The sequence below is a fragment of the Drosophila montana genome, unplaced genomic scaffold (genome assembly GCF_035044405.1).
Source record: "Drosophila montana isolate Dmon_TW-CO22-7 unplaced genomic scaffold, ASM3504440v1 contig_3835_1, whole genome shotgun sequence".
NCBI classification, from domain to species: Eukaryota; Metazoa; Arthropoda; class Insecta; order Diptera; family Drosophilidae; genus Drosophila; species Drosophila montana.
Window position 1 is genome coordinate 1 of NW_026998706.1, and position 274897 is coordinate 274897.

Genomic DNA, 274897 nt, shown 5'->3' on the forward strand with positions numbered 1-274897 from the left:
GTTCGATTTGGGAATTTTATACCATTTTCGACTCGTAAGGATCAGTACCATCGATTGGCATCAAACAAATAAAAATCTAAATTTTGACCAAAATCAGCAGAATGGCGTTCAAACATTTTAAAAATCGATGGGTTAAAAAAAGTGGTTAACCAAAAACCGATTCGTTTGTAAAGTCAACCTTTTTTGATGATTTTTTTGAATAGCTCGGCCAAATAGTGTTCGATTTGGGAATTTTATACCATTTTCGACTAGTAAGGATCAGTACTATCGATTGGCATCAAAAAAAATGAAAATCTAAATTTTGACCAAAATCATCGAAATGGCTAGGGGATCGGTTCGAAAATCGAAACTTTTTTGATGATTTTTTTTAATATCTCGGGTAAATATAGTCTGATTTTAAAATGTTATACCTCACGTTTTTTCTCAAATTCGGGATCGGTTCGAAAATCGAAACTTTTTTGATGGGTTTTATTGAATATCTCGGGTAAATGCTGTCCGATTTTGAAATGTTATAAGTTTTTGAACTCGTAGGGATCCCTACTATCAATCTTAATTCAAACATTTTAAAAATCGATGGGTTAAAAAAAGTGGTTGACCAAAAACCGATTCGTTTGTAAAGTCAACCTTTTTTGATGTTTTTTTTGAATAGCTCGGCCAAATAGTGTGCGATTTGGGAATTTTATACTATTTTCGACTCGTAAGGATCAGTACTATCGATTGGCATCAACAAAAAGGAAAATCTAATTTTTGACCAAAATCATCAAAATGGCAAGGGGTTACATCACGTTTTTCTCAAATTCGGGATCGGTTCGAAAATCGAAACTTTTTTGATGGGTTTTATTGAATATCTCGGGTAAATGCTGTCCGATTTTGAAATGTTATAAGTTTTTGAACTCGCAGGGATCCCTACTATCAATCTGCATTCAAACATTTTCAAAATCGATAGGTTAAAAAAAGTGGTTGACCAAAAACCGATTCGTTTGTAAAGTCAACCATTTTTGATGATTTTTTTGAAAAGCTCGGCCAAATAGTGTGCGACATGGGAATTTTATACTATTTTCGACTCGTAAGGATCAGTACTATCGATTGGCATCAAAAAAATGAAAATCTAATTTTTGACCAAAATCATCAAAATGGCAAGGGGTTACATCACGTTTTTCTCAAATTCGGGATCGGTTCGAAAATCGAAACTTTTTTGATGGGTTTTATTGAATATCTCGGGTAAATGCTGTCCGATTTTGAAATGTTATACCTTTTTGAACTCGTAGGGATAACATTTCAAAATCGGACAGCATTTACCCGAAATATTCAATAAAAATCATCAAAAAAGATCGAAACTTTTTTGATGGGTTTTATTGAATATCTCGGGTAAATGCTGTCCGATTTTGAAATGTTATACCTTTTTGAACTCGTAGGGATCCCTACTATCAATCTTAATTCAAACATTTTAAAAATCGATGGGTTAAAAAAAGTGGTTGACCAAAAACCGATTCGTTTGTAAAGTCAACCTTTTTTGATGTTTTTTTTGAATATCTCGGCCAAATAGTGTGCGATTTGGGAATTTTATACCATTTTGGAATCGTAAGGATCAGTACTATCGATTGGCATCAACAAAATAAAAATCTAATTTTTGACCAAAATCATCAAAATGGCAAGGGGTTACATCACGTTTTTTCTCAAATTCGGTGTCGGTTCGAAAATCGAAACTTTTTTGATGATTTTTATTGAATATTTCGGGTAAATGCTGTCCGATTTTGAAATGTTATACCTTTTTGAACTCGTAGGGATCCCTACTATCAATCTGCATTCAAACACTTTAAAAATCGATGGGTTAAAAAAAGTGGTTGACCAAAAACCGATTCGTTTGTAAAGTCAACCTTTTTTGATGATTTTTTTGAATAGCTCGGCCAAATAGTGTTCGATTTGGGAATTTTATACCATTTTCGACTCGTAAGGATCAGTACTATCGATTGGCATCAAAAAAAATGAAAATCTAAATTTTGACCAAAATCATCAAAATGGCAAGGGGTTCATTACGTTTTTTTCTCAAATTCGGGGTTGGTTCGAAAATCGAAACTTTTTTGATGGGTTGTATTGAATATCTCGGGTAAATGCTGGTATAACATTTCAAAATCGGACAGCACTTACACGACTTTTTGATGGGTTTTATTGACAATCTCGGGTAAATGCTGTCCGATTTTGAAATGTTATACCTTTTTGAATTCGTAGGGATCCCTACTATCAATCTGCAATCAAACATTTTAAAAATCGATGGGTTAAAAAAAGTGGTTGACCAAAAACCGATTCCTTTGTAAAGTCAACCTTTTTTGATGATTTTTTTTTGAATATCTCGGCCAAATAGTGTTTGATTTGGGAATTAAATACCATTTTCGACTCGTAAGGATCAGTACTATCGATTGGCATCAAAAAAATAAAAATCTAATTTTTGACCAAAATCATCAAAATGGCAAGGGGTTACATCACGTTTTTTCTCAAATTCGGGATCAGTTCGAAAATCGAAACTTTTTTGATGATTTTTATTGAATATCTCAGGTAAATGCTGTCCGATTTTGAAATGTTATACCTTTTTGAATTCGTAGGGATCCAATTTAAAAATCGATGGGTAAAAAAAAGTGGTTGACCAAAAACCGATTCGTTTGTAAAGTTAAGCTTTTTTGATGATTTTTTTTTAATATAGCAAATTCGGGGTCGGTTCGAAAATCGAAACTTTTTTGATGATTTTTATTGAATATCTCGGGTAAATGCTGTCCGATTTTGAAATGTTATACCTTTTTGAATTCGTAGGGATCCCTACTATCAATCTGCGTTCCAACATTTTAAAAATCGATGGGTTAAAAAAAGTGGTTAACCAAAAACCGATTCGTTTGTAAAGTCAACCTTTTTTGATGATTTTTTTGGAATATCTCGGCCAAATAGTGTTCGATTTGGGGATTTTATACCATTTTCGACTCGTGAGGATCAGTACTGTCGATTGGCATCAAAAAACTAAAAATCTAAATTTTGACCAAAATCATCAAAATGGCAAGGGGTTCATTACGTTTTTTTCTCAAATTCGGGGTTGGTTCGAAAATCGAAACTTTTTTGATGGGTTGTATTGAATATCTCGGGTAAATGCTGGTATAACATTTCAAAATCGGACAGCACTTACACGACTTTTTGATGGGTTTTATTGACAATCTCGGGTAAATGCTGTCCGATTTTGAAATGTTATACCTTTTTGAATTCGTAGGGATCCCTACTATCAATCTGCAATCAAACATTTTAAAAATCGATGGGTTAAAAAAAGTGGTTGACCAAAAACCGATTCCTTTGTAAAGTCAACCTTTTTTGATGATTTTTTTTTGAATATCTCGGCCAAATAGTGTTTGATTTGGGAATTTTATACCATTTTCGACTCGTAAGGATCAGTACTATCGATTGGCATCAAAAAAATAAAAATCTAAATTTTGACCAAAATCATCAAAATGGCAAGGGGTTACATCACGTTTTTTCTCAAATTCGGGGTTGGTTCGAAAATCGAAACTTTTTTGAAGATTTTTATTGAATATCTCGGGTAAATGCTGTCCGATTTTGAAATGTAATACCATTTTGAATTTGTAGGGATCCCTACTATCAATCTGCAGTCAAACATTTTAAAAATCGATGGGTTAAAAAATGTGGTTGACCAAAAACCGATTCGTTTGTAAAGTCAACCTTTTTTGATGATTTTTTTGAATAGCTCGGCCAAAAAGTGTTCGATTTGGGAATTTTATACCATTTTCGACTCGTAAGGATCAGTACTATCGATTGGCATCAAACAAATAAAAATCTAAATTTTGACCAAAATGGCAAGGGGTTACGTTTTTTCTCAAACCAACCACTTTTTTTAACCCAATCGATTTTTAAAATGTTTGAATGCAGATAGTAGGGATCCCTACGAATTCAAAAAGGTATAACATTTCAAAATCAAAAAAGTTTCGATTTTCGAACCGACCCAGAATTTGAGAAAAAACGTGATGTAACCCCTTGCCATTTTGTTGATTTTGGTCAAAATTTAGGTTTTTATTTTTTTGATGCCAATCGATAGTACTGATCCTTACGAGTCGAAAATGGTATAAAATACCAAAATCGGTCAGTATTTGGTCGAGATATTCCAAATAATCATCTAAAAAGGATGACTTTACAAACGAATCGGTTTTTGGTCAACCACTTTTTTAAACCCATCGATTTTAAAAATGTTTGTAAGCCAATTGATAGTACGGATCCGAATTTAAAAAGGTATAACATTTTTAAATCAGACTATATTTACCCGAGATATTAAAAAAAAATCATCAAAAAAGTTTAGATTTTCGAACCGACCCCGATTTTTAGAATAAACGTGATGTAACCCCTTGCTTTTTGGTCGATTTGGGTCAAAATTTAGATTTAAATTTTTTTGATGCCAATCGATAGTACTAAAACTGCCAACAAATGCAAGGGAGCCCTTCGAAATACTTTCGATTTATGTGCGAGGAACTAACTATCAGTTTTTTACCGAAGACTATGGCTTTGCACTTAAAAGTTAAACGATAAAAATGTGCTTTCTTGTACACACAATTGCATTGTACTTATATATTTAACTACCGATTTGTCGGCAAAGTCCAGACCATCAGCAGTTACATACATTATAAATTAATTTCGCTATTCCAACAATCGGCTAACCTAAACCTTCCCGCAGGTGTTGCAGGTTTCTCAAACCATGTAGTGTTGCTAATGTAACTATTTTATCTTCGTTGAGTTATATTTTTTCGATCTGGGAGTGGAACTATAAGATATAAAAAATCATCCAACATACTTTTTTAGCAGCTACCGCCTGAAACATAATTTTAATTAGGTAAGATAATGAGTTGTAAGTATTACAAGAAGTTTTTCGCGTGTCTCAGTACAAGAAAGTAGTAAGTTCCAACAGGCGTATACTTAATTTTGCGCGTGTTTATTATCTGCCGTGGTAGCGGTTACGCAAACGTAATGCTCGTAAATTAAAATGACACGTTTTGCATACTTATATATATACTCACACACACACGCACACACATGCAGCAGCTATAAAAAAGTTAATTATTCAATTAAATTACACTCGAAGGCGTTGCAGATGTCGCATTCGGCAAATGGCTGACGACCCATAAAACTGACACTGCGAACTAGCACGGCAGAAGAAGGAAGGACCGGCAACACCGGCAGCTCCGGCTAGTCTGGCTGGCTGGCCTGATCGGACAGCCAAACAATGCAGGCAAGTGACAACGCACCGAAATCATATAAAATCATGTTTATTTAATTTGCATTATAAAGCGAGGCGGGTCGTTAAATTCACTTGCCAGCGGCGACCTCGTTCGCATTTTAAAAACAATAAAACAAAATGATTGACAAATATGCCCAAAAATATATATACTATAGGCCCACGGATACGAGTAAATGATGGGCGCGTTTTCTCATAGGAGGACATCAAAATTACGACCTAGCACCAAAGCACGGTATCACGCAACCCCCGGCGGGGAATGCACTGTTAAGGGGCGAAAGAAGGGTGTAAGCACGCATATTAATAAGCTCAGGGGTTGCCGTCTGGGGGTGATACAGAGTGACCCTCTATAAGGGAATTCTGTCCGTCAACCGAGGGGTCAGAATTCAACCAGTCCTCGTGCTAGGAGCAGAGCAGAGCAATGTAATGTGAGCCGCTGCCGTCGCTGCCGTCCTGGCCAACGGCTTATGCGTGACCGTGTCCTTCCTATACCGTTTGTTGTAGTTGCCGTTGTACTTAGTCAATGTTGTTGCTGTGCTTGTTGTGTGATTAATTCGCGCAAAGAGTTGTGCGCTTCCGCTTCCGGTTGTTGCGGTACTTTTATGCTTCACATTTCACAGGAGGCTGAATCGTGCTGAGCGCGTGTGAGCATGTGTGGCGTGGGCGTGGCATAAAATTAATTGTTTTGTACCCAACGAGGCTTAAAAACACATGCTCATGTAAGCCACGTCCGTTTCAAAGGCACGCTGCTCATGTTTGCCAGTCACCCCCACCCCCACCCACAACTACTTCTATTCGGGAATTATAGTACATACTAACATACTCACACATCACATCGGTCACCAGGCAACGTTTGACGATTTGCTTTGCTCCACGCATTTGAGATAAGAGCAGCGCAACGGGTTCGTTTGTGTGCAATTAATATGAAAATCAGGCACACTTATCTTAATTAGCTAGTCGCTTATAAAAGGCGAACCAAAACTACAGGACGCGACACTAAAACACGCTAAGTGTACAACCTTAAAAAACTGTTGGCGCTACGTCGTCTCGTGTGCCTTAAAGAGTGTATGCGTGTGTGTGTGTGTGTCTGCGTGTGTGTTAACCTCGCAAGTCATACTTGTGCTTATTATGACACTTGACAAATAATGCATAGTGAATTTTGTTCTGCAAGTGGCACGTTTAGTTCGGGTAACGGTCCTCGTTTCCTACTAACCCCTTGGGGACTCCAAAGCCGCTTGTGCTAATTCGCGCTAAATACTTATGCCTACGCGGTGTGTGACGCTTTCAAAGAGTTACAAAATATATGTATGCAAATAAATATGGTAGAAATAGTTACAGTACTTGGTAGGCTGCCTTTTGTGTATTATTTTTATTGCCTGTTTGCTAGCAACGTTCTTTGTCTTTGTATCCTTTATTCCGCTCAAATTTACAATTGCTTTCAGAATTACAATAAACAACAGCAAAATTTCAATGCATAAAAACAAATGCAAATGCCTTTTCCCATGGGTATTTCACACACACACACACACACACATTCCTGCTCTGCTATAGAAAAGCTGGAATTTTTTTCATATACTTCTATATCTATTGAAATATTCAGCATTGAACAAAAATACGGGTGACAACAAATATTGCACAGCATTTTTTACAATTTTAAACCGGCTCAAAGGCAAAGCAACAGCTATAAAGCATTTCAATTCGCTTCTACATTTCAATTTGTAAAGGTATTTTTCCTAAACATATACAAATATTTGCCTGACTGGCTGATTCGTGATCCACGTACAGCCCAAGATTTATGAGCTTCAAAGCTGACCCTTTTTCCATTGTAACCTTATGTGAACGAAAATTCTACCCAAAAGTGATGATCGGCATCAAGCCATTTGCAAAGATCTTAATGAAATTCATTTAATACATATCTTAGACTTTTCGTAAGATTATCCTTCGAAATATTTATTGGCTGACTGAACGAAAGTTTATTTTTTACCTCAAGCTTCATTGGGGGCGGAAAATGTTAATTTCAACTTCTGCTTTTTTCTTCGATGGACTTCAACTTATTTGCCAAGGGCGGAAAATGAGCGAAAAACGGATATTTTAAATTTGAAGCATAGTAAAAGCCAGGACGAAAAATTTCATAAATTGCTGTGATATTTCCTCACCTGTATTTTAGCGATTGTATAGAATAATTATAAATAAAAATGGAAATGTTTTCAGGTCTAGCTCCTTAAATGTAATATACTGAGATTGTGCTGTTATGGTGTTATCTAATTTTGTTAGTATAAACTTTTGAACTAGATCTGAAGCTTGACCTCAGTTACATAATTTCTGCGATTTTGCGTTTACGTCCATTAAATTGCACAACCAACTGATAGAAAGAAATCATGTAATTGTAATTGAAATGAAGTAAACGTAAATTGCGATAAAATAAAAGTCAGCAGCAGCTCGAAGCGAAAAAAAAAGTGACGGCCAGTGGAAAAAAGCACCACCAAAATGTTTGTTTCCTTTCAAATCAGTACACTTCCTTTAGCCTGGGTCGCCGCTTACCTTCGCCTTGCCGTTGAAGTCTGAGGCGCTGAGGCCGAGACGAGGCAAAGAAAATAAGTGGAAATCACTTGAAAATACTAACGAGCTGTTACGCTTGGCAAGAAAAATATAATCAGCAGCATCATGTCTGCAGGTGCACTTAAAAGGCGTTCACTTTTTCTTGCCCCCTTGCGCCCCTCTCTCTCTCTCTTCGCTGCCAGGCGGACATGGGAGAGCTTCAGCGCCTTACATACGCTAAACAATGGCCAAATGAAAAAATCGTCAAACAATTAAAATTAACCTTTTTGGACATTTAAACAAAGAGCATGCAAAGCAGCTGAAGGTGGCCCAAACAAAGAAAATGAACATTTTTAAACAGTTTTCAGTTAGGTTTGGCTAAGTCTACGGACGCAACGTCAAATCTCGGGTAAATCCCAGCAGCCAGCTTTTGTCAGTCTACATCAAGTGCGCTCCACTTGGACCTGTTCGCTGTTTGCTTTCTCGAACAAAGCTGCCCCACAACTTTTGAGCTCAGCTGGCGGCCCGCTTATACTACTCGAGGCGCCGATGATGACAACGCGTCAACGACGACGATGGCGGCTTTGAATGAGTGCAAGTTTGTTTTGCTTATGAAGGCCACGACGCGCAGTCGGACGAATCATGATCATGGCTTGGCAAGATTATAATGAAGTTCCGCCGTTCCTCGTTATTAACTTGGCGCGTGCCGCCTGCAGCTTATTCCCCAGCGTTGTTGGTATCATTCGTTCGCCATGGAAAATGGAAAATGACTTTGAACTTTATTGTTTAGCTTAGTCCGATTGTTGTTTTCGGTTTGCAGTTGCGCTGCATTTTTTGGGGGGTTTTTATGTGTTGAATTGATCGCGTAACTTGATTCATAAATGCACAGTGAAAGAGAGAAATGGGTGCGAAATTGGAAATGGCAATATCAAATGCATTGCTATTAAAATTTGGCTATTACAGCTAGAGGAAGCGAGAGATATTAAGAAAGAAATAGGTAGCAACGGGCAGGTCAACAAATGCAAGACACTCACTTTGGCTGGTGGCACGACGCGACGGCCGCCTTCTATCAACAAAAATTGCGGGGCTGAGGTTGCAGATTGTGTAATAGGAAAACATTGGCCGTTGCTTGCGTTGTCCTACTGAGAAACTGCAGTATAAAAACGCAGGCCAAATGCAAACTGCATACATTTCAATTGCAGCAGTGCAGCTATCGAGGTCTGCCGACCAGTGCCAGGAAGACTACTTAAGCCTGAAGCCTCAATCCAAGCTAAATGGCCAACACTATTAGGGTAAGTAGGGTAAGGAGAAAGGGCCAGGAGAGAACCAGTTTCAGTTGTAGGTAATAATTGTTGGTCGCTCAGCGATTATTAAAAATGCATTAGCTTTAGATGAGTAGACAAGGCGTCCTGGGTCAGTGCTGGAATATTTTCGCAATTTTTGCCTTTTTAAAACTATTTCCATGAATTTCACTAAATCTTGTTCCGCAGATGCCGCTCATTGTGGCCGTTGCAATTGTGTGGATTGCCGTGCCGACTACTGTGTCAGCGACGACGAAAGCTTCATCAATGCCGGCGGCACGGACGTCGGGTACGGACAACGGCGCCCAGACAGCCATTTACAGCAGTTATGCCCACAACATGGCACCAGGCACGGCGCAGTACGATAATCGGTGGCTGCCGTTGGGAGAGCAGAGAACCTCCATGTTGCATCGCTACGCCTTAAACTATGATGCGGCGGCAGCAGGGGAGCGGCGCAGCTACAGTAGCGATTCCTCTGGTTTTAGCGGACATAGCAGCCTGGGCGGACTAGGAGCCGTGCTTAATGGGCTCACAAATCTCTCGGGCATGGGACACATTAGCAACGGCTACGGCTCAGTGGCGCCCACGCACACCGAAGCTTTAGCAGCAGCCTCGTCAAAACAAGAGATACCAATTTATGAGGAGCAGCATGAGGACGCGGCCGTAGCGGCGGTGGCGGCAACAGCCCACGATTACGGCAATACAGGGGCAGGTCAAAGCGGTTACGGCGGTGGTGGTGAACACATCCAGCAGCACTCAACTGCGGGCCTCCACTCAGCGATTTACAATTTTCCAGCAGCGGCTGGAGAGCACGCGGATGCCTTTCTGCCGTCATTTGGCGGAGCAGAGCAAGGCTCATGGGCGCCTTCATCTGCTCAGCAATACAAGAAAGTGGTGGGATATCAGCCGGAACAGGCGGGCAACCATTACGCCTATGACAAAATGTCAGTGGGAAATTATCTGAATTCAGGCTACGAAGCATTTCAGCAGCATCACGCTGAGGAGCAGCACCATCAACAGCAGCAGCAGCAACAACAGCAGCAGCAACTGGAACACGTGTCCTATTTCACACCTCATGAAGGTGCGGCGTCAGCGACAGGATCGGGCTCCTCAGCAAGCGGACCAAGTGATTACGAACAGCACGACGACGGCGAGGAGCAGAGCTCCAATTTTCTGGCCGAATCAAGTGGCCACGAGGAAAGTCACGCGCATTCACATCAGTCACATCACCATGTGGATATTATCAACTATGTGCCTGTGAAGCATGTTAAGAAGCAGCACGTGCCCGTCGAGAAAACTGTCAAAATACCCATCTCGCATGCTGTTATCATTCCGATCAAGAAGCCAGTTCCAATCCACATACCCATCACCAAGCAAGTACAAGTGGCTGTCGAGAAGGAGCTGAAAGTGCCGGTAGAGCGCATCGTGCCGGTGCCAGTGGAAAAGCACATCCCAGTGCCTGTAGAAAAGCGAGTACCATACACGGTCGTCAAGTATTTGCCCATCAAGGTGCCCAAGCCATTCCCTGTCAAAGTGCCGGTCTTTAAGACAATCCTGCATAAGGTCAAAGGCTGGTGGTAATAACAGCTGCACTCTTCACATAAGCACAATCGCGAACATTCATTTCATTAGTAATAATAACATTACTCATACGTCCCGTACGCCAACAAAGCGTTTTGCAAACGTTGTCATGCAATTTTGCACAGTTCGTGTTGCGTTTATTGTCGAGTTGTAAAATTCATTTTGTGTTAAGCCAAAATCCTGTGTTGTATACCAATTTTGTGACTCATTTAACATTACAACCATTTGCATTTGTATGAATACAGGAATAAGTATAAAACAAACGAAACCGCTGCATTAACTCATTTTCAGAAATCGTCAGCTGAGGTCGAGCTTTTTTATTTAGCTGTAATTTAACGCTGTATTTATTATGTACACAGCCAACGCCGCCATCGAGGCAGTCAGGCAAATTTATTCACTTAAATCGCACAAAATGAAATTCTGTTAAATGGAATGAAGTTCATCTAGGCGACTGTTGTTGTTTTCAAACTGCCAAATGCTATTTCCAGACCATTACATCCTCAGTAGAATCTAGCAGCGGGACATCCTTATGCCTACGGCGCAATTTGAGCAATTCTCAGCCAGCAAGGGCTACCGTCACGCAAACTTTAATTAAATTAAGAGCACACCTTTTGTTTCCCTGCTACGGATTGGAATGCACAGCTGTTCTCAGCATTTATCTCTCTGTCTCTCTACCTCTGCCTTGACCTGCTGTCAGTTTGTATTTTGCCTGTATTGTGTTAGTACACTGCAGTGACAGTATTTGGATCGAGTCGCATGCAGGTCGCTAAATCAGCTATGTCTTGTGCAGCACATCTGCTTGCATTGTTGGACTAACTTGGTTAGCTAGGAGTAAGTATTTAGTTTGGCTTATTTAAATGCCCATTAACTGTCATTAAATTATTGTAATTTATTCGCATTTTGCAAGTAGACGTAGACAAACAGGCACAGGCACAGAAACAGAGACAGTCATACTCCGACATAGAAGCACAAACATATATCATTCATCATTTAGCTGTCTCCATCTCCCGTTCGTGACAAAATAAAACTCAATTGCTCACATGCATTGCGCGTCTTTCGCCGCCATTTTGTACAGCTCGCACGCACACTTAGGCATTTGCATGGCTCGTACTGCGTAAACCAAACCCGCGCCGCGTCGCGCACGCCTTTTTGTTGCAGTTGTGTGTGTGGTTGTGGTCGTTTGCCTTTGCCAGCCGCTTGTCAGTCATGTGGCTGTCTGTGGCTCTCTTACTCTTTCTCGTGCTCGTTTTAGTGCTCGTTCCCGTTCTCATCCTCATCGTAGTCCACGTCCACGTCCTTGGCTCTGCTTCTTCGCTCGCTCCATTTACTGTATTTTTGATGTCTAAATTGCATTTTATTATGTCGCCTGCAACAACAAAGCGAGCAGCAGCAAAAACTCCATTGCTCGCTCCATATGCTGCCCAGCCCCACCCCACCCCACCCATCCTCGAGCCATCTGCACCCCTCATATCATTGTCGGCTCTCGGCGCTTGTGACTTTGCATGTCGCTGTCGGCGCTGCTGCTGATGTCGCTCTTGTTGTTGCGGTTGTAAATTTTATTTATCATTTAACATTTTTTACGGTCTTTATGCTGGGCGGGATCCAGCGACACACTTTAAGTGACTTTTGAAGCACTTTATTTTGCATACAAAGTATTTGCCTTGCCACATAAGTGTGTGCATACGTGTGAATGTGGTGCATACACTTAATACGGCTGATAACTCTTGACTGGGTGGCTGCTTCCGTTCTATTCCACTAACAGAAGTTCGCACTAGACTTCACCTAATGCACTTTTCACAGATATGTATATAAAAACGAACTCATCAAATATTCAGATTTATATTTTCTATATTTGAAGGTAGCTTTACTTCCTAATTACTATCATTGGCGTTTGTTATTATTATGTTGTTGTTATTATTATTATCTCTTTGTTACATCAGATATAGATTTCCGCATATATATCTACTTCGTGTACTGATCTTTGCTGCTCGTTAGCCAGTTGTTAAGTAGGTGGAAAAATTCATGAACAGTACAGTTAAGTCCGATTCTCCTTTAGGCATGTTGAATGGCAACAGCTAATTATGTGACTTTATCAAATATTTAATACAGCAATACATAAACTGTGTTGCCTCAAATTACGAAAGCAGAAGAAGGTAAAACGGGGCAGGAATAGTCTTCTTTTATTTCGCTTTCGGACCAGTGTGTCAAATACGGCTGCACATCCTACACACATGACGGTGCTCGAGACCTTGAGTATATGGTTAAGTAAGAACGGAAAACGCGATTAAGTTTAGGCTTTATGGTTTGTCACTAATACAACTTGTAAGTAATAATAATAATAAAAATAATAGTAATCATAGAAATACTCATAATAATAATATTAATAACAATTTTATATCCATAAACATTTTAATTCGTTTTTGCGAAAGTACAATAGATATCATTGACAAAACACACAAAATTGTACACTCTAAACACAATTATAAGCACATTCAGTGGCAAAATAAAAAACACAGGCTTTTAATAATGACTGCTCGTGAGTATTGTGTGTGTACTATTTTCAGCCACAATGTTTGTAGTATTATTAAAAAACTTTTTGCATAATGAAAGTTGTACGCCTGCTTTCCAAATTGTGCACGCAATATATTACCAAAAAAAGTTTGCTGTAGCGAGTTATTTATACGTATAAATATTTTTGTACAAGTTTTGAAAATATGATTTTGCATAGTGTATACGGGCGAAGCATGCCCAATACAATACAATATACACACATACATTTCTGTTAATATGCCGCACTATAATCCATATTAAACTGTTTAAATTATTTCATTATTTTTTTTGATTTTATTTTTGTGGGCATTAGGGCCGACTCTCCTCTAGCTAAGTATGGGTATGTTTTATTCCCATTTCCACAAAAACAAAAAAAAACAACACTCAGCGAGATGGAGGCTTAAGTTGTTACTTCTTGATGTGCACACAATTTAGTGTAGTCTCTTTTCTACCTTAGATTTTCGCGATGTGATAGGATTTTTAGGGTTTTGCCCATCTAAACAGCGACAGAGGGCACGGCACATGGGAAACCATGTTAAAACTCGCCGACAGACTCCTAAACACGGATAGGACATAGGTAAATATGTGTGGATTGTGTCTGCTGTTGGTTAAAATGATTTACGAATTGCCCGTATGCCTGTCTAGCCTTAACGCCCACTTTGGAATATAAATGGCTTAAATAAGTTGCCAATTACCAGATGGCTGCCGCATATATTTTCATTTGTGTGCGCAACACAAATACGAATACAAATAGCTTTAAATAGACTTTCCTCTCTCTTAAATAGCATTGTATGGAAATGCCCCATTATTGTTCTGTATCGAAAGCATTCACAAGTATTTACAGCTGGAGTTGTTATATTTAATAACTATTCTACAAATTGTTGTGTGAGGAAATAGTCTTAATTTTAAGATACTTAATATAAGAATACTAAACACGAGTAAATAATTTTGCTAAAATGTTTTTGACTAAAATATGTACATCTGTGGCATATTTCCCTTATATGCTAAGGGAATATTTTGTCGTCATTCGTACATATTCCTAGATGCATAATGCTATCTTAGATTTATCTATTTAGTGAGTGACTATGTGTTAATATATATCAGAGCCCTGCCAGATAGCTTGAGTTCATAATTTCTGTCATGGCTGGCAATAAATAATTTCAGCTTGATAACAGGTCTTCAGTAATTGTTTCATGTTTGGAACATTTGTTTGCTTTTCTGCACGACCTGTTGTTAACAATTTTTCCTCATTATGCGTGTGTCGCTCTTTGGGTAACTTGAATAATAGCCGCAGTTGAAATATGAGTCAGGCTTGTTTGCTTTTGCAGCTGTTAAGTTTGAAAACTAATGAGTGCAGCTGAGTCAGTGTCTAGATCAGAATTATGGAATTGCATTCCTCTGTAGCAATTGTCAAACAGGCTGACTTGGGTGCAACGGAATACATTTTCGCATGAAACAGAGTGTTTCTAGTTCAGAAAGAGTTTTGATGAGAACCTGAGCAGCTAGGAACGTAGTAGTTTTTAAATTTTGGATAATGTGTCATGAAAAATGTATGTAGAGCTCAAAAACTTTGCAGCTGCTTTCTAAATGGCAATGCTCAAATTTTAAGGCTGCCCCGGCACAGCTGTCCAAGCTCAAGTTGCCCCTCCATTTTGTCCTTTAGTATCTTAATTGCGACCTTTAATAACAATTATTCGCCTGAGTAGTTGTTTGTGCATAAAGTTTGAATTCTAACTAAAAGGCTTCGGCCATGCTTCCATATCGTTCTCATGAAACTGCGCTATTGTGTGTCAGTTGACATAAATCCTTTTATGCCTTTTTGTGCTGCCTATGAATATGGGTGTATATGTCCTTGCCAACATTATGGTTGTGTGCGCTAAAGATTTTAAAGTGAAGCGTAAATAATTTATGGTAATCGCAAAATGTACACACTAGCTGCACTTTAGTTTTGCAAAACACACACACATACAAACACAGGTCTATGCAAACAAGCAGCGCATAAATTTTCTAACATGAAATATCACTCATACGCCAAGTAAACGTCCGAAAAATTGACCGCCTTTTATGTCCATAAGCTGAGAAAAGTTCCGCTTGTATTTGAGTACAGTACACAGTTCCTCTTGCGAGTTTGTGACGCAAGCGAACCAATTAAAGCTATCAAGCAAGCCAGAAAGTATATTAACACTAAGTAACGCAGCCCGGTCGGTGTTAACATCAAAAATTACAGCCACCTGAGTCGAAAATTTTATGTCGCACATAAATTTGAAAAACCAAAAGCTGGCTGGCCTGGCCAACTTTGAAAGGGGTCCGCGCGTCCCTCGAAATGGGTTAAAAGTTTTAGAGCTGCGGTCTGGCGAAGGGCACCAACTGTTTTCGGTGCAGTTTAGCTGTCATTTTTCAAAAACGCTTCTTTTTGTCGCCATATTTCGCGCACCAGCCAACCATTTGGCGTTTAATCCTTTCAGGTTGTTGCTCCTTGTTGTTATAGCAACGCAGAAATTATCAAAGTTTTGAGGTGGAAGTGCTGATTAATTTTTAATGTTTAGCAACCCCATTGGCATACGCTTCTGCTTCATTTCGCGTTCGCTCTACACAAAGTGCGGAGTCATTTGCCAAATTATAAAGTCATTTTGATGCTCGACCGCCGCCTACGCTCTCAAATCCGACTTTCTAAAGATATGTGCTCTTTGAAATTTGCCATCGTTTTTTTACAGTGATGTACCAACAAAACTTCCTTCTATGACGCATCGATGACATGCTAGAGGGTTCTACTAAAAAGGGTTCATACCTGTACTCCTTACAGGTATGTGGCGTGTGCGTGACAAATTAATGGTAAGCAATCACAGATGGCAACATGGTGTTCACATGTACAGGCATACATGCATACTTATAATTGAATATACGATGTACAACTAGACACACTCTAACTTTCCCAATAGCGCCATACTACTGTTTAACCAGCCTCATCAGCAGCGTGCTGGATGTCAATTTGACCACGTGCATGCATGTTCATTGCGATTTGCGGCTTTCGTATTTGCCGTCCGCCGTCATTCGCCGGGTTCTGGCCAGTTGCGGGACAGTTGTCAAACTAGCCACAGTATTCTTAACGAAGTGGTTTTGCGGGTACTGCAATTATAAATTTATGTGCACTGTGACACACACAAACTTATGTAGAACATATATGTATGTATATACAGATGTGCGCGCCTGCATGTCTATGATAAGCCACAAAATAGTTCATTTGTTATACTAACTGATTATTAGGTCTATTTTTGAAGGGTAATAATTTAAATTTTAAATTTCGGTTCGTTTTCTTTCCGTCGGCATATGCCAGTCCTATATATTATTTCCTTGCGACCTTTTATCATATAAGCTATAATCCATTGTTTTTGGGTAACTTTAAGAATGTTGAAATTATATAAATAAAATGCTAAAGAATGCTGCCATAGTAGCAGCAACAAGCTCTAGCACCAGACTTCCGAGTCAATTAGAGTTAATTTCATTAGTCAGCAATAACTTGCAGCAATTCCATCAGCTACCGCCCGAAACGCTTCAAGCTACAAGCTGGGCCAAGACTTTACTTTTTGGCTAATTTTGTTGCTGTTCTGTTAACGCCCTTCCGAAGTTGAACGTCGCGTTTATTTAGTGCAGAATTGTTGTTGTGTTTCGTTACGTGCTTTGTTGTTGTTGTTGAAGTTACATTTGGCAATTAGCAGCTGCATTCTCTTACACTAGTCCCTTTGCATTGCATACCCGTCGCTGTGCCGCACTTCAATACATATTTATTAGCCGCATTTGTTGGATCTTAGCTCAATTAAAAAGTTTTACTTGGCTACTTTTCTTCATTTGGAGGTTGGCCTCTGACTCTGACTTCAATGTCTTGTTTGGCTATGCTCTACTCAGTTCTGCTGAGCTGCGGGGGAGAAAGTTTTTGAGTTGCATTGCAATTTTGTAGTCCTCTCTTGCTTTAATTGCAATTATTTTGTTCTAGACACCCAGGGTTAAAAGCTGGTGACTAAACAGTGTTTTACATGGACGGCTTAAAACCATATAAATAAATTATTATTAAATATTCAACATGGTAAAGTCACTCATATAATAATCTCTATATATAAAACTATTTGTCCTAACTGACTGACTGACGGATTGGTGATCGACGCATATCCCAAACCGTAAGAGCTATAAAGCTGAAATGTTCACTGTAGTTACCTTTTCTGATGAAGGTGCACGTTTAGACGGAATTTCGCGAAAATTCATTTAAAACGTGTTTCTCACTTTTTGCAGAATCCAAGCTTCCTCGGTGGCAAATGCGATTAAAAGATTTGTTGGGCGGTGCTTTAAGTCTGCACAAATATGTATACCTGTTTGTACATACATGTGTGCATGTTTGTTTTATATAAATGTACATGAAGGACTACATGCCCGAATACTTACATGAACACATACACATACATACATACATACATACATACATACATACAAACATTTATACATACATACATACATACATACATGCATACATACAAACATACATACATACATACATACATACATACATACATACATACATACATACATACATACATACATACATACATACATACATACGTGCATGCATGCATGCATACATACATACATGCATACATGCATACATGCATGCATACATACATACATACATACATACATACATACATACATACATACATACATACATACATACATACATACATACATACATACATACATACATACATACATACATACATACATACATACATACATACATACATACATACATACATACATACATACATATATACATACATACATACATACATACATACATACATACATACATACCTACATACACGCACACAAAAAAAAAGAAAAACACCAACAAAAATACCAAACAAAAACAACAACAAAAATACTACTCTACTAGCTAAGCATCAAAACTGCAGATCCTACTTGAATTCTTGAGAATCGAGGAGTAGAGCACTTGGTAGAAATTAATTTTATTTAAATTTGCAGCACAGCGGCAAATACGCTTGGTCTGCGTTTGTTATTAGAAAACAAACATGCGTGCATACATACATTCATAAATGCATACATACATGCATGCATACATTAACACACACACCCACACGCACACATGCATACACACACATAAACACATAATACCTGTATGCCGTCGTACAAAATACTTATATTACTATATACTTTGTTCCATATAAGCTCACTATTATAAGTTTCGTATAGAATCTCTACTTTATTTATGGCTAGTAGGTATATAAAATAAAAACTGAAATTATATAAATATCATTTTGTTTGATTTGTAGATACTGTTTATCCCAGTAGATGATTACCAGAATTCCATCCTCCGTATGTTCCTAGTCCCTGTGTGGGTATTGCGTATTGAGGATTTTGTTTGTGCACCACTGTCCGTACAATAGGCACTTTAACTGGATACGGATAGTAGACGGGAGTAGCTATTGGCTTTTCCACTCGGTAGGGTACCCGCCGCTCCACGACAAATGGAATCGGTCGCTCTACAGCCACTGGCTTAACTTTCTCCAATGGTATTTTGACTTCCTGAAGTTGAGGCACGGCCACTGTCTTCGAGACGGGTATCTTGATAGGAATTGGCTTCGGGATGGCCGCGATAACAGGTCGGGAAACGCGTATCTGAACCGGCTGCCTGTAGGGCACGTGTTGTTTTTGATAGTGAGCTATTGGTACGTGCTTGGTGATCTCAATATGCTTCGAAAGTGGAAATCCGGCGATCGCTTTGCTGCTCGATGCGGTATGATGAACACTTGTTGTGATAGGAGGCAACGAGTTACGAGTACTACCACTGTCCGGAAGATCGGCAATGCGACCCTGTGCCTGAGAGTAAAGCAGTTGCTGATCCTCTTGTTGCGGCTGTGGTTCCGCCCGGTAATGTTGGGTGGGCTCCCGTTGTTGTCGCTTGACAGGCAAGTCGAATTCGGGGCGCTGCCTACTAGTGCCATAAGCAAACGTGCTATCGTCGCTGACTTGTCGTTGGTGCAGAGCCACCCTTTCCTGCTCTCGGCCTACAGCCGGATGGCGATAATTGGAAAATTGCTCAATATGATAATCGCGTAGAGGCGACACTGGCGCCCGTGGCTGATATGAATAGCTTTGATAGTCGGGCTGCTCTTCATTGGCATCGAGCTCATAATTTGCCGTATTAATGACAAAATCGATTTTGCCCTGATGCCGAGCATCGTACTCCGAATGCAATCTGTTGTTGTTGTAGCTCTGTAGCGCGGTCGTTGGCACAAAGCCGGTGGCTGTGCCGCCACTAAGAGCACTGACGGCTTTTGGTTCATAATTTGCATATGGTGCCGCTGCCAAGTCGCCCACGCCATCATCTAGCGGTTGGCCGTCAGCAGCTGCAGTGGTTGCGCCATAATAATGTCGTGTTCTCGTATATCCTGCTAATCCTGCAAACGGCTCCATGTTCGGGTCATGGTAATTGCTTCTGGTGTTTTGGTGTGAGAGCAAAGCTGGCGGCAGTTCACTCAGAAGCGGCTCCATCGGCAGCGACGCCATTATCGCGGCAGTCGGGCTCATTGTTATGAATAAGAACAACAGCGTAAATAGCCCGGGCCACCTGAATTCATTGATCATTAATGGATTGTTTGTACATTGCCAATTTCGACGTTGTACGTCGCTGGGTGTCTTCATGCTGTTGGTTGATAACCCGTTCTTTTGCTTATATCAACTAGCTAATCCTTGCTGGAGAGCACAGAGAGCAGGGCACTAAGGCGCTGCGTTGTTGGTTTTCAAGTGTGACATTGCGTAGACGCAGTTGCGTTTTTATAGCCCTCACGTATGTGTAATACGATATACACATTTCTGGTTAGGCCAAGTTCATTGCTTCGCTTGGTTTCTATTATTAATTGCGTTCACTTTCATTTAAACTAAAAGAGGCGCCCTTGTCCCTATCCACTATCATGCGAAGAGAAGGTTCATCGATCCGCAGAAACATCATCTGCATCATATTTCACATACATCGCGCACATACTCATCACACTTGTGGTTCCATGGTGTCATCGACCTGGTATATAGTATGTGTTTGCGGTTTGCGCCTGGGTTTAAGTAAACACGAAACTATCTCCTTGTCTTTGCATATGTCTCTGCCCATGTCGTTGTCATATGAAACCAATTTCCGGTATTAGGCTGTCGCACTTTCGATTTCAGTTTCATTGTTGTGTATCCAGAGTAATCTAGCTTTATGCTGAAGGTGTTTCAGATTTCTTGCATAATTTATAGATGACACACGTTCAACTCTGTCATAGCCATTGGCAAGCGTTGGCGTTTACGAAAATCAGAATAATTTCTCACTACATTCCGATAGAAATTCTTGCCTTGGGCCACCATGAGTAGTGGCTGCTACCTGCAGCTCATTCATCATTTTTGCTTGCATTTAGCTTGAAAAAGTTCGCTAACTCCCGAACCATTTGTGCCGTCGACTCACTCGTCCACTTACTGAACTCCTCCTCCCGTTTGCACAATTGCTGCTTGAGCTGCGCCCGAAATGACAGCCCAAAGTGTACGTAAAGTGGATTTTTTGCCATTGAACGAGGTTAAGCTTCGTTAAATTTTGCGCAGCGTAGCACCAAGTCCCGAAATACCAAACCACTCAGCATCCTACGTAAATTAAGTTTCCAAAAAATGATTATAAAAGGGTATCGTATCAATACATATTAGTTGTGATCTTCCTGACAAAGCGCATCATATTGTCTTTATTCTTTTTACGAATTGTAGTTACATGCATATACAAATATATATAAAAGCTTGTAGATCGAATGCTTCTTCTCACATTGGAAATATAATAGAGGGAATCGTATAGTCGAGCGTTTGCTTCCTTTTTGCTTCTAATTACTGAAAATGCTTTTAAGTCTTGTGAGGCATATTTAAGCAACTATTCATAGAAAGACCAGTTGGAAAGCCAGTTGGCTTGTCACTGGAAACCATAGAAACGGAGCTCATAATAGCTCCCACACATTCAAACATTGTTTAAAAAGTTCAAAATTGCTTTTCGCCTTGCACAATATCCATCATAACATTAACTGCAGACGGAGAAGGTGCTGGTGACTCTTTTTGCTTTGCTGTGACACTGAAAGTTCATTAAGTTTCGTTAAAACGTTAAAACGTTAAAATGGGGAAAATGCCAAGAAAAAGAAGCCTGAAAGGCCATGGTTTTTATTTTTTTTTGAATTGACTGACCCAGCTTCGACCTCCGTCCGTCTAGCTGAGGTTGTCCGCTGGGGTTGCATGCGAATTTAATCAAGTCATGCAATAAAATTTACGGTTTGCCGACTGGAGCTGCCTTCTTGGTCAAGTGTGCGCTACAATTGTTGGCCTGTTTTGTGTTGGTCGGTGACTTGTTGAAAATTTGCTGCCAGGTAGAGGATACCTTGTTGTTTGCAAGGCTTGTACTTTTTACAAGTACTAATATTTGTTTTTTTTTTCCGCGAGTATGTTCAGCCTTCTGTCTGACTTAAAACAATTTGCGGTTCTCGGCAAATGCTGGTTGGTAAAAGTTTTAGGTATTTTTTTGTTTTCGATTCAAGGAAGTTTTTAGAATTCTTTGCAGTCTTTGCAAATGAGGGCATTCTGGCTTTTATTTGCTTGGTATGCTAGTGCACCATGCTTTTAGTTTCTTTACAGTCTCGGATTTTGGTAGAATGCCACTGTTACATTAAGAATCCAAAAATACGATTTGATCTTTAAGTGGCTGAAAATATATACATACATGCATATATATTTTTATAAAATTAACATAAGATATATTTTGACCAGGCCTTAAACGAATGCTCCACTGTCGGCTTTCTCTGGTGTGAAAATTTGCAATCAAAATTCCACGACGCGGCGCTTAATTGTTTTTCATTTTTTTCTTTTTTTTTTTTTTGCCAGGCAGTTAGCTGGCTGTGGTGGAGTCGACGCAGAGTTTCTTTTTGCTTGTCTTAGCTGGGCAAAGTTCAGTTTTTGCTTTTGTTTTTTTTGTAAGCAAGCATCATACAAATGCAAATTTCAATTACGAGTATAGCTGGAGAAATTGAAATGGTTTTTGAAATATTTTCATTTCGTCGCTCATAAGAAATGCAGCTTCGGTTCAACTTTGTTCACTTCAACTTCGCTCCCGGTCCGCGGTCCGCTTGTCAACATTCGCGCGCATTTCATTTGCATTTCGAATGCGTGGAAAACTTTCTCGGTACCAAAAATTTATTTGCGAATTTTGTAACATGTGTCCAGTTGGCGCAAGTCGAAAACTTTTCACTTGAAACTTGGCTGCTGGGTCGATGGAGCGATGGGGCGATGGGGTAGCTGCTACTACCAAATCACTTTGGTTTCTTTGGTTAATGAAAATTTCATTCAGAATACCCGGGAAAGTTTTTCATTGTATGTCAGTGCTCGCTCGCCTGTCTTCTTGACGGCTATAAGCCAGCGGCTCATTGGCCACATCGGGCCATTTTGTGGTTGGATTGATGGCGACTACGAATTATTTCATTTAATTGCCGCTGAAATATTTAATATTAATTGATGCTCTTTAATTGCTTCTGCGGTGTTGGCGGCGGCGAAGCTCGTGATTCTGTTGTCGACCAACTCATTAAAAACACATCAACTGGGTAGCTCATCACCCGCCCTGTAGCTAAAAGTCGTATTATTAATCTTAATAATCACCACATATTGCTTGAAAGAATCCAACTAAACAATGCCAAAGTTTGCACGAGACAAAGGACATAACTTTATGTCCGCATCCCAACTAAGCATCAAATCGTCGACGCAATGCTTTGCGTCCAGCTCGTATGCAATTTATTATACTGCTCTGTATTGATCCTTTAATTTTCTCATTTCCCTAGTTATGCCAACTTCCTGTCGATATTCGCAGTGTTTCTTTGTCTGTGTCTAACGACCGTCGTAGTGGGTAAGACTGTTTTGCCAATTTTTCGGCTTTGTGTGATTTTTGCTACATTAACAAATAAAAGTACGAGTTTTGATTCGCGTGTGCTCGATTAATAGTTACGTTTCACAAATTAAATTGGTTTCGTAAATCATTTATCCTTTATCAAATACATTTTGGTCCTTTAACCTTTGCTTCCAAATACATCAATATAAAATGAACTTAGTAACTACTCGTCCAATGTAAAATTTGAAGTATTCGATAACATGGCAGATTCTCTTATTGTGATCTTGAGCATTTTGTTTGATTCCTGCACGACATACATATATATAATAATAAATTCCATTAAACGGCAAATGGTATACAATTGGTTTTAGGCCAGAGCCACTCACGTTCATATGACAATTTTTTTATTGACGTACAGCATTTTTATTCTTCGTCCAATTTGCAACGATGGCAACTCCTGGTGACTTTCTTCCCCGCATGGTTGCCGCCAAGCGAGTAAACTAACGAGAACTGACACATCTGACTGACACATCGGACAGCATGCATGAAACTGTAACTAAGTATCGCTTTTAGATGCATTCCAACTGCTAAGGATTTGATGGACTGCATTTCATTAAATTAATATGGTTACATTTGTGCTCTCGGCAGTTAAAAGCATTGCAAAAATACTGTTAGTAGCTTGTCAAGTCCTAATATGGTTCGGGTTCGAGTTCGGCCTTGGATGGAAATGCCCATGGGCCAGTTGGTTTGTCTGTCGGCAGTAAATATGAGGATAACCAGAAATTTGTGGCCTGCCGCGCAATGTTATCGCATTTGAATCGAAAAAGTTTCGTTGTTTGCGATATTTATATAGTTTTTGGTATATGTGGCACACACATTTACATTCAACCACAATCAAATCTACACACGCAGCCCACTGGTCACAATTCGTTTATTCTCTCTGAAATATAGTGTTTTATTGAGTTGTTTTGATGGTTATTTAATGAAGTGCAATTTTGTTTTTAACACACTCCCGCCTCAGCCTCTAGCTGAAGACACGACCACGAGTATGCAAATTGTAATATCGACCAAATGGACACCGAGTGATTGGAGCTGGATCATTTTAGACACACGCAATATACGCATATTGTTACTGCATACCTGAAGCTTACTGCTTGTTTTGCCTCTAGCATGCATTCAATTTAACATATTTTCGTTTATTTTTTAGCAAGTGATTTGCTTTCACTAATAAATCAACTGTAAATGCAACCGACCATCCTTTCTGCAACGTGCATGGCAGCAATTTGAATTCGTGCAACAGTCGTATGACCTATGTTTGCTTGTTTAGTTTTATCCATATTTATTTTCATGGCTAAAGCATTTTAATAAATTGTCCTGTCAGTTTGTTAGCTGTTTCTTTCCTTGTGGGAGAAATATTATAAGTTTGTCATAAAATGTGTAACGTATATGTGTAATGTACATATAAATATATGTGTTGTTAATTAGGGACAAGTCCGTCGCATAGATCTGCTATTTTATTACAGGCAGTGAAAATATCGCGGTCGTTATAAGTATTATGCCATAGGAACGTCATTGTTTGAAATAGTTTATCTTTAAGATATCTTGATCAAACTTGTCATATAAAAGTTTCACTCGCTTATTAAAAACTTCGGCAATTACAACGATCACTATCATATCAGATAGCGCATATAAAAAATATGGGTCCTATAGGATCAATCGGTCGAAAAAACGGTTTTGTGTGTGGAATATATCCGTTCTTTATTGTTTAATTATACGTAATCAATTTAATGCCACATCCGTTGGGCTATTAGCGTGTGCGCTGCAATTAAGTTTTCAACATAGTAGTCAAAACATCTTGGGCTAATTATTTCAGGGCAGCAATAGAAAATGTTCTTACAAGGTCTTCCGTCCTTTAATTAGCGTTTCGGGAAGTTGCATACTTCCTTTCCCTTTGTCGGCCACTTAAAGTGCATGTGCAATGCCCAATTATGAGCAATTAACAACCTGACGCGTAGCCTGAAAGCATTTAGCTGCCGTTGACAGTGCAACAATTTTAATTGCAAAATATGCCTTGAGGATAGAAGAAGTCAAGTCGTCTTAAAAATCAACCGCACCAGCAGCATCAAAAATATATAATTAAATACGTAAGCACAATTAATTAAATAATTACCCTTCAGCGTCTACGAATTGGCAAACTTATTAAAGTCATTATCCTAATCAGCTCAGTCAGGCATAGCATGTCTGTCGAAGACTTTTACATGCTGCTGATGAAGATAAGCGACAGAAAAAGTCATTCATTGTCCGTGAGTGGTTCTTCTTAGTGTTTGCAGCAGACGCAACATGTAAGCAATACCAAAGTGCCATAAGCGGAAATCAATTTCATAGTAATGAAAGTCATCGCACACATACACACACACACACACATATAGCCACATCCCAGTAGGGATGCTGAGGGAATGAAGCGAACGTTATTGGCTAGGAGAAGGCGACTTTGTGGTCCTGCCAGCACAATGTAAGCCTCGGCAGTCGCCCTTATTGAATTTCAATAGCGCATGCACAGCGCAGAGGCAAAAAGTATAACCACAGTCGTTCTAGTAAGTATCTATTGCCATGGCCATACGGCCATACGCTCTCCTACACTTATTTATACTTATGTGTGGCAATGACAAAAGCCAGACCGGCATACGCACTAGATGCTCAAGCATCTTATGCCAAGACAAGGCAAGACAACCAACAACTTGTTGACCGGATGTGTGGTGGCAATAAGGACTGTAAATGGGATTATTTGTGTGTGTGTGCCTTCTGCCGGAATCAAGCAAATTGAATTTATCTTAATTTTTCGTAGCATTTGCTACGGCTGCAAAAGGCGGGCTGATAGCTCCAAAAGTATGCTCTTTACTGAATACACTCTTATTTTTTTTTAAAGTGCTTGTACCAGTGCAAGCAAGGAAGAGCTCTAACAACTGAACGTATTGCATTGGGCAGGTCTTTCAAATGCTGGTTTCCCTGATCCCCAGGACTTGGCAGCAGGTTGGCAGCTGCGCGAAAACATGATGTTGAAAAGAGCCAAAAAGAAAACATTGTACGAATTTTATTTATTTATATTGAAATTAAGTTGCCCACGGCTGTAGAAATTGTTGCGGTCGCTGCCACGCTTCTCTTGCCCATGTTAACCCTTGTAGCAATTTTGTTTTATACCCTGTGCATGGGCCAGTAAAATGCTGGGTCAGCACTGTCCTTTGGTTATGTGTTAACTCTTGGAACATGGCATAAGGTATCTCAACGCCGAGCCATATTGCGTGCAGTACTGTGCTGTTGCCTTATACCTCACTTCGTTTGCTTTCTGCTTTTCGTACAAAGCCAGTCAACGCGGATTTGTGTGGCTTGAAAAATTTGAATGTGGTCAGCTTTGAATTTGGTGAACAGCCATGCCTCGGTTCGCATTGGACTTAAATTTATGGCCTTCGCTGCGATTGCAAGTAAATTGCTTTGCGCTTTCAAAGGCTGCATTTTTACTAGATGTGACTTTAAATTGAAGTCTTCAAAAATTTAAGCATTCGTCGACCAAACTTACAGGTTACTTGATAGACTTCGTGCGCCAGCTGGCTAAGCTAATCGTAGCAGTGACTCATTTAAGCCAAATTTAGGACAAAATTGCGTACAGTCTCCCTTGGTACGTCTACTTTATGTACATATGTCACCTGACATGCATAATAAAAGTTTTATAGCGGAAACAGAAAACAGACGATAACCTGTCCGTAGTCCTGCCACTTTATGACTGCGTTTTGGGAAATCTCCTGACGCCACAAGCTTCCACAAGCAGTCCATGCATCTTTCTACACTTTCACGTCTATAGCTAACTACAACTCTTAGTCGCATGATTCGAGCTTAACTTTCTAAAATGTCTTCAGTGATGGTGATTATTTTGCAATCAAAATCGTTTGCATTTAACGCTCGCTAATTGGCCCGTTTTGTGATGGAAATTCATGCTAAATAGCCCTGCTATGCTGTTGATGCCTCGGCGAGCAAACGATTATAATAAAAGCCATTCATATAGAGTGCAAAAAATATTGCATACAAATGGGCGTTGGCTGTGTGTTGCATGAATGCAGTTTCTACAAAATGCGTTTAACAGCAGCAGCAGCAGTAGCCACACAAAGCAACACATTTGCTGCATTTATTGCATTTTTCCGTTAACTGGCTCGAACTTCACCCACACACACGCAAGGCATAATGGATAGGGCTATAGGCTGCCGCTTTGTTACCAGCCATCTTTGCTGCCGCTGATATTATAGGAGCTGTTCTGATTGTGGCTGTGCTCTTGCTGTGATAAATGGATCGGAAAATACGCGTACTTGAAAACGGACGCCTAGTTTAACACGTTGTATGGGAGCTACACCTCAGTTTTGTTGAAAGTTGCCTTTGTCCTGAGGCTGTGAGGAATATGGACTTTTTGGTTACACGTGCATAATAAACATCGCACTCTGCGAGCAAAGAAGGTGAAGTTGGTCATTGTTTGAGTTCCACTTAACACTATTTTACATGATATCTATCGCTGCAATACTAATTTTTGGTTGATTCTTTAGCTATGCGATCTTGTAGGGGCTACCGCTGTCAACGCAGCCTTGCTCACCTTTACCGACTTTTCATAAAATATTTGTTTTGGGTTACCCTAGCAGCCAGATGTGGTGGCATGGTGGTGCGAGCATGCCTTATGCACTCGTCTGTGTCGCCTCATTGGGCGCTTCATTCGAGCGGCAAATGTTTACACCCCAGCAGTTAGTGGCAACGCATGCGTTGCCTCAAGGTGTATATACGTGTCAAGGAGAATTCATGAAAAATCCTTTCGTGTTGGCTGTATGCATTTTACACTGTTTTTGCGCCGATTGCACAATCAGAGAGCAGGCGTTAAGTGCTTCGAAATTGGCGTGACACTGTGCAAAGTAGAACCACAAGCTGCAATTGTCATGTTCTGACTGAGCTCTCACATTATTCGGTTAAGAAGTAAAAAATATGCAACTGTTGACTGTTGAGTCAACTCCTGATGCCCCACACTTTGTGAAGTCTGTTGCCCACTTCAGTTATCATAATGTAGGAATTTTCACAAGTCATCAATTTTTGCCAAAGAGCTAAGCAGAGCCAAAATTGACAAATAGCTGAGCAACGCTGCCAACGGATTTTGTAACATCATATTTGATGCTCACTCCATCTAGGTTTGTTTGATATCTAGTTTTTGCTCTTGTTTTGCTATTTTGCATTATGGCCTGCATCCTGGCATCTGCCACCAGCTGGTTGATCCGCCCAGCCAAGGTGCACTACTCACCCATGGTATTAGTCTGGCATCCGGCAGCACATTCATTCTAAGTTTTCAACTCAGCGCCATTTGATAAACGGTTCAAAATTAACTTGGCTGTGCCGCCCCAGCTCAGCAAAGTTGCTATGGCGTGTGGCTCAGGTTAATCAATTGGGTGTGTCAGCTCAATATGTGGGTGTGTGTGTGTGTGTGTGTGAGCTTGTTTTTGTTTGGGTAACTCAGTAGGCAGGGAATATACTGAAGTATAAAATTGATGGAGCACGTACTAGTCAGACATTTGTTTCCAACTGGAGCAAAAATTATAAAAATTTGTTGATGTGCTGCATCAGAGTTAGTTTAACTTTGTAGAAGAAAAAAGTTACAAAAATATTTGGAGCTCACGGCAAAAGGGACAACAGATGTCTGTACAGTATACACTTTCCGGTAATTTATCTTGCCTTGTGGGTCTTTTTGTGGCATTGCTTCCACACATCTTTATGGAAATAAAAAATTCGGAAAGAAACTTTTATATTTTATTTTTCGCAGTTTCGCGTGACGGCTGCTGCCAACCTAATGAAATTTGTTTTTCGTTAAATCTTATTCCTGAGTTGCTTTCTCTCCATTATTTTATTATTTTTTTCTTTTTTACTCACAAAGTATATGATAGTATCAGTTGATGCTACTTTGCATTGTCATCTATTAGGAATATGTCTTGGCGCGGCTTGGGTATACATTTTTTTCAATGTGAAAAGTTTTGAACCTAAGCTTAACAGTTCATTTACAACTTAAATTATACGGAATCTTCGTGCGAGCCCAGTTTAAGTTTAGTTCGCTTTTTATACCCTTGCGAGGGGCATAGTTATTTTATTAAAGGAGACATCTCTGACTCAATTTAAAAATCTCAGATATATAGTTATGCTTACTACTATCAATATCACATTACAATACCATATACTTCCCAATTCCGTAATAAAATTGACTTTTTGTGTAAAACATCATATTGTAAATAAACTTTATGCCTGTTAGAAGAAGTTATTTCTTCCCTTTTGTTATATTTTGATTTTATGTTAGCACAAGCTTCTGAGATGGACAGACGGTGAGATAGGAGAAATATTTTGCTGCATTTGTTATTTTTATTTTCTGCTCAAAACTGTCATCAATAATAATAAAAGTGGCGCAAGACACAGAGCCAACAATGAACGGGGCCCATCAGTGGGATACAGTTGGCCACTTGTGATAAAAGAAATGTTGCCAGGGCAGTGATTGCTTTTCCCAGTGCGAATGTGTGTCTCCAAGTCTGTGGAGATGTATTTCTATTTACGTAAGAGTCTACCACGGTGTGCGTATGAGAGTAGCTATATTAATGTGTGTGTGTTGTCCATGAAATACACTTTGGTATTCATTCTACCGCAACTAAAAATGTTGACCATAAAGTTTTCCACTGTTATTTTATTTTTGTTTTTCTTGTTTATGTGCAAGTTTTTGCTTTGTGCGTATTGTTGGCCTTGTTCCTATTGTCTTTTTCTTGCTCATAATCTTGCACTGTGCTTAGACCGTCCGAGATTAACACATGGCCACCGTTTGTCACGTATACGCAGCGACTGTCAATGATAATCGTTCCTAGTGTCTGCCAAGGGCGACAACAGCTTACAAATTTCGCTTTATTGGAGTTTTATTAGCGTTGAATTAAATTGTGCACAACATGTAGAAACACATTGTGAAGTGGAACGTCTCAGAACGTAATTTTCACTGGCTTTTGAGTTGATGGACATTGCTAATGAAATAAGTTTTCCGTTCCAAGACTTTGTTACTTGCTTTGAATTATGTCAACCTATGTATTGATTGTGGCAAGGTTGAGATTAGTTAGCTTGGCTGTAAAGATCTCATAACATCTTGTTACAAAGATGGCTTTTATTAAAAAATACAGTCCTTCAAACTTTGGTCGTTAATTATGGTTAATGGCACAGCAAGTCGTAAATCTGTAAGAACGATTGTGTAGTAACTTAATGCCGCCAAAAAAAAAGACGCATTATTCGAGCTCAGGACGTGGAGGATGCACCTCACTAAAGAATGATCATTTATTTTGAGTGACTTCTATAGGTTAGCCAATAATTTTTTAAATAATTTCGATATACGCGATATACGTTTTCTTTTAAAAATCAAATTTGCAAAACATATCTAAATGTGCATTAAAGAAAAAAACGTATAAGAACTCTAAAAGGGAACGACCGATGGAATGAACCCAAACAATTCCATTAATGTGTTCACTTTAGCGTTACAAACTGAAATACTGCAGACGAGAATGGAAATTTTGTATTTAAATTTCTTTGCAATAATATTTAGCTACTATTCCCGCATTGGCGTCAAACTTCCGCACGGACGCCAATACGTTCCCTGGACTGGAGCCATGTTCATGGAGGTAACAGGGGGTCAGTCAATTGACAGCCACTTCCGTGTGAACTAATCCCCTTGCCCTTGCACTCCTCTGTTGGCTTTTTTTGCCAACGCATTTTCTTGAACTTTAACGGCTTGTTCGTGTTCGTCCCGTAGTCTCCTTCGTACACATTTTATTGTTATTGTTTGTAATTGAAATGGTGCAAACGTACAAGCGATAAAATGTAAAACCAAACTGTGGACTTGCGTGGGGCGTGGAGTGATGCACGTCAGATCGAACGCTATTCATCGATTGCTCCATTTAACAAATTTCGATTTCCGCCCCAGAGCGACTTCCTGTGCGAAGTTTTCCTCATGCTTTTATTGCTTATCTGTAAACCAAACTGCGGCGGTATGAGATTTTTGTCTTAATTTTAATTTTTGTAACTGTTGTTCTTTTATAAGACAGCCTTTAAAAATCAAGGTGCTTGCTTCGGAACATGTGTCCGCAATGTGATTGAGTGAAATAGCTTAGAAACATAACACGGAATGAGGACCGCATATATATTTTGTTACCTTCACTACATTGTTACCGTCACTAGCGAACTTAACTGCAATTATGTATTTAACGTTATAGGACTATATTATACCAATGATTCAGTAAAGATCTCTGCGGCTGCTAGACATTCAGTTATTTTTCTATATTCTTTCTTCTCTTGACAAAGCAGACACGAGTGCAAATAGCGGCGCACGCGTATGCCTGGGGTTTAGGGTAGTTTTTGGTCGTGTTTGCTGAATTGCTTTAAAGCGTGGAATGGCTAGGATGGGTGGGGCTAGGATTTAATTTTTCCTATGAAAATATTTGCACACAACTTGCAGCTACAGATGTAATTGAATTAAAATCTGGCTGACAAAGTCGTGTATGGCCCATGGCAACGGATTTATTTCAAGCCCCTGGTAGTGGGTGTCAGCCCGCGATAGCGGTCCACTCGGCCTAGGGCTCTTAAAGGTCTCAATTTCAGTTGCCCACGACTCTTCTAAAGGTTGTGCAAGTTGTGCTTTCCCGTGCGTGGGTGCAGAAGCGTGTGCGTATTAATTTAAAGCGAATTTACGGCTTAGCGGAAATCATCAAGCATATTGTTGCAGCTCTACAAATTCTCAAAATCAAACAAAACATTTCAAATAAAAAGAGGGGCGTTATGTACCATGCTCATGTTATAAAGCCTTACATTTTGGTGAGTCGACAAATTGCAAGAGCCGTATTCCTATAAATATCCACTACTTCAATATGAATTTAATGCGCCGAATGATTTTAGATTTTAATTATTTGATAAAATGTTGAGCACGCGCATTTTATTGTGTATGACGGGACAGTCTACTAAAATTATATTATTAAAATTTATTCGATTCCGAAAGGTAAGTTAATTCAATTACTAAATTATGCCGGCCTCGCGATAAAAATCTAAAATGTTGACTAGCGAGGATTTGCATAAAATAGAATAACAATAGTCCGCGATTCATCGACTCTTTGTGCAGTCTTGTCTGCAAAGGATTAGGCTGAGTGTATCAAGCAGAAACCGATATGAATATGAAATCGAGCATTTAAAGCTGGTAGCTAATTTGGAAACCTTTAATTGAAGGAGGCAGAAGATCACAGAGGCATTAAATATTCTCTTGTGGAAATAACATATGTACGATATATATATCTAAATATTGTTATATGCATTAATGTTCCGCTTGAAAATCTAACCAGCTTACAACTACCCGCAAGGCACTGGCCAAATCGGATTTAGCACTTTGGTCCAACTGCATTATCTTAAATTATTTGATGCTTCCAAGTAAATAAGTTATGATGAAAATGAAGCCGAGTACGCCACCCAGCATACATATTGCACACAAGTGCTATTTATGAACCAGCACACACAGACGAATATATTTAAATATGCACTTATCTTTGGGACCGTGTACGGCATACAGAGTTGGAACGTTCCCCACATATTGTGCAGATTTAATTTGAGGACACAAATATGTGGTAACACAAGCACCTGAGAGGGAGTATAGAAGGATAGAGTTACATAGTTTGAAACGAAAATAAGGCAAAATTATGAAAAACTGACGCAAAATGGAAACAGGGTACGAATCAACCATTTGCAGGACGATGAGAGAGTCCATGCCATCAATCCGAAAAACTGACAATTGACAGCTCAGCAAAGCTGAGGAAAGTGTGCATGTGGACAGTTCGTGGCAAAACTGCAAGATAACTAAACAAACATACATCCTCGAAAAGGTATGCTTATTTAAATGACGTGCAGTTTGCTTTGGTGGCAATACTACGTTCACAATACCTGTCGTGGTCCTCCGAGGTCCTTCTCGGCTGTCGTGTGGGCCGCAGGGCAAAATAATTTCGAGGGATTTACATAAATACATAAGTTAAATGCACATTTAGCATTTTGAATTTGTAATATTTCTGCAGGTTAGTTGTCGAGCATGTGTTGGGGTGCGGTGCAAATGAATTGTAGTGAGTGTCTGACCTGCATATTCTTTTTTTTTTAATGCTTAACGTCTCGTTTTATGTTATTGTCTGAAACTTGGAAAAGGCGTATAAAGGACGTTGGCTTGCCAGCCGGCATTAGGGGGCCGGGCATGGTATGGTGGTTGAGTCGGACTTGAATGATGTGCAAATACTAAATGCCACATAAATTGTGCAATTGTTTCAGTGCAGCTGTATCGTTTGGCCTCAAATGCTCTATGTAAAATATGCTGTTCTGCTGTTTGCCATACGAAAATCGTCGCAGTTGTCGTTTTGTGTTTTTTGTTTTTTGTCAGTAACAAGGGCGTGGATGGCCAAAGCCTGAAAGTGATTTGGCCGTACAACATGGCGTATGAATTTTAATATTTAGCTAAGCCATGTGGATAGGGCAGGCGGTAGCTTAGGTAGCTGTGTGGCTTGAATGGCTGTATGGCATTGCATTTTTCATGTACATAGCATACAGATATTCTTACTTCACTATAAAACATTTTCATTGTTGCTTACACTTCACCTCTCAGTTTATACTTGGCTCTACTTTATTATGCGCCGAGGCTATTTGGCGCTTACTTTGTTTTCCACTGCCCTTCATTTTTCTGTATTGTCATCAACAACAGAACTCTTCGACTATTCACTTGCCGTTCTCTACTTTATGCGCCCCGCACTTTGCTATTATTATTTAAAATGCTCAGCTCGGACTATGACTCTGACTCTGTCTATCACGGTTTGCCCTGTCACAGCATCGCCCGGGCTTAGTTTGCAGTGCAAACTGAACCGCACACAGAAACTGCTGCGGCGGCAACTTGGTGATGGGGCTCGGCTTAGCCTTCACCTTTTTTGCTAGCTGACCAACTGTGTTATTAATATTTATCTTTCTCTGGCCGTCAGCATAAGCAACTAAATGATTTGCAGAAAATTTTGCTGAAAATTTCATAACAAATGTCTAGCCAGCTTCATTTTTAGTGCTCGACTCTTACTCTGCATGAAAGGGCACGTTTGTTGCTCAACAACTTACTTATCCAATATCCAGTACGCTAATTGTTTCGCAATTTGCATCTATCAACCAGTATTAACCCTGGACAAAACTGTCTGTAGTCTAAAATTAGAAAAATATATAAAAAGGTCTTTCTCAGAGCATTCTTAAGCCTACTATCAGCTTAATATCTGTCTGACTGCCCGAGCTTCAAAACTTTTCACATAGAAAATTCGTAGTTCTGCAACTGAATGGCCTATTAACATGCACGAACTGTCGACTTCGTATGCTCGATTATGAAGTTATGGTGAGTGTGTGCTTCCCAGCTTGCGCAGCTGGAGTGTGTCTAATGGGGACCAATGCGAGATTTATGTGGTCAGTTTCTTCCTCTGCTTAAGCTTGTGTGTGCGTTAAAGCAAATATTAGTTGAGTAATTAGTTGTGCCAGCTTCAGAATTGATGCTATTCCACTCGAGTGTAGGCTTTCATGAATGTTCGGGTCACTCCCAAGTATGCAAAGCGAATTCTGTCAGAACATTGAAGTAGTGGGAAGTAGTGAGAATGTATGAAAATACAGGTTTCTCTTTTGAACCGAGTCGGCATCAACAGCGTTTAATTCAAATGTTGAACAACCCTCTATAACTTTACATTTACGGCCTTCCTCTGTTCCTCTGTTCAAGTATATTTTATCCGTTGCTTTCATTTAAACTTTGGTTTGCACAAAATCGCATCCGCTTGCGACTGAATATGATATACTACTACTATCCAAATTGAAAATTCCTATATACGGTATGCAGCTTCAAATTACTAAACTGTCGACACACAGAGACTATTTAATTTTGGGTATAAATTGCCACAAATTTGCGGGTTGGTATTAACAAACGCTTACACTCAAAAGTTTATATTTTATTGGTTTTTCGTATCCGTTTTAGTTTTCCATACGCCGAGAATTCCATTGCTGCATGAACTTAGGTTTATTTTAGGTTTCTAGTCAAATGACTCGTGCAGCCGCGCTCAAGTTTCAATTGGCTTTGCCAATGTTAAAACCAAACCGCAAACACACATTCGCTTTCGGTCTCTCTTTTTACATTCTGGCATAGGCATCATTTGCATAAGATGCGATTTGAAAACTGATAATTGGATTTGCTCAACTTTATCAAATAGGAACAAGGCACAAATTGGCAGGCAACACGACAGCGTTTTGCAAAAGTATTGCTCAAAGTTTCGAACTCATTATAACTTTATAAACTGGATAACTCATAGATTACAATTGTTTGTTTGCTTAAAAAAAAAAACAGTGTTTAGAAAATTAGCAAACATTTATCGGTAGTCCTTCATTTTGTAAAATCACGTAAAATGTCAGCCATAAAGCAAGTGAACCATTTCATCACTTTCACGTTTGCAACTAAAAATAATTTGGTTTGTGATTCTTGTCGTTTGTTTGGCAACATTATTGTATGGTTTTTCGGTTGTTAAATCTCGTTAATTATTAATTAATATTCAAATTTTTGTAATGTGTCAGCCCTGTGGAAGGTCAAACAAACGAATAAAAAAAAAAAACAAGCAATCTAAACGAAATTTGAAAATTTCAGCTAAACGCTGTGCGTCAGCCTACATCCTCTAATTCAGTACGGAGTATCCATTCACTTTCGTATAAGCATGCTACAGTGGGTCGGTCGGTCTGGATGGCCTTTGGGATTCAGCGGCAATATATTCATCAATGAAAAATATTTCATATTTATTTGCTTTATGGCTGCCAGCATTCGTAGTAATGACCACAAAATTACGTGCCACCTCGTGCACTGCCGCGGATACATTCTCAATTAAGCGATAAGCGGGCTTGGCGGTTGGAGGCATACACACAGTAAATTAAATCTGGTAACAGCTACACATGCAAACGATGCGAACTTAAGTGAGTTAAATTTAAAAAAAAAAAAACAAAAAAAACGATAGCAATTCATAAAATAATAAATAAAAATTGATTTACCGCATGTCCGGCGCACAAAAAAAAAAAAGGAGAAAATAAAAGGATACGCGCCAGTTGCCTGAAAGCGACAATATGCTCTGGGTTTTCTTCCAACAAGTGAAAGGCCTTCAGATAAGTATTTTGCATGCTTGTTGGCGGTGATGCAGTACCAGAAACAGCAACAACATTACAATAAGGCCATGTCAAAAACAGAAATATGTCATAAGGTATTTGCAACGAAATGATTTTTATTTAAACTGAATTGTGCGTCACGCAAAGGCCAGAGTCCAGTAAAAGTAACAACAAGGACAACACACACACACAGTGCACTTGCAACAAGAAGCCCAGCATAACACATTCTACATAAATGACATCAAAAATGTGAGCTTAAAAAAGAGAAGTTATCTTCGGGGGTCATTGATTTAATACCCTCACAAATATATTTACTACATTTATTACATGTTGAACGCAAAGTACTTATAATCCAAACAAGCAAATTTATTGCAAAATTGCTTACATATAAAGTTTTTCAAGCTTATATGCGATTAAAAAGCTTGGAAAAAAAACATCTGTAATTATATAAGTACGTTACGCATTTGATGCCATAATGGTAAGACCCCATGCAAATGCATGCCAAATGGATACAGTAGCGAGAATTCAGAGACAGAGCAGCGCACAGATTGCGAAATATTTGTCATAATACTTTTAAGTTCATGTCAAGCAGAGATTATGGCTCTGTTTTCTGATTGACATGTGCCAGTCAGCCAGTCGTTCGAGTCGTTCGAGCAGTGGCAGAAAAACTGGAAATAAAGGCTACACGGTTTCAGTCAGTGGCTTTATTTATTATTGTATTCGCATTTTGCCTTTCATTTTTCATATGCCATATATGCAAGTGTAAGTTTGGAGGGCCATTCGTTGCGTCAGTGGATTCTAATTTTTTTTCATTTCATTTCATTTCGGGGTCAGTCAAATCAAAAAGCAACAATAGGTAACTGCAAAATGTAAGAGGGTTGTGCAGCCCCTTTGTATATTATCACATATTCCGTTTAGCCATCGGCACATTTAACCGGATCGGAAGCCATTTTGATTTCGCCACGCGTCCACCTTGCACGTGATAAATGATTGCTGGAAATAAAAAAAAAAACTCCAAGCAAGGCCTCTTTTAATCTATTGACAGATTTCCCTTTTACAACATTAATCATTTGTTGTGATCTTCGTTTGCATCGTTATTTAATATAAAGCTTGACCCAGATTTGTTGAAATCATCATTGTAAATGGGAAAAGGGTATAATGGTTTTGTGGCAATGTATGTAACAGGAAGAATTCATATCAAAACCCATAAGGTATATAAAATTGTCAACAGACAGGTATAAATAATGAATATAAGACACAAATTGATAAATAAAGAGATGAGCAATTAGGGCATTTGGCTTGCGATGTCGAACATAAGTTGAAATTATATATAATTAGAGTCATGGAATGTATGAAAAACCATCCTGATAAATAAATACAGTACAATGCATAAACTTACTCAGGATCAATAGCCTCACTTGGCCCGTTTTCATAAAATCGTTATCGAAATTCTGTATTTTTTCCATATCTCGTTGTTAGATCCAACAATTTTGTTAAGTATACTCTCGTATAATATAAAGCATTTCACTCACAGCATTACCGTTTCCTAAACAATGAAAAAGATTAATTTTTAGAGGTATAGTCATGTGCTTAGGCACTTACAGATATTTGGATTTTATAATATGACCTAATAATTTGATAATGATCGGACAACAAACACCGATTCAATTAAGCAGCAAGCGGCGTGCTTGCGAGCGTGTGCCTGTGATCTTGAGTGGAAGGACTTACAACATATGTTTGTATGTTGTGAATGTTTTATGGTAAGAGGTAAAAGGGAGATAGAATGCTTGTAACGGCAGCACCGTGCGGGGTCCAAGGAATTCCCTAGTCGGGCTCTCGACTAGCTTCAATTTTTTATTAAAAAAGTTTTTTGCCCGAAAGTTCATCAATTATGTATTTCGAAACGCACACTTACAAATAGGGCAGTTAATGTTGGTTGTATATTAATTCGATGGCTTCATTAAAATTGTATACAGTTTTGGTTTGATTGCGGAATAAATTTGTTTAAGTACATAAGTCTTGTGGTTAATTTGGGTAAAATCTGTATTTGATAGTGCAAACAGGGGATTTATAGCCCTAAAAGGGGTATATGAATGCTGTCATGCGCAGGAATACAAATGTAATGTAGGGGAATCGAGATTCAGGAAGTCAGCTCAATTCGGAGTAAATGACTGTGGATGGATGTTTTACCGATTTACAATTATGTTTAATGGTATTGTATTGCAAATTATAAAACTGTTCATGATATTATTTTATGGGCACATTAAATTTCGACTTGTCGAGCTGACCGTTTGTGCATGGACGGCAATCTATAATTAAAAATTAATTTTTAGTTATTTAAAATTGGGGTTTGAGTGGGATGAGTAAAATACTGTATAAGAGACTAGGTTTTAACTCAACCTTCATAAAACTAGGAGATAATGATTATATGCATAGTCAATCTATACTTGTTAGTTTTAAAATGGGTATAAGGATTAGAGTGCCTGCGCAGCATAAGTTTGTTTCCGTTTCCAAGCAAAAAAAAAGAAAATATCTTAAGCTAGTCACCGAATTTGACATGTAGCTTCTAGAATGGAATATACAGATCGAGTATCTTTCATTTTATAGCTACTCATGAGCTCCCTCTGCATTAAGCTCCCTACATATATCCAACATCTTATCAACATCGGACCACTGTATCTTATAGCTGTCATAGGAACGATCGGTCGAAAAGTAGGTTCTTGTATTAAAAACTTAGCACACAGCATATAATTCTGCAGCTGCTTGGTAGAGGATCAACAATCATCTATTCTTTGATTTGCCAAACTAAGCATATACGATTTTGAGGGATCAGCTGGTAAAGACATTGGTAATGATTGGTCGGAAATAATTTGAAAATAAAATTATCCACTTAAGGACCATGACGATTGCATTTGTTTCTATCAACTTTGTGTAAGCTCTAAAGCTTGGCCGAAAGCTTTTTTCGAAAATTTAAGAATTTGCTATAGGTGCACTGCCTAAAAATGGATTAATGATAAATAAAATTTGCAGGTGCTTAAATCTTATGCAAATTTTGCTGGACGGCACACTTATGCTTACTTACACCAGTCGTACAGCCGCACACACATGCTCGTATTCACGCGATAAGAACCTGCATATTCATAACTCAGATAAGCGCCGTTCCTGCTGTGGCTCTGGCCAACTTTCAACCTTGATACCCTGCCGGTACTGTCAGGCTAACATTTTCAGCAACCTAAATTCACGTAAATTATGTTAAAGTGCAGACCCTCTAAGTCGTTTGGTCTGTCTGAATGGGTGTGGCAACCAGGAATATAAACTGCGCAAATGCATGAAAATATGCTTGGGCATAGACGTGTGTAAGATAATATTTTTGCACATACTACGCCTCAATGCCATAAAATTTCATAATTTATAAATTTGAATATCCCACACACAGAAATGTTTCAAAAAGCCCACGTATGTGTGTGTAAATGTTTTTGAACAAGTGTGTGAACAAAATGCTGCACTCTGTTCAGTTAGATTGGACCTTTATTGCTTTGACCGAACATCTGGCAAGAAAAAATAAAATGGCAGTCGACTAGAAATAGGCTTATAACTAGCTTACTATCGTGCAAAGAAATATAAAATTTTCCTTAATGCTATTTGTTACGTTCAGTCAATTTCATCATAAATTCTTAAATTCCTAAGTATATTTTATTTATGAAACAAATCCCATTGACAGTTGATGCAGATTTTATGAAACGATTGTCACAAATTCATTTAGTGTAAAATCAAGTACATGTAACATGTACGGCCAACAAGAATTTCAAGTCAAGTCCGTCGTGCATGCTCACACAAAGGATACTTGCCATCAATTAGTAAAACTGCCAAAATACTTCTCTTATTTGGGCAACTCCACCCCCAATTCACACTGAACCCATTAAAAATATGTACAAAGGGCATAATAGTTATGGTATAAGGTATATCTTTGTCAGAATCAATAGCCGACTTAGTCCATAAATATGGTAAGGAAACACAATGGTTATTAAAGAAAAATGTTAAGACACGCATTCATGTTTTTTTTCAATTATATGTTTTGCTAATATTTTAATTAATTTTTATCTATCCAAATCCTAGTGATTTTCTGTTGACTGTAAAGTATGATGATAACGCAGGGTTAGGGTATCCCCCGGTCGTGCACTCCCGACAAGCACTTTACTTGTTCCTTATTGCATTGCATTTAATTGATTTTGAATTTTTGCCTTTACATTTCATTTTGTGGTTTCACTTGCAATATTAAAACTCCAGTTAGTGTGTTGAATTACTAAAAATGTCAAAAAAAAATTATGAGAATGAATAAAAATTAATTCAACTATACAAATGAAAATATATAGAAGATAAACAATAGCCTGTTTTATGGCATTGCGTTCCGGTTTAATCGTATGCATCGCAAGTACATAAGCAAAACTTAATGCTTCTATTCAATAAACTAACAACTGAGTTTTGACCCACGAAAACATTTAAAGGGCAGGTTTAATGGCATTTTCTCTGAAAAAAAAACTTTTCGTTACCGGAGTACATATATTTGCGGTTTCGCCTTAGTATGGAACTTTGGTGTAAGGACATCAGTATAGATTTTCTGTTTTGCTTCGTTGTTCATGTCTTAAGAGTTGAAAGCAAACAAACTACGCTTTTGAGCAATACGCGCTCTTGGTTAGAAGTAAATTATATGTACGTAAGTAGTACGTGTGCGCTCGGTCTGTGCCAGTTGTGGGTATTGCTATGCACCTGGGTTAGTGGTAGGTTTCTGACTGCGATGTGTGTCTGCTAAAAGCGTTTATACTCAAAGGAGTTGAGTGAAGAGCTAGGAAAAGTGCATCAAACCAGAGCGCCGCATTGTGGAGAGCTGCCTTGGCTTTGTGATGTTGGTATTCAAGTTTTGGGAACACTAACAGGCATTCTGGTGCAATATAAATTTATTACATCGAACAGGTGTCGCGAGGCTGGGGCGAAATTGCTTCTCCCTATACGATCCACGTTTCCTTTACACACTTTAGGACGCTTCCGTAGAGATCCGCTAGCTTTAAGGATGTGTGTTTGCAACGCAACATGCGATGTCGCAAAGCTTCAATGAAACCATTGCGCCCCAGGATGCCGCTGTTTGGGGCATTGAAAACCGTAAAGATTACATCGATCAAATGGGGCGACAGAGGAACGCCGACAAGCACATCAGAAATGTGTTTAAGTGCTCCTCGGGATATGTCTGCACCGGCAAGATAATGATAGGACAGTGCCGTTTCTATGTCTGGCAGATGTTGAACGAATTCAAAGAATGACATAAACTCATCTTGTGTTATGCCGCGCTTGAGCGGTTGATATTTCTTGTTGATACGTATCAGTGTTTCAGTCTTCTCAGCCTTTGACATAGATGAACATTTCAGCAGTAATTTAGCAAAGCACACTTCGCTGATTGTTTTATTTGGCGGCTTATTTGCGTCCGTTGGCTTGCGTTTCTTCAGAAGTAAGTTGAATTCGAGCAGAAGAACATCGTGCTGTAGCTGGCGCCTAAACTCTAGAAACTTGTCTAGGCTCAGCTTCTGGGTTAGGTGAGGGCCAAAAAAATAGAAGTGTACAGCAGAGATGTTCTTGAATAGATCATCATGGGTGATGCCCAACACTAAAGTGTTCATATCCCTTATGCCGAGGTTACCATTTTCCTGCTGTTCAAAAAGTCTGAAGCCCATCTTAAAGTATTTCTCTGGCATTGTCAGCAGCATGACCAGGTACAGAAAATCACAGAAGGTGATGAGGCCATCTGGTCGAAGCTTATAAAATATGCTGTCCTTCGCCAAGCCCTTGAACTTAAGTTTTTTGACTTTTTCTCTGGTCATATTGCGGAACTCGTTTAAGCCCAAGCCCTCTGGCTGCCTTAGGCCTGGTCTCAATGAGCGCAAAAAGTCGACAGGCGTCATAAAAACTTTCAATTTGCCGGCATCATTCTCTGTCTTGATCGTGGCAAAGTAGCAAAAAATTTTCTGCGGCTGTGAGTATGCTCGCAGTCGGTTCTCATACTCCTGTATGGTAATATCACGAAATGTTACTCTGTGGCCAGTTGCTTCCTTTGGGAAGAATCCACTTGATTTCTTTGCTTCGGGATTCAGCTTTTCGGCATTTGTGTGCAACAGCCAACCTTGCATTTTTGTCAAAAGCGTGGTAATAAAGCTTGTACTTTTACTTCTATCCTGCTGCAGTACACGATCCCCAGCTCTATTATCATCCATTAAAGCACGTGAGAATGGTATCAGCCAATTTTGGCAATAGGCGCTTGCCATAAACAGCGAATAATATTTAAAGGCAAGCAGACGTTGCTTGACTATATTCCAACTGCAGCCACAGTGCCCCGTATAAGGGCGTGCGCGGATGTCCTTCCACTTACCAAGAAGCCACGCATTGACATGGCGTGCGTTGTGGACGAGCGATTTCCAGGCTCGCAACATGCCGTCGCCATTAGTTTAAGCAAATCTACCTACAAATTTTGAATTTGTCATGTATTCCAATGTATGACAGCAGTTTGAGGATTAACATTGGCTTCAATTTATTTTTCCAGTCCGGCTGCTTTTTTTTCTAGAGCTGAGTATATAGATATATCTTCTGACCTATTCTATCTCTCTCGCAACAAGAGTTTCCAATCGAATTTTTTCTGGGTTGTTATTTTGTTGTATTTTATTTACAATGAAAAGTTTTGGCGTTCTTGCGAGATAGTAATTTCAACGTAAGCAGCAGGTGTCCTTAAAGTTTCTTGAATCTGGATATTCCCTTCTTTACAAACTCGTATCAATACATTTGGCGTATCTATTGGTTTTATTATGGCGTGTGTAAACATCATGGGCAGGTGTGCACCAAAAAGGTGAAAATTTGCTAAGTGAAAAGTAAATAAAAGCCGAACTATGTATTGGTAATAAGTGACGAAAACATTCGCTCTAATGTGCACACTTGTTTGTTTACTTGATTGAAAATCAATTGTAAATGTCACCGTGCGTATTTTTTTTTACATTTGCCTTCCGTATAAAAGGTGTGGATTTAATTGTATGGCTAACACGCTAAAGGGATGAAATTTTGTGGTGGCTTAAGTAGTTGAATATTAATGAATTACAAAAGAAGCCAATTTGCATATGCAAATTTAAATCCACAACATTTGTGATGTCTAGTGCGATAGACGCATAATCTCTGAGGATACGAGATTTAACGAGAAAACTGTCACCTGCAGTGCCAGAGTTTCGATATGCGAGTTCTAAAGTTATCCAAATTAGTAATGTTAGTATTTACGCGCAGCTCGGAGAACGACAGGCATACAAATTCTTGGTGAGGGGCTTCTGATAAACGACATATATATTTATCGAGTGAGTAATATTATTATATTATAGCTAATATTATTATATATATCTAATATTGTAATATGCCCAGCGTTCATGGCCATATACACAATCCTGATTATGTACTCAACAGAACCCTAAATATCATATTTTGTTTTATAATTTTTTTTTAATATAAATTGTTTTGCAAACTCATATGAAAGTGACTAAGTTCGTGCTTTGTGCGCGTCGGATTGAATGCGTCTGCCATTGTCGTCAGCTTAAGATTTGATAAGCCACTGAAAAGTGTGTCTATAAGCACTTAAGCTTCCAAGTGGCATTCACTCGCTTTCTTTGTTTGTGTTAACTAAAGTTACTCAATAGACAGTTTTTCAGCGACAGTTGATGTCTTTATCCAATGGAAGCCTCACGCTCCTCTTTTCAAATGTTGTCTGTGATTCTCACTTGACTTGATTTTCCTCACAACTTTTGCCCTTTTTTTTCTTTTTTTAATTTGTTTGAATGTTAATGCAAAGAGAATTATTGAAATTTGAGTGGACTTCAAAGAACCCCAAGCCGATTGCACAAATTGAATTAAAAGACAATGAGAAGCGCGGACGCTTCTGGGGTCGCATCCCAATTTACTTGTAAGCACAAAGCGTGATTTATGTGACTTATGTGCTGGCTTAGCCCAGTCTAGCTTCCAGCAGATTGTTTGCCGAATGCTCGAAAATTATATAATGGACCCTTTCTAAGGATTTATCTAAAAACCAACCCCAAACAGCTTGCGCTTAGAATATGCGTGCAATATGTGAAAAATATCGTTTGTTGACAGCGATGTAAATTACAACGTTGTTTGTTGTTTGTAGAATGAAAGTTTATTCTTTTATTTTGGTTCGAAGTGTTTCCATCTCAAAAATTTTCAAGATATGCCCAATGTTTTCAATTTTATAAACGCAAGAATACAGTAAATCTTTTATATTTGAGATAAAAACTTATTTGGAGACAATAGGCGAATTTATTAATAATCTTTTTTCCCCGATATTCCATCTTACTGTTCAATAAGCTGGCAACATTTTTAAGTGCGTTGTTGCAGCGTATCTGGTAGTCGACTATGCGTTTCACTGTAGCTATTTTACTCATCTTTCATGTGCAAATTTGTTGCTTCAATGGATACGCTGCTTACTCAAGTCTGTGGGCCCTACGTGGCCCGTGGTAATAATTCTAGATTTATGAAAATTGTTTTCCCGTTAATGTTTACTATGTTTTCGACATTTTTATTATTGTTGGTCTTGCTGGTTATTGAAAGTATGGTACATTTGCACGGCTTGCGCACCAAGCCAAAATAAGCAAAGTGAATTGAAATTTACCCCAGCGATTCCTAAAAACGTATGTACCTACCAGTATAGCAACTTTGAAATCAGAAAGAGGTTTAATACAATTGCAAGGACTTAATGGTGGAAAAGGCGAATGGAATGTGTACCCAGCATTTTGGCCAATTTTGGGAGGTAATACGAAACTTTTGCCTAGCCGAGTTGCAAATTGGAAGTTTGATTTTCGTTTCTTAAAAGGGTTGCGCTGTTTGATTAAATTTCTCCGATGCTCACATAAATCTTGCACAAACTGGATTGAGTAGGTTGAGTTTATGAGTGTATGAGTTTATGGCGCGTGTGCAATGGCGAGTTGCCATTGACATTAATGACATGCCTATTTTCTATCTGAAAATGTTGCATTTGCTAGAATTTGTAATGTCTTAGCCTAAGACAGCCAAATACCTATTGATGAATGAGTGAGCGGTCATTCTGATATGAATGGGTTATTGGCTGCCATCAATAATCCATCCCACCCTAGAATTAACATCAAGATGATGCTAATGGAGGCCGTCTCGCTAAGCCGGATTACGCAATAAATCAATTAGGCACATTATGGCTATCAGGAACAGCTTTTGGTTGAGATACATTCAAAAGCATACTTTCCAGATATCGCAAAAATATACGCGAACGTGCAATAACTGACATATTTATCAGAAAACAATATTATGTTGCACACACAATTTTGTACAAATATAATAAGTATATAATTATTGACGGTTACGCAAATCGACTTCAAGATTAAATTAAAATAAAAGCTGAGGCCTAACAATTGTGTTTGCTCATAATTGATGCTCATAATTTTCTATGATTTCTAGGCACGTTGAGCACTCTTGTCCTTAAGGTTGATTCCTAAAAAATGTTTTTGTATTCTTTGCACGTCCAATTGCATCTCTTTTTGTCTGGCCGTATTAATTCTATCACTACACATTAGATAATTGTATTTGTATTTCTTCAGCAATTTTTAAGATAAATTTACAATTTGCGGCTTACACTAGGTCAGAGCATCTCGACTGCTCTTCCGTTTGCAACATTTACACTTTTGATTACCTAAGGTGTGTTTAAAGCTATTAAGTGGTGAAGTCCAGAGCAAGTTACGACCGCAATCTGTTTGCAATGTCAATTGGAAAAGTGAACTACTTACGTCGCCAAGCGAGTCGATTGGACATGCAATCCGCAATTCCGCATTTGCATACATTGAACCATTCAACCATTGTTTCCGCCAGACCATATAGGACAAGGTATGTACATATGTATGTGAATGTGCGACTGAATGTACAGGCTGTTGATGGCTCTACACCGATTCTGCTTACTTAGCTGACCTACCAGGACAACAAATATCGATTTTTTTTATATATTTAAATATATATATATATATATATATTAACTTCTATTTCCGCTGCTTGCGCAAATTTCATATTTGAGGGTAACACTAGCACATGAATTTTGGCCAAGAATGATGTTGCCAGATTCAGATGCCAATCTGAGCACGAGGCCAAACCATGAACAAAAAGCCTAACCTTATGAAAATCCGTTGAGTTTTGACCGAGTTATGGAGTACCATTTACACATGAATATTGACCGTGAATAATGTTGCCAGATTTAGATGCAAAATTTATCTAGAGGCCTAACCATGAACAAAAAGCCTAGATTTCCGTATACTAGATATACCCCGGCCTTGCTCGTGGTACGTATGATATAAATTCTCACAAAGTTCTTCGAAAATGAGTTTGAAACCGATCAGACGGTAAACAAAAAACTTCCATACAACCGTTTTCCGAAAATTTACCACTGTTGCGGGCGAAATAATAAATTTGATTACGAAACGTTACCAAATCTTTGACCCCCATATTTCCATATATATAGAGATAATTCTATACAATACAAACTCAAGCTGGCTGAATTTATTTGATTTTGACTAAATTCAACCGCATAGTCGCCATCTTAAAGTTGGCAAGCTTCTTCCGTTGCAACCCGCACGTTTTCATTCTGCGTTTATATTTATGCAGTTTACGTGTCAGCTGGCTCAGGACAGCTTTTTGTGCTACTGCCGAGCAACTTTGGAAAGGGGGAATAAGCAACAACATTTGTCATATTTGGCATGACGGTAACTACTTCCGTGTGTTGTGCACCTCACCTGTCTGCTGAGTGCATTTTCTTCGATTGCGCACGTCGCCCCAGAAATGTTGATTTCTGGCGACCTGAAAATAAACCGTCAGCTTCGGGAGCTGCAGGTGAAGCAGGTGAAGCAGCCACCAGCAGCCAGTACGCAGCAAATTAAATTTAAACAGCTGAGACGTGCAAAGTCGTTTGACTGCAGAATTTGCCAACGAGGTGAAATTGCCCAGAAAGTTCGTTGCTTAAATTTGTCAATAACCGGCAAGAGAATGCACACATTTGATGTCCAATGAAAGTTTCTATGGTATTTAATAGGTTAAGGCATTAGGCGTCAAACAAAGTTGCACTTTTCATCAGCGACTACTAATAGACGCCATAAATTGTTGGTTACGGTGCCATTCGCTTAGTAAGAGGATATGTTATATGTGGGTTATCAGTTCGCCGATAGCAGCAATTTCCCCGTTCCGAATTATTGCCTACCATCGACCACAGGTATACCGAGACAGATTGTCGACTCGGCAAAGTAGGACTAAGGTGTCACGCTGCAAAGATAAATTAACGGAGCTCTACGAACTTGTTGATGTTGTTGACTATCGCTTGTCATTTATAATCGTCCGGATGCACACGAGTACGAAGCACAAAAATTTAATGTCTATTACCGTCTACTTGTCTTTTAAAATTGATAGGTAGACTGTTAGAATTAGAATCGACCAAAAATATGTCTGCTTCACACTCGCAAGCCACTGCTTTTCGATTACAGGGTAAGAGACAGCAATCTAGGAATCAAGAACTATATTTTTCAAAGTATTGCTACTGCTATAACGCTATGAATACAGTATTTCGCTCAGACCTTATTGTTTTACTAGGTAGATTTCTGGATGAACCCTGGGAAACTGACACGGGCCCAATTTGACTGAAGCAGATGTAATCATCTCAATAAATGCTTGATTAAACATTTAGCGGTGATTATTGTAAAAATCAATCAAATTTATTATTTATTTTAGTTTGCCATGATTGTTTTTATATAAAAGGCACAATGATTGACCTTTTTATATTTTTAATTAATTTTGCTATTTTGTATTTACATGGTTGTCCCCAAATTGTTTACTCATGGTCTGAAGTCGGCTATTTTTCGATCATTCGTTATTTGCCACTGCGTGTCAATTCAATTGCATTCAATTCAATTGAATTCACGATTTCATTGTTTTTGCATTATTTATTTAGCGGTTTATTTCGCTGTGGTCAATTGCAACTGGTATAAAAGGCTCCTACAACAACAGCAGACTTTCGATACCGAACAATAATAATCATTATGACACAACCGCAAAACTCCAATGTCATCCAACAGAGACAGGTTTTTGTTTTGGTCGACCAATCAGAATAACCAGCGGGAAAGTGGTATCAAAAATAATTTTCAATTTAATAAGGAAAAAATAAACAAAATCAAAACGGAGCTTTTGGGAAGCTAATCTCATTCTGAATGCATTCTGAACTACCTAAGAGAGAAAGAGTGAATGAAAATCTTTAATTAGTGGCGAGTTAACTGAGGCGTTTGAGGCACAGAGCATTCAATATTAGCACCAGGCACCTGCCAAAGCACAAGTCATCGCAGCATATAGCCACCGAAATAAACTAAAGTGCTCGGCCCGTGGCCATTCTGCATCTGGTACTTCGCATGGAGCAGCTGGTTTTAGAATTTCGGTGTTTAGCTTTTAGCGCCTAAAACTATGCTTTAGTGGTCAAGTGGAACAAACAATATGAGAAGCAATAGAACGACATGGCCAACACACGCCGGCAGCTGCAACAATAACAAACGAGTCAGAAGACTCTAGTCGAAACTTCGATAAGATACCCTGTATCTAGCTGTAAGTTTCCGTAGCATAATTCTATGAAAGCACGCACAGGGGGAAAATGGGAAGCATTATCGGAGAAATGAAGGAGCTTGGGATGCGTACGATTACCGAGAACCCGCTGTACATTTCTACATATTAAATTTGAGCTTGTCAGTTGAGTCGGCATCATTCTTTATACTAAGGACTTAGGTGCAGGGTATATAAATTGGTCTTGCGCAGACCTCAAAAATGAGGCAACAAACAAGGCTCGTTGGCCCGTACCGGGACCGTTTACAGGGTTAGCAACAGAGCAGGCTTGTACGAAAACAAGCGGCCAGGCGGACTAATGGAGGGCTCACGTCTGGTCATTTGCAACGTAGTTCATGTGCTGGACAATGCTTTTTGCACTCAATGTTGAACGCATTTGTGTACATGTGTGGATGAGTCAGTGTAGGAAAGAGCGAGAGTGTGTGTTGGTGTGGAATGCCAGACTGCACTAATATGAGCATGACTAAAGCTTTAATATGAGATGAATAATAATAAAACATATTATATTGAGTTGAGGCTTAAAAACAAAAAAATAGTCAACCATAAAAATTCTCGGTGTTCTCGTATTTGGTCTGTTTGCGAAGGCATGCAAATTTTGAAATCGATTCCAGAAATTAAAATATCTTAAATGCAAATAATAAAATATCCCGATGCAGATAGGTTTAAAAGGAAGGCAAGAAATGAATATTGCCGCTCAAAAAGTTTTCAAGCAAATGTATTTATGCAAGTGTCAACTGAGCAAACTGCAGTTTGCAAATACTCGTATGCCATCCACATTTACTTTAGCCCTCTCATCTCACAGCTTAGTTGCCGTTTCAAATTATTGGTTTCAATTCACTTAGCTAGTACAAATGCTACCTGTGGCGATAAAGTAATCGGAGGTGGCTATAGCTTTAATTTTACTCCATTGATGTTCTTTGGGACTCATAAAAAGATAATTTAGAACTAATTGACTTGGTCTCGTCGGACATTTAATTTGAAGAACAAACTCAGAAAAGGAAAGTCAAAGCCTACGTAGAATGCAGGAAGGCCAATTTAAAAAGCCATATGAGGCACGTGCCCGACCGCCCGCCGTTGGCCAGCAGCGTTCCATTTCCGGTTTGTCTACTGGCGTGTTAATTGCATTTGCGTGTTGCAGACGCTTTGGCCGGCTGTTAGCAGAAGAGTTTTGTTTTTGGGGGTCAGCTGGCAAACAACATAGTAAAAGCCAATTGAGAGCTAGCAAAGCGACAGTCACTGACTGAAGTGACTTCCGCTTATTCGGCATTTGGCATTTGTATGGTCGGTCGGTCACAGAGGGGCGGTCTGCCAAGCAGAAGTCCCATGTACTCGGTTTAGCAGACTCTGATTGTGCCTGTGCCTTGTGCTCTGCTTTGTCTGCAGCTGAGCTCATTGCATTTGGATTTGTGCACTGCCTACCAGCTGCTGTCTCTTCCGGCCATTGGCCTGGGCCTTATGCGTATGCGACATCACTCTTACGATGCCTCGTTCTCGTAATTACCTTCCAAATAGCGTCAATCTAGAAACTAATGAAAGCCTTAAGTGTATGTGTAATGGTGTAATAATACCTCTAAGGCAGATGTCTACTCTCACCAGCTTTCAGCAACAATGTACGCATCATCACAAGGCTCTGGCCTGTTTCGTTGTCCTTGTCTGCCTATCCGTGTCGTTAGCTGCAACTGCATAGTTTGTTTTGTAACCCAATGACCTTACTAGACATGGTCGAGTTTGCAAGCTGACGAACTTATTTAGTAATTAGTGCAGCAAAGGGTTGAGTTTCACTTTTTAGCTAGCAATCTGGTATTAAGTGTCAAATTTATCTAACATAAATTTTGCAATCAAAAATCAATCTAAGGAGCGGCATATTAAATGTTAGCAATTCTCGTATTATTATCGTTTGCTTTAATGACTTTTTTGAAAGTGGCGCACACATTTGCACATGTACTGGCATTGATCTGATAAATTCAATTGAAATTGCCTCATTGATGTTAAATTGAAATAGCTTTTAATACCGTCTAATAAATAAATCACCAGATGAAAGATAAGTATGTAAGTACATTTATGTTCACTATCCTCTTTCAGCAAATGCCTGGCAAGTGACTTCAATTAGGAATTTATGGCTTTTCAATGTTTAAATATACCAGCCGTGGCTATTGTGGATCGGCTACACTTTGTCTCTGAAGCTCTCGTTTTGTTGCAATTTGTTTTAGTTTCCGTTTTTTGCCAGCGACTTTTGATATCACACACGCCACTTACATACACTGTCGGGATACGCACACAATGTCTCATTGATTGTCTGGCGTTGCCATGCTCATCTTTGAGTTTTGCCATAGCAAAGCCATCACTTCGCCAATTGCGACCATTCATTTCGTCTGTCCTTTGCACATAGGCAGAAGGGAAACAATGCGTGACTCACCTTCGGTGTGGTACAAGTCTTTAAAGGTTAAATACCCAACTTGCTGGTAACAAGGTGACTGGCAAAGATTTTCTCGAAATAATGTTTACTGGTAATGAGTGTGAATTTGGGGCCAACGACGATGATCGAAGGCGATAATATTCCGTTCACGTATCATAAAATATATATGTAGATATAACGCGGAAAGCTTGTGACGGAAGCCTGTGCGTTACGCAACCGCAGACCTGCATTCATTCCAATTTCTGCCTGTTTAGCTGTCGATCTGGCTTTCCGGTAATACGGCAGAAAATTATGTTAATCAGCTGAAAAGCCAAAATCCGATATACCAACGCTTTATGTACCGCAGGTAGCGTGCAATGCCGCTGTCATTTTATGTTAATCATACGCCACGTTGGGCGATAATAACGCGCCAAACAAGCAAACAAAATGAAATACGCGTGTCGCATGCGTAATAAATTTTATCAGTACCGCTAACGCAGTGTTGGAATAGACATCAACCAAAAAGTTGGTGTGGAGTTGAGTTCTGTTTAGCATTTGAATTGGCTTTAGAGTTGCAATTGGCAGTTGGAATGGCTTTGGCTAAAGAAGCGCACAAGCCATTCATTGATTAGTGAAACACTTTGCCAACTTGGATTAATATTTGAGGTGCGTAGATATCTGGGCTTCAATGGAAATCATCATGATTGCTTGTGCAATTTCTTGTGACATCAAATTGTATTATATTTGAATTTTGCTTGTATTTTTATTTCTACAAGATTTTAATTGCGAGCTCCGCGCATAGATGCAGCACACACTGCATATATAGACAATTTGAAAGCAACATAAATTTACGTAAACTGTATCCCAGAAGTCGCATGTCACACACATTTAAACATTATGTAAATTTATATACCCACGCTTACTCACACATGCCAAAGCAATGACTATGAAAATGGAAGCGACAGAGCGTTACTTAAGACGGAAGCCGACAGCAGGCACACATTTGAGTAACAAGTACGAGCCTCGAGTCTATGCGTGTACAAACGTGAAAGAAGGGGAATTCAGCTTAGCGACAGTCATGGGAATTTCAAGCACATTTCGCTAATTCTCAGCCCCCTGATACACTCATGCAGATGAAGATGCTGCGCATATTGCGAGTAGGAAATGGGTATGCGGGTAACAGGAAGCTGCCACTGGCCCCGGCGATCAGTTGTCACAGATATTCATTGTAGCAGCCGGGACCATTCCCAGCGCATATAAATATTCGCACTTGGTGACATTTGGCTGATAAATCTCTGCCGGATTTAGCGGAAACAATGGCAGTGTGTGCTGCTGAATCTGGACTTACCTTACTTAGTCTTTGTTCACCTGTTTGGATGAGCATTCGCATGTGAATCGTAAGCAGCTGCCGCTAAATGTCCTTGATCATTTAGCCGTGTACCTTGAGAAGAGAAATGGAATTAAATAACTTAAATTCGAACCAAAACGAGGGTCTAGAGAAGGCCCGAGCAAGAGAAAACTCGGTAAATTACTTAAAAGGGTTTGAATCTAAGGGTTTTGTGTATCCACAGGTCAACTTGCCAACTACTGAAATTAATAATAAATAAAGGTATACAAAAGGGTCTACATCAGCTGCCGTGTTTCTAACAATATTTCTATGAGCTGCCATTTTTTAAATCAAATAAACTTTTCAAAGGTAACTGTCTTCTGTTTGATTATGCAATATTCATACAGTCAAAACATATAAAACCACGCCATAAATGTAATAATCAGAAGTGACCCTGTGGCTACTTATGAAGGACCCTAGTCTATTTTGAGAACGTGTAGATGTGTAAATAAACCCAACACTATTTCAATTAAAAACAAGTGACCAACTCATTGACCCATCGGTCGCCCATTTTTCAACTCAGACCACGGTACCTTTAGTTGAGCTCTGTCAAGTGGACCATGTGCCAGCACTAACCCAGTTCTGTGACAGGCAGGCGTCCAGTAGGTCAAATGTTGCTTACACGCACGTGAGCTTATTTGTGAACTATGCCGCAGTGGAAATAGGGGAAAGGGGAGAATCCTGCAAAAGCCCAGTGGAGCATGATAATATTTAAGTCGCTATTGCATTCGAAATTGATGAATTCTTAGAGTAGGCTTTTTCTGAGTTTGCCTTTAACTTTATTATGCTTAAGCCAAAACAAAAAAAAATGAAGTAAAATTGTCAGGACTGCATAGTTTTAAATATTTTCCATTAGTGCGAAGCGCTGGACAATTTTCATAGCAACAGGATAAACGAGGGAAAGCTTGCTTCGCTTATTTAATAATTGCATATTTATCAGTAATTTGATTGGAATTGTAGTGCGCTTGGCACAAACAGAATTCTTCGTCCTCAGTCGTCTGAACTATTATATGTAAATCATTTGATATAAGCTTGTTAACAACTAACAGCGGAAAATTAATATTCTCAGCTTCTCTCATACTTATGCGCACAAGGATATGCACACGAGCTTCACTGAATTAGGATTAATACTACCACCCCGTGACGTCACTTGCCAGCGTCTTATCGAAGTGCTTCATCAATGTACAACACGGCGTATGCGTGTTACACAGCCGTATAATTTGCCATGACATGCCATTAAAACATATTTTAATGCACTTCAACCTCCACTACAGGCCCTTCACACAACGACCTTCGGAATTACATATGTGCGTAGAGTGGAAATCGGTGCAGCGTGCTCATTAGTCGATTTGCATTTCAATTAATTTAGCTTAATTGGATTAATGAGATACTTGCTTTTTGGGGGCAGATTTACTATCCATCGTTGTTATTGCTGTTATTTTATTAAAATTTGCATATATCAATTTCATAGACATGTGTTCGCATTTAATTGGAAAGGTTTGCTGATTTGCCGATAAGGGTTCGCTCTAATTGAACAAATACGCAAATTAGCCCAGTAGGGGACATAGATGCGGGTCGGCTAGTGGCTGCAAATTAAACTACGTGTGGTTAAGAAACCATAGCATTCATGGTGATAAGTGGGTGGTAGAGGATAGTGAGTAAATTCAATATATGGTTGTTTGTTAATTAGTTAGGCAACGATTATGGGACATATAAACCCAAATTCTAAACTTAGACTCAAATAACAGTTGAACATGTGCTTGGGTCATTTTATCAACAGAAAACAGCGCAAGGAACTTACCCAAGAGTTATTCGTGCAGAAGTCGTAGTTTTTAGTGAAGCACTCACAGACATTTCAATTTATTGCAGTTCTTGTTGCAAAAGCCTTCAGCGAAAAAATGTATTCGTTGTCAAGTGGCTAAACGAACGTCTAAGAAGCTCTGCTTTCTGCGCACTTTTCAAGAATAATAAACTTGCAAACTCAGATGACATCAGAAAAACATTTTACAATTACATATCGTCTTTGCGCAGTAGGATGTTAATGTTAGAAAACTTGTGCATCACAAACCTATCTTCGACTAAAGTCTATTTAATTGTGAATGAATTTTTGGTTTTACAGAGCTTGCACTTTCGCTGTGCCTTTCATCATGGCAACAATATAAACACACACACGTATACACATATATGGACATATAAGTGCATACATATATGTTTTCGATATACAAACACATTCATATGTAAATACTTTTCAGCTTGTTTGGCGCTTAACAGTCTTAAAATTTGATTTGCTATAAACATTATTTTAAAAAAATATGTGTGCTTATAACTTTTGTAGGGCCTCTGATGTTCGTCACAATTGCGAAACATGTTGGTATTTCCGTTTTAAGAATTTTTTGTTTCATTGCACTCACTTCCGCTGCTACGCATACAAGATTCTTACAAACGTATACTTGTCTTATATAAGAAAATTAGACGGCGTATTTACTAAAAGTAATCGCTAAATAAAATATAATATGCTGCTTATGAAATGGATTAAGTGTCTCTCATATAATTGCATTATACGCTAAGTTTGCCGCATTTTCCCCTATAATGTTAAGCAATAAATAGAAAAAGAAGCAGAGAAATTAAAAGTTGCAAAACATTAAACAATGCAAAAGTTTGCTTATATTGTCTTTCCCTTATAGTGAAGCTTACTGCATGTTCAACCTTACAGGTATTGCCGCTTACAACTTTTTCAATACGTGTTTCAGCGATTTTGGAAATTTCGTTCGCAACAGTGGTAAATTTGCGGAACAGGGTTCGATCATCATCATTATCAGAGATCCCTGTGAAACATCATTTGAGACACGCTCAAAGGTTAAATTGGCGATGTTTCAGGTGTAAGCTAATTTTCAAAGATCTTTAGGATAATTCATTTAAGACGTGTTTCACAACATGTTTTGCAAAATGTAAGCTTCATCGATAGAAAATGTCGGTCAAAAATTGTTTGCGGTAATTTCTAAGTTTCGTCCCAGCGGAAAGTCCCCCCCCAAAATTACATAATTGATTCCAACTTTTAGCTCTTAATACGATGGACTTTAAACATATATTCAAGTAGAGGTGGAGTTTAAGATAGAGCGGATATATTTAAAATTTTCATTGAATTAAAAAGTTATATTTTAAATTGTAAGCACAAAACTAGCCGGGGCTTACCCGCTAGTATGTATACAGAAAAGTTTTTATGACTGGATAACTGAACGACTGACTGAAAGGCGTCCAACGAACAGCAGAAGACGTCAAACCAACAAAGCTAAAATTATTACTTAAATTAAGTAAAATAATTTCGGTAGCACTTACATTATTTTAAAATCCGGCGATGTATCAACTACACCCAACTTCTACACCGATACGCTGTTTAGGTCCAAAGTTGGCTGTCGCCAGTGCGAAAAGCCATTAACTGCCCAACAAGCAGCTTAAACTTCAACTTCCAACAGTTGAGCGCATAAAAATAAAACGTTTCCCATGAGAAATGCGGCATAGAAAAGGTTTCTTGCGCAACATGCAACTGTTAAATGGCTGATAACTTCAATAGTTCTAATGAGGAAGCAAAAAGCGACATTGAAATATTTGACGACAAACACTCAGAGTTGCTTTTGATGGTGTTGATAGTGTAAACGCTGGCATGGTAAAAAGTACATAGAAGCGACGTTTCATGAGAAGACAAAGTTTTTTGGGACAGTCGCGATTGTTTTTGGGGCGATGGTAGAGTTTATTTTTGGGGGCATGTTTACGGATATTAAATACTTTTTAATTAGTTTCGCACACACAAAGTAAAAATATTTAATTAGAGCACAGCCATTTACCCCTTGGACTGACTATGTGTGGGTCATATGCAGTTAAGCAGCATATAAATCAGTGCACAAATGTGAGCCACAGCAAGACTCTTCAATATGCGTCAATGCGGGCGGTAGTCTCTCAATAAATTGCATAGAAACACAACCTAACTTTTAGCGGAAAGCCAAAAACTTTTTCAATTTGATAGCAAGCACAAAATGGGCTTTGCACTGGAGTGCTCAACGGCAAGATACCCTACACCCATGCACACATGTACAGATGCAATGCTTATACGGATATTATGAATATTATAAAAGGATTTTTGTAAGATAACTTTGGCATAATATATTGCACACTGCAATAGTTAGTCCCTATACACCATTTCTATAGGGTATAGGGCGCATGAAAGCAACCAACATTAACCATCAAAAAGCAATAGCTTCCATGTGTGTGCTTCAGTGTGTGAAAGTGCGCTTTAATTTGCTGGTAAATTGCGCTCAAAATCCAAATGCTATCCAGACAAATACACAGCCATAAATTGGCCGCGCCAACGCGGCGTATGTAGGGAGCCCCAGCCGCCCCTTGCAAAGTTAGCTAAAATATATTTTACATCCTCTTTTTGGTCTTTTTTAAATAAGCATCGTCAGAATTTTGCCCCACTATTGCCCCTAAGTGGTCTCGCCTTCCTGCCGGACTGCCTACAGTTCTTTTTAACTTGTTGGCTTATAACCATATGTGCATGCATATTCCTAATTGTCCGTTAGTAAATTAGTTAGACTCGACGCGAGTACACACTTGTAGAACTTTGAAAGGCAAACGGGTAACTATTCATTAAAAAACTTCAGTTAAAGTGGATCGCCTGCATGGTAAAATAATAATTTTGAGTAGATACTGATACACCTGTTCTATATAAGGCTAAGGGGATTTGAAGAAGTTATATTTTAAAGTCTTACCGGCCATCAATTCTTAAATATATATTATTAATTTATATTATGGGCTCACTTATTAAGGTTGAAGGTTTCATATGGATTGGGCAAAACTCTATGCTGATTAAGGTGCGATGCGCAAAACGCAATTGAAAGTCCGGCTGCCGGCTCCTGGCGATTGTTGGACAGCTTATTCTTAAAGAATTCCAGATGTTTGAAAACTATGCGAAGCTTGAAAGGTACAAAGTGCCGTGAACAGGTTTGTCCCACGCCCCCATTTTATATACATATATATTTGCAATTTGCTGTGCATGCGTTTAATGAGCTGCAGTGAGGCAGTGGCTCTGACATTTTGCGGGCAGGTTGGTAAATGGTAAAAGTACTACATACAAACGATAACGGAAGCGAGGGGCACTTGAAGAGACCAGAGCGAGAAGAACAATGTACAGATAAGCGAGGGACAACACTCAAGACGGCCGCACCGAGGGAGCTGGGAAAATGGGTAAGCGAAACCAACAAATATGCCGGCGAAAATGCGAGGAAAGTGTGTAAATGACACTGAGCAATTTACAATAATTGCAAGCAGTGTCAGAAGGCAAGGAAAGGGCAATGGAAGCGTCCATCCTTAAAGTATTTAAACGCTCAGTTCATAAAAGTAGGCAGAATAAAGTTAAATAGTCAGAGCAGAGCAGAAGATTGGAAGAAATCTTATTAAAACTTACAGCTGTAATAAATAAAATAAATTTATTCCATTATGTTAACCAAACACGATTTACAGATTATAAAGATGATTTATAATCAGAACCAAACACCGTAATCCACTTGTATAAACAGGCAAAGGCAGCGCCTCCGCCTCCGCCACCGACGACAACAACTAGGAACAAACATGAAGAATATCGAAGCCACAAGTCCGCCTGGTCGAGCCAGTAAATCTCGCCAGACGAGCTGCAGTCAGCGCCACCTGGCCTTGGCCGGCACGTTTGGGGACGGAGCGGAGTGGCTTATGAAAACTGAATCGATTTCAATATTTACACAGCGGCGGCAGTAGCAAGAAACCAACCTGGGGAGCAATGGCAACCAAGTCGCAGTCGCTGTCCCGTACTCCTTGCCAGTCGGCGTCAATCGAGCGAAAGGCGGAGCACGGAAGCGGAAGTGTATAATTTAAAATTGACCTCAATGTGCCACCTATAAAAAAATGGGGTAGCCGTTAAAAATGTGAAAAATATGATAAGCAGCAACATTTATTTCGAGGTCGCTTCTCACTTTAATAAGCTACGCCGTCTAATAACGAATAGAGTCGGAACAAATTGCGAAACAAATGGCATTTGTACTTCTGTACACTAAGTGACACTTGAAGAGCTGTACAGCTTTTAATTCAATCCCAATATGCCTGTAGACCAGGTGTACAGCGTGTGTGTGCCAAAAAGGTCATTCACAATAATGACTTTGGTTATCTGCAGTTTTACGTGCATCGTCTGCGTGGGGGGATGAAGCTAATGCGAGAACGCACATACTTACTTATGTGACAGCCGCCTGCATCAGGTTTCACCGGCTGACTGCGGCAGCTCAGTACGACTCAGCTGAGATTGAAACGGGGTTTTCTGGGGATTTTGGTGACACACACACACAGAGAGATGCACACATGCACACAGATGTTGGCATGGCACTGAAAAGCGCATGCTATTTGCATATCATTACTCCGTGCGGGTCCATTTGTGTATGTTTGGTTACCTGTCTGTACGTCTGATGCGGTGTGTGAGGTGAGGTGTGTGCACTGATTTCCGCGCCATCAAATCGAAACACTCGATAAATCAGTTTGACAAATACACAAATCGATCAAGTCGCAATTATTTGCAGGTAACTATGTCAGCTTAACTTTGAAGATGGTCGAAAAAATGACGTTAACTATATGAAAGTTAAGACTGTTGTTAATTTAGGTAATGTCAAAAATCTCTATACAGTCAATTAGCAATTTTTAGGCAAATAATTTAGCACCTATCAATACAAAATTTGTCGTCCCTCAGCAGCTGGCCGCTAGTCCTTAGGTTTGGCTTCTTACTATACGGTTGTCTGCTCTTTGCTACTTGTGACTTAATTAACTCGTTAACATAATCTTAATACTTCATCAACTGTTCAACAAGTTAACCTTACAACATGTACATCCAACTATGTGTGTTTAGTTAACATCATATGTCGTTCTTGCTGTTGGGAAGACACAGACATGACTTGGCAGCATGTTGCGTGCAGTATGTGGGCCGCAGTAAGTTATGCTTCGGAAATGGCGGTCGTGTAACCATGTAATTATTGAATTTCCAGCCAAATAAATTAATTGATTTTGTGTCATATCTGCATCTCAGATCTTTATTCTAGTCAACACGCGACATAATTAATGGGGTTAAGCTAACCGTCGACAAAGAGCTGAGCTTGGGCATCCTGAAATCCCGTACAAAATAAGGACAATAGACATGTTGAATTGAGATAACAATGCATTATTTTACTAGTGTAATTTGTCAACAAATCATTTCTATATTTGCTAATAACTTAATTTCAATTTTGTTCATCAGCTCATATCATATGTTCTAAGATATGACTAATACTTATTAAAGATGGCAAGAGCAATAAATCAAGAGTAAGCAAATTAAAACTCAAGAATATCAAAGCATGTAAACGAGAGGCCAAAAGTGAAGAAACTCAGCTAATAAAAATTGTGTAATCTACATAAAAACGTGCGCTCGATGGAATTAGTGGGGGAGTGACTTATGGAGGTTAAAATGAAAAATACAAAATATTTGCATGGATACACTAGCCAGGTGAGCAGGCAAGAAAGAATGTGGACGCGACAACAGCTTGTTGGATACAATTATGGGAGCTTGAGATTGAAACTTGAAGCGGCGCTCTGTCCGCGATGATGAAGTTGCCACTTAGCCACTAAGGGCAACAGCAACAACAACAGCTAAGCAACAGCAAGTGCCACATTAACAAGCAGCAACAGCAGCAAAAACTTGGGACTTTTTATTACCCTCTTGAGAGGAGAGCTCCACGTGCTGATGTTGGTGAGGGGCGGCACCCTGTTGTAGGAGCCAAAGTTCCACAGCGATTAAATTTAATTTCTGCGTGGGTGTTGAATCTTTGAACGGGTAGCCGATGTCGTGGGTATTACTGGCTGCAGCTGCGCTGAAGTCCGCTTGGCAGTTAAAGTGTCACAAAGGATCAAAGCGACCTGTAACAGCGACAGCGACGTTTATGAAACATTACAAGAATGAAGGGACTTCGCCCGCATACAGTGCGAAAGGTGTACCTGACTACGGAACGAACTGGCAAGTAAGTGCCCAATCTGAATCCTACGCGGCAGGCGCAACCATCTGATTTTGCGAGGGCTACGCAAAAGACAATAAGCACATAAATTGCACACGAACCGCACCCGGCAATGTACGGAGCAATTTACCTACACAAATACATATATACAAGTAGGCAGGCTGCCGGGCTGGTCCGGGCAGCTGGTCTTCTTTTTAACAAACGTAATGAAAACGTAAATCCCTGCGTGGCATTTACAACTCAACGCAGTTTTTTCTTTTCCTCCTTTTTCTCCCACCAATCGCCTGAGATTACCCAGGCTCATGCTCCTTCGTTTTGCGTGGCGTGGCGTGGTTTCACACACACGGACACAAACCTCCTGTTATACTGTGGCCTGCACCTTTACACACTTATATGCTATGTGTATATGTATATGTAAAAATATATATACTCACACAAACAGGTCTATTTGCATTGGGCTGTATTTCGCACCTTTTTCTTTGCATTACAATTCTGCTGAGATCTGTAGGGATACACATCAGTGAGCTCCTTAAATTTATTATGCGCAGTTTGTGGTTCATTGGAAGACCGCATCCTCTGCCTGCCTAGCTGGGTAGCGGAATATTTTTGTTAAGAGGGCGAGCGTTTCAGCGGCCGTAAATGAATTCAAATGTGCTGGAAAACTCAGTCTGGCCATAAAGACACCTGTCGTCACCATTTGTCATAACGGCAACATTTTTCTATGTTCATTTCATACAAAATACACATGCTGGTGCTTTCGAGTAATTCCCATTCTCCGGCATGCGTAAATTGCTGCAACACTCGGTTTGGTGGCCACCAAATGGTCTGCGAACTTTTTCTAATTAGAAAATCACTGCCCCCAGCAACGGTATGATGTGGCTATAGCTGCGCTTCCAAGAACCGCACCTATGCTGTTACGGCATAATTCCGTTATGCCTGCCCACACTCTGTGTGGCAGTTACCATGCAGCGGTAACTGCACCGCTAAACAAAGCCAACCAATTTTCTATGCAACGCGCGGTCCAAGGGGAAGCAAGGGGTGTTTATAATTAGAGATGCTTTTGTGGGGAATCGCAGGAATTGTTGATTTTGATATTTTTGCTCCACAGGTTGCAATGCAATTAGTGAACAAAATGACCAAACGCCGTAGTCGTCGTGTCGTCGTGATGTTGCCCTTAACGACTTGTTAATTAAATAAGTATGTTCGCATATATTTGCATTTGTGTGATACAACTTGTTACTGCGGCCTTGTCGCGGTTATTCCCGCCGACAAACACGCGTCAGCGCCATATTCTCTTAAACATACACAGAAAAGGTGAGAAGGCGGCCAATGTGATTTTTGTTCCAGGCGGCTGTTAAACGAAAAATTGATGTCGCCCCTTGACTTGACATTAACGCGTTAATTGCATTTTCATGTTGATATGTACGGTCAGTCGCATGTGTTAACAAAAGTCGCATTTGATTACAAAAAAAATATGGGACCATCGAGGTATAGATACATTAAGAGCTAATGAGCGACCTTCTATTATTCTCATACACCTCTATGTACACTGGGTTTTACTCTTGAATTTACGTTCCAAATCCCAGATTAACAGCATTCGCCACCGTATCATTAGCTTTCTTGCATCAGCTTCGAAGATGTAATAGATTAGAGATATCAGAGAATCCAACCGCCTAGGACTCGTTTTTTGTGCTTTACTTTCCCGTATTGTAATTACATTTATAATCTAAAATGCCCCAAAGATACTTGTCGTGCTAATGACTGATATGCACACGACATTGTACATGGATCTCTTGGGCGCTTTCTGCCAGCTTTACGACAGTCACTAAAATTGGATATTACGCAACACTGAGCAAAAACATTAACATTTGAAGGGCGCAGAAAGGGACTTTATGATGTAAATAATTTGAATACGAAACTGTATAATTTGGGCAGCTTGGGAAATATTTGAAAACGCAATTTCATAACAATCCGTATCCCAACTTCTATTTTCTCTCTAGGCTAAACTTTATAAATGAAATCTATATATATATATTTGACATATTCTTACATATTCTAGGAATATCATCTAGGAGATTATATATTTATATTTCATCGAACTTCTGTTTGTGATGTGTTACATGAAAACATGAAAGTGATGATGCTCTCGTCACATCGGCACGTGTTAACGCAAATTGTTGTTAGCAAAGTTCGGTTTCGCCATCGGCGTTATAAACACCAAAAGGCTTAAGGGAATTCCAGCGACGTGTTGTTTGGCGTGCTCATTCGATTTGAAATCGTTTCAATTCATTTCGTTTAAATTTAAACGGGTGGTCTGTTTGAATTGTTTGCAGTTGCTCTGCCGATTGCTGGCAGGCATTCCTAGCTACCCCCTGCGATGTCAGCCCGAGCCTGGCATTGGCATGTGTGCGTTTGTGCATGCTCGTTTTTGCCTTGTTTATCTACTAATTACGCACTTTCACGCAGAGTATTCTATCAACAATGAAAAAATGTGATGCTCGCATAAGCTTGATTAACCCCACCCAAAGCTCTCAATTTTCGTTCAATCAATAATACACAGCTTGAAATTTGAAATACCAATTTGCATATGATTTGCATCTCAACGTTCGCATATGTCACAAAAAAATAATCAACATCTCTTGATTGAGCGGGTGGTTCAGCGGCTTATTCTGAGTTTTGAAAGTTTCTTTCACATTATTTGCTTAATATTCTTGTACAAGGACTTCGAATTTAAAGATATCATGATATACATCAATCTGAATTGGATGAATGTGCGCGATGATTAAGGTGAATCAAACCACAGCTAAATTCACTTCTCGTTGCCGGGATAAAGTCGTTGACATTCGTATAAATTTAAATTATTAACAATATGATCCAAAGTGATGCTTATTTAGACAAATTTGCAGATGCTGTCGACCCTCAGAGCGTCGAGTGCATCGGAAAAATGATGTTTGTGAAATGCCCCACATACACCAAGTCGTAAACACACAATATATATATATACTTATATATATTAGATACATATATGTCTTAAGAAGTTCGTGGAAACATTTCAACATCACAACTACTTGTTCCCTCCGTCTGTTATTCCCAACCTTAAATGTACAGTTTGTTATTTATTTCTTCCAGTTACTGCTAATTGAAATAGATGCTGATTGACTTTTATTGCGCTGTTATTATTTGTACTGTAATAAAAAAAAACCGAAAGCAACGATTTGCTGCACTCACAATTGCCCCAAATTAAGAATTTAAAGAACATTTAAAGTGATCGGCAGAAGGAAATATATGGCCACAGAAGCTACTATATATAAATTTTAAGAGCGTGCAAAATTGAAACTGCAAATTGGTAAAAAGGCTGACAAAAGTGTTTCAAAGTGGCAGCATATGTATGTGCTAGCTGAGACCCTGTCAAGGGCTTCTTCCCTCAGAGCTCCCCTAGTGCCATTGTTGTTGCTCTGTTACATGAAGCAATAACAATAAAAGTATTGGCTGGATTTTCCAAATGGTTGCATTTCATAAGATTTTTACTACACATCCCGGTTGACGTCTCTTGTTTCATACGCCACCCACTACACATCAGAAGGGCTGCTACTGTAGTTGATAATGTTGGTGTTGCGATTATTGTCTGTTGCTTTTTTCAACATTTACAGAACAACCCAGCAGTTTAAAGATATTGAAGCTTGTGCGGCGTCCGCTGAGGCGTGGTTGAGAGCTCGCATTCAATCTGTAAATTGCTTTAATCACTGCAGGGGCAGCCAACATACTTGTGCACAGCTCACTGCATTTGCTGCATCCCCTCGCAGTGCGAATCCCGACAGCCGGGAGATGTTGATAAGCTGTGACAAAGTGCGCTAAGATAAGCTCGCGCACGCTTATGAATTTTACCCCAATCGCTCGTTAGTAAGTATTTTATAAACTCTTCTCTTGCTCGGTTTTCAATTGCCGATCGTTTGTTTGCGATAATATCGAATGTCAATGTCAGGTTGGGTTAGCTGCACTACACAGCAGCGACATAGCTCTGGTCTGTGCTGAAGTTACCCTTGTCGATGTCGTTGTCGTTATTCTTAACTGATGCCGGCGCTGTCTACCATTCTGAAGGAGTTGCACTTAATGCACGACAAGCGCGACGTTTTATCAGAGTCGATGGCAACTGTCGAGTGATTTGTAAGCGATTGGTTTGAATTTACTACTCACACACACACACACACAAAAACATTCACATACACATATATATTATACAAGCGGGTACTCTCCCGCCTTGCCCGTGGCAAATTTAAGGATTACAATTTAAAATTATTTTTTTACCCAGTTCCCAACTATTATACATTGAAATCCACGTCTATTTAAAAACATGTTAAGGTCCATCAATTTAAAAATCACAAGTTGCAATTAACGGTTTTCCGCCCATTACGTTTCGGAAAATTGAGAAAATAGTGATTTGAAAATAAAATTGAGGCCAATCGGATGAAACTTACGCCCGTACAACCTTTAACTCGCATTTTCACTGATGAAGCTTGAATGCTGCAAAACTTGTGAAGCACATCTCAAATGATTTTTCATTAAGATCCTTGGAAATGAATTTTCAATCGAAACTTCACCCACCAAATCTGTGACCCCCATTTCCACCAAGGAAAGACAATGGCAATTATCCGAAAAGTATGAAACACCTCAAATGAATTTGAAGAAAGATCTCTGAAAATAATAATGAAGTCGATAGTCAGCAAAAATTTTCATTTAACCGTTTTTAGCGATTCTTACACACTTGCGGATGGAATTTCTCAAAACCTCGTCTTAGCGTGCGAAAGACTTCTCCATCACATAAGCTAACTACAGTTAATGCTTACTAGTTCTTACGGCTTGGGCTGTGCGTTGATCACAAATCAGTCAGTCAGTACAAACAGTCTATAGAGATATCTACACATGCGAAATTACTTTTTATCACAGAGTAATCGACTTATGTCTATCCAATTTTAATCCCATTTTATAGCCGGTTACGTTTTTCGCCAGGCGCAAAGCAATTTAAGTTAATTTTCAGTCGCTTTTATAATTCAAGAACTTTGCAACCCAACTCTTCAGAGTTCAAACCAAACCAAAAAGGCAATCGCTGGTTCAATTTCCATTAACATACACAAGCGACCGACCAATAAAATAAAGAATATATGCAATAGCAGCAGCCACATAAGCAAATGTACTAGACTGCCACGCAGCCTGAATGTTGGCAGTAGAAGAAAGGTGGGGGGCATGGGAGCGGGAGCCAGAGTTTGTATTGACTGTTATTTGTTTTCTAAACTGCCGCCGAAGTTGCGCACAGCAGAACCAAGGTGGGCAGGGGGTAAATGGTGTATCTGCACTTAAGTGTATTGAAAATTATTGCAAAAATATAATTGAATTGCCTCCATGCCCGATTGAGTCAGGTATGAGTCTCATATCGGTCTGTGTATTCCCGAGAGTACGTTGGCTTTCGAAGGTGGATTAGTTTATGTGGCTTACTTTTTATTTTGCTTGTTTGCCATGTCGCCCCGACGTTTGATTTATTTTTAAGGGAAGCTCTTTTCATTCCATTGGCTAATGGGTTGAACGCGAGTTTCATCAGGTATTTTTCTGCTTGCATTGAAAACAGACACTGCAAACACTTTGCGTCTAACATAGGTTGCAGCACAGTTTTTTGCTCTTCACTTTACCCAAAAATCCTAGGCCAATCATCTTATAAAGTTCAACGGTTCATGCACATATTTGGATTGGTCGTGTGTGTGTATTGCATTGCCATTAGCCAGCGATTTGACAGCTTGTTGAGCACCAGCAAAAGATCATCTCAGAGAAGAGCGATCCCCAAGCAGGGAATTTAGCATGTCTAGACTCTATTTTACAACCGCCACCTTCGGTACCCAGTTAGCTTATTTGTGTTGTTTCAACTCAAATAATTTATGACGGTCGAAGTCTTGCACTAGGCGCAACCCGAACGAGGAATCGCTCTCTAAATTACGCGCAAGGGTTGAGGAGCTTAATGGCTTTATGAGCGCTTAGGGGCATTGGCATTGGCAAACGAGGCATTATTATGTTCTAGAAGGCAGCTACCACATATGACTATTTATATATGAGGTGGCGATAAATGAAGCTGTTTAATGAGATGGATAATAGTGTTGCTCTTAGCAACGCTTCCTTTGTAGAGGCTCCCATGGCAGCCGTACCGAACGGCTAGAGATTTATAATTTAATTGTTATGCTTGAATCTCACCCCAGTTTTAATTTCAAAAGCAAAAATCGTTTATTTCATTGCTCATAGCTTCCCTGTAGTTCTGTATGGTGAGTGTTGCTGCTGCTGGCATTCTCCGTGGCCCAACCTCATCAGCTGTTGGCCGTTCCGCTGCGAGCTAGAAATGTCCTGGTCGCGTTTTGTTATCACGCGGTTGCAATCGACGCCCCTCGTTTGTAACTTATACTAATTTGGTTTTTCGCTGGTACAAGTAAGTGCGAGGGTGGGATAAGGATTTCGTGTACATCGAACATTCATCAGGCCTACAGCAGAGGGGTGAGCAGCGGAGCAGCGGGTACCGAACCAACCGACTCATTATTGCTGTTGCTATTTGCTTTAATATTTCAATATTTTGACACACGCACCAAAAGTCATGGCGCCCTTTTGCCCATTTAAAGACCACACCCAGTCATCCCTTGGCTCTATACAGCACCCATTGCAGTCGTTACTTATAGTATCAACGCCAGCCATTCTCCTACCCTTTCGTTACAAACGATTTCGCTCGCATCGACGCGACGCGACGCCGCGGGAGATGTGCCCGGCGTCTGTGTCTGTAGCTTGGCGGCTTGCTGGCCGAAATTAATTTTAAGTAGGTGGACAGCAGTTTGCAGCTATATTTCTTCATGATACTGGCAGAGTTGTTATTTCTGCGAAAAATTATTGCGGTTTCTTTTTCGGCATTTTGGGTTTCTCTGCGCTTTTCGTAATGAATTTTTATTGTGATGGCGCACTTGGATTCGGTCCCTGACTTCTGGCCACCCTCAAAAGCTGCAGCTGAGATCAGAACGCTGCGCTTTATCTTTAGCTGTTGCATATTCATAATCTTTTTCCTGGATACTTCAGAAATTACACATTACTCATTTTTTAATACCTTTTTAAGCTGTCACTCGTTTAAAAAACATTAAAAAATTGTGTTTACCAGCTTGCCACGAAAGTGCTTACGATCCTTTTAAGTTTCTCATAAGATAGATGATAAGCCTCGTTAGGAAGTATCTCCTTATCAAGTATCTTTTACTTTTAGTTTGCAAATTCAATTAAGACACACTTTCCATATTTAAATTGCTAGTCTGTGTATAATAAAATAAATTATCTGTCGAAATCTTTGGCAAAAATAGCTTGAATGATGTAGGACCTCAAATTTATTTGCTTAATCGAGTGTTGTTGAAATAAGTAAAAAGTGCCACCTAAAAGTAGGTTTGTGGTGATTTTTCCTTCTTTCAGGAATCATGCCAAAAATAATAAGTATTTCGGATGTTATAATTGTGAGATTGACGGGTCTAAGCCAGCTAAGCCAGCTGGGCTGCTGATGTTGATCATAGGTACCTTCATCTACTAATTTTCTATGGATAAAACTTACATTTGAAAAATAAAATTGAATAACTCTTGGTACATGCAAACAAATCTAAAAATTAAAAGAAGACTTTTAATTGAGAAACATTAACCAAACATATATTTAAACAATAGTACATTTTGATGCAATTGAAACACAACAGTTTAGAGCCGCCATTGAAATGGCAAGCCCCCACAATCAAGGACAATGTTTTTTTGGTAGGGGTTATGGCTTGGTGTACGGCACGTGCCGCTCATTAAACGCATAACTTGATACTTTCAAAAAGTCAGGACTTGCTGATTGCTGGCGACTGTTACCTTTCAGATTCACATATAACTTGCCAGTTGACAAGCGACAGCGGATCAAGCTCGAGCTCGTCTGTAGCTCAGAAACTCTTGAGAGGGCAAGAAAGTCGGCTGCTGCTGCTTAATTACAGCCGTCGTTTGTCGTCGCTTTTGTTGCGAGTGGCAAATCTGCGGCTAAATGCATATTTCAGGGTTACCAGCCGGTAGACCGGCCAGACCGCAACCCTTCTTCAAAGCACGTCGCACGACTGCGCAGGCTGTGCAAATCACGTTTAGACTTTCAGAGCGCTTGAGCGTAAATTAATTAGGCCAATTAAAGCATCTTAATTGAGCTGGTGGCACAAGGACACCAAAAATCAACAGTACAGACATGCTCTCATTGATGTCTCTTTGTCCTGTTGTTATCCAGGCTAGGCAGTTGATAATCTGGCATTGCTGCTGCCGCCATTTATCTTAACAGCAGCTTCTACATTGTTCAGGGGTAAAAACTACGCTGACTGTTTGTTTCTTTTTTTTTTATGCCATTCATGACACAATTGTGGCTTAATTTTAGTCTAAAGCATAATTGTCGCGACCTTGTTTCTAACCAGTTTTTCGCATTTCAACTGTCTAGAGCTAATTGCTTTAATTGACGGTGAGTTTTGTCGTTCCGACTCTAGTTCTAGGCCAATTCGAATCATTCTTGACTCTTTGAAAAGGGAATGTGCTGACACATCAGTTAAAAATGTAAACTGATTGTTTTAAATACACTTACGTACACTTATATCCCCAGTACTATGGCCACATTCCGCAACATTAGCCACCGGAAGTTCCTCAAGTTTTCACTATCAATATCTAAGGGGCTGTAGTAGTCACAGGCATAACTCGTAAGCAGCAACAACCATGTGAAAGACTTACAAACAAAGTTTGTAAAAGTCAAAGAATCAACTGTAAAGCAAAGCGAAACCCAAAGTGGCAAACAGAATGGGCAGTAGGGAGCCGGAGGAGGGTGATAAGGGAGCAGACAATTCCCCTAAGTCACATAACTTCAACGAAGCATAGGCAACCAAAGGAGTCGTACTGCAATGAAAGGAGTAAATTCTAGAGAATCCTTTAGCCCCAAAAGGCTCACCAAGACACATTTGAGTATCTCTCTTTGTTTGTTTGTATGTGTGTCTGTGTCTGTCTTCTTCCTTTTGGAGGCATTGTTTTTTTTACGCTGTTGCTGCTGCAGTAAAAAAATGGTTAAAGGCAACTTTTCACATTATTTTTGAGCCATTTCGACCTCATTGAAGCGCAACACAAAGCAGCACAAAGTGCCACCAACGTCTCACATAGCAACCGACATAAACTTTAGCCCATCTCTTGCCCCTGAGCATCAGGCGGCAAGGGCTTTAAAAAGCACAACGAAGGAAATCTATTTGTGATTTATACTTTGTGAAGGCGGGATGACCAGTGCTGTTAGTGCTGCTGCTGCTGAAAGGGACCCGCAACCAAAAATTGCGGCTTGAGATTCTATGTCTACTGTGGCTAAAAGGCGGGGAGGACTGCAGGATGGCCGCCGCCGCCGCACGACCGTAAAGTGCAGGACTTGCCTTATATACAAGTTGCCCGCTGCCCCTGCCCTGAGCGTACACCTCTCGATGACGCCTAACGACTTGTGAAGCAATTGAGTTGAAAGCTGAGCTCACTCGGTAAATTCTTTCAGCTACAGCCAGCCGGGCAACGACAGTGAGAGTGAGCTGGCCGGCTGACGACGCCAAGGCGTTCACTTTACGCCGGTTGCGACATGATTGCGTTGCCATTTCTGTTTATGCAACTCAATAAATCAAGTACCCCATCTAAAGGGGGTCTGCAATTGTAACCGTCACCGAAAAAGGACGCCGAGCTGTGTCCGGCCCTGAAAAAAGAAACACGCAATATAGACGCGCCGTAAAAATAGTTAACGGCTGGACGGGAGACCAAATGGCAAATGGACAAACGAAATGGAAACTGAAACTGATTTCACGCCATGCGAATATCAATTTCAAATTTGCCAAGCAAAAAGCAACAAAAAGTGCCCCATTGCCCTGGAACACCACGACAAGGTAGATTCCCCCCCGATTCTCGCAGTGTGTGCCACACTTCAGCGCACAGCTTGAGCCAGAAAGGGTAAGGGTTGCAGTACTCAACTTACTGGGTTCTTGTTCCGTTCTGTTCTGTGCCGTTCTGTTCTGCTTGTTGTTATTTGTCTGCCCTGCCGCGTTCTGGCTGTTTATAACGCGGCTAGCCACGCGTCTAATGAAGTGCTGATTGTAGTACAACCGACCCTCGAGCTTGTTAAGGGCTCTCACTTAAAAAAAAAAACCAAATGAATAGTACCAACATAAATACTGGCCAACAGGCGAGACAACTAGCTGCAACACTTTGGTTGACCTTTCAATAAGATTCAAATAAGTGCTTCTGATACTGAAAGCTGTTGCGGCTTCCGCTTGCATTTGTTGTCTTAAGCGCCGCATGACGCTAGTCACGTGGCCGCACCATATCGAACTTGGGTGGAACTACGGACCCTTATAAGGCAGCACTTGGGATGGTTAAAACTCTAATCCAATTCACTTATATACAGACATATGTATGTATGTATTGAATAGTTGTTTGGCACGCGGCGTGCACTCATATATCTTACTGTCTCAATGGCGAATTGTCGCCTGCGTCGCCCGCTTTCCGTTTTGATTATATTTTTTTCCAGTTGCATGGAACGTAATCTGTTTCTCATAAATTCAAATCAGTATATGCTATATAGATACACTGTAACCTTATTGTCTGTTAGATTTATGTGTCTGTTGCGAGGATAGACAAAAATATGAACAGTTGATTCGGATTTTTCTTCTTCGCCTTTGCGTAGCTTGCACTTTTTCGGCCACCCGTACAGGAAGTTGCCTTAAAACTTTGTCTGCGCCAGTCTGGACCAATCCATGAGGAGCTAGACAAGACTGAACGACTGAACAGACGAGACTGTTGCCAACAGTTTTGCTATCCTTGTACTCGAACGCATTCAAAATCATCGTTATTCTGATTCTGATTCATTCAGATTTATGCTTTGTTGGCAGCTCTCCAAAGTTAATTACAAAGCGACGCTTTGAGGTGTCCAAAATAGCAGAAAATTGATAAACAAAGAAAAAAAAATAAGGCGTGTCTTGTTCACCAGGGATGGAAACGTAGGCAAGAAAATCGACACTTCCAAAGCTTGCTGCACGCTCCCCTTTCCGCATTAAAAACTTGATAATAACATAAACAAAGTTAGTACGCACAACCCCATTGGCAACACATGTGCATATGAATGTCATACTTTGAGAGCGTCCCCCATTGCTTTGGCACAAGGAGTTTCGTATTGCAAATACATTTCACACAATACACAAATCATATAATCGTCGCCGTCGTCACACTCTTTCGATAATCAAATTGAAAATATTCTTTCTTTAAATTGTCGAGGGTGTTTTCTTACCCTTTGGGGATGGGGCACCAACAGTTGTTTGTTTTGCGTGCTATGCGTTGTCGCGGGAACTTTATTGAGATTTATTACCAAACATTGGCAGACACTGCTTGTTGTTTTCATAAAGGTTTATGCATCGCAGGAGTCTCGTGGTGTCTGACATTGACAAAAGGGAATCGGCTTAGCAAATCCCCTACTGTGTGGTTTGATACTGCAGGGCGCGTATGTCTAGAGAAATGCAAATTGCACCAAATTTAATACCGTCAAAGAATTTTGTGGCTTTTGCTTAAGTATTTTTTCAAGCCTATTGTTCCATCATTGCTGCGGGTGAAAAAATGTAATGATACGATGATCTTTGGCCAAAAAATTTATATTTTGCATTCCTCTCGTTACACGGCTCATTCGAAATTTATATGACATCGCCGTACGAAGCACGCACACCGTAGGCCGTATCAGGCAAAGCCACCACGCCCATTGAGCAATATCGAATTCCAGTCGCGACTTCATTTGACTCCCTAACTGCTCTGTCATTAAGCTCCCACCATTGACCACCTACCCCACCGAGAGACACTCATTTATCGAAAAACTGAGCTCATTTAAGGCTGCGTTCATTAAATTTTGCTATCTGCCTTTTGCTTCATGCTATTGTCATAACGCATTTGCGTGCTTTAACTCCTGAAAAGCATTTGTTGCATTTTCAGTCACCCTTCAGGCAGGAGCATATTGCATTGGACGTGGCTAAGCCTTATGATGGCCGTCCTCCAATGCCCCTCCCTTTGCTTCTGTTCACATGCAAAGGTAATTTGTTTTCATTTAGCTCAACGCTTTTATTTGGCATTTAGACATGCACACGGTGCTGTCGGAATTGAGCTAAGGGTTGTTAATCCCTTTTCGGTGTCCAGCCCTCATTACTGTTGCGGAACGTGTTATTTTTTGGGTGCGCTCCGCTAGGTTGCTTCATAAATGTCATTCAAGTTGCGCGGTTCAATTAATAAAATATATTTGTAAATGCTTGTTTTACTGCGTGCCAGTTTTTTTTTTTTTGTAGCACAAAAGAGACAGACATTTTTTGTACGTCAGCTATTCTGTGTTTAAATAGGTTTTTTTTTTAAAAAGCCGCTTCCAATACTAAGGTTCGAAGGTCAATGAAACTTGAATTTTAATTTTTTCAATGGAATATGATGCAAATGTTAAATTACCATACGCACATCATTTTAAACTTTAAAACAACCTCAATTACTATAAATTCAAATTTAAATACAAATGCGCATAGAACATTCTTAGTTGCATAATAATACTGATGAGTAGATAACACAGCCTTGCAGAAAGGAGGTGCTGTCAGTACAAACGTTCTTTGCACTCACTCGAAGCAACGACATGCTGTAGAAACGGGCTGAAAAGTGGCAACAGGATGACAAACGCAACAACAACAACAATAATGGTTGTTTTAGTTTATTTTTATATTTTCGGAACGGAAACAGGAAGTTACTGTTGTAAAATGCGAAGAAAATATGAGCAGGAAATGCAAAGTTTGCATCATACTTGTGTCTATTTTTATGGAAAGTTGAAAACAATCATAACTAAAACTTTGGCGAGGTACATGAAGAAGACCAAGCATGAGAGCCTGGGGTATTCATTATGAAGGCCATGCATTTATAAGCAAAATTTTAAGTTTATCGCAAAAGTTCAATGTCACACAATCATGTGAGAATAATGTTTGTTGCTTATAAAAGGCAACAAAATATAATTGTGGCTGCTCTGTTTACTGGTTTCTGGTGCAAATTCAGTTTTATGATTTTTGTCCGTGCAAGGATGTTCCAGTCGAGCTCTGAAAATTCTTCTTTACGTTCTACTGCCCCAGCTAATCACAATAAGCCACCATCAGCCACCAAGGCTGTCAATAGTCGAAAAAATCCTGCCAAATCATTGCGAAACATTCGGCAACGCCATTTCGTATATTTACTATCTTATATCGCTGCCCTTCTTTTACGTTTATTGTGCACTCACTGCAATCAGAGTGCCGAATATTTGGTTTTTTCCTGCCCAACAATCCCTTGCGGCATATTACCTTTTTATGTTTATTTCCAAGTCCAATCTGTACGGGTAAACAACCATGGCCCTTGCACCCTCGGATGCCCGTCAGAACGTTTTGGTTTTCCGGCCGGCTATATATAGGCTGGAGTTTAAAATGTTCACATATCTGACAAATATCCATTATCACGCCACGTACTCGCAGTTCTGGTGCGTCAATATTCGTAATTTATAGTTGATGATATTGCAGAAAATCGACATCATCCCGCCCTGAGCGTGCGGTCGCACTTTTCCATACCAATTTCTGACTCATGCCCCATGCTCCCTTTGCCGACTCAGCTTTCGATGCGTGATTGCTTCTTAACAGGGACCGAGACACTAGCACCGTGTGCTCTCCGTTGTGTCCACTGTGGTTCTGCCATACAATGACTGTCGATTAACCCGCATAGCACCCACATTACCGCTTACGTGAGAGACACTTGACGACTGGCCGCCGTGAGTTGCAACTTTCTGCATCTGTGTGGACCGGACCCAAATCTCAGCCCATGTCTCAGTAGCGTACAATTTTACATTAAATTAGCGAGATGACGGGAGCTGCGCAAAAAACCACTGTCATAAGTAACAGAGTGATTTCTGTAACAGTCAAATATGCAATAAATAGCTGCCAACCATTACCATTTATTTATTCGCTTTGGGACACAAGAGACTGGCTGTTAAAAGCCCAAAATGGTTGTGGCAAGATTGTATAATTTCAGCATTTTCACTTTTGCGGCTGCATCCACAAAGCTAATTAGAGTTCAGCGCGCGATTTCCGCACTCGTTCAATTTCTGAAAGTTCCCCAGTGATTGCTCTGATACACAGTGCCTATTCAAAGCATTTTCTGACATCTCGGAGGAACCTAATAATATTCACAAATAAGTTGTAAGTGAAACCTCCACGAAACTGTTCGATTTATACACTTATATAAGCTTTGCAGCAGATACCCATAACAGAGACAAATCAAGGTGAAGGGGCGGCGCTCACATCAATTTAATTTATCATGCAGCTATTTGCACAGTCAAAACTCTAATCCCGGACGAACTTTTGCAGTTTCCCAATGGATTTCGTTAGCATCAACGCATACGTAATATTTATGTTTCATTCCATTTTGCCAATTGCCGACGCATACGCAAAGGAGCAAACAAACAATCAGGCAATGTGTCTATGTTCTATGCGATGTGTGCAAAAATCTCAATTAAAATCATTTCTGGCCGAAACTTTGCGTAAGTTTTGTAACTACAAAATGTTCATCTAATCTATGATTACCGATTTTCCTATTGCCCCCCGAGGTTTGTATAGCAATTAAATATAGGATGCACGTATCATGATACTCGAGAAATAAATGGATTTAATGAAACGAAAACAAACGAAATATAATTGAAGGGAAATAAAAACAATTTAAATTGCATTTGAGTGTTTGGGACGAGATGTGTTTTCCTCAAAAGCAACTTTAGAGATAAAATGAGCCATATTTTTTTAACCGTATTATTTCTGTTACAACATTTTTTTAAGCTTGCATCTATTCAATTATTGCTAAAGATATTAAGTACCCTTCACCAGCGTATAAATATCTAAAAATGAGCAACGAATTAAATAAACTATAAATTAATTACCTGTCGAAACCAATTAAATTAAACAAATCTTAAATACATAAACTAAACATAAATGTAGAGCAGAAAGATGAGCAAGGCAGCAATGTAGCTTGAATCACGGTTTAAAAATACAAATTCGATTGTGCACTTAACAAGAGGAAAAGGATGAGCTCCACCAGAACTTTTGCGGAGAGACATGCCCAATGTGCAGGGTAATGGTAAAACGTAATCGCGTAAAACTTGCCTTGTTCTCTTGCCATGATAAATGATTGTCATAAATAAATGCTTACGGTTCCCAGAAAGGCCCAAACCAATGGAAATTGATGTTTAAGACTTTTTATCGCACGATTTCGTACGGCGCGACATCACAGATTGGTGGGAGACCTTTTGCCTAAGTCATTAATCACAAATCGGCACTGCAAAAATTCAAAAACCGACGCCATTTGTATAGACGACGTCCTTATTGCGAAACTACCAGATTAGATTGGCAGGTAGACTGTTACGATTTTAATTAAAGCACAAAATGTGAAAAAAAAAATCTTGAAATTATTTAAAACTATCCGAATGCAAATTATTGCTGATTATTTATGACACCAGCTTTATATACAAATGTAAGGTAACCAAAAGTGCACAATGCATTAGAGTATAAACGTGGATGGATTGGCAAGCATTTGCACACGTGCTGGTTGGCGCACACAGACGCAGGTTCGGAAACAGGAAAATCATCTTCTTAATCTTAATTGCGGCACATTAGCACAATAAACCAAACGAATGGCCAGACATTATCATAAATAAAAAGGCAAGCCACCATGGCTCAATACACCCCAGGATGTCCGCCTGATTCCAGACATGTGTCCTGCTCAATGGACATGTTCGTATGGGTATCTGTGTACACATGTGTGGTTGTTATTTTTGTCACAAAGCTATTATTTTCCCGTCAAATTTCGGCAAGTTTGGCTATGCCTAGCTAAGTGCTGAAAATATTAATAATGTAATATCGCAGCAGCCGACCACGTCCCATAGAGTAGGAAATGGGTGTGTACTAAAGAATAATTTTATTGCATTGTTGAATTTTGCCATACCTATTCCGTGTGTAATTTGTTTTGTGATTAATTGTGGAGACAAATGCACAAAATTTGTTCTTTTGGCTATATTTATCACCGGAATTTCTATATGAATTTCCATAATTATGTATTCACACAATTAGGGCGAATGTACGTGCAAATATTGGATTGTTGCTTATATTGATTTAATAACTAAACATAAGGCAGATGGGTAGAAGTAGTATTGGTCGAGAACTGTCATCAAAAGCATTAAACGCCTGGCAGACAAACAACTTTTTAAAAACATTCCACCAAACACACATTTTCGTAAAAAACGGAAAACAATTAAAACTGCTTTAGTCGGGAGTGCCAGACTCCCAATTGCCACAATCACAATATATGTGATTAGTATACAAAGTAAGGACGTATCCATGCACAGCCGCAAATGATAATTCTAAGCATATAAGTTATTGGCTTTGACACCTTTTTTGGCAAAGAGAGAGAGAAGTAATATTCTTCTAGTGGATGCTTTTTGTCAACCCAAAAGTCAGGGGATGTAACATGAAAAACTATTAGCACTTTCAAATTTTAAGAGGATTAAGTTCGTAGAAGGACGTCGCAGTTTTAAGGGTATACGAGTGAAAATAGGGGTGGCAGTCGCAGCCTATGTCACATCTGGTCGGGCCAATCGCCAAACTTAAACAAAAACTGAGAACAGCCTCGTCGGCTTTGCTGAAACTCAACTAATTTGCGGACACCCAAACAAAAAGAGGATATTAACCACAACAACGCAAATAAACAAAAATAAAAAAGTGAAAATATGACCGAGTGTCAGTGGATATGGGGTGGTCGAGAGCAGCTGTTTACATTGCAAAAAGCATTCGAGTGCAGCGCAAACAACAACGAACAACAACAACCGGCAACGGACAACACACAGACAACACACAGATTGGACATGCAACACTGGCGGCTAGGACTTTCGGCTGCACGCATACCAGGCGACCTCGGAGAGGTATGTTTAATACTATCAGCACCGTTGTCGGCCAGTTCCCTTATGCCCTCGACTACCCTCTGGTGTCTCTGTACGGTTGTTGTCAATTCAATTCAATTGTTTTGCCTTTTGTCCGGCAATCACAGCGCGGCATGTTTATTTGCTGCTTGTTTATTTGTTTGCCTGTTTGTAGTTCTTCTTCCCATTGTTTTCCCTGCGCCCACTCTTTCAATGGTTTCCCATTTTTAACGCCCCGTGACTTCCTGGATACACATCCCGACTCACCTATGCGCGAACAAGCAAGTAAATTCAAACACACACACATAATCCGCTTGGCCTCCAGTAAGTGCAGCTGAGTGCATCAACAGATACCTTAGTTAGTTTTAATCAGTGGGCACCAAAAATCGAAATGTTTAAGTGGCTACAAATCCTCCAGCCACGGTACTCCAGTATACGGTATACTTAGTATACTTCTTAGGGCAAAATAGAAGTTGGAGCGTATTCGCTTTAAATTTCCACTTGTCGACACTTTTCGATAAAATTGTCCAGCCGCTACTGATATTAATTTTGGGTAAGTGAAATAATAACAGCAAGCTGTCTGGGCAATCGTGATTTTTGTATGTTGAAAATTGTGACGACCGGCGCATTCTATTACTTTATATATGCAAATTTTGAACAAACCAAGAGGGGAGATTTGGTCATCATAAAAAATCCACCATTGTTTCTGATTAAGTCAAAGTCCCCGTTGCTAGCAGCAGCAACGCAGCTATATATATCAAAAAGCGGAACAGGAGTAGAAAGGTTGGAAAATGTTTAAATTAATTTTATGACAGCTTTTGTATTCTACGTAAATATTTTCCCGTTCCTATAGAACAATGTCATATTTTGCGTGTCGCTGCTTATGCCCACCCAGCATTATTTTTGTTTTTAATCCGGACCCCTAGACTATCCAGTATTATCATCACCATCATAACTGCAAGCCTGCGAAGAATTTCCTTCTGTTTTCCTTTATTGCTGAACAACAACAATAAAATGCTGACAAACCGTACGAAGTCTTCATGGCGACGGTTCTTATCAGGTTGACCCACGGTAGGTTGCTTCTCCGAATCTGTTTGGTTTTAATTACACGCGCGTCTGGTTGCTGGTCATGCTCCACTATTTTGACTCTCAGTTGCTGTTCCATGCATGTGCAAAACAATCTTTTTGTTGTTTTCGAGGTTCGGAAGAATGAGCCCACTAACGCAACGCTGTGTTTGGATGCAACAAAATGTTGTAACGGACATGTTGCAGGCACACTTCGGAATGTTCGAATGTAAATTACCCCTTGGCACTTAAATATTCGGAGTGAAGTTGTCGGCTAAACGCGTTGGCGATAACTTGAGGAGAAACTTTGTATAGAGAGCACATACCCATAGCTATGATTACTCTACTTACTGATACTCGAAGATTTACATGCTATATATTCAAAACTATACAAAGTGCTACAGAGGGATACAATTTTTACAGTAATGTAATCTGAACAATACTATAAACTGAAAAATGTATAGTTCTTTCATTTAGGTTCACGACGATCGCCGTAAATGACCCAAATGCTCCTTCACTGAAGGTTTTGAACTACAAGCCTCAAGCCTGCCTTTAAATTCGCCGCATCCTTAAGTTAGCTCGCCCAACTTTGTCCTTACAACAAATGAGAACGCAATCGACTCCATGCTGTTCTCGCTCACCGACTTTTGTTGCGAGGAACAACCACGACTTGCTACGACCTCACACGAAGCATTCCCGACAGCCAGCCGAGCAAATAACAGTAATCGGCAGCACGCGCTCAGCAAAAAGCGTTTAGTAGAAAGTGAACTCTGACACAAAGTTGACACGTTCCGCGCGCGTACGCGATTTTGTTCCCTGCTGCTCAATAGATAGCTAGAGTTATAGATTCAGATACTGTCGTTTATGCATGTGCGTACTTAAGCTGCCAAGAAGGTAGACTTAATAGGCTAATTAACTCGAACTAGCCTTGAATTATTCGCATAACACACATAAAGTTAATTCAAATAAAATAACAGTAAGCCATAAAAGGTGTATTAAAAGTGAACAACTTATACGAATGTGTACCGATATGTTGTCATAGATTGGGCCCCTTACAATAAGGTAATACATTTTCAGATATCAATGCGAACTCTGATAAAACTAGCAAAATATATGATATATATGTTACCTATCGAAACGCTTACCGGTGGACAATAGGTCTGGCCACGACACTGAATATCACATTAAGGAGATAAACGTGTACGTGCTAAAGAGACAAAACCAGTCAACCAGCGGCCAAGGCAGCCAGACTGCCAGCCTACAAGTGTTTACATTTTACATTTTATGAGATAATGCCCAACACCATAAACAGAAATAAAAAAATAACAAAACGCAAATATAAAACGGGGTTGGTACGCAAACCGCCAAAGACGCAGAAAGTTGCATATCTCGCTACATTTACGGCTGCCAAATAAATACTCCGACAATAACACGAGCAATAAAAGGCTAACGTCTTGGGCAAAAAGGCTCAGTCTCAGCCGCACTCGCATTGCCAACCACAAACTTAGCCAACAGCCGGTGCAAAATAAGTAAAGTAACAAAACCAATTTTCATTGTTTTGCGGTGGCTTGAGGCGCTTCCACCAACTACACAGGCAAATGCCAAGGCGCCGAAATGTGGAAAACCAAAAAGTAAAGCAAAATTTCCATCAAGAAGACGCCGAAACCCACAAGACGACCGGCAAGAAATTGTGCAAATGCCAACATGAAATAAGGCAAAACTGAGCCGAGCCGAGTGCGAGATGTGAAATAAACACATGCGCCGACGTGTGAAGAGGAAAACAAGCAATGGGCGAAAATATCTCCTTGAATAGACATACAACAAAGGATGTTGTCGGAAAATAGCCCAAATATATTTGGTGCGCTGCCTCTAATAAGGCCAACACATAGAATTGACACACAACCGATTTCCCGACATGCAGAAGGATATTTTCATTTTGCTTTTGTTATAGCAATAAATGCCTCCTGGAATTCACAGATAGGGAAAATTAAAGCAAATGTCTCGAGAAGAGGCATAATAATCCTTAATTATTATGAGAAGCTCCAAACTCAAGCCGTATTCCGCTATGTGATGCATAAATAAGTCGTTATAAGCTGTTGGTTAGCATTAATTTGAGCACCCGAATAGGCCAACGCTTGAACTTAGCGTTAATCCCAATTTCGTTGGCCAAAATGTACGGTATTCTTAGGTAAACCTACGAGAGCCTAAGCCACACAGCCTACACGCACTATCTGTCGCTTAATGCAATTGATTTGTGTTCATTAATTTGGTTAGACGAGTCAATTATCTTACTGTGAGAAGATATTGCTATAGCAAGCCCCAACATAGAACGAATATCTAGCAAGGCAGCCTGACAACCACCATGGCCGAAATTGCCAGTTTTAATTCCATTAGCACAATCGTACGCAGTAGCCCCAATCTAAGGCGCTAGACTTTGTTTCATACCATTCATTGGCTTTTCTTAGCCTCAATTTTTTTGTTTTCCACACACTGGCACAAAAATTGATTGATAATCAATTGAGAGGATTTTCTTACGCCTACAGCTTTTCCTTTATCTACACAGAGTCCTTTGTCTGCCTGTGGTTTACACATACTTGTGCAGGACGGCAGCAAAAACGTATTGCCCTGCTGCAGTAGTGCGTACGTGGTGGTCACGACACAAGTTGTTCCTTGCTCCGATTCTCGGGATGTTGTTGGGGCAGGATGTTCCTGTTGCGCCTACAGTTTTTTTTTTTTTTGTTTCGCATTAACCGATTTAAGTAATTTATAAACGCCTTTAGCAAGCAAAACTAAGGAAGAGCAACAACCACTTTATTGGATTGTTTTTTTTTTCTTTTTTTCATTTGTTTTACCAACACTTTTTTTATCGCCTCCTTAAGCTGCCTTTTACTATCTGCCTTGTAATTGTTTGGGTTTGTTGGCTGCCAAGAGCTTTATTTGTGTTAATTTAATGCGATTAGTCAGTTAACTAGCGGCACATGCCAGACCATTAAATAACTTCGATTTCGCTTGTAGCATACTATACATACTACTATAGAGACAAAGCTAGTTCAAATAGAGCTCATCAAATGGGACATTTTACAGCGAATGTCTTTAACGGCATTTTACTAGCACATTTTAGAAGAAGAACGGATATGGCATTCCTTTGTACCCACTAGGATGCAATACATTTGACCTTACTCTGTTCTAATTTTGGTTAGAGCCCAGCTGTAGTTATTATACAAATTTTAATTAAATTTTATGCTGACTTTTGAATGTCTGCTCGAATATTTGTGTATGCAGCTTCCGCTTCAGACTTTATATTCAAACTGGCATGGACGAGTCTTTTCTCTCAGCTATTTCTAGAAAAAGACAGTTGCCTGCTGCCACTGCCAGCCAAGTAACCTTCAGCATGTCTTTCCTTCACAGTCTGTGCTGTCATTATTACAATATTTGTAAAAGCTCAACGGCATGTCACTGAATATTTACCCACTCGAGCTCGTATACCCAAAATAATTTGCCTACAAAGATGAATACTTTAATATATTTTTGCCATATGCTGCAGTACCACATTTATTCTGCAACTGTTGTTCTCGGAAATGCATACAAACAGCACCAGAAAATTATAATTCTTAACGTAACAAGTTATTTACTAGCAAAATGTGGACTATTAACTAGTTTGCAAGTATGACCCATGGATAGCGAACCAAAACATGGGTGATACTGTACAAATATATATTTACCCAAGAACCTCTGTTTATGCCAATTAAACCAGCGAGGCTGTGATGGATTTCACCGAACACCATTTTCACGCTCAGTTTAAAGCAATTTTTCGGGGTTTTATTCAAGTTTCTACTAATTATACGAGTTTTTTCCTACGACAGCTTCTGCGCTCTACCCCAGCAACTTACAATGTTTACTCGCGCAAAACTTCGCTCGTAGGGCATATTACAAATCCTTGCAAGGGTTTCACTTACCGACTAGCTGACAGATTGGCAGGAGATATTTTGACAACATCGTATTTATCCAGGCCTTTTTGCGTCACGCCACGTTTTGTCTTCTTTAAGTTGTTGTGCCTGGAAGCATATAAATGAAAGACTTATTCGTTCGCTGCTTTGCAACAAAAAATTCAATTTTGGCGCTTTAAGACGTTTCCGCTTTTTTCGTCTAACAATTTACCAAAAAACATCTCTATGTAAATTATTTAGAAATATATACAATTTTGTTTTGGTATTGTATTGTTCCTTTTTTGTTGCATACTTTTTTGCGCAACTTTTGTCAGCTCAAAAGCCAGCTTTAATTTATTAAATTTTCTTTTTCGGCTTTTGTTGTGGATTCTATTGTTGCAGGAAGTCGTCAAGGAATAGTTGAGTTTGCATTCAAATTATTTTCTGAACCACATTTCCCACGATATTTTTTTGCTATTTTCTATAGGCTAACAAGTAGCCTTAACGGGTGCTATTCGACCTTTTTGCTGCTATTGTCAACGTAAAAGGCTTGTAATAAAATCAAGAACACAATGTGAATGTGTCGCCCGAAAATGTGCACCTTCATTTTATTGTCATTTCTTCTTCACCATTTTTTATTTGAAAAATATCAAATTTTGATAAAAATTCGTGGATAAGAAGTTTCTGTATTTCCGATGGAAATTAACACTCTGTTTTTCTTTAAGTGCAACTTATTGACCTGCTTACTTATTTATGACAGGTGCCTTGTTCAAAATAAGTTACACAGAAAAGCTTTTTCTAAATATAAATTTAATTTAATCAAAGCATGGATGATGGCAAAGAATGTATGATAACCTAGTCTACGACAAAAATAATCAAATTGGAAAAAAATTGTGATAATAAAATATCCTTTTTGAAATTAAACCTGTGAAATCAGGTAGATTTGACTTTAGGTAACAATGCCGTGAGTAGGTGGATTTTTGTGTGCGACTAAAATTACAAACAAGTTGCAATTTTAATTGCTAAAACTGTCAGAAAGTATCTTAATTATTTTGTAAAATGAAACGTTAGTAGATGGGTTGCTTGGAAAACTGGAATTAAGCGAAAATAATTATTCAATAAGAATTGAAGAGCTTATTATGCTTATTATGTACGGCTACATAGCTATAGCATATCTAAGAGAGTCCAGTTGAACAACTATGGAAGCTTAACGTAGCTCAACAATATGTATTCTTCCTTGTATTTCTTGTATTCGCGGCAACAGCATTGTCATGGTCGAGGCGTTAGATAGAGTGTGATATAGAACGTTTGCCCTACCTCAGCATTATCCACCGGATAAAAATGTAAACTCTTTTTTTGTATCGTTTTTTGAATTCCAGGTATACTTTTTGCAATTTTTCGTACTTCGAATGTAATTTAAATTACAATTGTAATGAGATTTCTTTTTATTATCTGCCTGACTTCTAGTCAAATAGACTTTTTCACGTGAATTGAGCAGAATTGAAATTAGTTTCTACTACTTATATTCCAAGCAAGCATAATATACCCGGATATTTAATTCCACCGTGTGCGTGTCGCGTCGTACTCAGGTCTATGAGTGTGCTTTACCCAGCCCTATAGTCCTCGACTACGGGCGTCTGTGCCGTGGAGCTCGGTTGTATGGTGTGTCGTGTTTATTAATATGCAAAATTAGCGTTTTACGATTTGTTAATTAAAATTCTGTCGGTGCCAGCAATGAGGTCTTAGCGCCCACGCTGCTGACTTTAATAGTGTTCATTAGTTTATTGAAGTGCGTGTGAGCTGCTTCGAATGCGTTTGCACAACGATTTGGCACGATGCGTATTACAGTTAAGTCTGAGGGGCTGGATAGAGGAGCATACTCGTAATTTCATTAGCACTGTTTGTGCCATGTGTTGTTGTCAATGTACCGAAAGTCAGTCGCTGATGTCGAAACTTTCAACTAGGCCATTAGCAGCGCCGGCAGGCAGCAAATACAATTTATTTTATCGATGCACCAATAAAACAAATGGCCATTGGCAGCGAAACGTACATTGGCTAGCAGCCGATCAATACACAAACAGGCGACAAAACTCGAACAACTTTTGGCACAAAATCAAAAGCAATACAATCATTAGGATTTAGTGATATAATTTGTACGCACTCAAGCGTCATTAAAGCCTAGAAGAGTAAACAAAGACAGAATGTAAGTGAAACTTTTCCAATAGACCGCCGCAAATAGCACAAAACACGCATAAATGTATTTTACGAAAGGCCTGTGGATAAGAAAAAAACTTATAATTGAATATTAAGACACTTTTCCGTTTAATGCGGTAATTATAGTTAATAGCAGCAAGGAAGTAAACGGACTGAAAGAACCACTGCGACAAGCAACAAGGGGCAACACCGAAGGAAATTTGAAAAGAAAATCTTTGGTGTGGCCAAGAGCATGCATTGTGAGAGGCACAAGGGTCCTTTCACGTGTCTGGTGCCTTGCCCCTGCGGGTAAAACATTTAGCTAGCGCCTAAGCAGGAAAGCAACAGCTTTTGTGCCGCCATAGACACATGCATAAGCACACATATACATGCAGCTTATGAAAACTACTACAACAAAGGAGAACTGGAAAAGCGTTTAGCAAGTGGTGCTGACAGCCAGGACAAAGTCTGTGGCTGAAAGTTTTCTCCGCTTAGCCGAAGGAAGTGGATTCATCACGTTGAATGCGAGCTGTATGTATAAGCAAGGCTGCCGCAGGCTGGGGCTAAAAAAGTGCTGAACACATATCTTTTAACCCGGCTAAGACTCACTGCAATTGAAATTTCAATTAATTACCTTGTGAAACTAAAAAAAACACATAAAAAACTTCTAATTGGCCACTTTCTTCAAGTGGCCCACGGATGGTACTACAAATTTGGTACTATTAATATGTAAAGAAAATGTAGCTCATCTACAGGTTGTCCGTCAATCTAAACAGTGACTTTGCATAAACAACTTGTCAACTGTCACAATACATCGTGTGCCTCTTAAACTGTCGCTGGAAACAAAAGGTGAACATTGCTACCTGTCTGGGTACGACAGTTACCAGCGCTCAGTCAATTTGCGCTGTCAAGTGAGACAGGCCGGCGGCTATTGTGCACAGTCGGAATTATTTAATTTTCCTACTTTCTATGTGTAGGGTATCACAGAAATTTGTTCACGCTCTGTGTGAGGACAACACATGTCACTAAAATTAATGAGTATGTTAACGTTAACATCAACGTTAAAAGAAAAAATAAGAATAATGGGGAATGCATTGGCTAGACAGTCTTAGGTTTTGATAGATGTCCATCAAATGGGCTTTTATGATTGGTCACCTAGTCTAGCGGTGGCATTATATTTGTTAATAGCATTCCTTATGATAATTAACAACAAAATATTAAATCCTTTCTTGACCTTGACTTTGATACTGATTGAGTGAGCGCCATTTCATTTAATGAGATACCATTCACTCTCCGTTTGTTCATAGTATCACACACACAATTGGTCTTGATTATAAAAAGAATCACCTTACCTAGTCATCTAGTCAACAGAAGGCATAAGTTAGATCCCAGCAAAATCAACGTGATGATACCTCTTTTACACTTCTGTCAATTTAAATTCGAGCAGCATAGTCCTGACAATCAATATTCTCAATATCATTTCGTGATTGCCGTTCTTATCGTAGCACAAGGCTCAAGTTTTATGTCAGTAAGACTTTCTGGTAAGACGCACTGACTTTGCTTTGTTTGTATATAGCACGACTTCGTGTTAAAAAAAAAAAAGAAGAAGGCTTTCCCTTCAATGCCTTATCAGTATTTGTGATGCGTAACGTTTTGTAACATAAGGATTTTTTTCTTCAATATTGAAGTCAGTCGTAAATAATTTCACGTACGAAAATATGGGGTTTTTCATTAGCGTTCTTGCCATTTTTTCCGTACAGCTGGTTAGTTTCAGTATGTGTGCTTCGTTTTACGTTCGTTAACAATATTTGCTTTAATATTTACCTTTACAAGTGCCAAAGTCACAAGTTCATGTAACTTTTGTGTTTTGTTTTTTTCTGAAAATCCTGACTGTCATTCAATGCAGTTGGGACTTTAAACTTTCAAAAATAACTTTTTTTGGTATTAGAAATTTATTATAATGGTTTCGATTGTGGTTTTTATGTTAGCAATTTTTTCGCTATCATTTTGTTTAATTTATGGATTTGGTTGTGCTCGATATTTGGTCAAAAGGCTAGATTTTATAACTGAGAAGTGACATATTAAAATAAAACCTTGTATGCATATAAATAGTATGTACTGCTATTTACTCATTTAAATTAAATTATATTTAAAAATTTATCAATAGATTAATTTTAAAATCAGCTAAGCATGACTGTACAACTTAAACTCAAAGGTACCGCAGCTCTAACCAGGTGTACACGCAGACAACATTTACGTTGTTGTTTTTGCAATCGTGTTTATTTCCGCTTAAGGCATCGCTGAACGTTGATGACGTTGACATCAAATAAGCGCGTTGGCAACAAGCGTAGGGGTAGGTAACAATGGGGGCAAACATAAGTGCTATCCATAGAAGAATATTGTGAACAGCTCAAAAAGCAATGCAAGCAGAAATTGCATCCCGTGGCGGTAAGGGATAATTCATTTCGGCATAATAAATAAAGCAGTAATTGCTAAGTGAATCCACAGCCCCAGGCTCGTAATACCAATACATACTTCAACTACATAGGTGCCACACCGGCAAGGACCAGCGTACTGTACATAAAAGATGAATTATGTTTGCTTCAGCAAAAATGCATAGGATTAGCCGGCTGGTTTCTACCAAGCAAGGCGCAGGCAAAATACGTTTTTAAAGCTAACATCAACCATCATATATTAAGTTAATATGGTGAAGGTATTTTCATTTTTTATATGTTTATGCTACTCGTTTGTCAGCATCGATCCATTGGTAAGTGACCAGTCGTCTAGTTGCCTTATCCTTTCATTTTCCTGCCAGAAGTATGAGGAAAGGCAAATATTTTATTATATTTATGTCTATGTCGCACCGCTCAGCAAAATCCGCGAATGAGCTTGAGAGCTTGATGTGCACTGTATTCATCGCTTTTGAAACATGGAGACTGGCAACAAACTTTTTAGACGCAGATGTACTTAGGTTGAAGTAGAGTATGCCGCCTCTGTGGGACACAGAGACTGCAGATAACCTGCAGCCCGCAAGCACTTGAAGAACTGTTGCAGTGAACTTGTGCCACTCGTTTGGAAAATTTTAATAATCTTTTATCGAGATCTTTTGTAATAAAAGTTCTTTAGCCGAGAAATGTTTCAACAAGACCAACATATTAGGCCTCTGTGTCAGCATATGCAAGCGTGTGTGCCAACTCCGCACAATGTTGGAGTGTCAGTACTCCTTGACTTGGCTAACTTTTTGAAAGGCATAGCTTGAACTTTGAACTAAGCCCTTGTATGCGTCGGTTTTTTTTCTGCTAGCTTTTGAAGTATGTATCATTTCAATATCAAAATAGTACACAGGCAACATTTCGTCCTCAATCTGATTTAAACAAATTTAGCGGACTGAGTGATGGCCTTCAGCTAACAGTATTACGCTGTGAATACATGTTTTCTGCTCGCCAGGGGTTAGGCTTGCATGTTTGAGTAAGGTCGTTGCTGATGCATAGGCTGCTCTGGCTTGATTAAACTCCCAACCAATGCTGCCTAACGCGGTTGCAGTAGAGCATGAAATGAGCTCTGCTGGTTGGTTGTCGTCTTTAGCAGACTTTTAAACATGGTTTTGCTAATTTTAATTATGCTTGCTCAGTTGCAAGGCATCCTATGAAAGAACTGCGGCGGATTAAAAAATAAAAATCATCTATTTGAATCGAATCTGCACCAGGCTCTTGCGAATACCGAAGCTGCGAAGTGGCGGCAGTAGCGTTTGTTGTTTTGTTGCTCAGTTTCTACGGCACTTGTTTGCCATTTGTTTGTCTAGTTTACAATGCAATTAACCCATTTTAAAGTTTCGCTTGTCGACCACAGAAACTAACTGACAAAAGACGTGGCTTCTCCTTTCCGTTGGTTTTGTTTCGTTTTCATTCACGTCCCACTGGCGCTCAGCGCCTGCTGACAGAAAATCTGTTTAACAGTGAAACCAGCTAAAACTAATTGCGCAAGCAACTTGTAGCTTGAAATTATACCGCAAAGTGCAATTTATACGGCCAACAGCCACAGATACAAATAGCCCGCAGGACACAGTTTTCTGAAAGCGAAAGTCGCAATTAGTTAAGGTTAGATATCAAATGGATAGCGCAAAAATTAGGAACGGTGAAGTCGCACGTAAAATTTGACTGCGGAGAACCGGACAGAATTCAACAGCGAAAGAAGCCACAAATAGGCTACCAAATTATTTAGAGAGCATTTATTCCAAGGTAAAGAAAAAGCAGGATCTTGCTTGAAAGTAACCGACGCTCTGCTATAAATAAAAAGTCTGAAGGCCGAGCACCCATAAAACTGATAACCATGGCCAACAACAACATCGACTAATGCTGTACCAGCCAAGGTGGCTGCAAAATGACAATGGACAATGGCTATGGCCATCATCTCCCGTTTCGTTGTTTATTTATGACTCTTTACCGCCTACATGATAAGGGCTTTTTGGTAGCATAGGCCAAAGCATATAAAACTGTTATCTTTCTGTTGACTCCACTTCTGCAAAATACTTGGAATAATTTTGAGTAATTACATGGCCAGCGCATAAATGTTACAGCACCTACCACCTACGAAGCCTCAAGTCGATTGTGCAGCGTACAAAATGGATACAAATATTTTATTGCTCCTCCAGGACATGCGGCGAAGCAACGGGAAGGCGCTAGGGTGCACTGCGCAGGGCGCTTCCTGATACCAAGCCGTCGACCCAGCACTGGCTGCCCATGGCAATAATGAATACGATAGATAATTATACATGGCGTACTCTCAAACACGCATACAACGTACGTCAGAAGCGCAGTGACTTTAATGGGTTTCGTGCGCGCCCTTGTTGTGGCTAAACCGAGTGAATGGACGAGTGTAAAAGTGAACTAGCCGCGTTCCCCGACTGCTTTTTCTTCCTCACGGAAGTAGTATCGGCTGCATGGGTTAATCTAAATTTATAACTTGATTTTTATGAGCAGCCGCGTCTTGCCTCCAACGAACAAAACAAAAAAAATTGTATAGCTATAAAGCACTTTTTTTGTGGCCTCTTTGGCACTTGAGTTTTGCCCTGCATGGAAGTGATAATGAAATAATTTTGAACTTTTCAGCTAACTTGTTTTTCTTTGGCACTCCCTCAGGCCACACATGCACTCGGTCCAGCTCGGTCCTTCTGCTGGCCTATTACGAAAAATAAACTCATTAAATTATGCAAAACTTTGCCTTTAAATATGACAGCGGGTAGATCAGAATAGAAGCGTGCTAAGAGGTGCCCATTTGTATATGTATGTGTATGTGTTTATGTGTGCACATGCAAGAGTATGTCCTTAAGAGCAATTCGTTATTTGGCTATGAGCTTTGCGTTGAAGTTCAGTTTACTTTGGCCCCCGTCTCCGTCAGGTACTTTAAGGCTTTTCTCGTTAATTTCGTAAAATATGGGATTTTCATACTTGTACATGAAAACTTCTGGTCAAGGGGAAATTAAGACAACATTAAAGCTTTCGTTTTCTTAAATAATTGTACTTTGTGGTAAAATTTTCTGTGCCAACTTTTTGTTTGTTAATGCAACTTGTTAAAGTTGAGCTGAGTACTGAAAACTGAGTATATCAAAATTGTATAAGCTCTGATTTAATAGACCAACCCATTTATATACTATTTATATAAATATAGTTTACTAATAATATTTTAAAAATGTACACTCTTTTGTTTAGAAAGCGTCAAGGACAATTGAACGCAATAAAATCTGGCAAAGGAAAAGTGAACGTATGCAATACAGAAAAAGCTTGCTAATTAGCTGGAAAAGCAAAGAGCGCTTTTGAAAACACATAAAATAAAAATAAAATTGAGCAGAAGCGGTGGAATTTGATGGAAAGTATGTAAGCTTCTAATAAATTAAAACTTAAAGCGAGCACGAAACAGCGCATTGTATTTCACATACCATATCAATTACGGGAGACATCTCGCGCCGCACAAGAGAACACTTCAACCAATTTTAAAACAAAGGGTGCGTATACGTAGCACGGGATACGTAAAACAATGAAAATAATTTCGCGTAGCATACGCCCCAGGAGCGGTGCGACTTCCTCAGCGTGCAGTCGTCCCCGCAATTACGCGCCGCTGAAAATGAATTGTCCCATTTTGATTGTAATTAGCCTAGGATGTCTGCTATCCGCCCTCTGCTACGCCGATGCCGCCACTTCAAATCGAGGTAAGTGATTCGCAGTTAGTTGCAAGCAATGTCAGACATAGTTGTAGGTATCATTTATATATATGTATATATATACAATTTATATATATTTACATATTTAAATATATATATTGCCAAGCCGGCGAACAAAGGCAGCTCCAAGCCACTAAAAGCATGAGCCCGCAGGCATTTTAATGCTTTACTATGGGAAGGGAACTGATGGGTGCTCTCCTCCAGTCCTTATGCATTTAACGTGTACGAGTACATAACCCTATTTATATCTATAATATTTCTCCCTCCACATTTAGTGTACTAGGGTACCTTTACCTTTAAAATGAGTAAAGAGGACCTTAAGGTAATACAAACATAACGATTGAATTTGTGATCTCTACAAGCCTCCAAGTTGGCTGGAAGTTTCATATTGATCGGTCATGCTTTAAAGTTATATTTTTTTTTTTGAAAAGGATAATTTAAGCCGGAATACTGGGTATTCGGCAAGAGGAATTACTACTTGTTTTATTTGCCGCAGCATTCAACCTATGTAGCATTTATGATTTTACATAAAAGAAAATAGTTTGCAAAAAATATGCGAAACGCGCTTTATACAACAATCCCGACCCTATTTAAATGCCAATGTAACGCTGTATAAATCCGGTCGCCGAGGGCCTTGAGCACGTTGCAGTGTTTAATGTTAAGCCCTAATCGCCAAAGCCGGACCGCAACGCTGGAATTGCGTGAGCACGAAAAATTAAAAGTTCGCTAAAGTAAACAAACTACAGATGCTGCGTTTATCTGATAGTTAATCCGCAGCGCATGCTGTTGTTGCTACTGGCGCTCGCCCCATAATACCTTTACAAAGAGTGCACAAATTCAAGCATCACAGATCTGGATGCAGATACGTATATACGAAGGGCTGGAGACCAACAAATGTCCAAAAAAAATTTGCCTGCCAGATGCGTCTTCCCAGTCCCAAGGCGGAACAGCTGCCTAAATGCGATGAACTTTCAATTTGAAAGTTTCCAAAGGCAGGCCGGCAGGCGAATTGCAAATTTCAGATCTGTGGCCAAGAGCAGCGAGGTAACAGGGTACATTGCACAAATAGTTGGCTTATCTTGGCGCAAGTTTATCTTGGGCAGAGCGCAATTCATTGTTTGCTATTGGGCGTCGACTTTGCTTTTCTTCTATTAGGCAATGAAAAACAAGAAATAAATTGAAAGATCAGGTGTGTCGTTGGACTTTGCTCGACTTAAAGCATTAAATCTGTGCAGCGCTTGGCATGGAATCACATGCACAGCTAACCTACCTATAAAAACAAATTCACATGCCAGGCCAATATTTTTTCTTAGCAACTTTTACAAACCAACCAATCGATAAATTTAAGAGCCCAACATTTGTCTCCATTATCGCAAAAATCCAAGGCAAGCGCGCGCACAAAAAATGTGAAAACTGCGAAGCGCATAAAAGGGCCATCGATGCGTGGCGCACCGTGGAATTGCCAACGTTTCTGTCGACCTGGAGGCGGGGCGGGGCGGGGCGTGTGTGTAACAATGGCACTGAAAAGGCGTGTACACTGAGAAAAAAAAACAAAAAAAGAAAACAACGCAACAACAAAGCACACAACAATAACAGCAGCACAGACGCACAAAGTGAGCAGCAGTTAAGGTATATCACAGGTGGGAATGTGCTTTTGTCACTGATCATAAATTTTTGAACTAGCTTTGTGAGTGTCATACCCATTCCCCGCTGCGTTGCTGTTTTCGGCGCTTTTGTTTTGGCTGCAAAGGACAAGGCAATAAAACGTAGCCATTGACATCGACATATAGAAGGACGTACGATTCACAACCAGCCAAGCAAAGGACGGACGGCAAATTGGCGGCATCGCCTTGGGTGGGCGTACTACTGCGTCGTTGACAAATGTTTATTGAGTAGCCAAAACCATTAGCTGAAAACTCTTTATAGCACAACAGTCCGGCACTACAAGAGAATCGTGCAACATTAACTTTGCTTGACCCATTTTACAAGTGATATCGTCGTCCTGCGATAAAAACAGCAGCTGTCGCCTACTAAGAAATCTGTTGCACTACACTTCCCATTCGGTTGTCCTTAAAGGAAGCACATTAACTCACATCAAGTCACATTTCATAAACTGACTACAGTTTTTCATAAATGTACTCTAATAGCGTAAATAAAACAGCATCAAGAACACACGTAGCCAGCAAAAGCTTTCCACCCGAAGGCTTTCTTTTGCACCAACAACAACAAATACAAATACGTCTACCCCCGCCCCTTGTGCCGTATATCTGCATATCTAGCAGTTTTGTTTGGCATTTTTAGTGATTTCACTTAAATTTTCATAACAAAACATGAAGAGTGCGTGCATGCAGCTCGGCTAAGCTGAGCACGATGTACAACAACACTATATGAGATTGAATAGAAGTCGAGGTAGAGGGTAAAGCAGCATGTTCTAGCTGTCATATACACACACACACACACACATATACATATTTTTTGAACAGATTTTTTACAGATTTCCTCACAGAGCGGAGTGCTGCGAAAACCGCATTTTATATGTTTTGCTTTGTAGAATTTTTCATAGGTTTAGTTTTGCCGTACGCACGCCCATCTAGCGTACAGACATTACACTCCCAACACACACATTCCACACACACACTCACTACAAACATGTTAGCATAGCAACGAGCGCATAGACCAGATCCAGATTCAGATTCAGATCCAGGCAACAACAAGGGACCGAGCAAACTGCATGACATGTTGTACGTGTTTGTATGCAGTCGCCTCGCTACCGACGTCGCTGCTACCTCTGCCGACGCCGATGCCGACGCCGACGCCTTCTTGCCATCTGTTCGCGCGCTCATCTGTCCAACTGTTGGATCCGCCCCGCTGTGGTTGTAGTATTATATTTGCGAATCCCTATGGGTATGTTGGCAGCAATAAATTTTCATCAGTCCTCCTCTGTGCAACGAACGGCAAAGCTATTTTTCCTACTTCACGCCGGCCGCGCCTCATCTCCATTAACTACAACACCGCCCAGCACAGCACTCTGGCTGACTAGGCTGCCTTGCTGGGGCTGGGGCTGGGTCTGCGCTGCTGCTGGGTAACAAATCTCGGGCTCAGCTGGCAAGTTTTGTTGGCTGTGTTGTGGTTTTTTCGAATACGTTTTGATTGTTTGTCATATTTTTACGAAATCGTTTCTATTACTGCCTTTTTGTTTCTTTGGTTTGCTCTTATGGCTGTCACCCTAAAAGGGGACATGGCTTTATAGAACAACCAACATGAGGCGAATTTACGTGTGTCCTTCGCTTGGCTTTAACGGAATAAGGCCGATTGATTTGAAGTTCCGCGTAACTACGCACACTTGTACGATATCTCTGTGTTTGTATTAACGCATTCGTATATAAAAATGCAATAGCGCAATCAAAAATAAAGAAAAATTATAATAAAATATCCGCGAGGAAATAGAAATAAATATCCTATTACCAGGGGATTTACTTTGACAGCCCAAGAATGATTGATATACAGAACTGAGACTGGACTCACATTTATGCAGACTAATATTAACACTGCCCGTTGATGGGTGATAACTAAGCCGACAAGTAAAAAAGGGTATACTGAAAAAAAAATGTATTCAAGAATGATCTGCTAGGATATTCACTGTGTATATGCGAACCAGATTGGTCTCAAGATTCAGTCTATAAAAACTTGAAACATAAGCATTAATTTTTTTTATGTACATATACTTTGTGGCCTACTAGAGTCCAAATGGTTTCCTAAAATTTTACCAATAAAAGCAAATATTCACATATTTAAATACTAAATAGTAAAGGGGACCCTGGGGAGAATTTGAAGTCACGCGGTCGGGCCTCTGGCATTCAGTCATTGCAATAAAAATTGCGTTTGCGACAGGTAATCGAACTTAAAAAGTTAGGTTTAATGTAAGGTACACATACGCCGGTCATACAGTCCCCAGATATAGAGAGCTGATTAGAAAATCAGATACGATTGCTAAAAACAGAGTTATTTAAAAGCAATTAACTTATTACAGTTTCCAGTTGCATTGCTAAGTGTGACAGTGAAAATATGGTGAAGGCAATACATTTATAAGAGAGATCTACTCGAGTAAATCAAATCTGGAAATACCGCATAGACAGGCAACATTTTAGGTCAACAATCAGAGTTGAACATTCCAAAGTTTAAAAAATTAAATAATGGAAACCAGATAATTAAATTCATCTTTTCAATGCATCCAAAGAGGCTGCCACAGAAATAGGCACAAGTACTAAAAGAATTGGTTTATTTACATGGAATGTTTGCGGCACGTCACGAAAGCTTCCTGTTGAATTTCCCTTCATTTCCTGCCGAAAGAGATTATTATTTTCATTCAGTGAACCATGATTACCAGCAGACACACACACATAGAAAATGTCTCGGTAAGACACGTTCGCATTGACAGTATATTTGCTTTGGGCCCGCTGTTTACTTTCTATATGTATGTGTCACGTTCATTAACGCATCATTTGTAGAACAGAACTCAAGGTTGTAGACTTGGTCCTTGGCGAATCCAACCCAACACCTGACCATATCCTTGAAGCAGGTCACGGCCTTCTCGCGCCATATGCTTTGTGTAACTGAATCGACATCGTCGTTGCCATCATCGTAGTCGTCTCGTATATTTGCATACTTCCGGCGAACGGCAAAATGATTACCATTATTATTTTTCTTGTTTGCTGTGGCCATAAACGTCGGCATTATGGTTATTACGCTACCAGCGGCCCTTTACATTGCCGACGAGCTGTTCCCGAGTCCAAGCCCAATCCAACTGCGAGCAGGCTAGATGGAAATGGCCGCCAACAGTCATGCGGTTATAGCTTATTTGTGTAAATGAGCTGCAGCCCGTTTATTGTCATATTCCGCAGCTGCGAACAAAATGCAAATGATGGTTTTTAGCCAACTCGAAGGTACTGACTCAAGTTCGTGCAAGACGCCAGTGCAGACAAGGTCGTGGCTGACCCTATGAGAGCGTCTAGAATGGCCGTTGTTATATCGCAAGATTCCGTTAATAGCCTTTCAATTTGTGCGAAAGTAGTTAAAATCATTATCTCGCGGTCGGGTAACGGGCATTAACCGAAAGTCAAATAAAATCTCAACCGTTGCTTGTTTCAGCAAAACAATATAAATAAATACCTTCCAGAACGTGAAACGTCATAGTTTGTCGTCATAGTTGTCATTGTTGGTCGCCGTGGCCAATGCCACTCGCATACATCACATTCCACTGCAGGCAATGCTGCCGACGCTTTGCATAGGTCAATTGGGCGAGCTTAACGCTTCTCATTTAGCGGTCATTACCATATCAAGCGCTGGACAGAGGTATATTGTGGTCGGACACTTCAACACGTGGGCATGTTAGTGTTTATTGCTCAGATGAATACTGACTTTCGCAGTGTGCAAACGCTGACGCCTATTTTGAAAATTCGAACAGGAGCAAAAGGGAAGCCAGAATCCTGTGACAGTGTTAGGGAGTTAAAATGGCACCTAATGTTGTAGCTTTTGTGTACTATACGGTGCGAGATCTGTACGAACAGCACAAAGATCCACGCGTTGCGCATTTACCGCTCACTGGCAATTTGTGGAGTGTGGCTTTCATTATCGTCGTCTATTTGGCATTTGTACTACATTTTGGGCCCAAATGGATGGAAAAGCGGCGACCCTTCGAGCTCAAACTTGTGATGCAGCTATATAACGTTATTCAAGTTGTGGCAAATTCAATCATTTTTGTCTACGGGGTTTACTTCACTTTATTCCAACCTGAGTTCAGCTTTATCTGCCAGCCTGTCGAACATCTCAATAATTCGCCGCAAATGATGCATCTGCTCTATGCCTCTTACGGCTACTATATTCTCAAATATCTAGATCTCCTTGATACTGTAAGTGACACAAGCAGAAGCTAAAGCAGAACGTCTCTGAATTATCTAACTCACATTTTATTTCAGGTCTTCATAGTATTGCGCAAGAAGAACTCCCAGGTGAGCTTTCTACATGTATATCACCACGCTGGCATGGTCTTCGGTGTATCGATCTATATGACCTTCTTAGCGGGCTCGCATTGCACCATGCTTGGCTTGATCAACCTTCTGGTGCACTCTGTTATGTACGCCTACTACTTTGCCACCTCACTGGGGGCCTTGAAACAGATGCTTTGGTGGAAGCGGCATATCACGCAGCTGCAGCTGGTTCAGTTCGGCTATTTATCACTGCACTTTTTACTTGTGATCGTTCGCAATCCTTGTCAATTTCCTGTCTTCATCGCTTTTATCGGCTTCATTCAGAATATCTTCATGTTTGCCTTATTCTTTGACTTCTATTACAAAAACTACGTACGCAAAGCTCGTCAGCAACGGCTACAAGAAACGTCAACGGACGGAGTAACTGGGTCAAATTTAAAGGCGAAACTAAGTTGAGTTACACAACAAGGAATAGAAGCTTATGATTTAAGTTCTATGTGTATGTAAATTGAGAAATATGAATAAACATTTCGACTGACCTTGCCAAACACTAAGCTTACACTGTTTTTGTGTTACTCATCAGCTCTCGACTCTCTAGGTATATTATAGATTTTAAGTCGATATACACAACCATTCAACAACCACATTTCAGCATGGTAAACATGGATGAATACTTGTACAGTTCATGAATAAGTTGTTTTTCCACTGTGTTTGATTGTTCTGCTTTAGGTTTGTTCGTGCCTTTATCAAATACATTAAAACTTTTCTAATAATAAAGTTCTAGCACAAACGAAGCGTAAATATTGAGAACGGAAGCTCAAAAGATATGTTCGGTTGTTGTGCAAAAACCAACGACAATGTGTCTAGCATATTTAACAGCATCTATAGAGTTCAGGATCATAAAATTGTGCTAACAAAATGTGTTTGTTGCAATTCATATTAAATGATTTTATAATCGACTTATTTGACATCAATACATTTTATATTTAATAGTTTTAGTTTCATTGCTTCATTAGTTTTTTCTGTACGCCTTCTTTCGGGCGATTTTATCGCTGGAAATTCGTTGTCACCATTTTCTCGGCTGTAATTTGTTTCAATGAAGACAGTTAAGTTTTTCTCGTTTCTCCTTAAAGTCAGTGATTCGAATGCTTTTTGTTTTGAATGATTTAAACTTTCTTTAAAGGTGTGGCTGTGTGCTTATCGGTCGATTTAGAAACCAGCTAAACTCACTCCTAAGAAATTTTGTTAATTTGTACTTACATGAAAACGTAATTAAGTGCAATTTAAAATCTGTGACAAGCCTCGCACGTACAAACATCGTGCAGCAGCTAAATAATTTACAAATAAATCAAAGTAATTAACTTCCCGCCGCGGTTCGAAGCGTCATGCAACAGGTCACGGGGTCAGTCGGTAGCGTCGAATACAGCTAAAGAAACTGAAACACGCATACGTTGAAACTTATCTCTATACAATAATTGGCACAGGCATGAAACGGCCAGGTGCGACTAACTCAAAGCCACCTTTGTGTTGGTCGAATAATCCAACCCAATTAGTATTGAGGTTGGGCTGAACAGACATAAACCCAAACAAGTATACAAATCAAACGACTGAACATTAATAATGTACCATCAACTAATGCACTGCTAATGCCAGACGAGTTGACGCCCTCACAGATACCCTGACTGTTGTGAATGCTCGGCGACTTTTTGTTTGACTTTGACAAAGTTTCAACCTGCCAAGCGACGAAGCAACTTGCGCCACTTACTGGTTGCGCACTTGGCTAGAGTCGAGTAGTCCATACTTCATTGAACTTTGAACAAGTCACCTACCGCTGCCTGGCTGCCAGGTCGCACTCGCCTTCAGTTTTTCTGTGCTGCAGGATAAAGTTTTTTAGAGCACCACACGACACACACCGCCTTCATAAATCAATACAGTTTAATTTTTGTGCGTCGTTTCATTCCATTTGGCTACTCGTTTCAAGTGCTTCTACAGTGTAACTTACCTCGCAAGGCAATTTCAATTGGCTTCAGAAGGACTCTACTAACTTTGCTCATAGCCATCGTACTGAGCAAAAATACTATGAATTTAGCTAAGAGGATTAAGTGTGGCTCCAAGCTTTTAGCAAGAGTTTTGCAATAAGTAAATCATCGAGCTAAGACTTATTACTCTAAAAGAGATTGTGAGCGTTATATTTCGTCTAAAATATAGATGTTGGACTAGTGTTTGCTTAGGATGTCTAAAAATTATTAGCAGTTCTTGGATTCGTTTTATTTGCTGACATCTTGTGTTTATTTTTATTAATGCGAAGCATTAACTACGTTAATAACATTAGCACATTCTTTTCCTAGAAGAAACAGATGCCTACATCGTATATTGTACTTATGCTTTAATAGTATTAAGTAAGATGCCTTTGTATGCTATTGGCATTCTTTATTCCGACTAACAAAACACCAGATCGTATGATAAATGTTACAAACTTCATAAAATAACCAAGAATTAAATTCGAAAAATAAAATGTAAATGCACAGAACCACAAATATTTCTCTGCAGAGTGCAAGTGTAATAAATTTTGTAAACGGCGGATGCAGCAGCTGCAACCAGAAACTAAAGCAAGCAACAACCGGCATGGTATTGGGGACACTCTTTCATACAGTGCACCCATTGCTTAAATTCACTGGGACTAGGCCACCAACTACCCGAAAATGTCAATGTGCTTCACATGGTGCTTGCGCAAAGCAACGCAAAAATTTTTGCCGCACGTTCACACACACAAAATGCAGTAAACATAAACTAAAAGCTGACTGCCTGCCACACCAACAAGTAGCAGACCACACCCGCAACAACCAAGCTGCAGCCGCCCATCCAACAGAAAACAGTTGGTGCTAATAACTTAGTTTTTTTGTAAGCCACGCGACTGTGGGTTAGTTCAAAACTTTCTAACCAGAGCCTGGCGCACTCTTCGTTTAAGGCCAAGAGTTATGCAAGTTTTTCCGTTTATTTGTCTTCTGAAACTTTTGGAAATTTCGATTCAACCAAAATATAAATTAAAAACTAAATCAAAAGGTGAGCACTATTCAGTTGAGAGCTGCTGACTTTGACATACTCTGTTCGCCTTTTATCTGTGACTCTAGATTTTTGGATTTCGCTTAATTATGGTGCAGATGCATGAAATACTAAAATCGAACTTTCTATAAGCGGCCCCACGGTATCAGACAGCTTCGTTTGCTTACAGTCTTTTTTATAAAGCTATACTTGACAACCAACTACTCAACCAGAGTAACCACTAATGGTAAGCAAGTGTTACTTCCAGGTCATACATTAAGTGGAAAGGTTTGAGAACGATTTGACCCGCCAGCTTCCGGTCTTTTAATTTCTTTTTTTGCGTAATTTATTTTTTAATAATTCACACGCCCGCGCGTAAATTTGGACAGAAAATTAAAAACACGGGACAGAACGGAGAAATTGGGAGCGACAGAGAGGAAAGTAAAAGGATTGCTCTGACAGCCCTACTAATTGCTTTGTTTTACTCGTGACTCTAATTAAAAAATGTACTTTACGACTTTTTCACGCCGCTGCTGTCAAGCAGGAGACGCTGTTGTAATGACAGACACCCGGACAACCGGAAGACCGGTACGTACGGACCAACAAAATCGGGCTTGTGAAAAGCACAACATGCTGCTCGGTATTTCACGATGCCGAGTGAATGCGAAAGGCGGCCACTTAAATATGAAAATGACCAGAAACATTGCTTACTCGTTCTGAATTCGCCTTCCTGAACCTTCTGTTAACGTGAGACCTTTGAGCACTAGTATTATCTGTCTTTTCTAACTTCATGTTCTTATTATAAGCTACAATCTGGTGGCTTTGTCCAAAAAACATTGACTGGGCATCCTCTCAAAATGTGTAGCCCAACGTTGTATCCGCATTTTGTTCATCATTTAGATGACGATAATAAGAGTCTAGACAAGGATCAGATGCCTAACCTAGGTACACGTTTTGTTGCCAACCGCACAATATATGAAATGCTCTAAAGGTATTCAAGTAAGAAGCGAGAAAAACGCAAATTGCGTGAGATTTGATGTTTGTAATTTAATTAGCGTTTTCCCAAAGGCATATACTGTGCGTACCTAAGCTGGAAATTCTTAAAGTTGTACGCAGGCACGGACGGATGGACGGATCCCATAAGTTAGTACTCACGTAACTCAAAAAAGATTACTACAACATGTTGGTAGTTGGCTCAAAATGCAACCCAACCCTACTTTACCTGAAATTCAGTTTTTCCTGAGTGGTGGAGTGATAATGTATATAAACAACTAGCGACAACCGGACAAGGGGATAACAATTTTGTATAATTCCAGTCCACAAGATTTCTAAAGGCGACCCCTGAATATTGGGATTTGTGCAGGCTGTCGTTTCGAGCATTTCACATCGATTAGTTTGTTTCTCAATTTGGGCCCAGCCGGTGGAGAGGTCAACGTTTGTCTGATTGGAAAGTTTAGTTAGACATGTGCTAGTTGGAGCGTGGCCACAGGTACATTTTGTGTTTGTATATGCTGTGTATCTCTGTGTGGTCTGTGTCCAGATTGGAAAAGTTTTATGCTGCGGCCACATTCAGTATTTATATTAATTTTTTTTACAAAAGTTGAGTTAGTCCAAGGCTTTTACAGTTTTCCTTACAGAAGCAATTTAAAACTGCATATTGTACACATTCTTTACAAAAAATTCAAAGAATTAAGATTAATTCAACAAAATCCAAAATAATAAATCTTATAAATGGACACATAAATTAAATAGACTTACTTAAAGAATATTATTAAATTATAAGCAATATAATATAATTTTTATCTAAAAACAATTTACCCATTTTATGTGTTCAATTAATAAAAATACCACACATTTATTTGACAGCATTATGGTACTTCTACAAAATTAAAATTAATACGAGAACTGGTTTCTATTCCTGCACCAGGCAGAAGGAAGCATCTTCGAGGTACCATATTCACATGAATTTGGACCAAATATAATGTTGCCAGGTTCAGATGCCAAATTGATCTGGATGCCAAACCATGAGGAAAGAGACAAGCCTCGTGAAAATAGGATGAGATTTGACCGAGCTATGGAGGTGGGAAGTTTTGACCTATGTCCATACAGGATATTTGAGGGTACCATATTCACATGAATTTGGACCAGATATAATGTTGCCAGGTTTAGATGCCAAATTGATCTGGATGCCAAACCATGAGGAAAGAGACAAGCCTCGTGAAATTGGATGCGATTTGACCGAGCTATGGGGGTGGGAAGTTTTGACCTATGTCCGTATAGGATATTTGAGGGTACCATATTCACATGAATTTGGACCACATATAATGTTGCCAGGTTTAGATGCCAAATTGATCTGGATGCCAAACCATTAGGAAAGAGACAAGGCTCGTGAAAATCTGATGAGATTTGACCGAGCTATGGAGGTGGGAAGTTTTGACCTATGTCCATACAGGATATTTGAGGGTACCATATTCACATGAATTTGGACCAGATATAATGTTGCCAGGTTTAGATGCCAAATTGATCTGGATGCCAAACCATGAGGAAAGAGCCAAGCCTCGTGAAAATCGGATGAGATTTGACCGAGTTATGGGGGTGGGAAATTTTGACCTATGTCTGTATAGGATATTTGAGGGTACCATTTACGCATGAACTTGGACCATATACAATGTTGCCAGATTTAGATGCCAAATTGATCTGTATGCCAAACCATGAAGAAAGAGCCAAGCCTCGTGAAAATCGGATGAGATTTGACCGAGTTATGGGGGTGGGAAGTTTTGACCTATGTCTGTAAATGATATTTGAGGGTACCATATTCACATGAATTTGGACCAAATATAATGTTGCCAGGTTCAGATGCCTAATTGATCTGGATGCCAAACCATGAGGAAAGAGACAAGCCTCGTGAAAATAGGATGAGATTTGACCGAGTTATGGGGGTGGGAAATTTTGACCTATGTCTGTATAGGATATTTGAGGGTACCATTTACGCATGAACTTGGACCATATATAATGTTGCCAGATTTAGATGCCAAATTGATCTGTATGCCAAACCATGAAGAAAGAGCCAAGCCTCGTGAAAATCGGATGAGATTTGACCGAGCTATGGGGGTGGGAAATTTTGACCTATGTCTGTATAGGATATTTGAGGGTACCATTTACGCATGAACTTGGACCATATATAATGTTGCCAGATTTAGATGCCAAATTGATCTGTATGCCAAACCATGAAGAAAGAGCCAAGCCTCGTGAAAATCGGATGAGATTTGACCGAGCTATGGGGGTGGGAAGTTTTGACCTATGTCTGTATAGGATTTTTGTTGGTACCATATTCACATGAATTTGGACCAAATATAATGTTGCCAGGTTTAGATGCCAAATTGATCTGGATGCCAAACCATTAGGAAAGAGACAAGGCTCGTGAAAATCTGATGAGATTTGACCGAGCTATGGAGGTGGGAAGTTTTGACCTATGTCCATACAGGATATTTGAGGGTACCATATTCACATGAATTTGGACCAGATATAATGTTGCCAGGTTTAGATGCCAAATTGATCTGGATGCCAAACCATGAGGAAAGAGCCAAGCCTCGTGAAAATCGGATGAGATTTGACCGAGTTATTGGGGTGGGAAGTTTTGACCTATGTCTGTATAGGATATTTGAGGGTACCATATTCACATGAATTCGGACCAGAAATAATGTTGCCAGGTTTAGATGCCAAGTTGATCTGGATGCCAAACCATGAGGAAAGAGACAAGCCTCGTGAAATTGGATGCGATTTGACCGAGCTATGGGGGTGGGAAGTTTTGACCTATGTCTGTATAGGATATTTGAGGGTACCATATTCACATGAATTTGGACCATATATAATGTTGCCAGATTTAGATGCCAAATTGATCTGGATGCCAAACCATGAAGAAAGAGCCAAGCCTCGTGAAAATCGGATGAGATTTGACCGAGTTATGGGGGTGGGAAGTTTTGACCTATGTCTGTAAATGATATTTGAGGGTACCATATTCACATGAATTTGGACCAAATATAATGTTGCCAGGTTCAGATGCCTAATTGATCTGGATGCCAAACCATGAGGAAAGAGACAAGCCTCGTGAAAATAGGATGAGATTTGACCGAGTTATGGGGGTGGGAAATTTTGACCTATGTCTGTATAGGATATTTGAGGGTACCATTTACGCATGAACTTGGACCATATATAATGTTGCCAGATTTAGATGCCAAATTGATCTGTATGCCAAACCATGAAGAAAGAGCCAAGCCTCGTGAAAATCGGATGAGATTTGACCGAGCTATGGGGGTGGGAAGTTTTGACCTATGTCTGTATAGGATTTTTGTTGGTACCATATTCACATGAATTTGGACCAAATATAATGTTGCCAGGTTTAGATGCCAAATTGATCTGGATGCCAAACCATTAGGAAAGAGACAAGGCTCGTGAAAATCTGATGAGATTTGACCGAGCTATGGAGGTGGGAAGTTTTGACCTATGTCCGTATAGGATATTTGAGGGTACCATATTCACATGAATTTGGACCACATATAATGTTGCCAGGTTTAGATGCCAAATTGATCTGGATGCCAAACCATTAGGAAAGAGACAAGGCTCGTGAAAATCTGATGAGATTTGACCGAGCTATGGAGGTGGGAAGTTTTGACCTATGTCCGTATAGGATATTTGAGGGTACCATATTCACATGAATTTGGACCACATATAATGTTGCCAGGTTTAGATGCCAAATTGATCTGGATGCCAAACCATGAAGAAATAGCCAAGCCTCGTGAAAGTCAGATGTAATTTGACCAAGTTATGGGTGTGGGAACTTTTGACCTGTGTCTGTATAGGATATTTGAGGGTACCTTTTACGAATGAATTTGGACCAGAAATAATGTCGCCAGATTCAGATGCCAAATTGATCTGGATGCCAAACCATGAGGAAAGAGACAAGCCTCGTGAAAATAGAATGAGATTTGACCGAGTTATGGGGGTGGGAAGTTTTGACCTATGTCCATACAGGATATTTGAGGGTACCATATTCACATGAATTTGGACCAGATATAATGTTGCCAGGTTTAGATGCCAAATTGATCTGGATGCCAAACCATGAGGAAAGAGCCAAGCCTCGTGAAAATCGGATGAGATTTGACCGAGTTATTGGGGTGGGAAGTTTTGACCTATGTCTGTATAGGATATTTGAGGGTACCATATTCACATGAATTCGGACCAGAAATAATGTTGCCAGGTTTAGATGCCAAGTTGATCTGGATGCCAAACCATGAGGAAAGAGACAAGCCTCGTGAAATTGGATGCGATTTGACCGAGCTATGGGGGTGGGAAGTTTTGACCTATGTCTGTATAGGATATTTGAGGGTACCATATTCACATGAATTTGGACCATATATAATGTTGCCAGATTTAGATGCCAAATTGATCTGGATGCCAAACCATGAAGAAAGAGCCAAGCCTCGTGAAAATCGGATGAGATTTGACCGAGTTATGGGGGTGGGAAGTTTTGACCTATGTCTGTAAATGATATTTGAGGGTACCATATTCACATGAATTTGGACCAAATATAATGTTGCCAGGTTCAGATGCCTAATTGATCTGGATGCCAAACCATGAGGAAAGAGACAAGCCTCGTGAAAATAGGATGAGATTTGACCGAGTTATGGGGGTGGGAAATTTTGACCTATGTCTGTATAGGATATTTGAGGGTACCATTTACGCATGAACTTGGACCATATATAATGTTGCCAGATTTAGATGCCAAATTGATCTGTATGCCAAACCATGAAGAAAGAGCCAAGCCTCGTGAAAATCGGATGAGATTTGACCGAGCTATGGGGGTGGGAAGTTTTGACCTATGTCTGTATAGGATTTTTGTTGGTACCATATTCACATGAATTTGGACCAAATATAATGTTGCCAGGTTTAGATGCCAAATTGATCTGGATGCCAAACCATTAGGAAAGAGACAAGGCTCGTGAAAATCTGATGAGATTTGACCGAGCTATGGAGGTGGGAAGTTTTGACCTATGTCCGTATAGGATATTTGAGGGTACCATATTCACATGAATTTGGACCACATATAATGTTGCCAGGTTTAGATGCCAAATTGATCTGGATGCCAAACCATTAGGAAAGAGACAAGGCTCGTGAAAATCTGATGAGATTTGACCGAGCTATGGAGGTGGGAAGTTTTGACCTATGTCCGTATAGGATATTTGAGGGTACCATATTCACATGAATTCGGACCAGAAATAATGTTGCCAGGTTTAGATGCCAAGTTGATCTGGATGCCAAACCATGAGGAAAGAGACAAGCCTCGTGAAATTGGATGCGATTTGACCGAGCTATGGGGGTGGGAAGTTTTGACCTATGTCTGTATAGGATATTTGAGGGTACCATATTCACATGAATTTGGACCATATATAATGTTGCCAGATTTAGATGCCAAATTGATCTGGATGCCAAACCATGAAGAAAGAGCCAAGCCTCGTGAAAATCGGATGAGATTTGACCGAGTTATGGGGGTGGGAAGTTTTGACCTATGTCTGTAAATGATATTTGAGGGTACCATATTCACATGAATTTGGACCAAATATAATGTTGCCAGGTTCAGATGCCTAATTGATCTGGATGCCAAACCATGAGGAAAGAGACAAGCCTCGTGAAAATAGGATGAGATTTGACCGAGTTATGGGGGTGGGAAATTTTGACCTATGTCTGTATAGGATATTTGAGGGTACCATTTACGCATGAACTTGGACCATATATAATGTTGCCAGATTTAGATGCCAAATTGATCTGTATGCCAAACCATGAAGAAAGAGCCAAGCCTCGTGAAAATCGGATGAGATTTGACCGAGCTATGGGGGTGGGAAGTTTTGACCTATGTCTGTATAGGATTTTTGTTGGTACCATATTCACATGAATTTGGACCAAATATAATGTTGCCAGGTTTAGATGCCAAATTGATCTGGATGCCAAACCATTAGGAAAGAGACAAGGCTCGTGAAAATCTGATGAGATTTGACCGAGCTATGGAGGTGGGAAGTTTTGACCTATGTCCGTATAGGATATTTGAGGGTACCATATTCACATGAATTTGGACCACATATAATGTTGCCAGGTTTAGATGCCAAATTGATCTGGATGCCAAACCATTAGGAAAGAGACAAGGCTCGTGAAAATCTGATGAGATTTGACCGAGCTATGGAGGTGGGAAGTTTTGACCTATGTCCGTATAGGATATTTGAGGGTACCATTTTTACATGAATTTTGACCACATATAAAGTTGCCAGATTTAGATGTACAATTGATCTAGAGGCCAAACCATGAAAAAAGAGCCAAGGCTCGTGAAAATCTGATGAGATTTGGCCGAGTTATGGAGGTGGGAAATTTCGACTTATGTCTGTATAGGATTTTTGTTGGTACCATATTCACATGAATTTGGACCAAATATAATGTTGCCATGTTTAGATGCCAAATTGATCTGGATGCCAAACCATTAGGAAAGAGACAAGGCTCGTGAAAATCTGATGAGATTTGACCGAGCTATGGAGGTGGGAAGTTTTGACCTATGTCCGTATAGGATATTTGAGGGTACCATATTCACATGAATTTGGACCACATATAATGTTGCCAGGTTTAGATGCCAAATTGATCTGGATGCCAAACCATGAAGAAATAGCCAAGCCTCGTGAAAGTCAGATGTAATTTGACCAAGTTATGGGTGTGGGAACTTTTGACCTGTGTCTGTATAGGATATTTGAGGGTACCTTTTACGAATGAATTTGGACCAGAAATAATGTCGCCAGATTCAGATGCCAAATTGATCTGGATGCCAAACCATGAGGAAAGAGCCAAGCCTCGTGAAAATCGGATGAGATTTGACCGAGTTATTGGGGTGGGAAGTTTTGACCTATGTCTGTATAGGATATTTGAGGGTACCATATTCACATGAATTCGGACCAGAAATAATGTTGCCAGGTTTAGATGATAAGTTGATCTGGATGCCAAACCATGAGGAAAGAGACAAGCCTCGTGAAATTGGATGCGATTTGACCGAGCTATGGGGGTGGGAAGTTTTGACCTATGTCTGTATAGGATATTTGAGGGTACCATATTCACATGAATTTGGACCATATATAATGTTGCCAGATTTAGATGCCAAATTGATCTGGATGCCAAACCATGAAGAAAGAGCCAAGCCTCGTGAAAATCGGATGAGATTTGACCGAGTTATGGGGGTGGGAAGTTTTGACCTATGTCTGTAAATGATATTTGAGGGTACCATTTACGCATGAACTTGGACCATATATAATGTTGCCAGATTTAGATGCCAAATTGATCTGTATGCCAAACCATGAAGAAAGAGCCAAGCCTCGTGAAAATCGGATGAGATTTGACCGAGCTATGGGGGTGGGAAGTTTTGACCTATGTCTGTATAGGATTTTTGTTGGTACCATATTCACATGAATTTGGACCAAATATAATGTTGCCAGGTTTAGATGCCAAATTGATCTGGATGCCAAACCATTAGGAAAGAGACAAGGCTCGTGAAAATCTGATGAGATTTGACCGAGCTATGGAGGTGGGAAGTTTTGACCTATGTCTGTATAGGATATTTGAGGGTACCATTTACGCATGAACTTGGACCATATATAATGTTGCCAGATTTAGATGCCAAATTGATCTGTATGCCAAACCATGAAGAAAGAGCCAAGCCTCGTGAAAATCGGATGAGATTTGACCGAGCTATGGGGGTGGGAAGTTTTGACCTATGTCTGTATAGGATTTTTGTTGGTACCATATTCACATGAATTTGGACCAAATATAATGTTGCCAGGTTTAGATGCCAAATTGATCTGGATGCCAAACCATTAGGAAAGAGACAAGGCTCGTGAAAATCTGATGAGATTTGACCGAGCTATGGAGGTGGGAAGTTTTGACCTATGTCCGTATAGGATATTTGAGGGTACCATATTCACATGAATTTGGACCACATATAATGTTGCCAGGTTTAGATGCCAAATTGATCAGGATGCCAAACCATTAGGAAAGAGACAAGGCTCGTGAAAATCTGATGAGATTTGACCGAGCTATGGAGGTGGGAAGTTTTGACCTATGTCCGTATAGGATATTTGAGGGTACCATTTTTACATGAATTTTGACCACATATAAAGTTGCCAGATTTAGATGTACAATTGATCTAGAGGCCAAACCATGAAAAAAGAGCCAAGGCTCGTGAAAATCTGATGAGATTTGGCCGAGTTATGGAGGTGGGAAATTTCGACTTATGTCTGTATAGGATTTTTGTTGGTACCATATTCACATGAATTTGGACCAAATATAATGTTGCCATGTTTAGATGCCAAATTGATCTGGATGCCAAACCATTAGGAAAGAGACAAGGCTCGTGAAAATCTGATGAGATTTGACCGAGCTATGGAGGTGGGAAGTTTTGACCTATGTCCGTATAGGATATTTGAGGGTACCATATTCACATGAATTTGGACCACATATAATGTTGCCAGGTTTAGATGCCAAATTGATCTGGATGCCAAACCATGAAGAAATAGCCAAGCCTCGTGAAAGTCAGATGTAATTTGACCAAGTTATGGGTGTGGGAACTTTTGACCTGTGTCCGTATAGGATATTTGAGGGTACCTTTTACGAATGAATTTGGACCAGAAATAATGTCGCCAGATTCAGATGCCAAATTGATCTGGATGCCAAACCATGAGGAAAGAGACAAGCCTCGTGAAAATAGAATGAGATTTGACCGAGTTATGGGGGTGGGAAGTTTTGACCTATGTCCATACAGGATATTTGAGGGTACCATATTCACATGAATTTGGACCAGATATAATGTTGCCAGGTTTAGATGCCAAATTGATCTGGATGCCAAACCATGAGGAAAGAGCCAAGCCTCGTGAAAATCGGATGAGATTTGACCGAGTTATTGGGGTGGGAAGTTTTGACCTATGTCTGTATAGGATATTTGAGGGTACCATATTCACATGAATTCGGACCAGAAATAATGTTGCCAGGTTTAGATGCCAAATTGATCTGGATGCCAAACCATGAGGAAAGAGACAAGCCTCGTGAAATTGGATGCGATTTGACCGAGCTATGGGGGTGGGAAGTTTTGACCTATGTCTGTATAGGATATTTGAGGGTACCATATTCACATGAATTTGGACCACATATAATGTTGCCAGGTTTAGATGCCAAATTGATCTGGATGCCAAACCATTAGGAAAGAGACAAGGCTCGTGAAAATCTGATGAGATTTGACCGAGCTATGGAGGTGGGAAGTTTTGACCTATGTCCGTATAGGATATTTGAGGGTACCATTTTTACATGAATTTTGACCACATATAAAGTTGCCAGATTTAGATGTACAATTGATCTAGAGGCCAAACCATGAAAAAAGAGCCAAGGCTCGTGAAAATCTGATGAGATTTGGCCGAGTTATGGAGGTGGGAAATTTCGACTTATGTCTGTATAGGATTTTTGTTGGTACCATATTCACATGAATTTGGACCAAATATAATGTTGCCATGTTTAGATGCCAAATTGATCTGGATGCCAAACCATTAGGAAAGAGACAAGGCTCGTGAAAATCTGATGAGATTTGACCGAGCTATGGAGGTGGGAAGTTTTGACCTATGTCTGTATAGGATTTTTGTTGGTACCATATTCACATGAATTTGGACCAAATATAATGTTGCCAGGTTTAGATGCCAAATTGATCTGGATGCCAAACCATTAGGAAAGAGACAAGGCTCGTGAAAATCTGATGAGATTTGACCGAGCTATGGAGGTGGGAAGTTTTGACCTATGTCCGTATAGGATATTTGAGGGTACCATATTCACATGAATTTGGACCACATATAATGTTGCCAGGTTTAGATGCCAAATTGATCTGGATGCCAAACCATGAAGAAATAGCCAAGCCTCGTGAAAGTCAGATGTAATTTGACCAAGTTATGGGTGTGGGAACTTTTGACCTGTGTCCGTATAGGATATTTGAGGGTACCTTTTACGAATGAATTTGGACCAGAAATAATGTCGCCAGATTCAGATGCCAAATTGATCTGGATGCCAAACCATGAGGAAAGAGCCAAGCCTCGTGAAAATCGGATGAGATTTGACCGAGTTATTGGGGTGGGAAGTTTTGACCTATGTCTGTATAGGATATTTGAGGGTACCATATTCACATGAATTCGGACCAGAAATAATGTTGCCAGGTTTAGATGATAAGTTGATCTGGATGCCAAACCATGAGGAAAGAGACAAGCCTCGTGAAATTGGATGCGATTTGACCGAGCTATGGGGGTGGGAAGTTTTGACCTATGTCTGTATAGGATATTTGAGGGTACCATATTCACATGAATTTGGACCATATATAATGTTGCCAGATTTAGATGCCAAATTGATCTGGATGCCAAACCATGAAGAAAGAGCCAAGCCTCGTGAAAATCGGATGAGATTTGACCGAGTTATGGGGGTGGGAAGTTTTGACCTATGTCTGTAAATGATATTTGAGGGTACCATTTACGCATGAACTTGGACCATATATAATGTTGCCAGATTTAGATGCCAAATTGATCTGTATGCCAAACCATGAAGAAAGAGCCAAGCCTCGTGAAAATCGGATGAGATTTGACCGAGCTATGGGGGTGGGAAGTTTTGACCTATGTCTGTATAGGATTTTTGTTGGTACCATATTCACATGAATTTGGACCAAATATAATGTTGCCAGGTTTAGATGCCAAATTGATCTGGATGCCAAACCATTAGGAAAGAGACAAGGCTCGTGAAAATCTGATGAGATTTGACCGAGCTATGGAGGTGGGAAGTTTTGACCTATGTCTGTATAGGATATTTGAGGGTACCATTTACGCATGAACTTGGACCATATATAATGTTGCCAGATTTAGATGCCAAATTGATCTGTATGCCAAACCATGAAGAAAGAGCCAAGCCTCGTGAAAATCGGATGAGATTTGACCGAGCTATGGGGGTGGGAAGTTTTGACCTATGTCTGTATAGGATTTTTGTTGGTACCATATTCACATGAATTTGGACCAAATATAATGTTGCCAGGTTTAGATGCCAAATTGATCTGGATGCCAAACCATTAGGAAAGAGACAAGGCTCGTGAAAATCTGATGAGATTTGACCGAGCTATGGAGGTGGGAAGTTTTGACCTATGTCCGTATAGGATATTTGAGGGTACCATATTCACATGAATTTGGACCACATATAATGTTGCCAGGTTTAGATGCCAAATTGATCAGGATGCCAAACCATTAGGAAAGAGACAAGGCTCGTGAAAATCTGATGAGATTTGACCGAGCTATGGAGGTGGGAAGTTTTGACCTATGTCCGTATAGGATATTTGAGGGTACCATTTTTACATGAATTTTGACCACATATAAAGTTGCCAGATTTAGATGTACAATTGATCTAGAGGCCAAACCATGAAAAAAGAGCCAAGGCTCGTGAAAATCTGATGAGATTTGGCCGAGTTATGGAGGTGGGAAATTTCGACTTATGTCTGTATAGGATTTTTGTTGGTACCATATTCACATGAATTTGGACCAAATATAATGTTGCCATGTTTAGATGCCAAATTGATCTGGATGCCAAACCATTAGGAAAGAGACAAGGCTCGTGAAAATCTGATGAGATTTGACCGAGCTATGGAGGTGGGAAGTTTTGACCTATGTCCGTATAGGATATTTGAGGGTACCATATTCACATGAATTTGGACCACATATAATGTTGCCAGGTTTAGATGCCAAATTGATCTGGATGCCAAACCATGAAGAAATAGCCAAGCCTCGTGAAAGTCAGATGTAATTTGACCAAGTTATGGGTGTGGGAACTTTTGACCTGTGTCCGTATAGGATATTTGAGGGTACCTTTTACGAATGAATTTGGACCAGAAATAATGTCGCCAGATTCAGATGCCAAATTGATCTGGATGCCAAACCATGAGGAAAGAGACAAGCCTCGTGAAAATAGAATGAGATTTGACCGAGTTATGGGGGTGGGAAGTTTTGACCTATGTCCATACAGGATATTTGAGGGTACCATATTCACATGAATTTGGACCAGATATAATGTTGCCAGGTTTAGATGCCAAATTGATCTGGATGCCAAACCATGAGGAAAGAGCCAAGCCTCGTGAAAATCGGATGAGATTTGACCGAGTTATTGGGGTGGGAAGTTTTGACCTATGTCTGTATAGGATATTTGAGGGTACCATATTCACATGAATTCGGACCAGAAATAATGTTGCCAGGTTTAGATGCCAAATTGATCTGGATGCCAAACCATGAGGAAAGAGACAAGCCTCGTGAAATTGGATGCGATTTGACCGAGCTATGGGGGTGGGAAGTTTTGACCTATGTCTGTATAGGATATTTGAGGGTACCATATTCACATGAATTTGGACCATATATAATGTTGCCAGATTTAGATGCCAAATTGATCTGGATGCCAAACCATGAAGAAAGAGCCAAGCCTCGTGAAAATCGGATGAGATTTGACCGAGTTATGGGGGTGGGAAGTTTTGACCTATGTCTGTAAATGATATTTGAGGGTACCATATTCACATGAATTTGGACCAAATATAATGTTGCCAGGTTCAGATGCCTAATTGATCTGGATGCCAAACCATGAGGAAAGAGACAAGCCTCGTGAAAATAGGATGAGATTTGACCGAGTTATGGGGGTGGGAAGTTTTGACCTATGTCTGTATAGGATATTTGAGGGTACCATTTACGCATGAATTTGGACCAGATCTAATGTTGCCAGGTTTAGATGCCAAATTGATCTGGATGCCAAACCATGAGGAAAGAGACAAGCCTCGTGAAAATAGGATGAGATTTGATCGAGTTCTGGGGGTGGGAAATTTTGATCTTTGTCTGTATAGGATATTTGAGGGTACCATTTACGCATGAACTTGGACCATATATAATGTTGGCAGATTTAGATGCCAAATTGATCTGTATGCAAAACCATGAAGAAAGAGCCAAGCCTCGTGAAAATCGGATGAGATTTGACCGAGCTATGGGGGTGGGAAGTTTTGACCTATGTCTGTATAGGATTTTTGTTGGTACCATATTCACATGAATTTGGACCAAATATAATGTTGCCAGGTTTAGATGCCAAATTGATCTGGATGCCAAACCATTAGGAAAGAGACAAGGCTCGTGAAAATCTGATGAGATTTGACCGAGCTATGGAGGTGGGAAGTTTTGACCTATGTCCGTATAGGATATTTGAGGGTACCATTTTTACATGAATTTTGACCACATATAAAGTTGCCAGATTTAGATGTACAATTGATATAGAGGCCAAACCATGAAAAAAGAGCCAAGGCTCGTGAAAATCTGATGAGATTTGGCCGAGTTATGGAGGTGGGAAATTTCGACTTATGTCTGTATAGGATTTTTGTTGGTACCATATTCACATGAATTTGGACCAAATATAATGTTGCCATGTTTAGATGCCAAATTGATCTGGATGCCAAACCATTAGGAAAGAGACAAGGCTCGTGAAAATCTGATGAGATTTGACCGAGCTATGGAGGTGGGAAGTTTTGACCTATGTCCGTATAGGATATTTGAGGGTACCATATTCATATGAATTTGGACCACATATAATGTTGCCAGGTTTAGATGCCAAATTGATCTGGATGCCAAACCATGAAGAAATAGCCAAGCCTCGTGAAAGTCAGATGTAATTTGACCAAGTTATGGGTGTGGGAACTTTTGACCTGTGTCTGTATAGGATATTTGAGGGTACCTTTTACGAATGAATTTGGACCAGAAATAATGTCGCCAGATTCAGATGCCAAATTGATCTGGATGCCAAACCATGAGGAAAGAGACAAGCCTCGTGAAAATAGAATGAGATTTGACCGAGTTATGGGGGTGGGAAGTTTTGACCTATGTCCATACAGGATATTTGAGGGTACCATATTCACATGAATTTGGACCAGATATAATGTTGCCAGGTTTAGATGCCAAATTGATCTGGATGCCAAACCATGAGGAAAGAGCCAAGCCTCGTGAAAATCGGATGAGATTTGACCGAGTTATTGGGGTGGGAAGTTTTGACCTATGTCTGTATAGGATATTTGAGGGTACCATATTCACATGAATTCGGACCAGAAATAATGTTGCCAGGTTTAGATGCCAAATTGATCTGGATGCCAAACCATGAGGAAAGAGACAAGCCTCGTGAAATTGGATGCGATTTGACCGAGCTATGGGGGTGGGAAGTTTTGACCTATGTCTGTATAGGATATTTGAGGGTACCATATTCACATGAATTTGGACCATATATAATGTTGCCAGATTTAGATGCCAAATTGATCTGGATGCCAAACCATGAAGAAAGAGCCAAGCCTCGTGAAAATCGGATGAGATTTGACCGAGTTATGGGGGTGGGAAGTTTTGACCTATGTCTGTAAATGATATTTGAGGGTACCATATTCACATGAATTTGGACCAAATATAATGTTGCCAGGTTCAGATGCCTAATTGATCTGGATGCCAAACCATGAGGAAAGAGACAAGCCTCGTGAAAATAGGATGAGATTTGACCGAGTTATGGGGGTGGGAAGTTTTGACCTATGTCTGTATAGGATATTTGAGGGTACCATTTACGCATGAATTTGGACCAGATCTAATGTTGCCAGGTTTAGATGCCAAATTGATCTGGATGCCAAACCATGAGGAAAGAGACAAGCCTCGTGAAAATAGGATGAGATTTGATCGAGTTCTGGGGGTGGGAAATTTTGATCTTTGTCTGTATAGGATATTTGAGGGTACCATTTACGCATGAACTTGGACCATATATAATGTTGCCAGATTTAGATGCCAAATTGATCTGTATGCCAAACCATGAAGAAAGAGCCAAGCCTCGTGAAAATCGGATGAGATTTGACCGAGCTATGGGGGTGGGAAGTTTTGACCTATGTCTGTATAGGATTTTTGTTGGTACCATATTCACATGAATTTGGACCAAATATAATGTTGCCATGTTTAGATGCCAAATTGATCTGGATGCCAAACCATTAGGAAAGAGACAAGGCTCGTGAAAATCTGATGAGATTTGACCGAGCTATGGAGGTGGGAAGTTTTGACCTATGTCCGTATAGGATATTTGAGGGTACCATATTCACATGAATTTGGACCAAATATAATGTTGCCATGTTTAGATGCCAAATTGATCTGGATGCCAAACCATGAGGAAAGAGACAAGCCTCTTGAAAATCTGATGAGATTTGGCCGAGCTATGGGGGTGGGAACTTTTGACCTATGTCCATATAGGATACTTGACGGTACCATTTTTACATGAATTTTGACCACATATAAAGTTGCCAGATTTAGATGTACAATTGATCTAGAGGCCAAACCATGAAAAAAGAGCCAAGGCTCGTGAAAATCTGATGAGATTTGGCCGAGTTATGGAGGTGGGAAATTTCGACTTATGTCTGTATAGGATATTTGAGGGTACCATATTCACATGAATTTGGGCCAAATATAATGTTGCCAGGTTTAGATGCCAAATTGATTTGGATGCCAAACCATTAGGAAAGAGACAAGGCTCGTGAAAATCTGATGAGATTTGACCGAGTTATGGAGGTGGGAAGTTTTGACCTATGTCCGTATAGGATATTTGAGGGTACTATTTACGCATGAATTTGGACCAGATCTAAGTTGCCAGGTTCAGATGCCAAATTGATCTGGATGCCAAACCATGAGGAAAGAGACAAGCCTCGTGAAAATCGGATGAGATTTGACCGAGCTATGGGGGTGGGAAGTTTTGACCTATGTCCGTACAGGATATTTGAGGGTACCATATTCACATGAATTTGGACCAATTATAATGTTGCCAGGTTTAGATGCCAAATTGATCTGGATGCCAAACCATGAGGAAAGAGACAAGGATGAGGATGAGATTTGACCGAGTTATGGGGGTGGGAAGTTTTGACCTATGTCCATACAGAATATTTGAGGGTACCATATTCACATGAATTTGGACCAGATATAATGTTGCCAGGTTTAGATGCCAAATTGATCTGGATGCCAAACCATGAAGAAATAGCCAAGCCTCGTGAAAGTCAGATGTAATTTGACCAAGTTATGGGTGTGGGAACTTTTGACCTGTGTCTGTATAGGATATTTGAGGGTACCTTTTACGAATGAATTTGGACCAGAAATAATGTCGCCAGATTCAGATGCCAAATTGATCTGGATGCCAAACCATGAGGAAAGAGACAAGCCTCGTGAAAATAGAATGAGATTTGACCGAGTTATGGGGGTGGGAAGTTTTGACCTATGTCCATACAGGATATTTGAGGGTACCATATTCACATGAATTTGGACCAGATATAATGTTGCCAGGTTTAGATGCCAAATTGATCTGGATGCCAAACCATGAGGAAAGAGCCAAGCCTCGTGAAAATCGGATGAGATTTGACCGAGTTATTGGGGTGGGAAGTTTTGACCTATGTCTGTATAGGATATTTGAGGGTACCATATTCACATGAATTCGGACCAGAAATAATGTTGCCAGGTTTAGATGCCAAGTTGATCTGGATGCCAAACCATGAGGAAAGAGACAAGCCTCGTGAAATTGGATGCGATTTGACCGAGCTATGGGGGTGGGAAGTTTTGACCTATGTCTGTATAGGATATTTGAGGGTACCATATTCACATGAATTTGGACCATATATAATGTTGCCAGATTTAGATGCCAAATTGATCTGGATGCCAAACCATGAAGAAAGAGCCAAGCCTCGTGAAAATCGGATGAGATTTGACCGAGTTATGGGGGTGGGAAGTTTTGACCTATTTCTGTAAATGATATTTGAGGGTACCATATTCACATGAATTTGGACCAAATATAATGTTGCCAGGTTCAGATGCCTAATTGATCTGGATGCCAAACCATGAGGAAAGAGACAAGCCTCGTGAAAATAGGATGAGATTTGACCGAGTTATGGGGGTGGGAAATTTTGACCTATGTCTGTATAGGATATTTGAGGGTACCATTTACGCATGAACTTGGACCATATATAATGTTGCCAGATTTAGATGCCAAATTGATCTGTATGCCAAACCATGAAGAAAGAGCCAAGCCTCGTGAAAATCGGATGAGATTTGACCGAGCTATGGGGGTGGGAAGTTTTGACCTATGTCTGTATAGGATTTTTGTTGGTACCATATTCACATGAATTTGGACCAAATATAATGTTGCCAGGTTTAGATGCCAAATTGATCTGGATGCCAAACCATTAGGAAAGAGACAAGGCTCGTGAAAATCTGATGAGATTTGACCGAGCTATGGAGGTGGGAAGTTTTGACCTATGTCCGTATAGGATATTTGAGGGTACCATATTCACATGAATTTGGACCACATATAATGTTGCCAGGTTTAGATGCCAAATTGATCTGGATGCCAAACCATGAAGAAAGAGCCAAGCCTCGTGAAAATCGGATGAGATTTGACCGAGTTATGGGGGTGGGAAGTTTTGACCTATGTCCGTATAGGATATTTGAGGGTACCATATTCACATGAATTTGGACCACATATAATGTTGCCAGGTTTAGATGCCAAATTGATCTGGATGCCAAACCATGAGGAAAGAGACAAGCCTCTTGAAAATCTGATGAGATTTGGCCGAGCTATGGGGGTGGGAACTTTTGACCTATGTCCATATAGGATACTTGACGGTACCATTTTTACATGAATTTTGACCACATATAAAGTTGCCAGATTTAGATGTACAATTGATCTAGAGGCCAAACCATGAAAAAAGAGCCAAGGCTCGTGAAAATCTGATGAGATTTGGCCGAGTTATGGAGGTGGGAAATTTCGACTTATGTCTGTATAGGATATTTGAGGGTACCATATTCACATGAATTTGGACCAAATATAATGTTGCCAGGTTTAGATGCCAAATTGATTTGGATGCCAAACCATTAGGAAAGAGACAAGGCTCGTGAAAATCTGATGAGATTTGACCGAGTTATGGAGGTGGGAAGTTTTGACCTATGTCCGTATAGGATATTTGAGGGTACTATTTACGCATGAATTTGGACCAGATCTAAGTTGCCAGGTTCAGATGCCAAATTGATCTGGATGCCAAACCATGAGGAAAGAGACAAGCCTCGTGAAAATCGGATGAGATTTGACCGAGCTATGGGGGTGGGAAGTTTTGACCTATGTCCGTACAGGATATTTGAGGGTACCATATTCACATGAATTTGGACCAATTATAATGTTGCCAGGTTTAGATGCCAAATTGATCTGGATGCCAAACCATGAGGAAAGAGACAAGGATGAGGATGAGATTTGACCGAGTTATGGGGGTGGGAAGTTTTGACCTATGTCCATACAGAATATTTGAGGGTACCATATTCACATGAATTTGGACCAGATATAATGTTGCCAGGTTTAGATGCCAAATTGATCTGGATGCCAAACCATGAAGAAATAGCCAAGCCTCGTGAAAGTCAGATGTAATTTGACCAAGTTATGGGTGTGGGAACTTTTGACCTGTGTCTGTATAGGATATTTGAGGGTACCTTTTACGAATGAATTTGGACCAGAAATAATGTCGCCAGATTCAGATGCCAAATTGATCTGGATGCCAAACCATGAGGAAAGAGACAAGCCTCGTGAAAATAGAATGAGATTTGACCGAGTTATGGGGGTGGGAAGTTTTGACCTATGTCCATACAGGATATTTGAGGGTACTATATTCACATGAATTTGGACCAGATATAATGTTGCCAGGTTTAGATGCCAAATTGATCTGGATGCCAAACCATGAGGAAAGAGCCAAGCCTCGTGAAAATCGGATGAGATTTGACCGAGTTATTGGGGTGGGAAGTTTTGACCTATGTCTGTATAGGATATTTGAGGGTACCATATTCACATGAATTCGGACCAGAAATAATGTTGCCAGGTTTAGATGCCAAGTTGATCTGGATGCCAAACCATGAGGAAAGAGACAAGCCTCGTGAAATTGGATGCGATTTGACCGAGCTATGGGGGTGGGAAGTTTTGACCTATGTCTGTATAGGATATTTGAGGGTACCATATTCACATGAATTTGGACCATATATAATGTTGCCAGATTTAGATGCCTAATTGATCTGGATGCCAAACCATGAGGAAAGAGACAAGCCTCGTGAAAATAGGATGAGATTTGACCGAGTTATGGGGGTGGGAAATTTTGACCTATGTCTGTATAGGATATTTGAGGGTACCATTTACGCATGAACTTGGACCATATATAATGTTGCCAGATTTAGATGCCAAATTGATCTGTATGCCAAACCATGAAGAAAGAGCCAAGCCTCGTGAAAATCGGATGAGATTTGACCGAGCTATGGGGGTGGGAAGTTTTGACCTATGTCTGTATAGGATTTTTGTTGGTACCATATTCACATGAATTTGGACCAAATATAATGTTGCCAGGTTTAGATGCCAAATTGATCTGGATGCCAAACCATTAGGAAAGAGACAAGGCTCGTGAAAATCTGATGAGATTTGACCGAGCTATGGAGGTGGGAAGTTTTGACCTATGTCCGTATAGGATATTTGAGGGTACCATATTCACATGAATTTGGACCACATATAATGTTGCCAGGTTTAGATGCCAAATTGATCTGGATGCCAAACCATTAGGAAAGAGACAAGAGCTATGGGGGTGGGAAGTTTTGACCTATGTCCGTACAGGATATTTGAGGGTACCATATTCACATGAATTTGGACCAATTATAATGTTGCCAGGTTTAGATGCCAAATTGATCTGGATGCCAAACCATGAGGAAAGAGACAAGGATGAGGATGAGATTTGACCGAGTTATGGGGGTGGGAAGTTTTGACCTATGTCCATACAGAATATTTGAGGGTACCATATTCACATGAATTTGGACCAGATATAATGTTGCCAGGTTTAGATGCCAAATTGATCTGGATGCCAAACCATGAAGAAATAGCCAAGCCTCGTGAAAGTCAGATGTAATTTGACCAAGTTATGGGTGTGGGAACTTTTGACCTGTGTCTGTATAGGATATTTGAGGGTACCTTTTACGAATGAATTTGGACCAGAAATAATGTCGCCAGATTCAGATGCCAAATTGATCTGGATGCCAAACCATGAGGAAAGAGACAAGCCTCGTGAAAATAGAATGAGATTTGACCGAGTTATGGGGGTGGGAAGTTTTGACCTATGTCCATACAGGATATTTGAGGGTACCATATTCACATGAATTTGGACCAGATATAATGTTGCCAGGTTTAGATGCCAAATTGATCTGGATGCCAAACCATGAGGAAAGAGCCAAGCCTCGTGAAAATCGGATGAGATTTGACCGAGTTATTGGGGTGGGAAGTTTTGACCTATGTCTGTATAGGATATTTGAGGGTACCATATTCACATGAATTCGGACCAGAAATAATGTTGCCAGGTTTAGATGCCAAGTTGATCTGGATGCCAAACCATGAGGAAAGAGACAAGCCTCGTGAAATTGGATGCGATTTGACCGAGCTATGGGGGTGGGAAGTTTTGACCTATGTCTGTATAGGATATTTGAGGGTACCATATTCACATGAATTTGGACCATATATAATGTTGCCAGATTTAGATGCCAAATTGATCTGGATGCCAAACCATTAGGAAAGAGACAAGAGCTATGGGGGTGGGAAGTTTTGACCTATGTCCGTACAGAATATTTGAGGGTACCATATTCACATGAATTTGGACCAGATATAATGTTGCCAGGTTTAGATGCCAAATTGATCTGGATGCCAAACCATGAAGAAATAGCCAAGCCTCGTGAAAGTCAGATGTAATTTGACCAAGTTATGGGTGTGGGAACTTTTGACCTGTGTCTGTATAGGATATTTGAGGGTACCTTTTACGAATGAATTTGGACCAGAAATAATGTCGCCAGATTCAGATGCCAAATTGATCTGGATGCCAAACCATGAGGAAAGAGACAAGCCTCGTGAAAATAGAATGAGATTTGACCGAGTTATGGGGGTGGGAAGTTTTGACCTATGTCCATACAGGATATTTGAGGGTACCATATTCACATGAATTTGGACCAGATATAATGTTGCCAGGTTTAGATGCCAAATTGATCTGGATGCCAAACCATGAGGAAAGAGCCAAGCCTCGTGAAAATCGGATGAGATTTGACCGAGTTATTGGGGTGGGAAGTTTTGACCTATGTCTGTATAGGATATTTGAGGGTACCATATTCACATGAATTCGGACCAGAAATAATGTTGCCAGGTTTAGATGCCAAGTTGATCTGGATGCCAAACCATGAGGAAAGAGACAAGCCTCGTGAAATTGGATGCGATTTGACCGAGCTATGGGGGTGGGAAGTTTTGACCTATGTCTGTATAGGATATTTGAGGGTACCATATTCACATGAATTTGGACCATATATAATGTTGCCAGATTTAGATGCCAAATTGATCTGGATGCCAAACCATGAAGAAAGAGCCAAGCCTCGTGAAAATCGGATGAGATTTGACCGAGTTATGGGGGTGGGAAGTTTTGACCTATTTCTGTAAATGATATTTGAGGGTACCATATTCACATGAATTTGGACCAAATATAATGTTGCCAGGTTCAGATGCCTAATTGATCTGGATGCCAAACCATGAGGAAAGAGACAAGCCTCGTGAAAATAGGATGAGATTTGACCGAGTTATGGGGGTGGGAAATTTTGACCTATGTCTGTATAGGATATTTGAGGGTACCATTTACGCATGAACTTGGACCATATATAATGTTGCCAGATTTAGATGCCAAATTGATCTGTATGCCAAACCATGAAGAAAGAGCCAAGCCTCGTGAAAATCGGATGAGATTTGACCGAGCTATGGGGGTGGGAAGTTTTGACCTATGTCTGTATAGGATTTTTGTTGGTACCATATTCACATGAATTTGGACCAAATATAATGTTGCCAGGTTTAGATGCCAAATTGATCTGGATGCCAAACCATTAGGAAAGAGACAAGGCTCGTGAAAATCTGATGAGATTTGACCGAGCTATGGAGGTGGGAAGTTTTGACCTATGTCCGTATAGGATATTTGAGGGTACCATATTCACATGAATTTGGACCACATATAATGTTGCCAGGTTTAGATGCCAAATTGATCTGGATGCCAAACCATTAGGAAAGAGACAAGGCTCGTGAAAATCTGATGAGATTTGACCGAGCTATGGAGGTGGGAAGTTTTGACCTATGTCCGTATAGGATATTTGAGGGTACCATTTTTACATGAATTTTGACCACATATAAAGTTGCCAGATTTAGATGTACAATTGATCTAGAGGCCAAACCATGAAAAAAGAGCCAAGGCTCGTGAAAATCTGATGAGATTTGGCCGAGTTATGGAGGTGGGAAATTTCGACTTATGTCTGTATAGGATTTTTGTTGGTACCATATTCACATGAATTTGGACCAAATATAATGTTGCCATGTTTAGATGCCAAATTGATCTGGATGCCAAACCATTAGGAAAGAGACAAGGCTCGTGAAAATCTGATGAGATTTGACCGAGCTATGGAGATGGGAAGTTTTGACCTATGTCCGTATAGGATATTTGACGGTACCATATTCACATGAATTTGGACCACATATAATGTTGCCAGGTTTAGATGCCAAATTGATCTGGATGCCAAACCATGAAGAAATAGCCAAGCCTCGTGAAAGTCAGATGTAATTTGACCAAGTTATGGGTGTGGGAACTTTTGACCTGTGTCTGTATAGGATATTTGAGGGTACCTTTTACGAATGAATTTGGACCAGAAATAATGTCGCCAGATTCAGATGCCAAATTGATCTGGATGCCAAACCATGAGGAAAGAGACAAGCCTCGTGAAAATAGAATGAGATTTGACCGAGTTATGGGGGTGGGAAGTTTTGACCTATGTCCATACAGGATATTTGAGGGTACCATATTCACATGAATTTGGACCAGATATAATGTTGCCAGGTTTAGATGCCAAATTGATCTGGATGCCAAACCATGAGGAAAGAGCCAAGCCTCGTGAAAATCGGATGAGATTTGACCGAGTTATTGGGGTGGGAAGTTTTGACCTATGTCTGTATAGGATATTTGAGGGTACCATATTCACATGAATTCGGACCAGAAATAATGTTGCCAGGTTTAGATGCCAAATTGATCTGGATGCCAAACCATGAGGAAAGAGACAAGCCTCGTGAAATTGGATGCGATTTGACCGAGCTATGGGGGTGGGAAGTTTTGACCTATGTCTGTATAGGATATTTGAGGGTACCATATTCACATGAATTTGGACCATATATAATGTTGCCAGATTTAGATGCCAAATTGATCTGGATGCCAAACCACGAAGAAAGAGCCAAGCCTCGTGAAAATCGGATGAGATTTGACCGAGTTATGGGGGTGGGAAGTTTTGACCTATGTCTGTAAATGATATTTGAGGGTACCATATTCACATGAATTTGGACCAAATATAATGTTGCCAGGTTCAGATGCCTAATTGATCTGGATGCCAAACCATGAGGAAAGAGACAAGCCTCGTGAAAATAGGATGAGATTTGACCGAGTTATGGGGGTGGGAAGTTTTGACCTATGTCTGTATAGGATATTTGAGGGTACCATTTACGCATGAATTTGGACCAGATCTAATGTTGCCAGGTTTAGATGCCAAATTGATCTGGATGCCAAACCATGAGGAAAGAGACAAGCCTCGTGAAAATAGGATGAGATTTGATCGAGTTCTGGGGGTGGGAAATTTTGATCTTTGTCTGTATAGGATATTTGAGGGTCCATATTCACATGAATTTGGACCATATATAATGTTGCCAGATTTAGATGCCAAATTGATCTGGATGCCAAACCATGAAGAAAGAGCCAAGCCTCGTGAAAATCGGATGAGATTTGACCGAGTTATGGGGGTGGGAAGTTTTGACCTATGTCTGTAAATGATATTTGAGGGTACCATTTACGCATGAATTTGGACCAGATCTAATGTTGCCAGGTTTAGATGCCAAATTGATCTGGATGCCAAACCATTAGGAAAGAGACAAGGCTCGTGAAAATCTGATGAGATTTGACCGAGCTATGGAGGTGGGAAGTTTTGACCTATGTCCGTATAGGATATTTGAGGGTACCATATTCACATGAACTTGTACCACATATAATGTTGCCAGGTTTAGATGCCAAATTGATCTGGATGCCAAACCATGAGGAAAGAGACAAGCCTCTTGAAAATCTGATGAGATTTGGCCGAGCTATGGGGGTGGGAACTTTTGACCTATGTCTGTAAATGATATTTGAGGGTACCATATTCACATGAATTTTGACCACATATAAAGTTGCCAGATTTAGATGTACAATTGATCTAGAGGCCAAACCATGAAAAAAGAGCCAAGGCTCGTGAAAATCTGATGAGATTTGGCCGAGTTATGGAGGTGGGAAATTTTGACCTATGTCCGTATAGGATATTTGAGGGTACCATATTCACATGAACTTGTACCACATATAATGTTGCCAGGTTTAGATGCCAAATTGATCTGGATGCCAAACCATGAGGAAAGAGACAAGCCTCTTGAAAATCTGATGAGATTTGGCCGAGCTATGGGGGTGGGAAGTTTTGACCTATGTCTGTAAATGATATTTGAGGGTACCATATTCACATGAATTTGGACCAAATATAATGTTGCCAGGTTCAGATGCCTAATTGATCTGGATGCCAAACCATGAGGAAAGAGACAAGCCTCGTGAAAATAGGATGAGATTTGACCGAGTTATGGGGGTGGGAAGTTTTGACCTATGTCTGTATAGGATATTTGAGGGTACCATTTACGCATGAATTTGGACCAGATCTAATGTTGCCAGGTTTAGATGCCAAATTGATCTGGATGCCAAACCATGAGGAAAGAGCCAAGCCTCGTGAAAATCGGATGAGATTTGATCGAGTTCTGGGGGTGGGAAATTTTGATCTTTGTCTGTATAGGATATTTGAGGGTACCATATTCACATGAACTTGGACCATATATAATGTTGCCAGATTTAGATGCCAAATTGATCTGGATGCCAAACCATGAAGAAAGAGCCAAGCCTCGTGAAAATCGGATGAGATTTGACCGAGTTATGGGGGTGGGAAGGTTTGGCCTATGTCTGCATAGGATATTTGAGGGTACCATTTTCACATGAATTTGGACCAGAAATAATGTTGCCAGATTTAGATGGCAAATTGATCTGGACGCCAAAGCATGAAGAAAGAGCCAAGCCTCGTGAAAATCGGATGAGATTTGACCGAGTTATGGGGGTGGGAAGTTTTGACCTATGTCTATATAGGATATTTAAGGGTACCACTGCTCATATGAATTCTGTACCAGATATAATGTTGCCAGATTTAGATGCCAAATTGATCTGGATGCCAAACCATGAGGAAAGAGATTTTTTTTTTTTTTTTTTTTTTTTTTTTTTTTTTTTTTTTTTTTTTTTTTTTTTTTTTTTTTTTTTTTTTTTTTTTTTTTTTTTTTTTTTTTTTTTTTTTTATATAGGATATTTAAGGGTACCACTGCTATATGAATTCTGTACAAGAATAATGTTGCAAGATTTAGATGCCAAATTGATCTAGAGGCCAAGTAAAGAACATAGACCCAAACCTCGTGAAAATCGAATAAGATGAAATACATGAATAAAATACCTAACCTTTTCTCCTCAATTCCCATCTTTATGTTGTATAGTTAATGATTCTATCAACAGCTGTGCTTTGTGTATGTGCTGGTATTTTAACGCATTTTTTCCTCGTTGGCAATGTCGAGTAGAGGTGGTGGCGAGTACTGCGAGTCGGTACGGGTTCGAGTCCGATGGGAGAAACTTATATTTTCTTAAAAGTAATTATTATTATTTTTTTATATCTGCTAAATCGAACTCGCTCTTAGCGCGAGCTACATTTGGTGCTGGTAGAAGAGGGTTCAGGGTATCTCCTCGTGGGGAACTCCCGAGTAGACCCTCTTACTTGTTAAAATCATTTAACTGAAATTTATTTACTTATTGATGTTACAATGCATTCAGTTAAAGTTTTGATTTCAGATGATGGTTTTTATGTAGGCCTCAAAATGTACAGTTAAGAGACAATATATCAATGTTTACCTTGTTAAAAAATTCAGAGCTTAAGTGTAGCAAAGACTGCCAAGCCTCAAGCAGTCGCTTGTAATTTGAAGACTGTGAAATCACGAGAAAAACGCATTCGCCACGTCTTAAGATAACTACCCACCCATAACGAATTGAGATGCTACGCACGACACTGATTCCACACCTTTAGCTTCATAGCCTGTTGGGGCCATGAACACCAGCACGAACTACAATTCGTTACAAAAGCATTACACAAGTTACGAAAGTTACCAGCAAGCCTCCCGAGCAAACAAAGATCCGTGCTGATTATTTTTCTATCTGGTTCTGGCCGGTTACGAGATCTGTTTTAATGTTGGACAGAAAATATGAAATCGCCTAGAGGAATGGAAATATTAAGATAACACGTGAATTTGTCGCGCTGGCACATTGTCACACTCCGATAATTTTGTTATACTCCGGTTGTGTTATATAGAGCAAAACGATATCCTTGACATTAAGCCAAAATACCAACGACAGCTTAATAAGTGACAGCTTAAAAAAATTCATCTGAAAAGCGAAATAGCGCGACAGTACGCCTTCATAATAACGTTCACTCAAATCGGTCAAAATCAGCCCGATGCAAAAATTCTTATATCATCTTGTATGCTAAAATTTTGCGGTGAAAATATCAATCAATTGGTTATTTCTATCTATTTATCTAAACGATTAGATCGTTATAAAATTAAAAGAAGTTAAGCTCTTGTTTGCAGCCAAGATGTACATTTTGATTTAGGCACTTTTAATTGTAAACAGCTGCAAAAATGCTGCCACACAGACTTTAAAACGCAGACAAAATCAGCGGGGGCTACGAACGTGCCTCTTAATATGCTATGCGCAAATTTGAATAATTTAATACCATCGCTTGGCTCTGAATGCGGCAAAATTATTGCGGCTTATGTTTCAATTAAGCAATTTTTGTACATCAGGTGCGTTTTATATACGCCGGACTTTCAGACGGGAAAACAAACCTGTAGAGAACACAGACGGGGACAGCAATGACAACTAAGCGCACCAACGTTAAGCTCTTTATACTTCCAGACGACAGCTGTAGACAGAAGACATAATAAGAGAAGAGCAAGTAATCTTTTATAGGCAGCAATGCTGGCGAATTTTTATAGCAATATTTAAAATGAGAAATACCAGAATTTAAATAAGAACTTAAGTTTTAATCTTAATTACACTGTAAATAAAACCGTCTTAAAGAGGCTTCAAATGGTACTACGCATGCTGGCATAGATGAGTACCAGTCTTCGGTACCTTTATCAAACGCAAACATTGGGTACATCAGTACACAACCCGAATGACGCAATGCTACGTAGCTAGAGGACATAAACTTGTATAGGCAGAAGCATATGGGCAAAAGACTACTTAATGAATAGCCCTGGGTTAATATTTGCTTGGCATTCTTTTGAGTCAATTCTCTCCATTCTCTTTTGCTGTTTATTGTTGGGTGCAAAAAAAAAAATATTGAAGTTTCTTGTTAGACACAAAATACACAAGCACAGCTGAGTAAGGCTGTCAGCCAGTGGCCGAGATTGACAAACAAAATAAGCTTTTTTTTTACAAACATTGGAGAGTGGGCACCAGTAAAACATATGCAAGCAATTTAGAGACACACTAGCTGCTAATAAAACAGCCTCAGGAGAGGATAATAGTGAGGAATATTTTATCAATCTAGTATCGATGACGCATATTTTGCATTAAGGCGATACAATCGATACTGCTAACGGAGGTCATAATATATAAGGATTAGATTTAAAAATGCTTAACTTTAGTTAAAGTAACAGTTTGCACTATGTGCTTAGTATTTTAAGCGCATATCCTTATACTGGCCTCTTTTTATTTTTGTTTCTCTCAGTTAGATTCAGTTCTTGTAATTTGGTATCAAAGCTTCGTCAGTCTAAGCTAGTCAGTCTAGCTTCATTGCTACATCTTAAGCCTATATGACTACAAATTTAAATTCTCGCGAAACATATTTTGACAACCTGAAGTGAATATATAGTAAATAACGTAGATGGGACCTACTTAAGCTTCTTATACAATTATTATGTACCGTACAAGTTGGTGCTTGCCATTTTAGTCTCTTTCATTTAAGTAATAATTTGTATATAAATTGTATGCGACATGGGCTTCAGAAATACGCCACACTGTACCTGCTGGATACGAATTTCTTTCGAAACCACAACCGCACTAAAACGTGAAGTTCAAGTTGAACCTCTATACGGTTTTATTTATCGACGCGTGTCACTTATTAGCCGAAGGATTGTTCATACACAATGCACGCCACAAGGCTCACTCGTTCACATACAAATTTCTACATCGCACAATTTACAAAAGGAGATTTAACCCTTTGATGTCCTCAACAAAAGGTACTATTTGAGCTTTGATAAATGGCGAGCACACATTAAACTGCTTGCAGTTGGAAGGAGACCAGGGAAAAAGGCTGGCAATCGCGCAAAAGAATCGGCCTACGGCGTAAGTTAATGAGCGAGGGGAAAAAAAACAACACATTATACTTTTTAGGTTTTTTTTTTTTCGTTTACAAATTAAGCGTGCATGTTTAGAGCGAATATTTTATAGAACTGGGAAACGACAGCAGCGACAGGCACAGTCATACACATTAATGATGAATAGTGCAAAATAATATGAACGTTTGTGCGGACTAAACAGGCTCACAAGAAAAAAAATACTAATGCAACTTGTTGTATATATACATCTATTCAAAAGAGCATTAAATATTCTATGATCTAATTTTCACTTAAATCAATAATAATAATAATCTGTAAAGTCGCATAAGTCAACACCAGCGAAATACGCTTTACATTGGTTCTTAAGTATTAATTTTAATATATATGTATATATAATATATATATTCATGCTTTTTCAATAGGCATTTAATTAAATTACAAAATATATATATATATATATATTGCATAACCAAGCTAAAATAATTAAAGCTAGAAATGAGACACGCTGAAAATTAAATACTCTTGTAGACATAAAATATAGATGTTATTAAAAAAAATTTTCTAATCAGCCCGAATGTTCCTATATACCAAACCAATTTTAAACGTTTTTGCAGATATGTTATGAAAATAGTAAAAAAGTATAAGTCCGATATGACCGATGCATCAAAATGTCGGACCTATGCTATGCTTCATAGCGGAAGTTTAGAAACTGAGACTAGTTTGCATAGAAACTTACAGGTGGACAGACTGTTAAACGGGCGGATACGCGGACATGATATTATTGACTCGGATGTGATACGGATCAACAATATATATGTATGCTTTTTAGGTACGAAGACGTCTCATTCAATGCGTTACACAATTAGTAACAAAGTTATAAGGCAATTTATAAGGGTATTAAAATACACGTTCGCAATTTTTATTATTTACGTAAAGGTATTTTGTTTACCTTTCCTTGTATAAGTGTATACAGAATATCATATTTAAAAATATAAAATAGCTTCAGCAGACACACCTACAAAAATGTGAAACACAGACTCACTAATTAAAAGTGCAATTAATTGCACAGATTGCATTGATTTTTCTGGCTCTGTTGATGACAGCCCTATGTATGTATTCATACACCATGGGTAGAAACCAAAGCTGGGAAATATATTATATCCTGCCGTTTCTCATTTATATATGGTTAAATTTTGACCAGTGAGTTCTACGTACGTAGAAAAGCGTCAACTTGTGTACATACATATACAGCATACCAAAAACTATTAGATTGGAGGTTTCTCAATTGTCATTATGAAGGTCATTACCGTCATTGTCATTAAGAATATCAATAAATACGTCGATTGCACTTACATGTAAGCAACTCAAAAACCTGAGGTGACTTGCGAACACTAAGGGCGCTAGGCTTTCCTTTCTTTTTTTCTGGTTGTTCCATAACTCTCGACTAAACTGGCAACCCGATTGTTATGGTGGTCTTGCTTAGAAGGACAATCTTTAGTTGCTTTCGAATGGCGCGCTTGCTTCCTTCCTCTCTACTTGCAAAACTTGTTTCCGGTTTCTGTGCAGACAGCATTTGGCTGGCCTAGACTTGGCAGTCGCCATTCAGCGTTACACACTTCCGTTTTATACACATGCATAAATATATGAATGGGTGCAGTGCAATGAAAGAGCGACCTTGTTTCGACAAATATTTTGATATTATTTCGAAATTTTAAATTGATTGCCACAACCCTATCGAGCATACAAACATCTTTTGTCTATTGGTTTAAATTGTAATATACAAAAAAAGTAATAGAAATGTAATACTTTAAAATGTATCGTATGTACATAATATTGATGCAGCAGAAGGGGCGAATGATAAAAGGTAACAAAATCAGAGAAGCAAGGTTAGAATAGGGCTATTAAATTTGGTTTAAACTTTTTCAAAATTTTGTCATAGCAGGGAGCTGCCATCAAAGCTGCCATTTAGCTGATTATTTTTTTAGATGCAAGCAACGTTATGGACGTTGGCGAGGGAATCTAATTGCCCCGGGAAACAATTAACGAATTGCATTAAAAAAGGCAGACTGCATTCAATCTAAAGCTCGTCAAGTATCTTGAAATGTATGACATGCGATTCTATCTAAAGTCTATTTGCTCCGACTGCGGTTATGTGGCTGACGTTTAAAGAAAATCAGAAACTCACAGCTCACTAAAATTTCTAAATTGTCTTACAAAACACTATTAGAATTATCGATAATTGCGCACAACTTAAAAATATATAAAAACCCATCAACTGCTTCAACAAATTTGTTGATACTCGTCATTAAGCAAACGTACTCGTAATCAAACACAATTCAAACAAACAGACCACAAATTATCCGGATAAAAAAATACACAGAATCACACGAAAAGCAAACTAAACAAAAAAAGTATCTACTAGAAAAATTATATTAATTAGCTCTGATTCATGAAATAAACTTTCTGATGTCAAATGAAACAAATAAAAGCAAATCGAATTTTTGCGCGCCATAGTCAGCATCAGGAAACAAAGCCGAATGGATAAGATGGAGAAACGAAAATTCACAGAGCCAATGGAAAATCGACCAAAGTAACTTACAACCAGGAACTGGACATGCGGCACGGAAACGTCTTGTATAAAGTGTGGAACAAATGTTTCACGACAGCCAAGACGAGAAATGGGAAAAGTTCAAAGACGCTGGCAGCAGAGCCCAGGAAAAAGCGGTAAATTGAATGCCGACTGTCGTATAACGCCAGCAGGATGTTGGCCATTATACTTTATGCAAATGCTGTGGCAGCTTTAACAACCCGGGGCATGCGCCCGGCCAGTAGACTTTTTTCTCGCGGTCAGCCTCACCATGTTGCCAATTACTTCGTTCGTCGCTCTGTCCCAGAGCAACAGAATCAGTGAAGGCAACAACAACGCAACCACATACACCATGCATTTTAATTTAATTAATTTAAATTCCTAATGCGATATCTTGCGCCATCCACATTGCCTCTCACTCCTACTTAAGTATGTAGCCACGACTGTCTAATGCTGCCCTTCTGCAACGAGAACCAAGCAACCGTATATTTAAAACGATTTTTACGCTGGCGCTGCATTTGTTTAATGTTGCGTAAACAATTTTAGGCGCGGAAAATTAATAGACACAGAGGGCAACAGCACAAGCGGAAGCCTGACTGTCAAAGTCGGTAAGAAATTTTCCAACCAATTAAAGTTTGAAAGCCGCTTTCAAGTAAAAATACCACACAATTTAAAAGTAATACTAATACTTTGTAAATCGACCGACCCAATCTAATACGAAAATCAACACGCAAATGCTTCAGACTTAAACGGATAGTATGAAAAAATTCCGGACTTTCATAACAATCTCTCCACATTACAATGTGTTTGGGGGAATAAAAAGAATTTACCTCTCTAACTATTTATTTCATTTAGATTTATGATTAATTAATAATCGTCAGTGAGTGGAAAAAAAGTTGGTTATAATAAAAAGTAAGTAAGAAGTTATGATTTATAGTGCAATAAGGTTAGTGGTACAGGTGTACCAACTTGAAATGCAGAAATCTATTTCCGTTTTGCGCATCACCAATTGGGCTTTTTCCACATAAAAAAGCAGGAGCAAGTCAAAGGAGCATCAGCTCAAGATGCAAATGTCAGAGCCAGGACCCACCTTTAGCTTCAATCAGCCACAGCACTGAACGACACAACCGGATGCGCAGGAACTTACCAAAGTGCATTGCGCTGCAAGAATGCAAAAGAGTCAACGAAAAAAGCGTGAAAAGCATTTTACTTGCGGATTTACCTTGAATTTTAAAACTTAATGCGCTGGGCGGATAGATAAATAATGTTATGCAAATGATATGTGCATAAAAGTCAACAGATTCAGCGCCCACCTAGTGACAGCATCTGTTAGGCACTGACGAATATACTGCACCAAGAGCAACCCAAATGACTCCCAGCTTTCAAATGTGAAAGCAGTTAGAAAGATGAATAGATTGGCTATCAACATACGCAAACGCTTGACAGATTCTCGGTCTGCGCGAGGGTCGGGCCTTCGAAAGCGGAAGCAGAACAAGCTGGAAACATTTGCATATTTTGGGTGTCAAATGGGGCTCTTCCACACTATACACACGCGCATATGTAGATACTCGGCGTGTGTGTATATGTGTGTCCTATTCACTGTTTGAATGACATTGCACTGAAGTTTCCGAAATTGCTGCGAAATTGTGTGCCAAGCTTCGCAGTCGGTGCATAAAAGCCAACTTCGGCACCTGACATTGCGATGCTTTTCCCGATCTAGAGTTCGCAGCGCGCAACTGAAAGCGGATTTTGATAAATGCTCCAATGTAGAAGTCAAGTGAGTCACCCAGGCGTCACCATCTTATGGCAACTGACAGTAGCAGGTACCTTTGCTATGTCAATGGGCGTGCTAGTGCTTTACTACTGCCAAAAAAAAAAACTTTAAGAAAGGAAAGAGCTACGCGTCAAGCAGAACTCTTATTGCCGAATACCTTATTGAAGGTGTCTAGGCGTTAATAATTTGCATTCATTAAAAATGCATTTGAAAAACAACAAAAAAAACACAATATGTTTTAGGCCGGTGCTGTGGCAATTTAGCCCGCGGCCCTCGGCTCCATGTGCATGAAATTATAAGCTAACAAGCAAACAGATTGCCTGGGAGGAAATGAACATTTTCTTGTTTCTCTCCCATTTATACATTAATGCAAAGGGTATTGAAATTTTATTTTTTTGAAAAAGGCATCCATAATAAGTCTGAATGTTTGTTTTTGTTGAAAATAGTCTCTCAGCTTAAAAGGTCTCGGGAACTTTCCAAGATCCGTCCATATGATATATATAGATCCTATAGGGACAATCAGTCAATATTATAATGTCACTTGAATAAATAACCAAACTGTGCAATTACGGGCCTAAACTAAATTTTTTAACATATTGGCAAATTGGGCAAATTAACTGACTGTCATCAAGGGTATTCAAGCTTCGGCACCCTGAATAATACATTTCTATATTTTTGTTGACTTTCCTCCTGCTCGGCTCTTTTCTGTGCATAATTTAAAAGGCAGTAAATTGCAGATGGAGAAGCGCTGAAAGGCAGGCGCCAAAGAAAAGTAAACAGTAAACTTATAGCAAAACATGCAAAGATGCTGATCGCAAACACCCCACGCTATACAACCACACACACACACACACACATGTTTGTTCGACATATGCGGCCGAAGTTTTAATGAAACAAAATGCGGTTCTCACGGGTGTTTTGGTGTACACGTGTATAAGTTGCCCACTACACCTAGCTTTGCCCAGAGCATCGCCAATGTTTTAGCTGGAAAGGTGTCGTGGCGTGTAAACTCTACCACAAAACCATACAAAGTTTGTTGGCGTCAACTGTGAGCCACCCACCGGAAATGAGAAAAGATACCAATACAACGGAAAGGTGCACTATGCACATTTCTCACATGCATGTGGTGATGCGTGCGAGTAAAATAATGAAGCAAATTCAGTGTTTTAGCTGTTTTGTTTGAGCGCCATATCCTTCGGAAATAAAACGAATAAATTTAGGAAATAGCTTCGAACAAGTAAAGTAGTTAAAAAAATTCCACACACCACATAGCTAGAATCACGAACAGCTGTATTTAGCAATAGTTACAGAATATTTTAAAAACATAAAACACAATGAAGTCTACAGCTATCTACAACATTGGGCTGAAGCTTTGAACTTTGACAGTAATTGCGACATTCGCATTAAAATCTAAGCTATGCAGGTTTCCTAAATTTCAGGCTGTGCTGCTGTGGCAGCGTCTGCGTTTTTAATGAACAAAAGCAATCGCTAATGCCACGTGAACACATTAGCACTCACCACACAGCCAGTCAAAGCTAACATTACCTTGTCAAGAGTAACACCAGAGCTCAGTGAGCGGTGGCAATATTTGTGTTTGTAACCAACCATTGCCTACTGTCTGATGACACTTTAAAATGTGTGTGTTTTAGATAAATTATTCAAGCAACAACTGCGCTTTTTAAAATTGAGTTTGCTGTGTTGTGACGCAGACGACAGCATTTGTGGTAAGCAAACGAACAAAAACTGAAGTAACCGCTCTAGCACATATGTATGTAGGTCCATTTACATGTACATATGCGAGAAGGTGTGCAATAGTTTCCCAACTTCTGCACCCGCAATGTGAGCGACCTAGTTCCAACATGCAAACACATTGCAGCTCATTTTTCAGCACTGTTGGCGTCAACAGTAACAGTTAAGATACTGGGTGAGAAAGAGTATACAGTAAAAGTTAAGAATAAAAAAGAATTACTATCTAGCAGACGCCGCAAATTAAATACCCTTGTCGAAAAACTACTGGTATGCGTCATATATTAATACTTGGAAGTGTATTCATTCAAACACCATGAGTAGGAATGACGATTTTCTCTGTATGCTTGCGTTTTGGTTGGACTGAAGTAAGTAGAATTCAAAATGCATTCAAGGTGTGCACTCTTTAATAAAAAATTATAATCTGCTAGGACTAAAGCTAGAGTTCAAATTATGAGAGCATTAACATTGTGCGGCTCCTGAAAATAAAATTCAATATTTCCCATTCTGGCAACATTCATAGTTTGCCGACTTAAATTGAATTGCTTAATTTGTTATGCATTTCATGCATGATATTTAAGGCTACTTGCATACCATTCCACCATTACGATGTGCAAGGCCCGTTGTCCCATGTATGCCACCTGGGTCGCCTGACTCAAATGACCATTTTCAATGCTGGGCGGAGAGGAGGTCTGACTTGTATAAAATCAATACAGAGCTGAAGACACAGGAGAGTGAAGTGCAGCGCTATTGGGATGGATGCCAAGATTTAATGCCACCTGCTGTGACTTCTATAACAGTATCGCACTTATTTCAATCTCAGCTTGGTTTTAAAGCAAGAAAGCTAGAATTTTTGTCACAAAATTTATTCGGATGTGAAAATTCTTAAATTTTAATAAAGCTGCAATTTTCGGGACCCAACTAATTACAAAACCAGCCACTTGCTGTGACCTCAACATTGTTGACAAATTTAATGTGCAGGTGACAAAACCTAGGTCAGGCTAACAGAATCGCCAAACTGACCACATACTTGTCGTTTCCTTCGTGATTCAGTTATAAAATGATGACCCGTAAGTATGTATTAAGCGACCACAGCAAACTTGGCGAATAAAGGCTAAGTCCACAAAGAACCACCTGGTTGCTTAGGGCCAAGACAGCAACTAAGATGGTGGGTGACGCCAAAAACGGTGCCAATGTCCAGACCTTGTGTCTAGGCGCCATAAAATTCAAGAGTGCAGGAAACAGGGAAAACCATTGCTGATGTTGCTGTTTTTACTTTTGAGTGCCGGTCTGATCCATGCCAACAGTCACTTGCTCCTTGGGGCGCCTTCTGGGGCAAAAGTTTATTGTTCACGAACATACTGTTGCTATTGTAATCAAATTTGTCACGCTTCGTTGGGGTTTAAAACGAGAACTTCAGCAACTTTCGCAAGAACGCTTAATTTTTAGAGAGCAGACTTTAGTTGCGTCGGTGTGCACATTTGTCGTCAATGCCAACAGCGGACATGACTCGTATAGCTTCTTGCTGCTTTCCTAAGTAAGATCTTCTTAAGACGTCGTTGAAACCGGTTTTAGGTAAGCTCTCTCCGCAATTTTTCCACCAATCAAATGACGCCCCAAGGAAAACAGATGCGTCCACATACTCCCGAAGAGTTGTGGTCCGGTCCGTTGAGGACCGTGGATTATAAGACAATAGCCGTCTTTGCAAATATTTAAGCGTATCCTGGCAGTGATGTGCGCAGTGTTAAAGCTAATCGATTTTGAAACAATGTTCGCCTCCAAACTGCGAGCCAAATTTGACAAGAATACACGTTTTATATTCTTATGTATTTATTTTTATTTAATTTCAGGTACCAATACCCGATCACTGACCAATGCCCAGCAACTAATTGCGGCCTCTTCCACCTCGCTAACTGCGGCGCAACCGCGCTTCCTTTCCCGTGGGCACACCTATCGGGCAGTTGTGGGTGACACGCTTGTCCTGCCCTGTCAGGTTGAGAATCTGGGTGAGTACGCCGTTAAAAAATTAAAAATGCAGCTTTATTTTCGCGGCTTGGATAAGTTTCGCATAATTGATAATCCATCATTAAAATTTGTTGATGTGAAAAGCACAAAACTAAGCCTGAAAACACACGAGAATTTTTTGATTTCCGAAAACCGCATAGTCATTTAATACATATTATGCAAAATAATATGCAAATATGTTTAGGCAAAATGTCTCTCCAAATAAGTTTTATAAACACCATTAACAACAATGGCAGCCCCAGCACGACAATGCAAAACCAACAGCTGTCAGCAGCTTGCCAATCGATGCTTTCATGCGTTGCCTCGCGTGGCACGACTAACCAACATATTTATCAAATGACATCTATAAATTTATGTTCACACATATAGGCATACACTAGCATTAAATCAAATTAAATAATTAAAACCTCCATCTTGGTTCTGTATAACAATAATAAATACTGAAAGTTCTAACGACATGCACTGAAAATCGCAATATGGTGAAATTAGTATTAGTGTATTCAAGACTTTGTATCGTATATGTGTAGTTGAATTTTTCAATGCATTACAATAATGTTTACTATTAGCAACTAAGTGCCTATTTTAATTCCTGAGTTAATAAATAGCCTTTAATATAAATAAATGTCATAGGCTTGCAGAAAATAGATTGCTGTTGACAATTATATCACAATTATAAACAAATAAAATATATGTAGGTCCAAAACTTCTTTAAAATGTAAAATCACTGTACTTTCAATGAACACTAATTGTTGGGCCCAATACACTTTAACATGACCTAGTTTAAAGGAAAACTTGTAAAGAGTTTTAATTGCAGTTGACAAGCCAATAAATAAAATGCAATAAACCGTTCGCAGCAAAATGAAAATAAATTGAACATTGACGACATCGACGACAATGCGACCGAAATCTGTTCAGGCTGTCAGTTATCATTTGTACGTACGTATTGGCGGCAGCAGGAGATAAACGGGATACACGTTCAAAAAACTGCCATATGATTGTAAATGTAAAAACAATTAATGCAACCATATGTCATACTTAAGACTATAGGATAATGCTTTAATTGCCTTCGGTTGAGTTAGTTAAAATAGTTGAACGATGACGAGATGTTAAACAATCTTTGGGATTTTTAAAATTTTTTAGTCGTTGCATATATAATAAAATAAAATTGTTCTCTTTGGAAAACCTAACTAATAGCAAAGTAAACATCACTGTGTATACACATCAATGTTGCCATTCGACAATGTACATACATTCGTACATACGTGTAATGTTTTTACAGTGACTGCTATCTTTTCTTTGCTACATTTAATCCGTATTAGTCTTTAATGATTGCGGGACGGCGAAGGTTTAATTGCAGTATTAAATTACTCTTTTCAAATAAAATAGCCAAGTGAGGTAAACGGAAAGCATGGTTAATTGGCACAATTGAAAAACAGACAAAGGGGACCACGACAAAATAGTTTAAATCCAATTAAGAAAACAAATATCAAACTGTCAATGAAGCCCTTCGTCATGCAAATCATCAACGTTATAATCAAACAAAAAAAAACTTTTACTGGATATAAGGAGGGGTAATATATTTAAAGGGATTCGGAATCTAACAACTTGCATATACAACATAATAGCACAATATTTCACAACATTATTATAAAGTTATACAAGTAACAGATTCCCAAAAAGTGATACACCCTGTGCCGATTCCCAAAATACCAAAAATCACATTAATATTAATACTCCCCAATTTCACACTATGAAATATTCATTTATAATACTACAGTTTTTGGGCTAAAAGACGACATTAAACTATGTGTATAAATCAAAAAATTCTGAAATTGTCTTCAAAAGCGTGCTGTGATATGGTATGTTAGCTCTTATCTTGGTGTATCTAGCTCTTCTAATTTGCGAGAAATTCTTAAAAACCTATATCTGATGACTGTTTGTGCCGATATAAATAATTTATGGAGATACCTCTCTCCGCCTTTCACATACATACGCACAACTTATTTAAGTCTCTTAAAAAAGTTTAAAAAATGAGTCCAATTTGCTAGCCAACCCTTTCTTATTCTGCACAAATTCGTGTCTATAAAAAAAGACTATAAAATTCAATTCTTATTACCCAATGAATACAATTTTTGCTCAGCTAAATAATATCAATAACCTCGCACGGTAAGCCAATGTATCCGCATACAATTCGAGACCAGAGCGAACGGACGCAACTCACAAAAGAAGAGGAACAAAACCCTCCTTTTACCATCAACTGGGCCTCGAACAAATGGCCAACACTTACGGGAAAACTCAATCCGATTCAATAATAATCAAAGCAATAAAAAGATGATTGTATTCGCTTAAGACGACTTTATAGACGGCCAAAAAGGGGCAGAAATAAAAAGTTATAAGAGACAGTTCTTTTTGCTGAAATATTCAATGTGACAACGTTTATCCTTGTATCCACGTTAATATGTACGTGGTCCCCTAACATATACTTATTTTTAACTGGGTTATGTCGTTGCGGCTAAAGTACCCCACCTAAATGTTGTGGCAAATTCAAATTGTTGTGAACATATAACAACCCTTTATACACTTAACGGTATAGTTTCCCTTTACTACAAGCTATCCCCCAGTCGTGTATTCAGAAGCAGAGCTTTTTCGGTTCATTAGTGTTTTTATATATTTGTAAATAATGCGATCTCAGAAACAATTTGCCAATAAGTAAACGAAATCTAACTCTTCTCTGTAAGCACAATTTCATATTTTAAGCCTTTAAAGGAAAGAATGGAAACAATCAAAAGACCAACCGCATGCACGGTTAGGTGAGCGTGTGTATGTTCTGATTACCTTATTAAAAAGTCCAACAAATTGTAAACGACTGTGTACAAAAAGTAGGTCCTCGCAGCAACATTTAATTCAAATTTCACTTAGTAAATAGTTATAACAAAGCTCCCGAAATTATTGTGTTAAACTTTTCTTAAATTTATCGTGAATGCACATTCCCAGCCTAAGCCTATGCGATAATAAATAAATAATGTGTCTTGTAATCTCGTATAACAAATTTGTATTTTGTAACGGCTATAAAAACTGTAAGTTGTATTAAATATGCAAAAAGATGGAAGAAAAATCTGCCAACAACATCTACGAAATTATGTCATTTATATGAACAAACACACTAAAAAATAGATGAAAGCACTAGGACACACTCGAAATCTCGCCAGCAATGGGATAGTCAGGCAAAAGAGAGAATCTGTAGTCTGTACACAGCTCAGCAAACCGACCAAGCGACTTGGGGCCTGGCAAAGCGGATAGCATTTTAGATAGATGTCTGTATCTGTATATGGCTGCATGAATGTGTGTGTTTGTCTATGCGACTAGACGACAACTACAATGTGAACCTGCTGTCCGCTTTAATGTCGTCTATTTAGCTTCTTGAAAGTATATGTATATCTTAGTTGCTTTATATTTGTATTGTGGCGATTCACAATAAATTTTCCAGCTAACAAGGAGGACAACAGGCGAAGATATTTTCGTATGCGCCTTTAATATTTTGTCTGTTCCTGAATTTGCGCTCTGCTTGCTTTTGTTGCAGGCAATTTCGTCTTGTTGTGGCGCCGTGGCACAAATGTGCTTACCGCCTCCAACATCATGGTAACACGGGATGAGCGCGTAAGACTGATAGATGGTTATAATTTAGAGATATCAGATTTGGAGCCGCAAGATGCAGGGGATTACGTTTGCCAAATCAGTGACAAAATAAATCGTGATCAAGTACACACAGTCGAAATTTTGGGTGAGTACACTTATGCACACTTATGTACACTTACAACATATCAAACCTAAATTGTAAGCAAATAGTTTATTAAACCCTTTTAAATCTTCAAAACTATTATTTTCCATACAAACAGTGCCTCCAAGCGTTCGCGCTATCCCCACATCTGGACAGCTGCAGGCACGCAAGGGCGGACCTATTACGCTAGAATGTAAGGGATCCGGTAATCCGGTACCATCAATTTACTGGACCAAAAAGGTAAGTGTTGTTCTTCAGACCAAAAAATATAGGTGTTGTCAATACTAAAATATTCGATAAGCAGCAAACAATAGATCTCAGAAGTTTCTTTAGGTTACGCCACTAGGTAATTTTTACAATATAATAATAAGTTGGGTTAAGGAATATATTGCGACAAATTACACATAACAAAGGGCTAGCTTCAAAAAAAATACCTCTCATATGGAAATATGCTTTTATTATCAGTGTAAAATCTGGCCAAGAATTCTATATCTCTGTCACACACAAATAAACACTACATTTACAAATATTAAACTAGAAATCGTTTGCCCACGTACACACGCATACCCAAGTGTGATTTAATTAAGGTTGAATAGAAAGTGAGGCGTTGCATAAAACCACAAACGTTTTGATGAAACAGTATACATTGGCAAATGTCAAACAGAAGTAACCTACAACCTACAAATTTAACAGAGAGTTAGCAAGCTTTCAATAAAACAAGTGGCAAATTTCTTAATATAGTCAAAAAAATATGTGTGTGTCTACCTTCTGCCCTGCTCATTCTTGTTTGCCTTTTTGCACTTTGGCACATAAGACATTTCCGTTCGATTTGTTTGCTTGCATGCCTTGCTCTTGACATGGGCGAAGCTCAATCACTCGGTTTCTTCATGTTCCAGCAAATAGTTTGCGCTCCATATTTAAACGCAGTCGTTGACTTTCAAACCTTTCTCGTAAGTTGTATGCCATTTAATTTCGCTTCAATCTACTGTCATTTCCGCAACCTTAACACGACCCCTTCTAACCAAGTTCGATGTTCTGCTTGCCTTTAGAGCAGACATCGACACGTGTTCCCCGTTGGCGTTACTTGGCCAAAAACAAAATGGTCGCAACCAAAAGCTGACTGGCTACATACAAGTACTAGACATGACTCCCACATAGCCCCTTGTGTCTTATCGTTCTTCTTCTTCTTTTGGTGTTTACCTCTAGTTGTGTAAGGTAACCGAAAGAAGGACACCAGGTTAACTCCTGCAGAGCGTACTTGAAGTCAAGAGATCTTTCTTTTTCATTTCTTTTTACTTTCAGTTGCCAACTGCAGTTGACTTTTAACATTTTTTACTCGCCCTCGAGAACTTTACACTTATTGCCTACAAGCAAAAGAATAATGAAAGTAATTTAAAATTGTATTTTGATAGAGCGGCACTGGAAAATCGCCGGCTAGAATTGGTGATGGACCTATACTAACTTTAGACAAATTGGAGCGCCAACAAGCGGGGGTATATCAATGCACCGCCGATAATGGCGTCGGCGACCCAGTTACGGTGGATATGCGACTGGATGTTTTATGTAAGTAGTGTAATACGCATTAATTGATAACATTATGAAATAAGCAAAGCACTCTTGAAATAATTCATAATTATCCAAATTAAACATGCGGCTTGACGGATGTCTTATGATTGGAAATCCAACCAATTATCTTCACGTGTTTTTTTGTTTGTATGTGTGTCAATGCGCGCAGACCCACCGGATATTCAAGTGGAAAAATCCTGGATACACTCTGGTGAAGGATTCGAGGCAAAACTCGTTTGCATTGTTTACGCTGATCCGGTCGCAACGGTTGGTTTGATTTTTAATGATACGTTATATTATAATTGGATACATATCTTTACACCCAGAAACCATTGAAATGGTTTTGTGTAAAATGCATGTAATAGGCAGAACGACATCTTCGACACCATAAATTATATGTATTCTTTTTATTTTATTACTACTAACACAAACTAAAAGAGGATTCAAGGTTTCTTTTTCTACAATTTATATTGTTTGGCATTTTCAAACTGCAGGTGTCCTGGTACCAAAACTCATTTCCGATTCAAACAACCGATCGGCGAATTATGAACACAAGAGCCAATCGACACACACTTACCATACGTCACATCCAGCAGGAGGACTTTGGCAACTATAGGTAAGTTGAGCAGCTCAAGCCATTGATTGTACTGAACAAACAGACAACTTATACGACAACAAAGAAAAACCTCAAGAACTTTTACTATAACCTTCTCCATAAAACTTGATGGACAGTTGCCTGGGCTTACACACAAGTTATTGTCTCTTCATTATTTGTTATATATTAATACTCTCTAGCGTACCCATGACCGTGTCCTGACCATTACATAAGCAAACAAGTTGTGCCACGTCAATGTCAATCTGTCTGAAACATATTAAGGAAGTGGAACTTTCGCCACGTTGACACAATATTTCATAAACAAAGTTTTTGTTTTTGCCGGCAACTATGTGGGACAACCACAACCCATCCACTACCACTTACCTTTTGGCTGCAAGTGGCTTCTGACATAGACGTGATTAGATTAGTTAAGTTGACACAATTTTCCAAATGCGGACGCGCAACCTCCTTTGAGAGTTGTTTGCCAATGCAAAAACTTCTGGTAACAGACAGGTTACTGGGTTATACAAAATTAAATGTAAAACCAAATATCATTTAAATTATTGAAAGCAATAATACCTATGCAATAATTTTTTATAAAAATTACATCAGCAGCATGTGTAGCAGATTTGCCTAGAGTAAGACAGTCTGAAGTAATTTGATTTTATTTGCACTTATACAGTTGCGTAGCTGATAACTCTTTGGGACGCTCCCGCAAGTATATGGAACTGTCTGGTCGGCCTGGCCCCGCTGAGTTTTACTCGCCAAAGTGGGGACGTTCTTCTGATAGCTACAATTTGACATGGAAAATCGATAGTTATCCTCCTCTAGAGGAGGTGCGCCTGCTCTATCGGCGGGTACTGGTAAGTACATGATAGATCACTCTTATAATATAAAGAAGCTGTCAAAACGTAGAACTGAGAAATGTTCCCATAAACGCCCTAATTTCATTATATACAATTTTTTGTCTTAGATGAATGACACATTTCAGCAGCCAGGAAGATGGCACGATTTTATTCTCACTCCCGAACATCGTCCAGCCTCTGAGCCCCTTACTCATATCATGTCTTACACTATTAAGCATCTGCATCCAGGTGCATATTACGAAGCGATTGTTCAAGCTAAAAACCGATATGGTTGGAATGAGGTAAGTCAAGCGAGGGTTAGGTTCAAATACTTTAGTACTTTATAAAGTGCCGAAAAGTTAATCATTATTTCTGCAAATATATTATTACCTATTTTTTTTTTGCTGCTATTCCTGCAGGTCAGCGATATATTCCAATTTATCGTTGCCAGCAACAGCATGGACATTGCGCCCGAGGACGCCGAAGTGGTCGCCAGTTCAAAGTCGCGCAGCAACAGTGGCGCACTCAGCAGCCTACAAAACGCTATACCCCATTGTTTGCTCCTACGTGGAGCACTGTTGCTTGCCTTTGGCTTACGGAATAGCCAGTTTGACCGACTTGGGTTGGGCTTGGGGTAAGCCCTACATTCATCAATGAAGCAATGAAGCGCCGAGAAACTTGATTACTTATAAAGTTAAATTTGTATTTTTCTTAACTTGATTCTTTGCCAAAAAAGCCAGGGAAAATATGAAGAAGATCTATAAACTACACGCTTTACAAGCTACTATTAGCTTTCAACATTATTTCATTTATTTAAATGTGCATCTGTAAAACACATTCACTACTTAAACCTATTTAAATTGTATATTTTGCTTTTAATACCACCTTTAAATTTAATCAATTATTTCGTACAGGTACTACAGAAAACAAACCAAAGAGACACCCAGATTAGATTTATAAAAAAATATATACAAAAATTAGGCAAAAACTTAACAACCTCCAATGTAAATAATTTTTCAAGCATTTTGTCAGCGATTAAATTAGATACTTCATGAGGGCAGAGAAAAAAATGCGAGTAATGAAAAAAAAAGTATTATAAAGGGCAAAATGCGAATGCAATATATGAGAATATGAAAGCAGCAAATCCATAGTAGGATAATCCACTCGAACTAGGTCATGTAAATATGCATTAGATATTTGAATGTGAATTACATTTTAAGTATTTCATAAAAACTCCAATGCGTAAATAAAATATGTAAATTAAGCCAGCATTATATAGTGATATTATTTAGTTTAAAATGAAATCATAAATACCTATGAATAGCAAACGAAACACCACTGTAAAATGTTAGCTGTAAGGTATTTTTAATATTCCTGTTTTTGTTTGTGTTTTAATTTATTTCGCTCAACTTAGTTGTAAGTGCACCAACCACATTAATTTAGAGTAACGTTTCGAATGAAAATTAGCATTTAAGAAGACATGTTGTACCACCAATACCAAGGAAACTAAAATAAACCCTAATATAAAATTCAAAAACACGCATTTTAACAAACTAAAATACAGATTATAAATAAGCCATGAAGATCAGCTAATTAAAGTACTTGTAAATACAAGGACATTGAGCGCTGTATTTGATCAGCTTTTGCACCTAGCAGTTGTACGATCGTACTTGTATATTTTTCATTTTCATAAAGCCACAAAATACGGCCAAGCTAATTTTAAGCATGCAATATGAACCCATACAGATACGACTTTTGTGTAGTTGCACTTGAAATAAATTGTCGAATAAGAGATTAAATAATTATGTGTGTATAATACATTGCCACTAAGAAGCGAACTCGTAAGCATTGGTAATGATATAATTACTGTAATTGAAGAATTAACAAGTCGACAATTTACAGTAGCATCAAGTTAATCAGACAAGTAAAAAAAATAACAATAGTATGTATTTTCTGCATATATATTAACTAAAAAGCAAACGCAAAAGTTCATCAAACCAAGTTTCTCATAGAAGATCATTGCTGGGTCGCTACGCAAGCAACCAAAGTATATTTATAAAATTCACTAAATTCTAACTAGTCATATGCTAATTATGGTGGTACTTATATGATTATTGTGCATAAGAAACATTACCGATAAAAATATCTAAATTAATCAAATACAAATAAAGCATTAGATGTAAAATAAAAATGAAAACTTCTTTTAATTTATGTTGCGGATTTCAAATGCATATTTATTATGTGTTTGCCAAGTATCTACAAAATTGAACTCGAACTCATTTATATTCTACATAACAACCATAACAAGTTGAACCGGTCTGATCTCGAACTTTAGTTCAGAGAAGACTCCCCATATAATTTAGAAAGAGTTTGAAATGTTATCAATTGCGTTTAAATTAAAACCACTCAGCGGTTTCAGGGATTAATAACATTTTTGTTCAACAACATACATACATATTCCAGCAGTAACAAACTAACTCGAAAAGTTCTTAGCTCCTTTGTACGGCAGTGGACACCGCATACGTGCTAGGCTTAAATTATAAAAACTTAAGCACTTTCTAAAGTTTATGCATGAAATTTTATAGAGCGAAAAACTACTTGAGCTCCATTTTTAGAAAAACGCAAAGGAAAGCAAGGACGCCGAGGTGAGCTACCATTCCCGGAAAATTCTGTTATTTAAAGTTGCAACTCAGCAACGTCCCCCTTTCTATGGTGGCATTTGCATATTTGAGCAAGGCCTGCACCGGTATGTAGAGGCACACTTGACACAAGTTTCTGCACATTTCAAACTTAGTGACCATTATGCATGCAAGTCTCAATATATTTCACATGAATTTTAATGAAATTTACGTATCCAGCTGCTGCAGTGCCTCCAACAATGTCGTTGACCGACCCAGCAACTGGCTCAAAAACTGGCATAGCTGCAGAAATCATTTTTGGTTGGACTGTGCAATTGCAGTTCAACAAATTTTTGCAAAACGCATAATGGATAATTGCACAGCCACAAGCGACAATTGCTGCCATTTATGTTGCTAGCATGGGTAGAGTGTAAACTTTGAGCGCATATTAATTAGCTCGTTTATCATTTGAACACTTTTCTGACAGCTATCGCGGAAAACTCAAAGCAATGTAAAATTAATTAAGTTGCGCCACGAGCAAACTCTCAGGACATTCACATAAACTACACTTGGAATTCAGAGCTCCAAGAAGCAAACTTTCCACAGAGCAACTCGGGAATGGCACAAAAAAAAGGAACGAAACAGAAAGCTGCACTTTCAACTGTAAGGAATCGGCTGAAAATAAAATCATAATTAGTATTGGTAAAATTGGCAAGGGCGCCGTCAGCACTCACTGCGTGAGCTAGCAACAATTTCAGATGGTTAGCATTGCTTTCTGCTTTTCAGTGTGCTCAGTGACGAACAGATGGACTAGCAGCGGGGCGACAAGTGCGATTCAAACTTTTATAATTAAAAATTTGCATCCCGTTTTTTTTCGTCTAGCAAATAAGAAATAGATGCAGGAAAATCATAAAGCTACACGAAAGGAGAACTTTTGAAGCCAAGTGCGAATTAAATTAATTTTCAACTGATTTGATTTTTTCAAACTGCAAAAAGTTTTCGCTCTCAAATGTAGTGCGATAATGGCTTGGCGAGAAGGACAAGTTTCATAAGCAAAATACAAAAAGGCGTTAACTAAAATTTAAAGTAAAATATCCTTAATATCGAATAAAGAATACCCTACGCATTAAACACATGACACAGAACAGCAACAACAAACTAACTATCTGCTGGTGTCCGCCTGGCAATAATTCGGTACAATTTACAAGCATCTACTCAGTGGCGAAAACAAGGCCAAACTAAAGAAACAGCAAAAGGGCAATGCTATTGCCCAATAAATTTACATAATTTTACAGTCAAAAGCGAAAGCCGTAGAAGAGAAGGCGCCCTGATATTTATGGGCGCAGCTTAATGACGGTTTAAAATGTTGTACGTCGGAGCAAAGCAAAGATCCTCTGTGTTCAGAAAAAAAAAACACACACACACACAAACCCCCTTACGCAAGCGTTATGCTGAAACAAATCTACATAATTTAGAAGCAGGCTGGCAATGAAGTATTCAAGCAACAACACTTCTAGCTCCTAGTCCGCCTGACACTGGAGCACAAATCAAAAGGCTGCCTCCTCCAGGCAGGAGCAAATTGTTTGCGGATGTTAAAAAAATTTGTACATCAATCGATTTTGTTTGATTTTTTCTCGACAGGCTTTCAGGTCGTGTCTGTAACGTTAGCCGCTTGAGATTTACATAATTCATAGCATTGGTGGTTGCGAAGTTAGATTGAGCGGTTGGGCAGGGTAAGTGTTGGTGCGCTTTTTGTCTGATTGCTCACAGTAACACATTCTGCACATCCATTGGAGCAGAGGCTAGTAAATTGAATAGCATACAATTTAAACTCAGAGCCAAGTACTCTGCATGTTAAAACCTTATACCCATGCATGTATCGATTCCAGATTAGAGCAACAAGAACTAAGCAGATAATTAAATGGAAAAATAATAAGAAATAATATTCAGAAGCAAGCCTCTGTGTGATCATTCATTTAATAGCCAAATATGACAATAGACAATTTGCCATTGCGTCGACAACGCAACCTTCCGAGAAAGATGAAAACATTTAAATAATTCTAGTCCGGTTTGAATTATGCCTAACTAATTTTGATAAGATGTGGACGAAAAAACAGGAACTGTCTGTAAGTAAGTAAAAAATATAATGGCACAGCAACAGCAGCGACGGAAAAGTTCATGCAGAACAAAAGTTTATCTCGTACTTTGTTTGCCCACACAAAGGAACCGAGCAAGGGCCGGGATTGGGTGGGATTGCCCGTACTGACAATCGTTGCATAAAATTCAGCGCAGGATCATGCGACGGAAACGTTTCGGGGTGTGCCCGTTAAGAATAAAACAATGACGCTTATGTTGAACGCCAGGTGGTGAGCGTTGAATGTTAAACCTTGCGCGTAAGGCGTTTTCTTTTCATTAACATAAATGCTTGAAAGTTGGCCAAGCAACTGCCCAATTGTTCAAGGCACTACGAGGGAGGGGTAGAACTAAGACGGCAACCTTTAATTCTCTCCAAGATCCTCACAGAGAAAATGGCTAATCCTTCAAGCTCTTGAGCTTTATGTCCTATAGTAAAATGACTTGAACCATGCGCCTTTGTGGTTCTCATATTTTATTTGGTTAAACCCAACATTCTCGCTCAATAACGTCACGCTCGCTTCCGCACCTTTGCCTGTGTGGTGCACATTTGGGACAACATTGCATGCCATCCGCTTTACATTGCAGCCAGCTGACCAATGGTAGCTTATCAGGCGAGAACATGTTTCTCCGGAATTTCATTAGACTTCACCCCGCCCTCATCACCACTGTTATTGCTTAATGACCGGTTGTTGCCTTTTTATACCCCGAACCTACTGAAAATAGGTAGGAAGGATATAATGGTTTTGTGCAAATGTATGTAACAGGCCAAAGAAAGCATTCGCCGACCCCAAAAAGTATATATTTTCTTGGTCGATCTGTCCGTCTGTCCGCATGTATGATCGCGTCGATTTCAAAATAAATTTTGAACGTAGGTCCTACTAGTACCCGAACAGTACGAGTTTGTTTCCGAAAGCCGATAGCTTCATCCGTTTCCATTAATATCGACCTCCGGTTTTAAAGCAAATCTTTTAGGTTTTAAGAACTAGAATCACCAAATAAGAGATTCTAGAAGAGTACATACAGATTAAGTATCGCCTACACCCTGCTAAAAATTTATTTGATAACTTTTAATGCTATTTTTGAGAATAATTTAAAGTTCTATAGCACAATTAGACTTACTGCAGAAAATTTTATCAAGATAGCTTAACAAAAACAGAATTAACCGATAATCAAAAACTTGTCCCGTATCCAGCAATCGATAAAAATCCCTATCGAAATTTCATCAGCATCATCATATACATTACAAACATTCGCGTCATATTGATATTCTATAAACAGAATTGCAATTGCGATTGTTTTGTATTATGTAGGACCGTGCTGCCGTTCTTATTCAGTTTGTCTTTGATGAAACTCAATTCCTGGTATAGCTGTGGAATATGAAGCGGTGGTAGTATCAGGTTCAGGGTATCCCCCAGTCGGGCACCCCAGACTAGCAATATTACTTGTTTATTATGCCGTTATTTGTCGTAAAGGTCATGCCACCTAATGGCGTTACTTCGTTAGTCGTGCGATAAGATTTCGATATTTGCCATATTTGGTCGGGTCGTACACATCTCAGAAACTGTAAGGATCAAGCGGAATATGATTCCACTTACAAGTGGTTCATCCACATATACATACATATTCCGCAATCATGCCCGCTTGGCACGAGAGAATCTAATTGACATTAAAGCTCAACCAAACGACTATATACTGGTATGAAAGTCTATAGACTGTTTGGCGTTATCCCAGCCCCAAGCACGTGCAAGTCTGTCGTAAGCAACGCACGCAACTGTCAAGCCACGAAAGGCTACTCAGCTATAACCTGCTCTAGAGGCTATGAAAACCATCATTCACATTTAAATCAACATTTCCCGGCGACGTTTATCCTAATTGAGCACAAGCCTAGCTGAGTATAGTCACCTCATTTACATGTCTTGGTTACTAAAATTGCTAGGAAATTTGAATTAGGTGCCTCTCATTTGTTAAAACATATTCGTGTAGTTAGCATTTTTAAGGGCACACGCGAATATCTGGAAAATTAATTTAGTTCCCAGATTAATCAAATTACCATATTATACAAAAATAATATATTACCTGCATTATAGCTATAATTTGTTTAGCGAAGGTTACTTAAGGCCTAAAACGCTAGAATTATACAAGTACTTAAGCGAGGACGTTTAACAGTCGTCTTACTAAAACAACATGCAATGCAATTGAATGGATGCCTTCAAATACTTAGTACCACAGCATATTCCACCTATGTCTGTGTATTTGCACACATAACCATTAAACAATTTCAAAGACTGCACAAGTATTAATGCCCTGGCATTGGCCCACAGACACCCAAAGAAAAATAGCTACCTCGTAATACCTTACACCAATAAGTAAAGTACAAAGATCTGTTCCTTTTTCATAATTTCGAAATAGCTCAATATTAAACAAGAATTTGTTCAGAATAGTCATCTATTGTTTTGTACTTTAAGGAATTCCGCAAAAAGTTTTTACTTTATTTTGGCTAGGCCTACACAATTTTCACTACGCAATCTCGAGTTCCTCCGACCCACCCCTACATATCTACAATTTCAGTGAAATAAACAAGTGGTACGCATAATATAATTTTCTACCAACTCGTTTTCTTAAGCAGTAATAAAAAATTTTTATCCTCCAATAGGACACAGGAGAAATGGATTTTTCAAGATATTTTTACTGTAGTGAATTGCCAGAAAGCGTTGTTGGCCTCAAGCTCATTTTTGATACGCTTTACGCGATATCCACTGCTGTCTAACATGGGCGGAAACCGTTGATTCCAACTTACGGTTCTTTATTCGACGTACTTTAAAGATATTTTTAAATAGAAGTGGCGTTCAAGGGCAGGAATGAAATTTTCAATTGGCAGAAGCTAGGAAAATGTAATATCTTAGAACAAAACTTGCCTCGGACAAAGCCAATTAGAAGGGCCCTCTAGTCTTCAATAAAAATGGATAAAAACGGCTGCTCGGATCTGGGTACCGGGTACCTACCTAGTCAACCCAAGGCATAGCTTCATTTGCCAAGCTCTATTTAATTTCTTGTCTTTAAGTACAAACATTAATAACGCCAATAACTTAATTGTGGATGAATAAAATAAAGGGGCTATTAAAACAACACTTCCCCCTCTTCTCGAGTTCCTCTCATGCTGTTATTGCCCCGAAAGCCAAGTTGAAATCATTTTGTTTTAATGACCGACTGCACGGTTCGAAAAACTTTTTAACTACAAACTTCAATTACAATTGCTGAACATGAGACGAACCAAAAAAACGGCCAACATCATTGCGTTCACCCACTACAGCGGATATATATTATAACAATAAGTATTACGAAAAGCGGACTCGAACCGAATCTTTGTTGTTGCTGTTGGATCAAAAGGCATGCCAATTGTCTCAATAAAAAAAACAGTTTCGGCAATAAGTCGGGAGTGAACTTTTCCGGAAACCGTTTAATATACTCTCATTTATAAAAATTGACTGCTGAGATAGCCACAGATGAATACAGTCATTACAGCCACTATATCCTATGTTTTAGTTCAGTTTGGTTGATTATCTTACATATTATTATGCACAATAAGTATTTGCACAATAAAAAGATTTACTCCTTATACTATATATACCACCCCCTTGTTTTTTATGGAATCTTTTGTGCTTAATTATTTGCGACTCGAATTCGCACAACAAATACAATTGCCATTTCATTTGTAAGGCAATTTTCCAGCCACGGATCAAATCAATTTTATCAAACACCAACTAATAAATTGTCATGCAAACATAAGGTGTCCTCATCTGACTGAACTGATTTCAATGTAAGCCCGGCAATGTACGAGCCAAATATGTAGCAATCATCAAAAGGCAGCCTTTCAAATTGGGACTGCAAATAGAACATAGGCTCAATGTGTGACAAGGCGCAATGTGTGACAAGAACTTTGCATGTCATACTGACATTTGACTTTTGCGTGTCGTGTTTCGTGCTAGCTAGTTGGGCTCTTCATTCATTTTGTGATATATTTCTATTTGTTTAAGGAATGTATGCGCATCCATGTCTATAAAATAAAAACTAAGCTTAAACGCAAGCAATAAGTTGATATGTCTTTTTCAAACAATATGGTTAAAACAAAAAATAAGAGCTTCAACTTCATGAAGGAAATAGAATCGTTGGATGTTTGGGCAATAGCAAGTATAGCAAAAAAATTAAAATGGTCACAACAATATTTTGAACGCAATTTCTCTTTTAAATGAGCATAAATTGCACATCGCTTTAATGCCAAAAGAGATTGTGATTAATCAATATAGAGGTGTGCAAATCTTTTCCCAATCCAATCAAAATCACAAACGCTAAAAAAATTACAATGGGTTGAATACGGGCTTACTGCTTTTCAGGCCTCATTCGCCCGCAAATAATCGACGCTCGCTGTTAATGATTGGCACGTTGCTGCCTTCAATAAATTGTTTTTTTCACAGCCAGTGCCATTTGCCACTAGTCGAACGACAGTTACAACAATACCTTAAACAAATACTCGACCAGTAGTCGGCTCAACTGGCAGCCATTGTTGTTTTTGTGTGGGTGAACTGGCAAATGGACCAATGTGACGTATACGTAATATTTCATTTCATTTGTACAACACAGCTGGGTGCTCATGTGCAGAGCATGTGCGTATGTTTACTTTAACATTGGTATTGGCATAACAAAGGTAAAGTTGCAACGACGCCTACGAACGTTTACGCAAGGGTTCAACACCGTTATTTATTTAATTGCATTCAATTTGCGGTTAATTGTTAAACAATGGCTTGCATTGAAAGCTCTGAACACCCACTTCCTTCGCTACCACAGAGCTACATTGCTGAAAGGCTATGAAAGCAGCCGGTAGAGGTAGAGGCCCAAAAGGTCTTGGAAAGAGTTAGTGTCCTCTGGATGGTCGCTCAGCTGGTCAAGTGTGTTTGTTGTACAAACAAATAAAAGTGCGGTTTTAATTGAACTTAAGTGGCGTTGGTCGTGCTCTCGGCATGGCATGGAGTTCCAGACCGCATTCTCGCAATTGATTACTGCACAAATTTTTCTACAAATATGTTTCCAAACTACGTTAAAACTAAAAAATATCTATAACTAGCGGGTATATCCTGGCCTTGCCCGTGGTACGCATAAAATAATTAAACAAAGAGCCAAACTTCGCGTGAAAATCGGATGAGATTTGACCGAGTTGTGGGGGTAGAAAATTTCGACCTAGTTCTATTATTATATATACCCCGACTTTGCAATTTTCGCAACATGCAGGCACTTTCACAAAACTGCCGGATTTAGTATTATGGCAGCATTGACTCTACAAATCTGCATTAATGTTTGTTATTAAATATCTCTACAATTAATTGGGCGCTACCGAAATATGTATGCGCCTGATTGTATGCAATTACATTGGTTACTAAAGTTATATAAACGTTCACGGTCAAAATTTAAATGAAAATTGTTACAAACACGTCACACTTTGCTGCAATAATCCAGTGTACACATTTAAACCCGTGGGCTAATGCTACCACCCACGTTAAGATGCCCACAAAGCAATTTGCCAATCTAAAATCGATTTCAAGCGGAACCGCTACCGCTGCCTTTGTGGTTAAACACGACCTGCAAATTATTTATGTTTTTATCGCTAATTCAATGCTATCGGGTCAATTATGTAGAGCATTTCAGCAATTTTGCGTGCGTATGTACTTATGCAATTTAGTGCCCGATGGATTGCATATTATATTCATGTGCCTAGACATCATTTTTAAATTTAAATAAACATAATAGCCTCAAATAAACCTAGTAAAATGTTTTGAAAAGTGAGTAAGTTATTAAATAGCTTAGTTATTAATTATTTTGTAAAGCAAACTAATAAACGTAAGTTTTCATTAGTTCCTTCTGCTTGCCTAAATTGGATTTATCCATTCAGTATTAATGCAATAGCGATAGGGTCCATAATAAACAATATAGTTATAGATTCATTATGACTTGCGCCTATGAAAACTAAATTAGCATTACACTTTTAAATAAATGTGCATAAAGCAAAGATGATATCTGTGCTAAGAGAGAGGTCTTAAACTTTTGGCAAGTAAGTGCTTGTCACTTTTAGCCAAATTCAGGAGCTAACACAGCTCAAGTCGACCTCTACCAAAAATAGAGCATTAACGATATGCCTGAGAAAACTATTTAATGTTGTCACAAAATGTATTTATTTGTCGGGATGGTTTTTCATACGTTCCATGGCTTTAATTATTATTATAATTTATACTTGATATATATACTTTAACTTTAATCTTTTTTGCTTTCAATGAGTTCCTGCGTCAACAGTTTTTTCCATTTCTCATGTATTTTATGGGGAATGTAATATTAGTCTCTGCTGCGAAAATTCTATGCCCAGCTCCCACTGTCTTAATATTATATTAACTATATATTCACTGTTATATAACAGTGAAGCGTTTTCTCTTTACTATACTTAAAGTAAAATTTCTTAAGGGGCTTTTTTCGCATAGTTCTGGCTTCTATGCTTCCGTTGAAATTCTCACACCAAGAGAAGCAACAACAATTGAGCTTATTTCCGGCGGAAGTATCAGTGTTTGGCAATTTCCGGTATGCTACTGGCTAAGCATCCATTTGTCTATGCACGACATCCCACCAAGGCAATAAATGTTAATACTTATTAGGTACATGCCTCCGGGAATAACGGTCAGCAAACTTCTACCGAGGGCCCATAAAAATAAACAAGCTCTTGTCATCAATAACTCGCTATAAAGTAAAACGAATGCCTTAGTTTTCATCTGCTCGAACTTCTTTAAAGAATGGTTTTCATTGGTTCTTATAATCATCATCAATCTTGTACATAAAATGCATTTTGACAGCATTCGCATATAATTTATATCAATTATTCAAATAGTTTCGCTGCAACCAAAATCTGTGCATCCTTAACAGAAACACCAATCTTAATGCACATTTATTATGATTCATTAATAACGTCATAAACAAGATGTCTGGAAAGTTGTCTTGCGGAGTTTGCATTGCCAGACGTATTCGATGTGAAATCAATGCATAGTGAGTGTATTTGAGACTCTGTCGAACTGAATTAGCGATGCCATCAAGAGGCACAAATTAAAAACTCTTAGACAAAACAAACAGAAAAATATTTTTTTTAAAACCGCATTTAAAATACTCCTGTACATGTGTAATGATTTATGTCGTTGTTCAGATGAAGTATTTATATACTCCTCCTTCAATGCTTCATATATTTTGTGACAACATTATTATTCTCTGTAAGAGTATTGAATTGGACTCTTTTATTGGACATTGTCGATTTGAAAATACCCTGCCCTCTGGTATAAAGTTTTGCTTAAACAGTTTAAGCGCTACCGGTAGCCATAATTACAGCAGACCATCTGATTAACGTTTCTAACTGAATAATCCTTGCCTTATTTGATTAGCAATATTTATATATAAGGTTCGGCATTATCTCCTAAGCCCAATAGGATAATTTTCCAATATAATGAGCACAGGGTATTGTTGATAGTCAAGTCAATAACCAAATGCTGAGCGAATATTTGTTTGCTTTTATTGGGTCTGTCTGACGCGCGGTTAAAGGTTATCATGTTATCATTGCGACTTAGCTCGGTGATTACAATTTATTTGAATATAGCTGAAACCAGCGGGCGCATTTCTCAGTCGACGGCTGCAAGCGTAAACATTTTGAAAATGAAACTTTTGCTATTTGTATTGGCGCTCTGTACTGGCGTTCTGCTTAGCGCCGCAGAGGGGAACTTGCTAACACGCCTACTACACCGGGATACGAAATCATCGACGACGACGGCGACTACAGAGAAAACAGGCAATCAGCTCTATATAAACAACAACTTACCAATCGTGGAGTCGCAATGCATTGCACATTATGCATGTAGTAAGAAGCTTACAAATGTGGCAGCACCACGTCCATGCGTTAAGTACTGCCTGAAACGCATAGAGTGCCCCAACAACCAGGTGATTCGCGGCAAGCCTAATCAATGCGTGGAGCTAGACGAGACTCAAGTGTTGGCCGACTACGAAGCAACAACTACGAAACCATCGTCATATGGTGGAGCAACAACCGAAAAAATAATGGAGGTTGCTATGATTGATTTTCCCTGTCAGCCAGGCTACCTGCCCGACAGCCGTGGGCGCTGCCGTGAGATATGGTGATTTGATCAGTAAAACACAAGAGGAAATCAAGTTTGTACCGTTCGCGACATTTTAACCTAGAACTTTGAAATTGTTTAAAAACTTCCTTCTCGATTACATAAATAATAGAGTAATGAGTTTATAATAAAAGTAAAACGAAATACCAATTAAAAAATTTCAATCTAAGGGTGGAGTGCCGTGATCCCAGGTATTTTGTCTTCTTTTTACACAAAAACAACAGTAGCAACAAGTCATAGAACTAAGAAATTTTAACAAACATAATTGTGATGTTCTGTAATCTGTTAATCGTGTAAACTTTACGATAAAATTACTATGCTTTGGCCAGGCCCATGAGTGGACAATATAGAGACAAGTATTAAAATTAGCAAATGACAAGGCGTAGACAAAAACAAGACGAATACTGCGGCTTATCACGTGATTGACGCATGTTTTCACAGAGAAATTCAAATGTTAATATGACGCGCACCCAGCTAAAAAAGGGCAGGCGACTGGCAAAGTGGAATTTTATGACTCCGTCATGTTAACTGTTTAGCTTTGACGCGGTTTATTCTCGTTCTTGTTATTATTAGTTGGCTGTTGGGACATTGTTGTAAGCCATAATTTGTGCGCTTGTAACTCACAATTTTAACAGTCAAGTCAAACGAAACTAAATTTATTAATTAACTGTGCGGCCGCCACCAAGTTTGACTCAATTTAAGCTCATTCTTTTTGTTTTCTTGATTTCCGCTTCCGACGCCGGCAACGAAGAGAACGACAACGAACCTGAACCCTAGCAGTTTACTTTAGCTTGGGCTTATGGTAATCAGCCCAAACCAAAATTCCAACCATCCATACGCTGCCACACCCCTAACCCAGCCTAGCCCACCTGTGTCTGGGTCTGGCGTGGCATTTGGAAATTAAACCGCACTTAGCCCTTAAAATTTTATAACTTAATTTTTGTGTTGTGTTGCACAGTTATATTTTTTCTTGTTGCTGCTTTTGGCATATTTGTGAACTTTTTGATTTGATTTTGTTTTCTACCGCTCCGCTGATTTCCTTCTTGTTGTTCGCTGTGTGGTATTTGTGTTATGCGTGCTGTCTTTTCAACAATGGTCGAATACTGTGGCCTGGTTTCAGCTCGCTCCTCTATTCTATAGAAATTTGGCATGCGAATTACAATAATAAACTGCTGGCATTTATTTTATACAGGAAAATATTTTGCGCTGATAAGCTTGATCTATAGCTACAGGAATTCAAATGGACTGCGATAAGGGTAATGATTTTTTAAGGATTAAGCCTACGGGCGTGCCAAGCACTCATTTGAAAGTGATTGAAAGGCAACATAACTCAATCGCTTGGGTTTAATTGTACACTTTACAAGATTCGAGTGTTCAAATGCTCTTTACATGCGCAGCTTCGTTTTATTTGGTTTCCTTCGCTAAAAAAACAAACCAAAAACAAAACATTCATAAAACTATTTAAGCTTACATCAAAAATAATGAGATTCTGTGCATTTTAAATACCATTCACAAGTACCCCATGAACTGAAAAATACTCAGCACAGCTTGTAGTCAAAGGCCAGCGCAGGAAAATAACGTAAATAAAAACAACTATTAATACAACACAGAAAGCAACGACAACTGAACAAAACCAAAGAATTTTCATTAAAATTCTCATTTAGCTGCGCAATTATTTCAGTGCAGCAATTTTAATAACACTAATTTACCTTCAGTTTTCAACTCGCTCTTCCTATAATGCGAAAAAAAACGGAACTGAGGCAAAACCTGCGAAGCTGAAAGAATAAAACTGAATCAAAAAAATATCATGCACTGATGAATTCTTACTCCTTTTCACTTATTCCCTGGTTTATAGACGTGGAAATACAAATGTGTTCTTTTATTTTAACTAGCCGCAGCTCAGTCAATTTGCAAAGTCTGTCATCTTAAAAGCGACATTAACAATAGCAGCAAAACCAGCAAGAAATTTGCACTCTTGTTAAGTCCTTGGCATTGCACGTATAGTATTCGCTTTCGGTACGATGTTAACAAAGTCCCCTTTATAAATAGTTCTTATCACTTTCTTATTTTATATGTACAAAAATAAAAAAATTGCAAATGGTCGGATTGTAAATTAAATTAAATTTCAAATGGCACGCCCTTTTAAGCATGTTGTGTGGACTTTAGAAGATTTCCCTTCACATTTTTAGATGATGAAATTACTTCAATTAATTTTCCCGAAACGCACTTTTAGATTATTAATGTTCAGACACAATACACAGAATATACATACATAATAAAAATTTGTTGACACAGCAAAGGATGCAAATCCCCTCAAATTAATTGAGAGCCCAATTACCAAAATCCAGGTCGGAGAGGAGATTAACACAAATCTCGTCATAATTAGCATTTCAGTAAAAACAATAAAATGACTTGCCGATTGCAAACTCTTGGTAATTTTTTGTCAATGCCGTATTCTAGGAGGGCTTTAAGTCTTTTAGGATTACCGCTAAGCCTTGATAATTTATGCAAAAGTTCAAACTAGGCAAACTTCTGAGTAACTGAGAAATTTGTACAACAAAATGCTATCTCACATTTAAGTTTAGTACGAATGATGTTAAAAACTCACCTAGGTCAATTATTTCCACGAATGGTCAAGCTGTAAATTAAAAAAATACCAAAATTGATAATATTTATATATTGATTTCTATTTAAATAGTTTTTGTTTTACAAAAGAAAATAAGTACAAAAATAAGAAAAGTAAGTACAATACAAAACACATTTTGGTTGGGATCTCTAAAAACTTTTCAACTTACTAAGTCTACCCCTCACCTTACGCTCTTGGCAATATGTTAGTATTAATAACTAATGGTTATGTTTAACTACAAAAGATAAACAACTACAGAAAGGTAGCGATTTTACTCATTGGTATCTCACTTGATAAATTATCGGCGCTCTCGCTACTCTACTTTATATTTTGTTGACCGTTCGCTGAATTAAGTTCACCCACATTGGTCAGTGGGCCTGGTTCCGATGAACCGGGTGTTACAGGCGTTTCAGCTATGTCCTCAGGATCTCCATGTTTAAGCCAGAGCGGAGCAAGACGAAGCATCAAAATAGCACCCAACGGTGCTGTGAAAATAATAGCCAGAACCGAAATTATGAGCACGTTGTTGGCCAATGTTAAATCACTTGCGACTTTGGCTGAGCGAGCCAAATCTAAAGCAACCGGACCCAAGGCAGCCTGTGAAGAGATAACATTTTCAGTTATAGTAGATCCTTACAATTTTATGAAGGCTGCTTATGCTGTCCCATCTGTATGCCTGCTACAATAGCGAGTGTATACGCAAATGAATAAAATTTTAATAAATGTACAAACAGGTGGACATGACGAATTACACAACCAGCGAAATGCAGACTGCATATTAAACATTATTTAAGAAGCAGAAATTTACGGTCATCCCTCGAGAAGTACTGCGTCGCAACGAGAAGCATGTTAAAGCCGCAAACAGGAGGTCGCTAGCTAAGCAAATGTAACATTTTCATTCTGGCTAACCACAAAAGGGGGCGCAACATAAACGCGTACGCCCCAAGGCGCACACTCTTGCATACGTTTGCGCTCGCAATGCGAACAAAATGTCCTCTTGCACTGCAACTGCAGACAACAACGGATTCAACCACAACAATATGATCATGCAAACACAAAGCATAGCTTTAGCTTTTGAGAAAAACAACACAGCCCAAATAATGGCATGCCAAAATCAGTATGGCCAATGTCCAGTGACCATGCCGAGCTAAAATAAAAAGTTGCACTTTCTCATTGTCATTATACCTAGTAAAGCAGTACAGCAGCCGCAGCGTCGTCATAGCAGTTGAAACGGTAAACTTACTTGGACGGTTGCTTTGGGAAAACCGGAAATTGTAATGTAAGCACGCTCCTTTCTCGACAGATTTCCGCCATATGTAGATAAATATGCAAAAGCTAATCGGAGCTGAAACGAGAGCAAGAGAGAAAGCAGTCATGATTTTTAAATTCCTAACAGTTTGCGTTGCTTTGCAGCCATTATTTTAATTTAAAATTTTAGGTATTTTTTTGTATTCTATTTTATTTATTGTTCAATAAATTGAGTGCATAACCTTCAGTCCGAAAGCCGCAGAGGCGGGCAAGCCAACAAAATGTTTTCATACACAAACTAATGGTATGCAAACCAAAAAGGAACAATTACAGCGGCATTGCCGGTTATTTTAATTACCAAACTTCCAAGCAGCACCAGCAGCGCTCCATAGCCAATTACGCGACCTTCAAGCACGGCAAAATTGATTTCCTTGCCAATTAGTGCAAAAGAGACGGGCTTTAGAAATTTCCACAGTAGATCCAGACGCTTAGGAACACTTGCCTTAATCAAAAATTTCGTTTATTAGAATAATTAATAAATATAAATTACAAACGTGCTATAAATATTTTTATACATTTTAATAAATTTCGCCTAGTGGCAATATTTAGTTCTAAACCAAAGGCAAAAATAATATATTTTGCTAGATAATCATTTATTATTCAGTTAATCTTCACGATACTTATGTTTATACACTAAATAGTCTATAAAAGGCAACGCTGACGAGCTGGGTACTTACTATTTGATGTGCTTGCATTTGATGTGGGGTCAGTTTGTGCTCCTCCCTTTTCCAACCAATGCCTGCTATAAAGGCCAACATTACACAACCTAAGGCACCGGCCGAAGTATAGCCGATAATTCGGCTGCCCATCACAGCTATTGAGCCACCCAAGATTGTCAAAGCAAAGCGCAGTCCATTTGCATAGACCTGGAAATAATGGATAAAAAAGAAAATAAGAAAATAATTTCAATAATAAGCAAGTGTGGTCTAGCCCCGCTCATTCATACACAAGCAGACATCAGCTCTTGCGGATGCGCCCTTGCTAAAAGAAAGTTCTTTAACATCTTCTGGGTACTACAAAACAATAAGTTGGGTATGGGTGTTTAAATAAACCTAATATGTACTGTATGCCTTTACACAACCGGGTTTTAGCTAGCAACTGAGTTCTATATCATAGGTGACGTGTGCCAACATAAGTGAAGTTAATTAACAACTAAGTACTATATTAAATTCAAGAAATTTCGGAAAACGCAGACCAAGCACTTTAAATTTTATCAATGTATTTGTATCCTACATACAACACACAGTGAAATCTGAATTTAAAAGCCTTTTTCTAAGTAAATTAAAAAAAAATTGTGTATATTTTGCTCTTGGCGTACATTCCAAGATTGAAGTCTCGACGTCGATCATACAGAGGGACGGGCGGTCAGCAAGACGGGCAAAAAACTAATACACTCTAACAAGTTAGGGAACATAATAAGAAAAAAAATACCAGGACTTGATGGCAGCAACAGTAACCCACATACACACTAACAATAAATAGTGATAGTTGCGAATATATGCATGGATGCAAGTGGTGCGTCTTAAAAGGAACACAGCATGACATTTTTGTACAAACGGCAGTTTCGCGTAGTGGTTATAAGAAAAAAACAAAAGTTATGAGGGGTCCATGTATATGCACATGTGTGAAGATCCATGTTTATGTACATGTGTGAGGGCGTGTGTATTTCCGAGTTCAAAGGCATTCAGTGCCACCCATGGCGTTTGATTATGCGCGCCATTAGCGGTGTAAGTTGCGGCAATGAGTTTTGTGGCTGCAACGAAGCTCTGTTGCCGCACGCTGCTTGCATCGCAACTGCCTGCATCACAGCTGCCATAAGTTCCATGGACGCTGGCAGTTACTGTCGTCGCAAATGTCTCCAGCTCCAGTGGCATCGTCGACATCGTTGCCTTGGATGTAAGCGTGTTTTTATGCAAAATTCGCCCAGGCACAAACACACACAACGACACATATTCTGATATACGTATATAACATACATAAGTGTTGCATATCTATACCATCCTATATATATATATATATATATATATATATATATCACACTACAATTCGCAAGAAAGGATTGTGGTATGTATGATAGCTTTCGAAGCCTTACGCCACCCAATAACATTGCGGTGTCGCGCGTTTTGTACCATTAAATGCGCTGATTGAGTGTAGTAAGTGTTCACTGAATGTACTTTTTTAGTGCAGCGCGATGCAGTGAAAGTATATTATAACTGCTTTGTACTGCTGTCAGAAACAGTGCTGAATTCCACCCATGGCTTACCGCATTCCGCGACGGCAAATAGTGAAGCATCATGCCGTAAAGATAGCCGAAAACAAGTCCAATACCAATACCAATGGGTCCTTGCAATACTTTTTGTGTCAGTGAGCCTGAAAGTATGCAAGCATGTTTATTCTCTTTTGCATCAGAGCAGCAGAGATTTGGTTTTTGCGTGGCACGTACTTGTGGAGAATATAATGCTGATTACAACGCCAAACATGAAAATAGCAACGACGTCATTGCACGTGGTCATAGCGTATATTAGGGTGTGTATGCCACTGTTCAGACCCAGGCGATCCTCCTTTAACTTGAGCATGACTGTGACGACAACATTGGGTGAGACTGCTGTGATGACCAGGCTAGAATACAATCATGTTATACATTTTTCAACCAATATACCTCTTAAGTACTTACCCCAGAGCTATCCCCCACATCCAGGGCATGGACAATGTAAAATATGCCAGCACAGCTATAACGGCAACCTCCACTATTGTCGGCACGAGTGTCAGCCGGAGTATCATAAGCCATAACCGCCTAAATGCACTGCCATCGAGTCCGAGACCAGCTAGGAGCATGATATTAGTCAATGCCAGTTCTCTGCAAACTCAACTAATTAGTGATAGCATTTAGCTAGGTTTCTACACACTTACCTTAAAAATAGTTCAAAGCGCTCATAGCCTTCGAAATTGGCCAAGCCAACATTGGTGTAAAGGACACCGAACAAAAGCATACCCAGCATGTCTGGCAAATGTATAAAGGTAACTAATATGCCAGATATTTGAGCACCAACGAAAAGTAGTATAATGCGCATTATCACCGTTTCAGGTGCAGCATACTGTGGCAACAATGCCAAGGCCAAGGTCCAAAGCGCTAGAAAAATCATAAGCAGGGCAATATGCTCCGACACAAGAGACCAGTGTACAACAAAGTTTCGCCACCTAAAAAAAATAAGCGAACTTGGCTTATGTAAGCAATACTTTTATGACTAGTCAACTTATCGCTAGCAGAACATCAACCCACGACCAAAAATAATTTCCGTATGGCCTTTCGTGCATGTTTCTTAATTCATGACACCCTAATTGCTGCTAATTATCCTGTCACATCGGTAAATAAAAACCCTTCGTATAGAATAATGCAGAGCAGAAATGGAAAACCATTCGCATCGCACACAAGCTATTCATTGGATCCTGTGGATCATGCAACTTTGCGGGGTCTGGCCCTGGCCGCATACGACTAAAAAAGATTCCTACATTCGGGTATTTTTAAAAAAAAACTATCGATATTTACTACACGTTCCAATTACATTCACTTTCATTGGGCTAATGTGGATAGAAGCCTTTGTATCAAGCAACTTGGAGCAGGCTGGACAGGTCCTATACATGTCTATTACAGAAATGGCACTCGTTATAAAAATTCTAAATATATGGTATCAAAGTGAATCTGCCAGGCAACTAATAACCCATATGCAACACTCGTCCGAGTATGAGCTGCGATCGGAGGAGGAGCACAGCAATTGGCTACATGAACAGCGCGTCTTCAAATGTCGATTCTATTTATACGTGTTTATAAGTCTAGGAGTTGTCTACAGCAGCAGCATAGGAGTATTGTTTCTTAACGACTATGTGCTTCCATTTGCCTATTTTGTGCCTTTTGAGTGGCAAAACGACCAGGGTTATTTCTATGCGTACGGTTACAACATGGCTGCTATGACGCTGACCTGCGTCTCAAATGTGACCCTGGACACGATCGGGTGTTACTTATTGTTCCATTTATCGTTATTATATCGATTGATGGGCATGCGACTACAAGAGCTGAAGAATGTGGACAACGAGGATAAATTTAGGCAGGAACTGCGGATGATCTTCACGATGCATGATCGCGTACGCAGGTCACCATATCGATCTTCGTATGCTTGCTAATTAGGACTACATTTTTTTTATCTTTTTTACAGATTAACTTTCAAGGTTCAGACACTCGTTTCACCCTACATTCTCTCCCAGATCATTTTGAGTGCGTTCATCATATGCTTTAGCGGCTATCGTCTACAACACGTTGGGATACAGGCCAGTCCCGGCCAGTTTATATCCATGCTACAGTTTCTGAGTGTCATGGTCCTTCAAATTTTGTTGCCCTGCTATTACGGAAACGAAGTAACGGTCTATGCTCATAAGTTGACCAACGAAGTCTACAACTCCAACTGGATGCAGTGCGACAAACACACATGCAAGTTGCTTATTGCTTACATGGAGCATCTCAAGCGGCCTGTTATAATTCGTGCTGGGTATTTCTTCGAAGTTGGTTTGCCTATTTTTGTTAAGGTTGGTTGAGACACCTTTTTTAATGCAGTTCTCCCATCAATAATCTTTACAATTTTTGCAGACTATCAATAATGCTTACAGTTTTTTTGCGCTTCTGCTGAATGTTTCAAAATAAACTAAAGGACTTTTTCTTAAATTGAACTTAATTATGACGCAAAATTACTAAAAATTTCAATAACAAAATGTTGGCTTGGCTATTGTTTAATAAACACACTATTAGTCTACGACTTGCATTTTTATTTAAACCCGCATGTTAATGCTATTTAAATAATATATATTTAATATATGCATAATATGTATAATAATATAAATAATCATATACTAAGAACTAGAAATATACTTTCAATATAGAAGACAGATTAAAAACGTTGAATCTCATTTTTCATTGTCCTGACATCGACATAATTATGAAGACTGATAATCGGACAGAAGGATTGACTAGGATACATTTGCGCAAGTTGTGAGTTAAAAATTTATTTGGGGTTTCCCTCAAATACCAAATTTAGAACTTAAAGAATTGATTGATTAAATTCAATGTCAGCAAGAAAACTGACCTTAAATGTTTTATAGAACTTACAGGGAAAATATTGTTTGTACTCTTACGAGTCAATGCGGGCATATTGTTTATGTCAGAGTTATCCTTGCACTGACTGCGGCTAAGCCAGACGTACTTAAAATATATCAGACAGAAATTGCGTGACTTATTAAATATACGATTAATACCAATTAACGTTATCATTATGTCAGCAGGTTAATTATTGTAATTGCTTTGGTTTTAAAATTGTAAATATGCACACCAATTAAAAAACAAAGCAGGGCTGGCTTTCGTGAACACAGACGACGAATGGAACTAGTTCTTTTCGCCTAAGTCGTGCTAAGCATTGCATTTAAAGTAAGAAAGGTCCAATCCGGAACAACTATCATTATGAAAGGGACAAGGGTGAACTACATCGCTTCTGAGGTCAGCTTTTATGCCATTGGTGTGTGTCTATTAAGGGGTATTTATAAAATTTGTATGAAATTCGGGCTCAGCAAGTCTATAAAAGCAGGTAATGCCATTGGTGTGTATATATGTAGATGTATATGTACATATCTATTAAGGGGTATTTATAAAATTTGTATGAAATTCAGGCTCAGCAAGTCTATAAAAGCAGGTAATTTATAGCTGCAAGCTTATCATTAGGTGACACGAGTTTCACTTAATATGTCTACGACTGAATCTACGGATCGCATATCCGGTATACGAACTGTCCTCACAGTTCAACGTTGGTTAGGCATCTGGAAGTGGCGGAATGAAAACGATTCCTGGAGCCTACTAAAAATCATATATCCTTTTGTATTACATTTTCCATTAACATTCACCTACATTGCGCTTATGTGGTTGGAAGTCATCAGTGCTAACGGGATGGAACAGGCCGGCAATGTTTTGTATATGTCACTGACAGAGTTGGTTGTAATCATAAAGGTCATCAACATTTGGTACAGGGGCGAACAGGCCTTGCAATTAATGGATGAGCTAGAAAAACATGGACACTACAAACTGCTAAGTGGAGAAGTCGAGTTCTGGCGCCACGAACAGAGCCATTTTAAGCGAATTTTCTACTGTTATGTTGGAGGAAGTTTTCTTGTAGCTTGTCAAGGCTACATCAGCGTGCTCTACCAGGAGGCATACGAACTTCCATTCAGTTTTTACGTTCCCTTCGAGTGGCATAGCCCGCAGGGCTACTTTTATGCCTGGAGCTACAACGTGATGGCCATGTCACTGTGCTGCCTTTCCAATTGCCTCCTGGACACGATGGGCTGCTACTTTATGTTTCATATTGCTTTGCTTTACCGCATTATAGGTCGACGATTCCTTGCATTGCAGGAAGCACCCGAAGAGAAGGCTCTCCCAGAATTGCGACGCATCTTTCAGCTTCACAACCGAGTGCGCATCCTGACAAAGCAGTGCCAGCTGTTGGTTTCACCATACGTCCTCTCCCAAGTTGTGTTCAGCGCCTTTATCATCTGCTTTAGTGTATACCGCCTTGTACAAATGGGCTGGCAACGAAATCCGGGTGTGTTTCTGACCACTGTGCAGTTTGTCGCAATGATGATCGTTCAGATATTTTTGCCCTGTTATTACGGCAACGAGCTAACCGTGTGTGCTAATGAGCTTACAAATAGCGTGTTTAACACGAATTGGTTGGAGTATTCTGTAACCACTCGCAAGGTTCTCAGCTGCTACATGGAGTTTCTAAAACGACCTGTAAAGTTGCGTGCGGGAGTATTTTTTGAGATCGGACTACCAATATTTATGAAGGTACGCTTTCCAAAGTAAGCTATTAACAGATAATAAATTATGTTCTCTTCTTTTTTTGTACGCAGACCATCAATAATGCGTACAGCTTTTTGGCTTTGCTCATAAATTTGTCAAAATAGACCAAGGGTACCAGAACTAACCAACAGTTTTACAATATATACACGAAATACTAACACAAACACTATCTCAACTATATTAACAAGAACACAGCCTAAAACAATAGTTCCACAACTTAACATATATATATCTTAGTGCTGTTAATAATAATACCATGGCTACGCTGTCTATAAAGCTTAGCAAAGAAACGCCAGCTTTTTAAATGGCCATCACACTTACAAAATTTGATCCAACCAGCTATTAAGGCCGTGATTTCTGTGCAAAGACGGAAGAGCACCTTGGAAATGTAGCAGACAGACTCGTAAGGACGATGGCAACATTTGTAGCAATTGCAATAAATACAAAAAAAAAAATGTAATGTATAACAATAAGCAAGAACCTTAACAAAACGGCAATGCGAAAAACGCGTGCAATGCATGTGTGAATGTAGGCTTGTCTGTACCGGAAGTACATTCAAAGAGTTAAACAAATGCGCACATATACACACAGTTGAGAGCTCATCAGGCGCCCAAAAATGTTAGGGCTTCGCCCTAGCCCCAATGCGTTTTTGACTTACCATTTGGGTCCTTTGTATTGTTCGCTGTGCGCTGGATAACCCCTGCCATTGTTGCCAACGTCTGCGTTTGTCCTGTTGTTGATGTTGCCGCCGCCACCGGGCGCATTTGGCGATGTGTTTGTTATATTTAATGATGTCGGCGTTAAAATTATTGTTGCAGCGTTTTGTGCCGTCTCGCCAACATTCTCGCCAACGACTTCAGACGACCCATTATTGTGGTCCTCTGAGAAATTGTGTATGTCTAATTTGGTATGTGATTGCGAAGCGGGACTACCAGAAGTGTTGCCACATTGTGTCATGATGTCACTGTGCGCCGGTATGCTTAGCTGCACTTTTTGCAGTTGCTTGATGTGCTTGCCTGTAAGTAGCAAACAGGTTTAAACATTTTAAATTGTATTATAGTATGTGTCGATCCCAACGGGGGATGTATATAAGTGCTACCGTTTTGCCTTATTGTCCTTACTTTCCAAATTGGTTATAAGTGCCAGAATGCTACATTTAAGCCATTTTGCATTCATCTGTGCAACTCATGCATAACTTAAATGGCAAAAGCTAAAGCAAACACAATGGCGACGGCGACGCCATCGACACCTGCAACGTCAGCAGCAACGCCAGCTTTGCCTTGCCCTGCGTAACCAGCAACCCCCTGTCATGTATCACGTTTAAATTGCAAAATGCAGCCTCAGCAACCTTTATGCTCAAGACGTTGTCGCGAAGTCAGCTCCTCCGATGGCAAACTAAAGATTGCAACAAAGATTGACAGTCGCTGATTGCGCCGAGGTAGCGACAACTGTGACGGCAGTTGCAAAGGTGACGTCGAATGTAACAAGGGCAGGTCTTGGACTGACTTTGGTTAAAGTGCTCCAATTGCCGCCTGTCTTCGATGTCGACGCGACAGAGTTGGCATTATAGTTGCACAACAACCTATCACTGTCCTTCGACAGGGACTTTTTAAGGGTGGTAGCAAACATAAATATTTCCATAGTTGATCTATACTGACTGCCTCTAGGAGATTACTTTAATTGTTAATAATTGAAATGACTTTAGGAATCAAGCCACTCAATTAAAATTGGCTTACATTTGCAAGAAGGTACAAGTACTGTTAAAGTAAGTCCAACGTCATATTGCTTATTGTGAAGAATCAAAACAAGATTTGATTTTTTGACCGGTTTACCATTCCATTTCCCTGAACCATATTTGCTTTGACAAATCAATCTACTCGCCACTTATCACAAAGCTCCGATACGATAATTGCTTACAAATATTTGGTGTCAATTTTTGCCAGTTTAGAGTTTAGTATGACTGATTGCGTTAAATGATCACGTGTCAGTTATGGATCGAGCTATCATGCGACTAGCAAATTAATGATTGGGAAGGTTAGTTGAATCTCACATTAAAAATCTTCCAAATGCAAAACATATTTAATTAATTCCAATCAATTGAGGTATTGACTAGTAAAATTGAATAAGCTTAAAACAGACTTTTCAATTATTAGGTAGGGAATGTAAGACTGTGGCATATTAAGCCACGTCGTTTTGAGGGGAGTATATGTAATCTAGTTTTCACAATTTTGGGTAACAGGACATTCACGAGCATAAATTTAAAGTCTGGCTTCAAGAACGGCGTAAAATGGCATCTAGATATGTGTGTAGTTTGGTTGAAAAATTAAATCAACAAACATTTAAAAATCCACGATATATACTGACTGACCGATCATTGAAAACATCAAAATTTATTGGCACTATTCCTCGGAAGTCCACAATTCCAAAGCGACTCCATTAAAATGTGCTTTTACGCAGAATCGGAAAAGCCTTATTAACAAATGTTTCGTAGAAATCATGTAGTCACAAATAAGTACAAATTCTTTGTAATCTATAAGTATAATAAACAATTTACAAATTACACTTCACAACACACTTCACTAAGGTTGATACAAAACAACTGAGAATAACGAACAAATTTCTGTCTACCTACCGCACCGAGACGATAAGATTAAATGAACAAATCTGACTAATCTCAAATCTGATGCGCACCAGTCGGCGGGGTACAACTGACATAGCTCCAAACGAATCATTTTAATTTTACGGAAAGCACCGAACATCTATAGATATAGGAGAATATTTACGTTTGTTGCTGCAATATCTTATGCTAATAAAAAACATAAGCGAAACTGTCCACTACACTCTCTCAAGCTCACTCGAATGATCGCGTGCCAGCTATACACTCGGGCATTCGCTCTTTTAATTAGTTAAAATAACAAAAAACCACAGCAATAGAAGCAAGCAGCAAACAAAGCCAATGAACGAGCGATGTTTATATATAAGATTATTTGAATATTAGAAAAAAAGCAGAGCGAAAAAAACAATCTACGGCGATACGGAATATTAAATACGCTCCGAGACAGATATATATTTGTGCACCGACCTTTTTATACCCTTGTAGATTTTTTCATGAAATGTATAATGCGTAGAAGGTAATATTTCCGCCCCCATAAAGTATATATATTCTATATAACCATCAACAGCCGCGCCTGTTGCAGGCAGTACTTATGTCGTAACATGCCACATCATATAGCTGCCATAGGATCGAGCAGTCGAAATGTAGGGTCTTGTATGGACATTTTTTTTGTTTATCAAGATGCAAGATTGGAAATATGTGAGAATAGTTTAGCCCATAAATTCTGAACATGGTGAAAATATCTTGAATAACAGTATATTTTGCCATTCAAAAACTAATTTTTAGACAGTTTCTTTCTATATATATAGGAGTGCTTTTTTAATGATGTTTCCTATGCGTTACATATTTCATGATAGAATTATAATACTCTCTACAAGGGCACACACAAAATCTGTACGCCTATACCAATCTGAGTCATGGGCTAGAAAAGGGCAATTAGTTGAGATGTTGTGTCTTTGCAGCAGATAAAACACACAACCGAACAACACCGAGCTAAAATTATGTTTACAAGCGTTTGCTTATTAATTAATTAGCTATAATCAACAGTAAATATTGACCATTTCAATTCGGTACAGTTCAGTTTAGTTGGTCTGCTCTTGGTTCTTGGTATGTACTTTATAAAATATTTACAAGTTCAATTCGAATTTCCCGTTTGAAGTGCAACAAATATTTAACATTGTGTTAATTAATTTTAAATGTCTCCGCCACGTTTAACCGACGCAATAACCGACTCCGCTCGTTTGGTTACTTTTAGCCCAACGCTCCTTTCAACATTTATGAATAATGTACCGCATTTAAAAGTTTTGCGGCGGAGCCATTTTTTTCAGCCTTTCTGTTGCTAGAATTTTGAACATAAATTGCACAAGGTGTCACCAAAGATAGCAAGGAGTGCACACCATGTTGCATGAAGCAGGTAAGACGGGAATTCAGTTTCAGTTGGCTACTGCCATCGGGTGACGGCAATGTGCATTTGTATGTGTGGCCTACAATTGCAATATTTCATATTCATACACTACACAAAAAACTGTTATGAACTTTAGGTTTCCAACTTGCCAAAGTCATTAAGGTACTCTGAGGCAGAAACTTTAAGATATACGCTTTAACGTTTTTTGTACACCTACACTGAAGCCGAGCAGAAACTCTCATTATTGCTTTGGCTGTCCATTTTAGGACTCGGTCGGTAAGAATTTCCCTCTAACTGCGTTTTTTACACATCCTGGCCTCCATTGCCATTGAGCTTACGGCTGTTTTTGCCATTTTAACTTGCTTCATTTTCTTCAACTGTCAAGTGGCAAAGAATAAAAATAATCTAAAGTTTTTTGAAGCAGTTTCTTAGATGAACACAATTTTTGATTTCAATTATTGCAAAACTTTTTTAACAAAAAACGAGAAAGTAGTAGGGCTATCTTCGACACGCCGAAGAATTAATACCGAACCTTTTTATAATGCTCATAGTGCTTTGCTCGTATCTAAGAAGCACATGGGAAATAATTAATGCCGAGTATGATAAGGATATCCTGAAAAACTAAAAGTTTTAAAAACAGACAGACGGACATGGCTATATCGTCTCGGCTGTTCATACTGATCAAGAATATATATACTTTATGGGGTCGGACATGTCTCCTTCTATGCAATACACATTTCGAGACAAAATTATAATATCCTCTGCAAGGGTATAAAAAAAATGAAAATATCTTTTTACGCAGAAGATTTAAAATCCTTCCGGCTTTGAAGTGAAGCTCGAACAACCTGTTTGATGAAAATATCTTGGAAAACTGAATATTTTGCCACACAAAAACCTACTTTTCTACCGATTGTACCTATAGCAGGTATATGATATAGTTGTCCGATCCGGCCGGTTGCGATAGATGTACTGCCAGCAATAGAATGTGGATCTATGCAAAATCGGAATACGCTAGCTCTAAAACTGAAAGACTAGTTCACATAGAAACCAAGACAGTTAGGCGGACAGATGGACTCGGCTGTTGGTGCTATTTTAGAATATTTGTCTCATTCTATACGTTACAATTAAGTCAAATACAACATTGCAGGAAAGCACTTTAAGAACGCAAGTTTTATAGTTTTAGGGTTAAAGGAGAAAGCACTCTTAAGCCGTGTCTTTGTAATTGGCCCAATGACCACAGTTGTCGAGGCACATCTCATACTGCTTTGATTCTAGTAAAGTGACTTCGGGCAAGTCAAAGTCTTGTATGAGATGCGCGACGTCGAAATGCTACGGGGATGAAAACGAGTGTATTCAGTCAACGCAAGTGATTCAATGTAAATGGGATCAAAGTAAAACCAACTATGTACATAAGTAGTAAGAAATGGATTTTGTGTGTCAAGTGAACTGAAGCGCCGAGTGTCTGGCTTGGCACTTGCAGCGCTGTGTCTGTATGCTGACAGTTTCCTTTTCATTGAGCAAAAAGTTGTCCAAACATCCCGCTGACTTAGTCGTTTCTAATTATTGGGCCCAGCGTATAAATACATATATACACCACTATCTATGTGTACTTACATACGTGCATGCAAACGTTTGCATGTGCCTGCAAGTGCCTGCATTTGAATATATAAGTATAAGTACGCATATAAATGTCAATACATATGTATGTGTGTATGAATGACTCGTCGCGTTGTAAATTTATCAATGGTTAGTACGTGAAAGCAAACTGTTCTTAATGTTACATATTTAAGTAAAAAGGAATGATGAAAAATAAAAAGCTATTCATTTTCGCAGGCAGCGGAAAAAACATCCATGCAGCGCATTTAAAAGAGGGCTTAAATGGTCTGGAGCCTCAGTAAAACAATTTTGTTGCATAAAAATGAATCTCAACATATTAATTCATCCCAAAATACTTCACACATATATTAGCTGCAACATGTATATGTATACGCTTTGGCTCGTATAACAATACTACAGAAACTATTGGCTTTGCTCTTTATGTAAATGTGAACTGAATTTCTGCATGCCAAAAGGCAAAAATGATCAAAAATAAAAAAGCGACTGCAAACGCAACGTAACAATAATAATAATAGTTATTTTAGCCAAAAACAACAAGCGCCTAACTATGTTAGTGCCATGGAAATATGCGCGGCTGTAACAGCAAAAAAACCTTGGACTTGAACACGTTGAATAGCGCCTTTCGAGAATGCTTGACTTGAAGATACCCAGCTCGTATTTACTAAATAAAACATAAGTCTTATCTCAGCAAAACACGTACAACGTCTTCAAGGATACAAATATACAACATCACCGCAGCACCTTGATGGCGCCAATGTTTGGATGCACTACTTTTGAAAAGCTCGCATCATTGAATGTCCCTGTATAAGCAATATAAAAACCAAATTTCCACTCAAACCGGGAACACCCCAATCAGCAGAATGCGCGTGACAATCACTGGCGCACCAAAGTCAAGAATCGAACTGACCACCGGCTGAGCGCGGGAAAAACGTTAAATAAACGTTTGCTGTTTTTCTCTATGTACCCCAGCTTAAAGAGGCCACCATCAGTTGGTTGGCAAAATAGCGGCGTTTGCAGTGAAATCGAAGAAATGTCTGGTCTCGTCTCCTGCCTGTGTCATCCTGGCGCCGATGTCTTTTGTGAGCGACTCGGTGTTTTTGCGCATCTGAGCCTGCGTGCATGCGTCAGGTCATACATGTGCATGAAATTCATTTCCGGAGAAAGTAATTGACTGCGTCGTAGCTTTGCGTTATACTCTTAAAATATGTATATGATAAACCTCGAACTATTTAAACTGTATGAGGATGAATTGCTTTTTTGTGTGCGTGTTTACACATTATTGCACGCGTAAAATTACAAGTAAATAAGGTTACACATCGGAGCATACATATGTATGTACATACATACATTAGTATGCAAAGATAGCAATACACTCACCTGTTCCACTCTCGTTGAAAGGGTTCTGCTGTCCCCTGGTATTCATGTTGGATCGCGGTGGGGGCTGCGGCCGCTTTTGGGCACCATCTCTTGGCCCGGTCACAGCTCCACCCAGCAAGTGTTGCGTTTCCGGCTCCAAGTCACTGAGTATGCTCTGTGTCACTGTCCCACTGGCACGTCGCAACAATTGCACAGGTGTCGAATTGGATTCAATTTCATGCTGCACCTTAGAACTGTACAACTCATCTAAAGACTTTTTGCGAAAGCCCTGCAACTTTGGTCCGTCACTAGTCGCAACAATATCATAAACATCTAGATTCACCATAAGTTCAAGTACAATGCAAGTACAATTAATTATTTATTTCCATTATACATATGTATATCACATACACGCTTTTTTATAAATGCAATCATTCCAACAGTTTTTTTCGCGAATAACAATTTTACGAAATTGTAAAAAATATCGAAATATCGAGTATTTGATATTGTTTTAAACAAATAGAATTGTTTTCTTTTATCATTAACTTACTATGTACACAATGTATTTTGCAAAAATTAGAGGGAATTTGGTTTTTTTATGTATTTGTTATTTCTTTGACACATGCATGTATTGTAAAAGCGGACACTTGCACTCACTGTATAAACAAATACAGTACACTCTAGCTCATCGCTCGATCGATTGCAAACATCGCGTTTAAAGAAAAATCCTCGGCCAACGGATATGCTTTTAAGAGAGCGATTGGCTTTTAGTTTTTGCAATTTAATTAACTTTAATCGAAAAATAAATATGTTGAGTAATTTAATTTAATTTTTTGTAAAATATGAAATATACCATATTTTAGTCTTTGGTCCTTTGCAAGAATTTATGTGTTACGTCTACAATGTTGAGAATTCGGGTGTTGCATTTATCAAAGAGTAGCGTGTATTGTTGAATTTTAACTGTATAATATTCCCAACAACACATTTACTCACCACTTTCGCTGTTCATGATTGTCTAACACATCAAAACGAACAACAAAATCCATACACACACATTCATTTACATATGTATGTATGTGACGTAATTAAATGACTGACCGAATGGCAAGTGAATAGTACAAGAATGCACGCGAAAACAAGAATGGTGAACGTAACAAAGACGAGAGAACAAATGAACTAAGCGACGCCAGCGGAGCACCGATATTGGGGAACAACTGACAATGGCGGCCGCAATGTCTGCTATGTCTTCTAAATTTCGACAAACACGGAATCTTATTATTTTTGTTACAAATGCGGTTGCTAATGTTTGTTAACAAATTAATTATAAACTCAAATTAAACAAATATCACTAGCGCTAAGTGTGCGCACATACACAAACAATCTACGTATATGTATATACAACGAACGCGGAACAGAGGTGACTGAGACGCTCATCGACAAAAACTAATTGCAAATACATATATACGAACACACCGACAGAACAATCGAAGAGCACAAATGCGAGTGAAAAATGTCATATATTCGACTAAGGAATACCGAGTACTTAAAAAATGTTGAAAATCGTCAAGTATATTTTTATGTTAATATATTTTTATATTGCCAGAAAAACGATCAAATGTAAATAAGTATATGAAAGTTCATATATAAATATGCACACATGCATATAGGAAAAGATCTTTGTGGTGATTACATTGCCTTATATTCCTCTTAAATAATTCTGCTTAAAGGGTATAACAGAGAGAACGCTAGAAATGAGCGTAACGCACAGCTAGAAATGAGCGTAACGCACAGCTGTTACTCCAAAAGTTGGAATAGAAGCTTTGTATGTATGTATATCGTGTGTTAATATGTATATGCATGTGTGATACATGTGCGTTATGGATGTGCACCTACTTTTGAGTCAACTCATTGAGTCCAAAGCATTGAGTCTTCTTGTTGATCAGCGGCACTGTGTCTAGAGTCTACAACAAACAGAATTAAGCACACATCTATTATAATCAATAATATAATTAGAATGCTAATTAGTTTAAATATCTTTTACGCTCCTGCAGAAGATGTCTCCGAACCAATAATTCTTGATCAATATGAACGCCGAGACTATAGAACCATGCTTGTCTGTCAATTAGTCGTTATACCCTTGCAGAGGGTATTATAATTTTGTCGTGCAATGTTTAACGCATAGAAGGACACATCTCCGATTCCATAAAGTATATATATTCATGATCAGTATCAACAGCCGAGTCGATAGAACCATGTCCGTCTGTCTGTTTCTATGCGAACTAGTGTCTGAGTTTTAAAGCTATCTTTATGAAACTCCGCAGAAGTGCCTCTCTCTGTTCCACGCAGTACATATGTCAAAATCAGCTGGATCGGACCACTATATCATATAGCTGCCATAGGAACGATCAGTCGAAAAGTAGGTTCTTGTATGAAAAACCTTTTTGTTTATCAAGATATCTTGACCAAACTCGGCATTTATTAGTTTTACTACGCTCCTCACATATATGCAAAATCCTATTAAGATCGGACCACTATATCATATAGCTTGCATAGGAACGATCGGTTTAATTGCGTTGTGGTATGGAAAATTTGATTGTTTTTCCCGATATCTTGACCAAACTCGGCATTTATTTGTTTTACTGTGCTCCCTCCATTTATGTAAAATCTTATTTACATCGGACTACTATATCATATAGCTGCCATAGGAACGATCGGTCGAAAATTAAGTTGTTGTTTGCAAAACTTTTTGATTTTCAAGATATCTTAACAATACTCGGCATTAACTACTTTTCCTGTGCTTCTTAGATACGGGCAAAGCACTATGAGTATTATGAAAAGGTTAGGTCTGCAATTGATGAAGAGGCCAAAACATAAACAAAAGCCAAGCCTCGTGAAAATCTGATGAAATTTGACCGCGCTATGGGGGTGGGCAATTATGACCTATGTCTATGTAGGATATTTGAGGGTACCATTTTTACATGAATTTGAACCAAATATAATGTTACCAGATTTAGATGCCAAATTGATCTACACGCCAAACCATGAAGAAAGAGCCAAGCCTCGTGAAAATCGGATGAGATTTGACCGAGTTATGGGGATGGGAAGATTTGACCTATGTCTGTATAGGATATTTGAGGGTACCATTTTCCCATGAATTTGGACCAAATATAACGTTGCCAGATTTAGATGCCAAATTGATCTACAGGCCAAACCATGAAGAGCCAAGGCTCGTGAAAATCGGATGAAATTTGACCGAGCTATGGGGATGGGATATTTTGACCTATGTCTATGTAGGATTTTTGAGGGTACCATTTTGACATGAACTTGGACCAAATATAATGTTGCCAGATTTAGATGCCAAATTGATCTACACGCCAAACCATGAAGAAAGAGCCAAGCTTCGTGAAAATCGGATAAGATTTGACCGAGTTATGGAAGTGGGAAGTTTTGACCTATGTCTGTATAGGATATTTGAGGGTACCATTTTTACATGAATTTGGACCAAATATAATGTTGCCAGATTTAGATGCCAAATTGATCTACACGCCAAACCATGAAGAAAGAGCCAAGCTTCGTGAATATCGGATAAGATTTGACCGAGTTATGGGGTGGGAAAGTTCGAAATTGGAGGGCACCTATGTTGACCTATGTCTATGTAGGATTTTTGAGGGTACCATTTTTACATGAACTTGGACCAAATATAATGTTGCCAGATTTAGATGCCAAATTGATCTACACGCCAAACCATGAAGAAAGAGCCAAGCTTCGTGAAAATCGGATAAGATTTGACCGAGTTATGGAAGTGGGAAGTTTTGACCTATGTCTATATAGGATATTTGAGGGTACCATTTTTACATGAATTTGGACCAAATATATTGTTGCCAGATTTAGATGCCAAATTGATCTACACGCCAAACCATGAAGAAAGAGCCAAGCCTCGTGAAAATCGGATGAGATTTGACCGAGTTATGGGGATGGGAAGTTTTGACCTATGTCTGTATAGGATATTTGAGGGTACCATTTTCCACATGAATTTGGACCAAATATAACGTTGCCAGATTTAGATGCCAAATTGATCTACAGGCCAAACCATGAAGAAAGAGCCAAGGCTCGTGAAAATCGGATGAAATTTGACCGAGCTATGGGGATGGGATATTTTGACCTATGTCTGCATAGGATATTTAAGGGTACCATTTTTACATGAATTTGGACCAAATATAATGTTGCCAGATTTAGATGCCAAATTGATCTACACGCCAAACCATGAAGAAAGAGCCAAGCTTCGTGAAAATCGGATAAGATTTGACCGAGTTATGGAAGTGGGAAGTTTTGACCTATGTCTGTATAGGATATTTGAGGGTACCATTTTTACATGAATTTGGACCAAATATAATGTTGCCAGATTTAGATGCCAAATTGATCTACACGCCAAACCATGAAGAAAGAGCCAAGCTTCGTGAAAATCGGATAAGATTTGACCGAGCTATGGAAGTGGGAAGTTTTGACCTATGGCTATGTAGGATATTTGAGGGCACCTATGTTGACTGTGTCTATGTAGGATTTTTGAGGGTACCATTTTTACATGAATTTGGACCAAATATAATGTTGCCAGATTTAGATGCCAAATTGATCTACACGCCAAACCATGAAGAAAGAGCCAAGCTTCGTGAATATCGGATAAGATATGACCGAGTTATGGGGTGGGAAATTTCGATATGGAGGGCACCTATGTTGACCTATGTCTATGTAGGATTTTTGAGGGTACCATTTTGACATGAACTTGGACCAAATATAATGTTGCCAGATTTAGATGCCAAATTGATCTACACGCCAAACCATGAAGAAAGAGCCAAGCTTCGTGAAAATCGGATAAGATTTGACCGAGTTATGGAAGGATGGGATAGTTTTGACCTATGTCTGCTATAGGATATTTGAGGGTACCATTTTCACATGAACTTGGACCAAATATAATGTTGCCAGATTTAGATGCCAAATTGATCTACACGCCAAACCATGAAGAAAGAGCCAAGCTTCGTGAAAATCGGATAAGATTTGACCGAGTTATGGGGTGGGAATTTTGACCTATGTCTGATAGGATATTTGAGGGTACCATATGTTGACCTAATGTCGATTGTAGGATTTTTGAGGGTACCATTTTGACATGAACTTGGACCAAATATAATGTTGCCAGATTTAGATGCCAAATTGATCTACACGCCAAACCATGAAGAAAGAGCCAAGCCTCGTGAAAATCGGATGAGATTTGACCGAGTTATGGAGGATGGGAAGTTTTGACCTATGTCTGTATAGGATATTTGAGGGTACCATTTTTACATGAATTTGGACCAAATATAATGTTGCCAGATTTAGATGCCAAATTGATCTACACGCCAAACCATGAAGAAAGAGCCAAGCCTCGTGAAAATCGGATGAGATTTGACCGAGTTATGGAAGTGGGAAGTTTTGACCTATGTCTGTATAGGATATTTGAGGGTACCATTTTTACATGAATTTGGACCAAATATAATGTTGCCAGATTTAGATGCCAAATTGATCTACACGCCAAACCATGAAGAAAGAGCCAAGCCTCGTGAAAATCGGATGAGATTTGACCGAGTTATGGCGATGGGAAGTTTTGACCTATGTCGATAGGATAGGTTTGAGGGTACCATTTTCCCATGAATTTGGACCAAATATAACGTTGCCAGATTTAGATGCCAAATTGATCTACACGCCAAACCATGAAGAAAGAGCCAAGGCTCGTGAAAATCGGATGAAATTTGACCGAGTTATGGAAGTGGGAAGTTTTGACCTATGTCTGCATAGGATATTTAAGAGTACCATTTTTACATGAATTTGGACCAAATATAATGTTGCCAGATTTAGATGCCAAATTGATCTACACGCCAAACCGTGAAGAAAGAGCCAAGCCTCATGAAAATCTGATGAGATTTGACCGAGTTATGGGGTGGGAAATTTCGACCTATGTCTATGTAGGATATTGGAGGGCACCTATGTTGACCTATGTCTATGTAGGATTTTTGAGGGTACCATTTTGACATGAACTTGGACCAAATATAATGTTGCCAGATTTAGATGCCAAATTGATCTACACGCCAAACCATGAAGAAAGAGCCAAGCTTCGTGAAAATCGGATGAGATTTGACCGAGTTATGGAGAGTGGGAAGTTTTGACCTATGTCTGTATAGGATATTTGAGGGTACCATTTTCACATGAATTTGGACCAAATATAATGTTGCCAGATTTAGATGCCAAATTGATCTACAGGCCAAACCATGAAGAAAGAGCCAAGCCTCGTGAAAATCGGATGAGATTTGACCGAGTTATGGGGTGGGAAGTTTTGACCTATGTCTGTATAGGATATTTGAGGGTACCATTTTTACATGAATTTGGACCAAATATAATGTTGCCAGATTTAGATGCCAAATTGATCTACATGCCAAACCATGAAGAAAGAGCCAAGCCTCGTGAAAATCGGATGAGATTTGACCGAGTTATGGAAGTGGGAAGTTTTGACCTATGTCTGTATAGGATATTTGAGGGTACCATTTTTACATGAATTTGGACCAAATATAATGTTGCCAGATTTAGATGCCAAATTGATCTACACGCCAATGACCATGAAGAAAAGAGCCAAGCTCTCGTGAAAATCGGATGAAGATTTGACCGAGTTATGGAAGTGGGAAGTTTTGACCTATGTCTGTATAGGATATTTGAGGGTACCATTTTTACATGAATTTGGACCAAATATAATGTTGCCAGATTTAGATGCCAAATTGATCTACACGCCAAACCATGAAGAAAGAGCCAAGCCTCATGAAAATCTGATGAGATTTGACCGAGTTATGGGGTGGGAGAGTATTTTGACCTATGTCTGTCATAGGATTTTTGAGGGTACCATTTTTACATGAATTTGGACCAAATATAATGTTGCCAGATTTAGATGCCAAATTGATCTACACGCCAAACCATGAAGAAAGAGCCAAGCTTCGTGAAAATCGGATGAGATTTGACCGAGTTATGGCGATGGGAAGTTTTGACCTATGTCTGTATAGGATATTTGAGGGTACCATTTTCACATGAATTTGGACCAAATATAATGTTGCCAGATTTAGATGCCAAATTGATCTACACGCCAAACCATGAAGAAAGAGCCAAGCCTCATGAAAATCTGATGAGGAAATTTAGACCTATGTCCATATTGGAATTATATATATATATTAAATATTTAAGTTTGAACCTCATCAGTTCTAATCTAGAATTCTGTACTGTTTTGACTCTATGAACAGAACAAGTCTAAAAAAAAATTATTTGAATTTAACCATAATAAATATAAAAATAAATAAATACATTTTCAAATACTTTGCAGTGGTAAATCAAAAAGATATATTTAAATAATAAATTTGGCGCGTAGCAGCCCTGTTTGTGGGGATTTGAATAGTTCGAATTTACAAATATCCACGAACAGTTTTTTTACTAATGAACTTTTTTTAGTTTATGCACCATATACTAAAGAATTGGTACAGCAATTTACTCTATGTAGCAGTCGCACTCTCAACTGCAATTTCAATAATAAACACATATATCTACTAGTGCATATATTCAAATGTTTATACTTATATGCATGTATGTATATATGTGCGAAGCAAAAAACATTAATTTGCGTGCAAGTCAATTATCAGGAGGCGGCGGCAGTCTGATGTTGTTGGTTTTATGCAAATGTGTATAAAAAATGAAAAAATAACTCCTCGCGGATAAGAGTTTAATGGGCAATCATGTCATGATGTAGCCGGGTACCTGCCACGCCAGGCAAGCATATTTCTAAATGCTTTTATTAATTAAAAATTCAGCTGACTTAACACATTTAAAATTGTATTTTTCAAATTTAAAATCATGTTATGAACGAGATGAAAAAATGCAAATATAATTAACATAGTATACAGTTCAAAAGGGAAGGAGCTCGTATTTTCATTATTCAAATTTGCTAAAAAAAATCAGAGTGCAGAGCAAACTATTTTAAATTGATACTTTTACTATTTGCACTAGTTATGTATTTCTGTGCACTCGTATGAATTTATGTTTTCTACATGCCATGTAAAAATCAGTACAAATCTTCAATTAAATTTGCAAATCGAAGCATGGCACTAACTTAAAATAAGAATATAGTGCTATTTTCGTTTCACGATAATATCAAAGCCCGTGCTGGAGCTTTGATCCTTGACGGTCCATGTAAGAAATTCGCCTGCAGCGCTAATCTCTGACCAACTCCGCGCCAGGGGCTGAGCTGTGCCAAACCATTTGACCTGTCTGCATTGTGACTCGATGACTGTTTGATATTTCGGCTGGGCCTCTAGGTCCGGGCTAAGGTGCCAGAGGAATACTGCATAGCTGTCATTCCGAACTGTGCCGATCGCCACTACAGCTAAGAAAAATGTATGCACCTGAATAGACCCGGCATCCCGGTGTGATGTTGTTTCACTCAGACTAAGACAGACATGCTTCTCCTGAGGCATCATTTGAATTTGGACATGCAAGCGTTGGCCAAAGGTGCCATAGATGTGCACAGCAGCCAAGCTTGGCAGCAACAACTTGGACGCGTCTGGGTGCGTGTGTAGCGGCGTTTTTATTGATGGCCTGTCCAACAACTTGGCCAACGCCAACGCCTCCGCTTCGGGCTTCCCTTTATGGGTCCCCGCTGATAAGGTCGCCGCACTGTTTGTTGCAGTAGCAAGTGCAATTTCAGCGACTGTATCCAACTCTTTTTCGGAGTCTGCGGTGGTCGCTTGTTTGGCGGTTGACATTTTGTTGGCACTGGTTGGCTGGAAAAGTTTCGCTTGGTTGTTGCATGATTTCCCAGTCGGGCAATGATAATTTTGATATTTCTGGTGGTGGCCTTTGCTTGGCTTCAACACCTGCCCCAGTCCCAGTCCCAGTAAGTGCTGTTGGCCATTATTTATGTTTGCAACTTCATTGCTGTGCAATTCGTCTTGATCTTGGCCTGTAATCTGCCAACTTTTCTTACTCAACTTTAACTTTGGTTTAACGAGCATATTGTTGCTGTCCTGTAGAAGCTCCTTCAAGACATTTTCCTTCTTCTGCTCTTTTATCACACAACGTTGCAGGTTTGCATCGTTGACATTATTTCGTACTTGCACACTTTGCTCATTTCCCTTCGGCATACCCAGAACTTGCTTCATGACCTCCTCCCGAGCGTTATTCTCAACTGAAGTCACTGTGTCCGCCTGTATTTGACCGTCTGTTTTTCTGGACTTTTTTCCCGAATTCGATTTGGGCAATGCCATTTTTGGTTGATTATGATATTCATTTGTGCATTTATTGGCGCTGATGTCATTGTTATTGCACTCGGCGGCCACGCCAGTATTCTTGTCTTGTTTAACTAAAAATTAAAAAAAAAGAAAGAAGAAAATATATTTAAGCATTTATTAGCATCTATTCGAAAGCGTTTTAAAACTGAAAATTTATCTACAAAAAAGAGAGTTACACTTAACCTACGCACTTGCACGACTTCTGTTGTTGTTGGCCAATTGAAATTGTCCTTTTTGACTCGTAACCACGGTAGCCAATTGCACGAGCTTAACGTGAAGGAACTGGCGAATACAAATAAGTAGTAAAAACATGTGCAAAACTTATTGTGAAAATACTAAAGACATTTTTTATAAAGAAGCCACACTTAATTAGGCAAGTACTAAGACCGCAAAATACCAAGAAAGTTCAACAAGTAAGAGGAAATGCATCCGCCATTTTGAAAGGCAACGTCCTTGTTTTCTTTTATTGACGTTTGTTAGCTACGTTGTACACTTCACTTTATTTCGAGTTAGCAAGTATGGTAGACCCTTACGGAAATGCTTAAAATGAAAATTGCAGAAATATGGTTAGCTTGATTGACAGATATCTTAACATGTTGTGCTCTAGTGGGGTGAGCTTAAATAAAAGATATCCCGAAATGTTTTGACCATACGAATAATCTAATTTTGTTGGGAATACATTAATAATACGTACACAAGTATTCAAACTCAATTTTTTGGTAAAATCGAAACTTATCCAAAAGTGCAGACGCATATAATACCCCTTTTAGTCATTGAGATTAATGCTTGCATACAAACAGACGGATTACATATATATTGGATACAGTCCCAAAAGTTTATTATTCCATTCGTACCCATTTCATAAGCATAAGGTAAAAGATACAAAAACCATCACCGTCACATAAAACAACAAAAGCAATCTAGAAAGCAATGTCAAGAAAAAGTATCCAGCAAACCGGCAAAAAGCGTAAAAAACTTTTGCAATTTATGCGACATAATTATATAATAAACAAAAACAACTACAATAAGAAAACAGAATAGCCTTTTTTATATGATTGGTATATTTGAATGATACTCTAATCTCTAAAAAATGTATTTTTGCCTAATTTCTTTCTACTAAAAAGGACCTAAGGACTTTTTATTCAACTCTAAATGGATGTTGCTTTTAATTTTTTTTATTTCTTTCTTTCAATTTGTGCCGAGATTTAGAAAAATGTTGACAACAGTTTAACTTTTCTTCTAACTGTTATTACGGAGGTGAAAACTTTTGCACCGAGCCATTGACAAATAGCGCTCCCTTGTAATTCTGTTGTACCTTTTACTGTTGTTACGTAAGAGTAATGTGAATGGGAATCCGAAGTTCTTGGCCTGGTTCAAACTAAAGCAAAGGCAAATAATGGTCCAAGGCAGAGACATTATACTAATGACAACGCTAATTTAGGCACCATTTTAGGTAGATTACTACCAGATATACCAAAAGTTTATCCAACAACTGGCGCACTGAAGACATATTAATAGGTTCTCTCGCAACAACATTTGGCACACTTGCCTGTTTGACTATTAAGAATGAGCCATACTTACGACCATCACAAGGGAAATTCTCCGCCAGCAACGTAAATAATTTATCCGACAGCAAGCACCGTCCCCTTGGTCCCAGAGGCACTCTGCATACCGGACACTTTTCAGAGCGGCTACGGCAATTATTGCAAAGCACGTGTCCGTTGCAGCACTGCCAGCCAGGTGGCTTAATAACCTGTATTCCAGTTGCCGCAGTTGCCCCAATGCAGTCGCAGTAGGCATAATCAAGGTAACCGACGAACATGATGGTGAGGCCAGTTACAAAGTCAGCATCAGCAGGAAGGCAAGACCAGGTAAATTAGCAGCACAGCCCAAATTAAATAAAGATATGAAATTATGCAAAGAGAATATTAATTATAATTGAAACGTTTACAATGATATAGTTGTTGCCCTCCATTTTATAATCAACGTTTTTGAAATGTTGAATTCAATATACATTTATCAATACTTTAAGAATATAACGATTCCGTATAAATTGAAAAGCAAAAAGGAAATATTACAATCGGATTAAAATAATACAACTGTATTAACTGTGCATACAAAACAGTTTTGCGCTTTTCAAGCTGCAGGACCTACAAAAACGTAAAATCTCCCATCTACCACACACAGAAACATAGGGATTGTCTCGAACAGTAAAATAAAAATATCAGTAGAGGAATTCAATTGATGCATTTTGCATGTACGTATTTAAATGCATGTATGTACGTGGCACTGCCTCGATGTGCACGGGAGCAGCTATGAATATGTAGCAATAAAGATACAATTTTGTACAGCAGCTTGGATTGTTTTTGCCATCATTTACAAATATAAAATTCAATTTTTACAAATGTAAACCGATTTGCTTCCAATCCCGCAATAATATATAAGAAAAGAGATGTCTTAAACCACATAGTAGAACATATTTCGCGTTGGAAAAGGGACCAAAGATTCAGTGGGTGTCGTTTCGGCTTCTATTTAATTTCCATCTTTCTTTTTGAATTTTCATGTGAGACGTCTTTGGACAACCATTTTTTTATTTTAATCTAAAATTTAATAAAACTTTAGACTTGGAATTAAAAATAGTATGGGTAGTGTCTGTTAGCGGCAAGGCCGGGGAATACCCACTAGTCTAGTAAATAACTATTCTAATTATTTGTTCAGCATGCGTTTGCAACTTATGAAAATTTAAATTTATGCATATTATAGAAAGAAATTACGATTTGGGTGTTATATGAAGTGAGCAACAGGCTTCAAAAGAGAGATACAAACGATGAAATGCTCAAAGTTGTCTTAATATGTTATTTATAGGCTGAATTTAGCATTAGGTGGAGGCATACTGAAATATACTATACAAATGTGTGAATGGAAGAGAATGCTTTTATAGAATTATTGAAAATCTAGAGCAACAAATCCCTTAATAACTTAATGGACTTGCTTGTCTGCATACACATTGGCATAACCTACTTATTATGATATATTCAAATGCATGCACACAAACTCTTAGTTTAGATACCCGGAAAGTGATGCTTTGTTCGTTCCGTACAAATAGATGCCAAATATGATATAGAACCCCAATGTAGGCCGCAGGCAAGGCTAAATACATTCTGAGACACTATTAAAGGGTGTTCTCTATAAACTAATATAAGGTTAATAAGCAAATTAAGCATTCAGTGTTGGCAGCAAAATAGGAGACAGTCGTCGTTCAAGCAATGCCTTCAGCTTAGTTGACTGGCGCCTCCAATAGAACCGAAGCGTCCCATCTAAACCTTGTGTAAGTAGTATGTGTGTGTCCAAGTGACAAATGCAACCGTCTCTGTGCGTCTCTGGTTTGCTCTTATGCCACATGCTTTATGCTTTATTAATGGCCAACACATGTGCACTGTGTTTTTGCATGTTAAATTTCATTAGAAGATAACTTTAATATTTAAATGCAAGTCAAAATATACCGGGCTGGAGGTGCCGTCCGTTTTATGCTGTCTAATTAATTAAAGTTATGTGTTTGCTGACATGGTAGCCATAAACAAATTTACAGCTTAGCACTTTTCACCTGCCACTGGCCGTAGCTGTAATTTAAATTCTAGCGCAAGCTTTGAGAGCAGATAGGGCACTGTGGAGCAGGTGCCGCAAGAAAATGACCCGGCCGGTCGTACTGCCTCTCAAGCCTAATCGACAATATTTGACTTTTAAATTTGGTAATCAATCATGCCAGCATGCTCGATATATTTCGCAAAAGTGCCGGCAGGTAGGTGGACAAAGCTAATCAAATCACATGCAATAGCAAACATTCAAGAAGCATACGAAATATATGATTTTGTGTGCATGTGTACATATATATACACATATCACACACAAATGGAATGTTAAAAAATAAAAATAGAGCTTCAAAAATATAAGCATAGGCGAGTAATAACAAAGCAAACGGGTATTAACTAACAACATCGGCCGTTATTTGTAGTCATGGCAGCGTCAGGCTGTAAGTAATTGTGTAAACAATACTACGACAGCATACCTGCAGCATGGGCATGGCCACGCAATCACTGGTACAGCTCGACGTTTCAACTTTATACACGGTCAAGTGATTAGCAACAAACTTGCTCAGCAAAATCAACGCAATGCCGGAAGAGCGGCAGCATGGGCGAGGGCGTGGCGGCGTATGATGATGCAGGCGGCTCACAAAGGCAAACAAGCGGCAGCTGCCAACTAAGTTTTGCGACCAGAGTTGAGTTAGGTTAACTTAGATAATGACGAACTAAAACTAAAACCGGCAACTGGCAACCAACTGACGATGCACGCCAAAAGACCACCGACCTAATCAATATGCAACTCACATGCCCATTTTAAAGAGCGCCGATGGCAGCATCCACCAATCTCTTGTTTAAATCTCATACAACAAAAAATATTTATCTCTATATATTAAACTGACGGACTGACTGATTGGAGATCAACATATAGTTCAAACCGTAAAAGCTGCGACGCTGTAGTTACACATATGTGGTAAAAATGCACGTTGAGGCGAAGTTTTGGGAAATTCCACTCACAACTGTAAAAATAGCGAAACCCGTTCGGCTATAAAGTCATTTTCAAAGATCTTTTTGAAAATTTATTTCATACGTTTTTCGCAAAATTTACCGCTCTTGGATGGAATTGCGTGTCAAAGGTTTATTTTAGGAGAGTTTTTTTTCGGCTTTAAGATTCTCACTACAAAAGTAACATAGCATTAAATATCGAATTAAAATAGAACTATAGACGTTGAGTTAAAGATAGTGCGGGTAGATTTAAATTGTCTACTGGCGGAAATGGGAGAAAAAGTTGTATTTAAAATTGAAGCACAAAACTGCCACAGGCAATGCCGGGAAATACCCCCTAGTATATGTATATATATATAGTAGTATGAGTATGAGCTAGTATATTTTCTTACATCACAACAAACAGGACACTCCAGTAGTTGGGCAATATGTTGCAGGCATGTTGCAAACTTTTGCAGCGATTGTTGGTTAAGGCCATGGTGCTGCAAAGAAATTAACAAAAAGAAAGTAGATACTTTAATTTAGCATTTCGATTGAACTTTTTCGATGCTTAGCATAGATACGTGCATTAATACGTGCGCAATGATGTCTTAAAAATATTTGTCCTTAAAAATATCTTTTAGTATACAAACTAGCAAAAAGAAAATGTTTTTTAGGTTAATGACTGATAACTGAATAGTTTATACTGTAAAGTGCTTGCATACATTCCAATTTACACACTTCAAATATATGTAAATTTAACCATTAAATCGTTTACCCTAGCGTTAAACCATAAGCATTTGGAGGCTACCTTGATTGAAATTTATATGGATTCGTAACACAGACTGTCATAGAGTACACAAGTGAGGCATGAGGCATTGCGTCATGTACTATATTTTAGTTGTTTGCATCCTTGCTAAATTTAGGTCAATCGAATTTTAAATGACGTACTGCATATAAAGTGTGAAATTTAATAAAATTCACTGAAATATGACTGTCAGATAAACACCTCGGGGGTAATAAGATGCTGCACTTTTAAATCGACATAAATTTTAGAGTGAAATATTTAAGTATGATATATTACTTGCATAATGGACTTTTTGACAGGAACGCCTTTGATTGTTTGCCAAAGGTAAAGCAAAAGGAACGGTAACCTCTGATGATATATTTATTGCATAAAATATACTGTGAATTGCTTGATTAAGTATCATATATTATATGGCATACGCATATAAATAATGTAACAACAATTTTGAAACCATGCAAGCTTTCGGCTTACCACAACATGCGTCGTTTCCATCGGTTCGCCAGTCGAAATCGATCCGCTTGGCTGCTGTCGCCACATCATCATAGTCACATGTTCAGCGCCTGTAAGCCAGTGTTCGCGTAGTCGCGTGGCTAGCTCGCTGATCCTCAGACCTAGCACATCTCTTCCGTTTAGCTGCAGCAGCGTATCACCGATGCAAACACCACCCAGCTGCGCATTTGACTCATCCTGCACTCCGCTGACCCACGGATAGGGGTCCCATGGTGCACGACTCAAATTCAAACCCAAGGCACCATTGGGTGCCTTAATAGTGCATTGCTGCAGCATATTAACGGAACTGTAAGAGATAAGTTAAAGAGAACTAGAGTTTAATTGTGTGAGTTTGATTTCTAAACATATATATTTACACTTTTTTGCCGTTCAAGAGCGAACATCTAAGGTTTTTCAAGTAATTTATATAAGCAAACGCGTGTGCTCACTGGATCTGACACTCTTTAGCACATCCATATATAATTAAAAATGAGTGGAAAGCCCTGTTAATAGTTAAGTGGGCGTAAAGACGGTTAGCAAACCTCATTTCAAGGTCCTGTTTTGTATGTCCCGCACGTACAAATCGCTTACAAACCTAACTCAACGGCTTTTTCTTTTCGTGTAGTATTAATTATGAGAGGGCGCTGGACTTTAATATTGCCGCATATAATGTTTGCACCTTTCTGGCAATTCTTTGCCTCTTGGCAGCAGCTTCGAAACACAATTAATTAGCAGGCTGTTGAAAGTTGCATAGTTGCCAACGTTAGACCAAACTTTTGCCTACTGTTAATAATTAACCATACGTCGCGTTCACCGCCACAGGCATCGCTAGCAAAATAGCATAAAATTACGCATATAAATCTAAAGGGGTGGCAAAACTTTGGCATTGCATTCACTTATACAAAAAACTCCAGACAACGAATTAAATCAATTAAGATCGAAGGTATATACATATAAACACTAGCAGTAGTTGGCCACAGCCACAGCCGGAAATGTGCGAATCAAATAAGCAGCGTCGAAAACTGAGTCCGTGTAATTTTATGAATGAGTAGTGCGGGCAACACAAGTTCAAGTACATCAAGCTGCGCAGTAAGGCCGCTGTGCGCAGCATCCGCTAATGCTTTATAGTTGTCATGGCAAGCAAAGCAATTTGTATACCCTGTACCCACTGAAAATGGTAACTGAACAATTACAGTTTGTAATAAATTATTCGTCAGAAAGACGAGCGATTTCAGAGACTTTAAGAATTAGAGACTTTAAATCAGGCTCCGAATGTTAATGCAGAAGAAGTTTATGTGTTTTTATCAAAACCTCCCTCCTTTTTAAATATTGATCGGATACTAAGACAAAACAGACTGAATTCTTTATAGGCATTTACGTTCTCTAAAGTGTGCCTGTGGGATTTCGTGTATTACAAGTTTATATTTTTATTTATTCATTGTCATACTCATCCGTGTTTGCCCAGCCATGATGTTTTTCACTTTGTACTTAATATTACTATTATCTTTATTACTAACTAACAAGAAAATATTTTTTATTTCCAATAGAAAAACTGGATCTATAAGTGTGTAACTTAAAAAGATACGTACATACTAGCAACGACCTGAACACTCACAATGAACTTATTTTAAGTCAAACGAGCGCCCACTTCACTTCACTTCTATCCGACATTGGCCATGAAATTTATGTGACGTCGAAAACGTGAAGTGCTCGCAGTTGAAAGGCAAAGCGAATGTCAAAATTGTATCAAAACAAAAGCTAAGCAAATAATGCCGATTCTGATCACATCGACTTATATAGTAAATCAATAATAATTTAACTTGGTTGTTTAGCTTTAAACTAAATGATTATAAACGCAGAGTAATTGTCTTAGCATAATTTAAATACAAATAGTTTTCAATGCCAAGAAAAAGGAAGCCAGAACGGACTCAAAATCACTGTATATAGCCCATAGACGGACCTCCTTTTAACCGGAAAGAGACTATTTTTGTAAGTATCGTTTTAGCCCCTTAGCAACAGACGCAATTTAAAGAATATCCAGAGGTCGAGCTAGGGATAGAGTAGTAATTACCGATACATATGGAGATTCTGCGTGGTACACTCATATAAAATCGCATATTGAAAGCAATTTTCAAAAGACTATGTAATCGTCGGGTTTGCACATATTGTACTTAAACGACCAGTTCAAAATCTAAAGGTTCAGTCGGCATTCCTCAATCTGCCTCTATTAGGCGGACTCTTCTTGACGGCACAATAAATGCCTGACGGTCGCTGTCCACCAAAGTTTGTTTTCACTGTATAAAAGCAAACACAACAATTTGTTTTCAAAACCAACTCGATGTGCTCCAATAATAAGTTGAATTATTAAAAATTGCAACATTTACCGTTATTTGTAATCTATATGTTAAATTAATGAGATTCAGAGTAAAGCTTTATACTTTACTTCACTATTTCAATGAACTAATCATTGGCGCGCGCAAATAATAACTAACAAACCAGACAGTCTGCCAAACAGCTGAACGCTAAAACAGCTGTCCGCTTTTGCAATGTAAGCAATATCGGCGGCATACATAAGTACATAAATATATATATGTGTGTACAAATGTACAATTAACAGGGGTTTTTGCCGCTTTCGTTTTCAGCCAATAGCCAACAAGTCGAATCACATACAACTTCACACTAGAATTGCGTCACAGTTACAGCAACAGAAAACTCAAAAACAAAAATAACGAAACGTTCGGCAGAGACCCAGAAACCCCAAACAGTCAAAACTTGCTGCGCATGCGCCACCGCATTCGCTGCCAGCTTTAACAGCAATAACAAATACATATGTAAGCAGCAATAACATGTATGTATGCAATTACCTATGTATGAACAATATATGTATATATTTTCAACGTTCATTGATTTTGTAAACTTATAACATTTAGTTCCTGATCATTTTCGTTACTAACATCAGGGTGCGTTGGCGCGCATCAATATTAAACATTTCATTTTCATTTATTTTATTTATTCTTGTTTATTTTTCTCAACTTAAAACGCCAAAATAATAAAATTGCAGAAATGCTTTGTATCTAGCCACAGGTAAGGTAATTTTACTAATTAAACAGTCATGATTACAAAAAAAAACAACTGTCTAGAATCGCTTTCAAAGCAAGCACACAAGTCATTACTGAAAGCTTACACCGAGCCCAATGACAGTCCGTGGCTCTCAAGCCCCTTTATAGTAGTTCTTGCAACTTACTTTAACTTGTTTAATTATGTAGTACTGATTATATTATATATGTGATTAACGGCACACGTTAAATCTGCGCCGGTACCGCACTCCCACTTCGCGTTAACGGAACTTGCAAGCGGCACCTGCGCAAACTCAAAGAGCTAAAAGTGAACTGTGGCTTCGCTAAGCAACAACAGACGGCCCGAAGTAAACTGACCTTAACTTTAAAGCGCCACCTGCAGAAAGCTTACACGGTCGTTACTGCGTAAAGCTTTGTAAGCACTGCATAAGGAAATAAAAACATGAATTTGATTATTTTTCAAAAAAAAATAATATATTCCCACTTGAGACTGAATTTGTATGTTTAACTAATTTGATAACACAAATGACAGTAGGTCTTTCAAAAATGTAAATTTTATACTTACCATTTGTGTGGCAGCCGCACTTGAAATTAGTTGTTTGCCTTCTGATTAATAAAAACCAATTGTGGTTGTGACCAAGCCAATTGAAAACATTAAATTTTATGCTACAAGCTTCACAGGTAGTTGCTGAGCAACAATGTCAGGCAGTACGCAACATCTGCTGCCATTTGGCTCTGAATTTCGTTATTGAGTTAAACAAATTTAAATGAAACACAAATTAAAAGCTTCAATCAAAACATTAACGTTTTCGGGAGCTTGCTACGTGTGCGGTACGATAATTGGCAATTTTAATGTTTAACATAACCTGATTCGCAAAGAACCAACTAAGTACTTCAACTGCGTAGCTAATTAAAAGTCAATGGCAGAAAACTGTGTTTTCATAATAAATTGTTCTTTATCTAAGTCGTTCTTTAACTCGGCTGTGCCACTTCAGAGAAAGTAAAAAACGTACAGGATCGGATAGACGCGTAATCCATTTATAGCAGAATGGATATTGCAGAGTTAAAATATATATCTGATAAAGTAACATTTATAAAAGTATTATAAAACTATGTATTTTTTATCACATTCACAACAGCAATATCCGGCACCTGATATAACTCAAACCAACTGTGCAAATATTACGGGGACTATATTAATTTTTATTCAAGCACTCGCTAAAAGCTTATATATTTTCTGTACTAATGGCTTCAGTAATTTTCATGGTGGCAGTTCACGCCTGCGGATGCTCTATACGATTACCCTAAGCCGATCTTAACCTCATATGAACGGGTATTTTACAAAAATCTCCAAAATAAATACACGGTGATGAGCAACTGTGGATGCTGCGAGCGTTAACCAGCGTAGCGACTACACAGAGAGACCGAGAGCCAAACAAAGTAAAGGCCGAGTGCGAATCGAGCGTTTGGAGTAAAAACTCTGAGGCAGTATGTTTATTATGAGCACGCGGTAAACACGTATCTATTTCGATGCTCCGCGGCTCGTGTTGTTCAAAATACAAAACACAAAATATTAAAACTTTCGGCTAAGTTCTGACAGAGTTGAATAGAGTATACGTGCCTAATGCAAGCGCGCAACTTAAATGCAAATGGCAAAAACGCAATTAATGCCAGTCATACCGAAAGGTACCGTCAAGATCAAGAGTCATCCGTGCGTCTCTTAACAATACCACGTGCCGCACCTAAGATTGAGGATTATGGATTTTGTTTGACGCGCAGCAAGTGGGACCCATATCCTTGGGTATAAAATTATTACCCTCTTTAAAATTTTTTTTAAAGTATATTCACTAATTTTATTTGCTTGGTCCAGGTTTGTGAGGTGGCCGCGGGCACACCTGCCTCGCTCCGTGGCCTAAAGGCCGGTGATTGCATTTTAAAGGTCAGTTACGCTTAATGTTAGGATTTATTGTCTAGTCGACTAATGATTGAATTGTCATTATTATTATTATTATTATTATTATTATTATTATTATTATTATTATTATTATTATTATTATTATTATTATTATTATTATTATTATTATTATTATTATTATTATTATTATTATTATTATTATTATTATTATTATTATTATTATTATTATTATTATTATTATTATTATTATTATTATTATTATTATTATTATTATTATTATTATTATTATTATTATTATTATTATTATTATTATTATTATTATTATTATTATTATTATTATTATTATTATTATTATTATCATTATTATTATTATTATTGTTATTGTTATTGTTATTATTATTATTATTATTATTATTATTATTATTATTGTTATTATTATTATTATTATTATTATTATTATTATTATTATTATTATTATTATTATTATTATTATTATTATTATTATTATTATTATTATTATTATTATTATTATTATTATTATTATTATTATTATTATTATTATTATTATTATTATTATTATTATTATTATTATTATTATTATTATTATTATTATTATTATTATTATTATTATTATTATTATTATTATTATTATTATACAATTTTTATTATTATTATTAAACACAAGACATCTAGACAAAAATTTGTCTAAAAAGTCTAGTGTTTATTAAATTTCAATGTACACAAAGTGCACATAACAGCCGTTACAGTTTACTGTACGTTAACAGAGACACATGTTCAACAGAAATTAAGCAGTGCAACTGCTTTACGTAAATATGTACACAACGAAGTCCAGCGAGAAGCAGTTCAACCTAACGACTGATTTATAAGTATTTCATTAATCAAAATTGTATGTCACACATGTGCAACCCTTAATTAGTAATTAGTAATTAATAAATAAATATTTAGATTCTAGAGAAATATACTATAGGTACAGAAAATAACGGCATTTATAGGATCTTATCCTAAGTAGGTACAACTTATTTTAAAGTATTACATTTCTTTGAAATTTGTAATTTTCAGGTTAACGGTGTAGATATTCTTGGTATGAGGATAGCCGAAGTTTCCCAAATTGTTAAAAGCCAAAGAGATCACGTTACAATTTTGTGTTGGAATAGCGACTATGAATTCGACTGCGACGAGAACGTAAGAACTGCAATAGTGGTCACCAGCATAAAACTAATTTCATATTTATTATTGTATTTTACAGAGCATCAGCTGCGTACCCATGCCAACCAGTCTGAAACGGCTGGTCATTATTGTAGACAGTATTCTGAAAGCTATAGAATGTCCTGTGTGCAATTCTATTATAACACCTCCAGTTATGCAGTGCCAGAATGGACATGTGCTTTGTCTCGAGTGCCGCATTCGTACTGAAAAATGTCCTATCTGCCGCGGTTTTTTCACTCCCATTCGTTCAACTATCGCCGAAGAGATATATTCAATCATTGCTTTCGCCTTTAAACAATGCCGACCGGAAGGTAAATTGCGCCATAGGGTATTTGGCAACATGACATTAATAAAAGCTAAGACTTGTGATCTATGTTTGACGACTGGCAGTACGAAAGCTTCGCCATTCACCTTGAGCAAGCGCATCGATGTACCAATAAATAAATTTGTAGGCAAAATTTTTCAGGCGCCAGCAAGTTTCCTTGAAAATGCAGACCAACAACACCCAATACTAACTAAGAAAGCAATACTAAAATATTCAAATGAATTTGGAACGACAGCGCGCGGCTTGCCGGAGAAAGAAGAAAGAGATCTCTAACTATTTAGAACTTCTGTGGTCACAGTCTAAAAGCGACAGCTCGTAAGATGTGCATTGAATAATTACGCCAAAGTGTCCCTTTAAACACTTGGTAGTTGCACGCTACTGACTAAAGCCCAAGTTTTTCTTTTACTAATTTAATTAATTGTACTAACCACCTGTTAAGCAAATCCCCAGCTACAGCTACTGAGTAAATGACTGACAACTGATGGCACTCGCAAAGTACACAAAAGCAACTGATAGGGCTCTTTGTGTTGGCGCAGCTCAATATAAATGCATTTCTTAATATGTAAATATATAAGGCTTTCAACAATTTATTAATGAACAGTTTATGACTGAAATGTAATTTCATTAATAAAATTATTTAACGATTCAATTTGAACTATTCTCGGAGTTGGTGAAGGTATTGGTACAGCCAATATTATATGTGTGTGATGTAAATTAAATACAAAGCTACGCATCAAGGGAAATAAACGAAGGATACGACACACAGTCAAGACTGACGATTGGACCCGTCCAACTTAAGTTGCAATAAATTAAAAAATTGCGTGGCTAGCCCAAGCCTGGCTTTAAGTAAACAACGTCAGCATCCAAAGTGTCAAGCAAAAGGCGATACGACGCCGTTGATGTCAGCAACAGTCACTTGTTGGATCGGCAAAACTGGATGACCGGACCGCAAAATTTTCTCTTGTCTGCCCAATGCAGGCTCAGATTAAAACGTCATCAATACCGGAAGTGGCAGTTTAATTTAAGCGCGTTAATTGAATTCTATTTTCCACTGTGGCGGTGTCGTGATGCGGGGATTGATTTTCTGATGATGCTTTGTGATGCTGCTGCTGGCGTCGTCAACAGTGCATTCGCCAGGCTTCGACAAACTTTAATTACAGACTCCGTGCTTTATTATGCAGGCTCAATGATGGCTTTACGTTGCCGTGCAAGGCAAAATCGTTCAGGGAATGCGAATAAAAGAGGAAATTGTGTAAATTACTGCTATTGTTACATTTAGCACCATCAATTTTCCCATTTTTCCTTTTCGAGTGGTTTGCACTGTTTGTAAGATTGCATGCTACAGACTTTCTAATTGCATTTCATTATCAATTGAAAAAAAGGCACCAACTTTAATTGTTTTCACCAAGCAACATAAACAGTAAAGGTTGCGATTCTCTTATATTGCAATTATTTTAATGATATTGATAGAAAATAACGGTTGTACGATTGAACTAAGTATTTTAGTCCTCATTAAAACTATAAATTGGGATTTGATGACACAATCATATCCAAGATTTTTATTTGCATCTTAGAAAGACGCTAGATCAAAGATAAAACAGGATTGTTTGTTTGTTTTTACAAATAATTAAAAAAAAAAGCAAAGCTTACAAGTAGAGAGTGCACAAATGACCAACAATTAATATTCCGCCTAGTGATGGGGTAGAGACAAACCCAAATTAAGGATGTGTTTTACTCGCCGTATAAGTGCCTACCAGGGAAGTTGTCTCGTATGCACCTTACGCCCGGGTATCGAAAAGATGTGGCTACCGCCAAGGCAGGTAGAGTGCAATAATTTTGAAAATCTTTTAATGACGCAGCTGCTTCCTAAAAGAGGCCACACATTCTTGGAAAGTTTCTAAGGAGTGGGTGGCTTTGTTACCACTTATGCCGCCGTTGGTTTAGTTTTGGCTGCTGTTGCTATAGTTAATGCGTCTGTTGTTGCCTTTGAGTGCGACAGCAACGAACATGTGCGGTTGTCATAAATTTAACGCCAAAAGAGCATTTTAAGCACGATGCTAGCAACAATTCAGTCCAGTAAGCCTTCTAATTACGCTCAAGGAACAACTTTTTGTTCTACAAGTCTGATGTATGCAAAAAAAAAATAGTAACTTTACTTAAGTGCCGGAATATACATATGTGCTTGAATATATAAGTACTATTGCCGATTTCCATAACTTTTGCGATGCACAAGAAATTTACTGTATGACGGAAAATAAAATGTTGGCGGATACGGATATTATTTGAATATTTCCCTTGTGCCAATATTTAATGTCGTCAATGGAAATCATTTATTTAATTAAGAATTAAAACGTGACGCAACTGCTAGACAAATTAAAAGAGGACGCCAATATTGTTAAATTGTTTGGATTCGCGATGAATATTGATGATGCTGGAAATTTTATGAATTTTAACACAACTGAAAAATCGCGATGTCAACGTAAACTTAATTACAGATCCGATACGTGTTTTTCGTTGTCCTAGTGCTCCCATCCTCGCCGGTTCTAGGTATATACAAATCTATAATAATTTTCATAAACAGACACCAAAGCAGAAACTCATTTTAAGGTACATTTTCTGTTGAGATTTATTATTGAAACAACAGTTCTTAATCGAAAAATATATCCTTCAGCCATTGGATGTCTCTGTAAAAAGTCAAATGACTGTTACACATTAAAAACTTAACCATTTACAAAAATTTGCAACTATGCGCGAGAAGCATTCGAAAATGTACAACAACTGGGAGCAGAGACATAAATTAAAATTCATTGATTAGAAAATTGTAAATGCATGGAATTTCAACATATCATCGTGCGGCAATCTCCCTATTTGCATAATTGCTAACGAAAGCGCCAAACGCAGACAAAATCCGGATACTGGCCTGATGTCAGTTTTGCTGGGCGGCCGGTGGCCAACCCTTTCTCAGGGAACGACGAGGAGCCATATATATGAAAAACTAAGCGACGCGCTCTTGTTTGTGACCTCCGTGGGAGGGATGAAATGTACTCACATTTTAGCTGAGTCCAGCTACCCAACCATGCACTACCTCTTTATATCATTCTAGAGGGTATTTTAATTTCGCCACATTTTAGCTGAGTCCAGCTATCCAACCATGCACTACCTCTTTATATCATTCTAGAGGGTATTTTAATTTCGCCACTAAAACTGTAACACACTGAAAGAGATATTTAACTCAGTTAAAAGCATTTGGAGCTGTAATTACATGTCCGTCTGCCCGATTCTATGAAGCTAGCTGATTAGTTTTGAGAGAGTATTTAATCTTCGGCATGGCGAAGAAATCCGATCTCTCCTCTTTTTAATTAAAAAAAAAAAAACATTAGAATAAATATACACATTTTTACATTTAATATTTTTACACATATTCAACAATTATTGCCATATTTTTTTTTTACATTACACATGTTATATGTACATAAATGTTCTATATTAAAAATTCGATGATAAACTAATATTTGTTTTAAGGGTTGGTTAGCAGTTGGAAGCATTTAGCGCAGCGCAGTGTCATCTTCATAAAAATATATTACCTGAAGCGTATGCATTGAGAGTCCCAAACGGGATAGTGCGTGTTCGTAAATATTTAACCCCATGGAGTATTATGATGCACACTTGCTTCCAATTTTTGCGCTTTAACCTCAAAAACAAAATCGTGGGCCACTTGTAGCCGCAGCAGGCAGTCCGTTATATGAAACGCGAAAGGTCAAATTTGGGCTGCTGTCCATGTTTTATGGATATTTTCGTTTTTCGCTGCATGTTGTCCAGCACTGCTTTTAATTGCTTTACATTTTGTTGTTTGTTCTGCAGTGTGTGTTTGTGTGTGGACGTGTGTTTCCATGTGTGAGTGGTTGGTAATGAAGACCAGTCTCGGTCTGCAAATTAACTGAAACACTCGGAACGCTTTTAAATGCATGGTGAGGCTCATTATTCCCCCCAAAACGTCCCTAAGCATATTTAGTATTATTGTCGTACAACGAAAACAGAGTAGCAGTATGGAGTTAAGCGGGAGCGTCAGAAGGCATGAATGTGGGTGCAGGCGAAAGCAATTTTGGAGCATGGCTTTATTCTCTTTCATAAGCATAAATGGCTATTAATATTAAAGCTCTGAACAGAACAGGAAGCGTAGCTTTTTAACAGGATGTAGTGTAGAAACAATATTTTCTACCTTTGTTATTGAAATACTTACCCATTACCTACACGCTGTCGGTGCCAATACCAAAGCAAAGCAATTAGTGAACTAGTAAGAGTGATCTACTAACTGTGCTCGACTTGACTGCATCCAACTCCAAACTTCCAAAAACACACATGTGTATGTGTACAAGTATATACGACGCAAACTGATCACTAAATGCATTGTGATTCTGTGCTGCTTTTTTTCTTTTCCCCCATACGTGTTCATACAGGTGTACAGACGAACGGAGTGAGAGTAAGGCGGACAAACTATATTGCAGCCTTTCCTTTTTTTTGCAAAATAAAAGAAAGCACTGGCATTTTATGCGAAGTGCTACACATTTAGATAATTTCTTTCAGAGCAAATTATTTATTTAGATTCCATAATTTTTTGGGAGCTTCATTGCAGTAATTTATGGCGTATTACTATGTAAATTTGATTTCTATATATATTTACTTGCAAATTTTTGTAAAATAAAAGTGTGTTTTTTTAATTCTATTGAGAACTAAGAAGTACAATCTTTGTATATATCTTAGAAATATATTCATTATTTTAATGCTAATTTTCGTTGGGAAGACTTTTTAATCACTGAAGTAAGTAAAATTTAAGAACTTTATGCAAGTCCTTATTTCTTTGGCCTAACTTAGGCCAAATCTTATTGTTCGTCAACTCGACTAGCTTTACATAAACATATACAAGCATATCAAGCGTACATAAACACGATTCAGCTTACAGTTCCTAAAACTAAAAAAAATAATTGTCTATATACAAATACAAAAGGGTAACACATTGTTTTCCACAATTGACAAACTTGACCACTTACTTAATACGGCTGAGATCTTCGGGTAAAATATAAATATTTGACAAACAATCTCACTTAAAGATAAAATACTCAAATAAACTGAATATCATAATTTTCAAAATCATTTAGAATCGGAATATTCTCTTGAAAATTTGTAACTGGGCTCTTCGGCCTCTTTGCACTGGGCTCAAACGCATCCGTTAGGTACTTTCGCACATATTCAAATGATACGAATTCATTCAATTGACATTTATTTGCACCTGCATTAAAAACAGTCCCAACATTTTGCAGTTCGCTAGATACCGTTGTAGAACTTAGCAATTGTTCAATATCGTTAAATTTATTAATATTTTCGTTGTTGCAGCAGTCATAGTTGTTGGCTATGTAATTATTGCTGTTAATGCTGCAAGTGCTCATTGTATTCCTTTCCATCGCAGCGTATATGTTTACACTTTCGCCTTCTATACCTTTGCTACCATAATAGCTGAAGCCGTCATTTGTTGTCGCTGCTGCAGTTTCAACTGCGGTATTGTATCTATTTGCCTGGCTTTCACGGCCAGCTACTGTGGTTGGTGTCGTCCCAGATTGGCTTTGCTCAGCAATGACAATGCAATTTGACAACTCATTAAATTTGATTGAATTGTTATTAGATGCAACATTGTCATTACTGCAGGGGTTGCGGTTTTCGGTAGGCGGAGTTGATACTATTTCCGTTAACCTTTGTATAAGTATGTCCTTATTGTGTACGTCATTTTGCAACAGATGCGATGCCTCACTGCAGCTACTGCTGCGCTGCGGACGTTGCTCACCTGAACCCAACGGTTCCCTCAAGGATACAGCCGATTCCGAGTTACGGCGTGTCTTGGCCGCCTTTTTGCTAGATGGAGTAAGCGATCCACTGGCAGATTTGCGGCGCATTAGTCCGTGATTCTTTACATGCTTGCGAAGGCTTGAGGGGTCCGTGTAACGCTTGGTGCAACCCGGCAGCTGACAAGCATATGGCTTCTGTTGAGTAGAGAACATAGTTACAGGAACGTCATATTATTTTTTTTCAAATCCAACTAATCATCAATCAATTAATTTTGCAATTGTGTTAAAAAGGAACCAAATGCTAACCCTTCAGCACCCACCGAGCGAAGCAACTAGCCAATTGATATATTTTCTATGTGAAATGCTTCAAAATCGCAATGTTGTTTATTCTGGCAGTGTCAAGAGTGTTGCCACAGAGCAGGAATAAGGGCAACCAAAAGCATACAAACATGTTTCTCGCGATCAAAATTGTGTGGGTCAGATTGGCTGCCACTCATTGCATGGAACATGAAAGCAGCTTAAGCCTTGGTGTAACACGTTTAGTTTATTCAATTTCTCTGCCGGCATTTGAAACGTCAGTGAGCTTTGCCGTGCCTCTCATGTTGGCTATGACGTTATATTTCTTTGTCGTGAATACTGGGCCTATTGCTACTGACGCTGCTATTTTCGTTGGGCACAACACAAATACACGTAAAAACTATAAATCAATCAGGCAAATGTGCACATGTCATGGAGGCAACAGCAGCGGCGACAGTCGCAGCAGCTTCCCCTGAGAAGCAACTCACATTTTTGGAAAACAGAACTCTTAGTTGTCGTGCCGCTATATTTTCCCGCGTGCGTAAGCTTAAACACTGCAGCATGACTTAAACTTTAAGCTGCGTTTAAATTGAGCTGCGACGGCTAGGCGACCAATGCCACGGGCTCTTCAATTTCCTTTGACACGAGGAGCAAATTGCTTGTACAGCATACGCACACACCGCCATATAAACATACAAAAACATCCAGAGAGTCGAATACTTACCGTATCGTAGTGTGTTCTTTGATGTTTCGCACGATCCGAGCTATTGCTGAACGCTTTGAGGCAACCTTTATATTGACAGCCATAAGGCCGCTCGCCTGTGTGCGAGCGTTGATGAATTTTCAAATTTTCCAAACGTGAAAATGCTTTATTGCATCCCGGAAACTGTAATGAAAAGTGATAAAATTGCATTATTGAATGCATCTATTACTAGGCGCAGGAAATTGCGAACTCTTGGCACGCATATATCAGACAGAGCACCCTGCTGCTAGAAAGCAAATTTTCGCAACTCAGGGGGCATAGGTATGACAAAAACTGAAATGTTTGGCATATCTATTCTAATTGGCTTGCATCCAGCCACTGTGTGTTGGTGTGTTGGATGTTGATAGTCCCGGCACAGAATCTTTTTTAGTCAAGAGTTCAACAAAATATCCATTTGAAAGAGAATCGCAGACAACCAAACATGCAGCAATGTTATGATTGTCATTGACGGTTCTATTTCAAGTGGCTTAAAAAGGGCACGCAGCATCTGTGTCAGATGCCTTGCTTGCTTAACGATGTTTATACTGACTCTGTGATAAATAAAAACTCGCTTAGGAAAAATATAACGCACCTATGGCATACTGTCAAACTAGATTTGTTTTTTTTTTTTTTTTTTGTCATTGACAGTCTATTAATGCAAACAACAATATTTATATAATTAGTCTACAAACGAGACAACAGTTTTTCAGCAAAAAGCAACTCTCAATAATTGTATTGAAAGAAATCGAGTATTCTGTATTTAACAGAGCCAATTTCAAATTGTCAACTCACCGGACACTTATTGGGCTTCTCACCGCTATGCACTCGCATGTGTATGAGGAGCTTGTAGCGCGCATTGAACGGCTTGTACCGTCTTGGGCAGTTCAACCAGAAACAAGAGAAGTCTTCTCCCTTGCGGACATCGACGTGACACTTTTCGATGTGCTCCACAAAAACATGCTGGTGGCCGAACTCCATATTGCAAGCAGTCCAGCGGCAGATAAGCGAAACGGGCTGCTCAGTCTCAACGTCCACTAAGTCTGAGTAGTTGAGCCTCCTTTCGCTCTCGGCTGGCGTGGCAAACACCTCGTCTATGTCATCCTCCTCCTTGTCATCGTCGTCGTCATCGCTGCCGCCAGCGGCTAGCAGTTGGTCATTAGCGTTTGACGTTTCAACTCTTGAAACTGGAAAATGTTCTCCTGAAAAATTAGCCCTGTCAACTACTGATGCTGAGCTCAACTGATGTTGTGGCTGCTGCTCGTCAAGGATTAGCGCGGCGTTCAGTTCATCCAGTTCATCAATTGTCCAAATAACTTTGTGTTCACGGTTTGGTTTCTCAATATTATTTTGTGCAATATTATTTTGAAAATTGTCGGTCGCAAATTCATTTGAATAGTCATATATAACACTTTGTATTGTCTCCGCACTGTTGTACAGATTGGAGTAGTCGTCATAATTATTGCACATGGGTGTGCACTTTGGTGTACCGAAAGTTGAGTTCATTGACGGCAACTTCTTTTGCGTTTGCTCTACTTTCACTTGCGACAGCTGTTGCTCGTAAATGTTGCATAATTTTGGTGACGATTCTTGAGCTGCCTCTGACGAAGATAATTCACAGATGTTGAAGTTCAACCAGGCATCTAAATGTGGCGAAGAGCACGGTGATTGATTTTTTGACTGGCAATTAACTTCGTCATAGTTAAAATAATCTGTATCCTGATTAAGTGATTCAGCTGGCTCCACCTGTGTTGGCAGGACCCCTAATTGAGTGATTTGCGCACTGCAAGGTGTATATGGGGTTTGTGGCACCTGCATTAACCCATCGAACTCGGCATATGCGCTCCCGCTGTCGCTTGTTAGTCGAGCAATATCCTCCGGCTCAAAGCGAAAGACGTCTTCACGGTTTAGCTGGGTGTATTGACCCTGCTGATAGGGCATGCCTCTTTGATCTGAGGAAGCACACACAATATCATCCCTATCCTGTTCAGGCCCTGTGTAGTTATTGTAGTCACTAAAAGCCGAATTAGGCGTGTCGCTGGTGAAGGAAGGGTGCGAGAAGTCCGGAAACTGCAATTCGGCGCATGTAAAATTGGTATTGTTTACGCTCCCAGAGAAATTTACTTTTGGCGCCTGAAAGACATCTTGTTCATTTCTGATACTAGCACTTAATGGTGGCGACATAAAAGCATCGTAGCAACCGTTTTCATTGAATGTCTTATTTAACGTCGCTTTATTTTTACCGAACATATCTGCGCAGTGGGTAGGAATGGTCAGAGGAAGCTGCTGTGACTTCATTGTGGAAGACATTTGAATTTTAAATGTATATAGATGTATCAACAGGTTCAGTCGCTGTCACATTAGCACTACCGGCAAATTACGCACATTTACGAAACGCCACACTTTTCATGAAAAAACTGTCTGTCTCAATGGCTCGGCCAATTGCCAAATTCGACGACGAACATGGGAAATCCCGAAACACAGCAACACAAACGCACGCACGCACACAAACGCTAAAGTGTTCTATTTCAATAATATTGTACTGATTTGTATTTCTTGTGATGTTCACGCCACCGCGTTGTGTCTGACAATAACCCGCAGTTCAGTGGCTGCACGATATTTAAATGCCCGGAACGAAACATAGGTCCTGAGCTGGGGCTCTGCTCCCGACTCTGCCGCTGCGACACCCTGTAATGATCGGTGGTAGTTGTATTTATAATACTCTTGGATTTTCTCCTTTATAAGAACATGTGCGTCTGCTTCTGCTGCAATACTTTTCGTTATTTCCTCTTCTTTCCTTTATTCCCGGCGTGATGCTCCCTGATCAGCACACGAGTATAAAGAAATTGTGCGTCGTATAGTTCTGAGCGGATAGGAAATTTGCTGGATTGTTGCATATGTGCATAAAACGTAAATATTCATTACTAACGAAAAACAACAAGTAATGTAGAGGATTACTCTAAACTGTGTGCATTTATATTTACATTTCCAACTGAGCGCGTGACCGGGGACCTTTTTTCAGCGAACCACTGCAACGGTCTTGGCCCAGGCACACATGGTGCCAGTCTGTTTTAGGTTCCAATTCCTCGCCCCCGCCGGAGTGCAGCAGATAGACGGTGAGCGCTTGTCGAATGCTTTAGCACTATTTTTTATTGCTACATAATATTTTGTCTCTCCAGGCACCGACAGAGCATAAAAAATACAGTGAGACTATGAGCTAAATTTATTAAGGCAACTCATTTCCAAACAACTATTTCATCTGCGGCATGAGGCAAAAATGCACAGACACAGACACAGACTCATGGCAATCGGAAAGAGTGTTGATGCTGATCACTTTGGCCTGTCCCTGGCCTCAAGTGCATGCGGCTTCTCCTCTTCACTTCAGATGCAACTGCTGCTGCAAGTGTATGCATACATATGCATAACTTTACGATACTTTTTTTTCTTTTGCTATTTTTAGTTCTTTATCCAGCTAAGCGAACGGCCTGACAATGTGTTTTTAATTTGCGATACAAAAATTAATTTTCCGCACTATTTTTGCAATCTGCAATTTGTTTCATTTTTTATTCTATTAAGAATCTTTAAGCTAACCAATTTTCTATTCATTCAATAGACTTTTATTATTATAAAATCTGGCAACGTGACTGTGGGCTAGGTAGTTCCGATATCTAACAGTGCTAGTATAGCCTCTGCATATCCAAATCTGTCAATACATACACGTGAACTTGTATTAGTACAACCCATTCTATTTAATTGAAATTTATGTTTTGGCAAACAACGCATTTTGGCGCACGCTCTGCGGCCAATAACAGCTGTTTGCCCCACTAGTTCGCATTAAGTCCATTCAGAAACGCTTAACACTCAACATATAACCACTTGAATATTTGTCATTTATATGCATGCTCATGGGATACCAATGCTATACGCTCGACAGACCAGAGTTCGCGAAAAAAATATTGGCACATGCCCAAAACCAAACTGTAGGCATTTCCACGGACTTGCTTGTTCTGTTTCCCCCAAAGTGCGACAACTTACATCATTGTTAAAATTAGTGGACATTTTGACGTCGCTGCGAACCAGCAGTTTGAACTTCTTGTGCGAAAGATGGGGCTAAGGTGAACACTAATGATATTATTTTATTTTTATACCCTTGCAGAGGGTTGAAAACGACATTGCCAATCCTATAAAGTGTATGTATTTTTAATCAATCCTACGATCTCAGCTAGTACACCCATGTCCGTCTGTCTGTTTCAGTTTTATAACCATCTTAATAAAACTTAACAATTCTTCTATTAACATATAAGATAGATCTTGGCATCATAGCCTCATCATAGAAACAACTGTAAATGTATAAGTTTCGAAATAAATCTAATATTGGTGATATGTGAAGAGTATTTCATGTTTGGCAACCCAATAAGAACTGTTTCTTCTTTTAGACAATGACGCGCGATGATGTTTGCGTTTATTGAGAAAAAACCTAACTATTTCCGCTGAAAAATATTAAATTCCAATTATTTATTTTAACTATTTGTTGCAGTTATTCGTTTAACCTGTAACGGGTATAACACCGTTGTGTATATGTGTATATCAGACAGAAAAAAATAAATCTTTGATTTCAAAAATATATACATATGTATATGATTAATTAGCATAAGTATGCATTTCACTGAAGGCATATTGGTCTGTCTGTTCCCGATTTTTTTATCAGAACTCGCAGAATATATGAAATAAAGCCACCAAATTTAGAATTTAGGCAAATGTGCATCGTAAGCAGATCAAGAATTTTTAATGGGTATTGTGTGTTATTTTATTTCCTATTTAAATTTATATTAAAACTAAAGCTTAAGTGTAAATTTATTAATTTTAACATTTGCTGCTTAACCACCGTTATATTCTCTCTTTGTTCAAGTATGGGTAGGGTATACAATAAAGTGTGCCCACGTTTGAATAATGGTTTTTGTCAAAAGAACTCGACTAAAGATACCCTTTGCACAGATAATAAATAATTATAAATTTAATTTACATATGTACAATTGTATAAATAATAAGTAAGAGTGCTCTGTCGGCCTTTCTCTCATATTAAAGATATCAACACCTAAACACACACAGTCGACTCGTCTAGCATGTTTATCGTTAAACATAATTTATTTTTTTTTGCCGCCTACTTGACGCATCACCAACACAGTCATCCCTTAGAACTAGAACTCCAACTTCTTGAACTCTCTTCATATCGAAATAAATGTCTGCGAAATTATAGTTGTAATCTGACCTACGACTTGAACTTAACCAGACCCTTACACGAATACACACAGGGATATAGCTGTCAAAATGTCAAATGATTGCGCTGACATGCATGTCATGGTCGCAGCTATAGTTGCTTTATTTGTCCGTGATTTGTTTGTGCACAATTATATTTTCCATTTTAAAAAATTTTTGTTAGCGCTGAAAAAGTGTCATTCTGTCACTCTGTCCTGCTTGCACATAATATAATATACTAGGACTTTGACTTCTTGACATTTTTACAACTACTCGAGCTAGAACATGTGTGACTAGTTCAAAAGTTGACAGCAAATTGACTGTATTTATAAACATTTTTTGGTCTGACAGAATAAAAACGATATTAGGAGCAGCCAAACGATACATACACGCCCCCAAAACAATTTTATTATTTTCGTTTTATGATCATTGTACCAACCATGCTGCCCTTAAACTGAAGCAGTTAAGTTAATTAATGTTATTTTATAAGCGATGCCTTTTTGCTACCCGTACGTTAGTAGAAAACTCAATACTGAACGCAATGTGTGCACATAAAATTAGGTGCACATGTTATTTATGTGTTAAGAAAATAATAGATTTGGTTTCTTTTAGCAACCACAGTTTTGCCTAAAAAAAAATCTTTTGCAAAAGAGGATGCATCATTGAATCAAAATGCACAGAATTACATACTTTATGGTTGTTTCTAGCTTTGAATATTAACAGATAAGTCGGCACAGCTTGCTCCTAGGCGCAAAGGGTTACAAACTTCCCACGCATCAACAGCTAAATATTTACGACTTAGTCAAAAAATTATATTCAAATGTCTACCAGTGGGGGATCGGTCGATAATCAGGAACGTAAGTCCCTTGTTTGTTCGAAGCCCTTTTAAATTAAAAAGTGCGCGTTAAAGACAAAGACACACAAACTGACGCGCTGACACCACCACATTTGAGTTTCAATCAGCCTGCCAATGAGGCGTTCAGTGAGTCACGTCGATGATTATAAACATAAATAATTATATACATACACTAGCGGGTATGTCGCGGCATTGCCCGTGGTACGTATAAACTAAATTCTCTTAGAGATCTTTAAAATTGAGTTTGATAGCGTTCAGACGGTAACAAAATGTATCACTGTTGCGGGCGAAATTATTAGAGAAATTATGACCCACGCCTATTTAGGATATTTGAGGGTACCATTTTCACATCAATTTTTATCAAGAATAATGTTGCCAGATTTACGATGACGCTGAAACAAGTATTCATTAATTTCTTATGTAGAGACTTCGAAGCCAATTTGATGTAGAGGCCAAACCATACACATAGAGCCAAACCTTGACCTATGTCTATATAGGATATTTGAATAGAAGAAATATAGAATGTTGTAAAGGTAGATCGGCGCGGAATCAGGGTATCTCCTAGTCGGATACTTCAGAGTAGAGTGTTCTTACTTGTTCTTAATCTGTATCATTATTTCTGCTAGCATAAAGACACAAAATGCAAAGCGGATGTATACTCGTATAACAATGGAAAGAGAGGTATAAATGTGGCTGTACGAAAAGAAAATAGCTTTGGCTTCATAACATTACAGATGAGTGGCAGCGAAAACATAATTTTACTTTTACTTATTCTTACAATTAAACAGCAAGCTATAAAGTTTATTAATCAAATATTTGATTGTTTGTAAGTATACCCCAAATTACAGTGGGCTGGCAAATAACAATAAGTTCATAAAATTTAAAACCGAAATATCGAAATATCCAAATATCTTTTTTTCATTACTTAAGAACGAAAGTAAGCTTCCACCAAACATTATGTTTTTGATGCGTTCAGATTCGCAGTTTATAAAACTGGTGAATTTGTTTATTAGCAATCAATAGAAATAAATTATCCTGCCAGCTGACCGGTAAAAGACTGCGAAAGATAAGATTAAAATGTATGTATAAATATAACATGCTACAGAATATAAACTTACGCTAGAGCACGATACATTATAGAAGCAATCCCTGGGAGAATTATTTCGCGCTCGCCACGAAGCATCCCTTGGACAATGCGACGGGCGGCGGCAGGTCCACTGATTAGTGGATAAAAATCATTAAAGCGTACATTTTTCGCAATCTCTGTGATCTCATCATTGGTCTGGAGGAACGAAGGCATTACCGTGCAGACATGAATATTGTGCTGCCTTTCAAAAGCTAACTCCAAGCGAAGTGCCTTCATATGCCCGCTGACCCCAGACTTAGAGGCACTATAAGGGCTATTGTAGGGTAGAGAAAAGATACCTGTAATGAATAAAAAAGTAATAATATGTTTCCCTGAATACACAGACAATTTAAACTTACTACTAAGAGAGCTTATAGTGACAATGTGCCCTTTGCGCAGTAGTTTCATGGTGGGTAAAAATACACTTTTAGTCTAGTGGGGAATTTAAAAACAAGTTAATGCATGACATATGCTACATGTTGCTTCGTAAATATAGGCTTACCCAAAAATGGGATGTTAAGTTTACATCAATCATACGCTGAACATCGTTTGGATCAGGCTCCACAGAATTATTTAGCAAAAGAATACCTGCATTGTTAACAAGAATCGTAACTGGTCCAAGATCGTTGACGATATTCGATTTCAGATTATTAAGCTCGGTGTAATTGGCGACATTCACCTTGGGTCGGTCGTAAAATTAATATTTAAACTAACACATTTATTTTAACCTACCTTATACGCCTTGGCTTTCACTGTAAAAGTCTCACTGATTTGTTTAACAGTTTCTTCGGCGCCTTGTAAATCAATATCAACTATGGCCATGTGACAACCCATTTTAGCCAGTTCAAGGGACATAGCACGCCCAAGTCCGTGAGCACCTCCAGTTACCTATACATGCAATCATTGAAATCATGTACATATTTATATATATGAAAGTAAAAACCAGTTACTCAAATAATTATTGTTATTAAAAGGCAATTTGCTAATGCTTGCTCAAGTGCGACATGAAGCTAGCGGCGGAAATCTGTATCTGACCAGTGAACTTTATTTACCATGTATTCAATTCAAATATGGTTTAAGGGGTATAAAAAGGAATAAATTTAAAAATATATTTTAAAAGCAGTTTGGAAAGTCTATATAACAGGCAGAAGGAACCAATAGAATATATCTTTGTATCTTGACGCCGACCTGAGTCGCAGTATTCATGTCCGTCAGTCGTCGTTTTTAGAATATTAAAAAAAAAACACGATAACTATTTTTTTCAATGAAAACTATCAGATTCCATTTTCAGCCGTTCTTTTTTAGACAGTTAAACACAACAATAAAACTCGATTGGATAACACAGTATTGTAAGACTGTTTGATTAGGGTGTCCCCCAGTCTGGCACTTAACTAAAGCACTATTATTTTTACAATGTAATTTAAATTCTTTAAAATTCTCGATAACTACATACCAAAGCCACCTCGCCTTTAACACTTGTTTTGGACTGAACAATGAATGTATAGAAACTTTCACAGATTTTGGCCACCAAAGCTGCCAGAAGCAGCAGTGGAGTGGCGCAAAGAAGGACCAACAAGGCCACTGCAGCCTGCAGTTTTATCAGAGCGCTATGTAGAGACATGATTTAAGAGCAAGATATTTTTTAAGACTAAATAGCTCCGCGTAGCTATGTGTGCACTTTGCGACTTTTTACACTGTTTACGAGAGCGATGCTAAAAACACCTGAGCAGCTTAACAAACTAGGTAAGATAGTTTAAAGCTTAAACTGCTTTTAGATCGATGCAATATTTTAATTGCATTCATTACAAGCCGGACTTATTCGTTGAGTCTAAAATGCAATAACAATAATATATATGCTTGTATGTATATAAATAGTACATGCAACTAGTACAGAAACGTATAGTTCATTGCAAGGCTGTGTGCCTATATCTTATAGTTTCTCACGTTAAGAAAGACGAACACGATCAGGATCAGAAAAAAAATTATAGAAGTTAGCGGCTTGATAAAGTGCGCAGCTTTCTCCGTGGTGTTTCGGCATGTATAGTATGTGTTTATGCGAGTGCAAGTGCTTCAGCTGCTTTTACTTATTTTTTTTTTCATCAAAATAACATTTTATATTTTTTGCCTGCATATCAGTACATGCGGCTGTCTTCGTGGAACAACATTTCTGAGGTGCTCTAGCATCAGCATAAACACAATTGTGTTGTACACTTGGTTGTCATAATAATTTATCCGAACACAGAGCACTTGAGATGTTTTCAAGTGCAACAGCTGCCTTTCTGACCCTCACATTTCAAGTTCACCGCAAATGAAAAATTTTTAACGCATTTGTGCGTAAATGTCACCGCTGCATTTGCTTGTAAAGGCTTATTTGATTCAATTCAATTTTTAATCAAAACTCTAAGTGCCCGTATTTTTGGCTCTTAATATACTATTTTTATGATTGTTAGATAACATTTTTGTCATTTAGATTTTCAAAACCAAGTCAATTAGTTTGGAGAATGTCTCCTTATTTTTATGACAATTAATGGCTATGTAAAGTACATAGGAATATATGAACAACAAAGTGCTATATAAGGCGGCGCTCATATTTTACTTTTACTACAATTAAAAGATGAGCAAGGATTTGAATTACCTTCGATTAAAGTATTATCAAATAAGCATAGTTAATTGTAACCTCCAAAGTTTCCCACGGCTAACGAAATAGCTCAGAAACAGATGTTACTTGAAATGAAAAGTGTCAAGCAGGAGTGCTTAGAAACGCTAATGTTAATTACTTTTTATTTTTCATATGTATATAGAGCACTCAGAAAACCAAAAATGTGTAAAGGGTAAGACAATTTCTCAGCATGGCTGTCAACACCAATTTAAAGTGCTGAAACAGATCACGGGAAGTTACAATGTCGCACAGTACCCAATGAGACAGGAGTATAATGTCCTGTGAAACGCTCTTTTGCCGCGCAGCACAACTCAGGATAATTTAACACATGTTTTAATTTAAAAAAAAAAGCTGAAGTAATCGTTAAACAAAGCCAAAAGTAAATAAATTAGCTGGGTGCACAATGCGCATACAAAAAATATAAAAAAAGTACTTAGCAACCTGATACCGACGTCAGGACAGTACAACGGCAGCTACTAGGTAGCTATAGATGAATGCTACTGCAGCACACTTACAACATGCACAGAGCAATGCAAATGCATCCGTTTGGTTACAACGATAACATTTTCTCACGCAGCACCAGCAGCGGTACTTGAACTGACAGTTGCACGTCATAATTTAACAGTTTAAAATGTGTGGCTTGTTGCAAGGATATTCGAAACACAGCTGGCACAGCTCCTGTTCAGGCTGTTTGCTAAGGATTGCCTTTTTTATTTATCTTTAGCTTTGACTTTGACAGGAAGGCGTGAATAATGTTTATTAACATATTTATACACGGTTCAAAGATCGAAACGAAAATGTTCGGTTTCATATAGATTGGTTGCTTACTTATCCTCCGAAGAAAATTACACACTCGTATGATCAAAACTATTTCTTTTCAGCTGGGCAAGGCTGAGTAATCACTGCTAGTTTTGTTTATATTAGGGTTTTATATAAAATTTGTCAAATTTTTTTCAACAGTTTGAAGTTTTCGAGATGTCAAGGAACGAACTCCCACAACCATAACAATTTTTTCGTATAGTAAAATTTATTATTACAATTATTACCAAAAAATTTATATTAAATAATGTTTTCATTATTTGTTAAAAAAAATTATAATTCTATTTTTCCCTATCATGTCCCACCTTGCACATTTTATATTTAGAACGTGTATACAAAATATGTGTAATGCAACCGCAGTATGGGGCCAAAATTGATTTTTACATTGGCTGCCGTGCTCCATACATGCTGCCTATTTTAAGAGCGCGCTTTTTAGAGTTCACAAAACTCAGACATGCCATTGACGGTCGCATAAAAAGATCATAATATTCTATTTTGAGTTGACGTTTTGAAGAGAGTCGATGAATATTGCAAGCGCAACAGGAATAATGTTTGATAAATATAAAAATCAATTTATGGAATAAACGACTAGAGTACGAATATATCATCAAATGCAATTTTTAAACATTTCGGTTTATTTGAACTAAACAAATTTGTCATCTTTGCAAATGTTTTTAATATATTTAAAATAGCATATGAAGTTATAAAAAATGGGTATATTAATATTTTAATTGATGTATTCAATTCGTTGAGTCTCTAAGATATAAGAGCCGATTTCGCTGTGATTGCTGATCATTAATATATAAATATAGTTTTTGAAAGGTAGAAATTACTTATTCCATATATCTGCATAGATATTTTAACTCATTGTTCCATTCTATGGGTACAAGGCATATAAATGAATACTATTATGTATTTCTTATAGTACAACATAGAAAACATCAAAGACCCTGGGCGGAGTGCTAGACCACATGGAGCGGCAAGCAGACAACTTCTTGGCTCACGTAGCTGCGCTCCAGCGCACATGTGATGCACTGCTTGTAGCCCTAGAAGGGCACTGATCGAGAGCTTAGCACCGAAGCAAGTTGGGGAAAATGACAACCACTAACAAAACAATAAACAAAACTCAGGAACAGTGCAAATCAAACAATGTTTGGATATACATCTATATAAATGTACATAGGCGCAGCATGAAATCGATGTTATGAAAAGACAACTTCGCGGGGGCAAGAGCACATAAATGCAGCTATAAAACACTCGACGGTTTTCATGCATGGCCCTGATCGACAATGCAACTGTAATTGTAACCCTAGCACATAAGTAATTAGTCCCTTTTATTTATGGAACAAAGCAGCTACGCATGCGCTGTGCAGTGACGGAGATGGGTGTTTTATGTACGCATGTGGCTATGTGTGTACATGTTCTTGTCTTGTCAGGTGCTGGGGGTCTTTCCGTGCTGTACCAAATGTCATAACTGAAATTAGAATTTGTTTCTGAGATGCTGCTTATATTGCTTATGTATAGTAATCCGGGTCTTCAAGATACACTCGGTGGAACAGTATTTCGGTAAATACAACCACTGCTGTCTGCTTTTTCATAAACATAGCTTAGGTAAAATGGTACTTACTAATCATATCAAAACCATACTGGTACTCTAATCATGTTAGAATTATAGCTCCCAAAAATGTATGAGCATATTAATATACAAATGTATGTACAGTCAGAATTAATCACCTCCGATCTCAATAAGGAAGTATGCATTTTTGATAAGCATCAAATACCGAGTCGATCTAGACATGTCCGTCTATCCGCATTCCTTTCGTATTTTAATGTTATACAAAAGACCTTTTCATTTAATATCGACCAGGCAATAAATACAGAAGTAACTTCAAATAAAATTTCAATACAACTGAGGATATATTGAGACTAAAGTGCGCAGCTCGCGGGAGCTGGTGTAGGGAATCTCAACTCTTACTTTTGTTAATGCGCCTTAGCGCCATATAAAGGTCCTTCGCTTATTAAAATTTGCTTTTGATAATCTGTCATATATGCTGTGTAAAGAAGTCATACAAAGTCATACATGTCGCGCCCTCTAGGACAATGCACTTATACTTACACTTACACTTCAGGAAACTCTTAGAAAAATAATCACTGAAAGCAGACTTTGAAATAGGTTAAAAAAAAATCAAAAAATCAAATTACTCATTTTCGCTTTATATAAATAAATACTCTTCAATGCTTACATTTAAAATTTGGTCTAGGATATCTGTCTTTAACTGCAATGCATTAGTTAAATACCATTACCCTAGATGTTATAGGTTTATTTCCAATAAAATAAGTGCGCGCTGCGCGCATCGAAATTATAAAATCGTAGCAGCATATAATCCTGCCATTTAGTCGGCAATAATCTGATGAAGAAAAGTTTACAGAAATAGAAGATCTCATATGAAAATCTCGTTTCAATTATGTTGACTTTACCTGAAAAGCCATACACTAAGTGCAAATATTTTTGGCACGTAGATCATACGCTCATTTAATAGCACGCCTTTAACGATTTTCTCTGCCACATAGGGCGTAGAAAGTCCGGGATAACTTTTCGATATTCTGTAAAAATTTCGAATAATTAACCAAACAGCTTTGCTGAATTAAATAACATTGAAGTCTACCCCGCATCGCTTAGCAACGGCAAATCTCCGCTGGTCCTCATTAAGTAAGTATTGGCGACTGTTGTACGCACATAGTCACAGTCCGAAAGGCGTAGCTCCGCACGAAGTGCTTCCATGAAGCCCATAATGCCATACTTTGTTGCCGTATAGATTCCCGCGCCAGGAAGCGGTACCAGTCCTATTTGCGGGATATAAAATCCGAATAAATAAAATTATTCATTGAAAGGCCAATAGCACAGACCTGCCAATGCATTAACTGCCACCAAGTGACCTGATTTACGCGTAATCATCTTTGGTAAAAACTCTTTTGTTGTCTAAAATCCGCATTCAATTAAAATTAATAAAGTAATTGTGGAAGCCTATTACATACCATTATATAGGAGCCGAGGTTAAGCTGCAAAATAGTGTCGATTTCATCGCTTTTCAGATGCGGCGTCGATGTCATTGGCATCAGGGAGGCATTGTTCACCAGAATTTCGACGGGCCCCAGCTCCTTTTCCACTCTAACAGCCATCAACTGTAGTTCACGTGGCGAGGAAACATCGTTCTATTGTACAAGGAGCATTAACATTATACCAGCACTTACATATACCACTTGCTTACCTTATAGGCCTTTGCCATACACCGAGGAATTTTAGATAGCAACTCCACTGTCTCATAGCAGCCTTTAGAATTGACATCAACGACAGCTACCTTGCATCCCCTTCTTGCCAGCTCCAGACAAATTTCGCGACCCAAGCCACTCCCACCGCCTGTCACCTTGAAAGTAGAACATATATGAAAGTGCGTCCATTTTCTCATCCATGCATACATGTATGTTCGTCAAATGAACAGTATGAACGCCGTAAACTACTCATTATAAAAACTAGACCCATTTAATTGGCTTTATTTGCAAACAATAGGCTGCTCATGTAAATATGTATGTATAAACATGCATCCAAAAACTGATTATGTTTGATTTAAACATGCGGCGTATTTACAATAGTTGACTAGCTCTTGCCCGTAATTAAAATAACGTGACCCGTTAGCTGGCCTGCAATTGACTACTTGATCTATATAGATATGTAGTATATATACTTAAGTCAGACAAAGAAGTAAGAAATTTGTGAGTATTTTTAAAAGCGTGTATATATGTGTCGAGGTCTGACGTTCTACCACTAAAGCGCGATTGTTACAAAACAAAAAGCTTACAATACACGCTTGTATGATATTCTTTATCTTGTATCTTCATTGGATATTAATCTTTTAATCTTTGTTTTCATTTTTGTTGCCGGACGGAGCGAAGCATAACGTCATAAATTTGCTTTTTATAAAATGAAAACAAAAGTGAAGTTTATAACCTTTTTTACAAAGTAAACCTGTTTTTTATGGCTAGTATATGTATAAGTGATTGGCAGAGTATAGAACAGACTGCGCTTTAATGACGCATGCTTGTATTACGTCCGACCCACCTACAGCTTTCGAACGGAATTCTAATAAAAACAATCCATATATGTATAAGATGTTGGGCAACTTCTTAAGGCGTAGCGTTCCCAAACGTATCTATACGTCAGTTTTGGCAGCCGTCTTGACCTTGCCGTAACTGTCAATTGACATTGAAACCCGTTTAATTATATAAATATGTATGCATGTATTTGTACATATTCATTCATATATATGCAAATACATTAAAATGGCGGCGGCTATTCATTTGATTTAAAAAAAACAACTAACATTGGCAACCAAACAAGGGAAATACATCATTTATATACATATTGTATGTATGTACATAACCAGTTGACTATTTTTGGAAAGCCAGGCGAAAATATTTGTTTGAGTAAAAAAAAATGCTGGGTAAGCGACGCAACCGCAACCGAGCCGCACCCATTCGGTGGACTAGATGTGAAGAGTGGAAAACCGAAGAAGAAAACTGCGTGACGTTACAATTTATGTATTGCATGTTTATATTAACTCAATTACATACATATGTATGTATGTTTGACATATATACGCCTGAGTCAAACGAACTGAGAATTTACAAAAAATATAATAATATCGTCAGCAAATTACAATCAAGTGCCCGCCTGGCCTTACCAGTGCTACCTTTCCGCTCACGTCTTTTTCCTTATGTCCCAGAGCGAAAAGGTAGTCCAAGAGATGTTTAAGAAGCACAGCAAATAACACAAAAGGCAGTAACAATAAAAAAACAATAATTTTTAGATTGTATATGCCGCGAGTTGTCTCGTCGTTGCGATGCACCAGCGCTGCAGTGGGCGTGGCCGGTGGCCCAACGTTGCTCGGCGACGCACTGGACGACGTACGCGTGATAGTTGTTGTTGTAGCCGTTTCCACCATGTTAACACAGTTGCATCAAAAATATTGTTATTTAACAATAAGTACGTTAACTTTATTTAAGTGTGTATATATGTACGTTTTTTAAAAGCGGTTTCCGTAATGAAATCACACGTGCGTTAACCAACCGATATCAAACAAAACTAAAACTGCGCGCACAGCTTTTCGTACTCTTTCTATGAGAACTGGAGATCGCTCTCTGCCAACTTGTATCGTTGTCGTCGAGTTATCTTGTTTTGTATCAAGCGACTGCAAAAATGAGTAGAGATCGTTGCTGTAGCTGTCGCTGTCGGCGCACCTCTCCCAATGCTTCCAATGGCGGTGGATTAGGTGCCTGAGCTTTGAGTGGAATTCAGTAGCTTACAATGAAGTATGAATGTGTAGGCAGTTTCACCTGATGTCTTGACTTTATAAACAATTGACTTATGTATGTTACCAAACATGTAAAATATTACATGTCCATAATGTTCGACTATAAAACACCCTGCATAAAACATTTGTCATAAACTACACATACAATAACCAATCGCATATAATTTCAATGTCTCAATCTCTAAAATGCTCAAATATAAATTAAAAGAAGACAAGACTGCCGATTGCTACCAAGCTCTAAATTAATTTACTTTGTTGTACTACCTTACCTATGTTCACTTATTTATGGATACAGGGTGTTACACAAAAATGTATCTCAATTTTTTTAATTTTGAGTGAAACTTTGAGCTTTTGTTGAATTCACTCGCTCATTTGTTATTCCAAGCAGGTAGGAAGCCTTTAAATAGCAGCTCTCGAACTTAAAAATAGAAAGCCGTCAAAATCATAATACCATGAATCTTAATTATTTTTCACTATTCCATGACAACTTACATACACGTAAAGTAAGTATTTATGACAAGTTAAATTTTAATATAGCCCAATTTGAATTCTTGCGCTGTTTTTTCTGCCTGTGTCAATATACCAAATTTGGTGTATCTAGCTCTTATTACGGCTATGCTTAAAAAACCAAGTCTTTATATTTATATCCAACCATCTTTTGGAAATGGGACGAGATATCGCTTAAAATGATTCGTGTCTAAATTTTGGTATTTCCCAGATAGAGATAAATCGACATACCTCCTCGTCCTGATTACGAACAACGTTATTGAACATTTTGTCTACCCATTTTATTTGATACAGGGTATAAAAACGAACACGTTTGTATACATTCTCGATTGTTTATAAATTCTTTCTATAAGAGCTATATAATACAGTAGATGGACTTTACTCATATGTAAGTATAATAATAAAGCCTTTAGCTTAGGTAAGCTATCGGGCTTAGTTTAGTTAAGATACAGGCCACAACAAAACTGTTTTTAACAATTAAATTTTCCACCGATCGTTTCTATGGCAACAAAAAGATTATATTCCTTTAATGGGGTCATAGACGACGCCTCCTTATATTAGCTATACATTATATGATATAATTATAACACCCTCTGCAAGGGTATATAAATGGAAAATGCAATGAGTGCATTGACCATAAAAACGGATGTGATATTTAGAATTTGTACATACATCTGTCTCAAATAAAGCTTATTTAAATCTAAAATTGGTATGAAGAAAATACACAGGCTTATTTGTATTGTATAGTATTTTTTTTCAAAAATAAAATTCCTATTTCAAATAAATCAAATTCCTTAATTGTAGGCATATTGTGATATAGTAAAATTAAATATGATATATTGATGTATGATGTATGACAAAACTTATAGTGTAGAATCATTTCCATAGGAATGATTATATATCAAAAACAAATTTGTGGAAAATATGTATATTAAATGAAATTTTCATTGATTTTGCTACATTTCACATTAGGACAACTTTAACGCACATTCTGTAAGCAAAAATATGACACATTTAAACAAATTTGAAGCAACCCTTAAATCGAATAATGCTTACTTTTTAAATTCAGCAAATGGTTCGTTTGTTGGCGTAGTTTTAAATTTTGTGGGTTCCGTATCATTGCGACAGCCGTCTTTTCAATAATACCCTCGATGCTCCGCAATAACAAATCCTTATTTGAAAACTTTATGACAAGTCTGTAATCACCATCTATCGCACGCGAGGCTTCCCAATCAGCTGGGACAGGTTGAACATCGGAGCTATCATTGCTCTCGTTTTCATCTTTAACTTCGTTTTTCATAGTGCGGCGACACTTCTTTTTGGCACATGTTGCGTCAAGTTCTTCCTCTTCCGATGCATCGAAAAACAACTTGTTTTTATTGCTCTCTAGGTGGCGTTCGTCTTGATTGCGATCACGTTTTGGACACGTGCAAATTTTAAGGTACAATACTTGCTGACCCAATATGTCACGGCTGGAAAGAGAATTTTTTGTGGGTAAACCTAATTTTTGCAAATGAATAACATACTTCATGTTTTCCAAGCAAAAAACCAAGCAGGTTTCCTTGCGACCAAAGCATGAGTTCTGACAGGCAAAACTGAAGGCAAGAGTTTGGCGAACGAATCCACCGCTTTCGTGGCTAGAACGACTCATATTCAATGGCACAAGCACAGAGTATCGTTCTGCAATACTTTTTCCTTCAGATGTTCCACAATAAGAAGTGTTTGGGTTTTCACATCGTAGTAAACTTTCTCGCATACTTTGATTGTCCTTAACTTAAAAGAAACCAATTATTGATAGGGGAACATTTTATGCAACTATTATTTACTTACTGGGATCTGTGCTTAAATGGTTTTGACAGCGCAGAACGGGTCCACTGACGTCCTTAACAAAGCAAAGAAACGCTCGCAAATTCAGCGGCTGAATAGGCATTTTTGTTTTAAATTTTACATCAATATTAAAAGTCTTATTCATACGGATGTACAGCTTGTTTAATGGCATTGAAAACATCCAGTGCGACTTTGGCGGCTCCTCAAGGACCATGCCAAAATAATAATCACCATTGTTGTGATTTTCCAACTTGGGTAAGGAGTTAATCTGTGACTTGATATCTTGAAGCATCATTTCACGCAACACGGATTGCTTGAATATAAAAAAAATAATGTGCAAATGTTTATATAAATTTATGACTGCACGTTGTAACAAAAAAAATATATAAAACATATTTATGTAGCTTTTAACGGCATCCTTCACAATCGCATGCTTTTTAATGTCGTTAGTATTTTCTCTTATTAATTAATTCATAAGGGTGATTGTTGCTCTTGATATTGATTGATTGACATTGTAGTTTAGCGTCATTTCGGACTCGGACAAGACATCAAGATAATATTAATCGGCAAAAGGAACAATTAAAATACCAATGAAATGTACAAAATATTAGGTCAGTAAAAAACAACTTTCATCTGCAATGGGTCTCTTTTCGTGGAAGCCCATTCTGGGTAAAAACATGCTAATCCAATTATTGATTGTTACGCTCATATTTATGCTAACGTTGTTCGGGCTTTTCGCCAATCGTTACTCTTGGCGTGGTCGAAAACGTTTCGTCTTTTCAAAGAAATATTTGGCATATGCTATGCTAGTAACAATCCTATTTACAAGTGTATATATTCGTCAGATGTACCTGGACTATACAAATGCACAACTCAATTTACGCGACGCCGTCAAATTATACAGCTATATGAATACGACAGTAGCTATTCTCAATTTTTTCACTCAAATGCTATTGAGCAAGAAGGTGGCGCGAATGATGAGCAACGTCCCCCTTTTTGAAACGTTAAATGAACTTCATGTTGAAATCAACACAATAAAAAAATCTGTGATCTTGGCACTGATTAAAGTCATTGGATTCCCGCTTGTTATGGAGATGGCTTTGGTGCTGCAGCAAAAACGTAATGAACCTCAGCTTTATTGGACCTGGTCGCTCTATAAATTGTTTCCAATGATAATTGCAAATTTTTTAAACAATTGCTACTTTGGTGCAATGATCATAGCGAAGAACATTATGGAAACCTTAAATGAGAGACTAAAATTGCTAGTACAACGGGTGAATTTCATGCAGCAGGAGATCCATAAAAATCTATACACGAAATATTACCGCATTCAGCGCTATTGCACATTAGCGGACGAGCTTGACGTGCTTGCCGTGAAATACAAAATTATATGCATTCAAACTACGAAGTACATGGCTTTGATGTCACTCTCAATAGTCCTTTCGCTGATTTGCCATCTGCTAGGCATCACTGTTGGATTTTATAATCAGTATTACGCTATTGCTGAGTCTTTTATTGGAGGCAAACGGTACGATGCGTTCGGTGCACTGATCAATTTAGTGTTCTTGGCCATATCTATCTCTGAAGTAGCCTTGCTGACGTACGTGAGTAATGACATTTTGATCGCAACTCGAACGACAGGAATCATTTTGCAAGAGATAAAATTACAACAAGCCGATTGGCGCTTTCGACAATGCGTACACGCATTCTCACTGCAAGTTGACACGATAAATTACAAAGTAAAGCCAATGGGACTTTTTGAAATTAACATTTCGCTTATAACTAGCGTAATTTCTACAGTAGCTAGTTTTTCGCTCATACTTGTGCAATCAGATCTGTCCCAGCGCTTTAAGCAATCATAGGAAGTTTTATTTATTATGTGCGTACATGTTACCTGACTAAACTGCATCAAGTTTCCTGACTGCAAGAAAATAAAAACCAATTAATCAGATAAAAACCGTTGTATTATTGCCAATTGTACTTACATGAAGGCCTTGTAGAAAAGCCATTGGCTCAATGGGCCTGCAAGTATAAATAAATGTACGTACATCAGTTTATTATGGTCTTCGATTATTTTTTGCATAACTTATGTTGCCCAAACTATATTTTGCGAAGTACAAGTTTCTTACCTTTTTGGTATTATTAGGACAAGATAAGTTTGAATTGTCTACGTTACTCTAATGAAAATTCATTAAAAGCGCCTTTTGTAATGATTTTTACTTTCATAAACTTGTGCAAAAAGCAGTCGATTTCTATTTTTATATTTATGTTTGTATGTAAACGCATTACAAAACAATAAAGTCAACTTGTAAATCACATACACTTACATATCGTCTGTAACATTTTCAATATTAATATTTTCCTGCGACGTTGAGACAGAAGTTTCAAAAGTTTCCTCCTCCTCCAGAAGAAACGTGCTTTGCCTGAAATGGAAGCAAACGTGCAAACCACAATTAATAATTTAAAAATTAATACACACAGGTAAATTCACAAACAATTCATTACACCTCGTGTGTCAACATTTAAATGCATACATAGGCAGCGATCTAACAATAATACCTTTTTTTCTCACAAGACATTGCCAGCGTAATGTAAATAATCCTTCCTAACAAATACAACACCTACATACATATGAATGCATATATTTTAAGAATAAGTATTAAAATTCTAAAAACTTAACAAGTGGTTTCTTCTTCCCATTTCGAAAGTCACAGTGTGGCCTATCGGACGGACACAGCTGTTGTCGATAAATGCACTTTTTGGTAAGGGTACTCCATACATTAATTTTTTATTAAATTTACGCAAATTTAAAGTAGTTTCATTCTATATTGAATTCGAAAATAGATCAAATAGAAGATTGATTCAAAATAACAAACATATCCCATCCATTTTAAAGCATTCACTTATTTATTTTCTTTTTAAGATAAATTATTAGGCATATGGTTAGGCCACAATTTGTACCTTCACTAAGATTGTATTAATGGCCATGCAAAATTTCGCGAATTAGGGATTAATCTTTCAGATTTTGGAAGTTGCATGAGCCATGATTTGAATGATCTGAAAAGGACCTACTGCGCTACTACGATTCAATTTTTTGATTATGGGATTATGTGAAATTGTATATAAAGCTAACACTACTCTTATGGACACTCCGATTAGGTAGATCATAAATCGGGTCACACCAATTCCATCCATGTTAGGTGGGCCCTTTAGGCCGAACTGAAATTACCCGACTTTCGGTATCCGCCCAAAAGTTTTTTCTGTGCTCAAGATTTCTTTAAACAAAATATGTATATGCGTATGTATGTTAGCACATAATGTATTATTGAATGCATGGGCACTTGTCATATGCTAAAGTAGCTTTATAAATATGTACATATTAAAATTAAGCATTACAGATTAATGACAACAATATAATTAAGAAAGTTTAACTCTACTTCTCGGTTATCTCCCTGTGAAGATCGTTTTGAGGGTCATTTTCGCTCTTAAGATTATTGTCAACAATATATTTAAGTTAGCTTAACTCTATTTTTCAATTGTCCTGTTCAGTTGTCCATTATTTTGAACCTCAGTGTCCGTCGTAAGAGAAGAAATTGAGGACTTATTTGCCTGTCTGAAAAACCGAAAAACAGAAAGAGTTTTATCAATAAAGGAAAGCTAAAAACAGCTTCTAAAAATCTAAAAAAAAATTTTGAAAATAATGATATCTTGTGACTGAAATTCGTACTAGTTAAAACACATATGTACATATATGTACCTGTAAAATACGTAATGCTGGAGCATGAAAAATATGTCAAACAACACAGAAAACAAACCGAGACCAAATTTCGTCGGATCACCAAATATTGAAACCCAATCGTCTGAAAAAACATAACAAAAATCAGTCGGTTTTAATTTATACATATTATTAATGCTACTAGTACTAGCTTACCGTAGTTATGTGCATTTAATATCATTTGTAGCATACTCAGAATGCCACCGGTAAAATCCAATAAAATATTGCCAATACTCCTGAAAGGTGTTTGTTAAGCAAATGTACACTTGTTAGAGAATTTATTTTGTGCTTACTTACCACCCTATAGTACTCTTCCTTTTATAGTTCATTAAGGCCTGTGGTATATACTTTATGATTGTAATCGCCAATTTTACATAGCTGCGTAGTAAAATAATATTATAACGCTTGAGAAATATTTAAAATTTCATATTTAGTACCTGCAGTAGTATAGAAAATCTAGCCAATGAATTACAGATCCTCCGGCTAACCCTGCTGATATGACCACAACAAGAGCAAAAACTATCAAGAGACCATAAGCAGTTTTTGAGACTCGTTGTTGTCCCCGCTAAATGTAAACACAAAATTTGGTTAATCTAAGGAGCTTTTACATTTGATTCACAACTACCTCATACTTAAAACACTGTCCAATAGTCAGGCTTGTCGCAAATATAGCGTGCAATGAAAATACCACGTCATTCAATAGAACTGGATTGACGCCACGAGGATGTCTATCTCCGTATTCATTTTGTAAGCTTTGGATAAAGTAGAGTCCACAGTTAAACATGCTATACAGTGTAAATCCAACAATATTCAGAGTTAAAAAATCAAAGTTTAACCCCTCAACCGATTTGCGGCGATAGTTGATCCATATTTGTGGATAAAAAGAAATTGACCACGCCACGAAGTAAATCCAACCAAAAATAACGGAAGTGTAAATAATAGCTTGAGATTTAGCCACAACGATTCGCACAAAAAGTGCATCGGTGCTGAAAAGAGTATACACATATTAAAATGTCAAGTGATTTGAACTTTTTCTTACATCGATGTGTCACTAGAATTGCTACTTGCAGTGATCTCTACATGACCGGCTGCTCGACCCGTTACAACGATAGTTTCATTGTATGAGATACCTGCGCGGCATACGAAGGACTCAGGATCCAAATCCACATGATCTTCATGTTGTTTTACTAACGTTAAGTTAACAGTGTCTGCAAGGTTGTTGCTGTACGATTTAAAATTGGATTGATAAAAGGCTCTTCATAGCAATATTAATATATAGTACTCACCTAGCATAAATCACGAAGCTTTCATTGGCATTCACCAGCACCGTCAGGTCATGAGTATTTACTGTAAAAACACTACTTTCTTGAGCGTATCCAAAACCAACTGAATTTATAAAATACATTTGAACAATTGATTTGGTAAAATATTTATTAAGAACTTACTAGCCAATATTACAAGCGTTTGCCGTAAATAACTCAAGCAAAGTACCATTTTTCATTAATATACTGTTTTTTTTTTTGTTGCTTTTTTGTTTTAGAACACCTGCAAATTAAATGTCCCATTACCATTTTACTATAATTACACCTTGTGTTTTAAAAGAACATTAAAATAGTTAAAGTATTGTAACGTGCAAATTGAACTATTACAGAATTAAAAAGATGTCTCCAATTTTAAGCCGTTATTTTAAAAAATCACATTTATTAAAATATAAGTCAAAAGTGGCCACGGAAATTGAAAATGCATCTGTACGTGGTCTCCATTGTATATGATGAAAATTTTAAAAGTTATTGACTTTTACAAATTGCAGTACTTAATATCAATAGATTGTAGATTGTATATCAATTGAAGTCAGAAAAAAAATCGTTAGCTGATATATATATCTTCATCGCGCTTATTGAGAGTAGATGCAATAGGCATGCAGGGCAGGCTTTACAGGCAATCAATTATGAACAGGAAAGTACAGAGTGCAAGCACACAGTTAATGTAGGAGGCTATTAAAGAATATTTGGATATACATATATAAAATGTATTATATTTTAAAGTTTCTTGAAGGGATTTAAATACCTCAGATATTTCTTTTATGTTGCTATTTCATTAAATGGCCTGTGGAAGAACATTTCTTTATTCTTTTTATACGGTCCGCAATAGTTTTACAGCTTGCAATCAAATCGAGCTTTTTGCAAGCATTAGCAAAACTAACAACAATCTATACGAGCCAAATTCTTACTCATGTACATACACACATATCCAAGTGTATCACTTCTACCGCTTGTATACAAATGTATCACTAACACTTACAAGCACAGAAAAATATATATAGCAGTGGTTCCTATAAATCAAGCCGCCTTGACTATGGCTTGTTACACTTAATAAAAAAAAAAACTTTTTCGACTGCTCATTTAGTTATTCATTTATGGCATAACAGATGACTTTGCAAAAGCTGTTTAAAAAAAGTATACAACATCCTGAAATGCCACTTATCACCACTTTGATAACGCTAATCGGCTTGTTACAGTTGTTGCATGTTCCGCTTAATTGGGCAATTCAGACGCCGATAAATGCGTTGCGATAATTAAAAATACCTAAATTAGTAGACACTTCATATAATAATGGGAATTTTGAATGGGAATTGAAAGTACAAGTCAAAGTTGCGCCGACCGAAAACTGGTCACGTTGGAACATAAATGCAATTCTTTCTGATCACACTCTTTATTTTTGTTTGTATGTACATATGTACATGTACATATATGCGCATATGAATATGAATACATTCGCATGCTTCGTATTTTGTATATGCGTAAATTTATTTATATCTAAATATCCACATTTGCTGACTTAACCAACTGTATAAATAAACGATAAAAAATGCAGCATATAAAACCAATTTTTAGATGTCTTTGGCAGCCGGATTAGAACTTTCACTTGGAAGCTTGTGAATTGGAAAGCACTGTTGATTTCTGAACAATAACAATGCCGAAGAATCTACGCTATATATTGACAGAATATTTCTGCACTGATCGTGCTATTGAATAGTGCTGTAAATCAATCTCGAAGCGAATTAATAACCAATTCTTGTAACTTTTAACGTGCTCAATTTATAATTTACCAATCGGTAGCTTCAATATGTTTAACGATAGCAACAACGGCACGACTGTCAAGATACTGAGGCGCTGTGCACAGCGCCAATACTTATGTATAAACGAAGCTCACGCCGCTGTGGGGTTCGGCGCGCTTCAACAGCTCTGTCGTGCGACGATTGTAGCTTTTGTTTTTGCACTTCAGTTGTTGAATTGAGTTGAATATCGTGTATTTAAATAGAACTTCGTTTTCTATAAATAATCTTATAAAGTAATTGCTGATATGCGTTAAACTATGACGGATAAGCAGTCGGATTGAACACATATAAATTATACTTATAGACATATGAAATTAAAGATTACATAGCATAAGTACATACATATTAAGTTAAGTATCTCTTTGTCTTAGTCTCTCAGATCGAGCATTCACATAAGGAAAAGACACATACACTGAAAGCATTTATTATTTATATGTACTTTCCTATGTACATATATATGATAAGATAAACTTAACTCACATCACTTTTTTGAGATGTCTAAGTTCTTCCTTTACAGTCTTTGTTGGGCCGAATATTATTCCATATCTATTAGTTATTAAAAAACTGATTAATATTCATACACCAAAACGCAAACATCAAATAACAATAAGATAATATGTTAAAAACAGATGTATATCGGATTACCAGCGTAGACCATTTTTTTTTAGTTCAGTTAAACACAATTACTTATATTCTTGAAACCATTTTTCATTCGTTTTAAGTCAAATTATATCACAGTTTACAAACTGAACTAACGAAACATTGAAAAACATCTCAGTAAGTTATAAAAATACACCGGTTGTACGAATTGTACAGTCGTACTCTTAGATGCGACTACCACAGCTGAGATAACAAGTCCGGTATATTCGCCTGTAGAATCATTGTAGCTTGTTGTGATTGGCGCGTCGATTCTTCTCCAGGATTAATGCGCGACTGTAAAGAAAAGCAGATACATTAAGAGTAGAGTTACAGTTGAAGCCAAATACACTCACCGATAGCGCTCATAGAACCCGACGATTGTACCGAGCTCTTGCTTAAAGAGACGTACTAACATGCTATCGAAGCCTTCGAGCTCAGGCAGGCTAAACATATTAAACTGCAGCAGATGATCCTTGGAGGAGTCCGCCTCAGAATAGACAGCCAACCATTTTGGTATTTCTTCAAGTAGGTACGGATTGGCTGGCACCAATGCAGTATGTGTATGTGAAGGTGGTGAATACAATGGCGCTTCGGGCCGTATTGCTTTAGGAGGTTCTGCTGACGTGGTATAAACGTAGTAGGATGTAAGACATGGATGTTGCCGCTGGCACTGCCCGGTATACTGGTTTTCATAATAGGTACCATGCAGCTTCGAGACGACGCGGCGCCAACCAACCGGCAGACCCTCGCGCTCCAATGGATGATTCCAATGCGTTGTATGTGCGTTGTGGTCAATATAGTATTTCCTACCATGCAGCGTGTATTGCGTGGCCCAACCTGGCGGCAGTGGCAATTCTTCGCTCTCATTAAGCGACTGCTGTGAGGGTACTTTTTGCAACGCTCCGTTACCATTGTTATCTCCAGCAGTTGAAGTACTGGATGCAGGCGGCGTGAGAGGTGGCGCATAGAGGGATTGAACCGAAGTAGAGGCGCCACGCATGCTGCCAGAGCTTCCGCCTCGACCACTCAGAGATCCACCTAAGGGTACTGGTAAATGATGATGATGATGTGGAGTAACACTAAGCGTAGCCGATGACGCTGTTGTATTACTGTAAATTGGAGATTCAGAGCGCTGTGATTGCGTCACCCGCATGGAAGATACGCGATACGGATTCTCATATATTGGATACGAATCGCTGGAATAACTACCAACCATATGCGCTGCCAATTGTTGTTGCTGATGCTGATGATGTTGTCCTAGTGGTGATCTGAAAATGTGTACTCGAAATTAAATTGAGTATGAACTATGAACAATGAACTATTCCATACCTTGTCTGGGGATACCGTGGTTGATCTTTTGTTGCTATTGTAGACGGTTCGAATCGAATCACTGATCCAAATGTAGTGGAAGGGTGATGTAGGAGCTGTTGTGGTTGCTGCATTGCGAACTGTGCAGGTGATGGGGGTCGGCGTGGCATTTGTATCAAATTTGCGTAGGAGCTGTTAAGTAGTCCATGATCGACGTCATAGCTAGTTGTACCCCCATGCGGTTGCGAGGGCTTCTGGGCAGAATAACTTCGCTGGAAGCTCCTTGTTGGATTGTTGGTTAGTAGCAGTGGCGATGACTGCTGACGTCGCATACGGTCCATTTGCTCAATGTTGACGTAGTTACTGTTTCCTTGGCATAGCTGGTTGCTACCACCTCGAAATTGTGCGTTACCCTGTGTTGGAAGTGATTGCTGATTGTTTAGCGGCAACTGGCTTTGAGCTCTGCGCGCGTGATAGTAATCCGGCTGAACATCACTACAAGAATACGTATTGCGACTAGAACTCGAGCTGCGCGGCTTAAACTCACAGCTAGGCGAAGTACTTGCACACCTCTGCAAAGACTTCTTTTTTGCACGTTGATGTTGATCTGAATAGGAAGTCCACACATTTATCACCGGTATCTCCGGCGGGGTATCCTTCTTCACATACTTCCCCACTACGCCCTCTTTATGTGCCTGTGATTTATCCTTGCCCCGGCGCGAGAGCATCGTTGGTTTACGATTGCACAGCAAAATTGTTAAATAGTTCATGCAGGGCAGCCGATCTGAGACACTTTGTTTTGTCTTTTTATAATTTTCACTTTACTACGAGCTTTACTGTGCAATTTATGTTGCAAACTATGATTATGTGTAATCAAATATATTTTAGCTGTATTAAATCGTTTTGGACATGTTCGATCGGCCGACAAACTAAACTGAACGAACTATTGTCGTTCACCTAGTTCCGCTACCCAGCCTATGATGTTAATTTCTAACATATACGAAAACTAAACAACCGAATGAACTGGGCGACAGTTTGTACAAGTAACGGCTAACTTACAAGCCAAGACTAGTTAGATTGTCTTTTAAAGCGATTAATACTTGAATCACAATATTCTGTTAATTGGGTTAAAAACCACTAACAGAACCTCAAATGACAATGTTATTCTTTCTTTGTTCAAAAATATAATAGAGATGGCCTAAGCGATATTAATGTTACGATACTCATCACTAGCGTAATGTTGTAGAATTTACAAAATTTCGCCAAGTTCTTTAAATTCATATAAAATGTTGTTCGCAATTTTTTCGTTATATATACATACATTAGTCTTCTATTATATTATCAATTGCTAAATATAATGTCTAGTTCTTCAAAATCATAAAACATTTGATAGTGAAGAATTAGTTGGCAAAAAAACATGACAAAATGCCAACTCGACTTAATATCAGTTTATTTTGATATTGATTTTAATTCTTCATTAATGTTTTTTATTTGAATTAAAACACCTTTATTCAATGCTGAATTATTTGCACATATGCGTTTAGTGATGTCCATGGGCTTCGGCCTCCAACTGTTCTTTGGATTTGTAGCCAACTTGTTCTTCTGGAGTGTGGGGCCAGAACGTTGGCTTGTTGATCGGATCCAAAGCGGTGTCAGGGAATGCATCACGATAATCCTCCATTGTCATTTGGTCATATGGGAGCAATGCCTTCAAATGAGCGATTTCCTTCTGGTAATTCTGAATGCGTTGCTCAGAAGCTTTCTTGTAATTGGATATCTCGCACTGCGATTCCTCGATTTCGGCATCAACAAGTTTCGACACACTGTCCTTTGGGTAGGGCACGGACAAGCCATCGTACTGTTTCTGGAAGCTATCGACAAGACCAGCAACGGGTATCAAGCGTTTGTAGTATGCCCAATCAATTTTTGGTGGGCTCTCTGGATTAGCCAGCACGGCGCGCACATATATGTCCGACCTTGTCTTAAAGGCACCAAAACTGCTTTTTTGGCTTGCGGGCACACGCTCTGCCAGAGCAGACCAGTTGATCGAAGATTGAGTGATGCGTCGTGCTGCCATAATTATGCCGAACGCTGAAAAGTACAAAAATAAGTGTTTCCGTAGTTTTAGTTTTTTAAATCAGAACAGGAGGTATATGTATATGCACCAAGTGTCTTTAAGTATATACAGATTTCGTTTTACAACCTAAATACCAAGTTCAGAATTCGCACAGAAAATTTGTTCTGCAATAATTATGTAATTTTGTCGGAACCCAAACGAACGTATATATAATAACACGATTAAGAATGTTTATTTCGGGCTATCGGCCTCTATTTCTCCCATTAGAATCAGATGTACAAAGGTAATTTCCCAATTAATTATACTAAATTTTAATAAGTTTTATTTTACATGCGATTTTCACACTACTTACTTCAACAAAAATAATTATTATCGATTCAGACAGTGAAAGTAATCGAGTACTTTTCTTCGAAATTCGATTGGCAGTGTAGCAGTCAATATTTTTTTCCTGCCAATTTTAACAACTGGTCACACTCATCGAACACAAATTTTGGGAAGCAATTTCTGTAAATCCGCTAAAAAATATTTGCTTTTACAATATTATTGGGTAAAATGCTTAAGCTTTGTGCTCAAGGATTACAACAGACGCGTGCCCTGTCCTCAGCCACTGCATCGGTAACGCGGTTGCATCGTTCTGTGTACTGCCGCATTTATCCGACGGTTGTGGTGCACTCGGACGGATCCACCATTAACATTCGATATCATGAGCCCCGCAAAATAATAAAAGTAATTATATAAGACTTTTACTTGCATGTGTGTTTCAAAAATTTATATGTTCCATACAGCTGCCATTGGATCTGAGTACATTGTCCGATTTGGAGCGTAAGTCACGTTTAGAGGCTAGAAAGCCGCGAAAAAAAGTCAAGATTATGGATGAAGTGGAGGATAATTTTAATGCCAGAAAGTATATGAAATATATAAAAATGAATAAGTAAACTTTTATTCAAATAAAAAAAATTCCCATCTTTTATAAGTTCTCATATTAATGCAATGACAGCAAAAATGTCGTTTACTGAAGCTATTCGCTATTAAGTTGTCATACATTTTTGTTCGACTAGTACGATGAGCAAAACTAAAATTAAAGTGTGACTGAATTTTGATAAGCAAATGTGAATCTTAGACAGTATTAACATAGCAGAGTGAAAAATACTAAAATGTCCTAAGAGATTTAAATACCTTATTTTTATTGGTGATTTGTGTTGCCAAGTGCGGTCACACTTGCTAAATTAATTGTTAAAATTATCGAGGCAGAAACGAAGCTTGACGTGGTCACGTGTCGTAACAATTTACAAACGATTTTTCACTATTGCATATATAAGTATATAAATATACCAAACGAAACAATTTAAGAATGTAAAATAGTAGTGTCGACGCTTCAAATGTAGTTAAGTTTTTCGGCCGACATAAAGTGCATTGTATAAAACACAACAGTGAATTTTGAGTTGTTGTCTAAAAAAAAGTCACATATATGAACGTTTTTATGTGAATGTATGTAGTACGCAGTAAACAAGGCTGCATTATTTTGTGAAATTTTTACCTCCTATGAAAAGTCGCAAAATGCGCAAGGCTTATGTGTCCAGTTTGTGCTTGTGTTCAAATTAATACATTTACAGTGCAGGCAGAAACGCATATGTACATGGACTACATACTTATTGGATTATAGCAGCTAAAAAACTGGTAAATAATGCTTAGTTGTTATATATTATCAATTTGAACATTAAAAAAGAATTCTTAACTTTCTTTTGGTGAGAATTTTTTCGTAAAGCAATAAATGCAAACATATTCTTGAATGTTTGTCTGCGCTTGAATATGCTTGTGTATGAGTGTGCGTGTTTGTGAGCGTATGTATTTGTGAGTGTACATGCTTCATTCTTTTTTCTGCTGCATTTTCGTCGGAATTGCTGCCATAGATGTGACCTTTGCCTGGGATAGTACATCAATATTTCCAAATCAAATGATGTATATAATTTCGTAAAATTTAAAAATATGTGTATATTTAGAATATACAAAACTATAATTATTTTTTGCATACATATATACATACATAAGGTTTGCTCTTCTTTTACCCTGTTATGTTGCTGCGCCTTTTGTGGCTGTGTATGCTTGGAATGCTGTTTATTGTGGAGGGCTACATAAACACTCATGCACCTATTTTTGTAAGCAGCGGAAATGTAAAAATAACACACACACACTTTAAGCAAACTAACACTAGCATAGATGATGAGAAGCTCAGTCTATACTGTCTGCCGATTTCCAATACCAACGTATTTTTCGCTTAGTGGAAAGCCACTTTTCAATGGAAAATGCAAATGCTGCGACAGATGTTTCATTTCTTATTGTGTGAATTCATTCATACTGGCACATGCATATATAGTATATGTAAAACCAATATTTATCATTTTTGTTTCCATGATTTTTTTATCTTAAAAAATATGTTTGTATTTATGTGTGTATGTCATGTTTTCCCTTTATTTGATGTCAGTATTTCAGTTCATACTTATTGGATTTCGTGGTGGTCGACAATAATCATACATACATAGTTTTGATTTGCATTTATTTTGTGCCTTGTCAGTTGCTGCATACTAGGTGTTTTGCGCTTTCGTTTGTTTTTCTCGTACGCCTTCTAGTCTATTCTACTTGCATCTAAGGTCTAATTTAAACCAATATGGCAATTTAAAAAAAATTGTACATTGTGCGACGTTAGAGTAGATGACTTGCCGCAATAATTAATAAATAAGGAGGTAGAAGACATATCTATTAGAATTTTCGAATTTTATTTTTTACATAACACATAAATTTAAGAGAATAAATATCCTTAATTGCATTTATATACTACAATATATGGTCAACAAATACCCAATATGAAAATCGACACATTTATTTTGTAGAAGTAGGCTTGGCTATCTATCTTTTAATATTGTCCTGCGGTTCAGGGTATAAAGAGAATGAAATCAATTTAGTACATAAGAGCTATCGGTCGAAAAGTATGTTCTCGTTTAAAAACTTCTTTTGTTTATCAAGATATCTTGACCAAACTCGGCATTTATAAGTTTCACTACGCTTCCTTCATTTATGTAAAATCTTGTTAACATCGCATCACAATATCATATAGCTGCCATAGGAACGATCGGTCGAAAATGAGGTTCATGTATAAATAACTATTTGTTTTTTAAGATATATTAACCATACTCGGCATTAACTATTTTCCCTGTGCTTCTTAGATACGGGCAAAGCATTATGAGCATTACAAAAAGGTGTATAAAGAGGAGGGTATTAAATCTTCGGCGTGCCGAATATAGGCTTTCTATCTCGTTTTTTTTTTTTAATTTATTACTGCTTAGGCAAACAAGTTGGTACCACGAGCTGCATTTGGTGGTAGTAGAAGAGGGTTCAAGGTATCCACTAGTAGGTAACTTCCGACTAGAGCCCTTTACTTGTCTATTCTTAACAACTTATGATCGCTTTGTTTACATAATCTGTTTACATATACTATTGTTAACTATTGTTATTTTCTTCTTATACGCTATAATGATAAAAAAAAAAATCGACTGAAAAAGTAGATACGAATGTATGTATGTATATAGTTAGGCAACGTCGACTTGGAAAATTTTGTGGTTATGCGTAAAGAGGCACAAATCCTCTGCAAAAAGTGAACTGCGTGAGTATGTTTTCGTTTATATACAGCTGCGAATGTAAATGATAGTTCGAATATATTTTAGTCAGAAACTCGACTGGATCACTCTTTTAATATATGCCTGTATACAATGTTGTGTTAAAGGTATATATATTCTTAATTATTTATGGTTATGTCCACTTTTCTGCTCCTCCTTAATAGGGATAGTTTTTTATGTGCAGCTTATGATGCTTAAAATTAAAAATTTAAAAAAAAAAAGAAAAAAAAATCGATGTCCTTCAGTTTTAGACTACAAACGACCATTTTTAAAGATTAAGTTAAAAATATTGCGCCCGCACTCGTGCCCCCAGAAATGTCATACGCAGATGTTTCCTTAGAACATTAGAGCCACCAGCACAGTGATTTAATCTGATTTTCCATCTCTAACATAAGCCAATCACGTGGAAACAATATTTATTTCCTATGCGCTATGTGTATTGGGTATTTTGTCCAACAATGGTTGCATGATTTTAATATCTATTGGCTTTCATTGCTGGTAAGTTAGCCATTTTTTCTACCCAATTTGTAGATTTGCTTGGCTATTTTTGCTACTATCTTATCGCAAATTTCCTGATAAAAAGGCGAAAATGAAATTGCCAAGTTGTATTTTTATTTTTTGTGATTAAAGCAAAATATGTTATGTCATCAGTTCGGCTCACCAATATTTTTTCGTACTTCTGAAGAATTTAGTTGTAAGTACAGAAATACAGCAGTTTAAGTGTATTAGGATAGGCTATATTTAAATTCGGAATTTATTTTCTTGAATATGTAAAATGAACTGTATATATTAGTTGATTTTATAATAAAATAATTATAATATACGTGTATTTTTATAGCAAGAAAATGGAGTTCAGTATTCTTTTCAAAAGCGAACCGTTTTCAATTTGCTGTGTACAATCGTGCACTTAAAGTTACTAAATAAAATAGTAAAAGTTTACTGTACATGTCCAAATTAAAGTTTTTGTGCTGCTGGTGTATTCATGCTTAGTCTAATCAGAAAAGCATTGTTGGAGTACAAAACCCATTTAAAACTTTCGGAAGTCTCTGATTTTTTTTTTGATATAACAGATGTGAAGGCGTAGCAGACTCTTATTAGGCGTACAACTCATTTGGACACTCATTCCCCTTCTATTTGGCGGACACTCCACTTGGACTAACATTTTCTACCACCATTATAAGTCAAGCTACACTCGTTCCCCCTCTATTTGGCGGACAGTCTTCTTTAGTAAACAAAAAATGCCTGAAATTCACTGTCCGCTCAAGAGAGCTCTCACTGTATTAACAATTACGATCTGGCAAAAAATTAAACTTTCGGCCATGCAACCTTTATTCTTCATTTTTCACCCAATGGATTTTTTCAAATTCTTCTATAAATCTTTGAAAATGAATTTGTAGGTGATCCAATGAAAACAAAGTCGTTTTATACAAAATAATTCCGCACATTTTTCAACCATGGAAGGGGGTTTTCAGCAAGTCTTTATTACATTTTATAATGACATTTAAATGCACGTGTATGTATTTCTGTGTCTTACTCTACTACAGTTTAATTTGAAGCAAGCAATTTTAAATGTTTAGTTATTTGTATATTCCTCTTCTTTTTTTTCCGCAGGCTTCCGGAGCGCTTCCAATGCAAAAATCTTCCTACAATTGTGCCAAATTGACGGATCTGTAGATGACGTCACCGTTACTAGAGTTTCTTGTCATCTAAACTAGCAAGAGCAAAAGAATAAATATTTTGTGATTGAGTTTTGAATTTTTCTCTAAGCTGTCAATTTACTTCGCCAAATAGGTATTTAAAAGTGTTGTTCTACGTCGTGCCTGAAAAAAATAATATAAAATTTGATCGCTTAACATAAAACGTATTCGTGTTCGTGTTCGTGTTGCTCCCCCCTGCCGTTTTGTTGTGAATGTTGCCAATGTGATTTTTTTAAACTATCGCAGCTTAAGAGAGCTGCTGTTGAACCAGGCCTACTAAATCCATCAACAAATCCTTCCATACCTTCTATTCTATACAAAAACATACATCGTAGCTGATAATTATGAGCCTTAATCAACATAGTGGACCTGGCCCCCCAGAGATCAGTAGCAGCTACAGTGATAAGTCGTGCGATCAAGTGGACTCGTCGCCAATCTTGTGGCAGGAAAGCACATCGGGCATGTGTACGTCTTATAGAGTTGTCGGTCCGCAGGTTTGTCAGAAGGAAATGGCAAATAGTGATGTACCGCCGGCTGATTCGTCATCTACAGTATTCAATGACAGTGATAACAGTAACGGTATCGGTAAAAGCTTCAGTACTGGCAATGGCTCTAGCTGCTACGGTCTTCCACCGGCATCGGTAATGCGTACAATGTCCTCTGATCGACTTGTGACAGGCTCTTCATGTCGCGCACTGCGTACTGCGGTCTCAGCATTATATTCTGTGGATGATTTTGTCAAAGAAAAAATTGGTTCCGGTTTTTTCTCAGAAGTTTACAGGGTAAGTGTATTATCTTTGAATTTTTTTATATATAAAGTTGTTTAAATTTTAGCTTTGTATATTTTTTAAAAATTATGAAAAGATATTTATTTCTAACATACGTTACGGTACAGCCGGGTTTATTTAATTCAAGCATGGTAAACTCTTTTTGTACCCCATATGCAGCCGCCGAGTCGATATAGCCAAGTCTGTCTGTTTCTATGCAAACTAGTCTCTCAGTTCTATATCGGAACCGGCCGGATGGACCACTTTTAACACATAGCTGCTATAGGAAAGTTTGGTCAGAAATTAAGTTCTTCTATAAACTTCTTTGAATTTTAAGATATCTTAACCAAGGCTGCAAACCGGTGTGGAATCGGATGAAACCATTTTTGGTTCACGTAAATTTTGTTTTTTCTAATATTTGAAAATAAAAATAAAGACTGATGAGCTCCTCTAAAGATTCATCAAAATATTTAATAGAAAATGGGTGATAAAAGTATAACACCACTAACCATACAACATATGGTTACGGCCTTGTAGACGCATCAAGAGCCTAGTTGCTATAGCCATGTCCGTTCGTTTGTCTGTCTGTCTCTATGTCCCTGTCTCTATCGTTTTAAAACTGTAAATAGGTTCGGAACCGGCAAGATCGAACCACAATATCATGTATTGTTGTTTTTTAGTATATCTTATCCAAAGTAGACAGAATAGTAAATATCTGTTTTGCAAGATATTTTCATCAAGCTCAGCATTTAAGAGCTTTACAATTCACATACATCTGCAAAATCGTAAGGCAAATGTCTACAAGGGTATTCAATTTTCGTCGTGCCGAAGATATTCGTACTTTTTCGTTTTCTTTACACTTTCTATGCTTTCTACAACACTGACGTTAACGTTAAGTTTATGTCATAAAATATTTGGTTTAACGAAAGTCATAAGGCTCTTAGTTAAAAGGGAGGCAAGTTTCGCGTATTATTTGTTATACCCTTGTAGAAGGTATTATAATTTTGTTGGACTGAATCATAAAATCGGGCTTTTATTAGTTAAACTATGCTGCTTAATATTTAAAATATCGGTATAGGAAAAATTAGTCGAAAAATGTGTTGTTAAATGGCGAAATATTCTGTTTTCCAAGACATTTTTGATCAAACTTAGCATTTACCAGCTTCACTATTCTCATATATCAGCAAAACCGTAATTCATATGTCTAAAAGCGCATTTAATTTTCTGCGTGCCGAATTATCCAGACTTTCTCGTTTTTTATTGATGTGGTATTTTTGTTTCAGTTTCATAGGGAAAATAGCATATTTTGATGTTAAAATAGTAGTAATTGACAAAAATTGAATTGTAACTTTTCCTTTCTAGTGCTTTAAATAGACGAGTTTTGCGAGCGAATTTTTGTTATAATTCAGTTCATTGAACGATCGTTCGATGGCTTTTTGATATTTCGTTACCCATTGTGTATATGTTTTAGATACGCATTGACTAATAAACACCATGCTGCGGTATGCCTATAGTGTGTGAAGTGCGTTCACTTGTTCGTTATTCCGTTTGGCTTTTTCGATATTTTCGCATCGCATTGTGGCAGTTGGAACGCGTATAGGTAATATTAAGGATAAGCTGTATTTAATGGTTATAGTTTTCTTACACAGTTCTGTTTTGGGGTTATGGTTCGATAGAAGCAAATGTTTGATTCTCACTTGCACTTGCAGATACGGTTTATATTTTGTGTTCAGCATTTAAGCCAGCTACCTAGCTAAATTGATTGCCGTCAAAGTTATACCGCTAGAGTGGAGAAAGGTAGTAGTAATTTCGCATATGCCAGACCAGAAATTTGAAAGGAAAAGTAATTTACATAACAATTACTTAGCTTGGCGAAAAGTAAAAATGGTTAACGCACTAATCAGTCGGCAAAAACATGTTCAATAACAAAAGCTTTGACGCAGCATAAGAAACCCAAACCAGCTACCGAAAGTATGTTAAACCTTACATAACAGTGACACACACAGACCGATCAGTACCGTTATCATTTGTTATAACTGTAGTAAAATGCTTTGTTTAAAATCAAGTGGTCATTGTCGTTGTGGGAAAATTTCAATATCGCACTGTTTTTTATTGTAAATTAAAATATTCAGTTAAATAAAAGATTAAATAATAAACTATAAATCTAGTATGAGCAGCTTTTACCCGTGTAAAAAAAACTTACAAAAATACACACATTTATTTTTGGAAAATATCTTGACCACTGGAATCAATAGCTTAGAGATAATTATTTAAAATGGTGTTAGCAAAATCGGCCTATTATAAATTTAGCTGTAGAGAATATATTAAATCCTTATCCTTATCTCTTATTGGAACAATCAGTAGAAAATGTTTTTATTTTTTTTTTAGTGCTGGTTTTGGCGACTTAGCTAGCCGAGGTAGATTTTATGAAAATCAAAAATAAAAACAATTTTGTTTACATATATTTCTTCTCCGATATATTTCGGCTGCACCTCGACAACTATTGTAATTATTTATTTTTATACCCTGAACCCATTAAAAATGGGTAAAAAGGGTATAAAGTATGTAACAAGCAGAATGAATTCGACACTATAAAGTATATATATTCTTGATCAGCATCATTAGCCGAGTTGTGCTAGCCATGTCCGCTTGTCTGTTTGCCCAGTTTCTTAGCAATTGATAAAAATCGATATAAAAATCCTGAAAGAATCACCAATGTAGCTTTTAAAATAGTACAAACAGATGAAATATCTTTCTTTTTTTTTTGACCAATCGTCACCGTCTCCACTCCATAGCTATAAATGGGCAAACATTAATTTTCTTCGAAGCACTCTAGCATTAACTTCTGAAAATTGAGTATTTATAAGTAACGCTGATATGCATCAAAGTATAGAAATAAATCTCACAGATGATGTATACATGTGTATTTTGTGTTCAACTCTACAATGTTAATTGTTCTTTCTTGCGTTTTATGCATCTATCTTACATCAATTGAAAAACAATGCATTTGAATTACACTTTCTTTTTTACGCTGCACGCAACAGCTCAAAAAAATTAATGAAACTAAAATTACAAATTTTCTTGTATAAAAAGTGGGGGTGATGTGGTTATTGTACTTTATTGAAGTATATATATATACTTATTGAGGTATATATATATATATATATATATATATATATATATATATATATACGGCTATTTTAATGGCACCGGGGTCTCAAAAAAAATGTAAAGAGCGAACTAACAGACGCCAACAGCATTGGAAAACAAATAAATAATTTTTTCTCACATTTGAAATGTGAAATTGAATGAGCTGAAGCGCGGCTTAGTTGGCATGCAGTTGGCCTGAACTGCGCAGCCAACTGTACCTATTTTGAGTGGGGTAAAAAGCAATTATTTATTTGTTACTTGCTGCATTTCACTTTTTGCTTGATTTTATGCTTACCACGGGCTATACTTTGCAAAAATGTTGTATTGTGTTTTTGAAGTGAGTACATGTGAAATTTCCACACATTTTATATATTTATTTTTCTTTATTTATTTTTCTTGTAGAACCTTTTTTCGCTAAAATTTTCAGTCTCGGCGTTCAGCTCTTCCACTCGGGTCAGAAAATAAATGCGTGCATTCTTTTGGCCGCATTTAGTGCAGATATTCTTGCATCAATTTCGTTACCTCATTAAGCTATTGTATAATATTTCATCTTAACAGCATATGTTGCTAAAAGCGAGAATACCCCGGACTTGCACATGGCAAGTCATGAACTCCTCGTCTATTTGAAGAGCACCTCCATTAAATAAAAGTTACAGCTTTCCAGCTCTTACGGTTTGGGATGTGCGTACATCGCTCATCAGTCAGTCAGGCCAAACAGTTTTAATAGCAATCAGTATCATAACTCTACTATCTACTACTATGTCTGTATAACTCTGCTCTGACATGTGGCCTACTGTTTAATATGGATCGGAGATTTACTAAATTATTTTTGATGTTTCTTTGTTGTTTCAAATTACATACATATATATTAGTAGTAAGCCCACTTGCTATTTTTGACTATAAGGCAATCAGTTGCAAGTTGCTTGTGATTGTAGATAAGATTGCCGTCGAACTTAGCTATTTCCCCCCTTGGTTAAGTAATCAATAAGCTAGAAAACTTTACTTTATATAAGCAAAAATACTCAAAGCACGTTAAACATACTTGTAACTAAAAAAAAAAAAAAAAACAGAAACCGTTTAGTCGTCAGATATTCTTGTTTATAACTGATTTTAGCAGTGGGGTTTATATAAAAGCTCGCTCTGCCGTTGATGAGTTGCACAACAAAGTAGAATCGTGCCAAAATAACGAAAAGCAAGTTAGAAGACTAGATACAGACAAACACGAGCCAGGCGTAAAAGAAAGCAAACTGGGCCAAATTCCATTCAAGTCTAACTGTTTACTTTGCTGATGGCTACGACCTCAATCTACTGGTCAGAACTCAGAAACGGTAGCCACATTCACGATCCCCTAGTCTAGCACTATTCTGCAAAATAAGATTAAATAGAGCCCTGCATGAACAGGCAGCAATAATACTCTTTAAATTAAGCAATAAACAAGTAAGGAACCTCAAGTCGGGAGTTCTTAACTAGAAGATTCCCCGAACCCCGCAACTAACTGCGTCAACACGCCTTCTACAATCATACTCACACGCAAGTATACCGCTTGTTGTTTGCAGTTTGCGCTGTAGCTATGTTGCCTCTTCCTTTAGTTCCATCCTATAGAAATTTTTTTCGTGATATACTTAACTTTTTTTGTCCGAACTTTATGAAGTTTTAAGATCATTAATATGGCATCTAAATATGTGTAAATACCAAAGATATGATATAATGTGTGTAAGGACTTGACCAATAAAATAGCGTATTTAAACATTTTTTTTTATTATTTTAAATTTTGGTGGAATGAGGGGTGAGTTATCCAGAAAACAAAATATATTGTCTATCTGTGTAAACTTTCGAAAAGTAAGCGTATCTAATTTGGTGTCTATGAGCTCCAAAATATTCTCACAAAACACATGACTTTGATATCGATTTCATGAAAACGGGACTATAATTTGAAACAAACTCACGCTGCGAGGGCTCTTATAATTTCATAGATCGTCGGATATGTCTTCTTCTGCCTGTTACACTCATTTTCACACAAGCATTGTACATGTTTGCTTGTATGCCATCGTGCGACAAAAACATAAAGCCAGAAAATGTTTTAAACATTTGCCTTACGTTTTTGCAGATATGTAAAAATAGTAAAGCTCATTAATGGAAACCGAATATTTTGCCATACAAAAACATATTTTTCGACCGATTCTTTCTTTAGTGCTATCGAATAAAATAGAGCGATCATGATAAGATTTGACTCGTAAATAAGCAACATAGTTTTAAACGTAAGCCATGGTTGGTCAAGATAGCTTGATAAACAAGTTTTTTCTCATATGAAACTATTTTTCGACCGATCATTCCTATAGCAGCTACATGACATGGGGGTCCGATCTGTTCGGTTCCGAAATTTGGACCCCCGGGACCTAGGCAAAGTTTTAACTCGGCTGTTGACGCTGATCTAGAATATATATACTTTATGGGGGTGAGATGTCTCCTTTTTTGAGTTACATATTAGATGACAAAATTTTAATCCCCTTTATTAGAGTATAAAAAATTACTGTACATGGGCATCATCAAATTTTGGTAATCACTTTTGACTTAAAACTTGTTTGAAAATGAAAAATGAAAATCCGCTTTAAATCGTATTAAATATTTGTTAACAGTAAACAAAATTGCATGTGGAAATAGTTAAAAAATTTCGCTGCCGATGCAATCGATGTCAAACGTGGTCAATGCCGCTTTATAAAACTTGTTTCTCCGTTTGGGAATATCCCCGTATGAGCGGAGCTGAAACCTGCAAGTTAATTGTCCGTGTAACAAACTACAGAAGGCGGGTTTTTCGTAACCTGCTGTCAGGTTTGCCTCAAATAGACGTCTCAGGCGGCAGACAGGTTTTTGGCATTACTGTTCAATCTTGGTTTTAGTGGAAAAAGGATTTTCTTGTGGCGTTTGCCAATTGCTTCTTGTTTTATTTCCGCACTGGCTATTTCTCACTTAACTGAAAGTGAAAATACTATTTAAGATACAGCAATCGGCTTTACGAATAATAGATGTTGTGGCATAGAAAAATAATATACACTCTTTATCATTATTAAACAAAAAAAGTATACATTTTAAGTCACAATTTCCAACTAATAGATACTTAATTCCTAATGACAGTTTGTAATCTAAGGAAAAGAGGCATGTAGATTTAAAGTGAATGTCGTATGAAGACCCAAATAATCAAATATACATGTACCACATTTGAGATCGCATGCTTGGATAAGTTATATCACAGAAATTTTAAACCCTTGTAGGGGTGTTCTAATTTTTTCATGAAAAGTATAACGCTTAAAAGGAGCTATCTTCGACTCCATAATATATATATGTTAGATCAGCATCAACAGCCGAGTTGATATAGACATGTTCGTCTGTATTTTTCTATTCTTTCGCCTTGCAACTTTGCATTGGTCCGCCTTTTTTTTTGCGACAGTACATATTTCGAAACCAGCCGGATCAAACCACCATATCATATAGCTGCCGTAGGAACGATCGGTCCAAAGGTTGGATCTTGTAAACTTTTTTTGTTTATCAAGGTATCTTACCAAAACTCGGCATTTATAAGCTTTACTATGCTCCTCATAAATATACCAAATCTGGTTAACATCGGTCCACTATATCATATAGTTACCATGGGAACGATCGGTCGAAAATTAAGTTTTTCTATGGAAGACCTTTTTGTTTATCAAGATATCTTGACCAAACTCTGCACTTATAAGTTCCACTATGCTTCTCGTATATAAACAACATTTTATCAACATCGGATCATTATATCATATAGAACGTTTGTAAATGTTTCTTAGCGCGCAGTCAGGGTAGGTTCTAGTCGAGTACTCCCAGCTAGAGTCCTCTTGTTAATTTTGGGTTTTAGGTCAGAAGTACACAACTTCATTATATAATTATTGATTTTATTTATATATAGGTCACCCATCGCACTACTGGAGAGGTGATGGTGCTAAAAATGAATCAATTGCGCGCCAATCGGCCTAACATGTTGCGGGAAGTCCAGTTGCTCAATAAATTGTCTCATGCTAACATATTAAGGTAAGTGTTTATAATTTTAAATATTTAATAGGGTTTTGCTTCAGCAATAACATAATCGGAATAGTATTAATGTGTTTTAAAAACACTTTTTTACAAAGCGAATAAAAAAAGGTTATTTTGTTGCATGCAAATAAGAGATTTGATATTATTCTTCTGGGAGCTATATGACGGTAAAAGTCGGATTTTGATAAAATTTTATTTTTATTTATAGATAAATTATTTCAAATTTGGCCAGTAATCAAATATGCGGTTCTATTTCCCGGGAGCAGTGTATTGGGGGAGTTGCTGGCTTTCAAGCTTGTATTACTCCACTTCATAATAGTTCACTGCCTCCACAAATAACAGATGTGATATTGACCTTGATAAGTATTATAAGAGAATTTATTGCGGCCATTTCAAAAGCTGTCGTTACGCTGCTCCTTTGAGACAACTTCAGGTCGATAGCGCTGTACTAACGCTTTAGTTTCGAAAATACAGGTATCCATTTTAGTTCGCTTTAATTAGCAGATGCTTTCGTAGAACCCTGCCGGGTATCATAATCTTATCCTGCATTGCAAAAAAGGAACGAAAATCTTGAAGCACAAGCTTAACAAATCGCCTTCTAGATTCCGTGTACCACGTTGAACACAAAGTTGTATAATACCTTTGTCGTACTTACTGCTCCACACTAACCAGCTATGCGAGCATGGTATAGTCGCAGAAACTGACTTGCCAGTAATGCCGATACTGGGAAAGCAATAACCATCTTAATTCCAAACGAAAAACTCTGTTCGTCTCTTCATACTATTGTCCTTTTAGACACTCAGACACCCCTTTTAGACACTCCACTACGATGAAAATACTGTCTCTAAACGCGATTTACCGCAGTTAGTACAAAAAAATAGATTGGTATGATTTGATAATCCAAACACTTAAATTAAAGAGCATCTTATTTTTTAATAAATATAAAATAAATAATGTGTTGTTGAGTTTTTGTACTTATGGCCCTAATCTAAATAATAATCGCATTTGTATGCAGTACACCAGCTTGATTAAGTTAACTACCAAATTTCCTGTCATAATAGCATATAAAATGCAGTTCTATGTCAGATTTAATCAAAATCTTATAATAATCGGACAGCTTTATTATATTGCTATCAAAAGAAGTATCGGTAAAAAAAACTTGTTTTCTTATGAAGAACTTTTTGGTTTTTGAATGTATCGTTCGAACGCTGTTTACATATGAGAAGAATTAAAAAGAGAGGTCAACTAGGTCGAACAAAGAGTTTTTGTATCGAAAACATTTTGTTTTCCATATAATATCTTAATATACCATATATCTTAACCAAACTGAACAATTTCTTCTATTCTATACATATCGTTTTAATTCTTTTTCCCTGTAATTTGCCTTGTGCTCCAAATTATAATATAATTACACCAACTACTTTTACAGCTTTATGGGAGTTTGTGTGCACGAAGGACAACTACATGCGTTGACCGAGTACATTAATGGGGGTTCATTGGAGCAACTGCTGGCTAACCAAGAGGCATTTCTTAGCGCTGCCCAGAAAGTAAGACTGGCACTGGGCATAGCCCGCGGAATGACTTATCTTCACGACGCTGGCATTTTTCATAGAGATTTGACAAGCAAGGTTTGTTCGCATTCTTTAAATAACAGAATAAAGTCATTAAATGTTTTCCCAATAGAACGTGCTTGTACGTCATCTTGCAGATGGACAATATGAAGCTGTTGTCGGTGATTTTGGATTGGCTGCTAAAATACCAGTAAAGTCGTAAGTATATTCAATATCGGACAATTTGTATATATATATTTTTTTAATTTTTATGCTAAAAGAGCTTTCCCAAACAAAGAATATGTTTAAGTACATATATAACATGTGTTATTTAGAAAAATATACAGCAAACCATTTTTTTTGTTTACTTTGTTATTAATGTTTAAATATGAATCCTTTTTTTCGCATCCTAATATTAATTTTTTCGCTTACAGCGGTAAATCGCGTTTAGAAACGGTTGGTTCACCGTACTGGGTTAGTCCTGAGTGTTTAAAAGGTCAATGGTACGATCAGACGAGTGATGTTTTTTCTTTCGGAATTATTCAGTGCGAGATTATCGCACGCATCGAAGCTGACCCAGACTTGATGCCACGCACTGCTTCATTTGGTCTTGACTATCTGGCGTTCGTTGAGCTCTGTCCAATGGATACCCCACCTGATTTTTTAAGGCTGGCATTTTACTGTTGTCTAGTAAGTTCTTGAGGATGTATAGATATGTGAAGATATTTATTAAAATTTCTTTTTTTAACACAGTACGATCCCAAAAGTCGACCTACTTTCCGTGATACAACTAAAAAGCTGACGCTGCTTTTAGAAAAGTGCGAGCACGAGTCAAGGTGCGCGAGTCCACTGAGCTCGCTGGAATTAATAAATTGTTCTTTGAACGGTAGTGATATAGAAAATGGGATAAGTTTAGGCACTGCCCCAACTGTTGCTAATATTTATACAGCACCAGCCGGTGTGCTGACACCGCGCGTCCAACGAGACGTTGATGAAGATGGTTTTCGTTTCCCCAGTACCGGTATTAGTTGTAAGTCAGCTTCTGCGGCTTTACCATGCACGCCTAATTGGTTGGCGGGGAGCAGCGAATATGACGAACATATTTTAAAATCACGCGTTCGTCGTGCTACACAAAAGCTAGAAGCGGAAATTCTGTTACACCGCCGTTCACTCAGTGAGAATATAATACACTTTCCGCTGCATACATCACCCAGTGATAAAGCGCGTTGTCATCAAATGCAACGACAGCGATCCTCTACGCATTCGCCGACGCCACCACGACAATTAGGGGACTCTCAAACGGTTTCGGTCCTTTTACCAACTACGAACATATCGGAAACACTGCCACTTTTGCCACCAGTAACGGCAGTTCTAACGCTTCGCAAAGTGGGTGAAACAATGTGCCTTAAGGATCCGCAATACAAACCATCGTCAACGAAGGATCACAACGGGGTGAAACCAAACCCTTTTACGGCGCTAGCACAACTTCGAGGTGTTAAGAAGATATTAGGCGCTAATCCAAAGACATACGCTGCGGGCGTGGGCGATTTATTTAGCTCGTGCTTTGAGATGTCTGCTCCATTTTTTAAGGAGCTAGTCGCAATGCAGGGTAAAACCATGACGCCTGGCACTGAAATCGAAGTTAAACATTGTGCTTCGAAAAAATCAGCTACTTGTAGCGAACCAAAGAGCTTACCTGTCTCGCCACAACTGACGCGAAAGTACAGCGCTATCGAACTGAAGTTGCCTCAACGGAGCAGCAATTCGGCAGCTTCTGGAACGGCTGCAATAGCTTCTCTTGTAACATCAGCTCTTACTGATATTGACGATTGTGATTATTGTAACTCAGAGGGCGAAGATCTTGATGGAGGAGGCAATTGCGCTGATGCTGAGTCTAGCAGTGATGACAGCGCTATACGTCCATCTATAATGCCAGTCTCACGTAAATATCGCGCAAACTCACTGTACACACATCCACTTTTTCGTGGAAGCAGCGGAACTATTATGAAGTACAGTAAAAGCGAGCTTGAAGTTACGGCATTATTAAAAACAAGCTCCTCTTCCAACACGTTGACCCCTGTTAAACTAAACACAGAAATGACTTGTGAAAAAAAAAAGGATGAGTACTGCAAAGAGCTTTCCAAAAGTAGCTTATCGGAAAAAGACGTGGCAATAATAACCCCGACTCCTACTTGTTTCGTTCAGAATGAAAAATCACTCGCTGCAGTTTCTGCAGTCACTGACCGCGAACCGAATGAGCAAAAAAATTCCTGCGAGCCACTCCCCCCAAAAAGAAACCTGACCCGGCGTGATTCCATTGAAAGTGGTTTCTTTTCGTGCTTTAATGAAGAATCGGATGCGGCTACAACCACCACTAGTTACAGCCGACAGTTATGCGGCATTGGATCGCTAGTTGTCGGTTGCGCCGGTAGTGGCAACAATAGCAACTGCTGCTATGACCAGTTAAAACCACAGCTGAGGATTGAAACTTTGGCAAATCATAAACTAAAGTAAGCACTTTGTGATCGTCAAATGTCGATGTCGTTTAACGTTTTTCATTTTCAGTGATAAACTGGCAAGTCTTTGTCGATGCTGTTACTATGCAACCCCTACTTCAACCACCGCAATAGTGGCTGCTGCTGCAGTTACACAACATCATCACAGTGATTCTCCCACAACCTCATCATCTCTTTTGCTTTTAGATAACGAAAGTGCAGCAATCGCCGGTAACACATCCTCCTCAACAGCGTTGGATTCTTTGGATGAATTGGATCCTGAAATTGTACCTCCGCCCACACACCATCGGCGCTATACTTGTCACCACTCATTAGTAAGTGCCAATGTTGCGGATTCACAGATGCCAGCGACAGCTGGCATAATCAATCGATTGGCTCTTGATTCGGAGATACACTCCCTATTGCAACGCAGCCCGTTTTCCACGAATCAATTGCTTTACTGCAAGAACCGCACTTCGTCCATCTACACGGACAGCTCTGATGACATCAGCTCAGATTCGCTTCTTTGGGATGATCGTTCTTTTACCGCATTGCCCAGTACGCGTTCTGCACAAATAGCCAAAATAGTAGAGTACTTTGAACGAAAGCGACAGGATTCTTTGCCGGCTTCGGTGTATACTCGTAATGGTAATGGTAGTGTTGCAGCTGCTGTAGCTGCTTCCGCGCTGGGCTCCAGTTATCTGTCATGCGAGTCGCATCGATATTCAGATTTCAAAAGACATTTAAATACCGATTCATTATGCTTTGAATTGGACAAGAAGCCGTCTCAACAGCGTATTATGGTGTGTGAAGGGGCAGTCAGGTCAAAGTTATCCATATTCGACAAGAAAAAGCAGCAACAACAATCAATGGGCAGTGGACAAGGTGGCTAGCCATATTGAGTTAAACTTAACTTTATATTTATTAAGCAATTTTAAAAAATGTTTGGCGGTTTTTTTTACTTTCGGTATTGTATCAGGAAAATTTCTTTAACATTTGAGAGCTTGATCAGAATACACCAGATTGCACACGAAATATTTAGTTGTATAGATTTTGGTATTCTCTGGTTTCCAATTCAATTATCATATCTTTCACCGATTAAACGTTAGCACTAAAATACTATTTTACATATATTTTTATAATAGAATAAACTTTATGGATATTAAAATTAAGTATAATAGGTCTTTCAATTCATATGTTCCCAGAAGTATGTATAAAATTATTTTGATTTCGGAACATTTATTTTATATTTTGTACTGGTTCCTAGTCCTTTTTAATTTATGCAAATCTAGTAAATTATTATATATTCAATCAAAAAAAGTATTTATTTACATTATTTAATTCTATAGCTTTTAAACTTCCGAAAAAGGCATAACTATAATAACTATGTATATCTGCATATTTGTATTTATTATACCTTCGACCCAGAAGAATGGGCAAATAGGTATTATAAAGAAAATAAAGTAAACATATTTCAACAGAACCATGCATCAGTAACTAAACATAATCTCTATTACCATCAATACCAAAACTGATTTAGGTATGATCGTTATTGTGCACTATTTAATCACCGAGAATAACTTGGTGTGCGTATTAATGTATACCGCTTGTAGCTGATGCCAATTAAAAATATAAATTTTATCTTCCTGCCAAAACATTAAAAACTACAATATTAAGTACACGTTAATATTAAAAACGATCAGAGATTTATGTAAGAAGAACAATGTGTGTTTTTGTACATATGTTGTAAGTATATTTATTTGTACATTTTCATATAAATTAACTGATATATTCACATATGGATACACATATATATATATTTAAACAATATATTGAATACAATTGTATATATTGCAGAGTGCAATACATGCTAGTTAATAGTACTTTTAGAATCTAAGCTTTGTCTACTAATGTTGACCTTTCTAAGTTGAGCTGAAGAGACTTGAAGATCCCATTAAAAGTTGGTGGCTATACAGTTTTATTGACTTTAAATAGATGGGATTGGTTGCAGTTGGTCATGAAATTAGCAACTATAAATTCATGAACACATACCTAAGACTGAGTCTAAATTTCATGTGGTAGATTCCCGGACAGCCTGAGTACTTATAAAACTGAAATCAAGTCATGCTGTCCACATATTTTAAGGCCTTGGTGTAAGATGTATATAAGTTTAATTTTAAAAATGTAGAACTAAAAACTGCAAATCGTCCAAGTACTTCAACCTCCATTGCACATGTTAAATTGTTTTATAATTACTCTATCTATCCTGGAAAATGTTTTAATGAATACCTAAAGTATTATATTAATATTTTTTTAACAATAAAATTATTAATTCTTCAGGCACATCGTTGATTAAATCCAAGCCTTAGAACCATTCAACATGTATTGATTTTGCAAATTCTTATTTAACATTAACAAATAATAACACTATTGTGAGCAGACTCTAAAGGGAACTATCTAATTCCGAGTTTAATAAAAAATATAAATAATTTTTAACTGTAAACCTAACGTAGATCCGTATGAGCCGGGTCGGAACACTTACTAATTGTTGGTTTTAAAAGCCTCGTAATTGAACTTGAATCATACGTGATAAATTACGATTGCGCTCTACCATGAAAATCTCATCACTATTAGACTACAGAAGCAAGTCACTCCTATAGAAACAGCCTATTAAAAAATAAGCTGTTGTGTTAAAATACCGTTTGTCGCTATTTATAGAAATATATATGTATGTTCAAATATGCTTTGTCTGAAAATGTCTATAATCTTCACCAATTTGTCATTTTTTTAACATTCATTAAAAATTCAACTTATTAAATTTGCGCATCTCGCAGGTGGACAATGTGAAGCCGTCGTCGGTAGATTTTAAAGCACCAGTGAAATCGTAATCGTATTGTAGCTGTCTACCTTTTCCTTTTAATTGACAAAGCATTTACAGATACCATACATTCAAATGGAAGCGAGTGAGTGATTAGAATAAGACTGAACACACAGGAGGAATTGGTTCCCGCTTGGCCATGGTGCAGCAACATATTCCTCACAGACACGCTCCACATTCATATGTAGGCAGCATAGCTTGTCCGGATTTATTTAAGATAGATGTTTACAAAATTCCAGTTAACAAAATTTGTAGCTTAAAATTAATCACAATACTTAGTTTGATAGATCATGGGTATTTCCCGGTAAGATAGAGCAAGTGTATTTGTGTTTGTCTCATTTCTTGATTTGATTGTGAATTAATTGAGCATAACATCTTTGGACAGAAAGCGACGACAGCATTTATTGTACGTAACATGCCATAAGCCAGCTGTTTTGATATAGTGCTGTAAGGGAGAGGAGGTGGCGTAGTAATGGCAAGAGTGCAGGGCAACTTAGATGAAAAAACTACTGCTTGAGACAAAGGGCAGGACTAAAAAACACCTTGAATACCCTGCTGCTGCAATGCCAGGTATGACAACAAATTTTAACTGGTTACCATGCGTTGTCGTTTGTGCGTCTCCCCTCTCATAGAGACTGACGTGCGATGGATTTTTAATGTATAGAGTAAGTTTATTTATGGGTAATGTTGTGTGACTGTGCAACTGGATAAATGACAAAGACATCAAATGAATGATGCAAAAGTTTATTAGGAGTGGATGGTTGTAACATGAACAAGCTGCCGACAGCATAACTAGAACATACACGGTTGCGGTCTTGGCATTGTCTCTATTCTAGTATGCAGAGCGGAAAGCAAGTTGCATATTGAATAATTATAATGTTCCAGAAAGTTTATGAAGATTGGTTAATTTGGAAATTAAAGACCATGGGAGTTGTTCAACTGTACGAGAAATTGTAATATGAACAAGCTGCCGACAGCATAACTAGAACATACACGGTTGCGGTCTTGGCATTGTCTCTATTCTAGTATGCAGAGCGGAATGCATGTGCATATTGAATAATTATAATGCTCCAGAAAGTTGATAGAGATTGGTTAATTTGGAAATTAGTTTGTTAATAGAGATCGTAAGGATAATTATGAAGAGTATCCTAGACGGAGACTTTGGAAGACTTTTACAAAAAGCATGCAATACTTTTAGTCATCATCTGCATGATAATCATACCGAGATAGAGTCGAGTCTGTTTGCTCACCTAGGCTGCTCATGGTTTTTAAACAGGGCCCCCGGTATACGAGACAAACATGTCCTGTTCGTTGTTTTGGATAGTATAGTCAGTTTGCTCACCTAGGCTGCACATGATTTTAGACAGGGCTCCTGGTATACGAGACAAACTTGTTCTGTTCGTTGTATTGGGAGGAATGCATATCAGCAGAGATGCGCATGACAGAGTTGTATTAATTGAAGTGAAGATTAGGAGAAAGGCTAACAGTTGATAAAGTAACTTGTCGAAAAACCAGTGCATAATGTGTGGGTGAATTAGTGTGGAGCTGGGCACGGTAAAACCGGCCAGGTGATCGCGCACAAGGGGCACGAAAGGCTTGGCTGGGGGCAGTATAAACTGGCCAGGTGATCGTGCACAGGGACACGAAGGCTTGGAAGCAGCTTCAGTCAGTATATGTATTACGCTAGCTCTGGACATCAAGAGGAGTATCAAGTACATCGTAGTACGGTTGACGTAAGCATCGTGGATGGTGTAGTGGCAGAGAGAAATTTTAGAGTATCAAGCATAAGGGCATCAGTTAACAGGATTTGCTCAATAGACGTCATAATGGGTAGTGTTGTGGATTATCAAGCATAAGTACATCAGTAATATGGCACAGGGCATAACGGGAGGCACATCAAGAACAATATACAGTATAAGGCATTAAATATGATCATCATAGACGGTTTTGCAGACCATTGAGGAAGGTAGTGGCAGTTATAGGGCATCAAGCATAAAAACATCAGCAATAAAACACGGACATCAGCTAGGAGGCCCCAGGATTCGATTCAAAGGCACAAGAACCAAAACGTGGTGGAGATGAAGACCACTGCCATTCTTGTTGCTGTATGCAGAGATTATAAGGGGCCAGGTACAAATGCTCGTGCAAGAATCCGTGTCAGGTTGCATGCAAATGAAGGGAGGTTAGTAATGTTGTATAAACTGGGAAAACTTACCATAATTGACTGTTTAACCGTAATGGTGGAGCAGCTGATTTTATCGTTACTAGAGCAACGACTGCAGACTGGAAGCGGTGAGTCGTAAAAGTGAGGGTAAAAAGGAATTGTTCCTGCTTCTGATCAATATAAAACGGAAGAAAGGGGTTTTTCACTAAACAGGCGTCAAGAAGCTTAGGGTGAGTTTGATTCAAGAGAGGAAGATTGACAGCCGAGATTAAAACAAATCTAGAAGAGTTAAGGCTGATCGATCGTTGATATAATAAATATATTCAAGTGGATCAATGACACCAAGCACATGCTTGTTTATAGGAGGTGTTTAGAAGTTTGGTACTTGAATAAAGGAGACCAGCGTTCGCTCCCTATGTCAAGCACAAGCCACGGCAAATTTTTAGAGAGAAACTGGAAAGCACTGAGAAGTTTTCAGTTAATACACTCCAAATGATTCCGAGTTGCGATTAATTTGTTGACAATTAATGGTAATAAGAGTAGTGCTTTGCTAGTATGCAGAAGCTTACAGTTTTACACCAATTGGCTGATTGATCGTTGATATAATAAATATATTCAAGTGGATCAATGACACCAAGCACATGCTTGTTTATAGGAGGTGCTTAGAAGTTTGGTTCTTGTATAAAGGAGACCAGAGTTCGCTCCCTTTGTCAACCACAAGCCACGGCAAATTTTTAGGGAGAAATTAGGAAGCACTGAGATGTGCTCAGTTAATACACTCCAAGTGAGTCCGAGTTGCGATTTATTTGTTGACAATTAATGGTAAGTAGTGCATTGCTAGTATGCAGAAGCTTACAGAAATTAGGTGTAAGAAAAGAAAATTATTCTCTATTTAAGGAATAAATGCTACCTCTTATTTCAGTTGGAAATTACATAATTAGCTTTCTTCCAATTTTAGGTATTAGCATAATTATTTGCTTTTAACTTACGATTTGATTAGGTGAGGTAGCTTGGTAGTGAGGTACTGGTAATTTGGGATACATTTGAGAAATTTTATAAAAATCCGGAAGTCCATTATGTCGTAGTGTTTCCATTGTACTTATCCAATTGGGCTATTTTTAGGAGCTATTGTGTGCATTTTGTAGACTGTGTGGTAGAAATATTAGACGCTATTTTGGAAGCTGGCAGTATTCGTTTAATATTTTTGACTTGGCTGATGTGTGTGTGTAATTCCGCGGCTGACACAGCGAGGGGAATTTAAAGGAGAAATGGTGGACCTCTGCGCCGTATTAGCTCAGCCCCTGGCCAGATTCGCCTGAGCCTTCGTTGAACTCTATTATTTCCTGACATAAGCAGCAACCTTACCAATTTGTTTTTGTGACTTCCCAGTCGGTCGTTATACTGCTTGGCACGGTTATTGATTACATCCCATACTGTGGGGATTTTTGTGTCAGCATGAAGTGTACGGTTTCTGACATAGAAAGGTGCATTGCAGATTAGACGGAGAGCTTGGGATTGAATGCTATGTAATTTGCGTAGGTGCGTATCGGCAGCACAACCATATAGTTCAATGCCATAGTACCAGGCAGGAGCTATGATCTGTTTATAAATTAATAGTTTATTTTTTAGCGATAGCTTGGATCTATTAGCAGATAGAAGCCACTTGTATTTGGACAATTTAGTGCGTATGGATTGAGTGGTAATGCGAATATGGCGTGACCAATTTAATTTGTTGTCTAAGTGGAGACCTAAATACTTTACACAGCTCTTGGTCGGTATGATATTGTCATTTATATTTATGGCAGGAGTCAAGCTGGTGCTGCGTAGAGTGAAGAGGATATGCGCTGACTTGTTGCCGTTAACTTGAATGTTCCATTTTTTGGCCCATTCAGCAAACCGATTCATATGATCTTGCATGAAGTTGCAGGCAATTTCAGCATTGCTGGCACTGCACAGAAAGGCAGTATCGTCAGCGTATGTTGCCGTTAGACCGGTAATTTTTGAATAAGGGTGCTGATCTGTAGATTGGATGTATGTGGCTATGCAAGGCATGTCGGAGACATATATGTTGAAGAGTAGTGGGGCTAGTACGCTACCTTGTGGTACCCCGGCTAGTATGGGCCGCACAGACGAGTGGAGTGGGACGGAGTGAGGAGCGGGAGTGCTACGGTTGGAATTATTGCTTTCTGTGCTATTGCTTAGTACACTGAAGCTTCGGTTGGATAGAAAGGACTTCAATAATTCGTAGAGGGGTTCGCTTGTGTACATTTTTAACTTAAAAAGAAGACCAGCGTGCCATACACGATCAAATGCCTGTTGAATATCTAGGAAGACGCCTGACGTATAGTCTCCCCTTTCAAAGGACATGTTGATGTGATGAACAAGACGGTGTACTTGCTGTATAGTGCTGTGTCCTGCTCGGAAGCCAAATTGATGTTCAGGTATAACTGCGGCACAGTCCAAGTTAATGTCAGTGGACGATTTCAATTCCTCAGTCAGACGTACGTAGATAATCTTTTCAAATAATTTAGAAACGGATGATAGAAGACTTATAGGCCGGTAGGACTTTAGTTCGGATGGGGATACATTACCACCTTTCAATATCATTCGGATTGCCAGCGTGTTTCCATTGGAATGGGAAGTAACGCAGGCGAAGCATGTTGTTAAACAGATGAAGAAGAAAAAGTTTGCCTTTTTTGGACAAATGCTTTAGTAAGAAGTTGTCAATATTATCAATTCCCGGAGACTTACGAACTTGCAATTGCCTAATGTAGGCATTTAGTTCATGGGGAGTGACGTGGCGTAAGTGACAATTTCGTGTGGGAGACGATATCAGATCAATTTCGTCCGAACCGATTGCATGATCAAGGAAGCGATGAACACGGTTGCAGTGCTCTACTGTTGCAAGATTAAAGGGAGTAAAACGATTTTGAAGCTCGTCGGCAAAAGCTTCCACTTGATCTTCAGCAGATTGGCACCAATGCCCATTTTGATTGCGGACACTATGCTGTGCATGCGGCTGTCGTTTAAGATTTTTGGTGGCGTGCCATAGGTTAAAAGTGCCCTTTTTTAAAGGGTCTGCGTTACTGAGTACATGATCTACGTACTGCTGGCGGTGAGCGAAGTAGGAGGGCTAGTTGACGGCTAACTTGTTGCCATTCCTGCCAGTGATCATGACGGCGTGAGCGCATCCAGCGTTTACGCAATCTGCGCTTTTGACGAATCAGGCTAATACGCTCATTCATTTGGGCAGGAGGAAGACGAAAGGGACTAGCGGTGTCACTGCTGCTGCTGCTACCATGATTAGGTAAGACTGCTGCCGGACAGTTTGAAGCTCTCGCAGCAATATTGATGTTTTGCATGAAGAGGCTTAACAAATCGTCAATGTCATTTGTAGAGGTGATTTCTACGTTGAGGTTTAAAGTAGACTCTAAATGCAGGTTAAATATCGACATATTAGAGCGCTCGGTTAACAAGCGACGACAACGTGGGCGAAAACGACTTCTGTGATTTAGTACGTTTTGATTAGTGATGGTTAATACCATCGCTACTAGCAGTGGCAAGTGGTCACTGTGTAACTCAGTTAAACGAGTTATGGAAAGATTATGGCTTGCAATACCTGCATAGACGCAGAAATCAAGGACACTGGGGTGAGTGTTGTTTGATGGGAAGTGAGTGGGTTCACCTGTTGTAAGGACATTGAAATGATTAGAACTTAATATTTGTTTACCGTTCGACACAAGGGAACAAACGCAATGTCGGTCTGGATTCCGGAGCCCAGCTCCATGCCTGGTTGACAGACAGAGAAGTGGGGACTGGGATCCAGACTGTTTTTTTTATTCATTTAATACCTAGAGTACTTACAATGAATTAAGTGACATGTTATATACAATTCAAGTGAAGTTTCCCAGCCTTGGCATGGGGATTGCTGTCAAATTAATTATTTGAGGATTGGGAAAATCCCCAATTGTCTGGAAGCTACCCAGTCTGATAGCCGTTGCATCTGGATGAGCTGGAGCCGCCAGCGTGACCACCGTTGATCCTGCCGCCAGATGCCATTGGTGTGGGTGCTTGAGAGACGTAGCATCAAGGCCTTTTTCCATTGTATGGGATGTCGCAGTCTTTTTTTCCTTTATATTGACAGAGCATTTACGGATACCATACATCCAAATGGAAGCGAGTGTGTGAATGGAATATGAGTGAACACACAGGAGGAATTGGTTCCCACTTGACCATGGTGCAGAAACACATTCCAAACAAACACGCTCCACATTCATATGTAGGCAGCCAAGCTTTGTCCGGATTTATTTAGGATAGATGTTTACAAATTCCAGTTACAAAATTTGAAGCTTAATATAATCACAATACTTTGATTTGATATAGTTTAGGGTTTTATCCCGGTATGATATAGCAAGTGTAATTATGTTTGTCTCATTTCTTCTTTGTAATTGATTGTGATTAATTGAGCATAACATCTTTAGACTGAAAGCGGCGACAGCATTACTAGTATTTTGAATGCCATAAGCCGGCTGTTCTGATAATGTGCTGTAAGGGAGAGGAGGTGACGTAAAAATGGCAAGAGTGCAGGGCAACTTGGATGAAAAAACTGCTGCTTGAGACAAAAGGCAGGACTAAAAAACATCTTAGAATACCCTGCTGCTGCAATGCCAGGTATGACAAAGTATTTTAACTGGTTACCATGCGTTGTCGTTTGTGCGTCTCCCCTCTCATAGAGACTGACGTGCGATGGATTTTTAATGTATAGAGTAAGTTTATTTATGGGTGATGTTGTGTGACTGTGCAACTGGATAAATGACAAAGACATCAAATGAATGATGCAAAAGTTTATTAGGAGTGGATGGTTGTAACATGAACAAGCTGCCGACAGCATAACTAGAACATACACGGTTGCGGTCTTGGCATTGTCTCTATTCTAGTATGCAGAGCGGAAAGCAAGTTGCATATTGAATAATTATAATGTTCCAGAAAGTTTATGAAGATTGGTTAATTTGGAAATTAAAGACTATGGGAGTTGTTCAACTGTACGAGAAATTGTAATATGAACAAGCTGCCGACAGCATAACTAGAACATACACGGTTGCGGTCTTGGCATTGTCTCTATTCTAGTATGCAGAGCGGAATGCATGTGCATATTGAATAATTATAATGCTCCAGAAAGTTGATAGAGAATGGTTAATTTGGAAATTAGTTTGTTAATAGAGATCGTAAGGATAATTATGAAGAGTATCCTAGGCGGAGAGTATATATTGGAAGACCTTTACAAAAAGCATGCATACTTTTAGTCATCATCTGCATGATAATCAAACCAAGATAGAGTCGAGTCTGTTTGCTCACCTAGGCTGCTCATGGTTTTTAAACAGGGCCCCCGGTATACGAGACAAACATGTCCTGTTCGTTGTTTTGGATAGTATAGTCAGTTTGCTCACCTAGGCTGCACATGATTTTAAACAGGGCTCCTGGTATACGAGACAAACTTGTTCTGTTCGTTGAATTGGGAGGAATGCATATCAGCAGAGATGCGCATGACAGAGTTGTATTACTTGAAGTGAAGATTAGGAGAAAGGCTAACAGTTGATAAAGTAACTTGCCGAAGAACCAGTGCATAATGTGTGGGTGAATTAGTGTGGGGCTGGGCACGGTAAAACCGGCCAGGTGATCGCGCACAAGGGGCACGAAAGGCTTGGCTGGGGGCGGTATGACCGGCCAGGTGATCGTGCACAGCGGGCACGAAAGGCTTGGCTGGGGGCAGTATAAACTGGCCAGGTGGTCGTGCTCAGGGACACGAAGGCTTGGAAGCAGCTGGACATCAAGAGGAGTATCAAGTACATCGTAGGAAGGTTGATGTAAGCACCGTGGATGGTGTAGTGGCAGAGAGAAATTTTAGAGTATCAAGCATAAGGGCATCAGTTAACAGGATTCGCTCAATTGACGTCATAATGGGTATTATTGTGGATTATCAAGCATAAGTACATCAGTAATATGGCACAGAGCATGAGAAAAGGAGTAACAGCATAATATACAATAGAAGGCATTAAATATGCCTATCATAGATAGTTCTGCGGACTCTTCAATATGGAAGAGTTGGTGGAAATGAAGGCCACCGCCGTCTTTGTTGCTGCATGTATAGAGCATAAGGGCCAAGAACAAATGCTTGTACGAGAATCCGTGACAGGTTGCATGCAAGATAAAGGAGGTTAGTAATGTTGTTAAAATTATGAGTACTTACTGAAAGTGATCATTTGAACGTTATGGTATGGCAGCAGATTTTGCATTGCTAGAGTTGATGCAGACTAGATGAGGTATGGTGGTGCTCTGCGTCGAATTAGTTGGGCACCGGGCCATATTCGCCTAAGACGTCGTTGAACTCGGTAACTCCCTGATATTAGTAAGAGTCTTGCCAATTTGTTTGGGTGGTTTTCTAGCCGGTCGTTGTATTGCTTAGCACGGGAATTGATTATTTCCCACACTGTAGGGATTTTGGTATCATTGTGAAGAGTACGGTTTCTGACATAGTAGGGTGCATTGCAAATTAGGCGGAGGGCCTGTGATTGAATGCTATGTAGTTTGCGCAGGTGTGTATCGGCAGCACAGCCATATAGCTCAATGCCATAGTACCAGGCAGGGGCAATGATTTGTTTATAAATGAGTAATTTATTTTTTAGTGATAGCTTGGATCTGTTGGCAGATAGAAGCCACTTGTGTTTGGATAACTTTGTACGAATGGACTGAGTGGTTATGCGAACATGACGTGACCAATTTAGTTTATTGTCTAAGTGAAGACCCAAATATTTTACAAGGCATTTGGCCGGTATGATATTGTCATTTATTTTAACGACAGGAGTTGCGATATTATTACGTAAGGTGAAGAGGATATGAGCTGATTTATTGCCATTTACTTGAATGTTCCATTTTTTGGCCCATTCAGCAAATTGATTAACATGATCTTGCATGTAGTTGCAGGCAATTTCAGCATTGTTGGCACTGCATAGAAAAGCAGTGTCATCAGCGTATGTCGCTGTTAGACCGTTAATCTTTGAAGTAGGGTGTTGTTCAGTAGATTGGATATGAGTGGCTATGCAAGGCATGTCAGAGACATAAATATTGAAAAGCAGTGGCGCCAGTACACTGCCTTGCGGTACGCCAGCCAGTATGGGCCGAGTAGTCGATTGGACTGGGCCAGACTGTGCAGCAGAGGTACTTGCTGTAATATTACTTAGCACACAGAAGCATCGTTCGGATAGAAAGGATTTCAATATTTTATAGAGAGGTTCACTAGTGTACATTCGTAATTTAAAAAGAAGACCAGCATGCCATACACGGTCAAAAGCCTGTTGTATGTCCAGAAAGACGCCTGATGTATAGTCTCCTCTTTCGAAGGACATGTTAATGTGCTCAACAAGGCGGTGAACTTGCTGTATTGTGCTGTGCCCTGCTCGGAAACCAAATTGGTGTTCTGGTAATACTGCAGCACAGTCTAGTTTATTGTCAACAGGTGATTTTAACTCATCAATTAATCGCTCATAAATTACTTTTTCGAAAAGCTTCGAAACTGTTGATAGGAGGCTTATTGGCCGGTAAGACTTTAGTTCAGATGTGGACACGTTACCACCTTTTAATATCATTCTGATTGCGGCACATTTCCATTGAGATGGGAAGTACTGCAGGCGGAGCATATTGTTGAATAGATGCAGAAGGAAAAGTTTGCCTTTTTTTGATAAATGTTTTAGTAGATAGTTGTCAATACGATCAATACCAGGAGACTTACGAATTTTCAGTTGCCCGATATAGGCATCCAGTTCACTAGGCGTAACATGGCGCAGGTGACAAATTCGTGTGGGGGAGGATAGTAGATCAGTTTCATTAACACTGATTGTTTGATCAAGAAAGCGCTGTATTCGGTGGCAGTGCACAGTAGGCGCAAGCTCAAAGGGAGTAAAGCGTGATTGAAGTTCATCAGCAAAAGCTTCAACCTGATCTTCGGCTGATTGGCACCAATGTCCATTTTGATTGCGGACACTGTGCTGGGCTTGTGGCTGCCGCTTAAGATTTTTGGTGGCGTGCCAAAGGTTAAGAGCGCCTTTCTTTGAAGGATCAGCGTTACTGAGCGTGTGATCTACATATTGTTGGCGATGGGAGCGAAGCAGAAGGGCTAGCTGGCGACTAGTTTGCTGCCATTCTTGCCAGTGGTCATGACGGCGTGAGCGCATCCAGCGTTTGCGTAGCCTGCGTTTTTGACGAATTAAGTTAAGACGTTCGTTCACTTGGGTAGGCGGCAGACGAAAAGGAATGTCAGTGCCATTATTGTTGCTATTTCTTCGAATAGGTAGGATGGTTGCAGGAGAGTTTGAAGCTCTCGCAGCATTATTGAGGTTTTGTATAAAAAGACATAGCATATCATCAATGTCATTTGTAGAGGAAATTTCTACATTCAGGTTTAAGACAGATTCCAGATGTCGATTGAATACTGTTAAGTTGGAACGTTCCGTTAGTAAGCGACGACAGGGTGGCCGAGACCGGCTCCTTCGATTTTGGTTTAGGGGATCTTGATTAGCAATGGTTAGCTCCATCCTAACTAGTAACGGTAAGTGGTCACTGTGTAATTCAGTGACACGAGTTATGGAAAGTTTATGGCTTGCTATTCCAGCATAGACACAGAAATCAAGAACACTGGGGCGAGTGTTATTTGGTGGAAAGTGGGTAGGTTCACCCGTTGTGAGGACATTGAATTGATTAGATCTTAGTATGATATTAGCAAGTATAGAACCGCGAGCACATTGACGTTGGTTGCCCCATAGTCTATGTTTAGCGTTCCAGTCACCTGCAATCAGGAAGTTTTCACCTAGTTGATCAAATAACCAGTTATAGTTGTCCTGATTTACGGGATGATTGGGGGGCCAATAGCAGGCAGCTATGCAGAAGTTCCCTGAGGTGGTATGTAGCTTCACCATGGCACAATGCAAATATGACAAGGAGATGCAAGGCAGTGTTTGAAAGCGAATTCTGTTGGATATGAGAATGGCAGCTCCGCCTACATACAGATGATTGTGGGGCGAGTTTGCTGAGAGGACTGCATAGCCTTGAGCTTCAATGTGAGAGCTGTAGTTTAGGTGAGTTTCGCTAATTAGCATTATGTCCGTGTTGTGGTAATTCATAAATTGGATAAGTTCATCCATTTTGCGTCTAAGTCCATTTGCATTCCATATACCAATATGGAGAGTAGTCATATTATAATTTTACTGAGAGCTGCGTAATAAATGCGAAAGTGTGATATAAAAGAATTTGCAGATTTTTATTGCTAGTTCGTTAAGGACAGAAGAGGAAGGAAGGTGCATTTTTATAAGTAAATATAAAGAAAATTTGCTTGGTTAGCATGATCTACTGTTGTTATACCTCATAGGCTGTGATTTTTTTTAAATTGCTGCGCATGCTTGCGCTACGACGATCTGCTAACAAGTGGTTAACAGTCGTATTTTATTGTCTATTTCATTGCTTATAACTAGTTCACAATACAATATAAGAGACATTATTGGTACTTAATCATAGGTCCGACTGTGAAACGGGCTAGCTGACATTTTGCTGGCATGTACAAAACAAACTTAAAGTTACATGCATTTCACAACATTGAACAAATATGTGAGAATTTACAAAAACATGAACATTTTACAAGTATTTTAAAATTTAACATAAATTTAAACTTGGCGGGCTTATTTGGATTTTTTTTTAACAGTTTACAAAAATAATTAACGTGTTAACAGCTTTTAACAGGACACTAACAGAACATATGATACATTAACAGTGCCTCTGTTAACGTTAGCAGACTCGCAATTGCGTTCTAGCAGAGCCTCATTTTTGCGTTAACATTGCAAAACAGCTGCTGTTATTTACATTTACAACAATTAAATGTAAACAATGTTTGCCAGAAGGGCGAATTTATAAGTTTTGTTATAATTATTGTTTAAATTGTGCAAATTAACTTATTTCTACTTATTCCAGGTCGCATGGAGCAGTATGTTGTACGGCCTGGCTTTACGATGGATTGGACGCCCACTATCGGCCCATCGCCGTTGGACACGCTGCCAGCTGTGCCATGGGCGCCTTCTGGCAATTTGGAGCTGCATGCCATTCATCGAGGATTCGCTGTGAGGAGTTTGGGTTGTCTGGAGAGGCATCGGAGGCACCATCTCAAGGGATTGCAGGCCCAAAGAGGATAGCAGGAGCCATACTCCAAGTCTCTGGGCCATTTGTAGCTGCCATGTACCTTGCCGTGTTCGACGCAGCCATCCTTGTCGTTGCTGCTGTTGCTGATGCTGGAGTCTCTGTCGCTTTAGAGGCCACCAAATGTGTTGTGCCAGTGCCGTAGAGTGCCTTTTGCCAAGGAGCGTCGTTGTTGGCCGCTGTTGCTGATCTTCAGGGGGTGCAGGTAAGCGTCTTCTTTTAGATTCATTATGGAATAATGAACCACTTCTTTTCCTTTTGGCCGCCCTGACTATTGGCTGCATATTGTTGCTGCTGGATACCTCAACTGCCCCCCGCATGTCGAGTTGCTGCTCTCGTTGCTTCTGGGGCTGCTGGCGACAATTTGGCTGCTGCTGGAGACGCTGCTGTATGGCCAGAAGCTGACTGGGGTGCTGAGAGGTATCTTTGTCGCTGCCTGTACGACTGTATGGGGCTAATAAAACGCTCTGTGGAGTAAAAGAATTGATATTAGTACTAATATCGAGGTTGCTTGTATTGTTATTTGATCTGTTTGTTTCAGGCTGGGCTATTGTATGTTGTTGCTGATTTTCTTGCTGCTGCTCTGATGGACGCTGCTGCAGAGTTGGCTCATTATAAGGGGCCTCATCGATCTCACGCTCAAGTTGTCGGCTGAGTAGCTCCAGTCGCTGCTCGAGCTGCTGTTCATCCTCAGATTGTCGCTGTTGCTGCAAGTGGGCGTGCTGGGGTTGCGAGGGTGGCTGCTCTGGCTGGTGTGCTGATTGCTGTTCTGCTATTTGAGCTTCTGGCGTCTGATTTTGCTGCTGCTGATGTCTTTCGAGCTGCTGCTCCCGTTCTTCAGGATGTTGTTGCTGTTGTTGTAGCTGCTGTTGCTGATACTGCTGGTACATCGCTATAGCCAGCTCACGAGGCAGTATTAGTTGCTGTATGACTAATGGCTGGTCCCTAATTGCAAGCTTTAGGTCTTCTAGCGAGATTTGTCCCTGTCTGTAGTGCCGTCTAAGTGAGTTTATCCTCATTTCGCTGAATCTGGCGGGCTCTTGTTGTCGAGCCTGCTGTTGCTGTAGCTGTCTTTGTTGCCTTACGAGCTCACTAGCTTCATCTTCTTCTTGCTCTATACGCAGTAGAGTTGGCAGCTGCTGTTGGTCTTGTGTTTGCTGCAATTGTTGCTGGAGAGGAAGAACATGTTCTTGTAATTGATGGTTGTATCTTTGCCGGTCAAGACGAATTGGCACATACGGATTTGCGATTAGCTTACGAGCATTGGCATTTGGATGGATAACAAGTGAATTGGCAAATCTTTTACTTGTGATATTGAATATCTCATCTACTGTGCCTATGTCGTAAGTGTCTCGAATGTCTTGATTTCTTATCCACCAGGAGGCCTTTACTATCTTCCTTAGAATCCAGTTCTGCGTGGATTCTATTCGGCGCAGCTGTGTTTCAGAAATCATGGCACCCCAGATCGGCAAAGCATATCTCCATATCGGCGCAATCATTTGCTTGTAGATCGTAATTTTGCATTCTACCGACAGCACGCTCTTGTTGCCTATTAGCCACTCTAGTTTCTTATAGTAGGCTTTAAGTCGACAACGTAGCTGCGTAACATGGTGGTGCATGTGCAGCTTTCGGTCCAGGTGTACACCCAGGTACTTTTGCCTTGATTTGGAGGTTATTTCTTGGCCATTGAGGCGTGGGGCCAAGTTTGTCATCCTGCTGTCTAGAGAGCGTAAAGTATGAATTACATGAGCTGATTTGTTGTCATTAATTTGGATGCACCAGCGGTTGGACCAAGTGGTGAATTTGCGCAGATACGTTTGATTTGCATGAAAAGCTGCATGCAGTTTGTCAGCAGCGCTCATTATGACTGTGTCGTCTGCAAACGTTGAAAGCAGCATGTTACAGTTGTGTGGGTTTGTTTCAAGTGTTGCTGTAGTTGTACTTGTTGCTGCTATTGTTGGTGGATTGGGAGATGTTGCAATGTGCGGTAGTGGCATATCTGATGTGTAGATTATATATAGAATTGGCCCAAGTACGCTCCCCTGGGGCACTCCAGCGCTAACTTTGCCAATTCTAGATTTTATGCCCTCGTTTCCGTGTACGATGAATGTGCGATCAAGTAGATAGCTCTTGAGAATATTAAAGAGATTGGTAGGCAGCAGCTTGCCTAGTTTCAAGAGCAATCCATCGTGCCATACTCGATCGAATGCTTCGCGTATATCGATATAGACGGCTGAGCAGTACTGCTTCTTCTCATATGCACTCAGAATAAATTGAGTTACACGGGCAAGTTGCTGCTCAGTGCCATGATCTTTGCGAAAGCCAAATTGATGTAATGGCACAGCATTTGCAAATTCAGTACATTCATATAGCCTGTACATGAGTAGTCTTTCAAATATTTTGGAAAAGCCAGCAAGCAGGCTGATTGGTCGGTATGAGGCAACATCTTCTGTGGATTTTCCAGGCTTTAAGATTGTTTTTATGGCGGCACATTTCCACTGTCGCGGAAAATGGCCATGTCTCAATATGCAGTTGTATATCATGACAAGGTATAGTATAGCCTTCTTTGGCAGTGCTTTGATCACTCTATTGTCTATGTTGTCAATGCCTGCGGCCTTTTTTATTGTTAAGCAGCCAATCTCCTTTGTCACCTCAGTATATGTAATTGGGCGGAAAGAGATGACACCGGCAGCGCCAGCGCTGCTTTCGCAATCATTAGTTTGCTGTCTATTATTTATCTCATTAGTTACCTGGAGTCTGTATTCAGCCGTGTTAGAGAATATGGGGCTGAAACGTTTCTCCAGGTATGCAGCAAATGCCTCAGCCTTTTCACTACTTGTTTTGGTCCATATTGCCCTATTGGTGCTACTATTGTTGTTATTTGTCGCTTGTATTTTAAGTGGCCAATTTGGCTCAGGCTGGCTTTCCTTTATATTGACAGAGCATTTACAGATACCATACATCCAAATGGAAGCGAGTGTGTGAATGGAATATGAGTGAACACACAGGAGGAATTGGTTCCCACTTGACCATGGTGCAGAAACACATTCCAAACAAACACGCTCCACATTCATATGTAGGCAGCCAAGCTTTGTCCGGATTTATTTAGGATAGATGTTTACAAATTCCAGTTACAAAATTTGAAGCTTAATATAATCACAATACTTTGATTTGATATAGTTTAGGGTTTTATCCCGGTATGATATAGCAAGTGTAATTATGTTTGTCTCATTTCTTCTTTGTAATTGATTGTGATTAATTGAGCATAACATCTTTAGACTGAAAGCGGCGACAGCATTACTAGTATTTTGAATGCCATAAGCCGGCTGTTCTGATAATGTGCTGTAAGGGAGAGGAGGTGACGTAAAAATGGCAAGAGTGCAGGGCAACTTGGATGAAAAAACTGCTGCTTGAGACAAAAGGCAGGACTAAAAAACATCTTAGAATACCCTGCTGCTGCAATGCCAGGTATGACAAAGTATTTTAACTGGTTACCATGCGTTGTCGTTTGTGCGTCTCCCCTCTCATAGAGACTGACGTGCGATGGATTTTTAATGTATAGAGTAAGTTTATTTATGGGTGATGTTGTGTGACTGTGCAACTGGATAAATGACAAAGACATCAAATGAATGATGCAAAAGTTTATTAGGAGTGGATGGTTGTAACATGAACAAGCTGCCGACAGCATAACTAGAACATACACGGTTGCGGTCTTGGCATTGTCTCTATTCTAGTATGCAGAGCGGAAAGCAAGTTGCATATTGAATAATTATAATGTTCCAGAAAGTTTATGAAGATTGGTTAATTTGGAAATTAAAGACTATGGGAGTTGTTCAACTGTACGAGAAATTGTAATATGAACAAGCTGCCGACAGCATAACTAGAACATACACGGTTGCGGTCTTGGCATTGTCTCTATTCTAGTATGCAGAGCGGAATGCATGTGCATATTGAATAATTATAATGCTCCAGGAAGTTGATAGAGATTGGTTAATTTGGAAATTAGTTTGTTAATAGAGATCGTGAGGATAATTATGAAGAGTATCCTAGACGGAGACTTTGGAAGACTTTTACAAAAAGCATGCAATACTTTTAGTCATCATCTGCATGATAATCATACCGAGATAGAGTCGAGTCTGTTTGCTCACCTAGGCTGCTCATGGTTTTTAAACAGGGCCCCCGGTATACGAGACAAACATGTCCTGTTCGTTGTTTTGGATAGTATAGTCAGTTTGCTCACCTAGGCTGCACATGATTTTAGACAGGGCTCCTGGTATACGAGACAAACTTGTTCTGTTCGTTGTATTGGGAGGAATGCATATCAGCAGAGATGCGCATGACAGAGTTGTATTAATTGAAGTGAAGATTAGGAGAAAGGCTAACAGTTGATAAAGTAACTTGCCGAAAAACCAGTGCATAATGTGTGGGTGAATTAGTGTGGGGCTGGGCACGGTAAAACCGGCCAGGTGATCGTGCACAGCGGGCACGAAAGGCTTGGCTGGGGGCAGTATAAACTGGCCAGGTGATCGTGCACAGGGACACGAAGGCTTGGAAGCAGCTTCAGTCAGTATATGTATTACGCTAGCTCTGGACATCAAGAGGAGTATCAAGTACATCGTAGGACGGTTGACGTAAGCATCGTGGATGGTGTAGTGGCAGAGAGAAATTTTAGAGTATCAAGCATAAGGGCATCAGTTAACAGGATTTGCTCAATAGACGTCATAATGGGTAGTGTTGTGGATTATCAAGCATAAGTACATCAGTAATATGGCACAGAGCATGAGAAAAGGAGTAACAGCATAATATACAATAGAAGGCATTAAATATGCCTATCATAGATAGTTCTGCGGACTCTTCAATATGAAAGAGTTGGTGGAAATGAAGGCCATCGCCGTCTTTGTTGCTGCATTTTGTTTACCGTTCGACACAAGGGAACAAACGCAATGTCGGTCTGGATTCCGGAGCCCAGCTCCATGCCTGGTTGACAGACAGAGAAGTGGGGACTGGGATCCAGACTGTTTTTTTATTCATTTAATACCTAGAGTACTTACAATGAATTAAGTGACATGTTATATACAATTCAAGTGAAGTTTCCCAGCCTTGGCATGGGGATTGCTGTCAAATTAATTATTTGAGGATTGGGAAAATCCCCAATTGTCTGGAAGCTACCCAGTCTGATAGCCGTTGCATCTGGATGAGCTGGAGCCGCCAGCGTGACCACCGTTGATCCTGCCGCCAGATGCCATTGGTGTGGGTGCTTGAGAGACGTAGCATCAAGGCCATTTTCCATTGTATGGGATGTCGCAGTCTGAATTTCTGTAAGTAGGCAACCCTTTGGCAACGAGTTGTATGAAGCCATCTGATTGGTTCGTTAGCGTAACGCAATCTTTGCTTTATCTGCCTTTCAGCCAGTCGCAATTGGATGAGTTGCCGTGTCCTGCAAGTAGTCCTAGTCTTAGGACCTCGCTGTGGTACAAGTACATAGAGGTTGGCTGCCATCATGAACAGTGTAGCAAGTGTGCACATGGTGTTGCACACTGCTTCTTGATCCGCACTGGTGGCCACGTCCCGCTGCGTCTGTGGATTTGGATGCGAGCTTAGTGTCTCTGGACTGGGAGGAATGAGAGCTCCTGGCCTTGTAGTGGCAGCGAGAGTTGAGCACAGCTGCATATGAGACGGGCTGTTTCGTCTATCCTGAAGGTAGTTGGGCTGCACCACTGTTTGACTTAGCAGTTCTTGTATGTCAAATACAAGGTAGTCTCTGAGACTGGGTGGTCGTGGGAGCGGACGTGGCTGCCCATGAGAAGGTAGCTGGACCTGCTGTGACCGCTGCTGCTGTGCTAGGCGACCCAGAGGTAGGTGCTTCCGAAGCATTTCAGCGTATCTTCTTCTGACACCTAGGTGACGTTGTGGGAGTCTTGCTTTAAGGGCAATATTTTTGGCTTCATCGTTGCTGTGGTTGCTGAGCCGAGCCCAGTACCTGGAGCAAGCATCCTGATACATTTTTTCCACCGGCACGACCTTCAGATCAGTGTGGATGCTTTGGTTTCGCACGTACCAAGGTGCTCCAGCAATGGTTCGCAATATCTTGTTTTGCGCAACTTGAATCCGTTCAAATTGGCCTTCGCATAGAAGTGATCCCCAGACCGGAAGTGCGAACTGCCATATTGGGGCTATGAGCTGCTTGTAAAGTGATACCTTGCATTTTAATGGTAGCTTGCTCCTTTCTGATATTAGCCAGTGCAGCTTTTTGGCCCTGTCTCTAACCCTGGCGACAATGGTGGTGACGTGGCTGCTCAAAAGAAGCTTTTTATCTACTTGCACTCCCAGGTATGAAATCCTTTCTTCTGTGGTGAGCCGTTGATCCAAAATTCTTGGGGAAAGAATTGGCATCTGCAAGCTTCTCCAAGTGTGCATTATGTGCTTGGTTTTGGTAATGTTGATGCTAATGCTCCACTTTTGTGTCCATGTTGTAATGGTGGCAAGGAACAAATCCAAATTGGCAATGGCATCTTCTTGCAAGTTTGCCGATGACAAGATGGCCGTGTCATCGGCATAAGTTGCCAGCATCAGTTTGCCGTGTCGTAGCGGTGCAGGTAGGGGCATGTCGGATGTGTATAGGGTGTACAGTACAGGCCCTAAAACACTACCCTGCGGAACGCCGGCGCAGATTCCTTTTAGGCTGGAACGCGTACCTCCACAGCAGTCCACAATGAATGTGCGTTCGCTTAGATAGCTATTCATAACTCGGTAGAGGACTTCCGGCAATAGCTGTTTGAGCTTGAATCGCAGTCCGTCATGCCAGACACGATCAAACGCCTCCTGTATGTCCATATAGACCGCAGAGCAGTATTTATTGTCCTCGTACGCTTCTAGTATAAACTGCGTAACTCGACCCAATTGTTGTTCAGCAGCATGCTCACGTCTGAAACCGAATTGGTGGCTCGGAATTGCATTGATGATGTTGTCCAATTGGAACATCCGGCGCAGCAGCAGTCGCTCAAAGATTTTTGAAAAGCCAGCGAGCAAGCTTATTGGCCTGTATGATCCAAGCTGATCAGAGGGCTTGCCTGGCTTTTGGATCATTGTTATTTTGGCACATTTCCACTTGCAAGGAAAGTGTCCAAAGCGTAGGATACCGTTAAAAATAAGCACTAGGTACAGTACAGCTGACTGTGGCAGTTCCTTGATCGTGCGATTATCGATTCGGTCAATCCCCGGAGACTTTTTTGTTTGCAGCGTTTTGATAATAGCTTGTACTTCCCCTAGCGTGACTGGAGGGAAGCAGAGTTCACCTTGGGCCACAGGTAGCGATACTTGCATCTCGACATGGCTCTTGTCAGAGGGCAGCGTGGTGATCATTGGCCTAAACCTTTGTTCAAGGTGCTGCGCAAAGGCTTCGGCTTTTTCTTCGGTGGTCTTGCACCACTGGGAAGCCCCAGTTCCCTCAGTGTGCTTCCTCACTGGTAAATTAGGTGCGGGCTGCCTTTTGATGTTCCCCGTTAGCCGCCATAACTTTTGCATACTGTATCTATCCCTTGCATCGATAGATTCCAGCAACTCATCAAGTCTTCTCGCCTTGGCCTGCTTGATTTCCCGGCTAATGTTGTTGGCTAATCTGTTGTGTGCTTGCCTAGCAGCCGGGTTGTGGTATGCCTGTATGTGGCGTTTAATCAGCCTCTTGGCCTCAATCATTTGTTGAATGCGCCTGTTGATTGTGTAGTTATATTTTGGTTGCCCTCGGTAAGGCTGGTGAGTTAGGTTTGTTGCAAATTTCGCTGCAGAGTGGATATTATTTTCCAGTATGTCTACCGCATCGTCAATATCTTCGCCACAGTGAAGCTCAGTGTTCAAATTGATGTGCATGTTTAGCCACAATTGAAATTTGGGTATGCTCGCATTTGCTGGAAGAAGATGACACTTGGGTTCGCCTTCTGCTGGCTTACTCAGTAGTTCAATCAGCAGCGGCAAGTGATCCGATCCTAAGTCATTGGATGTGCTTATTTTTAGCAGACCATACTGCACACCTTTATATACTGCGAAGTCAATGGCTGTCGGGGACTGGCGCACATTATTTGGAAAGCGCGTTGACGAGCCAGTTGCCAGAATGTCAAGGTTTTGCTGCTGCACACTTTCAAGGAGTAGATTACCCCTGCGGTTTGATCTGCTGTTGCCCCACCAATAACTTCTGGCATTCCAGTCACCAGCAGCAATAAATTTAGCACCAAGCTGTCTAAATACGTAGTTGAAGTCTTGAACCAGCCAATGTTCCCGCGGGGGGCAGTATATGGCCGCAACATTAATGACTGAGCCATTTAGCAGTGTAATTGCAACTGGCGCACACTGAATTTTCTCCAGGGTTGTCGGCATGAGCGCTATG

The 274897-nt window shown here is 38.7% G+C and overlaps 21 protein-coding genes and 5 long non-coding RNA genes across 44 annotated transcripts; 15 read left to right on the forward strand and 11 right to left on the reverse strand.

Annotated features, from left to right (window-relative positions):
- Positions 1 to 9087: 9087 nt before the first annotated feature.
- On the forward strand, positions 9088 to 10720 carry LOC135438037 (uncharacterized). Its single transcript, XM_064696159.1, has 2 exons — positions 9088 to 9105; positions 9304 to 10720. Exons 1-2 carry the CDS (start codon positions 9088 to 9090, stop codon positions 10693 to 10695), a joined length of 1410 nt encoding a protein of 469 aa, XP_064552229.1. The 3' UTR covers positions 10696 to 10720.
- Positions 10721 to 12906: 2186 nt separating this feature from the next.
- Nha2 (Na[+]/H[+] hydrogen antiporter 2) lies at positions 12907 to 177262 on the reverse strand. 8 transcript variants are annotated; one of them, XR_010437804.1, is made up of 16 exons: positions 176885 to 177262; positions 175913 to 176224; positions 169558 to 169915; positions 164915 to 165202; positions 164679 to 164861; positions 164448 to 164623; positions 164268 to 164374; positions 162682 to 162870; positions 162303 to 162446; positions 161940 to 162041; positions 160987 to 161293; positions 160679 to 160708; positions 83058 to 83156; positions 52911 to 52983; positions 37848 to 37994; positions 12907 to 12943 (listed from the first exon to the last, which is right to left on the reverse strand). XR_010437804.1 is itself a non-coding variant. In XM_064696163.1 (11 exons), the coding sequence occupies exons 1-11, from the start codon at positions 176898 to 176900 to the stop codon at positions 161015 to 161017; spliced, it is 2154 nt and encodes a 717-aa protein (XP_064552233.1). In that variant the 5' UTR covers positions 176901 to 177262; the 3' UTR covers positions 160737 to 161014. The 8 variants fall into 8 exon arrangements, 1 of the variants encoding a protein (XP_064552233.1); XR_010437803.1 differs by having other exon boundaries at positions 52891 to 52983; XR_010437805.1 differs by lacking the exon at positions 37848 to 37994 and having other exon boundaries at positions 52891 to 52983.
- LOC135438043 (uncharacterized) lies at positions 18519 to 19770 on the reverse strand. 2 transcript variants are annotated; one of them, XM_064696166.1, is made up of 2 exons: positions 19098 to 19770; positions 18908 to 19036 (listed from the first exon to the last, which is right to left on the reverse strand). In XM_064696166.1, exons 1-2 carry the CDS (start codon positions 19726 to 19728, stop codon positions 18975 to 18977), a joined length of 693 nt encoding a protein of 230 aa, XP_064552236.1. In that variant the 5' UTR covers positions 19729 to 19770; the 3' UTR covers positions 18908 to 18974. The 2 variants fall into 2 exon arrangements, with proteins under 2 accessions (XP_064552235.1, XP_064552236.1); XM_064696165.1 differs by having other exon boundaries at positions 18519 to 19768.
- LOC135438038 (calcium uptake protein 1 homolog, mitochondrial) lies at positions 41452 to 42624 on the reverse strand. Its single transcript, XM_064696160.1, has one exon. It carries the CDS (start codon positions 42622 to 42624, stop codon positions 41452 to 41454), a length of 1173 nt encoding a protein of 390 aa, XP_064552230.1.
- Positions 51047 to 53242, forward strand: LOC135438048 (uncharacterized). The gene is made up of 2 exons (XR_010437811.1): positions 51047 to 51196; positions 52481 to 53242. It is a non-coding gene; the product is annotated as an uncharacterized LOC135438048 (long non-coding RNA).
- klg (klingon) lies at positions 79912 to 147271 on the forward strand. Its single transcript, XM_064696164.1, has 11 exons — positions 79912 to 80163; positions 90929 to 91425; positions 138151 to 138306; positions 141906 to 142106; positions 142222 to 142343; positions 143516 to 143666; positions 143839 to 143936; positions 144164 to 144285; positions 144947 to 145127; positions 145238 to 145411; positions 145529 to 147271. Exons 2-11 carry the CDS (start codon positions 91254 to 91256, stop codon positions 145745 to 145747), a joined length of 1596 nt encoding a protein of 531 aa, XP_064552234.1. The 5' UTR covers positions 79912 to 80163; positions 90929 to 91253; the 3' UTR covers positions 145748 to 147271.
- On the forward strand, positions 96831 to 97978 carry LOC135438045 (very long chain fatty acid elongase F). Its single transcript, XM_064696169.1, has 2 exons — positions 96831 to 97346; positions 97413 to 97978. The coding sequence occupies exons 1-2, from the start codon at positions 96948 to 96950 to the stop codon at positions 97878 to 97880; spliced, it is 867 nt and encodes a 288-aa protein (XP_064552239.1). The 5' UTR covers positions 96831 to 96947; the 3' UTR covers positions 97881 to 97978.
- Positions 136002 to 137233, forward strand: LOC135438047 (uncharacterized). The gene is made up of 4 exons (XR_010437810.1): positions 136002 to 136278; positions 136331 to 136478; positions 136534 to 136668; positions 136732 to 137233. It is a non-coding gene; the product is annotated as an uncharacterized LOC135438047 (long non-coding RNA).
- Gbp3 (Growth-blocking peptide 3) lies at positions 157552 to 158239 on the forward strand. Its single transcript, XM_064696170.1, has one exon. It carries the CDS (start codon positions 157595 to 157597, stop codon positions 158072 to 158074), a length of 480 nt encoding a protein of 159 aa, XP_064552240.1. The 5' UTR covers positions 157552 to 157594; the 3' UTR covers positions 158075 to 158239.
- Or94a (Odorant receptor 94a) lies at positions 165410 to 166591 on the forward strand. The gene is made up of 2 exons (XM_064696150.1): positions 165410 to 166152; positions 166216 to 166591. Exons 1-2 carry the CDS (start codon positions 165410 to 165412, stop codon positions 166589 to 166591), a joined length of 1119 nt encoding a protein of 372 aa, XP_064552220.1.
- Or94b (Odorant receptor 94b) lies at positions 167988 to 169024 on the forward strand. Its single transcript, XM_064696168.1, has 2 exons — positions 167988 to 168884; positions 168950 to 169024. Exons 1-2 carry the CDS (start codon positions 167988 to 167990, stop codon positions 169001 to 169003), a joined length of 951 nt encoding a protein of 316 aa, XP_064552238.1. The 3' UTR covers positions 169004 to 169024.
- Positions 177263 to 183673: 6411 nt separating the features above from the next.
- LOC135438032 (uncharacterized) lies at positions 183674 to 194476 on the reverse strand. Of its 3 annotated transcripts, none has more exons than XM_064696152.1 (5): positions 194342 to 194476; positions 191080 to 191404; positions 190214 to 190303; positions 186820 to 186991; positions 183674 to 185309 (listed from the first exon to the last, which is right to left on the reverse strand). In XM_064696152.1, exons 2-5 carry the CDS (start codon positions 191392 to 191394, stop codon positions 184081 to 184083), a joined length of 1806 nt encoding a protein of 601 aa, XP_064552222.1. In that variant the 5' UTR covers positions 191395 to 191404; positions 194342 to 194476; the 3' UTR covers positions 183674 to 184080. The 3 variants fall into 3 exon arrangements, with proteins under 3 accessions (XP_064552222.1, XP_064552221.1, XP_064552223.1); XM_064696151.1 differs by lacking the exon at positions 194342 to 194476 and adding an exon at positions 193482 to 193573; XM_064696153.1 differs by lacking the exons at positions 186820 to 186991; positions 190214 to 190303; positions 191080 to 191404; positions 194342 to 194476 and adding an exon at positions 185430 to 185565.
- A 949-nt stretch (positions 194477 to 195425) lies between these two features.
- LOC135438033 (uncharacterized) lies at positions 195426 to 198290 on the forward strand. Its single transcript, XM_064696154.1, has 4 exons — positions 195426 to 195975; positions 196045 to 196113; positions 197170 to 197292; positions 197357 to 198290. Exons 1-4 carry the CDS (start codon positions 195799 to 195801, stop codon positions 197912 to 197914), a joined length of 927 nt encoding a protein of 308 aa, XP_064552224.1. The 5' UTR covers positions 195426 to 195798; the 3' UTR covers positions 197915 to 198290.
- A 2018-nt stretch (positions 198291 to 200308) lies between these two features.
- On the reverse strand, positions 200309 to 206812 carry lmd (lame duck). The gene is made up of 4 exons (XM_064696161.1): positions 205310 to 206812; positions 204500 to 204661; positions 203136 to 203673; positions 200309 to 200325 (listed from the first exon to the last, which is right to left on the reverse strand). Exons 1-4 carry the CDS (start codon positions 206810 to 206812, stop codon positions 200309 to 200311), a joined length of 2220 nt encoding a protein of 739 aa, XP_064552231.1.
- A 514-nt stretch (positions 206813 to 207326) lies between these two features.
- On the forward strand, positions 207327 to 207834 carry LOC135438040 (uncharacterized). Its single transcript, XR_010437802.1, has 3 exons — positions 207327 to 207424; positions 207512 to 207630; positions 207694 to 207834. It is a non-coding gene; the product is annotated as an uncharacterized LOC135438040 (long non-coding RNA).
- A 3531-nt stretch (positions 207835 to 211365) lies between these two features.
- On the reverse strand, positions 211366 to 213466 carry LOC135438035 (17-beta-hydroxysteroid dehydrogenase 13). The gene is made up of 6 exons (XM_064696157.1): positions 213206 to 213466; positions 212485 to 212640; positions 212255 to 212431; positions 212112 to 212184; positions 211745 to 212051; positions 211366 to 211683 (listed from the first exon to the last, which is right to left on the reverse strand). Exons 1-6 carry the CDS (start codon positions 213371 to 213373, stop codon positions 211599 to 211601), a joined length of 966 nt encoding a protein of 321 aa, XP_064552227.1. The 5' UTR covers positions 213374 to 213466; the 3' UTR covers positions 211366 to 211598.
- A 4050-nt stretch (positions 213467 to 217516) lies between these two features.
- Positions 217517 to 220445, reverse strand: LOC135438034 (short-chain dehydrogenase/reductase family 16C member 6). The gene is made up of 7 exons (XM_064696156.1): positions 219970 to 220445; positions 218500 to 218655; positions 218267 to 218443; positions 218138 to 218210; positions 217897 to 218074; positions 217709 to 217834; positions 217517 to 217638 (listed from the first exon to the last, which is right to left on the reverse strand). The coding sequence occupies exons 1-7, from the start codon at positions 220228 to 220230 to the stop codon at positions 217551 to 217553; spliced, it is 1059 nt and encodes a 352-aa protein (XP_064552226.1). The 5' UTR covers positions 220231 to 220445; the 3' UTR covers positions 217517 to 217550.
- Positions 220446 to 221812: 1367 nt separating this feature from the next.
- Positions 221813 to 225640, reverse strand: LOC135438027 (cellular tumor antigen p53). Its single transcript, XM_064696146.1, has 8 exons — positions 225493 to 225640; positions 225261 to 225356; positions 224919 to 224955; positions 224828 to 224854; positions 222937 to 223246; positions 222633 to 222879; positions 222163 to 222578; positions 221813 to 222097 (listed from the first exon to the last, which is right to left on the reverse strand). Exons 1-8 carry the CDS (start codon positions 225510 to 225512, stop codon positions 222075 to 222077), a joined length of 1176 nt encoding a protein of 391 aa, XP_064552216.1. The 5' UTR covers positions 225513 to 225640; the 3' UTR covers positions 221813 to 222074.
- Gr94a (Gustatory receptor 94a) lies at positions 223572 to 224846 on the forward strand. The gene has a single exon (XM_064696158.1). The coding sequence runs from the start codon at positions 223572 to 223574 to the stop codon at positions 224793 to 224795; it is 1224 nt and encodes a 407-aa protein (XP_064552228.1). The 3' UTR covers positions 224796 to 224846.
- Positions 225641 to 226224: 584 nt separating the features above from the next.
- On the reverse strand, positions 226225 to 228253 carry Ctns (Cystinosin). Of its 2 annotated transcripts, XM_064696147.1 has the most exons (9): positions 228154 to 228253; positions 227995 to 228094; positions 227748 to 227930; positions 227334 to 227694; positions 227146 to 227273; positions 227006 to 227086; positions 226865 to 226944; positions 226691 to 226793; positions 226225 to 226546 (listed from the first exon to the last, which is right to left on the reverse strand). In XM_064696147.1, the coding sequence occupies exons 1-9, from the start codon at positions 228200 to 228202 to the stop codon at positions 226459 to 226461; spliced, it is 1173 nt and encodes a 390-aa protein (XP_064552217.1). In that variant the 5' UTR covers positions 228203 to 228253; the 3' UTR covers positions 226225 to 226458. The 2 variants fall into 2 exon arrangements, with proteins under 2 accessions (XP_064552217.1, XP_064552218.1); XM_064696148.1 differs by lacking the exon at positions 228154 to 228253 and having other exon boundaries at positions 227748 to 227916; positions 227995 to 228016.
- sav (salvador) lies at positions 228159 to 232807 on the reverse strand. Of its 3 annotated transcripts, none has more exons than XM_064696144.1 (6): positions 231795 to 232807; positions 230819 to 231733; positions 229818 to 230759; positions 228776 to 228814; positions 228645 to 228702; positions 228159 to 228253 (listed from the first exon to the last, which is right to left on the reverse strand). In XM_064696144.1, exons 1-3 carry the CDS (start codon positions 232541 to 232543, stop codon positions 230705 to 230707), a joined length of 1719 nt encoding a protein of 572 aa, XP_064552214.1. In that variant the 5' UTR covers positions 232544 to 232807; the 3' UTR covers positions 228159 to 228253; positions 228645 to 228702; positions 228776 to 228814; positions 229818 to 230704. The 3 variants fall into 3 exon arrangements, with proteins under 3 accessions (XP_064552214.1, XP_064552213.1, XP_064552215.1); XM_064696143.1 differs by lacking the exon at positions 228645 to 228702 and adding an exon at positions 229294 to 229746; XM_064696145.1 differs by lacking the exons at positions 228159 to 228253; positions 228645 to 228702; positions 228776 to 228814 and having other exon boundaries at positions 230514 to 230759; positions 231795 to 232186; positions 232321 to 232549.
- A 399-nt stretch (positions 232808 to 233206) lies between these two features.
- ATPsynD (ATP synthase, subunit D) lies at positions 233207 to 234225 on the reverse strand. Of its 2 annotated transcripts, none has more exons than XM_064696174.1 (2): positions 234203 to 234225; positions 233207 to 233864 (listed from the first exon to the last, which is right to left on the reverse strand). In XM_064696174.1, the coding sequence occupies exon 2, from the start codon at positions 233848 to 233850 to the stop codon at positions 233314 to 233316; it is 537 nt and encodes a 178-aa protein (XP_064552244.1). In that variant the 5' UTR covers positions 233851 to 233864; positions 234203 to 234225; the 3' UTR covers positions 233207 to 233313. The 2 variants fall into 2 exon arrangements, with proteins under 2 accessions (XP_064552244.1, XP_064552245.1); XM_064696175.1 differs by lacking the exon at positions 234203 to 234225 and adding an exon at positions 234181 to 234201.
- A 79-nt stretch (positions 234226 to 234304) lies between these two features.
- On the forward strand, positions 234305 to 234823 carry mRpL55 (mitochondrial ribosomal protein L55). The gene is made up of 2 exons (XM_064696176.1): positions 234305 to 234576; positions 234636 to 234823. The coding sequence occupies exons 1-2, from the start codon at positions 234403 to 234405 to the stop codon at positions 234783 to 234785; spliced, it is 324 nt and encodes a 107-aa protein (XP_064552246.1). The 5' UTR covers positions 234305 to 234402; the 3' UTR covers positions 234786 to 234823.
- A 271-nt stretch (positions 234824 to 235094) lies between these two features.
- Positions 235095 to 253742, forward strand: cdi (center divider). Of its 2 annotated transcripts, XM_064696172.1 has the most exons (9): positions 235095 to 235527; positions 239133 to 239312; positions 239554 to 240000; positions 247070 to 247191; positions 248624 to 248822; positions 248878 to 248963; positions 249179 to 249434; positions 249498 to 251254; positions 251310 to 253742. In XM_064696172.1, the coding sequence occupies exons 3-9, from the start codon at positions 239563 to 239565 to the stop codon at positions 252130 to 252132; spliced, it is 3681 nt and encodes a 1226-aa protein (XP_064552242.1). In that variant the 5' UTR covers positions 235095 to 235527; positions 239133 to 239312; positions 239554 to 239562; the 3' UTR covers positions 252133 to 253742. The 2 variants fall into 2 exon arrangements, with proteins under 2 accessions (XP_064552242.1, XP_064552241.1); XM_064696171.1 differs by having other exon boundaries at positions 235096 to 235527; positions 239133 to 240000.
- A 411-nt stretch (positions 253743 to 254153) lies between these two features.
- Positions 254154 to 255005, forward strand: LOC135438029 (uncharacterized). The gene is made up of 3 exons (XR_010437797.1): positions 254154 to 254421; positions 254503 to 254687; positions 254750 to 255005. It is a non-coding gene; the product is annotated as an uncharacterized LOC135438029 (long non-coding RNA).
- Positions 255006 to 269444: 14439 nt separating this feature from the next.
- On the forward strand, positions 269445 to 270303 carry LOC135438030 (uncharacterized). 4 transcript variants are annotated; one of them, XR_010437799.1, is made up of 3 exons: positions 269445 to 269738; positions 269796 to 269985; positions 270048 to 270303. It is a non-coding gene; the product is annotated as an uncharacterized LOC135438030 (long non-coding RNA). The 4 variants fall into 4 exon arrangements; XR_010437800.1 differs by having other exon boundaries at positions 269445 to 269730; XR_010437801.1 differs by having other exon boundaries at positions 269445 to 269714.
- The last annotated feature ends 4594 nt before the right edge of the window (positions 270304 to 274897 follow it).

Excerpts from the sequence above, each read along its gene's own strand:
- LOC135438043 (XM_064696165.1), bottom strand. The coding sequence starts at position 19,728 with ATGGAGCCGTTTGCAGGATTAGCAGGATATACGAGAACACGACATTAT.
- LOC135438038 (XM_064696160.1), bottom strand. The coding sequence starts at position 42,624 with ATGCAAGGTTGGCTGTTGCACACAAATGCCGAAAAGCTGAATCCCGAA.
- klg (XM_064696164.1), top strand. The coding sequence starts at position 91,254 with ATGAAAATAATTTCGCGTAGCATACGCCCCAGGAGCGGTGCGACTTCC. Across the intron at positions 142,107-142,221 it reads ACACACAGTCGAAATTTTGG|TGCCTCCAAGCGTTCGCGCT; the intron begins GTGAGTACACTT and ends CCATACAAACAG. Across the intron at positions 145,128-145,237 it reads TGCTCTATCGGCGGGTACTG|ATGAATGACACATTTCAGCA; the intron begins GTAAGTACATGA and ends TTTTTGTCTTAG.
- LOC135438045 (XM_064696169.1), top strand. The coding sequence starts at position 96,948 with ATGGCACCTAATGTTGTAGCTTTTGTGTACTATACGGTGCGAGATCTG. Across the intron at positions 97,347-97,412 it reads ATCTAGATCTCCTTGATACT|GTCTTCATAGTATTGCGCAA; the intron begins GTAAGTGACACA and ends ATTTTATTTCAG.
- Gbp3 (XM_064696170.1), top strand. The coding sequence starts at position 157,595 with ATGAAACTTTTGCTATTTGTATTGGCGCTCTGTACTGGCGTTCTGCTT.
- Or94a (XM_064696150.1), top strand. The coding sequence starts at position 165,410 with ATGGAAAACCATTCGCATCGCACACAAGCTATTCATTGGATCCTGTGG. Across the intron at positions 166,153-166,215 it reads ATGCATGATCGCGTACGCAG|ATTAACTTTCAAGGTTCAGA; the intron begins GTCACCATATCG and ends TCTTTTTTACAG.
- Or94b (XM_064696168.1), top strand. The coding sequence starts at position 167,988 with ATGGAACAGGCCGGCAATGTTTTGTATATGTCACTGACAGAGTTGGTT. Across the intron at positions 168,885-168,949 it reads GACTACCAATATTTATGAAG|ACCATCAATAATGCGTACAG; the intron begins GTACGCTTTCCA and ends TTTTGTACGCAG.
- Nha2 (XM_064696163.1), bottom strand. Across the intron at positions 162,042-162,302 it reads TGGTGCTGCTTGGAAGTTTG|CTCCGATTAGCTTTTGCATA; the intron begins GTAATTAAAATA and ends CTCTCGTTTCAG. Across the intron at positions 161,294-161,939 it reads TTCCCAAAGCAACCGTCCAA|GCTGCCTTGGGTCCGGTTGC; the intron begins GTAAGTTTACCG and ends ATCTCTTCACAG.
- LOC135438032 (XM_064696152.1), bottom strand. The coding sequence starts at position 191,394 with ATGCTGCAGCAATGCACTATTAAGGCACCCAATGGTGCCTTGGGTTTG. Across the intron at positions 190,304-191,079 it reads TGGAAACGACGCATGTTGTG|CACCATGGCCTTAACCAACA; the intron begins GTAAGCCGAAAG and ends ATTTCTTTGCAG. Across the intron at positions 186,992-190,213 it reads AGTGTCCTGTTTGTTGTGAT|GTTATTAAGCCACCTGGCTG; the intron begins GTAAGAAAATAT and ends ACTGGAATACAG.
- LOC135438033 (XM_064696154.1), top strand. The coding sequence starts at position 195,799 with ATGCAAGCGCGCAACTTAAATGCAAATGGCAAAAACGCAATTAATGCC. Across the intron at positions 196,114-197,169 it reads CCGGTGATTGCATTTTAAAG|GTTAACGGTGTAGATATTCT; the intron begins GTCAGTTACGCT and ends TGTAATTTTCAG. Across the intron at positions 197,293-197,356 it reads AATTCGACTGCGACGAGAAC|AGCATCAGCTGCGTACCCAT; the intron begins GTAAGAACTGCA and ends TGTATTTTACAG.
- lmd (XM_064696161.1), bottom strand. The coding sequence starts at position 206,812 with ATGAAGTCACAGCAGCTTCCTCTGACCATTCCTACCCACTGCGCAGAT. Across the intron at positions 204,662-205,309 it reads AGAAGCCCAATAAGTGTCCG|TTTCCGGGATGCAATAAAGC; the intron begins GTGAGTTGACAA and ends TTTTCATTACAG. Across the intron at positions 203,674-204,499 it reads AAAGAACACACTACGATACG|AAGCCATATGCTTGTCAGCT; the intron begins GTAAGTATTCGA and ends TCTACTCAACAG.
- LOC135438035 (XM_064696157.1), bottom strand. The coding sequence starts at position 213,373 with ATGTCTCTACATAGCGCTCTGATAAAACTGCAGGCTGCAGTGGCCTTG. Across the intron at positions 212,432-212,484 it reads TGAAAGCCAAGGCGTATAAG|GTGAATGTCGCCAATTACAC; the intron begins GTAGGTTAAAAT and ends GACCGACCCAAG. Across the intron at positions 212,185-212,254 it reads ACTTAACATCCCATTTTTGG|ACTAAAAGTGTATTTTTACC; the intron begins GTAAGCCTATAT and ends ATTCCCCACTAG.
- LOC135438034 (XM_064696156.1), bottom strand. The coding sequence starts at position 220,230 with ATGGTGGAAACGGCTACAACAACAACTATCACGCGTACGTCGTCCAGT. Across the intron at positions 218,656-219,969 it reads TGAGCGGAAAGGTAGCACTG|GTGACAGGCGGTGGGAGTGG; the intron begins GTAAGGCCAGGC and ends TCTACTTTCAAG. Across the intron at positions 217,835-217,896 it reads CCGTTGCTAAGCGATGCGGG|AATATCGAAAAGTTATCCCG; the intron begins GTAGACTTCAAT and ends AAATTTTTACAG.
- Gr94a (XM_064696158.1), top strand. The coding sequence starts at position 223,572 with ATGGGTCTCTTTTCGTGGAAGCCCATTCTGGGTAAAAACATGCTAATC.
- LOC135438027 (XM_064696146.1), bottom strand. The coding sequence starts at position 225,512 with ATGTCTTGTGAGAAAAAAAG. Across the intron at positions 224,956-225,260 it reads GAAAATGTTACAGACGATAT|GCCCATTGAGCCAATGGCTT; the intron begins GTAAGTGTATGT and ends TTATACTTGCAG. Across the intron at positions 222,098-222,162 it reads CCATTTGCTGAATTTAAAAA|AATGTGCGTTAAAGTTGTCC; the intron begins GTAAGCATTATT and ends TTTTGCTTACAG.
- Ctns (XM_064696147.1), bottom strand. The coding sequence starts at position 228,202 with ATGGTACTTTGCTTGAGTTATTTACGGCAAACGCTTGTAATATTGGCT. Across the intron at positions 227,695-227,747 it reads AATTCTAGTGACACATCGAT|CACCGATGCACTTTTTGTGC; the intron begins GTAAGAAAAAGT and ends TACTCTTTTCAG. Across the intron at positions 227,087-227,145 it reads GATTTTCTATACTACTGCAG|CTATGTAAAATTGGCGATTA; the intron begins GTACTAAATATG and ends TTTACTACGCAG.
- sav (XM_064696144.1), bottom strand. The coding sequence starts at position 232,543 with ATGAACTATTTAACAATTTTGCTGTGCAATCGTAAACCAACGATGCTC. Across the intron at positions 231,734-231,794 it reads CCACGGTATCCCCAGACAAG|ATCACCACTAGGACAACATC; the intron begins GTATGGAATAGT and ends ACACATTTTCAG. Across the intron at positions 230,760-230,818 it reads GGGTTCTATGAGCGCTATCG|TCGCGCATTAATCCTGGAGA; the intron begins GTGAGTGTATTT and ends TTTTCTTTACAG.
- ATPsynD (XM_064696174.1), bottom strand. The coding sequence starts at position 233,850 with ATGGCAGCACGACGCATCACTCAATCTTCGATCAACTGGTCTGCTCTG.
- mRpL55 (XM_064696176.1), top strand. The coding sequence starts at position 234,403 with ATGCTTAAGCTTTGTGCTCAAGGATTACAACAGACGCGTGCCCTGTCC. Across the intron at positions 234,577-234,635 it reads AGCCCCGCAAAATAATAAAA|CTGCCATTGGATCTGAGTAC; the intron begins GTAATTATATAA and ends TGTTCCATACAG.
- cdi (XM_064696172.1), top strand. The coding sequence starts at position 239,563 with ATGAGCCTTAATCAACATAGTGGACCTGGCCCCCCAGAGATCAGTAGC. Across the intron at positions 248,823-248,877 it reads ATAGAGATTTGACAAGCAAG|AACGTGCTTGTACGTCATCT; the intron begins GTTTGTTCGCAT and ends TTTTCCCAATAG. Across the intron at positions 248,964-249,178 it reads GCTAAAATACCAGTAAAGTC|CGGTAAATCGCGTTTAGAAA; the intron begins GTAAGTATATTC and ends TTTCGCTTACAG.